This window comes from Diceros bicornis, chromosome 6 (genome assembly GCF_020826845.1).
Source record: "Diceros bicornis minor isolate mBicDic1 chromosome 6, mDicBic1.mat.cur, whole genome shotgun sequence".
NCBI lineage: Eukaryota > Metazoa > Chordata > Mammalia > Perissodactyla > Rhinocerotidae > Diceros > Diceros bicornis.
In genome coordinates this window covers 61,593,277-61,801,436 of record NC_080745.1, presented here as the reverse complement: position 1 = coordinate 61,801,436, position 208,160 = coordinate 61,593,277, and the positions used below count along the sequence as shown (strand labels likewise).

General features: G+C 38.9%; 2 protein-coding genes and 1 long non-coding RNA gene across 7 annotated transcripts; 1 reads left to right on the top strand and 2 right to left on the bottom strand.

The window, feature by feature from the left end:
* Nucleotides 1-44,080: 44,080 nt before the first annotated feature.
* ENTPD1 (ectonucleoside triphosphate diphosphohydrolase 1) lies at nucleotides 44,081-133,571 on the bottom strand. 2 transcript variants are annotated; one of them, XM_058543612.1, is made up of 10 exons: nucleotides 133,481-133,571; nucleotides 87,399-87,526; nucleotides 75,028-75,145; nucleotides 72,543-72,693; nucleotides 70,052-70,211; nucleotides 69,121-69,360; nucleotides 67,641-67,898; nucleotides 51,499-51,618; nucleotides 47,854-47,991; nucleotides 44,081-45,861 (listed from the first exon to the last, which is right to left on the bottom strand). In XM_058543612.1, the coding sequence occupies exons 4-10, from the start codon at nucleotides 72,629-72,631 to the stop codon at nucleotides 45,655-45,657; spliced, it is 1,212 nt and encodes a 403-aa protein (XP_058399595.1). In that variant the 5' UTR covers nucleotides 72,632-72,693; nucleotides 75,028-75,145; nucleotides 87,399-87,526; nucleotides 133,481-133,571; the 3' UTR covers nucleotides 44,081-45,654. The 2 variants fall into 2 exon arrangements, with proteins under 2 accessions (XP_058399595.1, XP_058399594.1); XM_058543611.1 differs by lacking the exon at nucleotides 133,481-133,571 and adding an exon at nucleotides 133,042-133,135.
* TCTN3 (tectonic family member 3) lies at nucleotides 133,522-202,736 on the top strand. 3 transcript variants are annotated; one of them, XM_058543609.1, is made up of 16 exons: nucleotides 133,522-133,898; nucleotides 166,046-166,112; nucleotides 168,506-169,179; nucleotides 169,351-169,474; nucleotides 169,792-169,910; nucleotides 173,121-173,248; nucleotides 173,484-173,592; nucleotides 174,951-175,066; nucleotides 175,751-175,786; nucleotides 176,351-176,431; nucleotides 177,513-177,638; nucleotides 178,545-178,652; nucleotides 179,099-179,193; nucleotides 179,489-179,642; nucleotides 182,730-182,867; nucleotides 201,820-202,736. In XM_058543609.1, exons 3-16 carry the CDS (start codon nucleotides 168,924-168,926, stop codon nucleotides 202,054-202,056), a joined length of 1,827 nt encoding a protein of 608 aa, XP_058399592.1. In that variant the 5' UTR covers nucleotides 133,522-133,898; nucleotides 166,046-166,112; nucleotides 168,506-168,923; the 3' UTR covers nucleotides 202,057-202,736. The 3 variants fall into 3 exon arrangements, with proteins under 3 accessions (XP_058399592.1, XP_058399591.1, XP_058399593.1); XM_058543608.1 differs by having other exon boundaries at nucleotides 168,469-169,179; XM_058543610.1 differs by lacking the exons at nucleotides 133,522-133,898; nucleotides 166,046-166,112 and having other exon boundaries at nucleotides 169,109-169,254.
* Nucleotides 151,278-156,950, bottom strand: LOC131407293 (uncharacterized). Of its 2 annotated transcripts, XR_009220471.1 has the most exons (3): nucleotides 156,674-156,950; nucleotides 152,407-152,591; nucleotides 151,278-151,852 (listed from the first exon to the last, which is right to left on the bottom strand). It is a non-coding gene; the product is annotated as an uncharacterized LOC131407293 (long non-coding RNA). The 2 variants fall into 2 exon arrangements; XR_009220472.1 differs by having other exon boundaries at nucleotides 151,278-152,591.
* Nucleotides 202,737-208,160: the final 5,424 nt, after the last annotated feature.

Sequence of the window (208,160 nt, the reverse complement as noted above, 5' to 3'; positions counted from 1 at the left end):
TGTAGGACAAAGTGAGGGAAGAACGAAAGACTCCCAGGGCTTTTGGCTTTAGTAACTGAGAAGCAGCATCATTTTGAGTATTGTCAAAGTAGGAAGGTAGTTGAGGGAGGGATTAATGACTTCAGTTTTCAGATGTTGCTTAGGGATGCTTACAGGACATTCAGCTGAGAGGTCCAGAAGGCGATTAAAAATATTCAATAGACTTGGAACAGAAGAGAATCAGGTCTAAGTTAGCTAAATTCTTTGTTTAATCAGTAAACAACGTATTTAAGAGATTGATTTAAGGATTCTTTAAAAGAACAAGCACCTTTAAGATTCTTCCTACCAACATACCAAGATTAGACACAACAGGAATAGGATGCTGGGAAAAGAGAATTTTGAATTTACTTTCCATTCTGCAAGAACTTCTAAAACAAACTTCAAATTAATACCTGATGCCTACACCTGCACATTTTGTCTGCTAAGCTAGGGACATTAGCAGTGGCACATTCTATAGAGAGTTAAATTATAATAAATTATCAAATAAAAACCTTATTGTAGAAGAAATTATTAATCAGGTGTTTGCAGACCTGGAGATATTTCTAGCCTAGTTCATTTTTCATTCTATAAATGATAGAAGATAAATAAATGATTATAGACAAAATATTAGATAAAATTGAAGATCTGTATGAAAATTGCATTTGCTCTATTGAAAATCTCACGTGGAAGTAAAAAAAAATTATGATTCAGACTTTTACCTTCTTACAGCAATTCAACTTTCTGTATTAGAAAACTGGCTCCAACAGTTAAATCCAATCTTTTCTTTGAGGATATTGCTAATTTACAATTCTTTCAGTTAAAGCTTTTTCTAAAAGATAAGGAAATCGAGAATTAGCTATTTTTGTATCAGGTGACCTGGAGGTCCATAGTCAAAGTCTGAGAATTAAAGTCAAGTAGTTCATTCAGCCTTTTCTGATCCATAGCAAACAGAAGGTAACTTTATGTGTATAAATATTTGCCTCTTGCTTAGCATTTAGAAATCTCTGAGTTCTGCAAATTTATCCAGCAGTGCTTTTATCACTGTGGTGATTCCTGAAATGAAATTTCCTAAAGCCTATTTTATGTTGTGTGTAAATTTAACATTCACTCACCTTGATTACTTTCATCACATGTCATTTGGTTTCAGTAGTGTAAGCAGAATAAAATTACAGAAAAATCTCTAGTGTATAAAATGGTCATAAAATGCATATTATGGTATCTAGTAATATTTCTTTGGTTAATTACGAGCTAACTAGAAATCTGTTTTACCTTTAGTTTTCCCCCAGCTTTTGCTGGAAATCTTTCCAAACGTATTAATTCACTTTCCTTCCTTAGCAGAACTGAGTTCAGTCCAAAATCCACTTTTATTTTTATCTTACTTCATCTATTGTCACATAGTATGATGAACCCTTTCTGATAGGATTCATCCTATAGGATTCCCTCTAAAGTGTTTCCCAAATCACACTCTCCTAGACTTCTTTGATTTGAATTGGGATGCTATGCCAAAAAAATTAAAGTCTCACTCAAAGTTATGATAAAATTAAGGCAACGAATAGCATTTTGTCAAAATCTAAATTTATTAAATATATGGCACCAGCAACCCTTTACTGGTACTAGGATATGGAAAAGGTGAAATTTAACAAAAAAATTCTACAGTTAGCTAAGTGTGACATAGCATTATTTCAGTGTCTTAAAAAAAGCATCATGACTTTCAGGTGTTCCATTACCTGACAAGTTTGAAAATGACTATCTTTTAGTTAACTGATCTTATTTTCTAAAATAAAAAACTAGGAACAAGTAGCCCGACAAAGGATTCTTCTGATCTGTGAATTTATATATAAGTCTTTGAAAAGCATCCACTGCTCTCCAGACTAAGCCCCAAATCATCATAACCTGCTCCTGTAGTCCAGAAAGATTTGAGTCCACTTCCCTCGAGACTTCTGGTACATAAAAACTGAATAAATAAATGCCAAAACAGGTTACAAAAACTGTAGTATATTTTGAAAGCTTATATCTAACACACACACAATGCAATATAATTTTGCTACTCACAAGCTAATTACAGGATTTATAAAAAATGCATTAATCCACTGAGCAACAAGGACCATGAGGTCCAGAAACTGGACACAAGTAAGTCCTGTAATGTTGTCTCTTATTTAAATCTGACGATGTATCTCCGTGCTTGTACTTATAGTTTCCATTGCAGAAAAATTCAAAAAGGAGGCCCTTTCCGAAAGTGAGACCAAAAGACCCCCGTGTCCACTTCCCCACCTAAGCCCTGCTCACTACTCTCCAACATAACCCTTCGACTACAGTCAGACCGAATTCTTCTTTATACTCCCTGCCACCTGGATCCTTTGATTTTTGCAACTTCCCCCTTATCTAGAGTATTCCACGTTTCAAGGCCTTATTCAACCCCCACATCTTCCATGAATTTTTTTCTGAATCTGGCCCTTCCGTGACCCCCAAAGGCATTGATTAAACATAATTTTTGTTCATTACATTGTACCTTCTAAGTTCATCTTTTCTGCTCACCCTCAAGTCAGGACGAGGCCTGAAGCATGAACTCATCTACCCTCCGCCAATCCTAGCAAGGTGTTCGGCACACAGTAGGCACTCAAAAAATAACATGGACTCAGATTTGATGCAAATCAAGCACCGCTCTCGAATGCTGTAAAATGGAGTGGTTATCAACCCTATTAATTCCCAAAGAGGATGACTGACTGGTGGGCCAAGTCCTGGGGACTACAAGTCCCAGCAGCCCGTGCGGGTGTAGTCCCGGTTACCAGGGCCCCTCCGCTGGTTTTTTCCAAAGGGTAGGGCTCCAACCAGAAAAAACACCGGTGTGTCTAACAGGGAAGGGTAGGGGGGGTTTAAGGGGCAGTACTACATTCACCTGGATGGACAGCGCACTTTTGCTATGTCTAGGCAGCAAAGGCAGGACGCCTCATTTACCGCAGACCACAAGAGGTGACCAACGGCCCAGCACCGCTCGTGACCTCCGCACTCACGCCGGCCGCCAGCCGCCAGCGGTGCGCTCGCTCCTCCGGGCCTGACGTCAAGTCGGCCTAGGAGCATGCGCGATGCGGCCCCTCAGCCGGCCGGATCCCCAGCGTGAGCCTCCCGGAGTCTTCCGTGTGCCACGTCTGTTCACCCGCTGCCTGGGCTTGTGGCTCGAATTGAGGTGCCGGAGTCTGTCACTGCCTCGCGCGCCTGGCGGGAGCCGCCGGCTTTGGTCGCCGGCCGCCTCGGTGTGTGCGCCAGTGGCCACAGCTGCTCCGGCGTCTGTTCTGGAAGAGGCCTGAGAGCGGGGTGGCTTGGGTCGTGGGAGCGCCGCATCTCTCGCGTCATGGTGAAGAACAGTATTCCCAACGGGCAAGTGTCGGCCGCCGCGACCACCGGAGCCGTCAAATGAGCGGGCGTTCCCGCGGGAGGATGCTCCCGAGCCCGCCGTGGAGGAGCGGTCGCCCGCGCCGTCGAGGTGGCCCCGTAGCCTCTGACGGGCGTGCGGGTTGGGCCTCGGGTCGCCCACGGGACGTGCCTCCGCTTTCCCGCTGCCTCTGCCTTCTCGGGAGGAGAGAGGTTCTTCGATTTCAAGTGCCTTGGATCCGGCGTCGCGAAGAGCGCCCTAAACAGGCCAGGGGTTCTTTTTCTTTTCCAGGGCTTCTTATTAGTGTAACCAATTTAGTACTTTTTAAAGTCTTAAAATAGGGCGTGCTGGACATGCTCACTCGTGTCTTGTCATCTTTGCTTCATAAGCGAAACAGCCTGCATTTGTTTATTTTCTTATCCCCAGTGACTTGCCCCATGTTAAAATAACGAGTTAAATAAAATGTTCCGTGGTGTTAAATTTGCCCTGGAACTTCTGGCGGGGAGGAAGTTAGGAAACTTGCTAGTATGGAAAGCAGCACAGCGCTGTCAGGTATGCTTTCATTCATTCGAACGTTCGACAGATGTTTAGTAGCTGCTTTCTGTGTCAGGCGTTGAGCTTGGCGCTATAATTCTAGAGAAACTTAGTGTCTAAAACTTCCAACAACCTCGTGCATTTGGGAAAGGGGAGATGTGGAAGTGAAAAAACTGCTGCAAAAAGTTTCAAGTTATATTGTTCCGTTATGGCGCCTTTATGGCATAAGTAGAAATGGAACTCAGAAGTTCTACTCACCTTATAATCTGAAATAACTACATACACTAAATGTATCCAAACCTGGAAATCATGTGGCCAGATTGTCCTTCTAAATAAAATCCTTGGTGGGTCTCCCATCTTAATTTCCTAGGGCTCTTCTGGTATAGGAATTTAGGAACAATGTAGTGGAGAAAGAAGGAAAAAGCCAAGAAATACTTTCCTAAAATAGCAACTTTATGTGCTAAATAGAATATGTGTGCATGTGCAAATATGTAATCTGTGGTGTTCTTTAAGTACACCTGACTTCTGGAATTATTATCCCAAAGTGGCACGTTTTTAAAAAAAAATACATAAAGCATGTATTTACTGAGATGTATTATTATAACTACCCCTAAGTGTTATGAAGTATACAGGCACAAATAATGAACAGGCTAAATTGAGGTGGTGTAGGATTTGAGATCTGACACTAGATAGTTTGTAGGGTAAAAAAAAAAATCAACCCTAAATATTTTCAAGTTTAAAGAGTATTTTGTGTTTTGCGGAGTGAGGTAGTATCAGTCCGGCACATATCTCAAACTAGTGGCCCACATCTCACTTGCCAAAGTGTTTTTTTTTTTTGTTTTTTGTTTTGTTTTGTTTTGTTTTTTTGCCAAAGTGTTTTGATTCAGTTCTTTTTTTTTTTAAGTTGCTGTCATTTAAAGGTCAGGTTTCATATAAAAATCTAGATTTCTTGAAAAATCAGATTTAGAAACAGCAAATCTGTGCATAGCAGTCATAGAAGGCAATGATCAGTTGTAAGTGATTTGCAGCTGTCTTCTCTCTGAAGAGAAGGTCTCTCTAGTTCTCCAATCCTCCAGTTTACCATCCTCCTGGAAGCCTCTCCAGCGCTGAGGCTTAGTGTCAGTTGCCTTTTATCATTTATTTGGGGCATGTTTTACTTTGTATGTCAACCTGCCTGGCATTTGAATTTGAAACTCCAGCTGTAAAGGGTAAGTGTGAGGAAGGACCTTAACTTATGATATTACGTGTTTCCAGAATAAAATGTCATATTGAGTCCAACCACACAGTGCTGTGAAGGACTGTTTTGTCAAAACACACAGTTACCAGTTACCAGGCCAGCCCCAGTGGCCTAGTGGTTAAGTTCGGCACATTCTGCTTTGGCAGCCTGGGTTCAGTTCCCAGGCACAAACCTACATCATTCATCACTCCGTGGCCATGCTGTGGCAGCAGCTCACATACGAAAAAAAAGAGAAAGATTGGCAACAGATGTTAGCTCAGGGCGAATCTTCCTCAGGAAAAAAAAACAAAACACAGTTACCTTCCATGACATCAGCCTCAGAAGATGAATCCACCTCAAATATCCCTGGAGTCCCTCAACTCAGTGAGCTGCAGTTTTGTCATCTGAACAGCCTGGATGATCATAGTATTCCCTGTCCTACCTCTCCCACCTGGGATTATGGTGAAATGTGACAGTGAAATATGAAAGTGCTTTGTAAGCTGTAAAGTCATTAAACAAATTAGTTGCAGTAACTCTAAAGCAGCAATTTTCTTATCTGGAGGTTTGAATTTACTTTTGCCTCTCAATGATCTCTCTTCCCAAAGTTTATAAAAAAGAAAACGTATATATGGCCACAGACAAGAGATACTCTGATTAGGATAGATTTAGAAAAGAATAAAAAAATGTACAACTGCCCTTTTAAATTATAGAATATTTCGACATGAGTTTTTTTGGAGGGAATGTTGTAGGTGTAGGGATGATGGTGGTAAACGAGAAAAGATATGAGAGAGGGAGGATGAGAAATGACCTTTGCTAAACCCTGCTGCTTAATAAACTTTGTTTGAGTGCTGTCAGGTTTGAATTATTACAGTCATCTGAATTTGGAGTCAGATGGTCTGCATTTATTTTTTGAAATAAAAATTTATTTTCCCATGGATTTCTAAAATTTTTAGAAATGTATTTCAGAGATGTTCTTAGTTTATTTGATCCAATTGGAAGAATCTTTTATTAAGCTCTCTGCCTTATTATTTTCCTTTGAGAAACTTCCCTCTGTTGTAAGAGCAATTCCTGGTGGTTACACTTTGGATCCAGTCTCTTTTCCAAGTAAAATTCTACATGAGTCCTAGTGAGTATTATATATGTTGTGACAAAGTAACCACGCTGCAGATTTTTACCTCTCCTTCTATCATATTTGTATCCAAAACAGTTGGAATCCTCAACCCCACTGCGATGTCCTCCTCCCACTCCACCCATTTGCCCATTGTCAGAGCTTTTCTGTCACAAAACCAGAGGGTCTGCCATGAGAAGGGCAGGTGTAGCTGTGTTTGGGTGGGAGGGGGATGAAGTTCCTGAATCCTGAAATTGGGAAGAGTACTATCATACATGATTCTTGCCAAACATTGGGTGAATTTGAGCTGGTGACTCTCTCTATAATGTAAATATTCAGAACTGATTTATATTTTTAAGCAATATTCTATAAACATATTATCTATATGTTTATAGATACATATCTATAAACATACCGAGATTAAAATACTGCCATATGTTCCAAACTATCTCTTTCATGCTTAGGGCAATCTTTAATTCTCCTTTGAAATTTACAGTTACCTTGTGTGAGTCTCTCCTGAGTTTTTAAGCTTCGATTCTATTTTCTGAATGTACGTATTAATGACAGAAGAGTATGAACATGATTAATTTTTTTATTCTGAGATTCATTGATTGCCTGAGTTTCTTAGAGTTGTTTTTAATTTTTAATAGTATAGTCACCAAAACTAATACTGATGTTTAACCTTAGTAACCAGATAAAGTCCAGTGTCTCTGGCAGCTTGACACTGAAACAGTATTCTGGAAGTTGCAGTTAAGATCTGGAGATCAGTAAATCCCACCCTGCTTCTTGTTTCTATCATACTTGGTAACCACCCAGGTAATTTCATGTGCATCACAGGTTCAGCACCCCAAATTCCCTTAATTTACTGCCATGACTGACTGTCTGCAGGACCATAACATCCAAGACTGTTCAACATTACAAATCCTAAATTCCAGCCTCCTTCTCTCCTCCTTTTTCTTTCATCTTTCTCCCTCTTCCTTATTTTTCTATACTTAATCTCTGACCTCATGGAGACCCTGTCCCTTGACTACCATTTTATCATCATTAGCCTCTACCTAGATTAACTTTTTTCCTTGTCTAGCCACACTACTTGGTTCATTATTTACTCACACCAGTAAAGTAAATTTGTAAAATTCCCTTGCCCTTTCTTCCACTTTTGCCCAGCATACTCTCTACTCTAGTTTAGTTTAGCCATTTACTTTTTCAACTCATATATGTATAAAGGTAACTGAATTCTGTAAGTGAAAATCACATAACCAGGTTATTGCCGTGACATGTTATGGTCCATAATGTAGCTCAGCCTTTCTTTTCCTTTCCCACCCACAGCTAGTATTCTAACTTTTATCATTCCTTAAACCTTCTACCCCACTTTTGAGCTTGTACTTTCAGCAGCTGGCTTTGGTTTTTCAGAGGAAATAGACTCTCAGACAGGAACAGCAACACTGACTGGCAGCTTCATCAGATGTCCTTCTCTCCTGTCTTGGAGGAAGAGGTACGCTTTTTTCTATCCACAGCTGATCCTATATATGTCCTAGATCCCATCTGTTCTGTCTCCCCTGAGAGGCATCGTTTAACCTCTTCTTTGTCTTTAATATACTCCCTTCCCACCTCCCTGCACTGGCTTCACCTCGCCTTTGCAACAAAAAGAAAACCCCTCCACTTGGATTATTTTCTGATTTCTGCTCTCTCTTTTTCCTCTCCTTCACAGCCAAACTTGTAGAAAGAGTAATCTCTGCTCCCCCACCTTACATATTAGCTCCTCCACCCACAGTGTTCTGGCTTCCATCACCTATTGTGCCACCAAGGACTTTCTAATTGTCAAACCCGGTATATCTTCTTAGACCTCTTAAATGCACTTGGCTCTATAGACAGACCACTTCTCAGTCTTGAACTTTCCTTCCTTCATTTCTCTAACATCAGTTTCCACTGTTCTCCCACCTCTTAGGCCACTTTTTAATTTTCTATACCAATTCCTCTGGGGTCTTGCTGTAATCTCTTTTTCTGGGATTTTTTAGTTGTTTTCTTCTCTTTGGCATATAAAATGTTCAAGTTCATCTTAAGAAAAGCAAAAAACAAAACAAAAAACCAAAACTCCTCCTCTGGCCACCCCTTAACTGTTGTTCTCTAGGGCTTTGTCCTTGATCCTTTTCTCCTTTCATTTTGTATTGTTCTCTTGACTAGTCTCATTGCTTCAACTACCATCTACAGGATAATGATTCCCAAATCTATCCTTAGCCCAGACTCCTTACCCAAGCTCCTGTGACACCCTCACCCAAGTGTCCAAAGCACCCAAAACATGTAGAGTTTAAAACTAACCTTGCCTCACAAAACTTATTCTCTGTATTTCCTATTTTTTGAATGAAGTCAGTATCTGTTGTCATCCAAGTTAAAACTAAGAACAATTCTGAAATTTCATTTTTTTTTAATATCCCACACACAGCAGGTTATTTGAATCTGAATCCTAAACAGCTATTCTTTGGAGCCTATCTTTATCCTCATTGCTTTGCTTGATCAGCCATTGTCTCTTGACAGTAGCCTCCTCTTTGATTTCCTTATCTGCAGGTTGCCCCGTTCTGGTTCATTCTTATACTGTCATGAGAACTGTTTCCTTAAAATGCAAGCCTGATCCCCTGCCGTCAGTTCCTCCTATGATAAAATCTGAGCTCTTTGCATGGCATATATGAACTGTCTCCTTTCTTCCTAAGCTTCATTTTCTACCACTCTCCCACATGCACATTATATTAAAACCATTCCAAACTGCTCACTGTATCCTGGGCACAGCATGTGGCATCATGCCTGCATGCCTTTGCATGTGCTATTGCTTGCTGGAATGCCACTCCTCTCCCCCCGTAGAGTTTCTGCTCAAGTGTTACTTTCTTTGTGATGCCGTACCTAATTCCTTCTCTTATGGGACTGTGTCATAATTACTTGTCTGTCTCTGTCTTCACCAGACTAAACACTGTTTGAGGATTGATACTGAATCTCTTCATTCATTAGTACTTAATAAGTTTGTTGAGTGAATAAATGCATAGCAATTAGCACAGTATCTTCAGGTAACAGTGAACCATGATTCGTTGATACTTTGGGTGATGATCACATATTAACTTTGGGAAGGACCTGAGAGACAGTGTGGTCCAGCTCTTCATCTATTAGGTGTGGAAAATGAGGACCAGTAAGGCTAAGGGACTTAAGCCCCTGTTCCTCAGGCACACCATACACCATTGATGTCTTCGTATCTTGTTTCTGTTCTTCCATCCGCCTAGAATGGACTATTCTACCTCGTACTGTACTATTTGTCCGTGTAACACATATTTTTTCAGTGTTGTCCTTGGACCACCAGCATCAGAATTACCAGGAGTACCTATTTAAAATGCAGATTCCTGACCTCTATCACAGCGTTTCTGAATCCATCTCTGGAAAGGAATCCAGAAAATCTATTTTGATTGAAGTTTCTCTATATTAACCTAAGAAACTGGTTTCTACTTGCCCCACGCTCTTCCCTTGCAAAACAAACACGCAAACTGAGGGAGAGAAGAAAAAATATTCATTCTAAAATGAGAAAGGAACTGTTTTAGTATACTGCCAAAATCAATCGCTTTCAATAAATCTTTTGTGATTTTCATCTTTGTTACTTAAAAAATAAAAGCAAACTGACTCCGTTATATAACAAGACAAAACCTAACTGAGGTTTAGAATTACTCTTGCTCATTTTTAGCGAGACCTCTCTCTTGAAAAGTACTCTCTAGTTTTTCATTGAGGCTGTTAAATGTGTTTGTGGGAAAGAGGGTGGGTGATTTTCAAAGGGATTCTTTTACACTTAACATCCTTTTTCATTTAGTGGTTGAGGGTGGGTCCACTTTGAGGCCCCAAAAGAGAACTCGGTCCAGCTTATTGCTGACATTTCTCCACAGGATTGGAAGTACCCTAAAGGATAGTTGATCTTCCCTAACTTAGAGAAATAATGGCACTGTGCAGATGAAGGTGTCAATAGAGGCTGCTGAGTACTATACAGAACTGAATGTTAGGTTAGCTAACTCTCCCAGACCAAGTCAGTAGTAAGCACCCGAGTTTTCCTTAAATTTACCTGATTTCTGGCCTGGCAGGAAGAATAAGACTTATAGGAATTTATACTGTTAGCAGTTAATGTTTTGGAATTGAACAAAGTATTTATTCCTCCCTCTCAATTTCAGTAACTATATATTGTTGGTAATACCTGTTTTTGATATATATTTTTTAAAGTATATGGCATATGTAGCTTTCTTATGAATTTTAATTGCTCTACAATTGGAACTTGATAGTCTTTGCATAAATCTGAATTTTTGTGTTGTGAAATAGATGCTATAATAATGTGGGTAATTTTTTATGTTCAATTTTAGAACCTAATTTTTATTAGTTTGCCCAATAAAATTCTATGCCAGCTTCCTTCTCAATTTATTTTTTTTAATGAAAAGCAAGTGAGATTCAAGTGTAGCTGTACTGATGATCGTTCCTATATCTATTTAAATTTGTGGAAAGATCTATCAAATTTAATGTTTTATTGTATATGCTTACATTAACCTTTATATCAGTAGGTAGTAACTGGTATGATATAAGTAATGTAAACTTAATATATACCTCATATTATTGATGCTCCTACAAAACCTGCATTTTAATAATACTACAGATATCAAATATCTTGGCAGATCAAATACGTATTTTGAAAAGTGCAAAATAAGACTGTATTCTGGATTCTTTTTAATATATATCTAACAATTTAAAACTTTTAAAGGAACTGTGTGCATATTCCCTTGCATGATTATCTTTAGTACATTGATAACATACTGTTACTTTTGCAAAACAGGAGTAGCCTCAAAAGGCAATTAAGCTTGGTAGCTATAACAGAAAAATTTTAATATCAACTCGTCTAAAATTAACTGAATAAACATCAGATGTTCTTCAAAATTCATTTGCTTCACAACAGATATTTCCTTGCAGCTAAGTCAGTTTGTTTAATCATTCTGGGGGTACATTTTTTGTGGCAAAATTCACTGAGATTTTTCCATTACAGAGTCTTTATAACTGTAGAGAATGACTGGTAACAAAATTTTCCGGACCAAAATTACTTATCACTGTGTCCTGTAGCAATGCCCATCAAAATCTTTTTCAGAATACCTTTGTGTAGGCCCCACCTTTGGCAATTCGGATTTAGCATGCATAGATTGGGACCAAGACATCTATTATTTCTGTAAAGAATTTTTGAAATTCTTATGTGTCCCTCTGGTAGAGAGCCACTCTTTTATGGGATAGAACTCAGTCAAGTACTTATTTAAGCATTTACATTGCATAGGTGGGTTTGTCCTCTATCTAGGCAAGCATTCTAGCTCCTTATCTTGCTCAGTAAGGTACCAATCCCATTGTCTGTCTGGATTTAAGAAAAAGTAGTGACCACTTACCATGTGCTGGATGCTGTGGGTTTGGCTCTTTATATTTGTGGTCTGGATATAAAGCCTCTTAACTTGTATGTATCCGTTGTCCACAAGCGCTATAAAACATCGACACACCAGATTCCTGTGAGAGAATAGGATCCAGAATTGTCCTTCATTTTTACTCAACAGCTTGACTGAGAGAAGTATTATTACAGAAGATCATTTCAAGGTTGTGCACTCCATTCATTCCTCCTGATAGATCAAGCTGAACTGCTTAAAATTTATGTCCTTGGACTATATTACATTAATTCCTTGAAGAATTATTTTCACCAAGTCATACTCAATCATGTTAAATGTCATTCCCAGTGATATGAATGATTTCTTTTAGGATTCAGTAATGTAAAATATTTTCTTTTTGATATTGCCTGATTCTTTTTGATATTTTATAAATATTGTATAATGTATAAATGATTTCTCCTTTTTTGCTTTTATTTCTTGGAAGCTAAGAGGTAAATATGAAATTCAGTTAACATCTAAACTGGCCTTTATGATCTGTATTTTTTGATGTTTACATCTTCTTGATTTTCTACTTTTATTTGTATTGTAAGTGGCTTAAAATTCTTTGTGAAATTAGTAAAACGTAAACTAAGTTAAATGTCTGGCACTTCAGTTCAGTGTAAAATCTTAAGTTACTGCAGCATTAACAAAGACCTTTGATAACTGGATTGTAGAGAGGGATGAGAAGTAGAATGAAATCCTATGTTTTAAATGGGTTTGAATAAATAAAAATATATGCAGTTAAGATTTGATGCCTCTGTCTGATTATTCACCTGAATGGTTGCACGAATTACCACATTTGCTGACGAGTTAATTTTCAACCTCCTTAGGAACTTTAAAAATTCACATAGTTGTGAGCCAGCCCTGATGACCTAGCAGTTAAGTTTGGCGTGCTCCACTTCGGCGGCCCAGATTCAGTTCCTGGGTGCAGAACCACACCACTCATCTGTCAGTAGCCATGCTGTGGCAGTGGCTCACATTAAAGAACATACAACTGTACACAACTATGTACTGGGGCTTTGGGGGGAAAAAAGGAAGAAAAAAGGAGGAAGATTGGCAACAGATGTTAGCTTAGGGCGAATCTTCCCTTGCAAAAAAAAAAAAAAGAATTCACATAGTTGTATTCTGAGGATATTTGAGCACATTCTACCATTTGGAATTAATTATTACTATATGATATATTTCCAGGCCTAAATGATTTCAGTTGTAAAGACATAATATACATGAAGTCTAGTTTTGATGGAACCTATAGTCAAGAAACATTGGAAACAATTATTCTTGGAAACAAATAAGCATTTCATATAGCTTTAGAAAAGGGAGAGATGGCTATGGGCTACATTGATTGGAGGTTTCTTATAGGACTTGAGTTGAAGGACTTGCTTGAAGCAAGACTTGGATTTAGATCAGTGGTTCTCAACAAGGCACAGTTTTTTCCCCCAGGAGACATTTGACAATGTCTGGAGACATATTTGGTTGTCACGACTTGGGGTAGGGGGTGCTACTGGCTTTTAGTGGGAAGAGGCCAGGGATGCTACTAAATATCCTATAGTGCACAAGACAGCCCCCACAACAAAGAATTGTTCTTTCCAAAATGTCATTAGTGCCCAGTTGTGAAACCCTGATTTAGATGGTTACAAAGCCTAGGGAGAGGCACAAAACACAGAAAGAGTAATGAGCTTGATGTATTTGTGGGACCCTACGGAGACCTGCTGGACTGAGAGACAATTTCCAGGTAGGATCTGTGGTGAAAGGTAAGATTCAATATGTGGGATAAAGCTGTATGATATAGGGTCTTGAAAGAGTCTCAGCAGATTTGAGTTTCCACTGTAATGACGGTATTTACAGAAAGTTTCTATAGCAGTGAGAATATATATTAGGATAAATGGGAGAGAATCTGAAAGGCAGAGGAGACACATGAGAGACCGTTGAAGTTATCCAGGTGTGAAGTGATAAGGTCAAAGTGGTAAGAACAAAAAGGAAAAGATGGATATACAGTTGTTTCAACAACTAAGGTTAACAACGAGATTTGAGGGTTTAAGAAAAGGGTCAGGTCCCAAAAGCCCTTTCCTTTTGCTCTCACACCAATTTCCTGTGCTCTCAACACTGAATTTCACTATCCATCCCCCACGTTGTGTCAATTGTTTTGTAACTCTGTCATTGCAGCCGCTGTTCCTGTTCTAGGAATTAGCCTTCTCTTTCTTTGTCTACTCCTTTATCCAGTGAGTAGAAAATTTATGGAATATTGTAGCCAAGGAGGCTGTACAGACTAAAAATGTACAGGGTTTCAAGAGGGATTCAAAACTCAGCAGGTCAAGTCTTGACTTTACGGCTGGTTTTAATTTTCCTAACAATCCTCTGCCTTCTTAGAAAACGTCCCTTGCTACCAGTGACCCAATATTTGTTTAGATGGAAAATTGATCTATTTATATGCTAAATTATGAGTGACTTGGGTAAAATACTTGAGGAAAAAAAATCCTAGTTGTTCTAATCCTCTTTTGAGAAGTGTAGCTGCTCCTACAGTATAGAAGGGTTAAGAAGTTTTTAAATGTTTATATTAAAGATGGTTTAAAAGGTTAGAAACCATTGAAATGGGAGTACTTTGGATTCTACTCTAGTCTTACCTCTCCAACTATGGAGGTGTATAAGTTTGGGTAAATAATTTTATAATAATTTGCTTTAGTTTCTGTAGAATGGGAACAAATATGTGTTTATTTAATCATGGGAATGTAATTAGGATCTAGCAAGGTAGGTAAAAATTTATTTAAAAATATATGTCTTCTACAAATGCAAATTATAACCAAATTTTATTTGCATAGGAGTCTGTGATAAGGTTGTGATGTGTAAGGGGGATTTTTAAAAAATAGAATCAAGCACAGTGTCCTAAGAAAATAGCACAGGAATAAGGAAGAAACTCTAAAAAGCTGAAATTTACACCATGGGGTGGAGGCTTCATCTTTTTTAGTTCCTTCTCATTGCCTGTAGAGTATGTTGTTCTCTTTAAAAAGTTAAAAGTTCAAGGGTGAATCCCACCTTTCCTTCCTAAACAAAGAGTTTCCTATACTTTTCTGCCTTTTTTGCCTCAAATATAGAATGTGCTGTAGAAGAGAAGTGACAAGACCTAGATTCAAGTCTTTATATTTATTTAGCAATACTAGGCAATTCCAATCAACTCTTGGCCACATTTTTTTCATCTCAAGTGGGGATAAATAATACTTCCCTGAAAAATATCTACCCTAGGGGCCGGCCCCATGGCATAGCAGTTAAGTGCATGCACTCTGCTGCTGGCGGCCCGGTTTCGGATCCCGGACGCACACCAATGCACAACTTGTTCAGGCCATGCTATTGGCGGAGTCCCATATAAAGTGGAGGAAGATGGGCATGGATGTTAGCCCAGGGCCTGTCCTCCTCAGCAAAAAGAGGATTGGCATGGATGTTAGCTCAGGGCTGATCTTCCTCACAAAAAACAAACAAACAAAGAAACAAAAAAACTATCCTATCTCATATAGTGTCGTATGAGGAACAAATGAGGTAATATTCATGAAAGCTTCTGAGAAAAATTAAAGTCTTGGGAACGTAAATTGTTTTAACTACTAACTACTTTTTAATTGTCACCAGAATGTAGTTGAGCTCTGGTTCCAGAGATAGCTAGTCAGTATTATGAAATTACCTCAGTTATCTATACTTTGCATTTATTTTTCTATAACTTTCTGTTTAATTTCTCCTAGAATTACTGTATTTATTTGTTTGATTGCTTATTTATTTGGTATGTGGTATAGATACTGTTTCAAGCAAGTGAGATATTGCTATTTGTCTTTTTTTAGGGGGTTTTATGGCTCAGGGAAATATTTGTTCATGTTTTTATGGCCACGTCCTAATGCATCTTTTATTAACTGAAAGTTCATTGAAGGTGCACTATCTGCATACTGCCATGCCAAGTGCTTTTTGGGGATATAAAGGAAGCATAAGCACTTTCTGTCTTAAAGGAGCTTAGAGTATTTGTTGTAGGGATAAGACATCAGAAAAAAAATTTAGAGCTTAAGATATATAACAGTTTGTGGAATTATATGATTCACTGAGTTAGTAGAAATGGCAGTTCAGAGAGGAAGAACTCAAAGGGATTTTTTTTTAGGGCAGAGCATTACTATTATATATTTGTTGCACCATCATTTCTTATTAATTTTATTTTTTAAAACTTCAGACCTTCAGAAAAGTTGGAATAATACAGTAAACATCTATATAACCTTCGCCCTAAATTTTAATTAACGTTTTGACACATTTGCTTGATCTTCATACATGTATGCACTTATACATACTTTTTTGAGGGGGAACCATTTGAGTTAATTTCAGAGTCCATGACAGTACACTCCTAAATACTTAAGAATGTGTCTCCTAAAAACAAGATATTTCCCTGTATAACCACACATAATGATCACATTTTGGAAATTAAACACTGATAAAGTATTCTTATAGTCCATATCCAGATTTCCCAAAATAATTATAACTGATTTTGGTTTTGATCCCCAAAAGGTCATGCATATATTTAGTTCTCTTGTTTCTTTAGTCTTGATATAGAACAGTCTTTTTTTTTTTTGGTCTTTCAAGACACTGTCATTTATTCAGAGTCTAGGCCAGTGGTTGGCAAACTATGGCCCATGGGCTGACCAATTCTTTTTATAAATAAAGTTTTATTGGAACACAGCCATACTCATTGATGTACACATTGTCTATGGCTGCTTTTGCACTACAATGGCAGAGTTGAGTAGTTGTAACAGAGACTGTGTGGCCCACAAGCCTAAAATGTTTACTATCTGACCTTTTAAGAAGTTTACTGAACCCTATTCTAGGCAATTTGTTATGCATGACCCTCAATTTGAGTTTGGTGATTGTTTCCTTAATTAGATTCAGGTTAAACATTTTTTTTTTTTTGGTGAGGACGATCAGCCCTGAACTAACATCCATGCCAATCCTCATCTTTTTTTTTCTTTGCTGAGGAAGACCCGCCCTGAGCTAACATCTATTGCCAATCCTCCTCCTTTTTTTGTCCCTTTTTCTCCCCCAAACCCCAGTAGATAGTTGTATGTCATAGTTGCACATCCTTCTAGTTGCTGTATGTGGGACGTGGCCTCAGCATGGCTGGACAAGTGGTGCGTTGGTGCGCGCCCAGGATCCAAACCCAGGCTGCCAGTAGCGGAGAGGGTGAACTTACAGGTTAAACATTTTTTAGCAGCAGTACTACATTGATGATGTTATACCCTTCTCAGTATACCACATCAGGAGGCACATGAGGCCAATTTGTCCCATTCTTTGTGATGTTAAGTAATGAGGGAGTTTTGTAATAAAGGAACACTTCATGAAAGAAGTGGCGTTGTAAACTAATCCTCAAGGATAGGATAGTATTTGAATAGGTGGAAAGAAGATTTTCCTAGTAGACATTATCTATAACATCCTTCTGTCCTTACTTCTATTAATCCTAAATTAGTATGTTCATCCATTCGCATGGCTGGAATTATTGTGATAGCTTAACAACTTTGTGCTGTTGGTAGCAAACAGTATATTGTAGGTTTTTTCCACACAGTCTGTACTTTTTGTTTGTTTAATTTTACAATGGTAATTGCCTTTTATCTTATGCTGTGTCCAAGAGTTCTTTAAGCAAGTTGTTTTGGATTTTGTATAGTGTACTCTAAAGATTTCTATCTTCCCTAGGCGCTTAATAAAATTTTACCTGTATAAAAGCTAGAACCCTAAAAGCACTGCATTCTAGAAGCAAATGTTGGGAATGTATATAGATAGTTACTTTTTTAAAAACAGGTAGTTGAATAGATAATGTAAATGAGGAACTAGTTTTTATCTAGATACCACTGTTTATACCATTGTGGAAACAGTTGTGAAAATAAATGGATTGAAAAAAGTGCATGTTATAGTAATGTTGGCAGTATTAGCAGATGGTCTAAAATTACTTCCATATGGTTGCCTTGTATTGTTAATGCTTAAGGAATAGCTCTGTACTGGATGTCAAAACAAAAGATGAACATGTTTATGGAATTATCATAGTCATAATTGGATGTCATTTATGATAGTGGAATTAGATGTACTGTTGAAGAAACAATAAATGTCCTAAGTATTCAAGGATATCTTATTTCACAAGTACCATCCAAGAAATGATCTTATATGTCACAAGTAAAAATGTAAGAGGTAATGAATTCTTTAAAGGCAAAAATGAGGGCTTTTCTTTAAAATGACTTTTGATAGAAATGATTTTCTAATTTCTGAAGAGAAACACACTTATTCCAACATCATTGTTATGGGATTTTGGTGGCATTTCAATTGTATTTAAAAACTTGAGAAACTGTGTTTTTCAATTCTGGTAAATTATCAAAATCCAATTTCTGTTCTTGCAAAGCAAAGGACTACTGGAACATAGTAATCACTCTTTTTGAAGGATAGTTTTGCTGAATATAGAATTCCTGGTTGATGGTATTTTTCCTTTCTGCATTTGAATGTCATCCTATTACCTTATGACCTTCATTATTCCTGATGAGAACTTAGCTGTTAATGTTATTGAGATTCCCTTATATGTGATGTGTCATTTTCTCTTGCTGCTTTCAAGATTTTCCCTTCATCTTTGTTTTTCAACAGTCTGACAATGAGTCTAACTGTATATCTCTTTGAGTTTATCCTATTTGTAGTTTGCTAAGCTTCTCAGGTGTTTAGTTTAAGGTTTTCATCACATTTGATAAGTTTTCTGCCATTGTTTCTTCAAATATTTTTTTCTGACTCTTTATTCTTCTCTTCTCTTTCTGGGAGTCACATTACATATGTGTTAGTGCACTTTATGGTGACCCACAGGTTTCTGAGACTCTGTTCATTTTTCTTCATTCTTTTTGCTGTCTATTCTTCAGACTGGATAATCTCTCTTTAAAGTAGGAATTTCTTAAACTTTAATATATCATAGTCCAATTGAGGGTATAATGCAAAGTGAAATAAGTCAGAGGGAGAAGGTCAAATACCGTATGATTTCCTTCATTAAGTAGTAGATAATAACAACAATAAATAAACACATAGGGACAGAGATTGGATTGGTGGTTACCAGAGGGAAAGGGGGGAGGGAGGAGGGTGAAAGGGATAATTCGGTACATGTGTGTGGTGATGGGTTGTAATTAGTATTTTGGTGGTGAACATGATGTAGTCCATGCAGAAATAGAAGTACAATGATGTACACCTGAAATTTTTACAATGTTATAAACCAATGTTACTGCAATAAACAAAAAATTTAAAAAAAAATATATCATAGTCCAAAACTTATATCAATTTATGTTTTTTTAAAAAATTGTCCCACCAGATACTGAATGTGGAGTTAGATATTTGTTTATCTTTCTCATTATGCTAACTTTTGACATAGGTATGTGAGGTATAGGGTATCAGGACTCAGGATAATATTGCAGGCCAATTGCTTGTTTAAAAAATATAAAACAGGGGCCGGCCCGGTGGCATAGCGGTTGGGTTCGCATGCTCTGCTTCAGCGGCCCGGGGTTTGCAGGTTCGGATCCCGGGTGCAGACCAGCACACTGCTTGTCAAGCCATGCTGTGGTGGTGTCCCATATAAAGTAGAGGAAGATGGGCATGGATGTTAGCCCAGGGCCAATCTTCCTCAGCAAAAAGAGGAGGATTGGCAACAGATATTAGCTCAGGGCTAATCTTCCTCACACACGAAAAAAGTAATAATAATAAAAAATAAAACAAAAAAACCCCAAAAGACCACAACCGTACCTTTTTGATTGTTCTAGAAATGTTGATGGTGCAGGAGGGATGATGTGTCTTGCATAGGCCAAAGAAAACTATTGAAAGATTTTAAGCAGAGGAATCATGTGATAAAATTTAACTACAAATCCAATACAGTATTATGATTAATTGCTAAATGAATGATACACAACTAAGTTTCATAAGAATTAGAGGAGGACACAAAACAGTGAATCAGTGATCTTGCTTAATGACAGTATCTAGGTGACATTTGACTCTGAGAGTCTTAAATCTTGGTTTTTATGATTAGGATGATATTTTTTACCTTTAAATAAAATATATACATATATAAATAATACATAAATGATTTTTTTCATATTGATTGAAGTAAGTACTTCAGTACATTAAGTAGTGATTTCATAAAGCCAAATTTACTTAACATTTTTTTAATATTTATAGATTATCTACTGTGTGGTAGACATTGTACTGTGAGTGAGGAAAGACAGACATAATCACTCTTATAGAGTTTATGATAGAGAGAGAAACCACCATTTGTCAAAAAATCCCATAATTATGTCTGTAATTACAGACTCCATTAAGTGCCATGAAGGAAGGTGAAAGGTATGTCTAGGGGGAGTAGGTGGATGGATGTCAAAGGCTTTCCTGAAAACTGATATTTGAACTGAAATCTGAGGGTGACTGAGGGGGTGAAATGGGGTGGATGGTGGGCAGAGGGTATAGAGGAGAGCATTGGAAGGGCTGAATAAAACAAACAGAAAGAAGCCAGAGCCTGGAGAAGGAAAGTATAATGCAAAAATGAAGATGGAGGCCACCCCACTGGCCTAGTGGTTAAGTTTCATGAACTCCGCTTTGGCGGCCCGGGTTCAGTTCCCAGGCACCGGCCTACACCACTCATCTGTCAGTGGCTGTGCTGTGGTGGCGGCTCACATACAAAAAGAGGAAGATTGGCAGCAGATGTTAGCTCAGGGCGAATCTTCCTCAGCAAAAAGAACAAGAAAAATGAAACTGGAGAAGTAGGCAGGGAATTAAAAATGCTTATTTTAAGAAATTGTCTTGTGTTATAATTGGAACTTATCAAACATAACTTAGGGAATAATTATTTAAATGACAAAGAATGATTTTTTAATACCAGATTTCTCTACTTTTTTATTCATAAAAAGTCATCATAGGTAAACAAAGATGTTTAAAGTTAATGAACTATAGCTCTCACTTCAAGATTAGTCAGAAATTAAAATAAGACATCTCTAAAATAGTCACATTGAGAAAATGATTTTGTTTCCTAACCATTTATTAAAACACTGTAGGTTTTCGTATTTTACTTACTGTTCCCACACTTAATACCTATTACCATTCTTTATTTAATATATTAATAGTGACAATGATCTAAAATTCATAAACTGTTTTCCTTCTCTTACTGTTGCACAAGAAAATATCATTTTGTGTATTGAAAATTTATGTTAGGAATGGGTGCTACCTTATTTACTGTGGAAATGTTGTATATACGTAAAACCTTAAACTGTTGTGTTTTTTTTTTTTGAGAAAGGAAGTAGTAAATTAAAATTTCATGCATGATAGCACTAAGAAAGAAATTAACAAACTAGGCTGTATTTATTAAAAATTGTTTCTTTGTTTACCTTCTTGAGTCATTAAAATATTTTAGTCATAATTGTAATTTTCATTGCAGGTGGAGGACTGTGACACCAATTGGACATCCTCTACCTGGAACCCAATTTATTGTTTTTAAAGTTCCTTTAAAGGGAGTATATATATTATTTCTTATCTATCTCATAATGAGAAGAATTGGGACTAATGTGACCCACATTTACTTAGTGTTATGATTTTCTTTGTAAAAATATGTGAATGTAAGTTTCAAGCAAATGTGTTTCTTAAAGGGCCTGATAGTAAATATTTTAGGCTTGCAGGCCATATTCTCTCTGTCACGACTACTCACATCTGCCATTGTAGCCTGAAAGCAGCCATAGACAACAGAAACAGATGGGCAAGGCTGTGTTCTGATAAAACTTTATTTACAAAAACAGATCACAGCTTCCCAACCCCTTGTTCTACGCTGTTCCCGTCTGCTGTGGGTTAATTTTATTTCCTTCCTCAGTGCTAGCACAAAATACATCTGCACGTTGTCTTGTCATAACTTGAAGAATATGTTGTACTATATCACGTTCTCCAGATCACTATCCTAGTACCTACTTGAACTTTCTAGATGTCTTAAATACTGGGCTCACATTACTTCTTTTTTTTTTAAGGTTATATTCATATAACATAAAATTAATCATTTTAAAATGAACAATTGAGTGGCATTTAGTATACTCACAATGTTATGCAACTACCACCTTTATCCAGTGAAAAAACATCTTTATCTCCCCAAAAGAAACTCCATATCTGTTGAGTATCTCCTCCCCATTATCCCCTTCCCCAACCTCTAGCAACTGCCAATCTGTGTTCTGTCTCTGTGGATTCACCTACTCTTGGTAATTCATATAAATGGAATCCTACAATATATGACCTTTTGTGTCTGGCTTCTTTCACTTAGTGTAATGTTTTTAAGGTTCATCCATGTACAGCATGTATCAGTACTTCATTTCTTTTAATGGCTGAGTGATGTTCCATTGTATGTATATACAACAATTTGTTTATTCCCCTGTCGATGGATATTTGGGCTGTTTCCACCCTTTTGCAGTTGTGAATAGTGCTACTATGAACACAGATGTATATGTATTTGTTTGAGTACCTGTTTTCAGTTTTTTGGATTAATAGATATGAGAGAACGGTGATTCCCAAGTATGGCTGTCTGGGGATTTTGGGGGCTTGTTAAATGTAGACTTCCTTGGCTTACCCTACACCTGGTGAATCAGAAAGTCTGAAGAGGGACCCAGGAATTTTTAAGTTTTTCATGTACTCAAAGTGATTCTGTTGCCACCAGGCCAAGTTTGGGAAACAATATAATAAGCTTAGGTTTCAAAATGGAAATTGGTAGGACAAACGCTGAGCTAAAACCAAGGTAATGAAGTTTACAGAGATAGAATTGTAATCCTACTATTGTTGATTTTTTAAAAATTGCACTGACAAGATGTGGAGGCCTGTCTTAGTTCGTATGAAAAAAGACAGGGAATTTTACCAGCTGCAGTATGATGCAGCAGATGAAAAAGCTAATGTACTTTTTTTTTAATTTTTATTTATCTTTTTCCCCCTAAAGCCCCAGTAGATAGTTGTATGTCATAGATACACATCCTTCTAGTTGCTGTACGTGGGATGCGGCCTCAGCATGGCTGGAGAAGCAGTGCATTGGTGCACGCCCGGGATCCGAAACTGGGCCGCCAGCAGCAGAGCGCGGGCACTTAACTGCTAAGCCACGGGGCCAGCCCAGCTAATTCACTTTTAAAGGTTGACATTTAAAGTTTCAAATTGAGGTCAAAGGAAATTGCTTTACTATACATATAGGTGGTTCTGCCACATTTCACGTATTGAGTTCAATTCCATATATCACATTTTAAATCACTGAAAAGCCGTGTTGGGTAATAACCGAGTCTCATCTCTCCCATAATATAGCAGTGGGGCAGTTAAATTCTCTCAGCACTTTGGTTTTTGACTTCTGCAAAGAGAACAATTAGAAACAGATTTTTTAGGTGCCCCTTGGCTCCAAAATGCAATGAATAAAATTTTCATTGACCCTGGCTATTGCTTTTATAGAAATGAATTCTCAGTATGCAGAAAGGGAATGTGGAAAGTATTAAACAGGACATAAAACACTTCAGGTGTTTGCGTTTGAAGTACACAAGTATAGATGTAGCTCCAGAGGCTAAAATTAGAGCCAATGGCAAAAGACTTTAAAATTTTTTTAATTTAATATTTATACAATTTTTTCCAACTTTATTAAGGAATAATTGACAAATATAATTGTGAATATTTAAAGTGTACAACATGGTTTGATATACATATACGTTATAGAATGATTACCAAGATTAAGATAATTAATACATCCATCACCTCATAGTTAACTCTTTTTTTGTGTGGTAAGAATGCTTAAGATCTACTGTCAGCAACTTTCAAGTATACAATGCCATGTAATTAACCATAGTCATCATGCTATACATTAAATCCTCAGAATTTAGTCTTCTTATAACTGAAAATTTGTATCCTTTGAACTACATCTCCTTATTTCTCCCTCCCCTGAGCCCTTGGCAACTGCAATTGTATTCCCTGAAATCAGCTTTTTTTTTTTTTTAGATTCTGCATATAAGTGATATCAGAAAGTATTTGTCTTTCTCTGGCTTATTTCAGTTAGCATATGCCCTCCAGATTCATCCACATTGTCACAAATGGCAGGATTTCCTTCTTTTTTATGGCTGAATAACATTCCATTGTATGTATGTGTGTGTATGTGTATATACATATGTATATATATGTGTGTGTGTGTATATATATATATGCCACTTTTTCTTTATAGTATTCATACATTGAAGGACTTTTAGGTTGTTTTCATATTTCGGCTCTTGGGCATAATGCTGCAGTCAATATAGGAGTGCAGATATTTCTTCAAGATGATGATTTCATTTCCTTTGGCAATCTCAGAAGTGGGATTGCTGGATCATATGGTAGTTCTATTTTTAATTTTTTGAGAAATAGCCATGCTGTTTTCCATAATGGCTATACCAATTCACATTCCCACCAATAGTGCACAAAAGTCTACGGCAGTGAGGTTTGCTGGGGTTCTTCTGCTCTCCTTTTCCCCACGGAGTGAAATCCCTCCAACAGAATCCCTCTTGGCACCAAGCTGCTCTGGACTGGGGGAAGGGATGATGCAGGTAAAATGCTGTCTGTGCTTTTCTATGTGGCCATCTTCGATTTTTGAGCTCCACAGGATTTCTGCTGCTTCTTCATTGTAGTCCAGAGCTTTCTCAGAGCTATTTTTGTCAGTTTGTAGTTATTTATTGCTTTTGTTGTTTTTGTGGGAGAGACAAGCATTGGAACCTCCTAGCCTTCCACCTTCCTGACGTCACACCTCTATATAATATTAATTTTAAGAGATGAAAGACTGTTTTCAGCTTAGATGTTCATAACGCTACAATTTCTATATGTGCTGTATGTGACAAAAGGATTTTTATGTAAAAATGGACATAGTAGTCACCATCCTTAAATCAAGCGGTTACTTTTGCCAGGTATTTCTTACTGAATTATTTATGAGTTTAATTGTGTTTCTAATTATGAGAACAGATAAAAGTAAAACACAAGGATATTAAAAGGAGAGGAATTTTTATTATTAGCCAATTCATAAAGTAGGAGAGTTCTTATACCGGAGATTTCAGAACAGAAAAAGTGATAACACTAGGACTTCTGCTTCCAGCCATGATGGAGTAACAAGAACCAGGTTTACTCTCCCATGTAACTAACAACTCAACACCTAAAAAAGCAGAGAAATATCTATGAAACAACAATTTTCAAGAAATTGGATATCAGGCAATGAAGGGCGGTGATCTCGGAGAAAGGAGAAACAAATGAGACAACCCACAATTGCCCTGTTTACTGCATTAAGAGAGTTTCCAGGTCATGGCACAGGAAAGGGGGAATCATGGCAGAGCTGGACAGATACCCTAAATTAGGGAGACAGAACTGAGTCCAGGGAGACAACGCAACTAGTGCTGGAGAGGAGAGAGCTGCGCAGAAAGAACTCTGTAGATCTCAGAGAGGCTCCCTGCATGTGAGGAAACTCCCTGAGGCAGGGGAAAGAACTGGAAGGTTAGAGGGAACAGTACTCACACAAAGCCAGGAATAGTGCTTTTCCCACCAGCCAGATTGGAAAACCTCATCATTTACAGGATACTGGGTAGGCTCAGAAGGGTCTTATCTCAGTGTTGGGAGTAGTTAGGCCCAGACGGAGCACTTCTCTGAGCTTACCTAATAAATCTTAAAAGCAAGACTTGAAAGGATAAAGCTGTTTCCAAGTAACTTAACTGCCTCCTAGAATGAATCTCAAGAATATTTATAGCAGTGCCAAAATATACAGCACCATGAATTTGGGTTATTTTTCTCAATTTCCATTCTGAAAACATGGGAGGATGCACAATATAGTGAAAATGTATTAGAATAGAAGTCAGGAGAGCTGAGTTCTTGTCTAGTTCTGCGACTAACTTAGTGTGACTTTGGTCAAGTCTTCCTTTTTCCTGTCACAGTTACCTCAGAAGTAAATTGAGGGATTTAAATCAAACAAACTCTGAAGCTCCCTTAAACTCTAAAATTCTGTTGTCTTCAGGCCTTCTATATTTGTTCAAAGGAATCAAGAACACTAAAATGCAGAAAATATTACTTGATTCTACTTAGTTTTACTATTGTCTGTGTTTTCAGGCATGAGGGATTTTCTAATTTTGTTACAAAAATTTAAATCAATTTGTAAATTTCTTTTTAATTCAAGTAATTTAAATTGGTTATTGGACAAACCACGTTACACATAATACATTTTAACAACTTTTTAATTATAAGGTATTTTACTTACCATATAATTCACCCATTTCAAGGGCACAATTCAGTGATTTTTAATAAATATACCAAATTGTGTATCTATCACTGTAAATCAGCTTTAAAACACTTGCATCACCCTAATAAGATCTCTCACGTTCATTAACTGTTAATCCCCATTCCCCCACTCCAGGCAACCACTAATCTCCTTTCTCTCTTTATATATTTGCCTTTTCTGGACATTTCATATAAATGGAATCATACAATGTGTAGTCTCTTGTGTTTGGCTTCTTTCATTTGGCATAATGTTTTTGAGGTTCATCCATGCCATAGCATATATCAGTATTGGTTCCTTTTTATTGTTCGATAATATTCCATTATATGGATACACCACATTTTTTCTATCTATTCATCATTTATTAGACCTTTATATTGTTTCCAATTTTTTGGCTATTGTCAATGATGCTGCTAAGAACATTCTTGTGGAAGTCTTTAAGTGGATATATGTTTTCATTTCTCATGGATAGATATCTAGGAGTGGGATTACTGGATCATGTGGTAAACTTATGCTTAACTTTTTTCTAGCTTTATTGAAATATAATTGACATATAACATTGTGTAAGTTTAAAATGTACAACATGATGATTTGATGTAATTACCACAATAAGGTTAGTTAACATCTCTATCACTTCACATAATTACCTTTTTTTTTTTGTGGTGAGAACATTTAAGAACATTTAAGTTGTTACTGTCTTAGCAACTTTCAAGTATATAATATAGTATTGTTAACTACAGTCACCTTGCTGTACATTAGATCCCCAGAGCTTATTTATCTTATGACTGGAAGTTTGTACCCTTAGGCCAACATCACCCCATTTTCCCTGCCACCCAACCGCTGGCAACCACCATTCTACTTTGTTTCTATGAGTTCAGCTTTTTTAGATCCTACGTATAAATGAGATCAGACAGTATTTTCCTTTCTCTGTCTGACTTATTTCACTTAGCATAATGCCCTCAAGATCCATCCATGTTGTTACAAATGGCAGGAACATGCTTAACTTTTTAAGAAACTGCTCAACTGTTTTCCAAAGTAAGGTTTCCCATTACTTTACCTCCTTGCCAGTACTTGTTATTGTCTGTCTTTTTTATTTATTGTTTTAGTGGGTGTAAAATGATATCTCATTGTAGTTTTAATTTACATTTCCCTAACGACTAATACACATAATAAATTTTGTGTTCCTAAATTAAGAATGGCTGTGTGTTTATTACCCCATTGAGATTGCTTATTTACAATAGAGTTTATGATTATTGGCAATAGAGTCTAAATGTCATTCTCATATATTACTAACCCTCTTCCCTTTTTAGTAGTCTCTGCCTCATTCTTAGAAAAAAGTTTCCTTTTTGTTTTATCTTCCATCTCTGTAGAATATGATTCCTTTTTAACTCTAGGATCTCATTGTTGCCATCATTTTCCCCTCTCATATCTTAAATCTCCCTCGCCACTTTTATCTTACTTTCAAACATACCTAGATTCAATGCAATCTCTATCAAAATATCAATGGCATTTTACACAGAAATAGGAAAAAAATTCCTAAAAATTTATATGGAACTACAAATGACTTCAAATAGTTAAAAGCAATCTTGAGAAAGAAGAACAAAGCCAGAGGTATCACACTTCCTGATTTCAAATTATATTACAAAGCTATAGTAATCAAAGCAGCTATTACTGGCATAAAGACAGACATAATGACCAATGGAACAGAATAGACAGCCCAGAAATAAACCCACACATATACAGTCAATTAATTTTTCACAAGGGCACCAAGAACACACAATGGGAGAAAGAATAGTCTCTTTAATAAATCGTGCTGGGAGAACTAGATATCCACATGCAAAAGAATGAAAGTGGACCCCCTATCTTACACCACTCACAAAAATGAACTCAAAATGGATTAAAGACTTAAATATAAGTCCCAAAACTATGAAACTCCTAGAAGAAAACATAGGGAAAAAGCTCCTTGACATTGGTCTTGGCAATAATTTCTTTGATAAGATACCAAAAGCACAGGCAACAAAAGCAAAAGTAAACAAGTGGGGCTACATCAAACTAAAAAGCTTCTGCACAGCAAAGGAAACGATCAATAAATCGAAAAAGCAACCTACAGAATGGGATAAAATATTTGCAAAGCATATGTCTGATAAAGGGTTAATATCCAAAAGATATAAGGAACTCATACAACTCAATAGCAAAAAAATTAAAAAATAAAAAATGGGCGGAGGACCTGAATAGACAGGTCTCCAAAGAAGACATACAAATGAGCCAACAGGTATGTGAAAAGATGCTAAACATCACTGATCATCAGGGAAATGCAAACCAAAACCACAATAAGATATCACTTCACACCTATTTGGATGGCTATTATGAAAAAAGCAAAAGATAACTGAGGATGAGGAGAAAAGGGAAACCTGGTACACTGGGAATTGTTGGTGGGAATGTAAATTGGTACAGCCACTATGGAAAACAGTATGAAAGTTCCTCAAAAAATTAAAATAGAACTACCATGTGAACCAGCAATCTCACTTCTGGGTATTTATCCAAAGGGATTTAAATAGAATCTCAAAGAGATACCTGCACTCCTGTTTTCACCACAGCATTATTCCCAATAGCCCAGATATGAAAACAACCAAAACATCCATCAATGGATTAATGGATAAAGAAAATGTGGTATATACATACAATGGAATATTATTCATCCTTAAAAAAAAAGAAATCTGCCATTTGTGACAACATGGATGGACCTGGAGGGCATTATGGTAAGTGTACTATGCCAGATACAGAAAGACAAATGCTGTGTGATCTCAATTATGTGTAATCTAAAATAGTTAAACTCATAGAGGCAGAGAGTAGAATGGTGGTTACCAGGGCTGGGAGGATAGGGGGAAACAGGGAGTTGTCGGTCAAGAGGTACAAAGTTGCAGTTATGCAAAATGAACAAGTTCTGGCGATCTAATGTATAGCATAGTGACTATAGGTAACAATACTATACTGCATACTTGAAATTTGCTAAGAGGGTAAATCCTAAGTGTTCTCACCACACACGCACATACACACACATACACACACATACACACAAAAGTTAACTGTGTGAGGTGATGGGTATGTTGATTAGCTTAATTATAGTGGTGATTTCACAATGTATGCATATGTCAAATCATCAAGTTGGATACCTTAAGTATACCAAAAAAACCCCAAAAAACCCAGAAGTGTTCTGTTGGATTCTACTATCTTGTACACACTACCATTGCATTCTCTTTATCCATTATCAAATTTTTAAAAATACTTTGTCTATGATCTCTACTTCCCCATTCTCTTCTTAAATGTATCCAATTTGTTTTTACTATTTAATTAAAATTGCCTTCTCAGGGATCACCAACAACCTAGCCAAATTCTGCAGCTTTTCTTGGCAGCATCTGGCATCATTAATTACTCTCTACATATACTTTAAATTTTGTATTTCGGACACAGCATCATCCAAGTTTGCCTCTTAATTTTCTGATAGCTCTGTCACCTTAGTTGTCTCCTCTTCTTCCTTCTTACTGTAGATGTTTTATAAGACCCCATCTTTAGGTTTCTGCTTTTATTCCTATACTCCATTTTCTTGTCACTTCAGCTGTCACTTCTACCAGATGACCCCCAAATCTTTGTCATACCTGAACTGCATACAAAATCCCAAACTTACCTAAGGAACATTTTCTTTTCAAATCATAAGCACTTGGGAAAGTTTACGTAATAGCTCATAAAAAGAATGACTATTTTATATTTGCTTTTTAGAGACCACATTTGTTTTGTTCTGTAATGCACTAAAGCACTATGGTCTTTCAGTGTTTGATAGGCTAAATAAAATTAAACCAAAACTGAATTGGCCTGAGAGCTAGGGATTTCCTTCCCAGTATTTATTCAAGTACTCTGGGAGGGAAACTTCCTGGTTAACTCATTTCTTATTTCTTATAAGAGCTGCTCAATTAAATCTTCTCTCTCGTGTTTTTCTTCCCTTTGAAACCTTTGCTTGTGCTTGTTTATAGCCCTGACCTAAGGAAATGTTCTTCCCAATAGATAGCATATGTACCAGAAAATTAACAACACTAGCAACCTTTTACTACAGTTTTAAAAAGTTACTTTTTGAACTCATATTGTTATTAATATCCTAATAAGGTAGTGATTGCTATTTATAGACACTAAGATATAATTCTTCCTGCCTTCTTCTCTGGCCATTATCCCTGAGAAGATTGCCTTTATAACATGTCTAGACGTTAGTTTTCTACTTTTTGAAACTAAACAATGTTGGAACAATACAAACATCTTAAATGTCTTTTAGCATAAATGCAGTGGGGCATTCCTTAAAAATCTCTTCCATTTAATTTTATCTTCTCTAATAAAGATACAATATTCATTCAACATCTCATATGCTGCTTCAGTAATTCTGTTAAGCATCTCTGTTATGCCAGGCATAGTGCTAAACACGGGCTACAGAGGTTAGGAAAAGCCCTTGCCCTCAAGCAGACAGGTAAGTAAACCAGGAAATATAATCATGTGTTAAGTGCTATGATGCAGGACACTATCCGTTCCTTTCCATTCCACAAGTATTTATGGAGCGCCTACTCTGTCCTGGCCCTCTGCTTGGCTCTGAGGAATCAGCAGTGAACAAGACAGACCAGGTCCCTTCCTTCATGTAGCTTGTGAGTCTTTGTGTGGACTTGCAGGCCTTATATGAAGGGATTTTGCACTGCTGTTCCCACTACCTGGAATGGCCTATCTTTGCATGGCTGACTTCTCAGTTCAAATGTCACCGCCTCAGAGAGCCAGCCTTCCTTGTCTTATTTAATAGTGTCCCTCTCCCCCAGTCACCGTCTATTGCATTATCTTGGATTTCCTGCAAAGCGCTTGTTACTATCAGAAATGATATCTTTTATTCACTTGCTTATGGTCTCTCTCCTTTGAGAGCAAGGACTTTGCCTGGTTTGGTCATTACTGTATCTCTTAAGTGTTTAAACAGTGCCTGGCATATTTTGGGCCTAACAAATATTTGCTGAATGGATGAATCAATGAATGAATGGATGGTGCTGAGAAAGGCATTCAACAAATAAGGTAATTTCAAGTAGTGCAAGTGGGTACTCAGAGAAGGTATATGGAAGAGTGGACTTAGGGAAGTCTGATGTCCAGTGCTTTAGCACCCCTGGCCTTATTCCCGCTCCCTCTTTATCTCTTCTATTAACCTTTCCTCATAGTGCCTATTCCTTAAGCCCTTAATTTTTACGTCCACAGGAGATAATGTTTACATCCTAACAGTTGAAATTTTTCTCTAAAATTTTGCTTGTCTGATGACTTTTACCTCATAATTCTTAAGTTTTATTCTTTCCACTAAGGCAAAATGGCAAAATATCTGTGGATTTTTCTAAGATGCAAATGGTATGCAGGTTTGCTTTTTTTTTTTTCTTATTTTGTGCTCAACTTACCTGTCTAAAAGCCTATGACCCTGTTTCTAATTGAATTTAGAATTTCTTTTTGATATTTTTCCTCCAGTAATCTTGGAATGGATGGCTGGGATTCTGATAAAGATGCAAATCCCCCATCCAATTCTATGGCAGAATCTAGGGATTGGCCCCCAAATGAAGACTTCCATGGGTAAAATTAATGAGATTTTAGATTAATATTTTATGAAAGTTAGGAAACATATTCTTTGATAATGGTAATAGGGGAAAAAACCCATGGGACTGGGAATCCGGAAATTTGCCTTCAAATCTTAGCCGTGCCACTTATGAATTGTACATCATTAAAGCAAGTAACATAACTTTCTCAGGCCACTGTTGTTTAATTTGTAACATAAAGCAGTTGGACCAGATCAGTTAGGTTTTCTTAAGCTGTATTCTAAGGACATACAAAACTAGTATTTCATGAGATATTATTAGTTTTCCAGGACTAAAAAGAGGGTTCTTTTAAGTTACATAAGTTTTGGAAACGCAAACTGCTATCACCATGAACATTAGCTTATTAAAAGCCCTTAGAATTCCTGAAGTAAAGAAATTTATTAAATTTTATTTAACCCAGCATTTCTCCAACTTATTTGAGCACAGAACTCTTTTTTACCCCGTAGAACAAGTATTAATATGATATGGGGTACTAATGTTGCCTAAACTATTTGGCAAATATTGAACTAGGTAATCTCATGATCCCTTCAAAATCTAAAAATGCTATGATTCTAAGTAATAATTGGCATTTATTCTACCATCAGAAACTGAATTAAGGCTATCAAATTGTACTAGAACTTCTTCTATGACATTGTATTCATCTTTGTAAACTGATAGTGACAATTTAAAAATTATCTTGAAACCATTTTTCTCTCTCTTTACTAAAAAAAGTTTTTACACTCTTCTCTATTGGCATTTTTCTCTGTAAACTTAAATTTCAGAATATCCAATAGTATTTTAAATCATGAGGAATTTTTGGTATTTGTATTTGGTTTTGTTTTCTGAAAAACTGAAATAGCATGTAACTATTATTTCCAATAAATTGGAATTACCTACTGTGACCGGATTTAATACAAATTAGAATACATATTAATGGACTGTTCTTCCACTTGATTTTTCTTTCAGCCTCACTTCTCACCTCAAAACGTGAAGCATTTTGCCACCTGAACAGTTCTGACTTTTCTCTTCCCCAGGAGAAGGAATGCAGTGCCAGGCAAGGTGCTAGACATTAGCTAGCATCACAGGATATGCATAAAATATATGAGGGGGTGTACAGAGCTCTTCAGCTTACCGAGGCGTTTCATATCTGCCTTGACACTGTCTCTGTCTCACATAATCTCTGAGCTTCCATTCTAAGGAAGCATTTATTTTCAATATTCAAAATAACTATTACGTTGCTGTTCCTTATGAATAAAACCCTTGTGAAAATCTCTCTTAGAAGTTAGTCCAGTACCAACTTCTGGTTGTTGTTGTTTTTTCAGACAATATTGGGGGCTTTTTGTTGTTTATTTTTGGTTACATTGGTTGTTTTTTATTTTTTGTTTTTTTAATGAAACTTTCCTTTTTGTTCTTGTTGCTAGGAAGAAAAGTTCTAACTTTGTGGTCAATTATAGTATCTTATCCTGGATTTTTAATAGTTATCTTTTTTTTCATTCTAAATGGTATCTATTCCACTTTTTAACTCTGTTTCAAGTTAGTGTATTTTTATGTTATAAAACAGTTTTGCAATTCCTTATAAAACTAAAAATGGATTTAGCATATTTATCCCAGAGAAATGAAAACTTTTCTTCACACAAAAACCTGACATGAATGCTCTTTTGTAGCTGCTTTATTTATAATAGTCAAAAACTGGAAACAGGGGGCTGGCGTGGTGGCGTAGTGGTTAAGTCGGCACTCTGCTTCAGTGGCCCAAGGTTCGTGGGTTCAGAAGCCCAGGTGCAGACCTACACACCACTCATCGGGCCATGCTGTGGCGGCATCCCACATATAAAAATAGAGGAAGATTGGCAACAGATATTAGCTCAGGGCTAATCTTCCTCAGCAAAAAGAGGAAGATTGGCAACGGATGTTAGCTCAGGGCCCACCAAAAACAAAAACAAAAGCAAAACGGCAAACAGCCCACATGTATTATTTATATTAAATATATATTAAATATTTTATACTATAAGCTCTATTAATAGTTCTTAGGAGTAATTATATAAAAATCCATATATGTTTTTTATTATTTCTTCTAACATGAAGTCAGTACAGTAATCCAGCATGTCGTCAGCCGTATTTGTAAGATTATTTCCTTAACCCATCAGATACATTGCGGTAAAAGTGATCTGGTTATGACACATTCCTTTAAATGAAAAGATGCTGTGAAATGCATTGTTCACCAGTTTTTAGGAAAAAAATTTATTCTGTTTAACCTCAACACACTTTTGTTTGGAAATTTACAAGTTGATAGTTGCAAGAGAGAATTTTGAGCTCATAAGCAGATACAAAAGAGAAAAATTAAAATGAGGCACAATCCAATTTAGGGTATATCACAGCAAAATTATGTCCTGTAGAATTGAACAAAGGGAGATTTTGCTAGCATTTATCCTTTATTTATTGTTAAAATACTAAGGATTTATACCATATTTTCCCCCCATAGGTCCCGGAAAAGGTCAAGGCTTCTTAATGATCAGCACCCTCAAAATGATGTACAAATAAAGGATAATGATTATGTCAACTGTCAACAGTGGGCCTGCCCAGAGGCATGGAGATTTTTATAAACACCAGTGTTGTGACAGCATCCCGGAAGAGAGACATCTGAGAGATTGGGATTTTGGTAACAAAGGACCAGAACCAACATGTTCATTTTTTGCTAATTACCAGTGTTACGATGTCTCCCAAGAGGAAATAGATTTCAATAACAAAATACTTGGAACAACAACAAGAGTATTTCATGATCACCAACATCACAGTGACTTCCATGAACCAGATCCTGGAAATGATTTTGATTTTGTTAGCAAGGTTTGTGCACAAAGGAGACATTCTGTTCAGAACCATCAGGCCTATAGTAACTTTTGGGAACAATTTCCTACAAAAGATTTTGGTTTTGTTAACAGAGGCCGGGGACAAAAACGACAACCTTCCCATAACTGCCATGAGTACCCACCACATGGTGATTTTCAGGACCAGTTACCAATACAAAGTTCTAATTACCGCAATACAGGTGGTTTTCAAAGGCAAAAATCTGTCTGCCAGGACTGTTCTCATGATGAAATGAATTTGGAAGATTTAGAATATACTGATGAAGCATCAGAGCACACATTGGGACCTTTATGTGACCATTCCAATGTTGATTTCTCAGAGAAAATGCCATTGGAAAAATGTGTCAATAGAGGTCATGGACCAAGACTATCACCCTTTCAAAAGTTTCAAAAACAAATGCAGTTAAGAAATTTTCATTTCAACAATGGAACTGGACCAAGGCAAATATCTTACTGTGACAACCAGCCTAGTGATCCACTAGAAGAGATACTATTGGAAGACTTGGACTTTGAACAGGGAACATCTTTACAAAGACTGAGATCTTTTCAGGACCACCCACCTCCTGATAACATAAATCCTGATTGGTATTTAGATAAGTGATTAATTTTGTCTTGTACAGTAAGGAATGGTACTTGAATCCAACAAAACACTTAGACTTCTTTCAAATTTGTATAAACATTCAAAAGTGGTATAAATTATCACCCAAAACTAAAATTCAGATTTGTTCTTGTATAGATTCAATTTATAATAAATGCTTATTTCTGATTGCTATGAATTAGAAATTTAGCTTTAAGTTATTTCCCAGGATTGAAGTAAATACAACAAATTAGATTTAAATGGTTTAATTCTTAACTATAAGTTTGAAGTAAAAAATATCAGAAACAGATTTTTCATGGAAATACTATGATTTTTAGACAAGGATTTTAAAAAATATTCTTTTTAGATGTGCTACAAAATTATTTTTAACATACACAATCCAGTAGTCGTTTTTTCTGTCATTCAGTAATTTTTTATCTATGCCTTTATGTGGGAGCATCAGGAGAGCAATGACCCCGGTGAAATTGAAGCACATGCCAAGAAACAGAAAGGTAAAGCATGAAGTCCTAAAGGGAAAGAACAAGACAAGGAAGAAAGGATATAAAAAGGGATGGAAATAAAAAGAGAAGCCAGGAAAAGAGAGTAGTGTGCTGGAATAGAAAATAAGGCCATCGATTGGAGCCGACCCCACGGCCTAGTGGTTAAGTTCAGTGTGCTCCACTTCAGCAGCCTGGAGTTCATGGGTTTGGATCCTGGGAGTGGACCTACATCACTCATCAGCCATGCTGTGGTGGTGACCCACATACAAAATAGAGGAAGACTGGCACAGATGTTAGCTCAGGGCAAATCTTCCTCAACAAAAAAAAAAAAAATAAGGCCATTGAAGAGAGAGAAGGTTTGAGAAGAGAAATGAAGAGTTATATATAGGGAAAGTTATTACATGCCTTTCCTTCCTATTTAGACTGTTTTCTCCAGTTATATAACATTATGCTACATATACTTGGATAGATGTGAACTCTTGCCTGAACCTAGTATGGGTTATCTTGGTTTTCTTGAGAAACTATTCTTCTTTCTCTCATAAGTTTTCTACCATCAACTCATCTATCTTCTTCACTTCATTTCACAGGAAATTTGGCACTGATAATTGAAGAAGCAGAGGTAAGAGACAAATATTGATTTAGCTGTGAAACTATCTTTTCCAAGCCTATCCCTGATCACTACCATTGACATGTAAACATGTTAGAAAACATGAATTCACGTGTATTCAGGGTTTCTGTGCAACCTCTGCAGGTCCTGGCCATGATCTTTTGAAACAACCCTCACTTATGGTTTGGGGTTGTATAACCAAGTAATCAGTTCATCTGCCCCTGGGTTTCCAGTGGCTAGCAGTTGGTACCAGTTAAACCAGAAACTTAAGTTTCATTTCCTTTATGATAATTTAACTCTATTCCATGATTATAAATCTACATCCTAACCACAGCCCACTGTATTCCATTGGTCAAGATAAAAGACAAGGTTGGCCAATAAACGTCTCTCACTTCCCTCAGAAGAACCTCTCTATTAGACAATGGTCTGGGTTAGGAGAATTATAGTATTCAGAAGAAGGCATGTAAAATAAAATGCCTTTTTTTGGCTTCCATTTTCTCTCATCTTGTCACTCAATATCAAAAGTAGGGTCAGGGTTCCAGGTATCCTATTTGAAAGAGTGTAAGTTTCAGTATAAAAGGATATTCCATATTGATTTATATTAAACTACACAATAGAAATCAGATTGGATTTTTTGTTTCAAATTACCTAGTTTTTCTTACTTCTATAACTTCTTCAGCTACTGTGGACGGGATTAAATGGCTCAAAGGTATTCCACTCAAGTGGAGAGGACCTAAAGGAAAAATTTAGATAGACCAAAAGAGACCTCGGTTTGAGGGAGAAAAAAGGCAGATGACAGCCAAAACAGGATTCTTCCTGCCCTCTTTCCTTTTCGCTTACCCATTACTGACAGGCCTAAGTAATATAGCATATTAGCAATTTGGATAAAAAGGAATTGCAGCAGGAAAAAAATGGAGTTCTTTATAGACACAAATATTTACATTAAAAATCTGCTAGAATTATCCCACAAATGTATACTTTAGTAGAGGTTTATTAAAAGAGAGGTATTAGATTTAAACATATATGAAAAGCAAACCTTACAATTTAAAATAGGCTATTCAATAGCTTCTTCAGCTTCTCAGCGTCAAAGAAATACTCGGGACGAGATTGTCTATATATAAGTAACACAACCCCTTGATTTGCTGCTACACCAAAAAAAGACAAAGCAGATTCACACCATATTCTTCAAGGGGACTTCCATCTGTGGTCCTGATTCTCCCTGCAGGATGAGAGGGGCCTATAAAATGTGTCTACCTCCTTTCATGCAAGGTGCATCCTTCCATACAATTAAGGACCTTAACCCTGTTTCCTTTCACTGTGTTTCCTCCTACAGTGATTCTGTCCACCTTCACCATTTGACTGTTGGTAAAAGACTCCATTTACTTTCTTCTTTTAGCACAATGCCCTCCCTGAAGTTTGAATCCTGTTCCATTTGTGATTAACACTTGTTTCTGCAAGATTGGCAAAATGATAACTGATGAAGCTCTGTAATGGGCACGTGGATGTGTATTATATTATGCTACTTTTGTTTATGTTTTAAAATTGAAAAAGTTAAAAACAACTTGTTTCTGTTATATTATTAGACTGATCTTTCCAGAAGATAGTCTGAGAATACACCCTTCAAATGGATTTAACTACAGGAGACAGAGCAGATTCACACCATATTCATGGGGACTTCCACCTTCATGTGTATTCCAAGAAGATGGTTCAGTTGACTATTATAGAGGTAAAAAATCCAAGAGATAAGGAACGGCACAAAAGGTCATATTTTTAAGCTAGTGATTACAATTATAGTATGCCTGTAGATTGCAGAGCTGAAGAGAAAGAGAGCATTATTATTTACCATCAAGAAAAAACTTCAATTGGTGCTGAGCAGTTTGCTTTAAAAACTGACCACTATTTATCTATTTTTGCCCCTTTTTCATTGTCACTGGGCCAAAAATCATTTCATAATAAAAAGAATAAGTTGTATACAAAAGGCAACTGTGTTATTATAAACTTAGCCATCTACGTCTTTTAATTTTTGTAAGAGTATTTATAAATATAAGGAAACTAACAATGTGGAGTACATATAATTATTGCTTTTTCAAAACTAGAAATCTATTTGATTTGTTGAGGCTCTATTTTTAGTTATATATGCTAATGAATTGAATTTCTGGTTCCAAGCGTAAAAAATAATTTCCCTATGATTCATTTATTCGTTTTACAAATAATTATTGTGTGCATATGGTAAGAGATTGTAGCTTCCTCTCAGCTGGTTAAACTACAAAATCATAGTGTTTTAAAACCCATCATAACTAAATTCCTGAAAGTGACCAGCTCTTCCATCCCTGGTAGAGTGACAGGAGAAGGAAAAAGCCATCCTAGACAGAAATAAAAGAAACCAGCTGAATTTAAAGAAGTTTTAAAGGTTGCGTGTGGGCTTGCATTATGGATCACCTACTAGCTCTTTCCTATGAGCCTCTCCCAAGAGCACAAGAGTAATATACTGAAAGCTAGGGGCAGGGGAGAAGAGCTGGGAGAAATCCCTCTGAGGCACACCAGGTCTTCACTGAGTGTGAGGCAGTAGCTCCCCAAAGGCAGAGGGCAGGGTAGACAGAAACCTCCTGAGGCACAGAAAACTGACAAAAGAAGAAACATTTGAGGATTGTTGTGTAAGAGAAGGAATAAGCTTTGTAAGTGGCACTTGAGCTGGCCCACTGTGGAACAGGCTGCCAAATTAAGTACAGTAGTCAGATAGTAGATGACTACTTAACTTAGAGCCAGTAGAATGAACTCCATAGAATGGTAAAGTAGTCTAGATCTTTGATACCCAAAGTGTGGTCCCTGGAAAGCAGTACTGGCATCACCTGGCAGCTTGTTAGAAATGTAGAATCTTGGCCTCACCCAGACCTACTGAATTATTTTTTTAATTAAAATTAAATAATTTTTATCTCAACAAGATCCCTGAGTCAGATGCACATTAAGTTTCAATAAGCATGACCTTTAACGTGCATTATAATCCTTAAAATTCTACTTTAATAATATGTACAGTCAAGTGTTGTGTGGTGAGCTATACAGAAACTAAATGCATGGTCCAGAAGGAAAAGTTCAATGTGAATAATCAAAGAAGGCTTCATTGAGGAATCAGGAGTTGAGCTGGTCCTTAAAAACTAGAGGAGGAGGAGGGGGCCGAGGGGGCCGGCCCGGTGGCGCAAGCGGTTAAGTGCGCGCGCTCCGCTGCGGCGGCCCGGGGTTCGCTGGTTCGGATCCCGGGCGCGCACCGACGCACTGCTTGGTAAGCCATGCTGTGGCGGCGTCCCATATAAAGTGGAGGAAGATAGGCACAGATGTTAGCCCAGGGCCGTCTTCCTCAGCAAAAAAAAAGAGGAGGATTGGCGGATGTTAGCTCAGGGCTGATCTCCTCACAAAAAAAAAAAAAAAAAACTGGAGGAGGAGGAGGATCGTGTCAAGAGATAAGAGATAACATAAATAAGGCTACTGAAGCAGAAATAGTGATATGGATCAACTTTCCTGGCAGTGGAGAGGGACAGTAACTAGGACTGTTACTTTAGTTCCTGCTAAAATACCCCTGAGCCCAACTCAGAAAGAAAGAGGTCACATATCTTGCCCCCAAGTAGCTTAACCCAAACACTGAATAACATGGTCTGAGCGCTCTCATGGAAGCACAAGCAAACAGTTGTGGTAGCACAGGGAGGAAGCAGTTTATTCTGACTTGGAGATTTGGAGAAGACTTCACTGAAGAAGGGGCATTTATGCTGAGCTTTGAAGGTAGAGTAGGGCAAAGGTATTCCAGGTTAAGCAAATAACCTGAACAGTGTCGGGCGAAGAACCAGTCTACCCTGACTGGAATGTAGGGAATGTCAGAGGGGTGAGTGGGATATAAGCCTGGAGAGAGCTCATAGGCATGGATCAAAGGGCTTGAATGTAGGAGAGTTTGATCTTATTTTGTAGGCAATGGAAAACCACCAATAGTTTTAGTTGGGGAGGAATGTGATTAAGCCTGCTTTTTATAAAGATTAATCTGGAAGTAATAGATTGGAGACAAGACAACTGTTCCCGGTATCAGGTCTTTACTGGGGTGATAAGAGTAAGATTGGAAAGGGGAATCAAAATGAAAAACGTTGCAAAGGCAGAATGGGCAGGTCTTGTTGATGAAGTTGATTCTGATCGTGGGTATTTGAGGCAGTAGTAGCATTAATCATCATAGAATGCAGGAGGAAGGGCAGGTTTAGGAGCAAAGGTAGAGTTCAGTTTGGGTCATCCTAAAAACACACTATTCCCTGCCTAGTTCCCAAGACTTTCCTCCCCTTTCTTCTTAGAATTTCATTATAACAAGTGATGTTGTTTCTTAGGTGACTGTATCTCACTTGTCATTGACTAGTCCATGTTCTCTGGTGAGCTTTGCTTGTCAACATACACGCAAAACAGATATAAAGACAAAAAGTCAACTCAGGTGCTGATGAGGGTGATGCCATCATTGCATCATCAATTTAAATTTAGAAATTAATTTAAAATAGAGAAATGCAAAAGGTATAGCAATGCTTTTATCACATGTACAGTCTTAAATGCCACTTTTCTAAAGAGAAGGCTCATGGAGATACTCCTTTCCTGTTAAAAAATCCATTATACCTGAGATAAAACCAATTGTGTTCAGTTGTATTAGATTCATGTGCAAATAATAACTTAGGTAGTTAACTATACATTGTCCTAAGCATATAAAATAAGGAAAATAAATAGATGCATGGTCTCTTAGGAAACCTAACATTTTAGAATGTGAGGCTAATTTGGGAGCTGCCAGAGCATCCTGATTAAGGCTGTGGAAAGAAGTTGCAGATTGATGACGTCTTGGAAGTAATGACGTTTTTTTAAAAGAATATTCCTTGGCAAGATAAGTAGACTTTCATTTACAGAAAACACACTTTACGTTTTAGTTAATGAGACACTGGGGTAGACTGAATCATTGTGCCCAATACTTCACTCCTTTTCTGTGTTAGAATTAATCATCCATGTCCTTTGCCATATGACATTGCCATTCCTCCCAGTGTTTCTCCAACTTGCTAAAGTTGGGCTTGATCATATGACTTATTTTGGTCAATAGAACGTGGATGGAAGTGACAGGGGGCCCATCCTGGCCAAGGCCTTAAGAGGCATCCTATGTTTGCTCTCACTCTCTTGTGCCCCTCTTATTCATCAGGAGAACATGGCTCAGGAAGCCACTGGACAAAGAGAATGTGAGATACATGGAGCAGGCCTGAACCAGACCTACTGCCTGAAGTAAAGCTACGCAGCTGACTTGCAGAGCCACAAACATGAAAATCAATGTTTACTGTGGTGAGCCACTGAAACTTTGAGGTTGTTATAAGAAATTTAAAAACTAAAACTAACACAAACTGAAAGAAACATATGGTGAGTGAGCACAGCTAACTATAAGCAACTGTCATGTTCTAACAAGATACCAACTATCAGAATATGAATCAGAGAGGGACCAGACCAATTTGGGTGAAATTCAGCTCATCTTTCAAACTGACAATAAATGAGAATATGTTTTAATAGTAATTTTACTATTCCATGGTAAACTTTGCTCCGTGAGCTATTAAGAAACTAATCTTTATTTTAATATTCAAATTTACATTTTGACTATAGAACATAGGCATCAAAATTATCTTGTATCCTTTTTGAATATAGACTAAATTTTCCAAAGGTCTTTCATCAGGCACCCTGGCCTTGAATAACAGGGATCTCTGCCTTCACAAAAAAGGCCACAAAACCTGAAGAAGAAAGTGAAATTCTGAGCTGGGATCTTAAAAGCTTGTTTAAAAATAATGTTAAACTTCACATATAACAAATAATATCAAGAATGTTTTAGTGTCTCTAACTCTTTAAAAAAATCTCCCCCTCAAGAGAAAGATAAAGGATTATTGCCTGTGTCTTTTTAGCTTTGAATGTATTTTTAGACATGTGCTGTCCAATATGGTGGCCCCTTGTCACACGTGGCTGTTGAGCACCTGAAATGTAGCTAGTCCTGATTAAGATGTGCCGTGTGTAATATACACAATAGATTTCAAAAACTTAATATGAAAAAACAAATATCTCATTAATAATTTTTATGTTAATTATGTGTTGAAATGATAATATATTTTGGATATAGTCACTTTATTAAACTCTCTTAGTTACCCAGTTTGATTGAATCATCTTTTTCTTACAGAGATCTTGATTGATACAACATTAAAATGAAATATACTTTTTTTGTGTGTGAGGAAGATTAGCCTGAGCTAACATCTGTTGCCAATCCTTCTCTTTTTGCTGAGGGAGATTGGCCCTGGGCTAACATCCATGCCCATCTTCCTCTACTTTACATGGGATGCCGCCACAGCTTGGCTTGACAAGCGGTGCATCTGCATCGGTCTGCGCCCAGGATACAAACTTGCAAACCCCGGGCCACTGAAGTGGAGTGCACAAACTTAACCACTACACCACCAGGCCGGCCCCCTGAAGTATACTTTTTATAACTTTTATGTATATTGCATTTTATGTTTCTTACTAATTTAAGAATTGGGTAAGGTGAAACTTTTATGTTTCTCTCTCTCTCTCTCTCTTTCTCACACACACACACAACAGCCTATTGAAGTAACTTCATTCTTTCATCTACAGAAGCAACCACTTCTAATTTTTCCCCCTATGGGTTCATAGAAAAAAAGTTTCCCACCTTCTAAAGGAATGGGGTCACCAGAACCAAGTTTGGGTGAAAGTCCAGGAAGTAATGGTAATCATTTATAACCAATGGCCAAATCAATATTAAAATTAGTTGATAGTGACACATTTTATTTGGCTTTCCTCATCCAGAATGGCCCAAAGCAGATTCCTAGATCTGCCTCAAAACTAACTTTCCCTCCAACAGAAATGAGATTAGGTTGTGCCTGCTGATTGGTTCCATGATTTGAGATTTTTAACAAGTGGAGTTTGGCTCCCAAATACCTTAAAGGATTTTTTTGGACCCAGGCAACAAGACAGAAATGGAATAAGAAAAGATTTCAGTGTTTACTGAAGGAAACTTGTGAATTCTAATTCCAACTTGCTGAGGGGCAGTGTTTAGAAAAGAAAAAGCAGTAAACTTGGGGCAGAAGACATGAGTTTGAGTATCAACTCTGCCATATACTAGCTTGTGTGACCTTCATTTGCAAAATGGAAATAATACACCCTCGTGGGTTTTTTTAAGGATCAGAATAATGTGTACAACAGTCCTTCGTATATGCAGAGATAAGGAATAAAGGGGCTGATATTGGCTCTATTAATAAATAGACCTTTTATTTTTATCATTATCATCAACTACTGTTTATTGATGCTGAACTGCTAAGCAGTAAGCAAGCAGTATAATTAAGAAGCCAGAAGTATGGGAATCATTGATTAGCATCATATGCCATGTATGTTACCATGCAAAATACATGAACAGAATATTGGTGTTACCATGACAGCCTTTGTGGGCTTAAAGCAATGTTAAATCACAAGTCCATCAGGGAACAGGTCATCTGTCTACTACACTTCCCATCATGCCCATAAGCCCTGTATTTGTGCAGAGTTAAGTGCATGCTTAGAAGTCATAAGGAGACAGTCTAGTACATTCAGGAGAGAAAATAATGGTTAAGTGAATGCCAGGCGTTAGCTCAGACATTTGGCCAAGTGATTTAACCTCTCTGAGCCTCAGTTTCTACTTCTATGAAGTGAGAGTGGTAGTAGCTACCTCCAGATTACTGTGAGGATTAAATGAGAAAATGAATGTAATGCACTCGAGCACGGACCATGGTATAAAACAAATGCTCAGTAAATACTAGCTATAACGATATAATCAACTACCACTAGAAAGAGTTTAAAGGTGTCCTAATTTGGCTTCTCATTCCTAATCAAGGTACAGCAAATTCAGTTGTGAGCAGAAAGGAAAAAGTTCCTGTCCACAGCTTTATTAAGCTTATATTCACCTGGATGTTGTCAAAAATGACTTGATTATTCAAGAGATAAGGGACATTTGGCTGCTAGTTTGTGGAAGAGCTTTTCCTCCCCCTCCACCCTGCATCAACTCAACAATCAGTCCCCAAATCCAGAGATGGAGAGCTTGGGACAAGGTCAGAGCAACACATCACCACTCCATCCTGCTCAACAGGTAACTCTTAACAATAGTCCTTAAAGGAAGGAGGTACACGGTCTCTTAATGTTTCTGTGACAAGATCCATAGCTGCTGCTTCTCCCACAAAACATTCCACGGAGTAAGTAAATAGAGCCCATACTTGTGTGAGAGGGGTGGCAACAACACTTTCAGATCTGGTTCTTGGCACATTTCAATGTGTAAATACCATGACAGTGAACAGGCATGCCACTCTACACTAATGCAGCTCTCTCACTAAATTAAACCGTGGAACAATAAGATATGGCATGGCTTTAAAACTCAATGGGCATCTTTGTGGTGCAGTTGGTTAGCATATTTGGCTATTAACTGAAAGTTTGGTGGTTCAAGCCTACCCAGGGATGGTCTTGCCTCCAGCCAATTTCTTGGTGATTAAAGTGTTCTGAAATTAGATAGTGGTAATGGTTGCACAACATTGTGAATGTACCAAGCGCCACTGAATTGTATGTGTTAAAATGGTGAATTTTATGTTATATGCATTTTACCACAATAAAAACAAAACACCAATAGATGCATTGGAGGATGCATCTTCCCGACCCTGCGTTGCAACTGTATTTTTCTTCCTGACATGTATACACCTACCATGTAGTATGCCCTGATATATGAATGCTTATATGTACATCAGCTTTTCTCTGGTCTGGGTGTTCCACTCTGTAGCATTTTGGCATCACCCGGGAATATGTGATTCATCCACATCCCTATTTTGGATTGGATTAAGTATTGTATTAACTGCACAAGCACATAAATTCCCTTGTAAGACTCTTTGGCCCTAGCACATATTCGCCTAGTCTAGAAAGTTCTCCCAGGCAAAGGGCAGGCTGGGAATTGGATGTGTGTCTGCCCTCTCCAAAGGCATTATATGGCTTTCTTAATAATGGGAAATAGGAGAGAGAAAGGGTCTGTAAGAGTACAACCGAACCAGTTCCTGAGATGCTTCTTTTAGCCAGCCCGACTTCCAGCAGAGGACTCAGGACTCTCAGTTCTTCTGGACAAAGTCAGTATTGTTCTTTTATAAAGCAAAGATCATGAAAGGTGGTAGGTCTTTAAGACCTACACAAGCACAGAGTACAAAAGAGAAAGAGGAGAGTTGGGAAAGACTCACAAAAGAAACAATGTCTGCCAGGAAGTCCTTGAGGCAGAAGGTGGTGAATACCTCCCACAAGAGGCTTCAGCAAAAGCCAAGGAAGCTTCATGCTGGTCAAGACTGGCCTTGGTGAGCAAGGAAGGATGACCTTATACATCATTTTGGAGGAAAGTGCTCCCTGGGCAAGTTTTTTTCTCACTCCAGCCAGTAGATTTCAGTTGCTCCTCCTATACCCTGTCTTTCCAGAAATCTGAAGGCTTGTGAAAGATAAACATGCCTATGATGGCCACTACGACCAGGATCAGGGAGAAGAGGACCATGAGGAAGACATAGGTGGAGTGGGGAAGAGGTGTGGACAACGGCTGCTCAGCTGGGATCATGTTGGTCAGGTTCAGCATGTAGCCCAATGTCCACCCGACGTTGCTGCTCCGGATCTGCAAACAGTGGGGAAAGTCCATTGATTCTGGTCCGAGTATTAAATGAGCTTTCATGCAGCCCCATCCATAACACTGAGCAACCAGGAGGTGGAGAGCACCACGTTCAGTTCTCTAAATAGGTTACTTTTATATTCTAAACTGGACATATGGTAGTGGGGAAAACAGAGCAGGAGCAAGTGAGTAACAAGGAGAGTTTGGAGCCTCACTACTGTATTCCCAAAATTCAGGAAGGAATTTGGTGAATGATTGCCCAATTCTCCTCCCTAGAAGAATTTAATTCAAATAGGTCTTGGGAGATTTGCGTTCCTCTTTTGTTTTTTTTGTGAAGGTTGAGGGGCTGGGGGGTGACAGGAAGCAGGGAAAGGAGGAGAGAGCAATGATTGTCTCTGGTCTTTTACATGTATGTCAGGCCCAGGAATCTCATACATACAAAACCAGGACTTTATGATTCAACTAGGGAAAAATTGGGGAATAATCCCAAGTCAGTCTTACTTTATGGAAGTTGAAAGACTTCATGCAGATGCATGAGATAAAACACGCTCTGACTCCACCACCTATACTTCCCCACTCAGAAGTTGCTGCTATTATCATTTTGTGAGCTCTCTCTGAATGTTTTTTCTTACAAAAAAATGGAATTAAATTGTATGTAGAATTCTTCACTTAAGAATACCTTATAAACATCATCCTATGTCTCCTAAGGGATTTCTACAACATCACTGGCATGAACTGCCTTAAATGTTCATTTTTACTCACTTTATCCAATTATTTATAAATCCTAGAAATGGAGTAATTGGATAAAATGACGTACATATTTTAAGGTTCTTAGCACATATTGCCAAAACAGTCTCCTCAAAGGTTGTGCAAGTTTACATTCCAGCCAATAACATGTAGAAATGCTCTTTTCCTTGTAACCCTTACCAGTACTGGGAATTAATAATTTGTAATAGGTCCACCTCCCTTTATGGGGGACAGGAACCTTATCTGACTGCATGTGTCAAGGAAGTCTCCATAGTTAGAGGAGTTGTCACCTAGGGTTTAGAAATACTGGATCATTTGTTGGAGTTCAAAGAACATAAATCACTTGTATATTTGACAGACATATCTTTTAAACAGACAAAATAAACTGTGACGAAATGGAAGGAAGACTGGGATATTAAAACAAGAAAATATTTGCGTTTGAATTAGCAAGGTCAGTATTGACAAGAGAGTAATGAAACTAGTACCCTCAAGGCTGCTACAGCCCTCTGCCGCAATGCTTTGTTTTGCTTGAAATCACCGTACATTTAATAAAGAGGGTAAATTGTTTTTGCCATTAGTGGGTATGAGTTTAAAAGGTAGAAAAACACTGCTCTTGATATTTTTCATCAAGCGTGAGTTGCCCATGAGATGCGCAGCTGGGGTAAATGTCTCTCTATGCCTGAATCCCTGCAGGTGGCGCTACGGTAAAGCATGACAGTAAGGTTGCTTCTTTAAGGCTCCCGCCAAGCCTGGCTTCTAAGCAAAGACCCCCATTCACAGCCACTCATCCCCTTCTTCACGAGCTTTCAGACTGGTCAACTTTGAAGCTACAACTAACAAGGCCTTCATCCCTTAGAAGAAACCATGATCACCCTTTCCAGATTTGTGGAAGGGGTGTTCGGGATGAATGTTGAAGTCAGCACATAGAATCACTGTGGCTACTTCTGAAATACCATTACACTACTTTAATATCTCATTTTTTTGTTTTATAAGGAATTAGTCACTGTTATGCGAGCAGAAGGGCAAGGCTGAGAACACAGGTAGCTCTCCTTAGATAGGATACCCACACCTGGCTGGTAGACGTACCCAGGAGGGCTTGACACAAAATGCCAGCTTGGGATAGAGGTGAAGTGGTAGAATAGGACATCAGGCCAAAATTTAAATCAGGTTGACTCCTACCCCTTTCAAGCCCAAAGCTGCTTCAGTTACTACCACCCAACCTCTCCCCAACCCAACAAGTACCCAAATTACCTTGCCCATGAAATGAATATGCTTCCAGGAATCAGCTGTGAAATGATAGCCGTTCAGAAGGAGAGAGAGGATGTAGGTGCCAGAAAAGCAGTATTCACTCAGGTACTTCTCTTTCACTTCACCAAAATTTATCTTCAGCTGTAAGCGAAGTGAAGGAAATGTCATACTTGTACAACAGGCACCTCTCCATAGCCCTCTTTTTCACTATTAGAGCTGATCAAGAGAGGAGGAAGCCCCAGCTCACGTGGGCCTGAGAGCTGGCCTCTCCAGAGGGCTGTGGGAGTGGTGCTGCACTCCTTCAGTGGGCACAGGAGTTTATAGTTTAGGGTCTGTTAAGGAAACTTTTCCTCCACAGGGTTCTATGAGATATCAATAAGTGCTCTAAGGAAAAAGTAGTGTCTGCAGTCTAGTAGATTTAGAAACACTGAATTTTAGTACACTTTTTTTACCCCTTGTGAACTTGAGCTTCATAATTACATTAGCATATTAAAAGCTGTAAAAAATCTTGCATGAAAGAAATTTGTTAATCTTTGTTTAATCAGTTTTCTATATGTTCTTGACCACAGTCTTTGGTTCAGAGCCTCTATAAGCATCTTAAGGAAATAGTGTCATAAAAAGCCTTGCCACTCAGTATCAGCAACCCCTAGGAGCTTGATAATCCTCACCCCAGAACTATCAATGCCAAATTTGCTTTTTAATATGATCCCACACAGCTCTGAAACACAGTTTAGGAAGCACTTTGCTCAGAACTACTAAAAGTGCCAACATCTCACCTTCTGTCCACTGTCCTTACCTGACCTCTCTTTTTTTTTGCATCTGAGTCATGCAAAGGGGTCTTCTTGAATCCTTCAAGTGTTTACTCACCCAACCCCCAAATGAAGATATGAAGGGCTGCCTGCCCACCCTTGCCCTTACCTCTCCTGGTTGTTGTAAATATATGCCCAGACACCCACAGATTGCTCTGCTCCTCTCCCGCCCTCAATTAGAGGGCAACAGGCCGGGACATCTCTAGCTCAGCCCAGAGTTCTGTCTGCTGCCCTATTCCTCAGCCCTTGAGATAGGCATTCCTCCTGGACACCCCAGGCAGAGAGAGAACTAACATTTGCTAAGCGTGTATCATGTACTAGGAATTATGCCAGATGTTTTATATGTAGGATCTCCTGGCTGCCTGCTCACCCCCTTTTGCCCAGATTTCTCTCCCCTCCCAAGGAACATCCCATCTCAAAACCCTAACTGCTGCCTGGGGTTTGTTTCTCACTTGGCTCCTGCTAGCCACCCAGTCTCTAGAAGGCTAAGTCCACACCTAGGCTGCCTTGTCCTGCTCTGATGGAATTCTTCAAATGACCCAGCTTGAAACTGTCTTTTTGTTACAGTCCTGGAAATTACACTTTGATCAACTCCTCTGCATGTGACGTTCTCCTGAGACCTTGCTGTGACATCAATTGACTTTACCTATCCAGGTCCCTACCCCTTTTCTTTCAGTAACTGCACTCTGCCTTTCCTTTGTGGAAAGACCTCTTCTCTCATTTGATGTAGTCTTGGTGGGCCTATCAAACAAAGAACCCCTAGGGGATACAGAATTCCAAGAATCTACTTGAGCCTGACTTGAAAATGCTGCAACCCCATAGGTTCTTGAAGGCTGGCCTATCCCTTGGGAGAATGCCATTTGGGCCTAATTTCCCTGAATTCTTCAATGTTCCCACCTCCCTCCTCTTCCTGGAAAGCTGTACATTGGCTATGCAGTCTAACCTGCTGAGGATTAATTATGATAGTAGCCAACAATATAGAAGCCAAAGACATCTACCTGGTTCATCAATCTAGAATTGATCATTTTAATGTTTAATGTTAAATACTATGTGCTCTCCAAATGGGAAGATAGTCTGCCTTCCTCACTCTTCTCCTCTCTGTCCTTCTCTCTTTTCTATTCCCAGGGCAATGGGACAGTACCAGTTTCCCTCCTCCCCACCCATTTCCCCTTACCACCCCCCATATGAAGGGACATGGCAAATCTTGAAGAATGGGATGCATTTCCCTAGAAAGGCTAAAAGTCCATGAGGTTGAATGTCAGGACCCAGAGTATACTGAGAAGTACCCAGTTATTATACATAGAGTCTTATAGCATTGTTCTCTTGGGCTGACCGTATCTTGGATGACCAGATTTTCAGAGTAGAAAAGTGATTATGTTCTGGTTGTCAAAAGATTTTTACCAGCCCTCCAATTAACCTGCCAGAAGACAAGCATGAACTGCCCCTTCCACTCATTTTCCTAGCCTCTCTACCTCAGGGACCCAAGGATTTGGGACACCTTGTTGAACATCAGTGGGTATAGTTTGCATTATTTTCCCCGCCAAAGCAGGGACAGGCAGCACAATATAGTATGCGTAAAGCATCTAGTCCACTTTTCAGCACATAATATATGCTTAACAGTTGTTAGTTCTCTCTCTGCCAAAGGTGTCTAGAAGGGACATTCCTAAACTCAAGTCTCACCAGGATAGCAGTGCTTCCTCAGGTTGAAGTAAGCGGGAAAAGAAGAAAAGAGTTACTCTATAACAGGGCGCTTGACAGAACTATGTTTTTTATATGGATGGACAATGCAGTTGGGAAAAATGAAGTCATAACACCTGAGTCATAACACCCATCTCAACATTTTAGGCTCTGGGTCTCACCCTGCAATTCCATCCCCCCAAATATTTCAGAATTTCTCCAAATGCAGTCCTTTCTGTGCTTACTTCCAGGCCCTCTGAGCAATTCCTCGTGTGGCTTATCTGAGCAGACCTACAGGTCTGTATATAAGCGTTCCCAACCTAATGTAATCTGATGAAATAAAAAATTAGATGAGGGTAAGGAGAGAAAATTTGACAGAGCTTCCACTCTGAACAAGAAGTAAGTTTTTTCAAAGAGCAGCCTAAATCTACCTCCTCAGCAGCTGTACATAAGATTGGTCTCAAGTTGCCTCAACTCCAAGATGCTGATCTTCCTCCACAGATCTCCACTAGTTGAAAAAGCCTCCCCTAAGTGTTTTGTAAACTGTTAAGTACTCAGGCATATTTAAGTGGTTCTTTCCAAAAGCCCTGAATACTCTTCCTTCACGTTCTAACTCTGACAAAATACTTCGGGAACATTCCACACCTCCAGGCTCTTGCACAACCTTCCTTCCCCATTTGTCAGTGCTGATGACAACAGCATCAATTTTTAATTAATTGCATTTCTTAAGAATTGCAACTGCGTCAATTTAAAACTGCTGCTGTTTTGAGCTAGCCCTAGCTGATCTTTTTTAATCAGAGTAGACCTCATACGTCTCTCCTCCTTGGAAACTTTCATCAGGTAGCGCTGGATCTTGAATGACTCAGTATCTCAGACAAGAAAAAAATGTGTGCTTCAAATTTATGAATAAATAGGAGATATCTTGGACCTGGGCAATGGAGAAAGGGTCTTACCACAATGGTATCTGGGGCAGATTACGTGAATTGCCTATCTTCCTTGCTAATAAAACTCAGATTTGGGGGTTGGGAGGGGGAGTGGACGACAATGTGCCTGGCTCTAGGAAGCAGTTCATGATGGATCTAAGGCTCTAAACCAGTCATAAAATCCTGCATCTTGCTTTCCCAGCCAGTCCTGGCCAATGAGATATAAGAGAAAGACGTACCTCTTCCCAAGTCTGAGAGCAGAAATTTTCCATCGTGGCAGTCACCTTTTCCTGAGAGGGAGTTTCCTCTAATGATGTAAAGTTTAAAAACTCCATCACATAGTAAAAAGCTGAAAATGCCTGCAAAAGAAAAATGCAGGGTTTTGCTCTGTGTCCAACTCAGAGGGACACTGACTCACTCTCCAGAAGGCTGAACCCCGAGTGAAGGTCCCTGGAAATCTCTGTTGAGTAAATTAATGGACTAAGTGATACTTCAGACCCAAGAGCTGTTCCCTTCCTGGAAGAGGGGTCACTTTGTTGCTGACATGCATTTCTGAGCCACTTGGTAGCTAATTTTCTCTATAATTTTAGTGAGAGAGTCAGGGAGAAAGAAAGAAGGGGAAAAAAGAAGAAAAGAGAGGAAGAGGTTACAAAAATTTCATCTTTAAAAAACTATTATATATGAAATTTTTAATAAATAAAAACTGGAAAATTCTATACAAAGGTATTACAAGTTATCTCTGAATGGCAAAATTATAAGGTGTTTTTTCCTCTTTATTTGTGCTTTTTTTGGTGCCTATTTTCTAAAATGTACATGTACTGCTTTCTTTAAATAGCCCATCTTTATTTAACAAATATTTATTTCAGGTCTATCATGAGCTAGGCACAACTGAAAAGTTTTAAAAAATCATTATTATCATCATACATGAGAACTATAGAAAAAGTTAAAAGTACAAGTGAGTAAAAAATAAAACATTCTATTAAAATGACCCCAAATTCTACCACTTAGAGACAAACTACTATTAAATATGATACATAGGCTTCTAATCCTTTTTCCTCCACTCTAATATATACATAAAATATTTATTATACTTTAAACAATCCTATAGCTGCCTTTTTGACCCTTTTAATATAGCATGAATTTAAAGAGAAGAAAATAATTGAGCAGAGCTTGCTAGATGAGGCAACTCAAACCCCAACTCTAGTGCTTTTTCTCTGTCTTGCCCTAAATGGTGCCAGATTTTAGGGGAAATCACTTTGGATGTCATAGGAGCACATCATGTGTTTACTCAACCAACACCCTGAGAACTGTGTGTGCTAGGCACTGGGTGGAGTCAGAGAGTCTCCTGTGATTGTCAGAGGGAACAAAGGGCTCTCCCTGTGCTAGAAGTGGTTTGGCTTAGGGATTATATTTTGCCTTCTGTAAAATTACCAAACAAGAAGTGAATGTAGAGAGGAAATGTTACTCTCAAACAAGCAAAGCAACTTCCTATGTAATTCTCACGGGCAAAGACACATGAGGGCAAAGAAACAGGCTTCCAGAGGTCAAAGAAACAGGAGTTAGTGGGGATCCCATTGGGGGCTAGATTCTGACTCAGAGAACAGGAAAGATATCCTGTACCAGGAAAGTTCCTGCTGCAAACAGGGTTTATGCTTCAGTTCCAGCCAAAATAAGTCCAATGCCAGCTTCTTAAAAAATGCATTATTTAAAAAAAATATTCTTATACATATATAAAATATCTAATTTAACAAAAATGAATAAGTGTGAGTGTATCTGTCCTTTTTAATGTTTTCCTTGCTTTTTCATTTATTTTTTGGCTTAATTTTCTCCTCTACTTCTATTTCCAATGGGAGCCAATGTTAACAACTTAATATGAAGCCTTCATTTTTTCCCCCACTGCTCATATAATCATACAAACACGTATATATACAGGATTTGTTTTTTAAAATGAAATTTTAAACACATTCTACATCTTGGTTTTCTTATTCAACAATCCTTTGTGGAAATTCCTCCAAGTCAGCTGGGGACACTCTAATGGCTACATAAGAGTCCATGGTGTGAATGTATCATAATTCATTCAACAACTCCCTACTGGTGGGCATCCCTTTGATTCCAGTATTTTTGCCTATGAGCAATGTTGCTATAAATAGCTCTGTACAGTTAGCCTCTGAACTGGTGTGCTCATTCCTTTGGGCAAGTTGATGTCCATAGGAGCTCTGAAAGCCTCCACATCCCTTGAACTCTGGAATTCCAACGCTTTAAATATTGTATGCCAGTTGCAGAACAAGATCTTGGTATGGCTTTATTACTACCATCTTAACCCAAGCCACCAGCATCTCTTGTGTGGACACTGCAATGGCCTCTTATTTGGCCTCCACGTTACCTTTCTAGACCTGTTCCAATCCATCCTGCACGTGGCAGTCACAGGAATCTTTTAAAAACAAATTTGATCATATCACTCCTCTGCTTAAAGCCTTCAGTGACTCCTAATTATACCTAGAATAAAGTCCAAACTCTACCAGGTCTCTCAAGGCCAGGCATGTTCTAACCCTTCCCACCTTGCCACTACCATCTCATACCCCTGCCTACCTTGCCCACTACACGCCAGCCACCCTGGCCTTCAATCACTGCCAAGCTTCCTCCCTTCCCCCCGCCCAGGGTTGCACACTTGCTATTCCTTCTGTTGGAATTCTCTTGACTTCTCCATCTCCTCCTCAGAGAGGTCTTCCAATCACCCATCTAGACTAGGACGCTCTGTTATTCTCCTTCACAGGACTCTGTTTCTTCCTTCCCAGCAGTTGCCACAGTCCCATTTGCTTTGGTTTGTTTGCATTTCTGGTCTTTTGTCTGCCAGCCTTCTAGAATGCCAGTTCCATGACGGCAGGGGCCTCATCTGCCTTGTTCTTAGCTGAATCTGTAGCACTAACATGGCACTTGGCACATGGAAGAGATCTATAAATGTTTAAGTGACAGAAAACTGCTCTCTCTCTCTCTCTCTCTCTCTCTCTCTCTCTCGTTCCTAGAGCACTGGCTAGAATGTAAGAGACACTTGGTGAATTCCTTTGATTGAGAGACTACATATATCCAGAGACTGGATAGCTATGATATGCATAGCTAATGCCTGGAAGGCTCCCTCCATTAATTAAAACTATTAAGCGTGTTTTTCTCTAGCGAAGTGATTGTGGGACAGGAGGGAGGGGTGAACTTTTTAGTTTTACTTTAAAATTTTTATTTTTCTTGTAAAAGAACATTTAACATGAGATCTCTCTTAACAAATTGTAAAGTGTACAATACAATATTGTTAACTATAGGGACAATGTTGTATGTCAGATCTCCAGAACTTAATCATCTTACATAACTGAAACTTTATGCCCATTGATTAGCAACTCTCCATTTTCCCCTCTCCCCAGCACCTGGTAACCATCATTCTACTCTCTGAGTCTATTTGTTTTATTATTTTAGATACCTCATATAAACGGAATCATACAGTATTTGTGACTGGATTATTTCACCTAGCATAATGTCTTCAAGGTTCATCTTTGTCATATATCACATTATTTCCTTCTTTTAAGGCTGAATAATACTCTGTTGTATGCATAGACCATATTTTCTTTATCCATTCATCTGTCAATACCCATCAATAGACCTTTAGGTTGTTGCCACATCTTGGCTATTTTTGAATAATGCTGCAATGAACATTAGAGTGCTAATATCTCTTCCAGATCCTGATTTTAATTCTTTTGGATAAAATATCCAAAAGTGAGATTGCTTGACCATATGGTATTTCTATTTTTAATTTTTTGAGGAATCTCCATACTGTTTTCCATAGCAGCTGCACCATTTTGCATTCCCATCAACACTATATAAGAGTTCCATTTTCTCCACATCCTTACCATACTTGTTGTCTTTTGTTATAAGGTGATATCTCATTGTGGTTTTGATTTGCATTACCCTGATGATTAGTGATGTTGGTGATATCTCATTGTGGTTTTGATTTGCATTAACCTGATGATTAGTGATGTTGGCCTAGTGATGATACCTGTTGGCCATTTGTATGTCATCTTTGGAGAAATGTCAATTCAAGTTTTTAGCCCATTTTTTAATTGGGTTATTAGTTTCTCTCGCTATTAAGTTGTAGGAGTTCCTTATATATTTTGGAAATTAACCTCTTGTCTGATACACGGTTTGCAAATATTTTCTCCCATTCCGTAGGCTTCCTTTTCACTGTTGATTGTTTTCCTTGCTGTGCAGAAGCTTTTTAGTTTTATGTAGTCACACTTGTCTATTTTTGCTTTTGGTGAGTGGGCTTTTGGTGTCATATTCATGAAATCATTGCCACAACCAATGTCATGAAGCTTTTCCCCTATGTTTTCTTCTAGGAATTTTACTGTTTCTGGTCTTGTGTTTAAGCCTTCAATCCATTTGAGTTGATTGTTCTGTATGGTGTAAGATACGGGTCCAATTTCAATCTTTTGCATGTGGCTATCCAGTTTTCCCAACACCATTTATTGAAGAGACTATCCTTTCCCTGTTGTGTATTTTTGGCACTCCTGTCAAAGATCAGTTGATCACTTATGTGTGGATTTACTTCTGGGCTCCCTATTCTATTCCATTGGTATATATGTCTGTTTTTATGCCAGTACTATACTGTTTTAATTACTATTTCTTTTAAAATATTTTGAAATCAGAAAGTGTGATACTTACAGCTCTGTTCTTTCTCAAGACTATTTTGGCTATTCAGGGTCTTTTGTGGTTGCAAATATATTATATATATATATTTCTATTTCAGCAAAAAATGCCACTGGGATTTTGACAGGGATTGCATTGAATTTGTAGAACACTTTCGGTCGTATGGATATTTTAACAATATTAAGTCTTCCATGAACATGGGATGTCTTTCCATTTGTATCTTCTTTAATTTCTTTCATCAGTGTTTTGTAGTTTTCAGTGCACAAGTTTTTCACCTCCTTAGTTAAGTTTATTCCTAAGTGTTTTATTCCTTTTGATGTTATTGTAAATGGGAATGTTTTCTTAAATTTCTTTTCAGATAGTTCATGTTAGTGTATAGAAATGCAACTGATTTTTGTACATTGATTTTGTACCCTGCAACTTTACTGAATTCATTTATTAGTTCTAACAGGGTTATTTTGTGTGTGCAAAGTCTTTAGGGTTATCTTTATATGAGATCACGTCATCTGCAAACAGGCACAATTTTACTTCTTCCTTTCTGACCTGGATGCCTTTTATTTCTTCTTCTTGCCTAATTGCTATAGCTAGGACTTCCAGTAATATGTTGAATAGCAGTGGTGATAGTGGGCATCCTGGCCTTGTTCCTGATCTTAGAGGCAAAGCTTTCAGTCTTCATCACTGAGTATGATGTTAGCTGTGTGTTTTTCATATATGGCTTTTATTATGTTGAGGTAATTTCTTTCTATTCCTAGTTTGTTGAGCATTTTTATCATAAAAGAGTGTTAAATTTTGTCATATTCTTTTTCTGCATCTATTAAGATGATCATGTGATTTTTATCCTTTATTCTGTTAATATGGTATATCACATTAATTGGTTTTTATATGCTAAACCATCATTGCATCCCAGGGATAAATCCCCCTTAGTCATGGTATATAATCCTTTTAATGTACTGTTGAATTCAGTTTGCTAGTATTTTGTTGAGGATTTTAGTTGTTCAAAAGTGTGTTAATTTCCACATGTTTGTGAATTTTCCAGTTTTCTTCTGCTATTGATTTCTAGTTTCATTCCATTGTGGTTAGGAAAGATACCTGGTATGATTTCAGCCTTCTTAAATTTGTTAAGACTTGTTTGGTGACCTAACATGTGATCTATCTTAGAGAATGTTCCATGTATACTTGAGAAGAATGTATATTCTGCTGCTTTGGATGGAATGTTTTGTATTTGTCTGTTGAGTCCATTTGGTCTACAGTGTTGTTCAAGTCTGCTGTTCCTTTGTTGATTTTCTTTCTGGTTGTTCTAGCCATTATTGGAAGTGAGGTATTGAAGTCTCCTGCTATTATTGTATTGCTATCTATTTCTCCCATCAGTTCTGTCAATGTTTGCTTTAAATATTCAAGTCCTCTGATTTGGGATGCATATATATTTATAATTGTTGTATTTTCTTTGTGAATTGACCCTTTTATCAAGATATACTGTCCTTCTTTGTCTCTTGTGACAATTTTTGACTTAAAGTCTACTTTGTCTGATGTAAGTATAGCCACCCTTGCTTTCCTTTGGTTGCCATTTGCATGGACTATCTTTTTCCATCCCTTCACTTTCAGCCTCCTTGTGTCCTTAAATCTAAAGTGAGTTTCTTATAGATAGATATGGTTGGATCCAACAGACAACATATAGTTGGATCTTTAAACTTTTTAAAAAGTTTTTTTATAATAAGCATATATTCATTTTTATAATAAATATTTCCTTAAGTTGTTACATTTCAAAAGACTTTCTGAAATTGCTCCTACAGCTCATTCTACCAACAAAAGGCTTAATGAGTCAAGCACCTAGAAATTCTCTCTTTTTTTTTTTTTTTGAGGAACATCAGCTCTGAGCTAACATCCGTGCTAATCTTCCTCTTTTGGCTGAGGAAGACCGGCCCTGAGCTAACATCTATTGCCAATCCTCCTCCTTTTTTTTTTCCCCCAAATCCCCAGTAGATAGTTGTATGTCATAGTTGCACATACTTCTAGTTGCTGTATGTGGGACGCAGCCTCAGCATGGCCGCAGAAGCAGTCCCTCAGTGCGCGCCCGGGATTTGAACTGCTTTTGCTGAGGTGTAACATTGCTTCTTAAAGTAAGTAAAAATTATTAAAAAACATGAAAAACAGAAAATTTCTATGAGGTAGATTTAGCTAAATATTGAGCCTTCAGTGGGATACATAGCAATCAAGTTAGCAGGGCCTCCTGGTTCATGTCACCTGCTACACCCAAACCTCTCATGCCATGGGCTCTTGAAAATCTCCCCCGACCTTCGGAAGCCTCCCTGTAGCATCTCAGAATCCTGCTCTTATTCATTTCTCAACACATAAAAGTTGTCCTCTTCATTTCTTTTGCTTCAAAATAGAAATATCTTTAAAATTCCGGCTTATTCAAAACTAAATGCATGTTTATTGTATAGGATTTAAATATTATAAGTTAAAAATGAAAATCTCTCCTTAATCTAACCATTGCCTAGAGAAAAACACTTCTAATAATGCACTGTTTAATATCTACAGCAAATATATATGTAAAATATTAAAATATATGTCTATATTTTTCACCTAAATGTGATCATACTAGACACAATGTTTTATAATCCTGCTTTGTTTTGCTTGATAAGAATACATCACAGACAAGTTTCCATGTAGATTTTACCTCACCCATTTAAATGAATATAAAAGGTTACTATTATGGATATATCATAATTTACTTAACAATCTCCTATTCATGAGTACTTAGGCTTTTTAATATTACATTATCATAAACAATCCTACAATGTACACACATCTTTGTACCTTTGCCTTGGGATAATTTTGTTGGGGTAAATATATTTTATAACTGGAAATATCCACTAAAAGACATGAACAAGAATGTTCATATAGCAGTCCATAATAGCCCAAAAATGGAAACAACTCAAATGTTCATAAACATTTGAGAATATATATGTATAGAATATAGAATGGATAGATAAATTTTAGTGTATTCATTCAAAGGAATACTACACTGCAATGAAAGAATGAACTACTGTTAAATGCAACAACATAGACAAATCTCAGCCAATACTGAATCAAAGGAGCCAGATGCAAAAGAATACACACTATGATTCTGAATTGGTAACACTAATCTGTGGTGATAGATGTCAAAGTGGTGGTTATCCTTGGAGGGGGGCTTATCAATTGAGAGAGTGGACAAGGGAACCTTTTAGGGTGCTAGGAATATTCTATATTTTCATCTAGATGATGGGTTCATAGGTGTATCCCTTAAAAACTATCAAGCTGTCGCCTTAAAATGCACACACTTTACTGCAGATATATTAGACTTCAATTTAAAAAACAGAGGTGAGCATATTTTAAATATCTACACATATTTTGTCAGATCCTCTTTCAAAAAGGTTAGATCACTTTACAACTGCGGGAGATAACTTTTTTTACCTTAGAGCTTAAAATATGTTCTATTTTCTAAGAGTCCCAAAAATGGTCCTTTATATGCCTCCCTAAATAGGGCAATACATTTCCTCCAAAGCCTGGAATTATTGTCTTTCCAAACCCCTGAACCATATCCTCTTCCTAAAATCACCGCCATTTTCCTGTACTATAGAAACTTGAGTTTACGGATCATAAACCTCAAACAAAGGCATCTAAAGACTGAAAGATGATCTTTAAGCTTGGGGAAAAAAAGCCATCAGCTACCTCCAAGAAGTAGAATATACAAATAATTTTAAGAAAGATGACTAAGGTAATTGAAATAACAGTAATGAGCGTAAGGAAATGGATTTAGATTCACTAGTTAGAAGGGAAGGTTTAGGTTTATTTTGGGTGGATCCTAAAAGCTGAAATATAACCAAAATTTGTAAGTGGCTAGACTCAGCCCAATAAAAGTAACTTACTAAAAATTAAAACTTTTCTAAGATAAAATTAAAGATTTTGTGATGTAGTGTGCTTCCTGTTATTATAGATACCCCAACCATTTGGGAGACCTCCTACTGGGAATATGGTAGAATAGAAGGTATTTCTGCATGAGATAGGAGGTTAGATAGCGTATGTGCTAAAATTCCTTCCAACACTAAGATTCTGCAGTTTAAGAGTTCAGCTGTGGCCAAGGACAGATTAATGCAGAAACTATTAATATCAATTAAGATAATAAAACAGGATCACTCTCGAGCTGCTGAGAATATATCTAGAGCAGCTTACAGAAGTATGTGAATCGCTGGATAGCACCCACAGTTCATCTTAAACTTCTGATTCAAAGACAGTGAATTGGTGACTTTTTCTTCAGGTGCTGATACCAAAAGGGAGAAGATCTCAGGATGATTTGAAACATCAGAGCTGCCTGAGAAATCTAAGCTGAAATTGAAAGAAGTCCAAAAATATCCCATTTCTAGCTCATCACAAACTTATAACTGCAAAGCTCTTACAAAGAGGTGAAGAAGTGAAGAGGAGACTGGAAACACACCATTATTTTTAGAGAAGAAACATGTCAGAATAGCTGCCAACGCTTTGGGCTTACTAATAAACCACATCCTGAGGACACAGAGTCCATGTCAGAAAAGAGTACTATGCTTTATGCAAAATATGTTCTGGATGGAGGCGTGAACAAAAAAATGCACGAATGCATGTGCTTCTATTAGTAAGTAGCTTGGGAGCCAGGGCCCCAGGCTCTCCTGTTTTGGTTCCACTTTTGCATTCTAGAATACCAGAGGCAAGTCTCTTGCCTGGACCACATGGAAACCCACTGAACTACTTGCAGGCCTCTGAACGTGCTTCATTCTTTCCCACCTCCAGGCTTCTGTGCATGCATTGTTCTCCCTCGAATATTCCAAACACTAAAGTTCTTCTACAGAGAATATACAATATTCCAGGCACTCTGGCAGGCTTAGAAATGAAAAGATGAAAAAGACACCATCCCTGCCTTCCAGGGCCTCAGGACATAGTGGGGGAGACAGACATGTCAACCTATAAAGAAAATATCCAATACATGTATTCCTGTTCAATTTAATTGAGTTGGTTTCAGTCCAGTATTCTATCCTCTCTGAAATTTTTTCTTGTTTTTGTAATATCAGTTACCCACCCACCTCCCTGTTCTCCCAACTTCGGAGCATCTCCCACGGAGGCCTTAGTCTGCTCTGACATGGCCTCTGAAACTGCACTCACTAAAATCACCAGTAACATCCTAACTGCCAAAACCAATAGCCGTTTTTTTTTTCATTTCACCTCTTCCTTGACTTTTGGCTGCATATCATTCATTCAACAAATATTAACTGAGTACAGACTGTGTTCCAAGTAGTGATCACTGAAACAGGTGAAAATCCCTGCCCTCTAGTGGAAGGCAGCAGAACTCAAACAAATAAATAACAGTATGATGGATGATAAGGAGTGCTATAAAGATAAAGCCCTTTGTTATACACTTCACATATATAGAGCCTTTATACAGATTAGGGAAGCCACAGAGTATGCATAGTTCATTTATCATTTCTTCCATTCCAGATACAATTTATTTCGGGGTCATTTTTATCATTAAGAACTTGTAACGTAACTGGTATTCCCCTTTATCACGTTTCCAGGAAAACAAATCCAGAAAGTTAACCCAAAGCCAAATTTGCCCATAGAGGAAGAAAAAGGTTTATTAAAGCATTTTGCAAAGATCCAATCAAAAACGTATTGATAGTACTTTGGAATAAAGATTAAATGAAGCATTTGTAGTCACAGAAGGAATAGGCACTACAGTCTAGTCTCAAGATTCCGGCCCAAACTGACCATTTGACATGTTCCTCAATCCCCCATTCTTTTTTTTTTTTTTTAAGAATTCACAGAAATCTTATTAATCAAGTTCATGGTCTTTTTTTGTGTGTGAGAAAGATCATCCCTGAGCTAACATCCATGCCAATCCTCCTCTTTTTGCTGAGGAAGACTAGCCCTGAGCTAACATCTATGCCAATCTTCCTCCATTTTATGTGGGACACCACCACAGCATGGCCTGACAAGCGGTGCGTCGGTGCGCACCCGGGATCCGAACCCAGGCCGCCAGCAGCGGAGAGCGCACACTTAACCGCTACGCCACGGGGCCGGCCCCTCATGATTGTAATTTAATCTCTCGTTTCTATGTACGTTTTGTTCTAGATTAAGGGCTCTTAACGCAGGGTTAATGGGTCCACTTCAATGGATGATGTCTTTTAAATTGTATGCAAAAATTTTGGTATACATTTATATGTCCATTTTTCTGCTTGGAATTCCAATCCTTAGCTTTCATCACATTCTCCAAAGAGTCTTATGATCCCTTGAAGAGTTAGGAATAACTGGTTTATTGAAGACATTATGCTAAGTGAAATAAATCAGTCACAAAAAGACAAATATTATATGATTCCACTTACATGAGGTACCTGGAATAGTCATATTCATAGCAATAGAAAGTAGAATAGTGGTTGCCAGGGGCTGAGGGGAAAGAGAAATGGGGAGTTAATGTTTTCTTTAACGGGTACAGTTTCTATCTGGGAAGACAAAAAAGTTCTAGAGATGGATAGTTAGACAATAACGTAAATGTACTTAATGCCACAGAACTGTACACTTAAAAGTACTTAAAATGGTAAATTTTCTGTTATGTATATTTTTACCACACACACACAAAAAGAATGATTGGTCTAGACAACCTCAATATTTTGCTTCTAGCTATTGCCTTGACTGTACAGTAGAGTCCTCTCTCAAAATAGAATCAAATCAGCAATATGCAACCACAGAATAGTGCCATTATGTAAGGAATAGAAAATAAAATAAATATGGCCTTCTATTACAAACACCTGAGGCAAATCTGAAGTAATGTTTTAAATCCCTTCTCCTTTATACATTTTAAAAAATTTCTAAGATAATCGTTATTTTTATACTCCAAAAACTATATATATGGAAATAGACTATTTCTCTGGAGCCACAGTAGAGATCAAGTCTTAGAATTAGAATGAAGGGCAAATCCTGCTGGCTGAGTTAAGAATGTGTCTATTCAGAGATTGGATTGGTGCTTACCAGAGGCGAAGGAGGGAGGGAGGAGGGAGAAAGGGATAATTCGGCACATGTGTGTGGTGATGGGTTGTAATTAGTATTTGGGTGGTGAACATGATGTAATCTATGCATAAATAGAAGTACAATGATGTACACCTGAAATTATACAATGTTATAAACCAATGTTACTGCAATAAACAAAAAATTTTTAAAAAAAAGAATGTGTCTATTCACCTTTCTTTCTTAGACAGCTGTGCTCCAGAATAAGGTCATCTATTTCTCTTCCCTTGCTCCAGGACCAGTTCATTCATATTCATATTCATTTATTTTTTTCATTCCATCTACCTGTCAATCTTTTCTGAAAGTCTTCCATGTGTCACAGCCTAAGTGGTAGTTTTCCTGTCTGTATATGTTCTTCAGAAATCCACTTGATTGGATTTAATATCTAAGCTGGCCTCATCCCTTGGAAAAGTCTCTTCTAGAGTGGGATATTGCTTATATCAACATGCACTGGAATTAAACCCAGAGAAATAAAATGTTGATGGGATGGGATGATAGGGCTTAGGGTGAATATTTTTTCCTTGATTTACGTATATTATATCATGAAAAAGAAACCTTAACCTTATTCAGAATGCTTCCATTTTTAATCCCAAGAATTACACTGAATGACAAAAACCACCGTCTTCTTTTAATATCCCAGGAAGATACACTGCTTAAAATCAGATGGTTTAAGGATGCATTACCAAGTTTCTTCCTGCGGCTGTGGTAGGCGACTCTTTAAAAAAAGTCTTAAAAAAAAAATCATCCTGATCTTACTCTTGGGGTAGGACTTTGGAGACTCAATCCATTAGATGTTCTTTTGCCAGAATGGTCCCAAAGCCAATTCTTGAGGGAAATGCTGACTCAGCTTTAGGAATTCCTAACTTTGCTTTTAGGTACAGGTGGGATGCTAGGTCTACCAGTGAGGTCAAAATCTGTGATCAGCTCCTTAATTTCTGTATTAGGAATCAACCTCATTTCATAAACCTTTACTTGATTGGTGCCTGTAAACTGCAGGTCCATATTTAAGCAGCAACTTAGAATAGGAACACTCTAGGCCATCTTCAGAGTACGTAGCCTCAAAAGATCAGCCCCTCTTCTTCTTTCAACTGCTAGCTTAGATAATTAATACTTATGGAAGATGATTTGAAGGACATCTGTCTCTCCCCTCTTCCAACTACTCTGAATTCTTTCTTTCTATCAAGTTGAGTACCAAAAACCTATACTGCCTCAGTCTATCACAGAATTGCTATCACTGAGTTGGCTTTTTAATGTTATGCCTCTGGGTTAAAGTTGCTATAAGAAATTGCAATTTTAAAAAATGTGGTCAAAGACATTGTCTAATAAAATCTCCTTTGTAAAATATCCTTGGGATTCAATTTTGGAATAGCTCTGTTTTGCCCTAGGACCTGGTATGCTGGGTATAATGAAAATTATGTATCTGATTATGTCTTATTTTTCTCCTTGGCTACTAGGAAGCTCAGAGCTAAATACACACACACATATACATATGTAAATGAATAAATTTTTAATGTTCTTTAATTCCAGTTCCCTACTGAATTTGTTTATGCTCTTTCTTGTTTATATAAATGATACAATGTGATCTTCAAAAAAATTCCTAAATGATCTCATAAATAATTCCCCACAGATGTTCCCTCTTCCTTTTCAATGTTTCTAATTTGCCTAAAAATTGGATTCTGTCTAGCAACCAAGGCCACAGTGCAGCCAAACTGATGAAAGTATTGACAGTTTTTAATACTCTATTTACAAACTAAGAATTAGATCATCAATGCTGTATGCAATTGAGGCAAAAATTCCCTTCCTGCAAATTCTCTGTAGCTTGAGAATACCCAGGCTAACTGGTCTTGGAAATGATGGGAATGCAACTGGATTTTTGTGTTACAAATAGGTATGCTTCAAAATGTAGGACTTGGCAATGGGAACTTCCTGCAGGAGTGACAGCCTAGAATGAGAACTCTCAAGAAGAAGAAGTAACGTTTTTAAGGGCCCACCTGGTACTAGGGTATGTTAGCTTTTTGCTATTTGCAATGATGTGCTGGAGCTGGCTCTTACCCACTCACCAGAGCCAATTGTTAAAACTTTAGGATTTTTGTGAGCCAGTTGATGTCATGTTGATAGCTTAAAATAGGCCATAGTGGGAGTACTTGTTCCATGCAAGTTGGCAAATGCCACAAGTCAGCCCCTCCATCCCCAGAGAGCTGGTTGTTAGACATTTACCAGTCTACCACTGCTTGTCTGGCTTATTGCTCACAACTACCAATGAGATAGTATATCTGTCCTCATTTGATAGATGAGGAAACAGACAAAAAAAATCTTTAGGCTTTAGGAAGAAATTACAGAGGGGCCAAACGTCTGGAACAGAAAGAAACTGCCAAAGCAGGAATAAGTACAGGTACAATGCTGACCCTAAGGGCTATATTCAGAGAAGAAAGATTCTATTCAGAGGAAGGTAATGAGCTAATCTAAAGAGATTGCCAAATTGAGATGCAGAAGGCTGCAAGAACAATTTCAATGAGGGACTAAGGGACCAAACAGAAAAGCCTCCAGGGGGAGCTCAAGTCTCCTCCACCCTTTTCCTACTCCTCCTCTCCCTATCTTGGTTGGAGGAATCACATTCCAAGGCAAGAAATTCCACCACCACCACCACCACCCCGTCCCCCAAGTAAGAAGGGTTTGCTCAAGCTTGAAGACAAGAATTGAGCCATGTTTCCCAGGAGGCAAAGCTTTCAGAGAAGTCTTAAAAAGTCAACACACAAGAGTATATTCCTTTTCCTTCAGCTGTACTTCTTAGCAATGACTGGAATGGAAAGGGCCCTTGGCTGTCCCAGCATCCCTGTCCACCTTCCTCCCTTTTGTGTCCTTCCTCCCTTCCTCCTTTCTCTTCCAGAAGCTGGATTCAAGATAAGGGCCTCGGCCCCAAAAAGCCCAAGATGGGCAGCCAGTGCCAGCCCAGCTATACAGCATCCAGGTGAAGTTCTAGTTTGTTCCGAAGCCAACTAATAACCAAATATTACTCTGCTAATCATTGTCCTGTATTTCCCTCAGGAACCTTGAGGGGAAGGGGAACTGTGGGCTGGGCCATGGTTAAGGTAAGCCTTGATCCACAGTACTACCCTTTGTTGTTTTCCCAGGTGCCAAGGGAATGAAGAGCTTATATCGTTCACAAGTGGCAGAGCCAAGATTTAAACCAGGTATGATTACTACAGGGCCTGTGCCCTCTCAAGAGAGCTCTTTCTGTGACATTAGGCTGAGACAGAAGACCTTGGGAGAAACTCTCCTGCTGGTGTCCTGGAGGGTAGTTGAACCTCCTTCCTCACATGCTGATCTGTTTTCTGAAAATAGGAGAAAGAGTGTGAAGGCAGACAAAAGCCCTCATTTCTTTGAATGATATCTTAAGGGGTTAAGTGAGATAATGTATATATAGTGCTTAATCAATAATTGGCACTTGATTGATGGTAGCTAACTTTGCAACATCCTACTAAACTATGATTAGAATAATGCTTGATCTCCAGGACCAAAATATGAAATTTGAATAATGAGTAGATTAAGGGGAACCTCTTCTAACTCTGGTCAGATATTTTATCTTAATCTAGAGTAATTAAGAAAACAAAGTGGGCCGGCCCAGTGGCGTGGCAGTTAAGTTCACGCGCTCCACTTCGGTGGCCTGAGGTTTGCCGGTTCTGATCGTTAAGTGCAGACCTATGCACCACTCATCAAGCCGCGGTGAGGCGGCGTCCCACATACAGCAACTAGAAGGATATACAACTATGACATACAACTACCTACTGTGGCTTTGGGAAGAAAAAAGGAAAAAAGGAGAAAGAGTGGCAACAGATGTTAGCTCAGGGCCAATCTTCCTCAAAAAAAAAAATTAAAAATAGAGGCTATTTAAAAAAAAAGAAAACAAAGAATTTGGAGTTGGGATTCAAATAGTCAAAATGTAAATATCTTCAATGTTTCCTGGGATTTCCTGAGTTTCTACTTCCTAAATGTCTTTATAGAGGAAAATCCTCAGCAGAGACATCTAATTGCTACTTCTCCTTCTTCTGACATCTGAGAAGCCACCTGTGGCAGATCCTAATGGGTGCCTACCCAACAGTCAGCCCCCTTCTTCTGACTCACAGATTTCTGATTTTACCCAGGTAGAGGAAGGCAATGTGCTCAGGAAAGACTCCCCAGTTCCAGGGGATGAACAATGATTAGTCTAAACCAAGCATGGTAATCCATTCCCCTTTATCACAGATTGGCTTTGAGGTGTGCATTTCATCAAATTCTGGCCAAAGGCATCTGAAAAGATGTTTGTTAGTCCTTTTGCAAAATTGGAGAGAGATGTATGCAAGAGAAACCTCCTTCTCTCCTGCTTTGGCTTTGCACCTGAAGATAGAAAATTAGAGCAGTAGCTGCCATCTTAGCACCACAAGAAGGCCAAGAAGATAATGAAAAAGCTGATCCCAAGTCTTGACATTGTTAAGCTGAAGAACTAACCCTGAATTATCTACCTGAAGACTTATCATCATGTGAGAGAAAAATAAATCCTATTATTTAAACCCTTTGTAGGCATGTATTCTATAACTTGCAGCCAAAATAATCCTAACCAATATACCTTACCATTTCACAAACTTACCCCAAAATCCCCTTTGAGTGGGGGCAAGAAAATCCCATTGAAGGAACATTGGGAGTAAGGGCAGTAACTGTTGTTGAAGAGCTGAAGGATGCTTTGCTGGCATTGTTGATAGTTTCCAGTGCCCTGGATTTGAAACTGATGTAACTGAAGAGTTGTCTCAAATTTCTTGGTGCAAGGGCTCTTGTAAAGGTCACTTATGTTCATTACCTTCGTATATCCAGGATGAAAGCATGGGTCCCTGAGGGTTCCATTTGTACCCTGAATGGAAAAAATCACTTGAAGACATCACGTACAAACGCTTTGGGCACAAAAGTTCCAGTCTGACTTCACTAATGTGTAGGAACTGTACAACATCCCAGCACTCAGCATTAGCATCGGTATGCCCCTCCTCTGCCTTTTTCACTCTCGGGAATAGTCAGATTTGTGTACTAGGCACCAGAAGTAGTATCAGATGTAAATGAACTTTCGCTATTCATAGAAAGCTAATATAGTTAAAGCTGGGCCTGGAGATGCCATTAGTCTGGATTGTTCCTGAGTACTAATCACATAGTCAGAAGCAGATTCACAAGGAAAACTCTCAAGGCTCTCACAACTTTGAAGCTGGGGTAGTTCTCCAGGAGTCTGCCTATGCCCCTGTCCCCAGCTCCAAGCAAAAAATCAGAAGCTCCGGGAGCTGGAAGTACCTTAGATCATCTAAGCCAGGAGTATCAAAATGCTTTTTAACCCACAACCCACCATGTTCAAGAGAAGAAAAGGGGCTGCTGTGGATCAGAGGCACGTAGTGAAGACTTGGGGCTCAGTAGGCATCTCTCAGCTGCACCTACCCCCATGGTGGTCATATTGACAGTGCTTCTGAGAACCAGAGAGCGCGCTTTGGAGGGGAGCAGAGAACTGATTTCCTTTCAGTGGAGACAGGGAACAGCTGGATGTGACATTCTTGCTCTGTGTGTGTTTGTCAGAAGGTGCCTGGTAATTGCATGATTTTGAGTGCGTTTAACTTTTCTTGCCTTCAAAATGCAGAAAGCCTCTGGGGACAAGATTGGAAGTGTTGATTGATAAATTTTGTGTTTTTCTCGAACTGTTTTTCTCCTCCTCTCCAGGTTGTTTCTAACAACCCTGTTTTCTGCAGTTTGTCGGAAATGGAGATTAAAAAGTAGTAAAGAATTTATAAATTGCACAACACACCCCCAACAATACACTAGCATGTAATTTTCATTGTCAACCCCACAAGGGTGAGAATTATTTCCTTAGAAACTATTTGAGTCATGTCCTTGGAGCTAGTGCAGTAAACAAACATAGGAGGTGATGTCTAGAGGGAACGATTCATAGGGGTCTACCAGACGTAGACCTGCCTGAAAAGGTCTGGAAAGTACAGTAACCAACCTCGGACCAATTACTGAAGCAGAAAGAGAAAACAACAGGATGTGGGGGCTGGCAGCCCAGACGTGGGGAGGGCAGGTCTGGATTCCATTATACTTGCCTGAATGTCCTTGGCCAGTTTCTGCATGAGCGCTTGATCCTTCCCATAGCACAAGAAGCTGTGTGTGTATACACTGTAGTTCTTGCCATAGAGGCGAAAGCGCAGAGCATTGTCTGGAGACTCGATACTGTTGTTTTGGGGCACAAAAGTGATTTGTGTAGAGGCTCCCCCAAGGTCTAAAGCTCCATAGGTTTCCTGAGTATGGTCTCTATTTGGCTTCAGGTTGAGCCATCGCAGTTTCTGAAAGAGAGTACAGTCACCAGTGGAAGAAGTCTCTGGACGTCCCCCTTTTTACACTATTTCTTGGACTCAGGGACTTTCTAAGGCAAAGGAGCAGGGACATAGGGGTGACACAAAGCTCACTGGAAGCTCCTGAGTCTGCATCAGACCAACAGCAAGAAAAGAAGGGTTTCAAAGACATAGCTCAGACTGCAGCAACATAGAAGCAGTATAGCCAGTGTTTATGAACGAGGGGCCTGAGGCCCAAAAGACTAAAGTTCAAGTCCACACTTATTTGCTCATTAGCTGTGTGGCCTTGAGCAGAATAATTACCATGTCTAGGCCTCAATTTGGGGGTCTAAAATGAGAGAACATCTCATATAGTTGTTCTGAAGATGAAGTCAGACAGCACATGAAAAGTGCTTAAAACAGCACAAGATGCATCGCACGAGGCAAATATTAGCTATTAGTTTTAATGATAGATTTTTAATTTCCTTCATGTCTACCTATGGCGAAGATATGGCTTCTTTATTCTCTAAAAGTAAAAGTTCTTGTAAGAGAATTATACTTCTGGTGACCCTTGCAAATGTGGGGTAAATTAACTTGTTCATTCATCCATCATTCACTCTGGCTAGCGATCCAAGTGCTGTCTGAGATAGCAATGGCATTGGCTCCCAGGGGGCCAACTCCATGGGTTCTGTGAGATAATCACCTGAGTGAATTTGCCCAGCAGATAGTTGATAGTAATCCAGCCATAGGCGCCTTCTTCTTGGCCCGTGATGATTCTGGCCCCCTGGAAGTTAAAGGGGTAGCTGCTAAGGCTCTTCGTCACCTCAGTCAGGACCTTGTCTGCCAATGGTGTATTTTCTATCCTGCACAAAGGAAGAGCTGAGGTTACTGATTTTGTTTTAATAACTGCAACTACCCATTTTAGCCACAGCTTCCAGTCAGTTCTCCTAGGAAGTGAACCATATCTCACTAAAATAAACAGAGAGATGAAGATCCCCACACATGGCTGTCTGAGGGGCCCTCCTTTTGGGTGAGGCAGAACTACTCTTTTGGCTGCCTCTCTCCAAATCCAAATCCTTCCAATCCCTGCATAGATTGGTCTTCCTAAAATACCATTTTTGTTGTTGTTCCCTGGCTCCAAAATTATCAAAGTAATTTAAATTACTGTAGTAGTGGCAACCAGGTATTGTTTGATCACCACACCTAGAGCTGATATGTGCTACATTAGCCATTGCTGGTGGCTCCTAGCTGTTTACATAGCCAGGCTCTGTTTGAGGTTTTTTTTTTTTTTTTTGTGTGTGTGTGTGTGAGGGAGATCAGCCCTGAGCTAACATCTATGCTAATCCTCCTCTTTTTGCTGAGGAAGACCAGCTCTGAGCTAACATCTATTGCCAATCCTCCTCCTTTTTTTCTTCCCCAAAGCCCCAGTAGATAGTTGTACGTCATAGTTGCACATCTTTCTAGTTGCTGTATGTGGGATGCAGCCTCAGCATGGCCAGAGAAGTGGTGCATCGGTGCGTGCCCGGGATCTGAACCCAGGCCACCAGCAGTGGAGCGCACGCACTTAACTGCTAAGCCACCAGGCCAGCCCTGTTTGAGGTTTTTAATCAGGGCTCTAGTAGACACCAGGCGGCAAATGTCCTGGGACAGATACTCAACCTCCTTTGGTGCCAGGTCAGGAAAAAATCTTCCTCATATTGTGCTTCAGTTCTTGGGTCTATTTGAGAGACCTAAAGAAGGAGCCTTCCAAAGTTTTCATAATAAAGATGGGATGCAATTGCTTCCAAGATGTAGGCTAGGCAACAGTGAGAGCCTCTGTCAGAGGCTGCTGCCTTCCAACTGGCATTAGACCCCTGTAATCTCTCATCAGAATGGCTTCCATACCCTCTCAACTGGCCCCCTTATCCCTAGTTTCCCCGCCTCCAGTCTACCTTCTTTACCAGTGTCACCAGTTGGGTAACACCCTTTAGTGGTTTCCCATTATCTCCCAGATAAACTCCACTCCCTAGCGTGGCCCACAAGGCACTTTGTGACCTGGACCCTCCCTTCTCAGAATCCCACTCAGAATCCTGGCTCTACCACTTACCAGGTATGTGACCTTGGGTGAGTTACTTAACATTTGTAAGCCACAACTTCCTTATTTGGTTAGTAATAGTTAATAATTCCTCTTATTTCATAGAGCCTTGATGATTAAATTAAAGCACACTTCCAAGAACATAGTAAGGGCTCAACAGATACAAGCTGCTATCATTTATTATTAGTATAATTATTATTATTATTTTACCCTTGCCCCCTATGTTCTATCCGTGCAGAATTGTTTATAGTCCTCTAAACAAGCCCTGGTCTCTCACACGTCCCTGCCTTTGCACATCTATTAGAACACAAGCTCCAGGAAGGCAAGGACTTTGTCCTCTTCACTGCTGGATCCCTAGCACTTAGAACAGTGCCTGACACATAACAGGTGTCAAGTAAACATAGGTTATGGAACGCATGCTGTCTGCTTTGCCTGTAGTGCCCTTCCCCAACCTTGCAACTCATCCTTCATGATTAAGGTCACACGTCCCCTCCTCTGGTAAGTCCTCCTGAGCTCCTCCCATTCTGGCAGGGCCAAGTGTGCTCCCATTAACAGCTCTGAGTACTCCTCTATTAAAGAATTGATCACTTGTATCAAAACTCTGATCTCCTTGAGGCTTGAAGTCACCTACATCCATATCCTGGGACAGAGCAGACAGTCAATACATGCTGAATGAATGAATGAAGAACAAACAAACAAATAATGCACACAGGTACTACGTGGTGACCAATAAAGATGTGCTAGTTGTGATTATTTATGTCTTGGGACATCCGTGAGTCACTTCTGGTCTTCCTCCTCCCAGATATTGAATAGCTAAATCTGTAGCCCCAAATCCCAGAGTATACAGGCTCAATCTTTCTCTCTTTGTGCACTCACTCCCTTGAATTCCCTGTGGGGAGATGGGCAAGAGGGCTTTTTCAACATACTTAAATTCCCACTGTTACTCATAATAAGAGTTTGGGAGATTTACCCACTTACTGAGATTTTCTTTCTTAGGTGTAGACATTTAGGATGTTTACAATTTGGGGTGTTGACGTGTGGCTCTCTCCTACAACTTCAGAGGCTCTTGCACTGCCAACACTAACTCCCAGCCGTTCTTGGTCCCTACTTGCTGCTATACCTGAGTAACCGCATGCCTGCCGTGGCTCCCAGGTAAACAGGTGTATCTCGGTGCTGGGACTGTGGAATCACATGCCTGGCTCTTTCCATGCATGCAGTCAGATAAATGCCTATTTCAGTTAACTTTTGAGCATATTTTGAGATTCCAGGACCTAGGGAAAGATGTAGAAGCAGATGACAATATTTTTTAAAAGTATAGGACATATCTTGACAATATTAGAGCAAAATATTGGTGTTTTCTGAGAAAATCCAAGAAGACAATTTCTTGGTGTGATATACATTAGGTTGTTGCACTCAGAGGATAACTCACTGAACCCAGCCTTGGCAGGACTTTGCAGACCTTGGGCTGGGTCTGTCCGCTGTTCAATAATTTTGCCACTGGATGGTGCAATTTTCACATTCAATTGCATAACCTTCCTAACTTGTTCTCAGATTTTAATGGGAATCTTGTAGATAGCTACCCTATAAAGCTGCTTTTTGATGTTTCTTCCACAAAGTTGCAATTAACAACACTAATTCCTAGAAGACCTTAAAGGAGAAATACGACATTTAAAACAAAAATTAAAATAAGCACCAGGCACATTGGCTTTTACTTTAAAGATAGAAACTGATGCTAACTAGCTATGTGATCATGGCCAGTCCCCTAAAATTTCTGAAGCAGAGTTTCTTCCTTTGTTAGAAGAAACAGGAATAGATCCATGTCTCCTCAGCAATTTTTCCACTCTGATACCCTGCCTCCCTAGCAAAATTGTTTTTCCAGTTTTAGAGCAAAACTAAGTGTTGCTATGGAGAGGATTAGAGCCAAGATTCTTTAAGCTTTTTGAAGTTAACACTTAACAATTTCAGCTCACTTTAAGATGTACATCTATACTGTCAGTGCTATTTATAGTGAGGATTTGGTTTAAAGATAATTATCCAAATATGTTATCCATATCATTCACAGGGTTTTAAACAGCCTGTTTACTTAACCATAAAGAGAAAATCAGCTCTAATTTATCAGCTAACTGTTTTGATTCAGAAAGTCTGGTCTTTAAGAACTGGTGGCTTTAAACTGACCTTTTATCTGAATATTTAATTAGGGAACTCTCTCTTTGGAGAGGGGAAAATGACTGCATTGGTTAGGACAAACACACGGGGTGAGTCTCAGAAGATGGATATCCGCTAGATTAAAACAACACCACTTTTAAAAATAGAAGGCAGTGAATTAAATAGAAGCCAATAGAATGAGGGATTTGGGATTTAAGAAATGCTTGAAGTCTCAGAATTGATGGGGCCAAAGTCTAAGGACATCAGGCTACTGGGCAGAATGATTTGCTCTCTTGGAAACATCTTCTCACAATTGCTTTTTTGACAAACTATGAAAACTACTGGACCCCACAGGTCACCAAACTAAAAGAAAATTATCTTCTGGGTTCTAGGTTACCCGTCTGAGTAAAAGTAAACAGTGGGTCCCTGGCTCAAAAGGCCAAGAGAGATAAAGGTCAGAGAGATGATGGTGCAGTGTGGTAACACTGGGTGCATCCTGGGGTGCTGGATGGGAGGGAGTGGAAAGAGCCGAACTGTCAACAACTCTAATGTGTTTTGTGACCTTAAAAGAAAACTAACCAGGAAAAAAAATCAATAAGTAATGCAGCAATTCAGAGTAGCAGGAAGCCTGGAATGCAGTTAGGAGACCTGGATTCTTGTCCTGGTTCTATTGCTACTTGCAAGTCACTAGTCTTTCAGGTTTTTGCTTCCTTCCGTGTTAAACAAGATTTAAATGAGCCACAAGGTTCTTTTTCAGCCCTAAGAGTCTATGATTTGGCCTTCCCTGCCTAGGTTCCATAGAATTGCTGCTCTTATGTCCTCTAATCTACAGCTTGGAAGAAATTTTTGAAAGCCTTAGCTAGCTATGGACCAGCAGCATCAACATTACCTGGGAACTTGTTAGAAATGCAAATTCTGAGGCCTCATCCCAGACCTAGTAAACGAGAAACTCTGGGGGTGAGGCCTACCATCAGTGCCTTAACAAACCCTTCAGGTGGCTCTGAAGCAGATTCAAATTTGAGAACCGCTGGCTAAGGCACGGTTTGAAGTTAGGAAGATCTCCATTTGAACCCCAGTTCCATCACTGACTAGCTTAAGCAAACTTAAACAAGTGGTATAACTTCTCTCAACCTCAGTGCTCTCATTTTAAAAAATGCGAATAATAATACATACCTGAAAGAGAGATTGTGTAGATGAAATAATGCATTTTCAGAACTTAGTTGGTGCATGGCACATGAAAGTGTCCTGTTGACGGGAGTTACTATTACTCAATTATTTTTAAGCTTGCTTATTCTTCAAGGGCTTTATCATTAAGAATTGATTTCAATAGTATTTTTATAATGATAATAAAACAACAACAATAGCAGCTCCACTCTGTTCTTCACTTGATTTCCTTTTTCTCGTGTGTTCCACTTGCCATACACTTCTCATGTTCTCCCTTTCCCTTTTCTTCATCTTACCTTTTACCTTGCACTCTTCTATCTGATGCACCACCCCTGTGTCATTCTCCTTTTCTGCTGGCCACTTATAGATGTACAAACTTGTGTGAGAAGAACCCGCATCCAGCACAATCCCATACTGAGGACAAAACAAACCAAGAAGTTATCAGTATTACATTATTCTTCTCAATATTCAGCTTGCAACAGAAAAAAGGCAAAGACAGGAGTTTTCAAAAACATGAGGAGAAATTACTTTAATTCAAGAGGAACACAGGCGAGGGGGGATGTCTGCCTGCAGTTGTCCTGATCACAAGATCTACCAGGACACCAACCCCTCTAGAACAGTGGCTCTCAATGCTGGTTGCACATTAGATATCCAGGCCTTACCTGGGGTGGGGACCGAGCATTAATATCATTTAGAAGCTTCTCAGGTGATTCTAATGTGCAGCCAAGATTCAGTACCATGTGTTGAAATAGCTGAGACAATATGGAGGAAATAGAAAGCCATTAATCCAGTAGTTCCCAAACTTATATGCACATCGGAATCATGAGAATCACCTGGAGAGCATCCAAGTCTACTGATGCTGTGTCTCCTCCCTCAGACATGTGATTTAATGTGGCCTGGGCTTTGGAAGAGAGAGATGGAAAATACTAAGTGTGTTTGCTTTTTAATTACAAAAAAACTGTAAATTGTATTCAGTAAAATTTAAAAGATATATACTTTAACTTCATATTTTGGGCTCTTAAGAGTAGGGGGAGATGAAAGGAAGAATAAAGGAAGAAAGAATGTAGGGGGAGAGGAAAAAAGACAGCATGAGGAAGAACTAAATGGTCAGAGGAGAATAGGAGAAGAACAAAGTCACCACCTCACATTTCATGAGTACATGAAATGTACCAGGCAGGTGTTGTATGAAGCATTTTATAGGAATTATCTGACTTAACCCTCAGAACAGTGCTGTAAAGGAGGTACTATTTTTATCCCCTCTTATACAGAGGGGATAAAAAACTATATAAGTACCTTATATAGTTTTCTTCTATATGATGAAAAACTAAAGTACAAAGAGGTTAAGTAATTTACTCAAGATACACAGGTAACAGATGACAAAGCCTGGATTCGGACCAGAGTCAGACTCAAGACCTCGTGCTCCTTATACAGAGAAATATAGGAGCAAGAGCTGGACAATAGTTTTCAAATTGGTGCTGCCCTTTTAATGAGAGATAACTATAACTAAGTGTGCAAATCTTAGGTGTGCATCACAATGAATTTTTGCATATGTGCACATCCGTATAAACCGCCATCAAGAGCAAAAGAACATTTTCTAGTCCCCAGAGGCTTCCTGGTGCCCTCTCAGTTTCCCCCATGGGTAACCACTGTCTTGACTTCTATCACCATGGATGAGTTTTGCCTGTTTTTGAACTGCAGTAAATGGACTGACATAGTGTGCCTCCTTTATGTCTAACTTTTTTCACTCTACACTAGCTCTAAGATGCATTCAAACTGAAAGTATCTGTAGTTCATCCTTTTTCATTGCTGTAGAATGTTTCATTATATGCATATACTATATCTTTATCCATTCTACTGTTGATGGGCATTTGGATTGTTTCCAGTTTGGGACTATTGGGAATATAGCTGCCAGAAACATTCTTGTACCTGTCATTTTGTGGACATGAGCTCTCTCATTTCTTTGGGGTATTTACCCAGGAACAGACATGAATGCCCATTTTGATCAATTGTTATTCATCTTTGGTTACATCCCTGGGTTTAATCAGGGGAAAAAAATGCCATAATTGAATAACAAAGTCTGCCATGGGCTTGTGAGGAGAGCATGATGGCAGATGTACTTTTTATTGATCATCCCTGTACCAGAGAGAAACATGGAGGAAAAAAACAGGGAAGGAAAGGAAGAGAAGCAGAGGAGGTGCTTCTGAGAGTAGTCAACTACTCTTCGCACACTTTGCTGCTCCTTTGAGCTGTGGACCACAAAATGTGGTCTGCCATTGATAATGCTTAATTCAGTAGTTGTTTTATATATATCCCCTCCTATTGTCTTATCACATGGTAAGAACCTAAGAACCTCCAGGGAGAAAAGAAGACAGGAATGAGGATTCAAGAGACCTTTCTGGACCACTGGGAATAGCTAAAAGTAGAGCCTCTTGAGGTATCAAGCTTTATTCCATCTCACCACAGACCACAGAGGATCACTGTGTGGGTGTGTGAGGATCCTTGAGCCTCCACAGTGTTCTCTGCCTTGTTAGACACAGCAGGGATTCCCTGTGGAAATTAGCATTATGCCCTTATACAGAAAAGGGCGTGTATACTTGCTTTGGGCACGGCAAGGAAGCAAGCTGAACAGACTCCTCTGCAGCTAGGTTTGCAGTGAGAGGAAACCAAGAATTGGCTTAAAGTGGCGACCCTTGTGGGCAAAGAAGGATCTGACTGAGGTTGGGGGCCTTTGGACCCGTGGGAAACCTCCCAGGGTAGAGAAAGAGGCTCAGGGATTACACAGCAGAAAATTCTGTTGTTCCCTAGCAGGGCCCCAGAATTCTTCCTGCCAGAAAATGTTCCAACCACAGCAGCATATGATAAAAGCTAGCGAGGCAGCAGCAACAAGCAGCCTTTATCTGGAATCAGGACGTTCTATTCTGTCTGACACTGATGACATGAAAGTCACTCTTCCAATAGAGCAGAGGAACCAGGCTTCCTTCTATCAGCCTATTTCCCAAAGTGTGGTGGTTGAAATGAAAGACTTTACTACATTTGGTTTGGCAAGTGTTTGAGAAGCGGGTAGAGGGTACTTTAACACGGGAATTGAGGACATTTCATCTTGTGTATACAGCAGACTGGAATGCTAACCTGTTGAATTGTGCCAAATGTTTTTTGTCTTTTAAAATGGTTTGCAGAATAAAAAACTGGCATCACTTGCTGCTTGAGGGACAGATAAAGCTTAATTGTCTGAAAATTCTCAGTTTGAGCATTTTGGGAATTTGCCTTTTGTTGTTACAAAACTGTCAGCATATTCACTCATTTTTCATAGCTGGCCCATTGTAGAGCTAGAAGTTCATTCCATCTAATCTTCTCACCTAATAGATGAGAAACTGTGTCCAGAACAGTTCAAGGACTTGCCTAATGGGTACGGATAGTTAATGCCTTAACAGATCCAGAGCCCAAGTATTTGCCACCTTTTTTGTTCTCTTGCACCACAGCAGCATTTCCCAATGCATGTTCCAGAGAGTGCTAAGTCCCCGAGGATCTGGGTGAATAAACCTTCCCAGAATTTTGGGGAATGCTGTGTGCTCGCTCCCTCTCCTGGGCTCAAGAACCCACTAGGTAGTGAATGCTTCAGAAAAGTCTGACAGTGGAGAAACCCACTCAACTTTGTTGAGCCAGTATCCCCCAGACTCTGCGACAACAAAATTCTGTTATAAATAAAATCTCTACCCTACAGAAATGCTTTGAGAAATGCTGTGCCTTGCCATGCTGTCATGCTTACCCAATGTTTCTCTGTAACTCATATTTAAAACATTTGAAAAAGCATGTCCTTCACATTAAAGAAAAATCAAAGATTTGGGTGGTGAGAAAGAGATCTGACATTCTCTTAATATTATAATTTCAATTACAATTCAATTTCAAATATTTCAATTTCAATTCTAATTTCAATATTACTTTCTATTTTAAGAGTACTAAAAATTTATCAAATAGCATCTAGAAAATTAAGGGAAAAGGAAAAAAAATTTAAGATTCTACCAACTAGACGTCACTGTTATTTTGATTTATTTCCTTCCAGTATTTTTTAAATGCATAATTTTTATATAGTTGTAATCTTACTGTGCCTTTAGTTTTGTCTGTAGTTTTGATCATACATATGATTTTAGTGATCATAACTGATCTTCATGTGCTGTGTTGAGTGAACAGAAGCAGTGATCTAGAAAAAGGAACAGCAGAAATGACCTTGCTTGGTTCATGGAGACACCAATGTGGGGGCCTTGGTGTAGACCTGAAGATGTGGATGGCAACAGACCCTGAGCTCACAGAGACTCAGGCCATGTGGTGGTGGGATAGATCCTTCCTTAGGATGAAAATAATTCTACCTGCATAAATGTCATAGGTCCAGCCTTCTGGGTAAGTCTCCCTAGATGTGGAAAGAAAGAGAAAACTGGAGTGTCAGATAATGTACTTCTATTCCTGGCTCTACAGAAGTGGGATGTTCAACCCTCACCTCTGAGTCTTCTCATTCAGAAAACCCCTGGCCTCACACTGGCCTGCTCTCACTTCTCCCATGGGCCACATGGCTTCTGTTCCAGAGCCCTTGCCCAGAAAACCATTTACCTGAGATCCCAGCCTTCTCTGACCTTCTGAGACTCAATTCTACCCTCCTAATCTATGTCTCAGAGTGCTTGTATTTTTCCTCTAGAGACAGCACTTACCACAAGGTGTAATTACCTATTTATGTGGCTATTTGATTCATGTCTGTCTTCCCTATTAGATTGTAAGCTACATTAGGGCAGGTCTGTTCTGCTTACTATGGTATATCCAGCATCCACCATGGCATATCCTACTATATGTTAGGCACAAAGCAGGAAGTCGGCAGACAATTGTTGAATCAAATGAATGAATGAGAGGGGTTAGAACTATATGGTTCCTAAACTACTTCCAGTCTAAAAAGAGGTTAATATTCACAGTCTAATACAAAGTTGTGTCATTGGGGTCAAGTTCCACCACCACTACCATTCTCCTAAAAAAACCCCATAAGCCAGGTAACATGGGCAACAGTGTGATAATTAATTTCTCTTGCTCCCTTCAGACATATTGGTTCTGAATCTTTCTTAAAAGCTCCTGTAGCTTTAACTTCAGTAACCTCATCAGTCTATCTCAGTGAGTCCTTTTGAATAAACAAAGCTTATCCTTTTGAATGTGACTCTAGCATTCTTTAACCAATCAGGTCTCCATTAGCTACAGTGATGCTGACAGGGCCTGTAAACAATTAGAGACCATTTTTTTCCTTTCTTTTTTCTTTAATTGGAGTTACTAGACCTTTAAAATACAAACTACAGTTTTGTTTTTTTCATTTTTTTAAATTGTGGTAAAATACATAGACCATAACATTGATCATTTTAACCATTTTTAAGTATACAGTTCTGTGACGTTAAGTGTATTCAGATTGTGGTGCAACCATCACCACCATCCATCTCCATGTATTGTTTTCTTAAACGAGACATTAAAATCCAGTGAAGAAAAATAATATAGATATTTTCCAGGAGTATTTGAGGTTGAAAATTGGGACAAATCCTTCCAAATTCTCCATAAAAAGATAAAATTGCAAATGCTTATCTAAGAACAGCACTTTGGTTCCTTAGGGAAAAAGCAGATGCATGGGGACAGGCCACTACTCTTTAGCAGCCGTGGAAATCCTGGGAGCGCCAGCTCAGTAACCATAACACACTAATAGGTAAGGGCCTTCCCTAGAACTCATCCCCCTCAAAGCAGTGTGGACAGTTGGTCTCCACTGAGGGCTTCTGATGTGCTGGGCACTCAGATAAGTTAGTCACTGGTGTTATTCTATTTAATCCTCAAAACCGTCTTCCAAGTAGGTACTACCTTCATTTTACAGAATAAGGAAACTGAGGCATAGAGAGAGGAATTTACTTGCCCAAAGTCTCATAGCTAGAAAGTAGAAGAACTAAGATTGAAATAAAAGCCATCTGGTCCCTGAGCTGGCATTCCACTAAAGTGGCAGCTTTTAATGAAGGCATGTGGTTTGGTATTAGGTTAGTCTGGTGCCTTTGAGAGAACCCTGTGGGGCTCTGTGTGTGCCAGAATGTAGAATGTTTTTGCTAAAACAAACAAGTTGTCTGACAACTTGCTAACTGCTAGTGTTCAGTGATGAGCAGGCAATCAAGGAAGTGGTGAACCAAGCAGACCTCAAATCTACCTCCCTACCCACATCCACCACGACAAAGGCACTTTCCCAGGGGAAACTTAGGTACAGCTAATGATTCTTCAGTTCATTAAGGCCTGTGTCTTTTTTAAGTGGTCATTGCGTATCTACAGGGCAGCAGTTCCCAGACTTTAATGGCATGAGAATGCCCCAGGATGCCTGTTAAATGTGTAGATTCTCAGGCCCTGCAACCTGGAGGTTTGAACTGAGTAGGCTTTGGGGTGAGAATGGGAACCAAGATCTCTAGGGGATCCTAACGCAGGCGCCTGCCTCCCACACTGACAAACCCTGCTATCAGGATGGTCCTTCTCATGGTCTTCACATCCAAGGAGGGAGCAGTTTTACTTGTTCAAGATGTTCACACTATTCATTGAGTCAGCAAACTTCTATGATGCAACCACCCAAGTCAGATGCTATGCTGGTTGTAATTTAACATTTATTTTGTGATTATTTCATTAATGATTATCTCCTTCCACTAGACTATAAGCTCCATGAGGGTAAGGACTTTGCCAATCTTGCTCACTGCTATATCCCCAGGGCCTAAAATAGAGTAGATGGTCACTGACCATTTGTTAAATGAATGGAGTGAATGAATAATAAAACATATGCAAAGACAAATGAAACTCAGTCCCTGTTCTCAATATGCTTACAACCTAGGTAGCTGGGCAAGTAAACACATCAGTACAATAAAGAGTTCTTGTGTTTTGCCAGACGTGGCCCAGGCATGAGGCCATCACCTCCCCAGCAAGGATGAACACAGACCGGGTCATACAGGAAGATGACAAGACTGGATCATCAGGACTGGAGGGCTGACCTGAGTGGGCCTAGACAAGGGCGAGTCAGATGAGAAGAACTGGGGATACAGGTAAGTGGCAATTTGTCACCAGGTAGACAGGCGGCAAAGATGATAGTATATGAGCTATCAATCATTGAGTGTCCACAGTGGGCCAGGCCTCCTGCCCCGCACTTCACATTTGCATTTACTTTATCCCACTTAATTCTTACAGTAATCTACACAATATCAATTATCAGCTCCAACCTACAAGTGGAAAAACTGAGGCTCAGAGAGCTTAAGTCCTGTGACTATAAGAGCAGAGCTGGGGTTCAAACCTAGGCAGCATGAGTCCATGGCCCATGTTGTGTGTACTCTGGGCAGGCAGAATAATTATCCCTGCAAGAGGACAGAGATGAAGAATCAGAGGATGTAGGTAGAGAGACAGCTGGAAGTCTTTCCATGCATAAAGTTGTGCCAAGAGAGGCTTATGGCCACCACCCTTTAAACAGAAGCATGCAGGGGTTGTTCTCAACATTATTGTCCCAAGGTATTCCATCTTAACCTTAAAATGTCCTCTAAGGAATCTGATTACTAAGATCTGGCCAACCCAAGTGTCTCTAACATTATCCCCTCACCCCACAGACAATGCCTTAATTCCAGTCTCATCTGCCTTGTCTGAAGTCCATGGTAGGAGAATCCTAACTAGTCTCTCCTCTTCTAATCTGCTCTCTAGACAAGAGGAATCTTGGGAACATAAACCTAGGCATCACTTCCCTGACTAAAACCCTTCAAAGCAGTGGTTTGCAATCATGACTGCTCATTAGAATCAGCTGAGAAGCTTTTAAAACACCCCAACTCCTGGGATTCACCCCCAAAGATTCCGATTTCATTGACTTTGGGGTAAGGCCCAGATATGAGTGTTTTTGAAAAGCTTCCCAGGTGCTTCTAATACGGAATCAGGCTTGAGCACCACTGCAGTTTAACGGATGAGATGCCCACTCCTAAGCCAGGCATACTAAGCTCAGACTTGAGTCCCCTCTCCCATCACTCCTTCCTGCCCACATATTCAATATTCCAGCCATACTGGAACTGCTGGTGATTCCCCAGGAATTGCTTGCTATTTTAAGCTGCCACTCTTCAACACATGGCATGGCCTTTGTCTGGAACGTGTCCTACCTCACCTTCTGGCAAAATCCTTAGTGTTCCTTATTACTTGGCCCCAAGGCCGCCTCCTCTGTGAAGTCTTCATGTGACCAGGCACAACTCCTTCTTCTGGGCTTCCATAGCGCTGTGTATCTATCTGTGTATTAACACGTTTCTATTGTATTGAAACTCTTTGTACAAATGACTCTCTCTTCCACAAAAAACAATAGGTGCAATGATGCTTCAGATACCTCTTGTGGCCACTTCACGCCTTCTTGGCCAACTTTTACTCCAGTCCTAGCTGTACCTTCTCATCTCTCTATTTCTGTCCAGGGGCTTCTCTCCTGCTGCCTGGTAGGTCACCCGTGGTACTCACATAGCCTCTCTGACACATGTGCAAACCTGGAAGTGCCAGAGAGTTAATACCCGATGGGGCAACCCTTGACCAACGGGGGATGAGAACCAGGGGATCGAAGGCAGATGATTCTGAAATGTTCTCTCCACAGTTCTTCAGAGGGTCCTAGTGGGATGAAGCCTCAGGTGCTCAATGTGGTGATCTACTCATAACGCCCTCCTTCCCTGTTTCCTTGGGATCATTTTCTAAAATGAACTGTTATTTCTAAAATAAACATTCAATTTCTGTTATTAGGATGTGTCACTTGGAAAAACTCAGACAAATGGAAAGACCATTAGTCTTTGCATCAGAAAACTAGGTTTTAGTCCTAGCCTCACCTATACCTCGTGCAAGAGAACCTCGAAGACCCTCATTTTGTTATCTATAAAATGAGATAATCTTTTATTCTTCACAGTACTCGTAGGAAGAAAAAATGGAGATGATTTATACAGTGCAAAGCACTATGTAAAATAATGTTATCACTATGCTTTAGGAGGAATTCCTTTACTATTCAACCCCTAAATGATAGAATTCCTCAGGACTTGGTCCTTGCCCTCTTCTCTTCTCACTTTTTACCCCTTTCCTATTATCTTATCCATTTCTAAGGCATCAATACACTAATGACATCAGAGACATATCTTTAGTCTAGACCTGTGCTGTCCAGTAAGGTAGCTGCTAGCCATATGTGGCTATTGAGCACTTGAAATGTGACTAGTCTGAATTGAGATGTGCTTTTTTTTTTTTTTTTTTGGCTGAGAAAGATTCGCCCTGAGCTAACATCCATTGCCAATCTTCCTCTTTTTGTATCTGAGCCCCTGCCACAGCACGGCTACAGACAGACGAGTGGTGTAGGTCTGCACACAGGAACCGAACCCTAGCCACCAAAGTGGAGCACACTGAACTTAACCACTAGGCCTCCACGGCTGGCCCACGATGTGCTTTAAGTTAAAATTCACACTAGAATTTGAAGATAGTATGAAAAAAAGAATGTAAAATATCTCATTAATAATTCTTTATTTTGATGAAATGTTGAAATGATAACATTTGGGATGTATTGGGTTACATAAACTATGCTATTAAAATTAATTTCACCTCTTTCCTTCTACTTTTTAAAATGTGACTCCTAGAAAACTTAAATTATATTTCTATTGAGCAGTGCAGGTCTACATCTCTCTTCTCTGCTGTCCAGCTCTGATTATCCAACTGCTTCTTTGACATTTCCTCTTGGATGTCCAATGCCTCAAAAACAAGTCTTCAAAAATTGAACTCAAAATCTTCCCCTCCTTCCAAACTACTGTAATAGCTCTTACCTAATCTCCTACATATGATCTTATCCCCTACTCTAATTCATTGCAGTCAGAGTCATCTTTTCAAAATACAAATCTGATCATGTCACAGGCTTCCCATTGCTCCTAGGATTAAAACCAAAATCCTCACCCTGTCTTGCAAAGCCATGCCTGCACCACCTCCTTCACCATCTTTATCTAACGCATGGCCCACTCTTGCCGGCGAACCAATTTCTGGGAGGTATCCAACTACCTCCTGCTATGAGATTCTTGCACTTGCTTTCCTTCACCTGGAATACTCTTTCCCTGTCTCTTCCCAGCTAACTTCCAATCATCCTTCAGATATTATTGTTAATGTCATTTCTTTCAGGGAAGACTTCCCTGGCCTCCAAAACTTTCATTTGGTGGCACTCATCACAATTGTAATTAATAATTTATGTCATCTATTAGATGTGTTTACGTCTCCAAATGGTAAGCTGAATCATATCTGTATTGGCTTTCCAATTGTATAGCCCAGTGCCTGACACAGACACTTAATAAAATAATTGTTGATGCATAAATTTATGAAAAAATGAATGAAGAGCTGCTGAATGAGGTATGGTCATAAAGAGATGATGTTATGTGTTTTTAAAACAAATGAACCAGGTATAAATATCCAAGTAAATGTTATCTTTTAAATCATCATTTTTGGAAGGAAATACATTTATTCCAACAAACTACTCAAAACAATTTAGTAGCTCGTGATATTTGGGATGATCCTGGTTATTAGTTTATAAACCACACAAGAAAAAAAGTCTCATTTATTGTTCCTTATTGTAGATTTTATGAAATTGTTTGTCATACAGCTTATTCATCAAACAGTTTTGAATGATTTCAGAGATACTATCAAAGAGTATGCTCTAAAGCAGCAATATCCAACAGAACTTTCTGCAGCAATAGAAATGTTTTATGTCTTCACTGCCCAATGTGGTAGCCACTAGCCACATGAGGCTCTTGAGCACTTGAAGTGTGGCTATTGCAACTGAGGGACAAAATTTTTTATTTGATTTGATTTTAATTAACTTAAATTGAAAGAGCTGCATGCAGCTAATAACTATCAAATTGGACAGCATACATAGCTTAAAGCTACCACCAAAGACAAGTTCCTAAAATATTTTTGCCCTCAATATATGCCAGGGATCTTATTAAAATTGGTGTTTAACATCAACAAATGGCTAGTGTGCATGTATAAAATGATCTTTGTGGAAAATAAACCAGTCCTATTACTATATTCAGTTCAGATGCCAATGCCTGCTCTTCAAATATTCATACCTTTTATTTAAAGAATGCCAAAGAACTTTTGCATTTTGCCAGGCCAACCCAACAACATGAATCACAACAGACTTGAAGACGACCACTGTGAATGAGAGAAGGTCATCCACGACCACAAGTATTCACTGGGAACACAGAGCTCAAGTCTCAGGATTTTGCCTCCTAGGCAGTCCTCCTCTCCAATGATGCATAATAATGAACATGTAAAAAGGTCAAATCGAGAAGGCAATCATGTACTTTTGGAACTGGCAAACTGAGATGTCATTAGGCTTCAACTATGAGTGAAGTTTTGCCAAGAGAGCTGACATCACTCAACATTAAAAGGCAAGAAAACATCGACAATGTGATAATATCAGCTTTCCATGCTGACAAAGGGGCTGCTGTGCACAGACCCACCGAGTTGAATTTGTATGGCAAACAGAAGCCGATGTAACATGCAGGCCTCTGCTATACAGCAAGTGATTTGGGTGGGCGGCAAAAGTTTCAGAAGTTTGGCATATACTTCCATCATTCCCGGCTCACAGTTTAATATCTCCAAATACAAGAAAATATCCTTCTGCACGTGTATTCCAGGGCCTCCATGGTCAAGTTGACTTCTGGATGTGTCACTCCCCACAGTACATATGTGCTCATTAGCATATTGATATATTCTGGGCCCTTGTAGATTTATTTACTGTAATTTCAATGGAAGTTTAAAATGGTGTATTTATGATATAAATTTAAATTTACCACATGCCTTTAAATTAATGGATTAAATAAAATAATGACCATATTACAATGTACTTGTGAGATATTCATGTCTTTGAAATTTTATTTTGATAAATTTGAAAGGAAGCAGAAATAAATCACAGCAGAGTTAATCACCCCAATTATTTTTAATGACATTAACTAGCTCTTCAAATGTGGAAATTCCACAGGAAATCTGTCCATCCATGAGTTCATATCAAACTACTATTTTTGATACATGTATGTGTTCTCTGGGGTTTTTTAAATTGATTTTGGTGCTTCTTTAATATTTTGGAGATGAGGAACAAGTCTTTTCCACAATCTTTGACATCCAAAGTGCTTTATATAGAGCTATCTAATAAATTTTATTATTTTGGTGATAGTAATAATAACGGAGAAAGAAGAACAAAGAGTGCAGTGTTGTGACACATCCACAATGAAACAATGAGTAAGAAGTAGAGATAATATTAAATTGTAGAATATCAGCACAGTATAACAGAGATCTGGATGTGGTGAATAATGTGTTTGCTTCTGTTAGAGTATTGATTTAATTAATTTGCTGAACAATCATCAAGACAATTATCTTCCCACCACTAACTGATTCAAGGCACACCCTCTTCCAGAATTAGCAACCATTTTCATTTTATTCTACTAATCCAGCGGATATTGACTTGCTCCTGGGCTGCCAGAACCTCAGCTCCTCCTATATAGTCTGATTTACCATAACCTCCCTCTGCCCCCCGCCCCGCCCTGACAAGGATCCCTCATACACACACACACACACACACACACACACACACACACAGAGATATTTGAGTTACCTTAACATTTTCTGGCAATGGTTTGTTCTGGGTCAGCCCCACAGCAATCAAAGCAATCACAGCCAGGGTAGAAGAGAAGCCAAGGACAATCAGTATATTTCTGGAACAAAATCTCTTCAGTTCAGAATCTAAAACCAAAAGCAGAAGAGGAAATAATGAGAAATCAACAAACATTGATTTTCCCCCTTTCTGTATGGTCTTGTGCTAGCTATCTGGAGACATCAAAGATAGATAAAAGTTAATCTTTATCCATGAGGCACTTGTGAAGTAATTGGGAAATAATCCAAGAACAAAAGGATTTGTCTGTACTGTGATAAGGGCCAAGACTGAGTTAGTGGCTGTGGTAAGGAGAATGGACAGATTTGGTCAGTGATCAGATATGGACTGAGGATAGGGGAGAATCCCTAGTTGGTGATTTGCTTAATAGGTCATGTATGTCTATCAAGGTACAAGTAACAAATAACAAAAAGCAAGAAAAGCCCTCTTCATTTTTAAAATCAACCACAAAGTGTTTAAGATGTTAAAAAGTATTCAGAATATATCATCAGACATCAGAGTCTCACTACTCCAGGACACTTCCTGGCTAGACATAGTCCTTGAATTTCAACCACACTTATGTATTAAGTAATGGGTAATAGCGTAGAGGCTATGGAGTTTTGACCATTTCAGGTCATCATTCACATTGTCTTATCTATTCTTTTCTTAGTCTCACCCTGTCATGGGACATAAAAAAGCTCCAAGAGGAGAATTATATAAAAGGAAAAAGTTACTCTGATCACAACAGAGCATATAGCAGAGGTGAACAGGAAATGGAATGGTTGCCCCACTCCTTCCATTCTGACAACTCACTCTCTTCCTCTCTCAACCTCCCAAACTACCCCCACGCTTTTTTCTTAGGCTTTGGGGAGGAGGGATAGGACAAAGTAATAAAGAAGCATGTGGAAATGAGATGGGTTCTCCAGGATAGATTGCACTTCTCTAAGGTTAGGGCCTGGGATTAAAACAGCTGAAAGAGGAGCCCGAGTCTCCCCCGCCCCTTCCCCACTTGGTCAGTAGCAGCAGCTGCACACTGAAATGCGAGCTCATCCTCAAGCTCTTGAGCAGAAGCTTGGACTTAATCCAGAGGATTGTAACTGTATGGGTCTCCAGTCCGCATCAACCTCCAGAATCTTGAACCAGTCTTTAACTGGTTCAGGCCAGTTAAAGTTAAAATCAGGCCAAACAGTACAAAACTTAGGAGAAAAAGTTTTAGCAACACCATTACCTATTGCTTCCAAATAAAGGATCAATAGATGAAATATACAGCTCTTCTCCCCTTTTCCCTTCCCAAAAGAACCTCAATTTTGTTCAGATGCCTGCCACTCCCCCAAGCAGCCCAAACACCTCATAGGAAAGGGCTAAAACCTCCAGCTCAGGGAAGGGCCTAATTATTCTGCATAATCTCATTCCCTTACCAGTGACTGGTTCAACAATGGGTATGTAGCCAAAAATGGTCCATGAGACCCTGGAGGAAGTCTGCTGGGGCAAGTCTAGGAAAAGAAAGGAAGCATTCTCTCTTCTTCCTCAGACATTGTCCTGCCTAGATAGGATGACATCCAATGATGGCAGAGTAGAGAGATGGAGAGAATTTAATCCTTGATAGCATTTTGAGCTGCTAAAATAACCAACCTTGATCCAATCCTCCCATGAAACATATGCTTTGACATAGTTAGAGTAAGGATTTTAATACCTTGAAGCCAAAACATCCTGATACAACTGGTGTGGCAGAAACATCCTGTTTGATGCCAGGGCTCTGCAATCTGGAAAAAAGCCCCCCCTAGATGCTACCTGTCTCGGTTCCCAAGGTTGTGATATTGACAAACACAGCTCATACAAGCACGTGCTTTAAATGAACAATTACAAATCTAATACCCAAGGGCAGCACACTGCAGCAATGTTTCTACTATAATGGAATTCTGAATGTTTTACTCCCTCAAGCTGTTCAAAAATGTCTACCTATTTAGTTCTTTTGTTTTCTTAAATATGACAATTTTGCTCTCTCATTTTCCTTCCATATCTATTTGGGCACTAATCTTAGTATCCAATGACAAAGACCAACAAGGTCCCTGCTCTTTGGAGTTCACAATCTAGTTGGGGAGATAGATAAACTATAAAAGAAGTACGTAAATAAGTGACTTCAGGTCATAATAAGTGCTAAGAAGAAATTAAAACCAAGGAATGATGTACGGTGACTTGCAGCAGATTGCGGTGGAGGGATTCAATTGAGGGTCAGAAAATACTTTCCGGGAAGGTGACATTTGAGCTAAGACCTGGATGATGAGAAAACACCAGCTATGAGAAGAAGTAAGAACTTCCCAAGAAGAGGGAACAGCAACTGCAAGAGCCCTGAGGTAGGAAACAGCTCGATGTGACTCTCATTGTTTCTTCCTTTTCCTAATGAATAATAAATAAGGAATATTTACTAACACATTATTATCCCTGAATAGTTGGAAGTGTACTTTTCCACATTTGCCCAGTTTCCACTTTTGCAATGATATCCATATTATTAGAATATATTCAAGCCTTTCATCATATTTGTCTTATTAAAAATATAATGAGAAAAAGAAAGATCAGAGAGAAAGTCTAGGAATTTTTCATACACAATTTTCAAAAGCTTTATTACCAAAAAAATAATAGCTAAGTTTGTTTCTCATGTAACCAACTAGATTACCCAGAGAGGAGTAATTAAAATATCACGTTTTCTATGGACTACGGCAGGTAAAATTTTCTAAAGCTGTTATCACATGCAGGAAGCCAGACTCTTCTTAGCAAGTGGTACTAGATGTGGGAGTCCAGGTGGACTTAGCCGGAGTGTGCTAATAAACAGGAAACCACTTCGGTAACTGCCCCCTCTTCTCAGGCCCCCAGAGCTCTTTCAGATGCTATGACTGCTACAGTCAAGTTCTGTTATGGGAAATTCACAATGACTGTCTTCCCCTTGAAAAGCCCCTCACTTGCCTTGTGGATAACAGAAATGTGGTTTCTTTCGTACAACGTGAAATTGCATTTCAGAAAACAATTTCAAGAAACATTTTTACCAAAAATATATAACGGCAAAGCGTTGGTTTGTTTTCCTTCGAATTGTCTCACTATACTGGAGAATTCAAGACTGCCACTTCGCTCCCATTTTCTTCCTTTCATATGATAAGTGAGAACGTTTTTTCTGTTTAAGGTGAGAGAGCCACGTAGAAACTTTAGCTCTTCACTTGACAGAGAAACAAAATGGAAGGAAACCTAAGCTTTGAGAAAACACTGATTTCAAGCCAATTGTTATATCAGAGACAAAAAAAAAATACCCTGATTCTTTTTGATTCTTACAGAAACAGCCATCGCGACATCCACAATTAGCATCCTATTAAAATAAAGATCAAAAATAATTTTGTCCTTAGTTAAAATTCTGCTGAACAGAGAAATCCCAGCATCTCTACTTCATGATACCAAAGATGTAATATCTTAAAATTTACTCCATTAATAAAAAGATTTGCGGTGTTGGCAGATGTGGTGGGTTTCAGGCAAAAAACAACAAAAGTTGTGCTCTGCAGATCGGTGTGACTCACCAGATTCAAACTGTTTCCAATTTCTGATGGGTCACATCCAGACTAAGCTTGGCTTGTTATATAGAAAACAAAACAGCCAATATAGACAAGCACTGGCAAGTAAACATCAGTGGAATGCTGTGGTCCTTCCTGTGTTTACACAGCTCAGTCATGGAATAATCACTGGAGCTCAGGGGTCCTAATCTGGCCTCAACATTCCCCTAACTCCCAGAGTCAAAGTCTGCACCATCTCTGCCATCTTCTTTCCTCTCCATCAGGGATTTCTTCTTGGTGACACATATTTAGATTGTTCTCACATCCAGGGGCTTTAAGATCCTTTCTCAGTTGCTTTTATCCTTTCTCTTTTATGATGAAATGCACCCCTGTTCCAATCACCTCCACCTCTTCTATAACAGCTCCTTCTGGTATCTCCCACCCTTTCTAATTCCCTTCCCTATCAGAATTCATCTGTCATGTGGCTGCAGAAATCTTCCATAAGTGACATTCCCAGGGTTCTTTCTGATCAAGAATCTAAGGCAGCTTGCTACTGCTTGCCAGATGAAAGCCACACTGGTCTACCTGGCCTCTCAGCCCTTCAGAAATTTAAGGCCTTCCCATCTCACCATTCCAATAAGCAGATGTTTGTGTCCAAGATCACAATGCCTGACATTATTACCACTAGAATGTAAGTTCCCTGGGGCAGGGACTTTTTTTCTGGCTTGTTCATTGCTGTATTCCCAGTTGAATGAATAAGTGAATTTTGGAGTCTGATTTTTCCTGAGAAAATTCTGAGATTTCCTTCACTTGGAATTCCATTCTCCTCTTTCTCCACCAAGTCTTTTACCTTGTCTCCTTCAAAATCAAGCTCAACAAGAGGCTATGTTCCCCTCCATATGCTTCAGATCTCAATTATTCTGGTAGTGCTCTCTTCATGTGCTACTTCTAGATACTTAATGGATTGGCCCATTTCAGTTTGGGAGATCTACCGTTGTTGTTGGGGAGGAGCTGTGCTTCACTCATTCTTTCCATTAGTCATTCAACAATTATTTGTTGAATACATTGTACTATGCACTAGACCTGCCCTAGGTTCTGAGCTACAGCAGTGAACAAAACAGACAAACATCCCCATCCTCATGGTGCTTATATTCTAGTTTGGGCAATAAGATAAGTAAAATTAGATAATAAGAAAAGACAATAAACAAGGTAAGTAAAATTTATAGTATGTTACATAATTATAAGTGCTAAGGAGGGGAAAAAAGCAAGAAACGTAAGAGGAAGGATAGGGTGATTAGGGAAGGCTTTTCTGAGATGGTGATATTAAGAATCAAAGGAGTAAGGAGAAAGCATGCATACCTCTTGGGCAAGAGCATTTAAGACAGCCAGAACTGCATGTGCAAAGGCCCTGAGGTGAGACAGTGCCTGGCCAGGATGCCAGTGTGGCTGGAAGAGTAAAGAGGTGGAGAATAGTAAGAGATGGTCAAGGAGTAACCAGGCGCTTCCTTGCAGGGCCTTGCCGGTTCCAGTGAGGGTTTTGCCTTACTCTAAGTGATCCAATTTATTTCTAGTCATTTGTATAATCTATACTCAGCACCATAGGGGTAAAGAAGGAACTATCAGGGGACTTTGAAGTTCTTGGAGAAGGAGGGCATGGCCTTTTAGCCAGCAGACCCCTGCCTCTTGTGATTAGGTGCTGAGGCTACCCCAATGAGGTCAGGTCGTAGGACAACCACACAGCCAAATGTAGACAGAGCCTGGCTCCACTGGAGCAGAGCTTGTATCAAGAGCAGGACTGAGAAGCCGCATCCAGGAGAAGTAAACCTCATCACATAGGAGGTCCTCTCTATACCTTCTGGTCTTCTTGGTGGCTCAGGACTGGAGAAACTTTGCTGAGAGAGCCACATCATTGGGGTCACCGAGCCAATAGTCACCAGGATCCATCAGCAGAGAGCCAAACTCCACAGACTTCTGAGGGGTGGCTCAATCTAGAGCAAAATCCAAAGCTCACCTTTGCTCAGTCTCTCTAAGTCTCCATTTCTTCATGTGCAAAATGGGAGTCATAATAGTACCTACTTCACAGGGTTGCTAGGTAATATTCAATGAGCTAACAATACATAACAACCTACACTTAAAGAGCTCACACTGTATTCCAGATTCTGCTCTTAGCACTTTAAATCTAGCAACTAATGCAACCCTCCCTACAATCCTGTGAGGTAGATCTACTATTATTATCATCTGTATCAGTTTCCTAGGGCTGCCACAACAAATTGACACAAAAGTTTCTGACTTAAAACAACAGAAATTTATTTTCAAACAATGCTGGAGGCCAGCAGTCTAGAATCAAGGTGTCAATAGGGCCAAAGGCTCTGGAGGAGATTCCTTTCTTGCCTCTTCCAGCTTCTGGTGGCTTCTGGAGTTCCTTGGCTTGTGGCTGCATCACTCCACTCTCTGCCTCTGTCTGCGTGTCTGCATGTCCCTGTGTCTGTATGTGTCAAATTTCGCTCTCCTTTCTCTTATCAGAACACCAGTCATTGGATCCAGGATCCATCCTCAATCCAGAATGATCTCATCTCAAGATCCTTAATTACATCTGCAAAGACTCTATTTCTAAATAAGGTCACAATTACAGGTACTATTATTATCACCATTATTGTCACTAACTTATAGATGAGGAAACTGAATCACAAAGAGGTTACGTAAGTTTCCCAAAGTTACATTGATGTAAATGTTGGGATCAGGAATTAAACACAGATATTCTGGGTCCAGAGACCAGGCTTTTAACCATCACCCTACCCTACACCACAAGACTTGAGACTTAGTACAGTATCTGGCACATGGTACTAGTGCTGTATGTGAGAGGCAATCTCCTTATCCAGAAGTGAAAAGTGACTGACTTTGAGTATCTGGCTGGAGGGATTATCTAGACTGTTGCCATTGATGGCACCAGACAATGTGGTACCTTTTAAAATATGGAGTCTTTGGTCTCTGACAGTCAGAAGTTTGCAGCCAAGTGGCAGAGGCTGAGATTGTGATTCTCAGGGAGGTTAAGGGACTTGCTCAAAGTCCTATAGCTTGCAAATGGCAGAACAGAGATCTCATTCAAGTCTCTCAACTCCACTCCACTGCCTCAACAACTTCTCTGCATTAGAGATGTGTAGAAACTACTCAACTTCAGTCCTTCTCAGTTGACTCAATGCAAAAGAACTCGCCCAAAGTTCTATGCAAATAGAAAAATCTTATTCTATTTCATACCCCCATATTTTCCCAATTAAAAAATCCAGAGTCAAGTTTGAGGATAAAGCAGTTTAATTTGGTGGGATTTTTTTCTTGCCTGCGTTTTTAAGTCAAGGAAGTCAGTACAATGTCAATAAATACACAATTGTTAAAAATGAACTTCAAGGCCTCAACAATGACCAGTTAGTTAAAAGGCAAAAGACAAAGGAGAGGGAGGGAAAACAAGATGAACATAGGCTTGGGAGACAAAGAAAGAAGACAGAGGCAGAGAATAAGGGGGCTTAAGGGAGAGGTGGGGATGGGACTGGAAGAGAGGTAGACAGACGGTAATAGAGTAAATAACCCCTGTCCTGCTCCACTGACCTCTGGAACCACAGACTTCAGAGAAAGTTATTTGCTTTTATTTATGATCTTTTATTTCTACTCTTTGAAATGTTAATTAGCTGGTTATTCTCAGTTCACAGCTCTTCAGTTAAAAATGAGTGCATTTATTTTAACAAAGCAGCAAGGCTGATTCTGAGTGGACCACTTAGAGGCTCAGCTTAGGGTGGGAAGAGCCCATCTAGTGACACCCAGGCAGTGGAAACAGGCATGGGAGTGCAAAACAACCTCTTTCTGCAAATCAGATTCTGCCACCCCCACACTCAACCACCCCACAGTTCTCGCTGTGCATTGTGCTCTTCTCAGATTAGCAGCAAGTAACTGACTTTGCACTTGATGTGCCTGACTCTAAAAATGTTCACAAATGCCAACAGGGCTCTGTGTATTGGAAATAAGGAAGCAAAAGAGTCCCCTTCCCTATCTCTCCTCCTCACTTCCTCTCACCATACCATCTACCTCCTCACCCACGCCCCTTCTGGCCTCTCGTGAATTCTTTTGCTGATAAATTGCACAGAGTAGAATAGGTCCTTGTGGTTATCATGGAATCCTATATTCAAGTACGGGGTTGGGAAGGAGGAGGGTTGTTTCCGGCAAAGTGACATCACTGAGACTGCAGAGAGGAATTCCCTGTGTCCCAGCCAACAAGCGTAACAATCTGATATATTGATGGTCCCTGCAATAAGTACATTGCTTCCACCAAACAAATCCTCTTCCGCATCTGAAAATAAAGAATTGTGCCCTGGGGACTCTACCCTTTCTCAAAGCAGCTGCGTTTGTTAACAAGCCTTGGCTATTTGTAGCCAGTGAGAAAGACTGAGAAAATCTGTACTGGCCATATATCACTAGTGTGGGGGTCAGGGTGGGGTGAGGTAAACTGATTCACCCAGGCTGCCCAACCTTACGTTCCCCTGTCTTCTACACCTCACATTCATAAGTTCTCTCATTTCTACCTCCTCATTTTTGTACCCATGAGGTGCAAAAGTCAGCAGCAACTTAAAAATATTTGTGCAGCAAAATATGCCATAAACAAAGTAAAAAATGACAAACTGGGGAAAATGTTTTCAACAACTATGAAATAGTTGATTTCCTTAATATAGAGAGTCATTATAAATCATTAAGAAAATGATCAACCCATATAATAGAAAAATGGGCAAAAAAACATGAATAGGCAATTCAAAGAAAAAGAAATATATAGTCTCAACATATTAAAGGTATTCAAATTACTCTTAATTAAAGAAATGTAAATGAAAAAATAATGAGATATCTTTTATCACTTATCAGAATAGCAAACTTTTTAAAAAGTTTGATAAATATATAATATTATTACATACTTATTATAATGGCCAAAATAAAATAAAAATACCTGACAATACCAAATGTTGGAAAGCATGTGGAACAATTGGAACTATTGTACATTGCTGCTAGGGATGCAAAATGGCACAGACACTTTGAAAAGGGTTTGGCAGTTTCTTATGAAGTTAAACATACACTTACCATATGACCAGGCAATCCCACTCTTAGGTATTTACCCAAGAAGAGTGAAGACATATGTCCACATAAAAACCTATACCTAAATATTTCTAACAGCTTTATTCATCACTAAAAACTTGAAACAACACAAATGCCCATCAATTAGTGAATGTACCCAAATTGTGATACAACCATACAGTAGAATTTTACTCATCAATGAAAAGAGAATAATCTACTGATAAATGTAACAACATGGATGAATCTCAAAAGCATTTTGCTAAGTGAAATAAGCCAGACTCAAAACTCTATGTACTGTATGATTTAATTTACATCATATTTTGGAAAAGGCAATACTAAGGACAGAAATTAGATCAGTGGGCAGAGGTTCAGGGACAGAGAATTGACTACATAGGGCCACAAGGGGACTATTTGAGATTATGGAAATACTCTATATCTTGATTATGGTGATAGTTAGATGATGAAATACATTTGTTAAAATTTATAGAACTGTACACTTAAAAAGGGTGAATTTTACTGAAAGTTCAATTAAAAAAACTCTATACATTGACAGGGATGTAGGGAAACAGGCACTTCTCACATGTTGGTGGGAGTAAAAATTCACACAACTTTTTTGGTTGCGGGCAATTTTGCAATATCTATCAAAGAGCAAAAGTACATATATCCTTTGACCCAAGAATTCTACTTCTGGGAATTTAACTTGCTGATAATACTTATGAATGTATGAAAAGATGCATGTATAGGGATGTTCAATGTGGCATTCTTTGTAATAGCAACACTAAAAATGACTAAAATTCCCTTAACTGAGGTCTGGATATATAAATTCTAGTACAGTTATACGTAATACTATGCAGGCATGAAAAAGGTTGCGATCTATGAAAGTTGATGCAAACTGTCTTCAAAACATTTTATATGTGAAAAGCAAGATGTGGGACAATGTGTATAGTATGTCCCCGCTGAGTAAAGGCATAGACATCTCTGGAAAGACAGAGATTCACTAGGAGGACTCTAAGAATTCAGCATATAGTCATATTGATGGTTAAGATTTATTACAGTGAAAGGATATGAAGCAAAATCAGCAAAGAGAAAAGAAGTGTGGGGCAAAGTCTGGGGGAAAACAGGCACAAGCTTCCAAGGGTCTTTTCCCAGTGGAGACCACAGGACGTAATTAATTCCCCCAGCAATGAGTTGTGACAACACGTGAAATGTTGTTTACCAGGGAAGCCCACCAGAGACCCAGTGCTCAGGGCTTTCACTGGGGGCCAGTCACACAGGCACCTTCCATCCAGCATATACCAATATTCCAGATTCCCATAAGGAAAGCAGGTGCCCAGCACAAACTACACTACCTGCACCAATAGTCCAGGCACAGTGAGCCATCCCCATCAATTCTCAGAACGGTAAGAACCCTCCCAAAATCCAAGCTCCAGACAGCAGCCAAGGGCCAACGCTGCAAGCAGGTCCCCCCAAGGATAGCAATCCTTCCTCTGCACTGAGCGATTCTTAAAATATTTTACCATGTGACCCTCCTTACTCCCCCGACCCCTTCTTTCACCTTCCTTCATTCTCCTCCTTCCTCTCTTCCTCCTTTCTCTTCCTTCCTTCCTTAATTCTTTGAGCAATTTAAAATTCTTAATAGAAATTCCTGAAAACCCAAAGGCTTTGACTTGAAGAGAAAAAATTTACAGAGGGTTCCAGGTTGGAGTAAAGTCGCAAAGATGCCAGGAGCCTGGAAGGTGGGTATTGGGTAAATGGGAAGTTGTGCGCTGGTGGTTTGATGTTGACTTTGCTGATTTTCTGCCCACTCTACCACCCTGCCAACCACTCACCAACCTGATTAATCCAAGCAGCCATCGCTGGGTCCCCACTCATTCATTCTTCCCAGATCAATGTCATCTCTTTTGTATGTTTTAGGGCAGAACTGTCAGGTCTCACTTGGCAGGCTTTGGGTGGATTCAAAGGTTTATTCTAAGAGAAATTTGGTACATCCTCTCAGGCACCTCTGCTGTTATGTATCAACCGAAAAGGGAACAGCTCTCTGGATAATATCTGGTCAAGTTTCTAAATGTCCATGGTAACTTTGTCATATTTCATCTGGTATCTAAGCAGCTAGCTCTCTCTTCAACCATCAACAGAGAGTATCTGCATTTTAGATATAGTGAGATAGTGAGAACTACATCTTAAATTGATTAGTTCCTTGACAGGAACTAGATACAACTGATATTTGGGAGGGACAATCTAAGAGTCCCCTAGATTTTTTTTTAAAGCATATTTTCTGTACTCATTTAGTGAGGCGGAAGGCAGGAGGGGTTAGAGAAAGGTCCTTGGATCTTGGAGAAAGGAGTGTCCCCGTAGAGCAAAACTAGTACGGCCAACACATAACAGACAAGTGCAGTTCCTACCAAAATCGCCTACACTTAAAAAAAAAAAAAGAAGTCTTGTGACTTGAGTATTTCCTCAAATCCAGAATATGACTAAGAAAGTGCTGTCCTACTCACTTTTGTGCCCTGAATGAAGAAAGAATGTATGAATATGGTGAGGTGGGGTCATCTGCATGGAATGAAAAGGGAACTAAAAGAATTGCTCAGTGCAGTGTATCTCTAGCACGATCTCAGGGGAGAAGGTGCCTTGGCCCATGGAGTCAAGTATGCCATTTCCCTGAAACTTTTCTCCATAGTGATGAAGGATGACCACTCTAAGATAACCAAACTAACTTCCCCCACTATGATTTCATGTTCATCAAGTTATCTTGCCATGATTTTTCTACAGGATAAAAAATGAGCTGATTATTAAACAATAAATGGATATTATGCCTTATACACCCATCTTCTGCATGTTTGCTTTCACGGGATTCTCATTTTTTTTATTCCACAAGGCGAAATAGATTGTCTTTCCCTATAGGACATAGGCTCTTGTAGAATACAGATGCAATGCAGAGACCACAGGAGCCACAGATACAGCACACTCTGTGTACTTCTTCCTCACACCAGGCAGTCTGCTTTTCTTATTTGCTCAGACTCACATAGGTAGGAGGGGTGCAGCCAGATAAGGATGCAGACTTAGGGTGCCAAGCACACAAGAGTGATTTCATATGCTTTCTCTTCTTTGGAATTATAATAATGTTCTGAGTGGAGGAAAAGTGTCTCTACCTCAGCAAAAGCTCAGGATACCACACAAAAGCAAGCATACATTATGGTCCTTAGAAATGATGGCTAAAATAGCTGAAATTCCTTACAGAAATTCCTGTAAACCCAAAGACTCTGGGGAACACAGGAATTGAAGAGGAATATTTTACTCCACCTCTTGGGAAAGTCTTTGTTGCCTAGAACTGGCCTCTGGGAATGACACACCAGTAGACCCTTCTTTAGGGATGGGATAGTTAAGTTAGATAACAAAGACACTATTGGGCCCACCCTCCACCTATTCTCTCAGGACTGGGTGGGGAAAGGCCACTGCCTCTCTTCTTAGAGCTTTATATGATGCTGGAGTGTTCATTCCACTTTTCTTGCCTTCAGCTCTCTCCCTCCAGCATCCCCAGTGAGCTAATCCATGCCACACCAGTTCTTATGGTTTGACTTCCTCTAACTTCTTTTTTTTCTCCTTGCACTCTGTGCATTCCTAAACTCCACCACCCCACCACCCACTCACTCCTGATCCACCACACCTGGCTTCTGTCCCACCATTCCACTAAAGCCACTCACACAAATATCCAGTGGATGCTTTTCAGTATTTATACTTCCTGTAGAATTTGATACTGTTGACTTCTTACTACATAAACTCTCTCCTTTCTTGGCTCCCAGGACACCAGGCTCTTCTAGTCGTTCTCCTACTCCTCTCACCCCTACTTTGCTGGCTCCTCTTTCTCACCACACGTTTTAAATAGGGATGTTCCACAGTGCTCCATCTTGGAATCTTGGCTCATCTCACTTCACATACATACACCCAACTGAATGGTGATGACTCCCTAATCTCTATGGGGATGACTTCCTGATCTGTATCTCCAGTCCAGGACTTTCTCTTGAGCTCCAAATCTATAATTCTATTCACCTACTGGACATACCTGCTTTGATGTTCTACAACCGAAATCACTATGTCTAAAACTGAACTTTCCCCTGCCAATTTTTCGGCACAATCTGCTCAGAGAAGGTCACCATCGTGCCCCCTGTCTCCCTAGACGACTCCTTCTCCCTTCAATCAAACTCCAAGTTTTACTGATTCTACCCACTAAATATCTCTCAAATCCTTTCATTTATCTCTTTATTTCTTGTCTGGACTCCTGCAACAGCTTCTGTAGAGGCTTCATCACATCTAAGCTCTTCCCCTTCCAATCCATCCCCTCCTTTGGAGCTAACACAATCATCCTAAAAATGCAAACCTGATTATATGACCCCACTAGTGTGAACTTCTTCAATGATTCTCATGTGTCTCAAAATAAAAGTTAAACTCTTTAACAATTTTAAGTCCATGCCCCATATAAGCCAGTATAATTCAAGGTGTTACTCTCTAAATTGGCCCTTCTTTTTCATATCCTCATGCCTTGTACAATGTGCCTGCTTCTTTCTTCTGCCTGAAATACTTTTCTTTCCTCTCTTCTTTATCTACCTAACTCCACCTGTTGAGGAGGTTGAGGCTGAGGATAATCAGTTTATGTGTCATCACTTCCAAGAAGTCTTCCTAAAAGCCTCTTGCCCCTCCTCTAACGATGGATTAAATAGCCTCCTTTGCATCTGTCTCATAGCATCCCTCCTACAATGCTATAATAGCCTTTAACCTGTGTCAGTCTCCTCTATGAGGCTGAGCACCTTGAGAACACAGTGTACCTTGCAGATCTCCAGAAACCAGCAAAGGGTCAGGCCTATGTCAGTATTCCATACGTCAGTTGAATAAATGAATGGATAAGATTGATTTGAATTTTTAGTAAACAATGTTTTCTATCAAGAAAAGGTGAAGATTTATTTGGTTATTCCAAGTTTTAACTTCTTAACGTCACGGTTCTGACTATTTATAGTGAGCTGCCAGGCAACCTCAACTCCAGTTTGCATGTATTGTAGGAAGCAAGAAGACAGATGTTTGGGCAGTAAATCCCAAATCTAGATTCCAGAGCTTAGACATAAACTCCCTGGAATATTTTCTCACTGAATCACCAAGAATAATAGACTCAAATTATATGTTTATAATAGAAGGAACTATACATATAGATGGTCCTTTCTAAGTAAGTAAGCATGATTAACTCCACATTGTCTCTGAGAATCAGTCACTGATTAAAGAGAGGCAGTATGGTTAGGTAATAATGCATCTCCTTATTTATGACAATGTAACATTCTTGAAGGATGGAATCTCAACCCTGACTCTTACTAGCTGTGTGACTTAGGCAAGTTACTTAACCTTTCTAAATTTTCATTTTCTAGACTAAAATTTTTAAAACATCCATCACTTACTTTGGGAAGTTGATGTGAAGACATAGTGAGCCGTGTAATGAAGAGTGGTTAGACCCATCCCTCTCAATCACACCGCCACTTTCTTAGTCCAACCACCACCACATCCCATAGCAGGATCCCAACTGGTCTCCCTGCATCCACTCTTGCCTCTTGTCAATTTGCTTTCCATGCCACAGCCAGAGTGGTCTTTTTAAAGTGTCTATATGATCACATCACCCACTAGTTACTTAAAACACTACATAGGTTCCCATTACTTTAGAATAAAGACCCAAATTCTTCATGTAACCCAGAGGTCCTGCATGTTCTGCCCCTTCCCAGACTCCCAGCCTCTCTTATCACCACCTTTCCCTCACTCTTAGCCTCCTTTCGGCTCTCACTTCACCATTCTTCTCCTGGCACTGGGCCCTAACACAAGATGTTTATTCTCCTCCCATTCCCTTTGCTTAGCTCTTTTCTACTTAGCCTTCAGATCCCAGCTGAAAGTCACTTCCTCAAGGATGCCTCAGAGACCCCTTTCATGAACCCCACACTAGCTGGCTCTCCTCTCAACACTCGAAATTTTTTCTTCTTATCACTTAAGGCTATTGTAGTTAATTATCTACACGCTTAAGTCTTCTACCACACCAGTCATTCTCAATTCTGGCTTCACATCAGATGCGCTGGAGAACTTTGTGAAAATACTAACTCCTGAGCCCAACCCCAGACTAATTAAATGAGAATTGCTGGAGAGGGGGCCAGGGCGTTGCTATTTTTTCATGGCTCCCTGGTGTATCTAATGTGCGGCCGAGGCTGGGAACCGCTGTTTCGTAGGGAAAGGATCAAGTCTGCTTATCTATAACTTTATCCCTACTGTCAAACACATAACAGTGTCTGCACACAGTAGGCATTCAATAAATAGTAATTGTAGTTATGATTATTGTTGTTGTTATGGTCGATATGGTTATAATTAAGATCATAACTTTTTCACATTTTTGACTTCTGTGATTCTTTACCACGTAACTCCAAGAAAATAAAACTGCAGAAGCCAAATCATCTTTTTAAAATTCAGCAAGTTTCTATTTTCCTGTCAACATAGAGCTTCAATCAAGGACTGACCAGAACCTACTAGACATAATGTTTTCACAAAAGCCACATCTCCAAGGTGAAAACAAAATACAAAATATTAAAAATTTTAATTCATATCATACAATTCCTTCTTACGTAGGTATGTATTAGTAATTATAGTCATTTGAACAGTGAATTTCTAATTTTGTAATGACAAGTTAATTGGATTGGCCACTGCTTCATCATTCTATTTGATTTTACCCTTCTCTTAGTAGTTTTTCTCTCCTGTCACGTGACCTGTTTTACTAAGCAAATGTCAACCCCACTCCCAACCCTGGCTCAGTGGTTAGGACTGAAGTTTCTTCGGCCTGTCATTTTCCTGTTCATCCTGTGTCAGAGGGCAGGCTCTGGACAACTTCTCCTTTAGAGAATCTTCTAAAGACATAGTTTCTGTAATCCAGTTCTCAATCACGTATCAGAATCACATGGAAGGCTTGTTAAAACACAAATTGCTGGACCCCATCCTCAGAGTTTCTGATTCAGTAAGTCTGAATCAGAATAATTTGCATTTCTAACAAGTTGCCAGGTAACACTGCTGCTGGTCCAGGGACCACACTTTGAAAACCATTGCTTTAATTCATAATGCACTGTAGCTACCCCCTAGTTAATGGCTGATATTAAGAAAAAATAGAGAAGAGCAGTTATGAGGCCTTTTGGATATATCCCAAAGGGTATATCCCACCCATACTTTTTTTATGAGAAAGAGATTGTGCAGGTACAAGGGAGCAGCATATCTCCATCTGTTCCTAATAGGCAATTCCCTCAGCCACCTCTGGCTTACCTTTTATTTTTTTATTTTAATTTTTTTGCTGAGGAAGATTTTCCCTGAGCTAACATCTGTGCCAATCTTCCTTTACTTTATATGTGGGACACCGCCACAGCACGGCTGGTGAGTAGGGCAGGTCCGCGCCGCGGATCTGAACCTGTGAACCCAGGCCACTAAAGCAGAGCACAAGGAACTTTAACCACAACGCCATGGGGCCAGGCCCTCTGGCCTACTTTGTAAAGGCAGCCCTTGTTCACCATCCCTGAAGCCACCCAGTGTTGTGAAGTCGCCTTCAAGACTGTTAGCACAAGGGTGGGGGGGGACTGAAATAGCAGTGAGGGAATTGCTAAGAAGCTCTTCAAAGAAACAAGCTTCAAAATCACTTTAGGAGGTTTCAGGAGGGGTTGGAGGGAGAGGTGGTCACCGCAAAGGAAGCTACTGAGCCCAACACTAGCACCCTGGCAAGATGCTGGGCAAGCAGGCAAGGCACCATCGCTGGAATAAACAGCTAGAGTGAACACGAGTTTTAACCCTTGCAGTTACTCACCATGCCAGTGCACTGCATTCAGGTGTATACACAACACATCTTCATTCTGCAAAGGGAGTGACTAGGGTAACAAAAACTTTCCTGTGCTGCCCTCTTTGTCCGGGGGAGGCAGGGGGGGCTGTGAGGACACTCAGGGTGACCAACCGTCCCAGCTTGCCCAGGGCTGTTCTGGTTTTAGCATATTCTTTCAGACTCCCATCTTGTTCAATCACCCTCTCCTCCCCTTGGACCATTCTCACTCAGCCTCGCTCCTACCTTCTTTGCAACTATACAGGCCCCCTCTCCTGTAAGTTGCACTCTTTCCTGGTAAGCTCTGGCATTTTTAGTCTCACTTAAACAATTCTCTTTTCTTCCCTGAGCTCAGTTTTGTGTCTGACTTCACTGTCATGTTCAGGCTTTCCACCATTCTGACTTTTTAAATACTCCATGAACATGATACATCTTTTTCAGATCAAAAAAATCTCAAAGTTGAAAGGATCGTTAGAGTTGACGCACCCCAAGGTTCCCAGCCCTCACTGCACAGGAGAATCACCTGGGACTTTTTCCAGTCCTATCCAGAGCAATTGCATCAGAATCTCTGGGGCAGGGCCCAGGTATCGGTCATTTTGAAAGCCAAGCCCTTCAGGTGATTCCAACCTACAGCCAAGGTTTCAAACTTCTTCCAAGCTTCAAATACACTTCTACAGAATTCTTGAAAGATGGCTATTTAACCTCTGCAGTAAACTTCTCCAGTAACAGAGACAGAAGTGCATGTCCATGTAGCCCAGGCCACAGCCCGACATCTGTACTTGTTAGGAAGCTCTTATCTCGACTCAAGTTTTGTTTCATTCTGCCTTCCACCTACTGATCCTAGCTAAGAGCTATGAAGAAATGCAGAGTATGTTTACTTCTTCATTAAAAAATTTTTTTTTTCAAATCCTCAGCCTGTACATAAATCCCATTCTCAAGTTTCCTATTTATTCTTGAGGCTAAATAACCCCAGTTCCATTAACCATTCTTTACTATCATGATTGCCACATCTCATGTCACCCTAATTACCCTCCACTAGATGCCCTCCAGTTTGTTAATGTCCCTCTCAAAACACACCGCTCTGAACTGAGGATAATACTGCAGATACAGTGATATGGATCTTGATCTGGAAACTTAACTTTAATTGACACTGCCTAACATGACTGGTTATTTTAGATACTTAGAATTGTGGTCCAGTAAAACCTACAGATATTTTTCACATGAACTACCTCCAAGTCAGGATTCTCACCCCATGTGTATCACTTAAATGTCAACCTTATGGGTTCAGACCACATTTCCAGCTTGACAATACTTGATTCTTTTACGTAATACATTGCAGTCTCACTAAAAGCTATGTATTGTTGGCAAATTTGCTAAGCATGCTTTCAATGTTTTCATCCAAATCATTGATAAAATGTGCCATATAAGACTGGGACAAGGACAAAACCTTGTGGTATATTCCCCATCATCTTTCTTCAAGGTGCATTTCAAACCATTTGTCAACATGATTTAGCCATGATTGATGCTAATACCAATCCTTGTAGTTTATTCTTATCCTGTCCATATGTCTCCAACTCATCTTTAAGCATATCATGAAATACTTTGTTATACATCTTTCTCATACTGAAGTACTTACAAGTAAAATGATATATCTGAGATTTGCTTTAAAATATTCCAATATCAACAACAAAAAACTTGGTGGAGGGGAAAGTAATAGAGGAAACAAAAATCTCAGAATAGTGACAATTGTTGAAGATGAGTAATAGATACATAGAGGTATATTATACTATTGTTTTTCTTCTAACTTTTCTATGACTAAAAAAATTTTTGAACCTCTTGCTGAAATAATTTACACTATTTCTATGAATTTGAGAGACTGCCAACATTTATTAATTTTAGGACCCTCCTACACATCTTCCAAATTGGGGTAATTTGATATAACTTGATTTAGTAAATCCATGCCAGTTTCAAGTGATTGGGACTTTCTTTTCTAGGCGCTAACAAATCTTCCATATTTACTTTAAGATTTTGCCAAGAATCAACCTCATGTGGAGTTTCCTGACCCATCCTTTCCCATATTTTATAATTTATATTTCTAACTCTGAGAATATAAAGACCATCATCTCTTAAAGATCTTTAAACTCGTTTAGAAAAGCCAGGGCTCTCTTAATAACTTCTCATCTGTTTCAATGACTTCTTAATGATACATGTTTTACTTTGAATTGACTGAAATGCATTTTTCTAGATTAAAGCAAAATAGAAGTTTAGAGGTTCCAATTCCTTCACATAATCTATCATCATTGTGCATCCTTCTTCCTGTTCGTGTTCTTGCACTGAACTGTAACCAAAATAACTTTTTTTGTTATCTTTAGCATTTTTTCCTGTATGCCTCATTTCCAAGTGATACTTAGCAAAAGTGCTGCCACTTTTAAAAGAATTCTCCTACCTTCTAAACATTCTTCTCAATTACTTGCCGTCTTTTTTCTCTATTGTACCAATCCTTGGGGAAAAAATTTTTATTTTAAAAAGTCATGGTCATAGAAATTTTTAGAAAAATAGAGAAATATATTAAAGAAAATTAAACGCACCATAATTTCTGAGCTCCTTATCAAACTCCCTTTGGTCTAACAAATGTTTTAAATGTCTTTTACTTTTCTACCCATTGAGATTACTTATGATTACATAACCAGATTTCTCATTTAGTTTGTTATTTGATTTTTAGACTCATCCTTTTGGGGCCATATTCTTTAAAAAATCTGACCATGAGATCTCACCTATCATCTTTCTGATTTTTTTTTTCATCTGCCTTCTTAAAAATTGAGACCATGTGTCTGGTTGCCTTACATTTCCCTCCTTCAGGATTATTATTATTTTTGTGTATGTATGAGGAAGATTAGCCCTGAGCTAACATCCGATGCCAATCTTCCTCTTTTTGCTGACGAAGACTGGCCCTGGGCTAACATCTGTGCCCATCTTCCTCTACTTTATATGGGACATCGCCACAGCATGGCTTAACAAGTGGTGCATCAGTCCGCACCCGGGATCCAAACCTGCGATCCCCAGGCCAGTGAAGCAGAGTGCGAAAACTTAACTGCTACACCACCAGGCAGGCCCCTCCTTCAGGATTATTAATGCCTAAATGAACTAGTCATTTCTCCTACCCTCTTAACCATAGGTTTCTTTTGAATCAGAATTAAATCAAGGAAGAAGGGCACTAATATCTTCCTTTAAATGCAAAAAGTAACTGCAAGGAAAATCAAGAATTTTTCCCAGGTTCTATTTTTGGAAAATTAAATTTCCAATAAACATCTAGATAAAGTTACAGTGTCTCAGAATTTCATAACTGAAAAGAGTTGGGGTGGAGGGTAATGGGGAAAAGTGTTGCCAACATCTATTGCAACCTTCTCCATATGCCAGGCACTGCACTAGGCACTTCACGTAATTTTTTTTTTTTTCATTTAATACTCATAAAGGTCCTATAAGTTAAGTAGTTTCAATGTCTGTTTTACAGGTAATAAAAATGCAAATGAGATAGGTTAAGCAACTTCCCCAAGGCCAGGGGGTAGAATATCTTTGAAATACTAATAATTTACATGTCCAATGTGCAAAGCCCTCCTTTAGCAGAAATACTCCATCGATAGTCTATTTTACTTCTGTCCTTGCTTTGTAATTTGTAATAGAAACGCTTCATCCAAAGCCTGACTTGACTGACTGGTTTATCTTATACTCACACAACAATGTCATTTTCACTCCCCCTCCTTTGTATTCTCCCCAAAGCCCTGCAGGGAGACACCAATTTCATGCTTCTGCATTTTCATACAGACAAACAATATCTTTAACATTCCCTCCCTCTCCTAAAACATCTATGTCTTTGAATACGAAATAGACGTCATTGCCCTCAATCAAGTAGGAGGCCCATCCTTCTAAACTCTTCGTGACACGTAGAGCTTCATGTTTACGTAGAGTAGAAGAAACATGTCTATTTCAATAGGTTAAACTTTGATTTGAAAAAAAATGAAGATGGTCAAAATAAAGCTTGGAATACTAGATTGATCAAATTTCCCTAAAAGTTGTATCAATGAATCATAGATTTATTCTCCTTTTTTCTCTCTCGGCTCTTTTCCAGGAAATTAATACAGTTTACTATGCTTCACACCAGAAGATGCAAAGTGCATAGCCCAGCACCTCTCTATGCATCATTCTAATATAGGTAGCTCATTATCTAAATCAAAACACAAAAGCAAAACAAAACCTAGAGGTTACTAGATCTAAGATCTTGAGTAAGTCACATTCTCAGCTTGTTTCCTTAACTGTAAAATGAAGATTAATGGTAATATCTACTTGACAGGGTTGTTAAGAGGATTAACTTAAATCTAACAATGTATAAGAAATTGCCATGTGAACTGTAAATTCGATGATTATGATAACGATGATTAGGGTTCATGAAGCCATAACTTCATTTGTAATCAATACATAAAATCAAAAAACTGTACAAACGTGCAATACCCAAGTAACCAAAGACTTTTTATATTTAAAATGGTGTTGAAAAAATTTTAAATTTCTCATATTTCCAGGGTTCCTGTTTTTCTCATGACAGAAAAGTCTAGAGTGGATGAGAAGATTCCTGGCACTTCAGTATGTGCTCATACTTTTCCTCACTGGATTTGGTTTTTTAGGAGCCAGGTTTCTTGGCTGACAGTGGGCATTGGGATTCAGAATCTAGGACTGAGCTTGGCTTCGTGGGTACCAGTCTCGAGTTGCCCTCTTCCTTGGGGAGCAACATTAGCCTCAGGTTCTAGAATCAGGGTTCACTTTCTCAGGCAAAGAAGGCAGATGCAATAGGGAGGCTGGGGAAACACACATCTTCTTACACGCCTGCTGATCCTTCCCCCTCCTCCAGGCTTGTCCTTCAGGTCCTTTCATGGCAATGTGGAAGTCCTTGGGCTCAAAGTACCCTCCATCCTCCAGTGCTTCTCACTCTACTAATTTCCAATTTAGAGAAATTAAAGAAGAAATACCTCTGGGGGCCTTAAAAGTGGAAGGGACTTGTGTAGTCCTTCACACATTAGAGTGAATTGTTGAGATGGACTGAGTTCCCCAAATCTGGCTGTGGCAAAGCTGAACAGAAAGAACACAAGTTTAGAGGCAGTATAGGAAGGAGAGCGGCAAACCACCCCTTGGGAGCTGGGAGCAAAGGGCTTTAACCAGCATCCAGACACTGGGCAGCAGGGTGGGAAGACGTAAGGGGTCAGGAGGTACGAGAGCAGCTCAGAAATGAGTCCCTCAGATAGTACATCCCCTTCACCAGCACCTAGTTTTACCAAGTACCCACGCTGTCTCCTTCCCGCCTCCTCAGATGAAAAGAGCAGCGTCGCAGGACTCTAGGCCAAGAAAAACTCCTGTCATCCTCACAATCATCTTCATCATCATTTGTTATGTGCTTGCTGGGTACCAGGTACTGTGCTAAGCACTTTACACGCATTACTCATGAAATCCTCACAACACTAGATATCGTTAGCCCATTTTGCACTTGAGGAATTTGGGGGTCAGACAGTTTAGTAATGTGCTCATGGTAACACAGATAGTAAGTGCAGAGCTGGGATTTGAATACAAGCCTGTCTGACTCGGGGAATTCTATGCTTTTAATTATTAGGAGGAACTGACACTCATTTAACTCTTCTCTCTTCTATGCCTCCCCACTGACCCATCTACCCACTTCCTTCAGCCAAGTGTAGGCAGTTTACATAGCAATCTTCTGAGAAAGGTTGCCACAGGTGGTTTCTGCCTCATAGGTTGCTATCCTCATAACAAAGCTGTAAACTAAGAACTAATATTATTCCCATTGTACAGGTGGGAAAACTGACACTCAGAGAAGTTGTCACCTGCCTGAGGTTGTACAGGCAGAACTAGGACTGGAAGTTTAGTTCACCCAAATGATTGAACACTCTGCTCTACCTCCTCTTTTTGGGAGACCAGTGGAGTTGACCTGGAACAAGAGACCCTCTTGAATGCAATTTGCAACAGCAGAGGGGAGTTGGCCAGCCACTACATCAGAAGATGCAGATAGAGTACAGAGTCAGACAAGAAGTGAGTTTTGACAGTGGAAGAGGGATCAGAGGGATGACTTTCACAGTGACCATCCACTCATGTGACCTGGTGCTATGCTCTCCTCAAAGGGGCTGCCACTCCAGCTGATATGCAGCAGTAAAGCCTGCTACCTGTGTGTCCTGACTTTTCCCTGTGGGCCTGTCCATGCCCATCACCTCAAGTAACTGAACCCATTCCTTGTTACCTGTGCCTCACGCATACACACTCTCTTAGGATTAAACTCTCTGCAACATACCTCATCATGATCTTGGCCTGATGGAATGGCGTGGTGAGAGCCTTGGAGCCTTGCAGACCCTGATGCTTGAATCCTACCCCAACCCTGACCTCCAGCTTTACTTCCTCCCCCAACAAGTAACTCTCTCTCCTCCTTCTTCATTGTCTGCCAGCTCCAGGAGAAGGAGCATTGAAACCTAACGGTGCTTTCCCACAGGCCATGAATGTTCTGGGTATACATCAAATGTTTCCTGGGAGTACAGCAAGTCAGATGCAGTGTGCAACTTAAAAGGCCATACAAGTATTGGCCTCCAGAACTTCCACTTCCTGGGTCCACCAAGGTCTTGGCATGACTGGGGAGCAAAGCAGAACCTTTTTCCAGGCCTGCAGTTAGCTCCACTTTCCTCTACACAAGACATCAGAGCTCGTAGGAGTCTTGACATCTCTGAAGTTGGCCAGAGCAAAGAGCTGCAAGTGAGAGTCAGTGCTGGAAACGCTGGCAGCAAGCCACAGAAGACATTTTTAGTGCTCTCATGAAGTCTGTATATTCTAAGTAACTTGTATTCATGAGCAGCTGGTGCTATATCTTTCTATGTCACACATGATGGATTGTTCCAAGAAATCTAGGAATACAAAAAGCTGGATTTCCTGGCTTCAGTGTCTCTTCTCTTTGATATCCTGTTTTATGGACAATTTGGCAAATGGTCAAATTGCTACCCCGATCTTTCCTACCAAAAAAAAGAAAAACTGAAGAAGAAAAATCACTTGGTTATATAAAACATCCCACCACATTCCTCCCTCAGGAAGGCAGGATACAGTAATCAGAAACAGATAAAAAGAAAAAATTTGAGTAGGAACCTGTATTTTTACATAGATCTTCTACTTCCTTTCATCCTTCTTCCCAGGGCCTCCTGCTGTTCTGTTACTTGGTCACCAAATTGTCCCATCTCCAAATCTGTTCCTCCTTTCCACAATCAGTAATATCTCAACTCAAGAAGTTGAGTTCCCAAGGCAACCACAAATATTTGTTATTCTTTTTGCCATGTGACTTGCCGTAAAAATAAACTCAGATATCTTTCCTACCATCAAAATGCCAGAAAGAATGTAAAAGAATATTGGTTTTTTATGCATACCTGTGAAATAGAGAAGGTGTAATGCTATTTAGGCAAAATTTCTAGGAATACCGTGAAAGTCCTAAAATAAAAGATAATATAAAAACTAGGGTGTTAGATTATTCTGTCTTTAAAATGGGACAAGCAAAGGAAGGCTTGGGAAAAAAGAATTAGAACAAGCTGATACATACATGTGCACATGCACCCAAAAAAGTAGGTTTGTTTTCCTTTTTAAAAAGGGAGTAGCAAAGAGAAGAGTGCACATTTGCTCTGAGGTCTAGTCAAGATTTAGCCTCTTTCCTTTGAAATGCCCCCTTGATGTGCTAGCCAAGGACCCCAGAGACCTCCACTTGAAGCTGACAGTACTTGAAACCAATTAACAAACAAGATTTGCTTTCTGTTCTCATGTGAGTCTGGGGCAGATGACCTTTTCGAAATCAGGGATAAAGTCTCCATTTAAGGCTTCAACACACTAATTACCCCATGACATAAATCATTGTGAGTTAGGGAACTTCCAGATTAAACGAGGTCCAGCAAATGGCAGTGTTACAATAGCAATAGGGATACTCATAAAATTTTACATTTTGATAGTCTCAACAACAGTTTGCAAATGCATTTCTGTCCATTCTCTTTTTTGATCCTCAGAGAAACTCCATAGGACACAGACGATACACATACACACATACATAATCTCATTTGCAGATATGTGAAAGCTGAGGCTAAAGAGCAAGGGAACTTGCCCAACCTGTATGTGGCTGGGTGCACAATTCAACCAAGGCTTTCACTTCCAGCCCTGTGTCTTTTTATCCTAGATGTTCTCTCTATGCCTCCACCTCACCATCCCCACTATCATCTAAGAATCCTGAAACCAATAGGATTTGTGATACAGAGGATGGAGAGCTAAAAAAGCAGCCTTAGAGCTTTTAGAGAATCAATTCAGAAATAGATAAAATAATGGAAAGACCGTGGAGAAAACAAACAAACGAACAGGAAGAGCTGAGACGAACTAATGCAGGATGGAGACACTAAGGCAACGGGGAAAATTCTCTCTCTCTCTTCCTGCTTCACATCCTCCCTGCTCATGATTATCTGTCCTAAGACCCAGGACTTCCCCAAATGGCCCTATAACAACCCTTTCCTCCAATATTGGATAGTCTCTCAAAATACTTTAGCTAGACTTTCTGATTGACTAGGAGCAAGTTTCCAATTTTTTCTTGGAACTACCATATTAGCGACAGTCACATTCATGTCACTACCTCCTTTGACACATGTTTCTTATACAACATGGTCTCTGGATCCTTTCCCATTCTGGACATATGCACCCCATCAATTTGTCAACATCTCACTTCCAATGTGATACAGAAAGGAAATGTACCACCCATAAAGCAATATTTAATTCTTCATTCAATAAATCAACCAAAAAGTAAATAAATACATATTGAATTATTAGGAAACTTTCTGGGGTGATGGAAATGCTCTATATCTTGATGGGGCAAAAAGGGTTGTTGTAGGGGTAAATGAGGTAGTGAAAGTCAAGCACTTAGCACAGGGCCTGGCATAATGTTAAGTCCTTTATGGATCACCGTAAATCAGTGTCTTCTTGGCACTTCACGGCACGCAATATCTCTGCAGTATTCTCCTCAGTTCAGAGCAGTGCATTTTGAGAGACATTAACAAACTGGAAGGCAGAAGGTCCAAAGAAAAGAAAGGAGCTCCTACTCACAGAACTTCCATCAGCAATTTGTCCCTCTCTGTTTGCCCCTGTCCAGCTTTGCCCTGCTCTGGTGAAGACATAATAGGTTTGTCTCCTGGGGATCAATCCCACCTAATTCCTGGAGTATATTAGGACTTCTTCACTCTAATGAGAGAGATGCTCTCTCACCTGAAACCCATGATTGCTCCCATGCCTGGAGTCGAGTGTCCTGGGAGGAATTTAACCTCCCCTCTGGGAAAATCTGGGCAAACTTCCTTAGCTAAATCCATCCCAGAGTGTGTAACAGTCTGGCTACTCAGGTCCTGGCCCTCATTTCATTTCCACCCTAGGACTAGAGCCTGACCGCAAATGTTGACCACGTAGGTAGGGGGCTGACTCCCTCTACTGGATTCAGTCCACTCCCTCCATGTAGGATTTAAATTCAGTTTCTGGTGTCTCCCTGGTGCTCATTCAGACAGACCTTCTCCAACGAATTGGCCATGGACCAAGAATATACTCCCTAGATGCCCCTGCAGCTGGACCTCACACCTTGGATCAATGCCCTTGAATATGTCCAGGGCCTGGATCAAACATGAGTTTATTTCTCTCTCTTGGACATAATTATCTGAACAACCCAGGGCAACTTCCTTTTACTCTCTCCCATCTGCAAAGAGCTTCGGGCACACCTCATGTCTATGGATGTTCCATTCAGAATACTGACAGTAAGGTAGGAAAAACATTACAAAGGGTAGACATATGAGCTCACAAAGAAAAGCAGTCTATTGAGGATTTAGTGTAGCGGCAAACAGGTTTAAAACTTTAATAGACCTAAAAACTCTAATAGTCATTGCTATTTTATAATTTCACTCATTCATCCATTCATTCACTTATTACATACCCATTTATATACTCACGCTTGCACTGATTTGAATCACATTTGATTGCCTGGAATGTGCTTGGTACTGGATATATAAATATGAATAAGACCTAATCCCTGATCAGGAAGAACCATAAAAATTAATGTTCAGAATGTCAATGTCATCACTTTGACCTATCAAAAGTTTTTTATGTTTGGCATGCTCTGCTAAAGGATAGAGACAGCTGCAGTACACCTCAACAGATTATATAAGATAATTCCATTCAACAATATCAGCTATCATTAGCACAAAATGTAATGTGTGAGCTTCGTTTCTCTAGGTAACAGCACTATCAGCCTTGAATCTGGCATTTCTATGTCAGCATCACACCTTTGGCCTCACTTCCTCATCTCTAAAAGGGGAATAACAGTAGTTCTCAACTCATAAGATTGTTGTAAAGGTCAAATGAGATAACGTGTACAAAGTGCTTAACATGGTGCCTAGAAAACCCCCATTTATTTGTATTCTCCTTTTCAAATATGTATACGAGAGTTTTTATTTATACACTTTACATTAACAAGATCTTTCCATTTTTCAACAGCACCTTAGCCCCTCTTTTTGGGGTTAATATCTAAGGCCAAGTGCAATTGGCCTTGAAAAGGAGATCCTAAGAAGTAAAAGCAGCAACCCAGAAAAAGGACAACACACCCATAACCCTAATCAAAAAGGAAGTCAGTGGAAGCAAGCAGGCCAGAGTCCTAGAAATTAAAATTTGTGAGAAACTTATCAAAACTATCACCTACTAGGAAAAGATGTTAGAGCACATGAAACCTCAGGTTAAAACTAAACCAATCGCAGGACACATTAATAAAACGACAGTATCCCATTCAAGGCTCAGTCTTTCAAAGCACATCTAGACTCCGTATTAAGTTATAGTCACGCACTTAAAGTGAGACCTTGACAGCAAGGAGCTGATCCAAAGCATTCCAAAAATGTTAGCCAGCTGGAGCTTGACAAAAGAGTGAAATACCGTAGGAGATTCTAGGCCTCTTAGGCTGGGGAATGGCAGACATGGAGGAGTCATGACAAAATTATTTCAAATATTTGAGGGGCTATCCTATGGAAGGGGATTTAGATTCGGCCCATCTCTATGGCCCAGAGGGCAAAACTAGTGCTAATGGCAGAGGGAAGATGCAGGGAAGGAGAAATATTTCAAATAACTTTAAAGAGATCAGATCTTTCTAACAGAGCTATCTAATATGGTAAGACAACTGTCCTGGGGGTTGGAGGAGGTAAAGTATAGGAGGGTAAAAAGAGACTTTAAGGGTTCAATAGAGAATCCAACTTAATCAAGAAGCTAGACTGTGGATTTGGCTGGTCTATGATAACTTTCTCAGACATCCACGGTAAGAAAAATAAAACGATGATATACTTTCTAAGACCCATTAACTATAAAATGAGGATAATAGTAATATCGACCTGATAGAACTGTGTGAAGATAATAAAAGTATGTGAAAAAGTCTTCAACATGAAAACAAACAACAAAAATAGAGGAAACAGAAAATTTCAATTACTCTCCTCAGATAGATGAGAAAATAACACATCTATGAGACCAAAAGAATGTACAGTTTTGTTTAAAGAAACCATCAGAAAATAAAAATAGGCTTTTAGAAATTTAAACCATAATAACTGAAATAAGAAATTTTAACAAATGGGTTGAAAGATAAAATTGAGGAAATATCCTAGAAGGTAGAGACAACCGTAAAAGAATATGGAGAAAAAAACAAAAGAAATTAAAATTATTAATATAAGAGAGACAACATTTGACTAATAAGACTTCCAGAAAGAGAAAACAGAAAAAACCATAGGAAGAAAATTATCAAAGAAACTATATGAGAAAATTTCCCAGAACTGAAAGATTTGAGTTGCCATATGGGAGGGTCTGAATGCCCAACACAATGGATGAAAATAAGTACACACCAAAGTACTTGATCATAAATTCTTAGTACATAAAGGGTAAAGAAAATATCCTAAATGCTTCCTGGAAACAGAGGGTGGGGTGGGAGGAACAAATGACATAAAAATAATTGGGAATAAGAATAGCATCAGATTTCAAAATTCTAAAAGACACAAAGGCCTTGACATTCTCCCTCCAGTAAGCCTTTTCTCAGGAAGTTACTGAAGGATGTGCTCCACCCAAATGAGGTAGTGAACATAGAAAGAGGAAGAGATGTAGTACTAACTGAGAATCAACTCAGGAGAAAGGTCAAGGGAAGCACAGGAAGACAACTACGCAGCAGGCCAAGAGAGCAACCAGCCTAAACTGGAACAGGACAAAAGATTCAGAAAGGAGGTCTTAAAAAAGAACAGTCAAGAAAAGAAGAGGGACAAACAAGGAAAGATTACTGACTACGTAGGAAATTATATTGAAAGGTTTGCAAAAACGAATGACTAATAGAGACATAGAAAATTAGGCAGATGAAGAAACAAGGCCTTATTAATGCCAGTAAAAATAAAAGTCATACAGAGAAGGAAATCCAAGGCACAAACAATACTTATCTAGACACGCTAAGGTAAACACTGGATACTGATTTAACTAAAAGCTGTGATATCACTATACAGTCACTATACAGTCATGCGCCACATAACGACATTTCGGTCAATGATGGACCGAATATACGACGATGGTCCCACAAGATTAGTACCATACAGCCTAGGTGTGTAGTATGCTATACCATCTAGGTTTGTGTAAGTACACTCTATGATGTTAGCACAACAAAGAAATGGCCTAATGATGGGTTTCTCAGAATATATCCCTGTTGTTAAGCAAAGCATGACTGTATAGGGATGGTGCGGAGAGGGCAACCCTGGGGGAATGTAAGAAAACAAAGTATTCAGCTACTGCAATAGGAAAGCAACAGGTAACATCTAAATTAGCAACGTAAGCATAAACACCAAAAGAAAATCTAGAAAGATTAAAAGTGGCTACTCTGGAGAACAGGACATAAGGATGGGGGGAGGGCAGAAAGTGATGGAACAGGCAACAACAGTTCTTGGTTATGACTTACTAAAGTTGAATTTTAGTTATATGCATGTGTCATTTTGGTAAAAATTAATATTGATTTTTAAAAAGAAAAATCCTTCCAGTCCATCCAAAAAAAAAAAAAAAATCCAGAACCCCCTGACCTAGGTTATTATCAGGGTCTGTTCTGCTTTGAGTCTGTTATTTGATTTCCTCAGGTCCCCTAGCAGAGGGAGCTGTTGTTCTGTGCTGGGAAACTTCTTTTACAAGGCAGACAAAGGAGTATCGTTGCTGATCTTACTATTGATACTCTGTTCAGCAGGCTTCAAGTTTGCAAACACAAGTTTTTTCAATCCAAGATAATTTCCTCATCCCAGTTTCATTCTTACTTTCTTCTGTTATTTCAAATGCAAGTGTATTTCTTTTTTTAGAATTTATTTTTTCTAGGCTATTTATGGATATTCTATTACAGTATTGGCTTTCAGAAAGCAAGGTGACAGCTTATATTTGTAGATTTGTGGAAAATTAACACCCAAATTTTATTTGAAAATAATAAGGTTAACAGGTAATTTACTGTTTCACGTATTCCTTCTAAACCTGCTTAATTTTTTACTAGTCAATTAGTTACTTTCCATTTAACATTAAAATTTTTCCATGACAGATTTTTCTACATGGCATTAATTATTTTTTATGATTGCAAAAATATTATATGCTTACTGTTAAAAATTTGGAAAATACAGAAAAGTATAAAAGAGGAAAATAAAATCCACTCTCTTTTGATCACCAATAAATAGTCCTTTTAATATGTCACTGTATATATTGTCAGTCTTCTTCCTGTGTATATTTAATGACTACATTTATTAAATTTTGTTAACAAAATGGGTCTTGATTGTTCAACTTTATAACTTGTTTTTCTCTTAACAATGCTTTTTTCTCTTGTCCTTGGAAATTCTTTTACAACATCATTTGATTCTTGTTTCACATATGGATATACCTTACTTTAGGTTATTTCCAATTGTTCACTATTACAAACAATACTCTAATAAATATCCTTGTAGGTACATCTATGCACACACCCAGGCTGCTTTCCTTAGGGTAAGTGCTCATAGTAGATGTGCTGGGTCAGAGTGTTCACATTTTTAAGACTTGGAATAATTACAGACAAATTTTTCCATCTAAAAAGTTTACCCATTGCACTCTGGCCAACAATTGGGGAATATTAATTTCCCCACATCTTCACCAACAATGGACATTAAAAAAAAGAAAAAAAAAAACTTTGCCTTTTGGTTTGTGAGAAATATAGCCCTGGTTGGGTGTTTAAGAGTCACGGCAGACCTTCCAGAATGTATCTTGGGGATAAACTGGAATATTCTCTATAGCATATTCTTGACATCTAGGATTGTTTTACGCATTAGGATAAATCATAGGAAATTGTCAATACTTGATAGTTTTGGACCTACAAAACTGTCAATTCAAATGGTTCAACCTAATTAAATATATTTGTAAAATTGGAGAGGGTATTATAAGTTAAGAATTGGCCAAACAGCCATTGCCTTTTAAAAGTTTCTGAGTTATGGAAGAGCCATCAGTACAACCTGCTCTAATGTGTAGGCTTTGTTGTGTTTCTGCCAACCCGGTTGGATGAGTTGGGGTAAGTCAAAGTGAACCACAAATGGGGTAGGATGGAGACTCAGTAACTGGAGTCCATTGAAAGATGGCCTTCCTATAAAGAAGTACTACTGTGAAGTAGGATTTTAGAGAGAAAATATATGACCAGTAAGGTTAAAAAGAAGTCAGAGAAACCTCCAGAACACTTCAGGTGTATGAGGGAATGTCCAACGGGTGGTGGCTCTTGACTAATGAGGAAACATTTATAGCCTTAATGGAGGAAGGTTTCTGAGGAGTACCATGTCCTCTCATGAAAAAGTTATCTCCATATGTTCAGAGTTCATGCCCACAGACGAATTAGAGGACTAGCTTGGCGTGAGTGGGATCCACAGAGTTTACAGGAAAAAATTATATGTCATCAAGGTCCAAGGAGTCCTATAGGATATCACTAACAAAAGGCTGAAATGTAACAGGGAACATGGTATCAAGGGAAGGGGTCTTTCAAAAGGCAGGTGAGCTGAACTCCAAAAAACACTCAGCCACCAACCAGCTGTGCAACTTGGGCACACTGCTTCCCAACTCAGGACTTCAGTGTTTGTGTCACTCATATATTGCTGTAATTTGGAGAGCAATTTGGAAACTCTGCTTTTAAGAATTTATCCTAAAGAAATCTTCAAAGACATGCACCGAAATTGATTCCACAAGCAGTTATTTATAATAGTAAAATATTTGGAAATTTCCTAAATACTCTGCAAAAGGACATGGTTAAATAGATATATGATATATATTCAAATGATGGAATACTATATGTAGCCATTAAATATCATATGGTAAAAGCCATTCAACTGTCATGATAAATTATAAAGTAAAATAGAAGATTACAATCAGGATGTATAACATGGCCTCAAATTTTCAGAAAACAAATAATAATAAACAATAAAATGTAGGAGAGGGGCCGAGCCCATGGCACATAGTGGTTAAGTGCGCGTGCTCCGCTGCGGGCGGCCGGGGGTTCAGACCCCGGGCGTGCACTGACATACCGCTTGTCAGGCCATGCTGTGGCAGCATCCCATATAAAGTGGAGGAAGATGGGCACGATGTTAGCCCAGGGCCAGTCTTCCTCAGCAAAAAAAGAGGGGGATTGGCATGGATGTTAGCTCAGGGCTGATCTTCCTCACAAAAAAAAAAAAAAGGAGAAAAAAGAGAACAAGAGAAAGACTGGGAAGTTATATGACAAAGAGTTATATGAGTGGTGAGCTTACAGAGAATTTTTATTTTCTTATTTGTTCTTTTTATATTCCAAATTTTCTGTAATAAATGCATTATTTGTGTGATTTAAAAAGACAGTGAATGTAATTAATTTTATTTTAATGAAGAAATTTAAGTATGCTCAAGTCCCTTTCAGCACTAACATTTATTGAGTCTTTTTAAAATGCTGAATGCAGAGATACCTAGACCACATTTGAATCGTGATTTCCTACTCCTACCTTGCCCTAATCCTCCCTTAAAGTGCAAAATCCTCCAAATCGTTGGGTTTTGCAAACAGATATACCCTCTGAAACCATAAGGCAGTTCTGGTTTGTGCAACAGTGGTTGGGGCCTGGTGTTTGGGCTGTCTTCATGATCTGAATTCTGGCGTGAGCTCACTGAGAAAGACGCATTTGTAGAAGACCACACTTCCTGGCCCTGCAGGGCCTCTGGCTTTTCCTTCGCAGAAAATGTTTGCAATCTGGATGGTCTGTCAGCACCAGGGGGTTACATTCCTTCCCATAAAAGTTTCCATTCCTAAAAGACTTTACAGATAGCTGATGGGTAGAGGCTGTAAATAGGATACACAGGACAGAAACAGGCTATTTCTAGCTGAAGTGAACATTTGCTGTATTGTCTGCTCAGAGTCCATTTCCCCTTCTTCTGGTACCAGGACTCTGAATTTCCTTTGAGGAACCATGCCTCCCTCACACTCAACTATGTTCTTCAGATGTCACTGATTCCTCCTTAGTTCAGGGAGGGGGGAGGAGGATGGGAAAGAGGGGAGAAGAGAAGCAATAGGAACAGCTCCAGTGAGAATTTTGCTCCCAGTACTCCACCACAAGTGCTCTCATCAAGATCACCATCGACCTCCACTGTGCCAAATGCAATGGTCAATTCTCAGTTTCACGTTATTTGACCCAGGAGCAGTATTAGATTCAGCTGACCACTTCCTGCTCTTGAAACAGTTTCTTTACTTGGCTCCCAGGACACCATACTCACTTAGTTTATCCCCCTCTCCTCACCCCAACACACACACACACACACACACACACACTTTTTCTCAGTGTTCTTGGATGGCTTCTCTTCTTGTCCCTAACCTTCGAAGTTGAAGCATCCGAAGACTCAGCACTTGGAACTTCTTTTCCTTCTACACTCACTCCCTTGGTGATCTCATCCAGTCTCATTGCATTTAAATCCAGTCTCACTGAGTTTAAACACGACCTGATGACCCAAATATGTATCTCCAACCTAGTCTTCTCCCCTAACTCCAGACTTGTATATCCATCTGCTTGATTCAAAACCTCCATGTCAAATAGGCATTTCTTATCAAATAGGCATCTCAAACTTACACATCCAAAACTGAGATCCTGATCTTTCCACTCAAACCTGTTCCTCTTACATCTTTCCATCTCAGCTCAAGGCAACTCCATCCTTCCAGTTTCTTGGAAGGCCCCAAACCTTGGAGCCAAGTTTCCTTCTCTCTTTGTTTCCCATCCAAATTCAATCAGAAAATACTATAGACTCCATTTTCAAAATAGATCCAAAATCCTATCACTTCTCACCACTTCTACTGCTACCACCTAGAACTGGACACAATCCTCTCTCACCTGTATTACTGCAGTATTCTCCCAACTGGTCTCTCTCCTTCTACCCTTGCCTCCTTTCGGTCAATTCTCTACACGCAGCCAGAGTAATCCTATTAAAATGTGAATTGGATCAAGTCACTCCTCTGCTCAAATCCCACAGTCATTTCCCATTTCACTATAAGTAAAAGCCAAAGGCTAAACAATGGCCTGCAAGGCCCTAGATGGTCTGTTTAGGCCAAACCCACCTCTCAGCTCTCACTTTCTTGTTCTCTCCAACCCAGCCACACTGGCTTCTTTACTATTCCTGAAACACCTAATTTCTCTTCAGGACTTTGTACTTGCTGGCCTATCTGCCTGGAATATTCTTCCTAGAGATAGCCACATAACTGATTTCTTCACATCTTTAAGGTCTTTCTTCAAAATCATCGGCTATCTTATCATCCTATCTAAAATTGTAATCTCCCAACACTTATTATCCCCCTTCCCTGCTTTAATTTTCTCCTTAGTACTTATCATCACATAACATAGCAAACATTTTACTTGTTTTTTCGCTTACTGTCTCCCCCAACCCCTCCACCCACAACATAAGCCCCATGAGGTTAAGAATTTTGTTCTGTTTCTTGGTGTATCTTCAGTGCCTAGGATAGTGCTTGACACATACTCTTTGCTCAATAAATGTTTGTTGAATGAATGAGTCCATCTCCCTTCTGCTGGCTCTTATCCTTCAAATATAATCAAGTCCACTCTAGCCTATAACACTCTTCCCTTAATCCAACTCATCCCTCAAGTCAGCTCTCTCCTTCCCTCTATCAATTCGCTTCTCAAGTTATCTCAGCTCAATATTCTTACTTTCTTAACTTCTGCTCTTTAACCTCTTAATATGCCCAAATATCCTACTAAATCTGTTTTTATCAAAGGACACTTATAAGTCCAAATTTCCAAACCCAATCACTATATTTATTCTACTGTAAAATGTACAATTAGAGTTTTTTGTTTTTTTGCTAGGAGGATAAAAGGGCTGTGGGTAGGAAACATTATACACTGCAACCCAATTCCAAAAAACATTACACTATAGGCGGGGGTAGAGGGCAGGAAGGGGTGCCCTAGAAGAGGAGAATGTGCAACATCTATTCTCATTCTCCTTCTTGCCTATTCTGCAGCTTTGGCACTTCTTGAAACTTCGGTCTCAAAACACTCTCTGTATTGGCTACCAGGTTCAGACTCTCTCCTTGGCTTTCTCCTGCCTTTCTAGGCATTCTTTCTGAATCTCTTTTCTTAAATCCTTTCTCTTCCCTTTCCTTTATTAATGTTGATGTTTCCTTAGGTCCCACTCTTCATCCTCTTCTGTTTTCATTCTCTACACTTTCCAGGGTAACTTATTCATGCCCATACTTTCAACCACTGACTCCACGCTTCAACTCCAACTCGCATTATCTCTTGATTTTGTTCAGACATCTCCAAGCACTAGACCCAAATTTATAGCAACCAACAGAATACAGTTGTCCCTCAGTATCTGTGGGAGATTGGTTCCAGAACCCCCTGCAGATACCAAAATCCATGGATGTTCAAGTACCTTATAGTATTTACATAACGGCATAGTATTTACATATAACTTATGCACATCCTCCTGTATACTTTAAATCATCTCTAGATTACTTATAATACCTAATATAATGTAAATGCTATGTAAATAGTTGTTATACTGTATTGTTTAGGGAATAACAATAAGAAAGAAAAGTCTGTACATGTTCAGTACAGACACAACCGTCGGAGGCCTTTCAATCAGTGGTTGGTTGAATCCATGGATGAGGAATCTGCAGATACAGAGGGACGACTGTATCTCTGCCTTGACGTCTTACAAACACCTCATGTTGAGCAAATGCCAGAAAGAACTTGTTATCTCCCTCCTCCCCTGCCAAATCTACTCTCCCTCCCCCATTCCCAGCCTTACTTATAAACATTTATTGACCCAATCATCGAAATCTAAACTTGAGGCATCTCCCTCTCCTTGTCTCCCAACAAACCACCTAGCCCTCTATCTCAGGCCCTACCTCAGAAGTATTGTCTAAATCCAGCCCCTCTTATCCATGCCCCTGCCCACCCCCTGCCCCATGTCAACACCTTAGGGCAGATCCCCATCATCTCTCACCTATAGGAAGCCTCTCTCTCACCTATTTCAGAAGTCCAATACTAGTCTCCCTGCACTTCTCACCAACTTCTTGGTTCATTCCCTTGACTGCTGCCAGAGTAATCTCAAAAGCCAAGCCTTATGATCAGTGAGTATAATGATAGCATAAGCAAAAATACTTTGCCACACTCTCCCACATTCTTGTGAAAATGTACATCTGTACCTTAAAAGAAATGAATTTTTCCCCCAAATGAAATGCTAATGCATTACAATTAAGAAATGGCACTAATGCCCAGCATCTCCTCTTCTGAGACAAGGCAGCATGACCAGGGCAAGTAAGCAGAGGTCTTAGTTGGCCCTTCCAACACCCATTAACTTGGGACCAACAAAAGCACACTATGGGAGAAGAGTAGCAGAGTGTGATGGGAAGGGCAGGGGAAACTCTTTGGGAAGCCCCAGGTTTGTTGTTTTGTCTTGCTTTGTTTCGTTTGTTTGTTTTTGCCTCTGTGAACTGGCGGCTATGTGTCTACCATGAATATAAAGAGACCTTAGAACTGATCTCCCTCAAAAGGCCTTACTCAGGCAAGGCGCTAAGCAGGGGAACAGGAGCTCACTCCCCAGTTCAACAGAGGTTTGCTCTCACTGGGGAAGGGGCAAAAGCAATAAAATGAGTGCAGGGAAGGGTCCTTCTTGAATGCCTTTATGCCTCTGGACATCAGAATTCTGACAGCCCTAGCTTCTCTACTCTCTGAAACATGACTATATGGTGACAAGCTTTTTGCCTTCTTTCCTTTGCCTTCTTTCCTGGATCTGAGGGACCTTTCTCAGCTAGAGGATTGAGATGTCTTCTCACACATAGAAGGGGATCCAGCATGTGGTGATTGCATTCTTCCAGGATCCAAACGAAATCTGAGGGAGCCAAGAGCATTCCAGCCATCTCTAATATTGGAGTGTGGTGAATGTCCCTTAATGCTTCCTTAAATTCTTTTTAGAATAAGGTGAAAAACACATACATTCATTTGTACACACATACAAAAGGAATCTCCTTTCTTTCAAGGATAAGGCCTTAGATTAAATAAATTTTGCAATAAAGTAGAAAGAACTGATAAATAAATGACAAGCAGTAGGATATATTAGAGTATATGAGGAAATCATTTGGTATAAAACTAATTCGGCCTGAATTTGTTTTTTCCAAAAAGGCCTGATGTGGCCATTGAGCATGCATTGTATGTCTGCTTTAAGTATTTACTATGTCCCAAAAACAAGAATAATGCCCTTAAAGACAAGGATGCAGCTTCCTCCATATTGGCATAAGCTCCCCATAAGGATAAGCATCTCTCCCTAAACTAAGGATTGATTGCTGGCCTGTTGCGCTCACCCTGTGACCACCCAGCTTGAGACCACAGAGCTGCTACCTGCTGTGTTCATCAACTGCTGTGTGAAATGCTGTGCCAGCAAAGCAATCTTGTGACTACTGTAAAAGGGACATTCCAATCATATGTGATACCCGCTCTTTGACAGTATATAACCATTCTGTATACCCCCACTTCTTTGGAGTGCTCCATTCCTTTGTGAAAGGACTCTCCCAGGCTATATGGTCCTCAGATATGGCTCATAATAAACTCACCCCAATTTTGATTTATAGATTGGTTATGAATTATTTGCATTGACAGAACAATGGAGGAAAAGCTTGCCTCCAAAATAGATATGATGAAGGAAAGAGAGGGAAATCTTTCCCGTCTATTTTTTAGTTAAATACAAGAGGATGTTGCTATGAGAAGAGAACAGACCAAGATAAAAGATTTCATGGAAGCCAAAAACTTTGTAGCTGAATGAAAGTTTATATCGGAGATAATTAAGGAAAATTGAATCAGTGATGTGGAACACAACCTTAGGAAAATATTTGCAGAATATAAAGAAAAATAAATGAAGGAGAGAGAGAAAGGCAGAGTGGGGGAGAGAGAGAGAGAGAAAGAGAGAGGGAGGGACGAAAAGAGGGAGGAAGGAAGGAAGGAAGAAAGAAAAAAAAGAAAGAAAGAGAAAGAAAGAAAGGAGTGCATTCAGAGATAAGAGATCCAAATAATAGGTCCCTGAAGAAGAAAGACAAACGAACAAAGCAGGAGCATTGATCAAAGTTATGACAAGAGAAATCTTTCTTGCTCCTAAAGAAGTCCTGAATCTGGAAATCAAGACGGTTTGCCGTATTCTAGGCAAAATCTATGAAAGGAAATCTATACTCAGTTGTCTTACTGCAAAAATTATAAATGTTAGGAATAAAGAACAGAAAAACATTCAGGCTGAAAATAGTTGTCCTCAAACTTCTTTACAGCCTCAAACTTCTCAAGACAGTGGAGGAATATCTCCAATAGCTTGAGGGAAATAAGATTTCTATATTTAGACAAACTGTCACTCTCTTACCATACTGATGCCTTTTCTAAAAAATTACTTTGGTATGTCTACCATATCATTACGAAAGGAACCAAAATTAAGAACTCAAGAATGGGGAGAGGCATATGAGAAAAGAACTATATTGAAGTCAATTAAATTCATGGAGGGATGAGTTTGATTATTAATATCTAAATAAAAAGAAAAAACTATGAAATAAATGACAGAATTTTCAATATTGAAAATTATAACATTATCAGATTAAATAGTTAAAATAGGCAAGGACAACACAGGGAAGCAAAAGCTTTTAAATTCTTATCTTTCATTACAGGGTCAAAAGTTACTCTTGTTTTTTACTTTGATATTAAGATAAACAAGCTCAGGAATTTTTTTTTTTAATTTAAGATATTCATATATAAAAATAAAAATAAGATGTCTGTTATCCACAGCTTTGTAGAAATATATATAAAAACAAATCAGCAAAAGTCCAGAGTCTGTATAGCAAAAAGCATAATATGAGAAAACATTAAGCACCAGGGAGACTAAAACAAGAATGGCAAGTAAAATAAGTGTGAACTATTTAAATTATGATTTACTTTATGATTATTTCTAAACTCACTAAAATGAAGCACTAAAAAGAAGACTAAGCAAAAGATGGTATCAACAACATTTTACACAGCTTAAGTTAGAAAATATGAGCACGGCACTATTAATTTCTATTTACCAACCCTTGTTCACTGGAGACTTTTTGGGTCCTCCCTACCCTGCCCTTTCAGTACAAGGCCTAAAAAAATCATTTTGCTGATGACACATTGCCTCAGATGTCTTTTTGTGCGTGTGTTGGAGTCTTTATCCACTTGAGCAATACTGTTCTGATTTTACGGTTCAGAGATTCTGACCTCCGCCTCCTAAATTCTGCCAACCAGACCCACCTCCTGGCTCTCGCCTCCTGGGCCTGCCATGGTTATTTGGGAGGGAAAGGCTTGATAATTTTCACTCACGCCCACTCCATACTTCCTAAAGTTACGTAGCCATACAAGGCTCAGCTGCCTAAGATGCCATTTGAGAACTTTAGCTCATCTTCTTTTATCTTTCCCAAGACTTTATTGAATTACTCCTTCTCTGCATCTCCTTTACATTCCTTTTATATTCCCAATTCTCCATTACCCCCCTCTTTTCTAATAAACCACAACAAAAATTATTTACATCTCATTTTTTCCCCTGGAACTGAAATTCTCATAGCTATCAATAAAAGTACACAAAAGTAAATACACATATACTATAATTTCACAAAGAAGAAAATTATGATTGAGGAGGGATTACCACATAATTGAAAATACTAGATAGATTTATTAATATCCAATTTTATAACAAAAACAGAATATATCTTATTAACAAGTGTTCAAGAATTTATAAAAATTCACTACATGCTTAGGTACAAAGAAACCTCAGAAATTATAAAGCCATATTCTCTAACCATCGTGAAATACAATGAAAAATCAATTAAAATTAATTGTATAAAGGAACATAACAATCACTTGGAACTTAAAAAAATATATTATCCTGGGTTAAAGAAACAATAAAAATGCAATTTCAAACTACTTTGAAAACTATAACACCACAGATAAAAATGTATTGGATCTCTTCATAGCTTAAGTCTCTGTATAAAAATACTAAGAAAAGATTCAGAAAAACTGTTACGAATGTGACGGAAAAAGTTGAATACCTTTATTTTATGAAGAGCTCACATAAATTAATTTAAAAACATAAAATCCAGATAAGTAATAAACTGGCAAAGGATGTAAACAGACTGTGTACAAAAGAAGAAGGACATTCTGTGAAAAATATCGAATTTACTGGTAATTAAAGAAATACAAACTAAAACAACATAAAAGTGGATAAGATTATTCTTTTAGAAAAACAAAAATGCCAAAGCTGTCAGGGATGCAGCAAAACAGGTTTTACTTGTGGGAGAATGAAGGGTCCACCCTTAGGGAAGCAACTTGGCAATAGTAATCAAGAACTTTAAAAAACACAAGTTTTAATCTAGCAATTCTACTTCTGGGCCTCTATCCTCAGCATGCAACTCTGCATGTAGAAAGACTTCATATGCAAAGACGTTTATTGGAAATAGAAACAAATGTTTCTATTTCCTATTTTTAAAATTAGAGCCTAACGATTACAATGCCATCTTATAATTTTTCAAGGTCCTAGTCAAGCAAATACTAAAAGAGAGAAACAACCCAGGCATAGTAAAAGGAACTGCAAGGAAATACACCAAAATATTGTCACAAGTGATTGTTTTTCTTCTTTCCTCTAATCTATATTTTCATGTTTTCTTCAATGAGCATGTGCCATATTACTTACACCCTCACGACCTAAAGGAATTGTCCACATCCTTCCTATGAATCAAAAGGAAACAGCTCTGTATGTAGGGCGTACACTGCCATTGTTCCTAGGTCTCTAAATCATGTTGATATTCTAGCACCAAAACTCAGGATGTAAGCACATTAGGCAAACTCTCCACTGCCTTTTCTCCAACTTCTTTTTTCCTCATAATTCCCTCAATTTTCCAAACCTAAAGAAATTCCATCTGTCTTCTCTGCACCTACTTTCCTCCTTTGCACCTGGGATCATTCCCACTTCACTTCTCCAGAGTAGGGACAATGCCCCAGGCACGCTGCTCCTAGTCTCAGGGCCTTGAGTCCCTGCTCCCCCCTGCTCTCTGGCACTCCAAACGCCCAGCACAGGGTTCTGGAGACAGCCAAATGTTCTGCTCCAGTACTTCTCAGATTGGAGGCAGGGAATGAAAGCAGTTTAGGGAAACTTGGAGCCATGGAGAAAAGATGGGAGATGTTCAGGAAATCCAATATAGGACATTTTTTGTGTAATAATAGTTTGTGTCGATAAAGACTCAGACTCCTTTCTTGTATGGAAAATTGGGGGCCTCAACTTCCTGTTCTAAGACATATATTTACTGTAGGAATGAATGAATTAGGCTTCCCATCATCCTGCAATAACATAGCTGATCAGCGACTCAAAGTGGTAGCTTGGGAGAGGGGTAGGGGTGGCACTGGGTGAGGGAGGGCTTGGTCATTTGATACTGAAATAAGCCCTGAGACTAAGGCATGCAATGGCCCTATAACATAGCTAGTTGAAGTGTGGTCTATGGAGACGCAGCATTACCATCACCTGGGAGCTTGTTAGAAATGCAGAATCTCAGGCCCCACCCCAGAGCTACTGGATCAGAATTTACATTTTAACAAAATCCCCAACGATGCATATGCATGTTAAAGTTTGAGAAAAACTGCCTCAGAACCCACACACACACTCACTAAGACAAAGCTAGCGCCTCCACTCTTCTGCACTTCCATCACACCATCAGGAGGTTTGGTGATTCTTCACTCCAAGTGCTGCCCTCAATTCTGGCCTCCCTCCAAACTGTTTCAGGGAACGGAGCTCATGAAGAACAGACCCTGTGTAATTTGCCCTGGGCCTCACCTTCACTCTGCACAGGCTGAGCCCAGTAGTACTCAACCCAAGGCAGGTGGGATTAAATGCTAATGCCATTGGGCACAATCGCTGGTTATAGAGAGTGCAGAAGCAACCAAAAAGACAACACTCTTAAAATGTGGTTTGGCTAAGTAAAAGCAAAACCAGTCACTGTCATTTGTAAAAGCTGTTTACCACATGTGCCTAACGACCATGCAAGACACAGAAATCATCATGATTAAGGAAATCATTTAATATCTGGCTGATTACTTTGCAAAAGTTTATTTGATTACATAACTGGTAATCCCAAACTCATAGTCAAAGCTACACTTTGGACTCCTGCCTTCAAATCTCCAGGATGGACATGTAAATAGGTTCCCTGCTTGGAACTTGGAAAAGGTGAAAGATCTTTTTTACTCTTAAATCTAGGCTGTAGTTCTGGTAAAAGACAAAAAGTCTTTAAGCATCGCTGAGACTTGAAAGGGGCTTGTTGTGGGCACCAGACTCTACTCATCTTTCTAGGTCCAACTGAAGTGTCCTATCCTTTGAGAAGTTTTCCCAGAAATCATCTCTCCCTATTCTACTTCTCATGGCATTTTCTTTAGACTTCTATTACAGCTCTTTGGGAGGTAGGAGAACTTATCCATTAGGAACCGAGGCTTTGCAGCCTAACTCTATGGGTCTAAATTCCCCTCTGCCTATTTCCAGCTAGGTGAGCTTGGCCAAGCAACTTCCCTCCACAGCTGTAAGATGCAGAAACCTATATCATAGGTTTGTTGTAACGATTATATGAGCCGATGCATATAAAAATTGTAGTGCCTGGCACATAATAAATAATCGATGTTAGCTATGATTACTAGCACTTCACAGAATCTGGCTTCAATTAGAGTTGGTTGTATATATGTCTGTCTTCCTCACTAGACAGTGAGCAAACTGTTTATATCCTACGCATCTGGCATAAGGACTTACAAATGGTAGACACAATAATATTTGTCAAACTGGTTTGAAGGTATGCCAGGAAGAGGAAAAGGAGGGTGCTGGAAATAAATTTAATGTACTTTATGATTTTACACAAGGCCAATCTCTGTTGTGTTTATTTTTCTTCTATTACCAGAGTACAATGTCTCAGACTATGAGATTGCTATAAAATTGGGCTGGAGAAACACTATTTCTAGAACAAGATGTTCTGTTCAGAGATAGCAAGGTTGTGCTATGAGGCATCTGAAATCTCCAGTTTGGCCCCTGCCTGAGAGGGGAATGGAGGCTGAAGTTCAGCCAGAGCTGGACTAGTCAAACAGGGTGTCCTGGCATTAGGTCACATCAGCTCTGAAGATCACCCACCTAGAAGGGATGCATCTTGTTTCTCAGTGTATTCACTTAGAGGGATGGCTTTATAGATTGCACAAAAGAGCTGTATGTCCCAGTGGGAGCTCTACTGCAAACTCATAGGTCCCCTTTTAAACTGACCTCCTGACCCTTGGATGAACATCAACTAAAATAATAATACTTAGTTTATTTACTAAATATTTATTGAGTGCCCATCATGTGCTAAACATTGCACTAGACACTGCAGATCCAAAGGTAAATGAAATTATAGTCAGGGGAAATGGGAGGCTGTGCAGACGGCAGGAATGTTGACAAGTATGACGAGCACCACTTTAGGCATAAGTGGTGAAGCGTTGTAGAAACATCCAAGACAGGGCCTAATCTAAGGCTCGAAGGGTTGGAGAAGGCTTAAAGCGGGGACTAACAACCAAGATAAGACTTGAAGGAGTGATAGCAACAGCTAACATTTATTGAGCATATACCATATGCATCAGGCCCCATTCTGAGAACTTTGCATGCATCCCTCATTTAGTCCTTACAACAACCCTAGGAGGTAGATATTCTTCTCTTCATTTTACAGATGAGAAAACTGAGGTACACGGTTAGTAAATGTGGAGCTGGAATTCACACCCAGGCAGCTTGGCTCTAGACTACAGGGGAAGGAGAGGGCAGACAGGCTTTTAAGGCTGAGGCAAGTGCCTTAGCAATAGTCTGGAAAGGAGGAAAGAAGCAAAGTTTCTTGGGGAACTGAAAGTGGTTGGGTGTGGGAACAGAAGTTTGGAGATGACTGGGTATCCTCCAACCAAGGCAGGTTAGAAAGGAAACCAGATGCAGGGGATTTCTGGTCTGGTCCGGACTTTCGAAAACTAGCCGTGCGATTCCTGTCACCTAACCTTTCCTGGCTTCAGTCTCTCCCTTTTGTAAAAGGCAATAATAGCAATATCTGGGCTTTACTACAGAGAATGGCTAAGAGCACCAAATGAGAAAAATGTATGTGAACTTGATAGCAAAGCACAAATTCCTTCCCAGACTTGAGATTTCATCACTATCATTTCCCCAGTAGCTTTAGGATTTGCAAACCCGGAATCGATGGTGTCAGGGCAGTAGGGAGAGCCTTCAAAGTGAGTAACTGTGGAGGAATAGAAAGGCCTGCGGTCCCTGTGTCCAACCACCTGCATCCAAAGTCACCACTTACTGTGTGATCCCAAGGCAAGTCACTCTCTCACTACCTCAACTCCGTCATCTGGAAAATGGGGATGATAATGATAGCACTCACCTCATACACTGATGTGAAGAATAAATAACACGTGTAATATGTTTAGAACAGCTCCCGGCACAGAGTAAAGTCTTAGTAAATGTTAACGGCTATCATTATTATCATTACTAAGAAACCTGTTGGCTACTCATCCCATTCCTCCAAGTTCTATGTGATAAAAACACATGGGGATATTAGAAACTAGAGATGATGAAGAAGGTTTTCAACCCTACACAGCCACCCTGCTGCAGAGATTCTTCCTGGCTCCTACCCGCTGGCAAGCAGCTGGCTCTCCGTCCTGGCAGAAAATGCCCAAAAGAGGTAAAAGACAGAGACTGTACACCATCTGTGCAAACCAGGCTGCTCTGGTAGTTTTTAGACAAAATCTAAATATAGTCAGTCAGATATGCCTTGCTTTTTTAAGATAAAACTGTTCTTCTTCGGCCCTCTGCCCGCCCCCCCGATCCCCGCCTCCCCCCTGCCCCCCCCCACACTCTCCCACACCTCCCAAGAAACTTTCAGCCTTTTGCAAAACATACTCAGGGGTCCTGTTGTGACAGCCTCTTGCCACATGCACTTCTCTGTCTGACTCCCGGCAGAGAAGCCTTTGCTAATTTCACAACAGGAAAGCACGCAGGAAATTCGAGAACAAAACAAATGCACACACGGAGCCCAGCATCTTCCAGCAAATACGCTGAGGTACAGACTCGAAGCAAGATGACTCTGGACTGTAAATGAGGCAGCTGCCTCTTATACTGTATGGGGACAGAAGAAGTCGATTGCCTCGAAAAAACCAGATCTGAATACAAATTGATAATGAATATTCATGAGCCCCTCCAGCTTGCTCTAGAGCTACCCTTAACTACAACCCCTGGGCTTTGCTTCCTAAAAAGTTTCCCAAAGTTCTTTCTCTGCCTCTTCTCAGAAGGAGAGGATGGGAAAGTTCATTTAAGGCTTTTTGCCTCTTGCTCTTTCAAGTACTTGCTTTGGGTACGGGCTTTTGGTTTTTCTTTTCTTTTTTTTTTTTTTTTCCCTTAAGATTTCGGATCAAATCAGTTTTGCTCTTACCCTTTCTATCTTCCATAATTGGCAGCTTTTGTTTTCTTCCTCTTTGCTCTTTTTTTTTCAGCCTCTGCTTGCTGTGGCCGTCTCAGTGAGAGAGGTACTCAAGGACCAGAGATATAACAGACCCTCGGGCTCGTGGGAGGGGCTAAATTAGCCGGCCCCGTTTCGGAAGGAACCTCAAACCCTATGTCTTTCATTGACTGGAAAGGACAGATTGGCGGAGGAGTGCGGCTGCTCATTTTCCCTAAAGCTACACGAAGGCTTCCCCGGCGTGTAACTTTTTGCATTCTTGAAGCAGTCTATGTTGAACGATCTCTCGCGCGATCTCTCCCTCTCTTTGCTACAGAAATCCATTTTCCCCCTTGAAAAAATGTATCTTGGCTGCAAGCAAAAAAGTTATCTAACTTACTGCAATTTTGAAGCCAGATAAGAAACTTGTTACCTTGATTCCCACTGGGAAAAATGTGAGACGCAAGAACAGTTCTTCCCGCCCCATAAAGCCGATCACCTCTGGTCCCCTGATGAGCAATCCCTTTTCGAGCCTCATTAGACCAGAAGAGCAACGGGTCAGCCAGGCTTTGGACGCCGTGGCAAGAGCAGCCGTGTTATTGGTCGGAAGGCCGGGCGGGACGGCAGAGGAGGCTGCTCGCCGGGAACAACTGTCTGGCTATACTGACGCAAGTCGTCCACCTTTTCCAAACTTTAACCTTCCACCTCTGAAGCCTTAGGAGCATGAACTGGCACGCCCAGGCTTGGCCAAGATGACTCAAATGCGGATGAGAGGCTGACCAAAACATTTTTAAACTGTGTATACGAAGTTATTTTGAAATCAGGACAAGAGTTAACCCTCCGAGAGGAAGGTAAGTGCTCCAGTCCCAAGGCCCCCTGGGCAGCTTCTCCCTCTATGAGGCTGTCACAAACCTTAGCATTTTCTGTTTGAAAGAGACTCAGACCTTTAGTCTAACCAGGATTGGAGACGTGAAAAAGTTAAGCCACCTGCTTCTGTTCACACAGGGCAGGGAGCTGGTCTCTCTTATTTGCTACCATGCTCCCCAGCACCTAATACAGTTGCTCCCACAGGGTGAGCTCTTGGTAAATATTTGATGAATGGTTGAATTAATGGATGAATAGCAGCAAAGCAGGAATGTAGATCTGGTTTTCTGGTTCCTAGTTCATGCTTTTCTACATCGCCTCTCCAGCTCGAGAACTTGTGTCTAAAGCCAGTTATACCATAAGACATTTTTCTTCATGTAAACCACTAAATTTGTGACCATTACAGATTATTTTTGACTCTATATGGAAAATATATTCTCCATTATACTTTCAATCATATTTTAATAAGGGCAGGGGCTGGTTTTTAGTTTCAGCATCTCTATTACCTTGCACGGTGTCCAGCACATAGTAAGTGCTCAATAAATGTTGGATGCTTTAATAAATCTGAGTCTGTACACTAACGCTCTTTCTTTATCTTACTAAATGGTTCATAACTACAGGATTTTGCATTTATAATAACAACTAATTATACTAAAGGAAGAATCCAATGGAAGCCTTCTTCAGAGCCAGTTTAGACTCCATCTCTAATGAAGAATACTGGTTTGATATTTGTCCTATTGCGGTAAAACTGCTTTTAAGTAATATAATGGGATATTTGTAAAAATCAATAATTTTTATAATGAGTTTGTGACTGTCTTGGCATCATTGTTTTGGAAAAAAACTTGAAAAAAAGCATCTCCACAAAACATCCTGTGACTTAACAGAATAGAAAACAGACCATCAAAGCTAGAAGGAGAAAAGACCAATCAAGGGGAAAATCCAGAGTGGATGAGAGGTTAGGTGGGAGAAACAAACACACAGGCACCTGAACATGCCAAGAAGAGCCCCACTTTGGGCACTATGGTAACAGTTCTCTGTTTCAAACAAAAGTAAAATTCAAAGCAACGCCTATCATGTTGTACTTGGATATCACATTGTTGATGAAAGGTTATTTTGACAACTGACTCTTTCTCTTTCAGTTTCATCATAGAGAAAGAAGCTATCTAAAGTACCCAACTTCTGGTTCAGCCAGAGGAGGTACAATCTCATTACAGTAACTAACACTTCATAAAAATTTGAAGTTCATATGAGTCGGATGTAGTAATAGAAACATAGTTTTAGCCCCCAACTCATACTATGTGAACGTTTTGATATTTAATGTTATAATGGTAACAATTTCTGTGATACAATTTAATCATATTGTCGGGTGTTCACACGCTCCTCGGCATCAAGAAAACACTGCAATTAAGTAAATATTACCTCTCATTCATCCAAGAATAACTACAGAAGAGATTGGGTTTGTGTGTGTGTTTTTTTTTTTTTTGAGGAAGATCAGCTCTGAGCTAACATCTGCCACCAATCCTCCTCTTTTTTGCTAAGGAAGATTGGCCCTGGGCTAACATCTGTGCCCATCCTCCTCTACTTTATATGTGACGCCACCACAGCATGACTTGATAAGCGGTGCATAGGTCCGCGCCCAGTATCCCATCCTGTGAACCCTGGGCCGCCAAAGCAGAGCACACAAATTTAACCGCTATGCCACCGAGCCGGCCCCATGTGTGTCTTTTTAAAGGCCCAAGAATTTACCTTAAAAAATAAATCCTGGGGCCAGCCCCATGGCTAGTGGTTAAGTTTCATGCATTCCACTTTGGCGGCCCAGGTTCGGTTCCCAGGTGTGGACCTACACCACTTGTCAGCAGCCATGCTGTGGCTGAAACATACAAAATAGAGGAAGACTGGCACAGATGGTAGCTCAGAAAGAATCTTCCTCAAGCAAAAAAAAGGAAGATTGGCGACAGATGTTAGCTCAGTGCGAATCTTCCTCAGCAAAAAAAAAAAAAAAAAAAAAATCCTGTTTCTGAATAAAAAATTATCATTATTTTTTTTTAAAATTTTTTGTTTATTGCAGTAACATTGGTTTATAACATTGTAAAAATTTCAGGTGTACATCATTGTACTTCTATTTCTGCATAGATTACATCATGTTCACCACCAAAATACTAATTATAACCCATCACCACACACATGTACCGAATTATCCCTTTCACCCTCCTCCCTCCCCCCTTCCCCTCTGGTAACCACCAATCCAATCTCTGTCCCTATGTGTTTGTTTATTGTTGTTATTATCTACTACTTAATGAAGGAAATCATACGGTATTTGACCTTCTCCCTCTGACTTATTTCACTTTGCATTATACCCTCAATGTCCATCCATGTTGTCACAAATGGCTGGATTTCATCGTTTCTTATGGCTGAGTAGTATTCCATTGTGTATATATACCACAGCTTCTTTATCCATTCGTCCCTTGATGGGCACTTAGGTGGCTTCCAAGTCTTGGCTATTGTGAATAACGCTGCAATGAACACAGGGGTGCAAGTACCTTTGCAAATTGGTGTTTTCAAGTTCTTTGGATAAATACCCAACAGTGGAATAGCTGGATCATATGGTAGTTCTATCCTTGATTTTTTGAGGAATCTCCATACTGTTTTCCATAGTGGCTGCACCAGTTTGCACTCCCACCAGCAGTGTATGAGAGTTCCCTTCTCTCCACATCCTCTACAACACATGTTGTTTCCTGTCTTGTTAATTATAGCCATTCTGACGGGCGTGAGGTGATATCTCATTGTAGTTTTGATTTGCATTTCCCTGATAGTTAGTGATTTTGAACATCTTTTCATGTGTCTGTTGGCCATCTGTATATCTTCTTTGGAGAAATGTCTGTTCAGGTCTTTTGCCCATTTTTTAATTGGGTTGGTAGTTTTTTTGTTGTTGAGATGCATGAGTTCTTTATATATTTTGGAGATTAAGCCCTTATCAGATGTATGGTTTGCAAATATCTTCTCCCAATTGTTAGGTTGTCTTTTTGTTTTGTTGATGGTTTCCTTTGCTGTGCAGAAGCTTTTTAGTTTGATGTAGTCCCATTTGTTTATTTTTTCTATTGTTTCTCTTGCCCAGTCAGACATGGTGTTTGAAAAGATGTTGCTAAGACCGGTGTCGAAGAGCGTACTGCCTATGTTTTCTTCTAGAAGTTTCATAGTTTCAGGTCCATTTGGAGTTAATTTTTGTGTATGGTGTAAGGTAAGGGTCTACTTTCATTTTTTTGCACGTGGCTATCCAGTTTTCCCAACACCATTTGTGGAAGAGACTTTCTTTTCCCCATTGTATGTTCTTGGCTCCTTTGTCAAAGATTAGCTGCCCATAGACGTGTGGGTTTATTTCTGGGCTTTCGATTCTATTCCATTGATCTGTGTCTGTTTTTGTGCCAGTACCATGCTGTTTTGGTTACTATAGCTTTGTAGTATATTTTGAAATCAGGGAGTGTGATACCTCCAGCTTTGTTCTTTTTTCTCAGGATTCCTTTAGCTATTCGGGGTCTTTTGTTGTTCCATATAAATTTTAGGATTCTTTGTTCTATTTCTGTGAAAAATGTTGTTGGAACTTTGATAGGGATTGCATTGAATCTATAGATGGCTTTAGGAAGTATGGACATCTTAACTATGTTAATTCTTCCAATCCAAGAGCACGGAATATCTTTCCATTTCTTTGTGTCTTCTTCAATTTCTTTCAGAAATGTTTTATAGTTTTCGGTGTACAGATCTTTCACCTCTTTGGTTAAGTTTATTCCTAGGTATTTTATTCTTTTTGTTGCAATTGTAAATGGGATGGTATTCTTAATTTCTCTTTCTGCTACTTCGTTGTTAGTGTACAGAAATGCAACTGATTTTTGTATGTTGATTTTGTATCCTGCAACTTTACCATATTCGTTTATTTCTTCTAAAAGTTTTCTGGTGGATTCTTTAGGGTTTTCTATATATAAAATCATGTCATCTGCAAATAGTGACAGTTTCACTTCTTCCTTTATCATCATTATTTATATTACTATTATTCATAATAGGAAGCAGAAAATAAAAACTGCGCTCAGAGAGATTGAGGGAGTTGTTAGAAAGGGGTGAAGATATTCCATCTTTCTTTTAATGATAAAATGGTCTTTGATAAATTCTTAGAATGATTGGAGTTTCATTTTTTTCTGTACCTTCAATCTCTCTCATTGTACTGCCCAGATGAACTTTCTGAAGTGTGTACCTGATAATGTCACTTCAAGGCTTAAAAAATTCTGGTCTCCTTATCATCTATAAAATAAAATTCAAATTCCTAAATACATAAGGTCTCTCTCTACCTCTCTAGACTCATTTTCTGCCTTAGGTCCCTGTACCCCAAAAATGAATGATAATTCCAAACCCATAGTCCTTTCATGACTCTGCATTTACACAAGTTGTTCTCTCTGCTCAGAATGCTCTTTCTTCTCTTACTCACCTGGTCCTCCTACATATCCTTCATGATTCAGCTTAAGTATTTGGTCCTCTGTGAAGCTTTCCCTGACCCCTCTCTCTGCTCCCCCCACCTCAACAAACAGCACTGACCCACAGAAGAGATGCCACTCATATTATCATGATGTTTTACAACTTCATTTATGTCTCAGGGCATAAACCTTGGAGTCATTTGAATCCTCTTTCCCCACAATCCAAGTTCAATCCTTTAGCAAATTCTGTGGGTTCCATCTTCAAAATATATCCAGAACCTGACCTCTTCTCATTACCTCCACTGCTATCACGCTGGTCCAAGCCACATCATCTCTCACCTGGTTTACTGTGATAGCTTTCTCACTGGTCTCCCAGATTCTGCTTTTAACCCTATTCGGTCCATTCTCACTCCAGCACCCATAGTGGTTTAGTTAACACAAAACAAAACAAAAGATCATGTCATTCTTCTGCCCAAAATCCTCCAATGGCTCCCATGTCACTCCAGGCAAAACTAAAGTCCTTCCAACAGCCTATGAGGCCCTACCTGGCCTGCTCCTCATCACCTCTCTGACTTTCTTTTCTACTACTTTCCTTTTCTTGCTCCATCTGCTCTAGCCTCAGAGTCTTTGCACTTGCTATTCCTTCTGCCTGGAATGCTGTTCTCCCAAATATCCACACTGCTCATTCTCTCATTCCCTATATGTTTTAACTGAATTTTTACCTTCTACCCCAGCACAAGATTGTGATCTATAAATACTATTTTCCACTAAAATTAACCAAGGCTATTTGGAAAAATGGCTGATTTCAAGTCTGAGGCAAAAACTGTATAAGATGAGACTGGAATATTTTGTCATACCAGAAAGCAAGGTTCCTATTTAAAACTAGTAGGTTGTGTCAGAATGACTGAGGAGCCAACTTCAAATGGCTCCTACTAGCCAAAGTAGTGAAAATTTGAGCATCAATAAGAAATAATAACTGAAATGGATTGAAACACATCAGATATGTTGACACTCACGTGTTCATAATGATACTATAAAGAAATCATTGTTCACCTTTAGAACCAATTCATGATTCCAAAAACAAGTAAATTAAGAGGAAATACCAACACTCAACATGACTTTGCTGCACAAACTGTGCTACAGGATAATCAACTAGTTGATGAGGGAAAGTTTCTCCTTAAAGTATTCCAGATAATGAAAGAATAAAATTGATAGCATTAGAGTATCACCACCGTACACCAAATAAAGTAATGAAGCTAAGCAATAATCATTGATGACTGCTCATATCACAAGAGCAGCACACACCACACCCTCTGAAGTAATCTTGCCCAAAAAACTGAAGCCTCTAGATCTAACTACCAGTCTACTAGAAATACAGGGCACAAAACCATGTCAAAAGATACTACAGGAATACAATCAGTAAAATTTAGTCTGGAGGAAACATGATAAAACAATTCAATGTCTTTAACAAATACATTGCAGGGAAGAAGATAGAGGATGAGGCACCTATAGAGATTTAAAATATATTCCAACCAAATGCAATATCTGTACATTGAAATTCTGATTCAAACTGATTTTTAAAAAACACCAAGACAAAGAAATTTGAACATTATGGGATATTATTTTATAATATTAAAGAACTATTCATTTTTCAAGGTGTTTAATAGTATTGTGGCTATAATTTTTCAGAAGTCCTTATCTTTTGGAGATATATACTGAAACATGTACAGAAGAAATCTGGGATTAGCTTCAAAAAGGAGGAGTAGGTGAGGTATAGATAAAACAAGATTAGGAATGAGGTGATAATTATTGAAGTTGGATGATGGGCACATGAGGATTTGATGTACTATTTCTCTACTTCTTTGAGTTTTCTGCAATAAAAAATAAAAAAGAATCTTAGGTGAAAAAGTGGGAGATTATCTGATGATAAACAATAGTTATATGTGGGAATTGTTCCAGGGTTTTAAGGAACATGATTGAATATTCACTGAGATAGGAGCCACATGCAAAATTGGCTTGGGGTTGAAAGATGGCAAAATTGGCTTGGGTTTAGTTAAAAAAAATTGCTATAATCAGGCTAGATGATGATCACAAAATAGGCTGAGCATTTCATTTAAGGAGCAAATAGTCAGATGAAACAGATTATCTGCAAGAAAAATAAAAGTAATTGAAGAGCAAACTAGTTGAAGCTAAAAAGCTGTTACACCAGTATAAGTCAGAAAACTGTATTCACTGTGCAATTTGTCTGTAGCACAGTAATCAGGAAGCAATATCAAGATTGTCTTAGATTTCTTTGTGGAATGTAACATTAGGTGTAGAAGTCAGGAAGGACCATTCATTCTGTCCAATGTGCAATATCCATGGTATGGTTTGATGAGTTGAGGCACTCTCCATACACCCAACGGTGACTAAGCAGGAATCACATAAATTGGATGGAGTAGTGATGGTGGTTTCTGCATTCCTGGGGGATGGGAGTAGGGGTCAGAAGCTGGTGGGATAGGATAGAGGATGGGCATTCTGGTCTCTACATTGTTTCTAATTCTCCATTAAAACAGAAGTCTATTGATAAAACTCATGAAAGGAGGTACTCTGGTTTTATGTATCTTAAAATAAATGCCCAGGGTAACTATTCTACAAAATGACATGTTTTGCCAATTTCAAGAATGCTTGTACTTATCCATTCAGCTTTTATGATATTTGAATCTACTAAAATGTTCTTCATAATATTTGACGCAGTGTTCAAAACGTTATGTCCTGTTGATATTTTTTAAACAGTCCTTGCTCATGGTTGGTTTCAAGACTAAAAGGAGACTGTAAAAGAATGGGTTTTTATAATTGATAAGGATGCCGTAGGCATGGTAAATCATATTTCAAGAATCATGGGGTAAAATGTTATATGTTATATGGCAATTGACAAATCTAATCTCAGGAATTCAGTTTTCTTTCCGCCAGCAATAGACCCAAGCCCCATCTTCTTACACCCCCTATAAACCAAGATTCTAAGTCAGTACTATTTGGTGCTGGTGTATGAATACCTGACAAACAAAATTTGCCAGCATATTTTGAAAATCATATCAAATTTTTATGACACTGTTTTACATTGTGCTTTGACAATCTATCAGCACTACATACATGTCTTATCAAAAGAGAAATACAGATTAAATTAATTTGATTGAATTTGTACTTCTCTACCGTCAATAATAACTTCTGCCCCCACTCCATCTGCCTGCTTACAGTATCCAGAGACAATAAGAATCCCTATGAGGGGTAGGAAATAGGGGGTGGGGTGGATCTAAAAGTGCTCTGAGAGTATTTAGAATACAAATTAGGTCGGAAAATGCTCCCTCCCTTCTTTTAGGAGAAAAGTAGAGACACTATCTCTCAGAGCAGAGCTCCGGGTTCTCAACCTTGGCTCCACATTATAAATGCTTGGGGCACTTAAAAAATGCTAATGCCCATCCCTCACCCTTAGAGACTGGGATTTAATTTGGTCTGGGGTAGGACTCAGGCAAGATTTCTTTTGTAAAGGGGCTGGATGATTTTAATGTGCTGCCAGGGCTTTAGAGTGAAGGAGAGCTAGGTTCAAATCCTGACTGTATGATCTTAGACAAGTTAGTGGGCCTCTCTGAACCTCAGTTTCTTTATCTGTAGAACAAAGATTTTTTTAAAAATCTACTTCACAGAGTCATTGTAGGGAGAAAAGGAGAATAAATATGTGAGAACTCCTAACAGAGACCCTAGCACATAGCTGGCACTCAACAAGTGTGAGTTCCTTTCCTATTCACCTATCTGCTAGATCTATGTTCTGATAAAACAAAACATTGTCTTCTCTTCTGTGTCTCTTACTTTTTCCCCCTCCAACATCTTCCATTTATTTTTCAGAAGTTACTCCAGGGCACTTGAGAATGAGAGCAGAAGTCTCTTTTATCCTACAGCACAAAGGATCTCTCTACCCCTCTTCCCCAAATTTAAAGTGATCCTGTATAGGCAACAGCAACCGTGGACTGAGGCTACACTGAGAGAGGGGAATGGGGAGTGAAGTATGACCTGGAGTCACCCATGTCTTTGTCTTTCCAGGATAAGCCAGTGGGCTTGGTAGTCAGGGCAACAGCAACCGTGGGACTGAGGCTACACTGAGAGAGGGGAATGGGGAGTGAAGTATGACCTGGAGTCACCCATGTCTTTGTCTTTCCAGGATAAGCCAGTGGGCTTGGTAGTCAGGGAGGAATGCCCTGAACTCTGAGCTAGAGAAAGCCCTTAAATGTTGCAGAATGGCCAACTCTTCCAAAGAGGAAGTATGTGGCCAAACAGTGGCACCAGAAAAAGGCAGGCCTAAAGCACATAGCACAGCAACTTCAAGCAGAGCAGACACTCAATAAGGAGTTTGCAGAATTGAAATGAAGAGCCTGTACTACAGGTAAACATCTAACCTGATCCAGTACTCAATGAAGTCTGTGTGGTGTAGGCATTATTTTAGTTGTACATCAAGTATTTCACAACTGACTCATAACCACTCTTATCTGAGCTACAACTGCCCCTTTCTTCTGCATGAGCTGAAATGTCTACATTTTCTGTTGTAACATCCTCTTTACCTCCTTCATCCTACTACCCCCACCCGAAGGTCCTGATTCCTCTAAACATTTCAAAGGTCTGCAGAGATAATGAGTGAACTGTCACTTCATTAAAATAATAAGATTTTATTGCAACATCCAGAGGCAGGCCCCAAATCCGTGAGTTGCAGGTATGATAACTGATAATAGCTGTAACTTCTTTAATGTCAAAGACGTTCATTTCCAAAGAAAGCACTCACTATCCATAAAAGTCCAATCAATTTATAAAAGCTCCAACTATTTTTAAAATATTTTTAAATGTTTATATATTTTTTAAATGTCTAATTTAAACAGAGGTGGTAAGCAGATCAGTGGTTGCCAGAGATACATTGGGATGGGGAGAGAGTTGAATAGATGAAGCATGGGATTTTTTAGGCCAGTGAAACTATTCAGTATGATACTGTAATGGTAGATACATTACAATATGCATTTCAGAGAACTTCAGAGGACAAAGAATGAACCTTAAAGTACACAAAGTTTTTAAAAATCATTCAGGAGGTTAAAGGATCCCAGAATGGAATGTAGATTGTAGCAAAAGAATTTAACTATATTACAAATGTATAGAACAACCTCATTGAAGGGCGTAGGGGAAAGGGTGCTGACTTAATCACTTTGGAAATGAGTGACTGTTGTAAGACTAATGGCAAAGGGAACTGTACAAAAGCAAATTACTCTACTTGATAAAGCTGTTTCCCATGGGCATACTGGTTCATAATTCTGAGACCACTATATATGTATACTGGAACGGAACAATTAAGTAAATGGATGACAGTAGGATTCAGGATTCTCACTGTTGGAGTGGAAAGTTACAGATAGGCAAGGGGCAGTGGCTAGAATGATCTAATGGATTAGAGTTGGAGATATCAGTATGAACTCATGCTTTAGTTTGAGCATGACTATGAACCACGTTTAGTTTAATATACAGATGGATAAATATAGCAATATTCATAGTTGTGTGTATTTACAAGGTTTAATATATATATTCTCCTGCTCTGTCAGCTGAGAGGGCCTCTAAGCAATGATACCCAAGTAGCAATGAGTACACCTAGCCCCCAGACTTTTGTGTTTTAAAACCATTCTCCAATAAAAGGAACCAGAAATCCCTGGAGAAATGGCTGATTCTAAAACAGAGCAGGTGAGCCTGGAGCATCTTGTAGTGCCAGAAAGTAAGGAAGTGATCAAAAAACCCCACAGTGATGGGGTATATCATCAAATTGACACAGGAGCCAACTATAAGAGCTCTCAATAGCCAGAACTGGAAATAAAATAGTATTCAATTATAACCCAAAGTATAAAATAAATATCCATGAGACTATACTGATAAAAAATTATTGAATAAATAAATTAATGAGGGAGAATAGACAAATTTCCTGTACAGAAGAATTCCAAATAATTTATGTACATACTCTGTCCTCTAGGAGGTGGAATATAATTCCCTACTCCTTAAAGTGTGGGCTGCACATAGTAACTACCTTCCAAAGAGGAGAGTATGGGAAGGGAGGAAGAAAGAGTGATTTTACAGCAGGGAAACCTGACCAACATTACCTCAGCCAAGTGATTATCATCAACAGTGATAAGTCATGTTGATAGTACATACTCTTGGTATGATGTGATGAAAATGGTACTTTACCTTTGTGGTCTTCTTCCAAAAAATACATAACACTAGTATGTAGAATCATGAGAAAGAGATCAAACAAATCCCAAATGAGGGACATTCTACAAAATACCTGGGCAGTATTTCTTAAAACTGTCAAGGTCTGCAAAAACAAGGAAAGTTTGAGAAAACGTTACAGCCAAGAGAAGCCTAAGAAGACATGAAGATTAAATTAATGCAGGATCCTGGATGGGATTCTGGAGCAGAAAAAGGACATTGGGTAAAAACTAAGGAAATCTGAATAAAGTATGAACTATAATTAATAATAACATTGCAATATTGTTTCATTGATTGTAACAAATGTATGACACTAATTTAAGATGTTAATCACAGGGGAAACTGGGTGTGGAGTATATGGGAACTTTTTGTACTATTTTCACAACTTTTCTGTAAATCAAAAACTATTCTAAAATAAAAAGTTTATTTCAAAAAATATGTTGTTAAACATTGTACAGGTGTTTAAATGCAGCTGTTGTACCAAAACCCCTTGCTGAAGCACATTTTTATTAAAATCACTGCTGAATGAACATGGTTTTGCAAAAGCATTTGTTACACGTGATTTCTTGTTCAAATAGAATTCATTGTCTCTACATCCAGCAAAGCAAAGTTAACTCGGGCCATGTGCCAAGACACGGAAATAGTCTTGTTATATTGACTCAATGTGATAATGGTAGTATTCAAATCTTTCCATCCATGACACACAATATTCCCATTGGTCTAAAAGAAAAAAAACCTCTAAGTTGCTTCTCCACTGGCTCAAAAAGTTTCCACATAAGTATCTCTGGGGAGAAGTCAGAAACTCTGGGGCCAGGGGAGGGCAGGAAAGAGTGGTGACTGCTGGTTCCAGAACTTGAAAAAGATAATAATAAAGGAAGGCAAATGCCTACACTCCTCCAGAGGGCCACTGTTATATGGGACCACTGCCAGAGGACTTAAAGTAGCTCTGAAAAGGAGAAAAGTTGGAATTAAGAAAAATTTACCAATTTAACTGACCTAAGTGCCCAGGATTGTACTTGCTAAGCAATCAAGACTCCAAAGGGCATAAATCTGTCTTCTAATTCCAGACATTAGGAGTCCTAGGAGGCAGGGGAAAATTTTGAAGAACACACGGCCTCTAGATTCTTAAGCTCAAAACCTTAACAGCATGGCTCACACACCCAGTTTTTGAAGACAATAATAGCCCACAATATCAGGTCAGCCTACAGCAGGAAGCTCTCAGGTTGCCTCCACCTCTGCAGAGACCAACCAGGGTGACAAACATTGGAGACAATTCCAAAGTCAGGCACCCTGCTGTCCTTTACAATAGCCCTTTCATCCACTGGGAGCCAGCAGAGCCTGAAGAAAGAGGAGAGCAGGAAAAAATAATAGCAATTTTCAGACTTTTGAGATTACTTAGCCTAGATGGTTCTCCCAGCTCATCCTTCAAGGTCTAGTTTAAACCTTAAATCTTTAAAGTTTTCCAGCTAACCCTCCCTCCTCCAAATTCTGAGAGCATAATTCTCCTTTCTTATATATACAACCTGGAGTCTAACTCCAAATTCTTGAGTCTGACTGCAAACTCTTTTTCTCTTTTCTCCATCCACTTCCTTCCATATCCCATAGCACCTAGACCAGTGTTTTGCATATGTGCTTAATAAATAGCTGATCTTGATTGGCTATTCTGATCTCCCTCAAATTGCCATAAGAAAAATTAAATGTGAATCAGGTCTTTTTCACATCTTACCCTTCTGGCTAGCCATTCAAAATAGCCAGGAGGTCGTCATGATTATGTCCAGGCTACTTATGGTGAGATGTGTTTTGAGGTGAGAAGAAACAGGCCTTCTCCCTGTCACCAACAGGGTTGTGCATTTACCTGACCAAATTTGCCTTTCATGAGTCTGGTCACACACGAGTCCTTGGTTATCAGCCAACTGACCCCTGCATCTGGTTTTGGTGCAGGTAGATGATGGTATCCAAGCCTCTGGACAGTGACTCCTGTTCTGGTCATGCAACGTGACCCCAGCCCTGGACACTCAGCTCCAGCATTCACTCCTGCCCTGCCCTGCCCTGAGTTTGCCTACTCTCATACCTCATTCATATCTGACACTTTCCCCATCTTGAGAAAGGATGGTGTCGGGGAAGAGGGAGAATCCCCCTCCGCCCTCTCCCTTAATGTTCTTCTGGCTGGCCAAATAATTAACAAGACAGGTTAGCAGGAGAAAATAATACCAAGTTTAATAACATGTATACATGGGAGAAACCAGGAAAACTGAGTTTCTCAAAACAATAGTGGCGATTCTCATCTTAAATACCATCTTCAGCTAAAGACAAAGGAGGATGTTGGGGGTGGGGAGAGTCAGTTATGGGAGATTACCAGAAAAGCACAGTAAACAAGAGTAAGGTTATTATGCAGATTTAAGGCCTCACCTTTCACATTGATAAGTTTTTAGAGATGAGGTCATCCACCCTCTTCCCAGTACAGAGAGGGAGATACATTTACAAATGGAGATTTCTCTTACAAATGTAAATGTTTGTCTGGCAACTCTTTTCAGGGCTACCTGGAGAATGTGGCCGGGGAGAGAAAGAATTTTTGATAAGATGGGCTTGTTAGTGCCTTTCCTATTGTAACGCCTATTTTACATTATATTACAGCCATCATATGGTATTGGCTCCTTCCTGGAATAGGTCTTCTATGTTAAATTCTTTAGGCTGTTAGTGGGAGGTCAAATGTCCGTCAGAGAAAATAATCAAGATAAAGAGATATATTTCAGGGTGGCCAATTTTGATCTCCCACAATGGTATGTATTCTTACCTGAGCCCTTAGTATTTAGAAATTCAGGCAGGCACAGGACACTACCCCAAAAAATTCTAATCATTAGACCATCATGCTCACATAGAGTCCACGGTCTGATGCAAAACAGCACCTTGCTTTTTCCTATGAAGCTGCTGATCAGTCCATGCACAATCTACCCCTGGTGAGCATTATTCATGCATTCATTTACTTAACAAATATTTACTGAACATCTACCATGTGTCAGGGATTGTTCTGGGCATCAGGATTCTCCTGGTCTCTCTAGTATCCATTTTCACTTCCTTCCATTTCAGCCTATCCTGGAGGTCCCAGGCCTTAGTTAATGAGTTCCATCAGGTTTTCCTCTTACAGAGTGGCAGTGGTGGTAGGATTCAGACCCTTCAGATACCTCAGCATGATACACTTATAAGGCAAGTGTTTCTCCTGCCAATATGACCACCTCTCATACTTATAGATCTCCTGCTATTCTATCACAGGGTCTTTGTCACTTTTCCCCACCTCGCCAAAGACTTCTTTCTATCATCTTAGCCTGATGTGGGCCAGGAAAGACGTGGACCTGGAAGGTCAGAAAATGCCACCTTGCAAATATTATCACAGTTTTTTAAATGAGATAAACATGAAAGGATGGGGGGGTAGGTGGAGAAGACAAGATAGAGAAGAGAATTTCAGAGGAATTCAGCAAGAAGTTGGCTGTTCTGCAGTCTTTGCTAGTCGAAGAAAGCTCAATTTCAAATCTATTCAATTGAAATAAATACAAAATAAAATAAAATTCCTTGGAATGAATTTTAGGATTGTGTAAATAGTCTAAACATTGGGAAAATTTTTTATTTTTATTTTCTAATAACTGTGACTCCCCAGAGAGGTTGTTCCTGATCTTCTATTCTAAATTAGGCCCCCCAGTTATGTACTTGCAGATCACCCCCTATTTGTTCTTTGTGGCACTTATCCAATTTGCAAAGATTTAATTATGAGGTCATTGCTTAATGTCTTTTTCCCTCCCTAAACAAGCTCCAAGAGGGCAGGAACCATTTCTGTTTTGTTCTCCACTGAAAACATACACCCTACACAGAACCTGCACATAATAGGAGATCAGTAAATATTTGTTGAACGAAAGAATCAAAATTCTTTTGCCTAGTTCCCTCCCTTAGATCTCTCTTCAGACTTCTAGGTCCACCACTTTATCTCAGTATTGTAGAGTGGCTTAATTCAACCTCAGTAGACTCAATTAGAGGATGCCTACCCAGAAACTCCACTTATAGTAAACACATGGGATATATGTACAAAGTTGTATATTATAGCATTGTTTTTAGAGTCAAAAGCAAAACAAAGCCAGGAAATTACCTGGAATGATTGACTAAATTATATTGATGAGGGGGGCAAGAGAGCTAAAGTTTATACTTTGCACTTAACAATCATTGACCAAGGGCTGGGAGCATAAATTCTTAGGCACTTCTGGGCCCCTGCGAGCACAACCAGAGCATGTTCCAGCAACCTGAAGGCCTGCTCACAGAGAGACATAGGGGCAGGCTGTGGGGAGGGCAACTACACCAGGAGCAGGTGTGCACAGAAATAGTGAAGAGATCTGAGGGCCTGTGGATGCAGCACCGACAAATCCACTACAGGTAGTTTTGAGATTAGTATGATATCTTTGCAATTTTTTAATAAAAACCTATATATGCACATCACCCATGAGCATGATAAAAGACACAGAAGGATCCTCCTCTAGGGGAGGAAGAAAGGGTAGAAATTGATGGAGGGGTCGGAAAGGAGTTTACTGACTTTTCTTTGTACATTTTTATATTATTTCCACTAAATATTAAACATTTTAATAAAAATTTTAGGGGAAAAATTTAGCCAGAACCTTTTAATAGATGTGCCATTCCCAAGTAAAACTCCTTCTCAGCATATGAATCAGTCACACAAATCTCTCCCAATTCTGAAAATTTTCTGATCTAGTCCAAAGGATGTGACAATCCCTATTTCTTTTAAATCCATTGCTCAGCGTGTAACAGGCAATTTTCCACACTAAAAAAAAAAAAGTTTAGGTTTGCTGAATTATAATCTTTAAAAAGTTTTAAAAGCCAATTGGGAGTCTAGAATCAAATTAAAATTCACTTGCATTAAGTACTGCTACAAATAGCTCATCTGAGTTGGTGATCAGATGAAAAGATATCTTCCATGCACCACTAAGCATGCTCGTGCACAATGACAAACACAGCATAACTGACACTTCTGCCTGGAAACACACAGATTTCTTTTGACATTCATTGCAAGACACATTCTGAATTTCAAAACATTAAAAATATGTTTTTATCAAGTGTTTTAGAATCAAGGATATACAGACTATGTATAGAAAATGTCTCTAAGCCTACCCACTCAATTGTTCGCCATAATTCCTTCCAGGAAAAGTAGAAATTGCATAGAGGTCTCTGCTCTGAAGCCTATGGAATGACAAAGAGAAAGCTGCCAGTTGAGAAAGGTGTCTGTGGGAGGGAGAGCTGGGGGAGTGAAAGGATCTGCACTCTGTGTGCCATAATGCCTTGCAGACAAGACAATGTTTTTTCGGCTTCAATGATCCAAAGGATGGACAACATGGATTTTACAGAATATGCTCAAGTGCAACATACAACTAGGGGAAAGTAGAAGTAATTACCAGAAAATACTTCATTAATACTTGAATAATATATAAATGTTTACCACATATACATTTGTTACTGTGCTTTGTGTTATGAAATGGGAACAAGCCAGAAGGAAATCAATGAGGAAAATAATTCTTTCCCCCTTCTCTATCTAACTGCCCTCTAGTTCCTTCCTCTGCCTAGCTGGAAAAAGCTTTGTGAAAAAGAGACTGCAATACTCCCAAACAACAAAGAATATGCCATGATTTATTATAGCTATGCTGCAGACCCTTGTCATATTCTGCTTTTTGTCTCAGTTATTTATGTATGGAGCAGATTGGATCTTAAACTACCATGTTTAGGTGTCCAAGACATTTTGTTATTTTTATTTTCTTTATATCAACTTAAATCCATCTCAGCTTCCTCTGAGCTGGCAAGAAAGTCAATCACAATCATTACTGGAGTCCCCTTACATCCCTGGTTTACACTAGAATCTGGGAGAAGTGCATGTATCAGAAAATGGGGGGAGGACATCTAATCTCTCACCTACCTTGATCCCTTCTGATATTCTCACAACCCAACCTTGAAATGTGACGGGCTTTCTGTTCCAACGCTAAGTAGGGATGGGGGAGGACTGGTGAGGGGGCTTTGCCTCAGCTGGAAGCCCTGATGCCTAGAGTGGAGCCTCCCCTTCTGAGGTATTACTGACCAGGACACGACCACAGAACAAGCAAGGGTACCCACTACCCATGGGCCCACCAACCTCCATCCCCTTCCCAGTGCTCCAGAATTTCTGCTCTTTCCTGGCCCTCAAAGGTACCCTTTATTTCATCCCTATTACCCTATTCCTTCAGGGCACCTTGTGTAATTTCAGCAATAAGCCAAGGTAGGATTGGGAAACCACAATAATTAACATCTTAACAAAGTATCCTGCCATTTACACTGGTATTATCATTCCTTCCCACCCCAAATTTCCCTTCAGTGCTCACCCCACCCTCCATCACTACTAGACTTGGAGGTACAGAGGGAGGGGACTATTTATTACTCGTTCTGTATCTTCTAAAATGCCTAACATGGGGATTTTCAACATCTGTCCTCAAGAAATCAAATCCCCTCCCAGCAGTCCCTCCAAATTTTTATTGGTGTGTAAAAAAAATTTATTTTTGCTACAATTGAGTATAAATATTGTCACAGCAATGCCTGAGATGTGAAACAAAGCACATCAGGCAGCCGGGTGTGGAGCAGCTTTGCTGTATCTAAGAGGTAAGAGGTTAGTCTTTAAAAATAATCAAGCCAAAGACACACATTTTGGGGTGGCCAATTCTGATCCCCCACAGTCCAGCCTTTGAAATTTTAAGAAGTTTCACAGTCCAGAAGCTGAGTTGGTAGATTGTTCTATCTCATTGGACCAGTCTCTTAGTCCTGATGATACATCAGTCTAGTTAAATTCATTTCAAGAGGCAGTGATGCAGGTGAGCTCCCAAAGTTAGGCCTATATTGTGTAAGCAAGCAAGCAGGTATTTAATAAGAACCATTTTCATAAAAACAAAAAGAAAAACAAGGTTAATGGTTGGAGCAAATTATAAACCAGTTTCTGAGCCCAAGAGACAGCCAATCAAGATTTCTAGATGTCAGGGTCAAAGCATCTTTTGCAGTTTGAAATGTCTCTGATGATGTCATCGGTGTTCAGATATCTTTTTGAGTCACTTACACAGTACAGGCATGTTATCATGGTGATCTCTCTTGAGTTTATATCAAGTTGTCCAGCTTCAGTTTGTAGGGCTTCAGGAACAAGGGTGGTTTCAGTTCTCAACGATTCCAAATGAAAATGATGGAAAAAATTGAAAACATTAGTTTGGAGATTTGTAGCCAGATATTTCAGGACTCTAGAAGAATTCAGGATCCAGTACGGTTTATGGGTGGAAAACAAAAAAACCTCAAAGACAATTAACAGAACTAGAATCTAATATCCACAAGTATGTATATAATAGCTTCTACTAAAAACATAATTTTTCCCTCTAAAATCACCCTCGTTTTTACCAAAGATACCCAAATTAAGACTAATTGGTCAGTAAAATAAGTCTATTTTCAATAAACTTGGCCCAATTATTTATATAAGTATGCAAGAATAGCAATTGATCATATAGGCTCTTTTAAATCTGCTTTGCTGGAACTTTTTATAAGGAATCTCAGATTGAACTTTAAAGGCCTCTCAAGGTCAGGCCAAGCAAAGCCAAGGACTTATCATCAGACTCTGCCTGCAATACCTACAGATTTGGGTGAATTCCTCTCTTCTCTTGAGGTTCCCCAGAATATCCTGAGGTTCTTTGCACCTGCCAGGGAACTTACTTTCTTTACTCACCTGGTAAGGATGCTAGGAACACTGAAAGCAAGGTACCAGGCCAATATTTCCAAGTGGCTTTATTCCATAAAGTCCAATCTCTGTTCCTCAAAGTTGTCTGGTCATCTGAGTCTATGCATGTTGCTGTCAAATATGACATTCCAGTCAAAGCCTTGGTGTATATAACCAATGTTTCCAATTGTGTCCTGCCATAAGGAAATCAGGTTCTTATTGAACTTATGAAAGTAACTATATTGCCACGAAAATAAGAGTATTCACTCACTAAGAGTTTCTGAATTCTGGAGAGATTAGGTAGGGAGAAAAAGATAAATGCTTCAATTCTGCTTACAAAAGTATAATTTATAAAATTGCAATAAGTCCTAGTTAGCTTAAGAGAAGAAGTTTTCCTTAAATCTTAAAAAACAAAACATTAAAAAATCAGCAATATTTCAAACAAAAAGTCATAAAAATTATAATCATCCTCATCAGTTCATTCAGTCCCATGTAATCAACTCTTGGTCTTGATCTTTTGTTAATAGCTTCATGAAGTCATCAGTTTCTCTGTTAGAGTTCTGTAATTTCTTATCCAGTTCAGTTTTATGATCTGAAAGTTTATCAGAAACCCGTATGCTGGAGTAAGTGTCACAGTCCTTTCCATGAATCTCTCTGAAGATGAAATATTTTCAAAAGCATCAAAGTAAAACAGTAACTGTCTGTAAATGATAAAAGACTTAAAAAGGGCAACTGACAAAGAAACTTGGCTATTTCTGTGACATACAACACTTCAAGATAATAACTAGAATTATGACTGATAACCAGGATAGATCAGAATTTTAGAAATGTTATATGATTTTTTAAAATACATATCAATAACATTTACCCATATAATATAACCTAAGAAGGTTTATCATCACTTATTTGACGTTTTCCATGTAACTTAACATACCAAATAAGCCTAACTAGTTTAGTATCTTCCTCTTTATAGGAAGAGAGAACAAATTTCTTTGCATAGTCCCAGGGGCCTTCTGAAAATTCTCAAAGAAAAAAATTTTTTTCTCCCAGATCAAAAGAAAGACTTCACTTACTATTTGAATTTTTGGGGAAGCTTGTCAAAAATATCAAAATGTCTTAAAACACTTGGTCAAGTAGGAAACAATGCTCACTGTGAAACAATGCTTAGCTATCCATTTAACCAAAGTGAGACTCACTCAAAAGTATAGAAAACCTTTTATAATCTCTTTATCAAGAGCAGACTAAAAGTTCAATAAAATTATCCCTTTTAAGAGAGAGAAAACCAAATTCTAATATTTGCACCAGGTTACTTTTTATATTAAAACTCATTTAGTTAATTAAATTCATTTTAATCTTAGCCAATTTGACGATGTACAAAACTCTTTTCTCAGAGTTCCTTCTCCACAACCCTTCTATAACTTTCTTTTTATATCCAGAATTTATCTCATGTCTTTTTTTTCCTAGTACTTTAGGACAAATTTATCTTTCTTAACAAAACAAAACAAAATATTTCCAGTCTTTATACCTTCTTTACTGAAAATGTACATCTTACTTTCCTTGCACACAAAGATGTTTTCCTTATTAATTTTTAGTAGCTTTAATCATATATATTAATTAGAATTCTTAACTCTTATAGACCTTAATTTTTAGTGAAAATTAAGAAGTAAGCCATTATGGACTGTCTTTTACATTAGCATTCTGTGGCGTGGCAAATTTATAAATACTTTTTATAATTTCTAGAAACACACTGCTTCATAGTACAATCTTTTAATAAAACATGAGATGTTTTCTAATAGATTCAAACACGGTTTAGTTTCTGTGTAATAAGACAAAAGTAGGTAAACTTAGACATGTTTAGCAATTAATTTTTCAGTATTTTATCTTTTTTGGAATGATTTAAATATTTAATGAATTTTCCATCATTAATTTAATGAAGCAAAACTTCAAAGTTTCAAGTTACTAAAGAGATTTTAGAAGTTATTTTAAATACACATGCCATAAATATAATTATTGCTAAAGGTTGATCTGTAAACTCTTATCTCACTTACATCTAAATCATTTGCTCCCAACAATTATGTTTAGATTACTCATGAAAACTTTATGAGATATTAGACAAAATTAGCTATCATTTTAAGCTATTATTTTGCTGACAAATTTGCAACAAGGATAACATGAGCTTATTTGACTAGTAAACCCAGGCTGCATGTCTGCACCATATTCAATGTTGATAACTCTGAGGACATGCCTATTTAAATCAAACCAACAAACTTAAACAAGCTTTCATTTACCAAAGATTATTTTATATCACATTAACTTGAAAGACATTTGGGTTAGTTTCTATTACATATAGAAATAACTTATGTAAGAGCTTAGTTTAAGCCAATTAAACAGAACTCCTCTAGAAATTATACCATCAGGAGGTAAAATATCACACATATATAACATACATATAGACACACATAAACAAAGACTCCACAGCTATTGTTTAAAAGTCTGCACAAAGCATTTAATAAAGGCCCTCTTTCTAAGTGTACAATTTAACCCCAGACCAGTTTACCTTGGGAGGAAAGCTTTTATTATCTTTTTTATTAGCACCTAACATTAGACTCTAGTTTTCTTCTCATACTGTGTGGACTCAGGCAACCCTATTGACTTCCAATTAGTATGTTTAATTAACATTGTCTGAAGGGCAGATTTATATGCCATCTTACAATCAGGCAGGGAAAACTTTCCCCAGTGAGACACAATGCCTATCCTCACAATACAATCTATAATACAATCAGGCAAAAAGAGATGTAATCACTTCACATAAAGCCCATAAACGTATCAATTTTCCCACAAAATTTCATCTTAATTCCATCAACTTTTATACCTCTAATCATAGCTTCCATTAGGACTTTATTAACAGGTCTCAGTCTTAAAATATTGGATAGGGGAAGTGTTTCCAGCCAGACATAATGCCCATTTTCAAAACACACTTTAAAAAAAAGTTGATATAATCTCTTCATATAATATTAGCTCACACATTCCAACCTCTATAATCTTATCAACACTTATACTTTTATATTTTCTCAATTTAATTGTAGCATGAGTCAGGGTCTTAAGGCTAGTCATCATTTTTTTTTTGTATTTCCCTTTTAATTTGGTCTTTTCATAGGTACCAATAAAACAATTATAATGAGAGCTCTCAAAAAATGTTTTCCAATTCAGAAGTTTTTCCAATTTAAAAGTTTTTCCAATTTAAATGATCCATCATCTGGCCACACTGACGGGTAGGATCTTAACAGCACCTTAAACCAATAAGCCTTTATGGCTTAACCATGGATGTGAGAAGCATCCCCAAAACAGAGTGCAAAAGAAGCAGCCCTCACAAGATCCAGAAAGTTCATTCCCAAAAGTAACCTAAGAAAGCAAAGGCCTTCTTGCACAGGCAGTACAAGCAATGAAGGTTGAGATGACAAAGGCCCCTTATGAAAGCAACTGGGAGCCCTTACGACAAACTCTCCTGAGAGCTGATACAACCAAAGAGAGTGCATCTTGGAACCCCAGTCTATTTGACTGGCCACCGAGATGCACACTGGTATGTATATCCTCCAGATGGTGGAGACCAGAAAAGTCACAAAGTCAAGCTCTCAAGACATAACAAGACAAAAGGAAAAACCTCATCTTATATGCACATTAACAGCTTTAGCTAAGCCTTGGGTCTCTTGGAGCCAAATTAATACCTAGGAGGGAGGTGCTGCACGGTTGGAGATTGTGTGTGTTTTATAGAGTACCTGATTGCATGTACATTTCTTGATGTTGGCAAGGGACCTGTGTCATCTACCCCATTCCATGACCAACTTATCCTATCACAGGAGTGTTCTTGAGGTGGCGAGTGCCCTAATGGCTCTTAACTGCTTGACCCATACCCACCAAATCTGTGGCCTCTTTGGCTTCCAAGATGCCATTAGCAACAGTTTTCACCTCATGCACATATTCCCAGACAACAGGCTTATAGAGACGCCTGTGTCTTGCCCTATGGTTTTTCCTTTTTATGACAAATGACACAAAAGACAGAGACAAGGAAAAATAGTGACCATCTCTGGGAGGAGAAAGATCAATCAATGAGTACTGAAACCAAATTTCTGAGAGTTGCTGAGTCCAAGAAGCTAGCTTCACCAATATTTTCTCCTGCTAATCTAAATTTAGAAAAGGAAAAAAAAACTCACCACTCTCACTTCCATTGGACCCTGCAGGCAGAGTTCTGTGAGACTGACATGGTAAGAACTCTTACCTCCTCCCAGTTCTTGTCAAGGGTCCAGGATCTCTCAGCTGCAGTAGTCCAGGAGCAAGCAGCATCCAGCCAGTAAAGTTTTGTCCCATCTTCATAGCCAAAACTGAAGGGGAGGTAAGAACTATGCCTGTACCATGTAGGTCCTTCTGGCTGGTCTAAGACTTAAATTGACAGGAGAAAATCAAACAAAGTTTAATAACATGTATGCATGGGAGAAACCCAGGGAACAGTAACTCGCCAGAATGGCCGAAGCCACCACCTTAAATACCATCTTCAGCTAAAGACAAAGGAGGATGTTGGGGTTAGTGGTTTGAGACTTCAAAGGGGAGGAAGGTAATTTCCATGGAGAAGGAAATGCAAATGTTTGAAAAACAAGTGTTTGCCAGGCCATCTATAGACAAAGTGACCCAGAGACAGAACTTGGATAAAAATGGACTTGCTAGTGCCTTCCTGTCTATCACACCTGGTTTTACATTATACTATAGTTATCTTACGGTATTAGCTCCTTCCTGGAACAGACGTCTATCTTAAATTCTTTTAGGCAGTTAGGGGGAAGGTAAAAGTTTCTTTCAGAGTCTTTTGTCTTTAAAAATAATCAAGCCTTGGGGCCGGCCCAGTGGCACAAGCAGCTAAGTGCGCGCGCTCCACTTCGGCAGCCTATGGTTCGCTGGTTCGGATCCCTGGGCGCGCACCGACGCACCGCTCGTAGACCCATGGTGTGGCAGCGTCCCATATAAAGTAGAGGAAGATGGGCACGGATGTTAGCTCAGGGCCAATATTCCTCAGCAAAAAGAGGAGGATCAGCATCAGATGTTAGCTCAGGGCTGATCTTCCTCACGCACACAAAAAATAAATTTAAAAAAATAATAACAATCAAGCCAAAGAGACACATTTTGTGGTGGCCAATTCTGATGCCCCACATTAGCATGTCATTAGATCAGTACTACAGAGAAATTGCAAGAACTCTGCCTCCAAGAAGAGCACAGCCAAAGCAGAACAAGCTCTTGTCAAAGAGCAACCACCTTGAAGAGCAACCCATAGATAACCCTTATGGTTTTATTGACATCATGGTGGCGACTGCATTGTAATCATTGCTGGCCTGATTAGTGTTGCTTTTAATCATATAATTACCTCAAAATATGTTTCAAAAAATTCTAGAATTTGAAGTGTGCCTCAGTGGCAGAGATGGCTAGATGTTCACTCCTCTTATTCTCATTTTCTTCCTAACTAAAGGAATATCCATTGCTTAGCCACCAAGCATAAAGATTACATTGCCCAGCCTGCCTTGCAGCTGTGTGTACATGGGATGGTGAATCACTCTGGGGCTGGCAACAATGGGTATCCATGACTATGCCTGGCCTGAAGGGGCAAGGAGAGGAAGGAAGAGGTTCCTGGAACCCACAAGGTAAGCTATGGCTATAGGAGACAGCTGCCTAACAAGAACTGTGGCTTTGGGTTGAGGTCCCCCAGAACAGACCTTGAAGTTAAGATTTTAACACAAGTAGTTTATTTATGTGGCAATTCCAAGAGGCACTGAAAGGTGGTGGGTAAGTGAGACAGGGCAGGGAAGAAGGCCAATACACGGTGGATTGATCAGCAGATCACCACTGAGTACTACTGAGGCTCAGTCTTTATAGGAAGCTCTGGGAGATGGTGAAGAACACAGCTCAGAGTTGTCTTAACCTAGGGGAGAGGAAGTTGGGGTGTTTATCCACCAATTCCCATACATCATTGGTTAAGGGGTGCTCTGGGGATATCAACTCTCCAGCACCTCTGGCCTGTCCTGAGCATGGGCTGGGCATGCTTCCATGGCTAGAAAAAGGCCTCAGGCAGACAGTGGCAGGTGTTACACAGGAAAGAGTCACTACTTTGTATAAGAAGTGGTGAGGGCTAAAGGCACTTTGGTGGGGGCCCCACAAGGTCTCTTATACCTTCAGTTAAGGAGTATAGCTTACTGCCAAACTGTGGCCCAGCAGGGAAGGAGCAGAGGGATAAATACCCAACCTCACTCTCCACCCACCCTCCAATCTCCTGCTGAAGCTAACCAGAAGCCCCTTGATACAGTTGACTCTGGACAACCTCCCATGACACAGAGCAGGGTGGAAGAGGATGAACAGTGGAGCTGTGGATCAAACAGAGAACGTCCAGCACATCTGCCTTCTGCCGTTTCCAAATTTCTGTATATAAAATCTCAGACAGCACTGTTTGACTATAAAAGTATTGTGATCCATTTATATAATCGCTAAAACCAAAGAAACTTGTGACTGGAAAGAACCTTAGAAAACTCATCCATGAGTCCAAGCAGTAGAAAGAGCACTACCTAAATGAGAGGAGACTTGAGTTCTAGTTCTGGCTTTAATAATCAGGAATGACGCCACTTCAGGCAAGTCACTTAGCATTTCAGGCTGTTTCCTCATCCTTGTGATAGGACAAGACTCTACTGACCTAACAAAGCTAATATGAAAATCAAAAAAATGTGAAAATGCTTTGTAATTACAAAGGTGAGGTGTTAGTGTACCCTCACTGTTCCAGAAAAATGAGAAGCAATGGCACTTTTAAACACACTCAAGAAGGAAATGCCACTATCTTGTTTCATTGTGTTTTTCAACTAAGAGGACATTTACATAAATATATTTCACCACAAATTTTTTTTTAAATGAGACAGGGTATAAATAAATAACATGTATTTACTTATAATTATTTCCTTACCTCTAATGCCCCACCAAAAAATCCACATTCAATTAATTACATATCAGTTTCTAATATCTTGTCACAGTCATTTTTTCTCTAGTTACTTCCTTCTATTTTTAACAGTGTGCTTTACTCTTTTAACCACTTCCTCTTTTATTCTTACATGCTTCAGCATTTCTGATGATCTAGTACTTATGTCTAAGATCAGGATTCTTTGTCCTTCCTGTTTTCACTTCTCTTTTAATGTAGAAAATAAGTCTAATGATGGAGGCACCATTAGATTATAGTAAGAAACACTGGGCAGAACATCTTCTTTGTGCAACTGCCAAATCTAAGGAATTAATAAAACTATAATTATTGTTTCTAAATGGAGATTTCAGAGTTACTGCCCTGTTACAAATCAGAAACCAGGATATCATTAACCCAGATAAATTCATGAAACAAAAGGCAGTATTTCCTTTAGGGCTATCACATTTTTACTGCCTTAAGATCCCAAGCAGTGTAGTCATTCATTTGGCTGGCCTAAAGTTTTCAAAAGGAACTTTGGGGGAGGGGAGATGGTGTGTTTTTAAATGTACCACCACTAGGAAAGTAAGAATTTGTCAGTTGTTACCCACCAATGACAAGGTGGAGACAAAGTCATTAAGGAAACAAAATAAGACATTTCATAAGAGTGAACGTAAAGAAGTCATTCTCATTGCTGAGTCTACTGTTTCAAGTCTTTGCAGTGAGTAGAAGCAGAAAGATTTAAAAGTGCAGGGAAGGAAAAGGCTATGCCTTTTTCCTTAAAGCAAGTCTACTCTATTTTAACTAGCTTTCTGGCTGTTATCTCTTTGCTTCATATCAGGAACACTGCAATACTTCATTATCACACCATCTTGAGGAGACAGATATTGCCCATCTGAACTTTGGTAGGAAGCATAACAGATACAGCATCCCAGGACTGTCTACTCTAGGAAAGAGTTTTTGCATAGACCCTCCTCCCAGGAAGCCTAAAGGAAACTACTTTAAAAAAATCTCTATGCAATGATAAGCCAATTACGTAGGTAATTTTCATTGTCCATATTTGTGTTTCTCTGAATATAATTGGTAGAAACTCCATTTAAAATGCTAGAATATCTGATATGTGTTTTAAAAAAAGAGAGAGAGAGAATATTGGAGAAGAATCAGGAATTCAAGTAAAACGAAATAAATATAGTCAGTGGTTAGATAGCCTTAATAAGCTATTATTTTTATATTCCTAAACTTGCTGAAGATTGCTCCAATTTGTAATACCTAAAACAACAGTAAACTTATATTAGCATCTAAAAAAAATTTTTTTGGAAGGAGGGGATACTCAAATAATTTAATTTACACAGAATGTTTATGTGAATATTCTGATGTTTACACAACTGTTACTCCAAATATGGAAATTCTAGATTAGTTTGGGTTTGGCATCAGACTGCCAGGAGTAATCAAAGAGATAGAAAATAGTATTTCAGTGTTATTTTCAGGTTGCTGCTAAGAAAGCCCCAATCAAAATAGAAATACGTCTACCTCCTCCCTGCTAATATCTTAGATTCCTTTAACTGTGGATAAATTATGTTACTCCACAATTAGTTGTAAATAGCCATGAGAAAAGTAACAACAACAGATACCATTTCTAGGTTTAAAAAAGAAGAAAATGCCTTCACTTAAATGAATTATAAATATGGATATTGATATAAATTATAAATACTGATCAGACCAATAAATAGTGAGAGAGGGGGTAGAGAGATTGCCTGCAACACATTTTGAGTTCTTCTTATGGCTGATTAACTAGTGACAGAATCTTTCCACAAAGATATGGATATTAATTAAAATAAATGTTTACTATTATAAAGTATGAATTGCATACAATTTATCCAGAGGAAATTTCTAGATAACTTGCAAACAGGAGTTAGAGACCTTGAGGTCATCTCTAGAGTGAATTCTGACCATCATTCTCAGCTGTGGAGGAGAAATTTCTAGATAATAAATACAAACGGAGGCCTTATATTTTGGAGGTTGTCTAGGCTCATTGATACAAGAGTTTCTCTTGATTAAATTAGTCCTTTTTTCCCCTCAAATAAATAAGAAAATTCAATGTACCAAAACTATGACTTAAATCTACAGGTCAGGAAACACCGTGAGTAGCAAGTGTGATCACATTGCAGATGTTAGAGCTCCATGTTCCACAATTTGACTGGACTCCTTGAACTAAGCCCTATATGGGACAAATTGGCATCACATCAACTTCTGCAACTGAACTGGGGTGTAATTTACTGTGGAAACACTGTTGAAGGAACTTCATGTTCTCGGAAGCTCCCTGGATAGTAAACTCTGAACTAAAGCTAGCAATGGGTATGACCAGATAGACAAAGTTTGAAAGTTCATGCTCCCAGAGAAGTAGTACCACCTTCAAACCCAGGCAAGGGGCCCCTGCCCTAGTATTGCACCTTAGAGGGACCTATAAACCAGAAACTCACAAATGATGAATTTGGTAAAAATCACATGGGCTTGAGTGACTTCTGTCACTCAAGACCCAGTGCTCAGTGATGGCACTGGGCAACTTACAACCCAACACATCTGCTGCTGTGATTCACACCATTGAGTCCCCAAAGAAACACTCTGCCATGTCTCTTGCCCCGTGTGCATGAAACAAAGACGACTGTGTCCAAATGAAGAATTGAGTACTGTGGCACTGCTGATATCAGAAATGGACACTGCTTCAGAGTATGAGGAGGATTTGAGTTGGAGAAATAATTAGGTAAGAAAAAAAGTTAGCTCATCATATCTTTCCTCCCAAATACCGTGAGTGCAATAGATTTTTGAATAGTGAAGTATTTGCCAAGAGAGCAGAGTGTTCATTTTTTTGAACTCTTTATATCCATTATTCACAATTTAGCACAGTTTTTACAACAGTTGCACATGACAGCTAAGGAACAATTTGCAATATTAAACAATTAATAGTATCCTAAATTTGTATATATGTTAAGTCTACATATAACATAGGAAACATAACATCTATTCTTCACATAAGCAACTATAATTATGAATAGATTTAGGTTTATAGAAATATTTAATAAGACCTAATTAAATTTCAAAAAACTGAATTAAAATTTTCAACTGTATTTAAATAAATTAGATTTAAATTTTGATATTCATTATTATTTATCTTTTACCTTTGAACTTAGCAGACAACTTTGAATATACTAGAAGAAAAATAATTTCTTGAAGAAATTGAACTCTTAAAATTTTTACATTTGCTTTAATTTATATATTTTGTATAAGAAGGTATTCAGGGCCGGCCCCGTGGCTTAGCAGTTAAGTGCGCGTGCTCCGCTGCTGGCGGCCCGAGTTTGGATCCTGGGCGCGCACCGACGCACCACTTCTCCAGCCATGCTGAGGCCACGTCCCACATACAGCAACTAGAAGGATGTACAGCTATGACATACAACTATCTACTGGGGCTTTGGGGGAAAAAATAAATGAACAAATAAAATTATCAAAAAAAATAAATTAATTAATTAAAAGGTATTCAAATTTTGTATACTTTTTTGTGGCAGTTTTAAAAATTGGCCTCAAATTTTTTTACGTGTCTCCCATAGAGAGGTGAGGGGTCCATATACTCTCTAGGTGGGCTTGTAACTGCTTCAACCAATAGAGTACAGTGGAAGTGACAATATATGACTTTTAAGGCTAGATTAGAAAAGGCCATGCAGCTTCTGCCTTGTTCACTAGAATACCCATTCCTGAAGCCCTGAGCCACCATTTAAAAAGTCCAACTATCCTGAGGCTGCCATATTGTAAGGAAGCCTAAGCCATAAGAAGAGAACACATATAGGCTTTCCATGTAATAGTCCCAAGTAAGCCTGGTCTTCAAGTGTCCCCAGCCCAGGCACCAGACACGTGAGTGAAGAAACCTACAGATGATTCTGGACCCCAGCCATTAAAGTCTCCCCCAGCTATCTGAGTCTTGCCAACTGAGACCCCAGACATCAAAACCCAGAGATAAGCTATCTCTGTTGTACTCTATTCAAATTCCTGACCCAGAGAATCCATAGTGATAACAAGATAGTTGTCATTTTATGCCACAAAATTTTGGGATAGTTTGTTACACATAAATAGACATGTAACTAGAATATTTTGAATACAGTTACATTTTATTTTTTAACTTAGATCACTGAGAATGATTATTAGTTAAACTAGTGATAGAAAATATAAAATTGGAGGGAAGGAAAAAATGTTTGAGAGATGAAAGTAGAAAGAGGGCCTTCTAGTTATGACAGTATGAGGGAATTAAAAGATAACATCATAAATGAGTTTCTATTTAGGACTGGTAGGCAGTATCTAATTAATTACAGTGCTTGCTATTAATACTAATGGCTAAAGAAAAATTTTTTTAAAGATTTCAAAGTGAAAACATATTTCTTCCCTCTATAATGTATTCATTGTTTATTAATCTCTTAATATGCAAGGAAATTAATTTCTCCAGAGCTACTAAATTTTTGTTTTATGTTAAACATGTAGACACCATTTATTTGACTTACTTGAATAAATGCTTGTGAACCGCTGTTTAAATTAAATAGTTATTTTAATCATGGTTATTATAAAAATTAATGGTGGTTAAAAAATGCATCCTGGGGAGAAGGAACGGAAGGAGGGAGGAGGGAATGGTTATGAAAAGACAACAGGAGGGATCTTTGTGGTGATGAAACTGCTCTATATTTTTACTGTGGTGTGGATACATGAAACCACACGTGATAAAATTGCATAAAACTAAACACACATGCACTCACACACATATATGAGTAACACCAGGAAAATCTGAAGAAGATGGGTGGATTGTATCAATGCCAATATAATGGTTGTACCATAGTTTTGCAAGGTGTTACCTTTAAAGGGTCTCTCTGTATTATGTGCTACAACTTCATGTGAATCTACACTTATCACAAGATTAAAAATGTAGCAGTTGAAAATGATTCAACACATATTCATAGCTTTCTTTTTCCCCCTCAAAGCCCCAGTAGGTAGTTGTATGTCATAGCTGCACATCCTTCTAGTTGCTGTATGTGGGACATGGCCTCAGCATGCCCAGAGAAGCGGTGCGTCGGTGCGCGCCCGGGATCCGAACCCGGCCGCCAGCAGCAGAGCACGCGCACTTAACCGCTAAGCCACGGGGCCAGCCTGATAGCTTATTTTTTTAAAAGAAAAAATAAACATTGAGAAGCTTGCTTTTTGACTCTCTTAATGGTGTCTTTTTTATTAAGAGTTCTCAATTTTAATGAGATAAAATTTATCAGTCTTTTTATGATCAGTGATTTTTCCGTCCAGAATAAGAAATATTTGCCTACCCCAAGATCATAAGGATATTCTCTCATGTTATCTTCTAGTAGCTTTATTGTTTTACCTAAGTGTACAGTCTATGTGAGATTGATGTCTGGGCATGTGTAGATAGGAGTCAAGACACACTGTTGTCCATACGAATATCCAATTGACCCAGCACAATTTTGACAAGATCACCCTTTCCTCACTGCACCGCAGTACCACTTTTGTCATAAATCAAGTGAATACTTATCTCTAGGTCTGTTTGTGGACTCTATTCCTTTCTATTGGTCTGTCTGTCTTGGAGCTGACATCATACCATTATATCCTAATAATAATTTTATCTTAATAGTAAGAAGTGATATATAGTAGGTATAGGCCCTCCAACTTTGTTTTTCTTCAAGATTCTCTTGGCTATTCTTAGTTTTTTCCAATCACATATAAAATTTGAAAAGCACTTGTCAATTTTTATCAAAAAATGATGGAATTTTTACTGGGACTGCACTGAATCTATACATCAATTTGGGAAGAACTGATATGTTTTCATTAATAAGTCTTCCTAGCCATGAATTTGGTGTAGCCCTCCATTTATTTAGGTTTTCTTTAATTCCTCTCAGAAATAGTATATAGTTTGATGTGTAGAGATCTTGCACTCTTTTATTTTATTTATTTTTTTTGTGAGGAAGATCAGCCCTGAGCTAACATCCATGCCAATCCTCCTCTTTTCACTGAGAAAGGCTGGCCCTGGACTAACATCTATGCCTATCTTCCTCCACTTTATATGAGACGCCACCACAGCATGGCCTGACAAGCAGTGCTTTGGTGCATACCTGGGATCTGAACCCAAGCCGCCAGCAGTGGAGCACGCGCACTTAACTGCTACGCCACTGGGCCAGCCCCGATCTTGCACTATTTTAGATTTATTCCTAGGTATTGAATTTTTTATGTTATTATAAATTTTATCATAGAAAAATTTTTACTTTCTAATTTATTATTGCTATAATATATGAATACAGTTGAGTTTTATATATTGACCTTGTATTTACCCTTTCCATTGCTCTTATTTCTGCATTTCTGTGCTTCCATCTGGGATCATTTTTCCTTTCCTGAATAATCCCTTTAGCAATTCTTTGTGTGGGTCTGTTGGTGGTAAATTTTTTCTATTTTTATTTTCTAAACACATTTGTATCTTCATTTCTGAAGGATATTTTGCTGTGTAAAGAATTCTAGGTTAGCTTCTTTTAGGACGTTATTCCATTTTTTACGGCTTTCCTTACTTCTGTTAAAAAATCAGGTATGAGTCTTTTTGTTGCTCTTTTGAAGGTAATATGTCTTTTCAACCCACATTTTTTGTAGATTTTCTCTTTGCATTCTGCCTCCAGGATTTGTGGAGGAGAGAATGTTGGATGTGCAGCTTGACAAGGTAAGCTAGTACCAATCTGCAAAATGTTGGGCCTTTCTCTTCCTCCCAGATGTCAGAAGCCAACCAGGATACTGCCCTGCCTTTTGGACTGCCCCTGCCCCCTTTAGGAGCAAGTTCTGCTTGATACCCACTGCATGCACAAGTGGGTATAAGGCTGAGAGGCTCACCTACTTGGTTCTTCCTACAGTGGTATCTCAATCGATAACACACACAATTGTCCAAGGGCCCTACCAATACCAATAGCTTCTTTCTGTGTGCTTAGAACACCCCAAGAGCCACTCCCACTTCTGTCTTAAGCCTCTGTTATGCAACTTTTGTTTGTCCACCTTCAATCCTATCCCATCCGTCTTCTACTTTTCAAGGATTCTCATAATGTCTGATTCATTGGGAGCACCTCTTCATGTTTTTCAGTATCAAGGTATGGGCATGGATGCGCATGAGTGTGTGCATATATAGACCATTTTCTGTAATATTTAGAGATTTTGGAAAGAAGAGAGGAATTGGGAGTGGCTAGAACTTGTTGTCGGTCTGCCATCTTGATTCAATCTTGGCTAAATTTTCTAAGGACATATTGAACCCTTTTAATACCAAACACAAACAGCTGCTAGTATCATATGATCTAATTTGGAAATCTCTGCTTCTAAGGTGATGTCATTTTAAGTAATTTCAATTTAAGACTTGGCCCTCACGTTAAAATTGGCATCTGCATGACACATGTGAATAAATTTCATTCTCTTTTCTCAAAATTATCTTTCAGATTTTAACATTAGAACTCAAAACAATTGTGAGTTCTGTATTACAGAGATTTCTAAACATATAACAGTAACAATACAAATAATATTTTTGCTCAACTATAACACAAAAGGGGAAAAAAGTTACCTATTCTAAAAAATTTGTAAAGTGCCAAAATTCAAAAATAAGAAAAAGCAACTCAGTGAGATCCTGAAATGTTATTTCCCTACACTCAACCCTGAAATACTTCAATCAACAAACTCTTTTGCCAACGCTAATAAATTCAGGAATAATTTATCATTGATTTACCACTGATTGAGAATTACAGTGTAAATCCCAAACTTTTAAAAGTAAAATAATCTCTGATTGGTTTTACAATAGAAATTTTATATAAATAAATTCAATCTTGAAATAATATAAACTCTACATATTCACGTGAGTTAAATCTAAAGAGTTCAACAAAACAATCTTTTAAAAATATTTAATGCACATGTAACATGTTCTAGGCACTGTTCTAGGCAAGGAATACATCAGTGAACAAAACAGACAGAACCGCCTGTTTTGTGGAGCTTATAGTCTAGTAAATACATATAATTTGAATAATCTGAACTTGGCCTTTTCCTACAGAAATTACTAATAAGGTAGAAAAATATTTTATGCCCAAACACAAATATAGGTATCTCCTATAGCAGTCCATCACACAATCATATAAAAATATGTTTGAGAACATTTATAACACAGAGATACATTTAGCTACTGACTTCAAAATAGTAGAATATCAATATCTTGTGAGAGAATGTGAGCAAGGCCAGGTATCCTAAAATTTATCTGCCTAAGCGATTCACTTGGAAAAGGCAATATTGGTTGGGTTTTAGGTAAATGTGCTAGATTTTAGATAACTCTTAACAGATCTTAATTTTTATCCCCAAACCAAGCAACTAAAATAATCCAGATGTCAGAACTGTGCAGACTGAGGAAAACACAGGGTCTAGCAGGAGCAAGATTTTGATCATCCAGAGTTGTACTGTCCAACATGGTAGCTAGTAGTCACACGTGGTTATTTAACTTTGAATTAATTAAAATTTTAAAATTTAGCTCCTCAGTCACATTAGCCCACATTTCAAGTGTGCGATAAGCACCTATAGCCCGTGGCTGCCATAGGAACAATGCAGATATACAACATTTTCAACATTGCAGAAAGTTCTATTGGACAGTGCTGCCCTAGAGAATCAGAAAAGACATGCCATTCCTGGGAAAAACAAAAATTTCCTAAAGAGGGCTACAAAAAGTCGCGATTATAATTGCAAAAAAATAAGTTTTCTTCTGCATCCCTTGGCTGTTTCCATTCCTGCATCTTATTTTCTCTTCGTCTCCGAGAAAATCTCTCTCCTTTCCTTACTCTTTTTCTCCCCATCTTCTCTGATTTTTCCCTAACCCATTTCTCACCCCCTTCTCTCATTATTTTTTCTAGTAACAAATATGCAGTCCATATTTAATGATTTCACCTATTTATTGAGGTTTTTAATTTTTTTTTAATTTCTCAATGTTAAAATTTAAGGAGCGGAATCTTTCCAATATGTTTTCCCCAAAATACTATGTTTATATGAGACTTTTTTTTTTTAAGGTATGTGTCCTTCCGTGTATTTTCCTCTCTTCCTTAGAAAGACTTTCTCACGTACAACCCGTGGTGAAAGAGATACGCAGTTTTAGGTCCAGCCTCTAGGGTTTTCCTCTATCAAGCAAGGGCTCACTCCGCAAGACCTCGAGGTCTGCGCTGCACTCCTACTGCCGCTTAGCGGAGAGAAGGGCAAAGACTCCTCCGTCAGTTTGGCGGTTGCCAAGCGACAGACGCTGTGCCCTGCCTGGCCTAAGGAGGAGGGCGCCGACTAAAAGATGCTGACAGATATGTAACAACGCCGCTTTCTATTGGCTGAAGAGCTCTCAGCCATCGCCATGAGCCAATGAGTGGATGCATACGGATGACGTAGACACTATGCGACTCCTCCCACTTACGCTCTAGCGACGCGTCTGGAGATCGCCGATACCCACGTTAAACCCTTGAAGGTCTCGACCGCCCTCATGTACACCTCGCAGCTCGTGCTACTGCAGATGTTCTTCCTGATGGTCCCTGAGGGCGGCCGGTCTCAGCCCTCTTCCTCCCCGTCAGAGGCAGTGCCCACGCCTCCAGAGCTGGGGCCAAGGACGCAGGGCGGGACCCTTCAGTCCTCTTCGGAAGGGACTGAAACTCCCTGGACCGTGCCTGGGATCTCCACGGTGGGCCCCACTGTCGTGACCCCCTCGGCGCCTGGGAATAGGACCGTAGACCTCTTCCCAGGTGAGGGGAGGGGATGTGAGGACGGAAACTACTGACTTAGATCTAAAATTCTGTGAACAAAGTGAATGCCACCAAGTAAGGAGTGGGGCTGTCGGAAGAGGGGGAATTAGCATTTGGGAGAGTTTGGGGATCCGCCTCCCATTCGTTCTGCTTTCTGTTGTACTTCCTTAGTCTTACCGATCTGCATCTGTGACTTGACTCCTGGTGCTTGCGATATAAATTGCTGCTGCGACAGGGACTGCTATCTTCTCCATCCGAGGACAGTGTTCTCCTTCTGCCTTCCAGGCAGCGTGAGGTGAGCTGCGGTGCTCAAGTTCACTTCTAAAGCGGATTCTAGAATAGGTAATATTTGGAAGTAGGAAGAGTTCGTCTTCGTGCTCCCGCCCCCATTTCCACTCCTAGGAGTGGAACTACCTTAGTTTTTTCCCGGAGCAGCGTTCCCCTTGTGATTCTCTAGAACAGGGCTGTCCAATAGAATAGGACCTTCCTGTGGTCCTATGGCTGCCCAAGGAGACCTCTCTTTGGCATCTGATTTACATCCATGGGGCACCCTTCTTTAGACCTAATCCTCCGCTTCCAAATGTGTCTATTCTTCATCCTATTTTCTCACAGGTCTTCGAGCTGGGTGTGTGTGGACAACTCTCTTATCTTCAGGAGTAATTCTCCGTTTCCTTCAAGAGTTTTCATGGATTCAAATGGAATTAGGCAGTTTTGTGTCCATGTGAACAACTGTGAGTAGAAATATGTTTGCTGTTCTTACTGCCTAACATTTATTGAGAGTTGGCTTTGTCTCTGGCCTTTTTTTCCTTTTCTTTGTTTTTTAAACTTTTTCTTTTTGTCCTTTGAATCTCTATCATCCTCCCTCTCCTACTACATGTCCTCCTGCTCTGTCTCTCTCTTATTAGTGAACGTTTGCAATTTCTTATGCCCTATTGGCTGTGAATCAGAAAACCCACACAGAACTTTAGTTTCAGTCATCCCTCTTAGCTCAGATAAGTACAGATGGACTGTATCCCTGACTTTCTACAGTCTCCATGAAGGCACTCACTGAATCCCCAGTACCTGACGCATAGGAGGCACCAAATAATACTTAAATGAATGTCTTTGACAAATGAGTCTATACTAACCTTGTTTTTATTGCATGAGGCAACAGTGTAAGAGCCTTGGATCTCAACCCTGCCATTTACTTACCAGCTGCACCGACTTGGGCAAATCCCTTATCGTTTCCAGGCTCATTTCTTCAACTGCAAAATGAGAAATAATATCACTAGCCCTGGATATGAAAGTGCTCTGTAATGGTAGAGTGCAATAAAAATGAGAGTAGTTGTTATTAAGGTTTTTAAATAGACTTAGGAGTTTGCGAGTGAGGGCTATAGTGTTTCCAAAGATATGAAGCTAATACGTCTTTTTTTTTTACTCAGAAGCAAAATAATGTTTTCACACAAAATAGACTTAAGTTTTAGTCCCTTACACTCTGCAAGTCAGCTCATGTTAATTTCCTCTGACTGTTAGAAAAGAAATTGCAAACCTATATTTTTTTTTTCAGAAGACAACCAGTTTTGGGTTTGGGGGGACTTGAATTTGGAAGCAGTTACCAGGAGCCTTGTGACCATTCAGGTTGTGAGAGGGTAAAGGGAGCAAGACAAATGCTCCATTTTAAAATATGGCTGCGGCTGCCCCATCCTTTCCACAACTCCCACTGCCTTCTAGCTCCAGCCTTTTGATCACGCTCCAGGGCTACTGCAATAGCATCCAACTGGTGCCCCCTACTTTTAATCTCCTCTCCTACCTCCCATACTATCCTGCACACTGCTTCTGAACCAGTGTTTCTGAACTTTCTTTCCCCAACAACACCTGAGAGTCACTCTCTTGGAACTTATAGGATACTTAGAATTGGTACCAGTTTTTATGAACATTGTGTCTCCCTGGGTAAATTGTCAGCACCCAGAAAGGATGGACCATATCTTCCTTTGCCCGCAGTGCTTAATATATGCTGATAATGATCATGAGTAACGGACATTCTTAGTCAAAGTCTGTACAGCATTATGGAGTGGGGAAAACCCTAGACCAGGAATCAGGAGATCTGTGGTCTACTCCTGACTCTGGGGATGGCTCTGGGGCCTTGCACAACTCATTTACCTCTCAGGATCCAAATTTCCTGATGAGATTGGGCCAGATGATCTCTAGGCTTTTTCCCCCATCTGAAATTGTACCAATCTAAGTCTAAATACCTTTAAGCTCTGTTAGATATAATGTACCATGTACGATGGTAGAAATTTTAGGCAAAAACTCTGATTATCCTTAGCCTGTTCTCCTTATCTGCATTATCCTTGCTTAACCACCACTACCACCAATATCCCGCACTAAAGTGAGAGACAAAATGTTACCTTTCTCTTATTCTTTTAAGCCATGAAACAACAGCCAGATGGATATTTGCCATCTCAGCTTATCTTTTTTCTTAACTTAACTTTAACTTTTCTTTCATTTATAAAGATAGAAACAACTGCATTTTTATGAGGTAAGTATTTCTTCCATGTGGTTTTCAGAGAATGAGTTCTGAAGAAAATAATGAACAGCTCCTGGAAGCTTCAAAGTTTGAAGATTTCAGGTTAGAGGTGGAAGAAGGTGGTCTGCAAACCAGCAGCACTAGAGTCGTCTGTCAAGAGCCATGCTTGTGAATCTCTAATATGCATGCACATCGCCTGAAGATCTTGTTAACATGCAAATTCTGACTCAGTAGGTCAGAATTTCAGAATTCTGAATTTCTGATGACTTCCCAGGTGATGCTGGGGCTGCTAGTCTATGCACCACACTTTGAGTAACAAAGATCTAGGAGATGTATAGAGAGTGAGTAATCGAAAGGCCCCAGAATTGAGAGTTGTCTTCACTTCATGTTCTATCAGAAAGCTGAAAAGTCGAATAGTTAAGACTTTGCGATCACAGAGGATAAAGGTCAAGCTTATGTAATGTGGAATCCTCATTAGCTTTCAGTGATGCAGATATTGATTCCTTTCTGAATCTGTCCAAATGACCATAATTATGGAGAATGAAAGGAACTAGTATGGGGCATGTTTCTGCTATCTTCCTTTTTCAAGTTAGCAGAAGACTTGGGTAGTAAAGCAGAGTGTCATCCATCACTGGCCACCCTCTGTGCAAAGGACAGTGTCAGAACCCTTTTCCTACGTCTCTGTCCTGGTTCTGAAGTGCCATAAGGAGACGACTGCAAAAGCTTGGATAGATTTATACATTGCTATAATAGAAATTATAGAATTGTTATAGAAAATCCCCTTTTGGGGTATCTGAAATCTTGAATGTAGAAATTATCAGGTGAAAGGAATAAAATATGACAAATCCAAGTACTTGAGAGATGAAAACATTATTAGGACTGGTCAGTTGAAGTTTAGAGACAACTGGAAGATTTGGAGAGGACAAATCAAGTACTGTCTCCAACTTTGCCATGTTCCAATGGAAACAGTACCATTTTGTTGTACTAGAGACTCATCTGGTATGAGGCAAATGTGAGCATTGTTGAGCCTCCACTTTTCATCACAAATTGCTAGTCATACACATTCCTGGCATCAGAGACTTGGAACTGACTGGCATTCATTGGTCATATTCTTTTCTCAGATCTTAATACTAAAACAATAATTCATTTAACAGATTACAAATAAATTAGAAGGTGATAGAAATGAGAATCATTATCTCTGAAGAGTGGCAACTATCTGAGAAAATGTTCTATAACTTAATCTGAGTACTAGTAATAAAAGTATATAAATGTGTAAAAATTCTGAGTTTGCACTTAAGATTAGTGCATTTGCATACTTTACTGTGTATATTATGCCTCAATAAAAATATTTTTAAAAATTAGTTGGTTTCCCAGATATTTAAGAGTAAATGTTTTTATTTTATCTAAACCTCTTTTCTTTTTAAAAATATTTTAGCAAAACTAAACTATTTCCAGAAGTTCCAAAAGGTCAATGCAACCAACTTCCAGGCCCTAGCTACAGAGTTTGGAGGCGAATCATTCACTTCAACATTCCAAAACCAGTCGCCAGCACCTTTTTACAGGGTGAGCCTGGGAAATGGGGGGAATTGTTTGGTTTGGTTTTACCCTCATAGCTGACAATTGATCAGGCATCTTTGAGGTACCCACCTATAACTAGATAAACCATTGTCCACTCTTTTGGAGGGCAGTATTGTCCACATTAACAAACTGTTGAGTTAACTTTTGTTTCTACTTTTTCTTTTCTGTTGGAGTTCAGTCCAATCCCACTCTAAGTAAATTTCTGCTCTACTTTATTTAGGCTGGGGACCCCATTCTGACTTACTTCCCCAAGTGGTCTGTCATAAGCTTACTGAGGCAGCCTGCAGGAGTTGGAGCTGGGGGCCTCTGTGCTGAGAGCAATCCTGCAGGTGAGTCCAGAGCAGAAGTGCCAGCCTTTTTGTTCAGTTCAGACTGAGCTTTCTCCCTCAGGATGGATCATAAGACTCAGACTGAGTATTGTAACTGAGGTGCTATAGAGTTAAATCCTATTCTGATTGTATGCTAGGGAGAGTCTTAGGGGGCGAGTGTGATGTTGTCAGGCCAGTATAGCTAGGAACTAAATGGCATATAAGACCCTGGAAAGGAAGACTAGCTTCTAAATACTACTTAAATGCTGGGGAAGCTTACCAAAGAAAGTTAGAGAACTACTAAACTAGAAAAGTTTAAGAAAAAGAATTAATTTGTCTTAAATAGTCTATGTGAATTTAGGCAGACAACTTGACCAATGATCTAATATATTCCACCCTTCTGGGACCTAATATTTTTACACTGTATGCTTCTAACTCATAAGGAGTTTGTAGGCTTGCTTTTCAACACTTAAGATTTGAAGTAATTAAGAAAACAGCATTTAACAATCTGCTAGATTCCAAGTAATCACATCTCAAAAATGAGGGATCAAGTCTGAATCTTTAAAATATCAATAATCCCAAAACAAGAATAATTTAAGATACTCGATACTGATCAAACATCAGTATTTCTTGCTTGATAGAATACCAGAATAAATGAACTCACTAAGATCCAGATGTATTCCAAATATGAAGAACTTGAGTGTGTATATCATCTTACACAGACTTTATAACCAGACAATTTGCCCAAATGTGCTGTCATACAGATAATCAGATGGTACGTATGTATACGTATATACATATATGTATAAGTATATATATATAGTTATGTTTTGGGCTTTTATTTTGTCCTATTGATATTTTGGAATTGGTTTTACAAACTTTTACGTTATCAACAAACATTTATTTTATTCTTTATGATTATCTCTAAACGTCCAAAAAGTAATACATATAAATGTATGAGAAAACTACAGAAAGATATGACAGGGTCAGCCCCGTGGCTTAGCGGTTAAGTGCGCGTGCTCCGCTGCTGGCGGCCTGGGTTCGGATCACAGGCGCGCCCCGAGGCACCACTTCTCCGGCCATGCTGAGGCCGCGTCCCACATACATCAACTGGAAGGATGTGCAACTATGACATATAACTATCTGCTGGGGCTTTGGGGAAAAATAAATAAATAAATAAAATTGAAAAAAAAAAAGATATGACAGTGGAAGAGAAAAAAGGACTTTATAGATGTTATGGAGAACACATGGTATTGTAAGAAGTAATTTTAGAGAATAAATCAGCATATCTTTTTTTTTCTTCCTTCTAAAGAACAAAAAAACAAATAAATAAAGTAGGCTTTCTCATTTACCACTCTCTTAATTCTTTGTGTTCTAAGCTTTCCTAGAGAGTAAAAGCACAACCTGTGCTCGTTTCTTCAAGCACCTGGCAGATAGCTGTACCTTGGATCCATCCCTCAATGCTGCCTCCTACTATAACTTCACAGTCTTGAAGGTGGGTGTCCCTTCTCTCCCCACTGTTACCACTATGGATTTAAAGTCAGCATGGTTCCCACTGTTGGGCTGTGGAAAAAGCACTGAACTAGAAGTCAGAATGCCCAAGAGTTACATAAAAGGCAGAGGAAACCCTATCATCTCAAGAAAGATGAAAGAATTAAGGATATATAGCCAGGATAAGAGATTCTCACCCTCTTGGCTGATGGGATTGGCTGGGTAGAGTTGGAGGCTGTGATATGTCACTATTTCACCAAAACTTCTTGCTTTTGCTGTTTGGTGGAGCTCTCCTCAGAGGGTGGGCATCACAGTCCATCCAGCCTCCCCTCAGCTCTGCTCCTGGCAATTTCTCTCTCTCTCTCTCTCCTTCCCTCCCGCCCCCCGCCCCCCAGGTAACATCTGTTACCAATCTTCCTCTACTTTGTATGTGGGTCGCCACCACAGCATGGCCACTGACGAGTGGTGTAGGTCTGCACCCAGACCTCCGAAAAAGGGTGCGCTGATCTTAACCACTAAGCCACCAGGCCAGCCCCACTTCTCCTGGCTTTTTAATGTGAGGAAGAGTCACGTAGAACACAGGAAGAAAATCATTCTGATATGTTGATTTTTTTTTTTCCCCAAAAGCTCCTGGAGATTTTATGTAAGGTATATTTACATTCATGTCCCTGTTGTTCTCTTACACTAGGTTCCAAGAGGTATGACTGATCTGCAGAATATGAAGGTATGATGCTATTCATCAGGAAAAAGGAAAGAGAATATTTGGTCCCTTTGCATCTGAGACAATTCGGTCTAGATTGTAACGGTGAAAGAAAATGTGTGTGTGATGTATCAAACGGTTAAGTATGAATATAAAACAATGTTTTCCCATGTATATTCTATATGATTAATAACCATCATAGGAAATAAGAATTCATAAGGTGTTAGATAAGTTTGGGAAACATTGGGTTAAATAAAGTTAAACACTGTATTTAGGGTGGGCTTCTTGGAGTCTTTAATATGCTAGAGGGCCTTGTTAATCTCTAAGAGAGGAGTGTTGAATATAGTATTTCTAAAACTTATTTGACCATGGACCTTTATTTTGTATCTGATAGAATTAATGTTCTGAGAAATATGTTTTGAGAAGTGCTGATTTCGATTGACTTTTGAACTTAAGTTGTAGGCTAGCAATGGAAGGAAAGAGAAAGGTGATGGTCGAGAATTAAAAATACTCATTTCAGCATGATATGTAGCTAGAAGAGAAAGTGCTGCTTTTGATTTTAGTTGATTTGCTTCTTTCCCTTGCTAGTTCCAGGTTCCTGTAACACTTGTCTCACAGGCTGGCTCTCCTCTGTTGGCTGGAAACACTTGTCAGAATGTTGTTTCCCAGGTAGGGACACTGACCTCAGATTCTGGACTGATGTATGTTGATAAACATTACCAGAAGTGCCTCGTCTTCCATCAAGTACTAGACCAGCCCCACATGAATTTTTGTGCATTACCTGAAACTTAACATGTCGTGAACTGAGCTCATCACCTTTCTCCCTACCATGTTTCAGGCGTTTCCATTGCTACTGTCCTCTGGTATTTCCTGTCCAGGACATTCAGATTATTATGACTCCCCTTTTTATACCCATATGCAGTTTATTATGGTTTTTACTGACCACATTTTCTTTTGTGACAAAGTCAGTATCATCTGAGAATCTGAAATAGACTCGTCAACCTCTTTTCCTCTATTCTCTCTCTTCCAATCAACCTACAGAATTAAGAATTATCATAAAGCATCATTTTAAAGACTAAGAAATCTAAGGGTACCTTCAGCTGCTTATGACTTCCATCTCCGGCTACTATCTTTATTCATTCTCAGACATTGTGAGAGTCAAGTAAACCAGGTTTCCACTCCATGCTCACCTCTGCCTGTGATTCTACTCACCTTCTCTGCACACAATCAAAACTTATTTTTCTTCCTTTTAATTCTTAGGGTAAACTCACCTCTCACGTGAACCCTTTCAAAGAACTTTATCCAGTCTCTTTCTTCGTGTGTAGATATAATATGAAGTCAACTTTATCTTTTCAGGGTTTTTGTGTTTGGCATTTTTGATTGCTTTTTTGGTCTCCCTCATTCAGTTATTTTTTTATTGAGATGTAATTGACATATAACATTGTATTAGTTTTAGATGTACAACATAATGATTTGATATATGTATATATTGCTAAATGATTACCACAGTAAGTTTAGTTAACATCCATCACCACACATAGTTATAAATTTTTTCTTCTTGCAACAAGAACTTTTAAAATCTACTCTCTTAGCAGCTTTCAAATATATACTACAATATTGTTAACTATAGTCACCATGCTGTACCCTTGTTCAGTTGTAATAAAACCCTTAAAGACAGGAAATCTTCTGTCCTAAACATAACTAGCCCACTAAATAATTTTTATTAATTGCTTCTACTCTTATATTTCAGGTCATCTATGAGATGGAGACCAACGGGACTTTTGGAATCCAGAAAGTCTCTGTCAGTTTTGGACAAACCAACCTGACTGTCGAGCCAGGCACTTCCTTGCAGCAACACTTCATCATTCGCTTCAGGGTTAGGGCCCTTTTCATATAGGGGATCAAGAGGGGAGGAAATATCGGGTTGGAAATAGTACCTCTGCTTCTATAACACATGTGAAATAGAATAAGAATATGAAGGCCTAGTTTACTCTGTTGATTGAAGCCTCAACATTTAATATTCCATAATTTAACTACAAGTGATAGAGATTCAGCTATGTGTATTTATTAACATTTTCTCTGAGTCTCTGTCTGGCCCCCAGCAAAGCAGGACTTCAGTCTCTCATCCAAACTCTTTCTTTAGATGGTCATTTTGAATCATAAATTCAACCAACATCCCATGGAAACTCTTTAACTAGGTTTTCTCATATTTCTGGGCATTCAGCATTTTATTCACTTGCCACTTAATCTAAGTTTCCAGTCTTGATCACCATCTTTTGGCTTTCTTCTACTTTCTTCTTTTTTGAACCCAGCAGAGTCCAGTTTCTTCTCAGTTCTACCCTCAGATGATGAACCAAGTCCCGTGCCTCTCAGAATTCATCTCTGAAACATTTATAGTTAATTAAAATATACTTTTAAAGTTACATTTAAATTCCTCTGGTTGCAGCCAGGCTTCAGCTTCAACATAGCCCTAAATTGATAGTAATTTTTGAGAAACAGGGTTGCGGATCATTGGTAGATCCTTGGTTGTAATCCTTGGTGGAAGTAACATATAGTGAATTTCAATATTCAGATCACTCAGGATTTATTTTAGTGGAATAAAAAAAAGTAAAAGAAACAGTGGAGTAGAAATTCCTGCAAAGTGCTGCACTGTGGAAGGCAGCAAGATTGTTCAGTGCAGCTAACTTAGTGCAGTTCCTCAAGGAAGGGTATGAAGCCAGGCAGTGGAAGGTGGAAGAGCTTGCTTTTCTCTATAAGTGACTTTCCTTCACTCTTTCTGCAGGCATTTCAACAGAGCACAGCTGCTTCTCTGACAAAGCCTAGAAGTGGGAATCCTGGCTATATTGTTGGGAAGCCACTCTTGGCTCTAACAGGTGATATAAGTCACTCAGTATCCTTTTTGGAGCTGGGTGGCCTGTTGCAGCCCAGTGAGAAAAGCTGCAGCTGCTGATCTTTTGGATTTTCCGATTTTTGAGGTTCTCCCATTTTTTAGGTATTCAGGACTTCCTTTACCAAACCATTAATACATTCTGTTCTCAAATGTTGATACTACCAAAGGCTTTAAAACTTACGTTAGACTGGCCAAAGGTGAGGATTGTGACTGATTTTTGTTTGTTTTAATGAGATATTTATATGCCAGTATATGATTAACAATTTTTGGAAAAAACTAATTGTTCTGTGTGTTTTTTAATTACTAGAGGAAGAAAATTTGTGAATTGAATATCGTGATTTTAATAAAATATATATAGTGACAAGGAAACAATAAGAACATAAGTTTTCCAATCTGCCTACGTTTTTGTCTGTTATGATCTCCTTGACCATCACTTTCCACCTCAGATGAGCCTCTTGCAGAGCCAGGGTGACGGAACTTGCTCTGTTAAGAGACACGAAGTACAGTTTGGAGTGAATGCAATATCTGGATGCAAGCTCAGGTAATTCTTCTCTTCCACATCATTTCCCACAATTTTGTGTCTGTCTGTAGGGAATATGTTAATATGGCAACTTTTATATTTTGAATAACAGTTCAGAGAATGCTAGTTAGGAACAAATAGTCTTGTAAATAACATCAACATTGCTAAGAGTTTTCTGACAGTCCTTTATACCTACTAAGGATTATTTCCTCCAATTTATCTTATAATATTATTTCTAATGTTTGGATTAATATACTAGTAAGTCTACATTATTACGTTAGCATTGGAATCCAGCCTCCGTGGTGTTTCATTTCAGGCTAAAAAAAGTGGACTGCAGCCACACGCAGCAGGAGATTTATCAGACTCTTCACGGAAGACCCAGACCAGAGCATGTTGCCATCTTTGGTAATGCTGACCCAGCCCAGAAAGGAGGGTGGACCAAGATCCTCAGCAGGAACTGCAGTGTTTCAGTAAGGAGAGAAATACACTTTCTGACTGAGACATACTTTCTCTCTTTGCTTGTAAATTATGGGTGTTAAAATTCAAACCAGCCCTGTTTCCATAGGTGGTGGGTTGTCACAGAAGGACGGATAATGTGGTTGTCATGAAAGGAAGAATGTAAGAAAGCATGCCCATTTGAAGTTGTTATTTCAGACTAGGTTTACCCCTAACTTATTTTTCTTACTTGGAGAAAAAATTTGAGGTAGAACATCTAGAGAATGCTCTGTGGTTCCAAGTCACACCATATATTTCAAATAGTCTCTTACATTCTTAAATATTTGGTTAGCACAGATTCTTTCTTTGTTGAGATTGTGTTCATTCTGTTGTAAAAATTTACATTTTTACATTTATATATAAATACATTAACAAGTTAAAAATTCAAACTACAGAGAATGGTATTAAATAAAAGTAAAAACCTGAAGACCCCCGCCCCAGAAGTAACCTCATTTAGCTGTTTCTGCTTTTACTCTTTCTGACGGCGCAGTGGATCGGTGTGTGCAGGTATATCTCTTGACTCTAGTCTAAGTAACATAAGGACGTTTGCTCTGCTGTTCTGTCTTCTTCTTTTTTCTACCCTCTACTTCCGATTTTATTCAGCTGTACTTTTAATTTTATTGCTTTTCATTTAAATTTTTAATTGTTTCTTTTTCCGTATGAGTAATACATAAACTTGACTTAAAATCCAAAGAGTACAAAATAAAAAATCTCTTTTCTAGATAGCTCTTCTCTTCCACAGAGGCAACCGAAGTTACTAGTTTCTTTCCTTCCAGAGATGTTTCACACTCGCACAAGTAAATACTCTTACATTCTTTTTTTACCCAAATGATATAATGTCTTATACACTGCTCTGCACCTTGCTGTTTTCACTTGCTCTTAGAGTTTCTTCCGTATCAGTACATTATAAGCTTCCTCATTCTGTGCATAGTATAGTTGTATAATATTCCATTGTATGGATGAAACATAATTTATTTAATCAGTTTTATTGGTGGAATTCAGGTTGTTTTTTGTCTTTTGCTGTTACAAACAATGTGGCATTTCATAACCTGGTTCAGTCACCATTGCATACATGTGAGAATAAACCTATATGATAAATCTTAGAAGCAGAATTGCTAGATCAATGGGTATATACATTTAAAATTTTAATAAATATTGCCAATTTATTCCCCATATAGCTTTACCAATTTACAATCCCACTGTACAACCATCAGACTGCTTGTTACCGTATACCCTCATCAACACTGTGTTATCAAACTTTTTAATCTTTGCTCATCTGATAAGTGAAAAATAGCATCCTAGTGTAGTTTTATTTTTCTCTTACTATGAGTAAGGTTGAGTATCTTGACATATGGTTGAACAATTTGTATTTTCTTCTATATAGAGATCTCTATATCTCTTGCCCATTTTTATTGAATTACTGATCTTATGACTTGTAGGAATTCTTTATGTATTTGAGAAATGGTCTCTTTTCTGTACTATGGTTTGCAGAAATTTTTACCCAGTTTGTTATTTGTCTTTTGACTTTGCTTATGGTGTTTTTTGACATGCAGAAATTGATTTTTATGTTGTGAAATTTATCAATCTTTTTTTTTTTTATCTCTGAGTTTTGGTTCAGACTTTGAAAGGCTTTCCCCTTAGAAATTATTTTTAAAGTGCCCCTTTTCCCTTTCTCAGCACTATTATAACTTTATTCCTTGTGTACTTCTTTCTGTTCTTTTAAGGAGACTTGGAAGGATAAGTAAATACAAGTATTCAATCCAGCCTTTGGGCAACTGAGGTCAAATAGAGTTCTTTTAAACCTCAAATATAGCCACACTATATGGAGTGTGGTTTTGGGCGATAACATGGCTAAGTACAGAAAGGGGATGGTTAGTGACAAGGATTGAGACTATAGTGGAACTACTCTTTATTTTTTGTAAACCTGTTATTTATATTTTTTAATCACATTTTTGAAGAACATTTGACGAAGTAGAAAAATGTTCCTAATATAGAATAAACGAAAAGAAAAAGGTTTAAAAATATTTGGAACCAACACATGAAAAAATGTTCAACATCATTAGCCATTAAAGAAATGTAAAACCACAATGAGATACCAATTTATACCCACTAGGATGGCTATAATTTAAAAGATAGACAATAACAAGTGTTGACAAGGATATGGAGAAATTGGAACCCTCCAATTGGACTGCGAAATGGTGCAGCCACTTTGGAAAAATGGTTGACAGTTCCTTAATAAATTAAACATAAACATGATCTGTCTTCCCCTACCCCTACTTTATACGTCTTATTGCCTGTATCTGAGCCTTACTATAAAAAAGCATGAAGCTAGAGAAGCACAGACATGTTTGAGGATAGTTTGCATCTGCTAAGTTTATATAACCTCCTGATTGATGTTCTTACTTCCATCAATCCTTCCTGCCTCTTGCAGTTAATCCTCCTAGAGTCAGACTACTTGGGTAGACTTCATACTGTAACCCTGAGATGTCTTTTTTCTTAACCTTTTACTGCTCCTGTATTCAAATCCTTTGCTTCAGCCAAGTGGTATGTTCAAGGCCAGTGCCTTGAACATGCCTGGCCCAAAGGAAACACTCAGTAACTATTTTTCAAATTAATCAATGAATGTCCTTCCATTGCATCATATGCTATTCCGGTTGCACACCTCTTTATATGCCATCTCTCTACCTCTAATTTCCTTTAATCATCATTTCTTCCAGTCACATATTACTTATCCCAGTTCCATGAAGCCATCCTCAACCAGAAATGGCTGTGTCTTTTGGCATTCCACAACACTGACTATGCACCATTCCCTGAGCGTTTCTTATAACCATTGTACATGGGCTCAGGTTTATTATTCTCTGTATTAGTAATTTCCATTTTAGAATATTTAAGATCAATAACAATAATTTTGGTCTATTGTGAACTTTTGTGTCCTTTCTCTAAACCACGTTACCTTCTCTGCTATTGTATAACGTTTAAGAGACAATGGCTGCTTAATGCATGGAGACTATCTGTAGGCAACCATCAGCAATTCAAGCAAATGCTTCTTTACCCTTCTGCAGGCTATGCATTGTACTTCCTGCTGTGTCATACCAGTTTCCCTGGAGATCCAGGTATTGTGGGCATATATAGGCCTCCAGTCCAACCCTCAAGCTCATGTGTCAGGAGCCCGATTCCTATACCAGTGCCAGTCTATACAGGTAAGTCATGCCTCATAAAAGACCACTAAGCCTTGCAAAACTGAGATTGTCTTATCAGCCATTTGATATCCAGATCATTTTTTAACTTCTGAGAACCAATTTATGATATCAGCCAATGTTTGGTCAGAGTGAGCTGACACAATTAACTTTCAAGTCTATCCTCCCTGCCTGGTTACTGAAATCAGCATGTTGTCATGGTGAATACAATCTGTATCCTTTTTTCTCCAGCTTTTTTTTTAATTTCCTGAACCCAGACTATAGTATAGGTTAATTTCTTTTAAATTATCATACTAGTGTTATTATACTGGTTGATCAACCACAGAAAACGTTTTCCATAACTGTGTATTCAGTATGACAGTTACACCCTTATCAGAGTCTCTGAACCTGTGGATTGCTGTTAAAGTTAACTGCTGTGACATGTTGGTAGTCATCAATTCTTGGTTGATTGCGCTGCATTAAAATAAATAATTTTAATATACAGTAAACATGTACCTGTTGTTTATGATGTGCCTTAGGACAGATTTAGCATCAGCATTGGTTTTAGAACCTAATCCTTAGCTTTAGAAGTTTAAAAACAGAAATGATTAGGTCCTGGTAAACTGATTCTTGTATAAACTGGCATGCCAGTTTATTAACTTTTAATGAAAATTAATACTAATTGACATTGTTACCTGTAGTCATTGCAATTACATCCCAGCAAAGAAATAAACTAGAGACTACATTTAGGTAAGAAGTAAAATACCTTTAGCTCTTCGTTACAACAAGGTTGAGCACCTTAGCTCTCTATGCCTATAAATTGGGTTAAAACTCAGGTTATAAGAAACTGTGTTAGTGAGAACATTCTATTCTCTCCCTGTGTTGGTTTAGTGAATAAAATAGAACTATTTCTATAAGACTCATTTAATCTGTCACAGATCCTTCACTGAATCCATTGTTAGCTTACTGTATCTTTATGAGTACCCGTGTAGTTTGGGAAGATACCCATAGGACTGTTCTTTTTATTTTCCCATGTCTCTGGTTCTCATAGGCATTGAAGCTACCCAGTGCCTCTGTCTTGTCTAGATATTATGATCATTATCTTTTTCTAGTATTTAATTGAGGTTAGCTTTTCAGGTTAGTTTGCCCCCTCTAGAAAATCACACTTTACAGTCATTCACATCTAACTGGCCTACATGGTTGATAATTGAGAAGTTCAGCTATGCTTCATTCATGCTAACTAAAGAAACAGTATCTACTCCAATGATGGAGTAAAAATTAACTGTTTTGAACTTATTAAGAGGTGGTATGGTACATACAAAATCATGTTCATTTAGTTAGGGTGATTTAAAGAATTTGCAAAGCTAATTTTGACTAAACAAAAATTTTTATTTTAAGTGCTGACTTGAGAAGCTCACCTCCATGAAAGATGCCATACCCTGTAAAAGTAAAAGGTGTTATGAAACAATAGTGTCATATCACAAAAAGTTAAGCAAATACAAGTATTTCTTTCTCTTATAAAGAGACAGTTTTATCGTCTGTATTAAAAGATTTTTTTACTTCTTCAGTCTTGAATGAAAGTTTTCTCCTGAAGTCACATAAACATCCTCACTATTTCTTTATGCGTTTATACTGATTTGTCCGTAACTTTAATCACTTCCCTTATCCATAGAGGCTTGTCTCTCAGGACTTCCTGTGAAATTTTTTTCTCAGAATAGCAAGAGCCTATTCAGAGAAAGCTAGGGTACGTGTTCCAAAGCTTCTAAAGTGAGAAGAGGAGGAGTTACACTTGCTGAAGGCGGGTCTTCTACGATTCTTCTCCCTTCCCCACTGGCCACCCTTTGAAAGGTTGTGGTTGATAATGGTCTTACCTCGGCTGTGTCAGTCAGCTTCGTGTGTCTGAGGAATGGCGTAAAACTAAAGCTGGGTGGCAAACTAGCAGCCTGTGGGCTGTATTTAGCCTCTAGACTTGTTTGGCCCACAAAGTGTTTTGTTTGTTAAATTTATGCCAACATTTAATGATCAGGATCTTTTACCTTGATATCCAGATTTCTGACTTCTTTTAAAAATCTGGCAATAGAGATCCTACACTCCTGCATGGCATAAAATCCCCTGTCACTGAATGGTGATTTCCACTTTTAAGTAGAGTACCCCATTCATACAACCTACGTCTATCCACCCTTAGCCGTCTCACTTCTCTCACTCAGGTTATCAGCTTAGGCCAGTAGGCATTTGTATTTATAAAGCTTGAAATCAAGCTGCTAGATGGTCAGTTGAATTTTGAACTGAACTGTCTGAATGACTTTTCATTGTATAGATGTAGCTTTAGAAACACTTTGAATTCCTCTCACTGTAAAAAGTGAAGTGGCAAAATTTTTGGAAAGTTCCCAAGGACAAACTACAAAGTAGGGAAGAATGTAAGCAAAATGCTGTGTAGACTTCCCTGTCTTCTTGTATGATGATATTGATAGCTAAACATTTATTGAACATTTACAATGTGACAGGAACTGATAGTATTTTTTATAAGTGTTTTTTTTATTAACTGTTGAATTCTTACGACAAACCCATGAAGTAAATAGGATTTATTTACATGGTACTGTGCTGCTTATAATTTTGTACTAATTGGGCCTTTAAAGAGATCTTTAAGTTTGGGAATTGATAAAATACATCATGTTTCCTGTCTCCATATAAACTTTTTTTTTTTTTTTTGGTGAGGAAGATTGGCGCTGAGCTAACACCTGTTGCCAATCTTCCTCTTTTTGCTTAAGGAAGAGTGGCCCTAAGCTAACATCTGTGCCCATACTCCTCTATTTTTTATGTGGGATACCTCCACAGCATGGCTTGATGAGTGGTGTAGGTCTGCTCCCAGGATCTGAACCCACGAACCCCAGGCCACCAAAGTGGAGCACATGAACTTAACTACTACACTGCTGGGCCAGCCCCCATATAAACTTTTTATTGTAAAAAAAGAAAACATATCTCTGGGAAGAAACAAGTCGTTTTATAGAATATTCTGGATCAATTAGAACCAAAATAATAAGTGAGTATAAAGAACAGTGTAACAGGGCCGGCCCAGTGGCTTAGCGGTTAAGTGCGCGCGCTCCGATGCTGGCGGCCAGGGTTCGGATCCCGGGTGCGCACTGAGGCACTGCTTCTCCGGCCATGCTGAGGCCGCATCCCACATACAGCGACTAGAAGGATGTGCAGCTATGACATACAACTATCTACTGGGGCTTTGGGGGGAAAAAATAAATAAAAAATAAAATTAAAAAAAAAAAAACAGTGTAACATCACAGGATCAAGGCTCTGAACGCTTTCTAAAGTAATATTCAGTTCATATTTATCTTTAAGTGGATCATCAAGCTTTTTAGACTATCCAGGAGACCTATTGCCTGCAGTTTAGGGTGATAATTAAGAGCATGGGCTTTGAGTCACACGTAAGTCTAAATCAAGTTATTTTATTTCTCTAAATCTAAGTTTTCTCATCTATAAAATGGATATTAATAATAATACTTCATTGAGTTGTACAGAGTAAATGAGATTATTAAAGTAAAACACTTAGCAAAGCTCTTGGCAGACAGAGAATACTCAATAAATATTGCTCATCATCTTGTCATTATTATTATTATTATATTTTTTTTGCTGAGGAAGATTCACCCTGAGCTAACATCTGTTGCCAATCTTCCTCTTTTTGCTTGAGGAAGATTCGCCCCGAGCTAACATCCGTGCCGCTCTTCCTCTATTTTGTATGTGGGTCACCACCACAGCATGGCTGCTGATGAGTGGTGTAGGTCCACACCTGGGAACCAAACCTGGGCCGCCAAAGTGGAGCACACTGAACTTAACCACTAGGCCACAGGGCCGGCCCCATTGTCATTATTATTTTCATCATCGTAACTTTTTTGGTTCCAAGTTTCCATAGAAGTGGCATATCAAGAAGGTTTAAAGCAAAACGTAAAAGAGATAAGCAGGCATTAGAGTAGTGTTTTTCAACCTTTGTTGGCTGTCACCTATGGTAAGAAATATATTTTCTTACAACCCAGCTTACAACACAGACGTATATAAAACTGACATAAAAGTTATATAAAAAATATCTTTATGCAATGTAATCTGTGACGTTTTCTGTTCTCTTGAATTTTATTCTGTTTTTGTATATCTGTTTTTATCTTTTTTTGTATGCTAGACTCTAATGGGTCACAATCTGCAGTCTGAAAAACAATTTTAGAGAATACATCTCTGACTCTATTTCAAAGCTAATTATATTGTTTTATTTAATAAATGCCTTTTATTCATTGTAATTGAAAGTTGGCAGTGTTTTATATCTCAGTCAAATGTGCTCGAAAAACTGCCTATCTAGCTACTAGTCTGTCTTAATGGTTCTTAATCTTATGGACCCCACTGAGAATCGGTTGAAAGCTATTCACTTACTAGAAAAATGCACAGACACAACATTCTTGATATAGTTTCAAGGGATTTATTGATTTCTTGAAGCCAGGCTAGGAACCTCTGCCACAATCTCATAATTAAACAGGCAGTATACTAGGAAGGACAAAGAACACTCAGCAAAATAAGACTAGTTCAACATTAGATTTTATAAATAATTGCTACAAAAGAAAGGGCTAGGATTTGGCTGGATTGGTAGGAAAGGGTTCTATTTCTCTTTTCTGTTGATGTCTTGGAAAATACCAATTGACCTCTCTTCCAAGAAGAAACAACAGTAGCACCATCAATGAACCTGATAACTGTGGCAGTCAGTAAAGTTTCTGTCACTCAAGTCTTTCTTTTTCAAAGATCAGTCAACCACTATTTGTCTCTATCTCTTAATGAATGATTAGACTATGGAAGTACTTTGCCCCCTTCTATGGTTCTTAATAGTCTGTATAGAAGAACCTTATGTAGTTCACGGGGTTGTTTTCTTATCTTACTAGCTCTTTTTTTTTTTTTTTTAAAGAACTTTGGAAAGTTATGCTCGTTTTTCCATATGTTCAAATGTATAACGGCTTGAGATCTCTCCCTGATAGTGTTTAACCACATTTATTCTTGAACATATTCGTTCTCTTTGACTCATTTGAAAATCTTGATAACGTCATTGACATCCTTAAAATAAGTGAGGGAATTTCGAATTTTTCGCTGGCTTCTCTCTCAAATATATGTTTGTTCCTAAGAAAATATGGAGAAATAATGTGTACATTATCTAGAAGAATATTGTATATAAATAATTTATTAATTTTTCAGAAATTATTATTCTCCTTAATTCTACTTTATTTATATCACTAGTTCTCCTAAAATCATAGTGTTAATACCACATATCAACTAACTTCTTCTTAAAAATCATGTACTTTGTGAGGAAAAATAAGCTTTTTGTGGGCTTTACAATATGCTTTATAGTTAAATAAGTTCTGACCATCATAATTGAAATCACCATATCTGATTCTGATAGATTAAAAGAGACTCATGAATATAAAAAACAGATGCAGTGCATGTTTTTGCATTGAATTCTGATTTGGGCAATTATAAAACACATTTTGGGATAGTTGGGGAAGCTCGAATATGGACTATATTTTAGATAGAAAGAAATATTATTAACATGAAAAGGTAGAGGTTCATTTTTTTTAAAAGTAGATTTCAACACAGCCTGTACAATATGATCTTATATGGTTAAAAATGCATATGTGGATGTCCGTATATATAAAGATAAAGATATAAATGTTAATAGTGGTATTCTTAGTGATGGAAATATGATGTTTTTATTTCTTAGTTTTACTTATCAATATTCTTTAACTTTTTATAATATAATTTATTGCTTTTGTAATAATTAAACTTTCTTTTAAGTCACTAGGAAAACGTCTAAAAATAACTAGATATTATAGATGTAATTTTAAAGATGAATTCATTCAGTTTCATTTACAATAGCATGAAAAATCTTCAAATACTTAGGAACGTATTTAGCAAAAAGAGCACAAATCTCTTCACTATAAAACGTTACTGAAGATCAGAACCACAGTGGGGTGCTGCCTCACACCTGTCAGAGTGGCTGTTAACAAAAAGACAAAAAAATAACAAGAATGTGGAGAGGAGGGAGCCCTCTACACTGTTGGTGGGAATGTAAATAGGCACAGCCACTATGGAAAACAGTATGGAGGTTCCTCAAAAAATTAAAAATAGGGCCGGCCTGGTGGCGCAAGCAGTTAAGTGCACGCACTCCACTTGGGCGGCCCGAGGTTTGCAGGTGCGGGTCCTGGGCACGCACCAATGCACTGCTTGTGGGGCCATGCTGTGGCGGCGTCCCATATAAAGTAGAGAAAGATGGGCACGGATGTTAGCCCAGGGCCAATCTTCCTCGGCAAAAAAGAGGAGGATCAGCATCGGATGTTACCTCAGGGCTGATCTTCCTCACAAAAAAAAACGTTAAAAATAGAACTGCCATACAATCCAGTAATTCCACTTCTGGATATTTAACTGAAGAAAACAAAAACACTAATTCGAAGAGATATATGCACCCTTATGTTCATTGCAGCATTATTTACAATAGCCAAGATATGGAATCAACCTAAGTGTCCATTGATAGATGAATGGATAAAGAAGATGTGGTGTATATATACAATGAAATATTACTCAGCCAAAAAGAGGTATGAAATCTTGCCATTTTCAACAGCGTTGGTGGACCTGGATGGTGTAGTGCTGGGTGAAGTGGGTCAGACCAAGAGAGATGGATACCGTCTGATCTCGCTTATATGTGGAATCTAAAACAAAACAAACAAACAAAACTAAACAGAAACAGACTCATAGATGCAGAAAACAAACTAGTGGATGCCAGAGTGGGGAGAGGTGGGTGCATGGGTGAAATAGGTGAAGGGGATTAGGGGGCACAAACTTCCAGTTATAAAATGGATAGGTCATGGGGATGTAATGTACAGCATAGGGAATATAGTCAATAATACTGTAATAACTTTGTATGGAGATAGATGATAACTAGACTTATTGTGGTGATCATTTCGTAATGTATATAAATATCAAATCAATATCATGTACATCTGAAACTAATAAAATATTCTATGTCAATTATTCATCAGTAAAGAAAAAATTCATGTTGAAGCCCCAGCCCCAAATGTGATGGTATGTAGAGGAGAGGGCTTTGGGAGATAATTAACTTTAGATGACATCATGAATGTGGGTGCCTGTGATAGGATTAATGTCCATATAAAAAGAGGGACAGACCAGAGCTTTCTCTTTCTCCATCATGTGAGGACACAGTGAGAAAGTGGCTGCCTGCAAGCTAGAAAGAGTGTTCTCAGTAGGAACTAAATCTGCTGGCACCTTTATCTTGGACTTCCTGGTGTACAGGACAGTGAGAAATAAATATCTGTTGTTTAAGCAGAAAAAAAAATAAATAAAACATTACTGAGAGAAATTATGAGAGACCTAAATAAATGGAGCAATATACCATGTTCATGGAGAAGACGACTCAACATTAAGATACTGATCCCCACATAGATCCATAGAATCAATACAAACCCAAAAAAGTTCTAGTAGCCATCTTTGTGGAAATTGACAAGCCAATTCTAAAATTTAGAAGGGACCTAGAATAGCCAAAACAATTTTGGAAAAGAAGAACAAAGTTGGAGGGCTTACTCGACTGATTTCAGGATTTACTCTAAATCTCAGACAATGTGGTAGTGGTATAAGGATAGACAAATAGATCAATGAGACAAAATAGAGTCCAAAAATCAAATCAATTCAATGGGAAAAGAATTTTTTTTTAAACAGTTGGTGCTGAAACAACTAGATAAAACTAGAACTGCTAGATAAACAGATGGGGGGAAAAATGAACTAACTCCACACAAAAGTACTTATGCCTGGATCATAAACCTATACATGAAATCCAGAGTCATAAAGCTTCTAAAAGAATCAGGAGAATATCTTTGCAAATTTGAAGTAGGCAAAGATTTCTTGGATAAGAAACAAAAATCATTAACCATAAAACTAAAAATTTGATAAATTAGACTTTATCAAAAGTTAAAATCTCTGCTCATCAAAAGATGCCATTATGAAAAAGGAAAAGGCAGACTGTAGTTTGGGAGGAAATATTTCTCAATGCATTATCTGAAGAAGATTCATATCCAGAATATAAAAAGAATGCCTTCAAATAAATAACGCAAGGACAAAAAAAAAAAAACTAAAAATGGGCAAAAGATTTGTACAGGTACTACATAAAAGGAAATAAACAAATGGCCAATAAACGTAGTCATTAGGGATGTACAAGTTAAATTCGCAAGATACCACTCACTAGAATAGCTAAAATCAAAAAGACTGATGTCATAAAATCTTGCAAGAAAGTAGAATAACTGGAGTTCTCATACATTGCTGATGGGAATGAAAAATGGTACAACCACTTGGTCTTTTACAAATTCATCTTCCTATGACCCAAGAGTTTTACTCCTGGGTATTTACCCAAAAGAAATTAAAACATATGTCCAAAACAAGACTTGTACAAGAATGCTCATAGCAGCGTTATTTATAATAACACAAAACTGAAAACAACCCAAATATCCATCATCAGAAGAAGGGGCAAATTGTGGTATATTTACACAATGGAAATCTCAGCAGTAAAACAATAAATGACTGGTACACAAAACAGTGTGGATGAATCTCAAAAACATTTGTCTTGGGTGAAAGAAGCAAAACACATAAAAATATACTGTAAGATTCCATTTATATGAAGTCTAAGAACAGGCAAAACTAATCGTTAGTGATAAAAGTCAGAAAGTGGTTGCTTCTGGGAGAAGGACAGGGAATAGACTGGAAAGAGGCACAAAGGAACTCTCTGAAATGATGGATGTATTCCAGATGTTGTTTTGAGTGTTGGCTACATAGCATATACAATTGTCAAAACTCATTGAAATGGATGCTTAATGTGTGTACACTTTATTGTATATAAATTATATCTCAATAAGAAATTAAAACAAAAAGACACTTAAGAAAAATGGGAAAAAAGCCACCAACTAGAGGAAAATATTTGCAATACATGTATCTGACATGTATCTGACAATACATGTTCTTATATGTAGAAAAAAGAACTCTTACAGCTCAGTTATGAGTTACACACTTGAGCCAAAGATGAATAGTTTGAAATATGTAGCTACAAAAACATAAATCTAAGAGATGATATCCACAGCTTTTTTTCTAATAATGATAGATTTCTTTATTAATCTCTCTGTCATTAATTTCTAATGATAGATTTCATTTGTAATGAGTTGACATGATTAACATATGATGGTTTAAAAATTGTGATTATAGAGATGTAATATAATAATATATAGAGTGTACTTCTTATTACCAAAGCCAAATAAAACCTAATCTGCACTTTTCATGTTGTTACAAATTAAATCTTATTTGGGGACAAAGGGTTTTGCTGCATGTAAACTGAATTGAAAAAAATAAACCCCCTAAATCTTAGTGTTAAAACAGAATTATTAGTGGTAATTTCTGAAGTAAACATAAAATACTATAGCTTAGAGTAGAAATAAATTAAATCAACCATACACAACGAACTGGATCCATAGTAAAAGAAATGTGCTGACTTGGCTATGTGCCTTTTGTTTTTCTTGATAAAAGAAACGGGATGACTGGACTTTGAGGAGGGTTTTTTTCTATGTTCTTCTTGCTACACATGCTAAACAGTGAATTCTCTAGTTTTGCTTATACGTAACTTTTGAAATGCAAATAGAAAAACTTTAGACTTCAGAATTCGTATATAACACACAAACTTAACTTAAAATTCTTGTGCTTCATGTAGTACTAAAACACAAATTCTAAAATGGGTCTGTAACATTCAGTATTATCCAGTGACCTGGTAAATGCATTCAAGTTCCTTTTAATTACTGGACTGCCTACTAGACTGCATTTGTTCCAAACCTCTACACAATTATGGAGGCGATATTTTTAATATATGAAGAGTAAGCATTTCATTTGAAATATTAGTTAGTAAATATGTGAATGAATGAATGAAGCACAACCTTTAGGGATCCTAATTACAGTGGTGGGAAGGATAAGGGGTCAAAGTGATCTGTAATTGTTGCTTCTTAAATAGCTATGGCATACTTTCCACCTTATGATTTCTTATCTCTTGTTACTTTATTTTAGTTCCCCATCTCCAAAAATACCTCTACTCCTTTGTCAAAAAAAAAAAGTCTTTATTCTTCTACCGATGTCGAAGAGCGTACTGCCTATGTTTTCTTCTAGAAGTTTCATAGTTTCAGGTCTTACATTCAAGTCTTTAATCCATTTGGAGTTAATTTTTGTGTATGGTGTAAGGTAAGGGTCTACTTTCATTTTTTTACATGTGACTGTCCAGTTTTCCTAACACCATTTGTTGAAGAGACTTTCTTTTCTCCATTGTATGTTCTTGGCTCCTTTGTCAAAGATTAGCTGTCCATAGGTGTGTGGGTTTATTTCTGGGCTTTCAATTCTATTCCATTGATCTGTGTGTCTGTTTTTCTGCCAGTACCATGCTGTTTTGGTTACTATAGCTTTGTAGTATATTTTGAAATCAGGAAGTGTGATACCTCCAGCTTTTTTCTTTTTTCTCAGGATTCCTTTACTTATTCGGGGTCTTTTGTTGTTCCAAGTAAATTTTAGGATTCTTTGTTCTATTTCTGTGAAAAATGTTGTTGGAACTTTGATAGGGATTGCATTGAATCTATAGATGGCTTTAATCTATAGACGGCTTTAGGAAGTATGGACTTCTTAACTATGTTAATTCTTCCAATCCAAGAGCACGGAATATCTTTCCATTTCTTTGTGTCTTCTTCAATTTCTTTCAGCAATGTTTTATAGTTTTCCGTGTACAGCTCTTTCACCTCTTTGGTTAAGTTTATTCCTAGGTATTTTATTCTTTTTGTTGCAATTGTAAATGGGGTGGTATTCTTAATTTCTCTTTCTGCTACTTCGTTGTTAGTGTATAGAAATGCAACTGATGTTTGTCTGTTGATTTTGTATCCTGCAACTTTACCATATTCGTTTATTGCTTCTAAAAGTTTTCTGGTGGATTCTTTAGGATTTTCTATATATAAAATCATGTCATCTGCAAATAGTGACAGTTTCACTTCTTCCTTTCCAATTTGGATCCCTTTTATTTCTTTCTCTTGCCTGATTGCTCTGGCTAGGACTTCCAGTACTATGTTAAATAGGAGTGGTGACAGTGGGCATCCTTGTCTGGTTCCTGTTCTTAGAGGGATAGCTTTCAGTTTTTCACCATTGAGGATGATATTAGCTGTGGGTTTGTCATATATGGTCTTTATTATGTTGAGGTGCTTTCCTTCTATCCCCATTTTATTCAGAGTTTTTATCATAAATGGGTGCTGTATCTTGTCAAATGCTTTCTCTGCATCTATTGAGATGGTCATGTGATTTTTATTCTTCATTTTATTAATGTGGTGTATCACCTTGGTTGATTTGCAAATGTTAAACCATCCCTGCATCCCTGGAATAAATCCCACTTGATCATGGTCTATAATCTTTTTAACATATTGTTGTATGCGATTTGCTAGTATTTTGTTGAGGATTTTTGCATCGATGTTCATCAGTGATATTGGCCTGTAGTTTTCTTTTTTTTGTGTTGTCCTTGTCTGGTTTTGGTATCAGGGTAATGTCAGCTTCATAGAATGAGTTAGGGAGCTTCCCCCGCTCCTCAGTTTTTTGGAAGAGTTTGAGAAGGATAGGTATTAAGTCTTCTTTGAATGTTTGGTAGAATTCACCAGGGAAGCCGTCTGGTCCTGGACTTTTATTTTTGGGGAGGTTTGTGATTACTGTTTCGATCTCCTTGCTGGTGATTGGTCTATTCAAATTCTCCACTTCTTCTTGATCCAGTTTTGGAAGGTTGTATGATTCTAAGAATTTATCCATTTCTTCCAGATTGTCAAATTGGTTGGCATATAGCTTTTCATAGTATTCTCTTATAATCTTTTGTATTTCTGAGGTGTCTGTTGTAATTTCTCCTCTTTCGATTCTGATTTTATTTGTGCCTTCTCTCTTTTTTTCTTAGTGAGTCTAGCTAAAGGTTTGTCAATTTTGTTTATCTTTTCAAAGAACCAGCTCTTGCTTTTATTAATTTTTTCTTTTTTTTTTTTTTTTTTGGTCTCTATTTCATTTATTTCTGCTCTGATTTTTATTATTTCCCTTCTTCTACTGATTTTGGGCTTGGTTTGTTCTTCTTTTCCCAGTTCCTTTAGGTGCATTGCTAGATTGTTTATTTGAGATTTTTCTTGTTTGTTGAGATAGGCCTGTATTGCTATAAACTTCCCTCTTAGAACTGCTTTTGCTGTATCCCATAAATTCTGGCATATTGTATTTTCATTTTCATTTGTCTCCAGGTGTTTTTTGATTTCTTCTTTGATTTCTTCGTTGACCCAGTTGTTGTTCAGTAGCATTTTGTTTAATCTCCACATATTTGTGGCTTTTCTGATTTTCTTCCTATAGTTGATTTCTAGTTTCATACCGTTGTGGTCAGAAAAGATGCTTGGTATTATTTCAGTCTTCTTCAATTTATGGAGATTTGTTTTGTGGCCTAATATGTGATCCATCTTGGAGAATGTTACATGTGCATTTGAAAAGAACATGTATTCTTCAGTTTTTGGATGGAATGCTCTGTATATATCTACTAGGTCCATCTGTTCTAGTGTATCATTTAAGGCCAATGTTTCCTTATTAATTTTCTGTTTGGATGATCTATCCGTTGGTGTAAGTGGAGTGTTAAAGTCCCCTACTATTATTGTGTTACTGTCTATTTCTGTTTTTATGTCTGTTAATAATTGCTTTATATATTTAGGTGCACCTACATTGGGTGCGTAGATATTTACAAGTGTTATATCCTCTTGTTGGATTGTTCCCTTGATCATTATGTAATGCCCTTCTTTGTCTCTTTTTACAGTTTTTGTTTTAAAGTCTATTTTGTTTGATATGAGTACTGAAACCCCAGCTTTCTTTTCATTGCCATTTGCATGGAGTATCTTCTTCCATCCCTTCACTTTCAGTTTGTGAGTGTCTTTAGGTCTGAAGTGTGTCTCTTGTATGCAGCATATATATGGGTCTTGTTTTTTTATCCAATCAGCCACCCTATGCCTTTTAATTGGAGCATTTAGTCCATTGATGTTTAAAGTAGCTATTGATAAGTATGTACTTACTGCCATTTTTTAACTTTTTTTTTCTCAGTGTTTTAGTAGTCCTTCTCTGTTCCTTCCTTCTTCTGTACAGAATTGATGGTCTCTTTAGTTTGACCTCTGTCTGAAAGCTCTACTCTTTAACTCCCCTCCTCCCTCCTTTTATGTTTTTGATATCATATCTAACCTCTTTTTTGTGTATTTGTATCCATTACCCTCTTATCATGGAAATAAATAATTTTTCCTATTTGTGGTCTTCTCTTTTCCCCTTAAATCAGTCCCTTTAACATTTCTTGTAGCACTGGTTTCTTGGTGACAAAGTCCTTTAATTTTTGCTTGTCTGGGAAATTTTTGATCTCTCCTTCCATTTTGAATGATTACCTTGCTGAGTATAGTATTCTTACTGTATTAGTATTCTTGGCTGTAAGTTTTTTCCTTTTAACACTTTAAATATATCATGCCATTCTCTTCTAGCCTGTAAGATTTCTGCTGAGAAGTCAGCTGATAGCCTTATGGGGTTTCCTTTGCATGTAACTTGACTTTCTCTTGTGGCTTTTAGGATTCTCTCTTTATCTTTAATTCTGGACATTTTGATTATGATGTGTCTTGGTGTGGGCCTCTTTGGGTTTATCTTGTTTGGGGCTCTCTGTGCTTCCTGTACCTGGATGTCTGTTTCCTTCCTTAGGTTAGGGAAGTTTTCATCTATTATTTCTTGAAATAGATTCTCTGCCCCTTTGTCTCGTTCTTCTCCTTCCGGGACACCTATAACACGGATGTTAGTGCGCTTGATGTTGTCCCAGAGGTCCCTTAGACTGTCCTCACTCTTTTTAATTCTTTTCTCTTTTACCTGTTCAGCTTGGGTAATTTCTTCTAGTCTTTCGTCCAGCTCACAGATCCGTTCTTCTGTATCCTTTACTCTGCTTTTGAGTCCCTCTAGTGAATTTTTCATTTCCAGTATTGTAGTCTTCATTTCTGATTGGTTCTTTTTTATATCTTCCGTTTCTTTGTTGACATTCTCACTGAGTTCATCTGTTCTTTCCCCAGATCAGTGAGCATCCTTAACACTCTTAGTTTGAACTGTCAGGTAGGTTGCTCATTTCTGTTTCACTTAGTTCCTTTTCTGGGGTTTTGTCCTGTTCCCTTACTTGGAATGTATTCCTTTGCCTCCTCATTTTGCCTCTTTCCCTGTGCTTGTGACTACGTATTAGGTAGGTCAGCTACGTCTCCTGCTCTTGGATAGGTGACCTTATGTAAGTGATGGCTTAGGAGGCCTGCAGTGTGCTTCCCTCAGTTCTCAATGTTCCAGGGGTGACCCCTATGTGGGCTACGTGTGTCCTTCTGTTGTGGCCTGTTTGTTCTCCCTATAGGCGCCCAGGGAGGCCGAGTTATGCTCCTGGCCAGCTGTTGTAATGCTCAGCTGCTTGTAGTTGTTGTGGGCCCTTCAGTCTCTTTATCAGGTGTGGGGAGCCCCAACACAGTTGGCTGCAAGTTCTAATAGCACATTTGTATTGCAGTATTTCTTTTAAGTGAGTAGGGCCCCAGCGTGGCAGGTTGTTAGGCTCAGGGCCTTACAATTGCTATAAGCCTCCAGCCTTTAGGTCTCTTGTCAGCTCTCTGAGGATTGCAGCTGTGTGGGGCTGGCCTCAGGCATGGGAGTACCCAATTGTTTCAGGCTTTGGAAGGTGGGGCAAACCCTCTATGTGGGTCTTTGAGAAGCACAAGTCTTCTGCAGCTGATAAGCCCTGTTGCCCACAGGTCCACACACACAGTCAACACAGTCCTGCCCCGTGTGTGCGCCCTGACCTCCCCAAGCGGACCCAGTCTCTCCATGGCGGGAGCCCCATACACTCCACCACTGCCCCACACTCTCCACCTGCTCCTTGTGCATGCCCTGCCCCACTGAAGTGGGCTCAGTTGCCAGGCTGCAGAGAATCCAGTCACCAATGTATGCAGGCCCACAAGTTGCCTGAGGGCTTGTTGTTGGGTGGGGCCAGTCTCTAGGGTGGGCTGCCTGCCCTGGCTGAGCTGGATTAAATCGGTGCTCTAGCGGGTGGGGCAGACCCTGGGCTTGCAGGCCCCAGGGAGAACTCCAATGTCGTCTGTGTCAGCATGCCCACACCAGGCCACAACAGTGGCCGCCGCCAATGTCCCAGTCCCTGGAGAGGTCTCACCTGTCACCAAGATGCACGCAGGGCCTATTAGGTGAGTCTCTTTTCACCAAAGCACTGTGCACCTTTCTTTCTGGTGATTTTAGGTTGCTTTCTGAAACAGGTGAGTTTGCGTGTGGGCCCTTTAAGAGCCGGTTTTAATTTCTTTGTGAACCAGCTTTTCTGGGGGTACTCCCCAATGTTTAGTAGCAGGCAAAGTCAGATATTATGCCACTCGTCTAGATTGTGCTGGGTCCACAAAATGCCCACGGCGGGGGTGCTCCCCCGCTCAGGGCCCCACGCCTCCAGGGAGGGCTGCGTACCTGTGGGCTGCTCCCAGGCGACCATGAGGCGCTGCGGCTTGTGAAGGCGGTGTTTTTTCTCTCCAGAAGGGAGTTTCTGCCTCTTGTACCTCAGTTAGGATTGTCCGTTGTTGCAGGAGTTTCTCTTATCCAGTTTTCAGTTCTGTCCCAGGGGTAATTTTTCCACGAGTAGTTGTAAATTGGCTGTGTCCGCGGGAGGAGGTGAGTTCAGAGTCTGCTTATGCCACCATCTTGACTCCTCCTCAACCTTGTCTTTAAACCTTTTTACTGATTTTTTTTTTTTTTTTGGCTATCACATTTTTAATATTTAAGAGCACTTTCTTGTTTTCTGTTTCATTTAATAATATCTTTTTCTTGGGTATATTTGAAGATTTTTCCTTGTTTCTGTTTCCTCTGAGTTTATTTATTCTGCTTATTTGGTACAGTTTTTCTCTTGAATGTGAGAAGCTTCCCCCACACGTCTGGCAATCTCTAGCTGTGTATCCAGCATAGGTGTAAGCTATTAAGCTGACTGAAGGCTCTGTGATCATGAGTGAGACTTACTGACTTGTGGCCTTCACTGTAGACTGATTAGGTGCAGTTGCTTTTGGGGTTGTGGAACTAGCAAATGTCAGTATCTTTGTGTCTTTTTGCTGGAACTGCACATTTTCTCCAAAAAAGACCTCCTGACTCCTGACTGAGCGGTATGGGTATAAGACTATCTGTCAGCATTTGGAGCTAGATGAGGGAAGAGATTTCATTATACAGAATAATTTCCCTATTTTAAATCCCACTCTGCCCTTCTTTATGTCCAACGTCCCTAAATCCAGAATTTCTCTGGTTTAAACTGTCCAGTCTCTTGTTTAGGTAGGGAAGGGTTAGTTGCCTGATGCATTGAGGAGGTATCATTCAGTAACCATTTTCTGTCCCTACCTCACCCCTGCCTCTCTGTTACATCCTATTACTGAGCCTTTTAGGGCCCTGCAGAAATCTGCTTGCTTCTAGTCTCTGAAGGCTTTTAGGTTGGCGTTTTTTCCCTCTGTGAAACCTTGCATCCATCTGCTTTCTGTATTCACATAAGGTGATGTCTCTCCATTGCAGTGAAGATGGAGTTTTTGTATCTGTTTCTTATTGGATAGGAGTAGTTTTTAGATATATAGGGAGAAGATATATTTACACTGCCCTCTTAAAATTAAGTCTAATAGTAGCTCTTGATGAGCCTATATCCTGGATGAATCTGAAAAAACAATTCTGTTCAAAAAGAACTTTTGGGGCTGGCCCTGTGGCATGGTGGTTAAGTTCGGCATGCTCTGCTTCGGCCACCCGGGTTCACAGGTTTGGATCCCGGGTGCCGACTTGTACAGAATCATCAGCCATCCTGAGGCAGCGACCCACATACAAAATAGAGGAATGTTGGCACAGATGCTAGCTCAGGGCAAATCTTCCTCAGCAAAAACCTTTATCATGTAGGGTTTCCCAGCCATTGGGGAAAAAAATATATATATATATCTATATATAGATATATATATAGATATATATATATATATTTGAGTAGACATGGGCCTAAAGTTTCCTTTCTTGGGCTCATAGCTATCTTAGAGGTTGGTTCTGGTTATAGGCTGACCTCAAGCCTCCAGAAATTCCCTAATCTTGGAGTTTGAAGGGGCTGATGACACCCCTCTTTTCCCTGCCTAAGTGTGAAACCAATTTAAAGGAATCAGACAAAAAGAGATAACAATATCAGCTTTATTACTAAGAACCACTAGGTAGGTGGATGTGGCTTGGGTGTGTAGCAGTGGGCTTCCTAATGCAAAACTATACTCTTCCATCATAAGACTGCTATCCCAATTCTAACCACAGCTGCTTTGGGTATCCTTCTGGGACTGCTAGTAAGCAGTTTAAAATTTGCCCTCCCCCTAAAGGCTCTGAAATGCATCAGAACAGCACATTAATTAAGTCAACTCCTAGACAACACTGAGCCCAAGGCTGAAAATTTTCATTCCCTATTCTATTTCCCATCCCAAAATATTTCTAGCCATCCCAGCCAATACAGCTCATCAGGCATTCTGTAATGAGATTGAACAACAATATTAACATGTTTCAATAATGTCAACTACAAAGATTTGCTCCAAAAATTGAGTATACTCTCCCCAGTATAAAGGTCCTAGGGAAAAATTAAAGTCCTAACAGTAAATCCTTTCATAAGTTAAACACCAAAGAAAGTTTATTACTTTTGAGTAATAAACGCCTCCCCATTTTTTTTTTGTCTGGTTCATCTCAGCCAGTCTTCCATGCCTGGCTGGAATCAGGATTCCCTCTGCAGCTTCAGCCTAAGCTGGCTGTCCTTGGAATGTATGTGGTACTTTCAGTGCCTCAGAATTTACATTAGTTCTATGGCAAGTCCCTCATGAGCTTCATTGTTTCAAAAAAAGAAGAATGCAAAGAGTTAATATGACATGCAAGATTTATCACAGCACTGGCCCCACACTCATTAAAAAACAAAAAGTACCTAGAAAGGTTATTCCAGGCAAAATGGTGTTACCAGAGCCTGGAATTTACTGTTGCCAAAGACCACAGCAGATACTATATGTCATCAGAGTGTAGGAAGGTGAATGGAGAAAATCTTCATTTCTGGTTCAACAAGATAGGTATTTACTATCATATTATAATCAGACGTTTGCTTGGTAAGCCCAGAGTCAGAACAAAGGGAATTTATTTTAGATAAACGTGTTCCAGTCATCAGGCAGCAACCATATCTACCAAAAGCTATGTCTATTAGATCAGATACTTGAGTCAGCTTGGTGAGGTCCCTTCTTCTGGGAGCATCTGTTTTATTTGACTTGAATTGGTGGATGGTTGGGAGGATCCTTTCTAACCCTGAGATTTTCTGAGTCTGATGGGGTTTTTATTTACATTATTGAGTTCTTTGCTTTTTCCACGAAGTTTCACATTTCTTTCTGCAATTGAAAAAGGAATAGAATTGCCCGTACTACATCCACTAGTACATATGTACTCTTTCAGAGCCTGGAGCCTTCTGGAATTTGATAAGGTAAAGCTGCTGAGCATGTAATAGCAGCAGTTTTGCCATCTGGCCTCTCTGATATCAGGCAGCTCCCTGTTTGGGGGAAGCTAGAGTCAGTCTTCAGGTAGGTATAACTGCTCACAGTTCTGGTGTTGTGGACTGCTGCTAAGAAATTCATTTCCTTGTATATGATAGAGAACTACATAGGAACAATATGAGAAGAGGGTATATCTTGCTTAAGCAATTTGGTTTTGGTCTTTCTTCAGGCAAAGTAATGATAAGAGTCAAGTTGGAGGGCTATGTGAATGGGTACCAAGCGCTGACCTGTCATGCACTTTCTTCCTGCAGGATTCCCAACAAGTAACAGAAGTATCTTTGACAACTGTTGTCACCTTTGTGGACATTACCCAGAAGCCAGAGCCTCCAAGGGGCCAACCCAGAATGGACTGGAAATTGCCGTTTGACTTCTTCTTTCCCTTCAAAGTGGCATTCAGCAGAGGAGTCGACTCTGGAAAAGGCTCAGTCTCTCCCATCCTTATCCTGTGTCTCTTACTACTTGGAGTTCTCAACCTAGAGACTGAGTGAAAAAAAGAAAAGAATCAGATTTCTATTTTCCCTATGGGAAGTTCTGAGGCAGCCTACTTATCTTGGCTAGATAGGTCCTTACCTGCTCATGACCAGAGCAGAGCACTTAGGATAATGGAGGACCTAACTGAAGGAATCTTTGTATATGAAAGAAGGAATTTTAGAAAAGCCACAAAAATATCTTATTCATCAAACCTCCCTGCTTAGGACTCTACGGACCCCCGGGTACACGAGGTTCGCTACTTCTCAAGCAGGGAAGAACATAAAGAGCCCTTCAGGTTGTGTTATGCCTGACTAAAGGTTTGCAAAACCTCATCCATCTGCTCACTGGCACACTTGGGCCCAGCATCAAAAGGAACATACTCCTGCTGTCCCCCGGGTGAACTCGGGAATAGCTGCCCTCTGGACTTGAGAGGAGCTGACTGTTCAGAACAGAAAACGGCTGCCTGTATGTTTTGTCTGGCTCCTCCCCACTCCCTTGGGCCACACTCTACCAAGGCATGTTGGGGAAAGCAATTCCTACTCAGTTTCCAAAATGAATGTGGAATCCCAGCCCCCTTTTCTACTAGCATATGACCCTACCACTCATTTCTGCTCTTTCCTTCCCTCCATTGTGGTGAGGAGAAATAAAACTGATTGAGTGCTTCGTTGTACTAATCCCAGCAGCACACAGAAGTTAACTGACATGTCGTCTGCCTCATGATTAGTTTCCTATGTGTGTGAGGTTAAAAAAAAAGCAATTTTCATACATAGCATAGTAGCATTCAAATTAAGATAGTTGCGTTATCCACGTGGGAGATAAGACTCTCCAAAGACCCCCTACTCGTTACATGTAGTGAATTCAGCATGAACTCTATTCTTGAGCGTAAGCCGACGGCAGCTTACAAAGGGCTGTGCGTGTGGGTGTGGTTGAGCCCTACATGCATGACCAACTCAAGAGATTCTGGCTTGCAGAGAAAACTACTTAAAGTAATTTCCTATTGTTATTCTTTCGTGAAGAGGAATTGGTTGGGAATTATGATAGAAAACTTGGAAAGCAGCAAGCATAAAAAGGTTTAGGCCTAGAGCAGAATTATGCCATCCTTGTAATTAAGGTGAAATTTTGATGGAAGATATGTCATTATATCTAATTGTCTTAAATTTTTTAATCCATTTTATAAAAAAGAATAGGATATAATAGAATAATTAACTCCAGTGAAATTAGCATTGAGCACCTACTCTGTGAAACACAGAATTATAAGATACAGCCCCTCAGTGAGCTGACAATTTAGTGGAAGAAGATTGGCATGTGACATAGGAGACACATTTGTGCAGAGAAGCAATCAGTGTGGCCTAGGCTAGCGAGGGACAAGCTTTGAGGAGGTGGTGGGATTGGAGCTGAACGTGGCAGGATGGGTAGAATTGGGAGAGTGAGTGGGAGAGAGAGGGTGATCCCAGGAGCCAAGGATAACCTGAGCGAAGGCCCAGAGGCTCGTGTGGACCAGAGGGTTGGGAGACTAAAGTGACTGTAATAGAAACACTGAATGGGCAAAATAGGTGCTAAGATGGGCACTCATTATACAGGTGCTTGAAAGCCAGGCAAAGAGAATTGGGAGATAGTCTATATTTTTCCACAACATTAATGATTTGAATCTAAAATTGCTATTTAATAAAGCTTATACTTAGTTATAATAAACCCTGCTTCATGAGCAGAAAATGCCAATTGTAAATACCATATCTGACAGGTTTATCATTTCGCCCCATTCCAAAGTACCTGGAAAGTAACCTACTTCCCTGGAAGAAAGTGGTAAAGTTCTTGCAGCAGTTATTACTAAACAAGGAGGAAGTGTTTCTGTACAAGGGAGATTTCTGCACAAGGGAAGTTGGGAGCTGGGACACTGATGGCACGGTTCCCACCAGAGTCTGTAATTCAGCAACCCTGCTTCCAAGGAGACCTGTACTAAAAAGACCACAAAGCTGTTAGGGTATTTAGGTTCTCCAGTTTGGGCTTCTTAAAGAAAAACAAACTTACACGACAACTTATTCTAAATTATGGGGTAGGAGACATCTGATCCACTCCCAACAACCTGTGAGTCCTCTTCAGAATCTGGTCCCTCTATTCTCAAATGCTTATCCCCATGCCCAAGTGCTATGAAACCATTTTGTGCCTTTACAGAAAAATTGTATCCCAATTATAATTCATGTACCATAAAATTCACCCCTTTAAAGTATACAATTCTGTGGGTTTTAGTATATTCACAGTTATCATCACCACTAATTCCAGAACATTTTCATCACCCTAAAAAGAAACGCTGTACTAATTAGCAGTCACTTCCATTTGCCCACTCCCCCTAGTGCCTAGCAGTCACTAATCTTTCTGTCTCTATAGATTTTGCTGTTCTGGACATATGTAAATAGAATCATAAAATATGTGGCCTTTTGTGTCTGGCTTCTTTCACATAGCATAATGTTTTCAAGGTTCATCCATTCTGTAGCATGTATCAGTACTTTATTCCTTTTTATAGCCAAATAATATTCCATTGTATGAATATACCACATTTTATCCATTCATCAGTTGATAGATATTTGAGTTCCTACTTTTTTCACTATTATGAATAATGCTATGAATATTCATGTACAAGTTTTTGTGTGGACTTATATTTTTATTTATCTTGAGTATATACCTAGGAGCAGAATTGCTGGATAATATGGTAACTCTTATGTTTAACTTATTGAGGAACTGCCAACCTACTCTTCTAAGTGGCCCCATTTTACAATCCCACCAGCAGTATATGAGGGTTCCAGTTTCTCCACATCCTCAACATTTGTTACTGTCTTTTTTATTTTAGCCATCCTAGTGGGTGTGAAATGGTATCTCATTGTGACCTACTGTGCCTTTGTAAACTGTAGCATATAGAGATCTTATATTAGAAATCAGCACCTCTGCTCTTCCAAGGCAGGAATACCATAAGTGTTCTTTTCCCCTCTACCCTCTGCTACTTTGATTAGTTTATAAACCTAGTTTCCAGTTACAAGGCTGCTTAACGTACTTTAGATAAGATTTTATGGTCATCTTATCTCTAGTCACTCTCCTTGTAACAGACCTTCAGAACATTTTTAAACCATCCATAGAACAATGCAGTCTTCTTAGTTCCCTCCCTTTATCTATACATGTAAGTTATCAGCCATTTGACTTACTGCGCAAAAGGTCTCTATTGTTATCATGTTTTCAATTTAAGGAGCAAGTTTGACTGTAAAGGAATATGGACAATTTGAATAGAATGAAATTGAAATCCCAGCCAGCCCTTTTTTGCTGAGCAAGATTGGCCCTGGGCTAATATCTGTGCCCATCTTCCTCTACTTTATATGGGACGCCACCACAGCATGGTTTAACAAGCGCCCAGGATCCAAACCTGGGAACCCTGGGCCACCGAAGCAGAGCGCGCGCACTTAACCGCTGCGCCACTGGGCCAGCCCTCATGATCTATTTTTAAGTGAACAACAGACTACAAAATAGGGCATATACTCTGTGGTCCTATTTTTGTAAAACAAAAAATACATGTGTACTTAGGCAAACAAAAAGTCTGGAAGGCTAACTTGTCAAAAATGGGGATGTTTTGGGGTGTGTGTGTGAGGAAGATTAGCCCTGAGGTAACATCCGTTGCCAATCCTCCTCGTTTTGCTGAGGAAGACTGGCCCTGGGCTAACATCTGTGCCCATCTTCCTCTACTTTATATGGGACGCCGCCACAGCATGGCTTGACAAGCTGAGCGTCGGTCCATGCCTGGGATCCGAACCTGTGAACCCTGGGCCACCAAAGCGGAGCACACAAACTTAACCTCTACGCCACCAGGCCAGCCCCCCAAAATCAGGATTTTTTAAAAAAATGTTTCTGATTTTTATAATCAGAGAAAAAAATCTATATTTTGAAGAAAATATTTGCTCTCCAAAAAGAACCTCTTTATTGTATTAACGAATGTTCTATATTTATGAGTAACTTCCCTTTTCTATTGATGTATTTGTTTGTTTAGCATTCTGTGCCTGTCTTTTAAAGCAGGGGTTCTGAAATGCCAGTCACATTATAATCTGAGATGCTTTATAAAAATGCTGATTCCTCGGCTTTGCCCCTGGAGATTCTGAGTTACTGGTAGGAAGTGGGAGCTCTAAGAATCTGTATTTTTTAAAAGTTTTCCTGATGCTTTTGATGTGCAGCCTGGTTTGTGAAACTACAAAGTTGCATACTGTGGCTGAAACTGATTTCATTTAAGTGTTTGTTCTATCGTTGCCAACTTGTAATTTGTCTACCAACCTAGCCTTCTCCCTTTTCTCTGAGAATTCTTATCACTCAGAGCTCTGCTGAAGGGGTGGGCCCAGCCTCGGTGTTCATATTACCTGCATGACCCCCCCTCTCCCTGCCACAGCTGACTAGACCAGAAATGGAGTCCTGAACCAAGTTAGGCCAGGACAATTTTCTCTCCTAGGAATTTGGAACTGGTACCAAGATTATCACCTGGGAGTAAGCACTAAGGATATTAACTTAGTTAATATTAACTAAGGCACTAACTTAGGGCTGAAGAAGCCATTTTCCACCAAATATTCACTAATGAAGAGTCTAACTTAAAAGGGGAAGGGGGGAAAGCAGATGTGCAGAGAGAAGTGTAAATAAGAGACCCAGAGACAGAGGAAAGTCTTAGTTCCTAACTTCCAGTTCCTTGTACCCACCCTTTATGAGATCCAATTTTACCTCCTGCTCTTAGAGACTGTAAGTTACTCCTTCTAGTAAATTGCCTTGTTTGGATGAGTTTCTGTTATGAACAATTAAAGAACCTGAGACTAAGATAACTTAAACCTAGTACTCTATAGCATATATAGAAGCAGTCCTCAAACCTGCATTCTTATAGTCTACTTCCTACGTGACTTTCTGGTCATACCCAGGCCTATTTCCATTTGCTGAGACAAAAGTTAAATCCCTGCAATAAAAAAAAAAAATCACATTTTTTTTTTGAATCATGTAGGAAAGATACCATGGCTGAATTATTTCCTTGATTTCTGTGGCAGGGAAAACTAGCTTGTATTTCTGGTTTTTTATTTTTCCCAATCCATAGTCACATATCCCGCTCCTTTCTCCTTATTGGTGGAGTAGAATATTAATAGTAAAATAGTAATAAAAATGACAGTAATAAAATAGAAAATGTACAATGTTAAAGGATTTTCATATTTGATCCTCTTAACCCTATGAATACACAACAGTGTTATTGGTCCATTTCTTGTTTCAGAAAACTAAGCCCAAAGAAATTAAGTTCATTTATCGAATAATTTATTGTCTATTATGTGCAAGGAATATACTTTCCTGGTCTCAGGAGCTTATGTTCTAGCAGGGAAGGCAGACAAGCAATTACCATGAGGTGATGTGTGGGTTGAGAACACATTAGGAACAGAACCGGACTTCCTGAGTAGACAAGGCCTCTCTGTCCCTTGTCGCTTTAGCTATCCCCACAGTTACCTAATTTATTCTAAGTTCGTGGTGAGAATCTTAAAAGCTGAGGTACCAGATGAAACTACTGGAGGGCAGTCTTATTTCTTTTGTACCTGCCACCCTACTTCAAACCCAAAGGCCTCAAAACTTAACACATATTCCATGTTCTCATCCTTCACCCAAAAGAACTGCTCCCCTTATCTATTTCCTAACTCACTGTATTGCAGCATCACCAGATTTGCAAGTATCCCTCCTCTTCTCTCATCCACCCACTTGCAAGTAGTAAGCCTGTCAGCTCTCCCTCCTTTATGCTCCCCATGCCTTCTGCTGGAGCCTTTTTTTCAGCCATCATTTCTTACTTGGGCCTTTGCAATAGGCTAACCAACCTCCCACCTTCTACACCCCAGGTTCTACCCCTCTACTGATTTCTGACAAATCTGATCATGCCATTCCAGCACTTTAAAAGTCATGGTTCTGTATCTTTGAGGATGAAAAAAATTAAAAATCTGTAGCATGGCACAGAAATCCTTTTCCAAGGTGGCCCCCCAACCAAACACCTCTCCTGTCATGTCTCACATGCAGCCTCTTCTCATAGGGTGTCTCATGCCTCTGCATATTCCCATTCCCTCCTCCTCATACGATCCTGCTC

Excerpts from the sequence above, each read along its gene's own strand:
- ENTPD1 (XM_058543611.1), bottom strand. Across the intron at positions 72,694-75,027 it reads AGAAGAGTGCAAGGTAAAAG|GTCCTGGAATCTCAAAATAT; the intron begins GTAAGATGAAGA and ends ATCTTTCCCTAG. Across the intron at positions 69,361-70,051 it reads TGCTGGGCAAATTCACTCAG|AAACTGCGATGGCTCAACCT; the intron begins GTGATTATCTCA and ends ACTCTCTTTCAG.
- TCTN3 (XM_058543609.1), top strand. The coding sequence starts at position 168,924 with ATGTACACCTCGCAGCTCGTGCTACTGCAGATGTTCTTCCTGATGGTC. Across the intron at positions 175,787-176,350 it reads CTGATCTGCAGAATATGAAG|TTCCAGGTTCCTGTAACACT; the intron begins GTATGATGCTAT and ends TTCCCTTGCTAG. Across the intron at positions 178,653-179,098 it reads CAGGTGATATAAGTCACTCA|ATGAGCCTCTTGCAGAGCCA; the intron begins GTATCCTTTTTG and ends TTTCCACCTCAG.